The sequence below is a fragment of the Chaetodon trifascialis genome, chromosome 1, assembly GCF_039877785.1.
Source record: "Chaetodon trifascialis isolate fChaTrf1 chromosome 1, fChaTrf1.hap1, whole genome shotgun sequence".
NCBI classification, from domain to species: domain Eukaryota; kingdom Metazoa; phylum Chordata; class Actinopteri; order Chaetodontiformes; family Chaetodontidae; genus Chaetodon; species Chaetodon trifascialis.
In genome coordinates, this window is record NC_092056.1 from 21,012,924 (window position 1) to 21,259,570 (window position 246,647).

The 246,647-nt window shown below is 42.3% G+C and overlaps 13 protein-coding genes and 1 non-coding gene across 17 annotated transcripts; 4 read left to right on the forward strand and 10 right to left on the reverse strand.

The window, feature by feature from the left end:
- Positions 1 to 1,629: 1,629 nt before the first annotated feature.
- On the reverse strand, positions 1,630 to 2,575 carry nmbb (neuromedin Bb). The gene is made up of 3 exons (XM_070968405.1): positions 2,357 to 2,575; positions 1,939 to 2,126; positions 1,630 to 1,814 (listed from the first exon to the last, which is right to left on the reverse strand). Exons 1-3 carry the CDS (start codon positions 2,520 to 2,522, stop codon positions 1,761 to 1,763), a joined length of 408 nt encoding a protein of 135 aa, XP_070824506.1. The 5' UTR covers positions 2,523 to 2,575; the 3' UTR covers positions 1,630 to 1,760.
- Positions 2,576 to 4,554: 1,979 nt separating this feature from the next.
- On the reverse strand, positions 4,555 to 9,890 carry sec11a (SEC11 homolog A, signal peptidase complex subunit). Its single transcript, XM_070960207.1, has 6 exons — positions 9,708 to 9,890; positions 9,030 to 9,139; positions 6,771 to 6,920; positions 6,407 to 6,526; positions 5,091 to 5,148; positions 4,555 to 4,973 (listed from the first exon to the last, which is right to left on the reverse strand). Exons 1-6 carry the CDS (start codon positions 9,756 to 9,758, stop codon positions 4,923 to 4,925), a joined length of 540 nt encoding a protein of 179 aa, XP_070816308.1. The 5' UTR covers positions 9,759 to 9,890; the 3' UTR covers positions 4,555 to 4,922.
- A 6,295-nt stretch (positions 9,891 to 16,185) lies between these two features.
- LOC139331741 (alpha-protein kinase 3-like) lies at positions 16,186 to 27,762 on the reverse strand. Its single transcript, XM_070963372.1, has 13 exons — positions 27,638 to 27,762; positions 25,552 to 25,673; positions 25,235 to 25,352; positions 23,772 to 25,020; positions 20,244 to 22,326; positions 19,314 to 19,461; positions 18,930 to 19,057; positions 18,796 to 18,831; positions 18,427 to 18,701; positions 18,116 to 18,204; positions 17,778 to 17,995; positions 16,857 to 16,905; positions 16,186 to 16,727 (listed from the first exon to the last, which is right to left on the reverse strand). Exons 1-13 carry the CDS (start codon positions 27,760 to 27,762, stop codon positions 16,412 to 16,414), a joined length of 4,956 nt encoding a protein of 1,651 aa, XP_070819473.1. The 3' UTR covers positions 16,186 to 16,411.
- Positions 27,763 to 32,661: 4,899 nt separating this feature from the next.
- cry5 (cryptochrome circadian regulator 5) lies at positions 32,662 to 36,936 on the reverse strand. The gene is made up of 11 exons (XM_070963377.1): positions 36,851 to 36,936; positions 36,201 to 36,417; positions 35,866 to 36,060; positions 35,608 to 35,726; positions 35,317 to 35,471; positions 34,940 to 35,080; positions 34,650 to 34,817; positions 34,360 to 34,500; positions 33,506 to 33,657; positions 33,196 to 33,416; positions 32,662 to 33,110 (listed from the first exon to the last, which is right to left on the reverse strand). The coding sequence occupies exons 2-11, from the start codon at positions 36,413 to 36,415 to the stop codon at positions 33,049 to 33,051; spliced, it is 1,569 nt and encodes a 522-aa protein (XP_070819478.1). The 5' UTR covers positions 36,416 to 36,417; positions 36,851 to 36,936; the 3' UTR covers positions 32,662 to 33,048.
- A 472-nt stretch (positions 36,937 to 37,408) lies between these two features.
- Positions 37,409 to 37,480, forward strand: trnah-gug (transfer RNA histidin (anticodon GUG)). The gene has a single exon. It is a non-coding gene; the product is annotated as a tRNA-His (tRNA).
- Positions 37,481 to 38,919: 1,439 nt separating this feature from the next.
- Positions 38,920 to 108,851, forward strand: LOC139335318 (FERM domain-containing protein 5-like). Its single transcript, XM_070968871.1, has 14 exons — positions 38,920 to 39,289; positions 90,069 to 90,173; positions 91,282 to 91,324; positions 91,477 to 91,555; positions 94,477 to 94,574; positions 96,600 to 96,723; positions 99,757 to 99,844; positions 100,036 to 100,124; positions 101,377 to 101,440; positions 101,725 to 101,816; positions 101,914 to 101,988; positions 102,074 to 102,142; positions 102,264 to 102,370; positions 105,183 to 108,851. The coding sequence occupies exons 1-14, from the start codon at positions 39,188 to 39,190 to the stop codon at positions 105,770 to 105,772; spliced, it is 1,725 nt and encodes a 574-aa protein (XP_070824972.1). The 5' UTR covers positions 38,920 to 39,187; the 3' UTR covers positions 105,773 to 108,851.
- A 1,246-nt stretch (positions 108,852 to 110,097) lies between these two features.
- Positions 110,098 to 116,144, reverse strand: LOC139334121 (WD repeat-containing protein 76-like). Its single transcript, XM_070966880.1, has 15 exons — positions 116,094 to 116,144; positions 115,716 to 115,835; positions 115,510 to 115,611; positions 115,220 to 115,312; positions 114,493 to 114,551; positions 114,028 to 114,145; positions 113,856 to 113,957; positions 113,569 to 113,609; positions 111,875 to 112,028; positions 111,404 to 111,562; positions 111,164 to 111,279; positions 110,967 to 111,065; positions 110,695 to 110,847; positions 110,552 to 110,605; positions 110,098 to 110,438 (listed from the first exon to the last, which is right to left on the reverse strand). Exons 1-15 carry the CDS (start codon positions 116,142 to 116,144, stop codon positions 110,183 to 110,185), a joined length of 1,677 nt encoding a protein of 558 aa, XP_070822981.1. The 3' UTR covers positions 110,098 to 110,182.
- A 1,406-nt stretch (positions 116,145 to 117,550) lies between these two features.
- Positions 117,551 to 122,601, reverse strand: LOC139332825 (WD repeat-containing protein 76-like). Of its 2 annotated transcripts, none has more exons than XM_070964944.1 (15): positions 122,386 to 122,601; positions 122,042 to 122,167; positions 121,856 to 121,957; positions 121,566 to 121,658; positions 121,044 to 121,102; positions 120,710 to 120,827; positions 120,514 to 120,615; positions 120,269 to 120,306; positions 119,980 to 120,133; positions 119,581 to 119,739; positions 119,336 to 119,451; positions 119,139 to 119,237; positions 118,866 to 119,018; positions 118,723 to 118,776; positions 117,551 to 118,609 (listed from the first exon to the last, which is right to left on the reverse strand). In XM_070964944.1, exons 1-15 carry the CDS (start codon positions 122,434 to 122,436, stop codon positions 118,354 to 118,356), a joined length of 1,680 nt encoding a protein of 559 aa, XP_070821045.1. In that variant the 5' UTR covers positions 122,437 to 122,601; the 3' UTR covers positions 117,551 to 118,353. The 2 variants fall into 2 exon arrangements, with proteins under 2 accessions (XP_070821045.1, XP_070821052.1); XM_070964951.1 differs by having other exon boundaries at positions 122,042 to 122,164; positions 122,386 to 122,555.
- Positions 122,602 to 123,418: 817 nt separating this feature from the next.
- On the reverse strand, positions 123,419 to 129,561 carry LOC139332816 (pro-cathepsin H-like). Its single transcript, XM_070964930.1, has 12 exons — positions 129,508 to 129,561; positions 127,952 to 127,983; positions 127,738 to 127,843; positions 127,538 to 127,608; positions 127,337 to 127,441; positions 126,516 to 126,602; positions 126,317 to 126,372; positions 126,147 to 126,228; positions 125,992 to 126,060; positions 125,575 to 125,681; positions 123,700 to 123,828; positions 123,419 to 123,612 (listed from the first exon to the last, which is right to left on the reverse strand). The coding sequence occupies exons 2-12, from the start codon at positions 127,958 to 127,960 to the stop codon at positions 123,537 to 123,539; spliced, it is 897 nt and encodes a 298-aa protein (XP_070821031.1). The 5' UTR covers positions 127,961 to 127,983; positions 129,508 to 129,561; the 3' UTR covers positions 123,419 to 123,536.
- A 144-nt stretch (positions 129,562 to 129,705) lies between these two features.
- LOC139350131 (ras-specific guanine nucleotide-releasing factor 1-like) lies at positions 129,706 to 160,122 on the reverse strand. Its single transcript, XM_070991303.1, has 27 exons — positions 159,370 to 160,122; positions 154,066 to 154,172; positions 152,172 to 152,319; positions 150,373 to 150,465; positions 149,062 to 149,315; positions 148,858 to 148,937; positions 148,386 to 148,579; positions 147,499 to 147,608; positions 146,983 to 147,101; positions 144,402 to 144,562; positions 143,751 to 143,814; positions 142,857 to 142,999; positions 142,578 to 142,660; positions 141,804 to 142,052; positions 138,833 to 139,206; positions 138,481 to 138,591; positions 136,493 to 136,663; positions 134,686 to 134,792; positions 134,473 to 134,585; positions 133,942 to 134,002; positions 133,669 to 133,775; positions 133,490 to 133,574; positions 133,110 to 133,307; positions 132,600 to 132,679; positions 132,397 to 132,514; positions 132,161 to 132,229; positions 129,706 to 131,541 (listed from the first exon to the last, which is right to left on the reverse strand). Exons 1-27 carry the CDS (start codon positions 159,643 to 159,645, stop codon positions 131,449 to 131,451), a joined length of 3,768 nt encoding a protein of 1,255 aa, XP_070847404.1. The 5' UTR covers positions 159,646 to 160,122; the 3' UTR covers positions 129,706 to 131,448.
- A 22,582-nt stretch (positions 160,123 to 182,704) lies between these two features.
- Positions 182,705 to 186,787, reverse strand: LOC139329420 (retinol dehydrogenase 11-like). 2 transcript variants are annotated; one of them, XM_070959749.1, is made up of 8 exons: positions 186,733 to 186,773; positions 186,523 to 186,636; positions 185,399 to 185,539; positions 185,087 to 185,278; positions 184,743 to 184,904; positions 184,492 to 184,608; positions 184,080 to 184,284; positions 182,705 to 183,814 (listed from the first exon to the last, which is right to left on the reverse strand). In XM_070959749.1, the coding sequence occupies exons 2-8, from the start codon at positions 186,596 to 186,598 to the stop codon at positions 183,718 to 183,720; spliced, it is 990 nt and encodes a 329-aa protein (XP_070815850.1). In that variant the 5' UTR covers positions 186,599 to 186,636; positions 186,733 to 186,773; the 3' UTR covers positions 182,705 to 183,717. The 2 variants fall into 2 exon arrangements, with proteins under 2 accessions (XP_070815850.1, XP_070815841.1); XM_070959740.1 differs by having other exon boundaries at positions 186,523 to 186,787.
- Positions 186,788 to 187,432: 645 nt separating this feature from the next.
- On the forward strand, positions 187,433 to 190,092 carry tmed3 (transmembrane p24 trafficking protein 3). Its single transcript, XM_070972708.1, has 3 exons — positions 187,433 to 187,646; positions 187,973 to 188,218; positions 189,074 to 190,092. The coding sequence occupies exons 1-3, from the start codon at positions 187,500 to 187,502 to the stop codon at positions 189,305 to 189,307; spliced, it is 627 nt and encodes a 208-aa protein (XP_070828809.1). The 5' UTR covers positions 187,433 to 187,499; the 3' UTR covers positions 189,308 to 190,092.
- A 1,659-nt stretch (positions 190,093 to 191,751) lies between these two features.
- Positions 191,752 to 198,656, forward strand: LOC139337784 (isocitrate dehydrogenase [NADP], mitochondrial-like). The gene is made up of 11 exons (XM_070972580.1): positions 191,752 to 191,967; positions 193,108 to 193,199; positions 193,347 to 193,512; positions 193,654 to 193,814; positions 193,912 to 194,055; positions 194,271 to 194,407; positions 194,498 to 194,649; positions 194,766 to 194,878; positions 195,521 to 195,618; positions 195,719 to 195,811; positions 195,909 to 198,656. Exons 1-11 carry the CDS (start codon positions 191,847 to 191,849, stop codon positions 195,991 to 195,993), a joined length of 1,362 nt encoding a protein of 453 aa, XP_070828681.1. The 5' UTR covers positions 191,752 to 191,846; the 3' UTR covers positions 195,994 to 198,656.
- On the reverse strand, positions 198,550 to 225,075 carry znf710b (zinc finger protein 710b). Of its 2 annotated transcripts, none has more exons than XM_070972458.1 (5): positions 224,889 to 225,075; positions 205,453 to 207,024; positions 202,853 to 203,044; positions 202,280 to 202,451; positions 198,550 to 201,324 (listed from the first exon to the last, which is right to left on the reverse strand). In XM_070972458.1, the coding sequence occupies exons 2-5, from the start codon at positions 206,980 to 206,982 to the stop codon at positions 201,143 to 201,145; spliced, it is 2,076 nt and encodes a 691-aa protein (XP_070828559.1). In that variant the 5' UTR covers positions 206,983 to 207,024; positions 224,889 to 225,075; the 3' UTR covers positions 198,550 to 201,142. The 2 variants fall into 2 exon arrangements, with proteins under 2 accessions (XP_070828559.1, XP_070828476.1); XM_070972375.1 differs by lacking the exon at positions 224,889 to 225,075 and adding an exon at positions 208,579 to 208,691 and having other exon boundaries at positions 199,594 to 201,324.
- Positions 225,076 to 246,647: the final 21,572 nt, after the last annotated feature.

A 246,647-nucleotide genomic window follows, 5' to 3' on the forward strand; every position in this document is an offset into this window, starting at 1 on the left:
CCAAAAAAACTGAAGAATATGTTTTTAAATTGCTCACTCTCCTCAAATGCTTCCTCACATGTAAGTTTGAATGCTTTTCTTTAGGCACTTAGATGTCCTCTAACCTGTCAAGTTATTTTTCAAATTGTACCCAATTTTACAACCTACTAACCTACTTGTGTACAATGTTCTGCACCTGAGGGTTCCAGGATCTCAAGGCTGTTATTTGGCAAAATCATGACTACGTATTTATAGAGAAAGAGAAAACAATTTCTTGTCCTCCACTCACCAAGACTTGGGTTTGCATTGAAAAACTTTATACAAAGACCTGATCATACTCTTTGTTTGTTGCAAAATCATTGAGAGTGTATACTAAGATTTCAGTTTACTGGTCACACCTTATGAAAATTGACTAATATAATATAACAATAAGAGTAGACAAATAATTAGGAACACCTCTCAGTATCATTCAATACAATTTACTACAAACTGAAGCCTCCAAAAGACCGTAAAGTTGATTCAACACCAGTTTCAACACAAGCTGAACACAGAGCCTGCATGAAGGGAGCAATTTTACAGGATGGTTGTATCAGTCTACATTAGTTTTACCTTGGTGTGCCTAATAAACTGACAGCTGTGTTTGTGTTCTTCATTCTGATGTACTTATTGGGCCACAGCTGTGGAGTTATTCAGATATCGAGGCTCACAACTTTCATCTCTCGCTTGAATAGTGGATTTATAGTCTGTATGTTTCCACCCACCACTTTCGACAGGGAGCATATTCCTCACCTTGAAAATGACATATAACAGCAGACAAAGCATTGTGGGAGGGTTATTGAAATAGCTTACCCATTACCTACAAAAGATCAGCCCAAGGCAGAGAATGGGCCATCTCACTTCACCACTATTGATCGAAAGAACAGATCATCCCCTTATGCAAAGGACAGGGAGAGTGCAAAAGATAATATTGATCTCATGTTGAAATATTCAGGAAACTGGAAAATGTGATTTATATAAGCTGCCTACATCTGTATTTATATAAGTGTTATTTTGGATAATGCCTTTGGCACAAACATGGAAAAAAAAAAATCATACTCATGCTGACCAATCAGCCCTTTGTGTTGGGCCTATAAATAAGGGCTGTGAAGGTCACACGTACCAGACCCCCATGAGGAAAACATAAATGTGAAAAACTCAGAGTGAAAGTTTGCATGTTGTAAAGACCAACATTTAGCTACAACTATAGAAACTTTTCTCTCTTTGTTTTGGAACTTTAAGCGACACTTGCACAATGAGGCCACGATGAAGAATGAGTCATATTTCTCATTACAGGTGCTCGAGACATTATCTAGCTTCTGTCTTCTCCATAATCATGCGCTGATACTGATACTGATACCCAGAAGCCATAATGAAGTACTGAATGCTTTCTTACATCAGTCCTTGCTGGTGTTAATTGGGTCAGGACCTCATAAATCAAACTAAATCTATCAATTTACCATAATTCATCAGCCAAAGTCACAGTAATGCAAATAATTGTTTTATTTAATATAAATAACTTTAAACGACAAGACAGTGCGACATATCATCATCAAAACAAATTGATAAAACCTTCAGGTGTATGGCAAATGGCACATGAGCTGTAAACTAAGTATGACAGTTACAGTAAATTGCAATGATGATGAGCTGGACACTGTAGGCTGTGTCTAATTTCTTTATTTAAACCCATGGGCCCGGCTGGCCGGGGATCCGTGTTCATGCGTGCCAGACCTTCATCTTCTGTATCACTTTCTGCTTTGGATGTAGCTCCCTAAAATCTTCATCAACAAGTCAGCCTCCTGAAACAGAGTCCATAAAAGCAAAATTACACAATGATCATATCAGTCATTTTGGTCCACAAAAAAATAAAATAAAATAAATAAAAATAAATTAAAAATTGAATAAAAGAAGTAGCCTACTCGCCTGATTTTTCGAGCGGCTCTCTTGTGTATCCACCTGCGCTTGCAACGCCACCCGCAGGAACTCTTGGAAAAGCTCCCCGAGAGCGCTCTCCTCCGCCGGCAGGGTCACCTCCAGCGCATCAACGCCGTGTCCCTCACCTGCAGGCAGCAGGGGGGCATCCATCACGCTCTTTTTACCCATGAAATGTCCTGCAGAATCAAAGAAAACCCCATTCATTTAGATTACAGATAGATATTAGATTAAGTGAGACCTGAATTAGTGGCACGACAAATTCAACATCGTTAGAAGCAGAAAACGTGGTCATGAAAATAGAAATGTATTACACGTAGAAAATATCTGAAATAAAAAATATTAGAGTCCCTCCAATACAAGCATGACTGCTGGATCCACAGCTGTGTGCCCAGGAGATGATTCTTACCTGTAGCCCAAAGATTGCCTCTTGGATTCACTTTAATTTTTGCAACTTTATTCCTAAGCTCAGTCAGGTCGAAACTGACCGCGGCGGACAAAGACACGAAAGAGAAGAAGACGAGGTAAGTAAATAAGCCACAGTGGCAAACAGTATTCAGTGTAAACCCTCTCATGTCAACGCGGAGTGGCGAGCTGTCCACCAGGGCGCAAATGTCCAAGCCTCCTGCGGGTCGTGGATTGCTCAGACGCATCCTGCTTTTATAGCCTCCTCTGAGCGGGGTGGGCTCTGTTTATGTTGCGTGTACTTTTTATTTAGCCAGCTGCGTGAATCGAAACGTCCTCAGTCATTGACAAGGTTCCGTGCGTCTTTTACGCACCACGCGAGTCATCTGTAACGCACGGCAGATGTGAATGTTGCTGAAAAACAGTCTAATCTCAACTAGATGAGCAACAATGTAACGTGCTAACAATCAGTGATGAGTGATTAAGCGTTCGTTGTATTTTTCCCGGTTAAAGGTTAGAATGATTTTAAACTTTTTGGCCATAGTTTGGTGACGTGATGGAGTTACCACGGACAAACAGCTGTATATACCTTTATTTGACCAAGAGTTCCTCAAATACATTCATCATGCTCTTACAGTTCATGTGAGCAGATCAAATTTAATATACCACCACATACAGTGTACTGAAGCCATCAATAAAAGCTCCCTAAAAATTGAATTCATTCCTTGGAGGTTGTGTACTGTTGGTGTGAATTGTGTGACCAGATCCAAATGGCAGAGGTGATAGCTAATGTTTCCTTCTAGGGCAACACATATAGTAATTTCCTGCCCAAGTCCCCCTACCCCCAAACCCCAAGCTCTCAGGGACAGGGACAGGCCCAGCCCCCTTACAATGAGCAACATGACATTTGGCCAGTTGCAGCATGCTGCTACGATCACCATCAGTCCTCTGAGGACAGCAGAACCTGCTGATTCTCTCTGTTAATTTAGAGCTGATAAGACAGGCCTCTTTGTCACTTCAGGGTGCTAAAGTTACAGGTTCAGTGAAAAGGCCGCAGCTTGTATCTTGCTCTTTTAATAACCTTTGGCATTCACACAACATACTTGTGATTTCAGACATTCTGCACAGCTGAATGTCATGTCAATTAGAAGACTGTCTGACCATCACAGCATCACTCTCTCTACGTTCACAGATGAGATGAACTGAGACAGCCATGCTTTTATGCTGTGTGGTATTTTCCTTAAAAGACATGATGGATATTTGCATCTCAGGCTCAAACAATTGCTTCATGCATCAAGGGGCACAGTTACAACACAATGCTTTGTTGGCTCAGGGTCACAACAATAACAAAACTGCACAAAGTTGATCTAAAAACAAATTAAGTTTAAAAGCACAAGACGTCAAGTCTAATCAGTTCAATGTCTTAATCCACAAGTTCTCTTGTATAGTCATGACCACTGAAGCACATTGTTTTGTGTCAAACTGCTGAAAAAAAGGCCCCACCTGACAGGAAACAGTCAAGGTCTTTGAGGTGTAATAGTTCCTCTGAGTACAGTATTTCAATAGAGTTTCAAGTGGATCCATATCAAATTATACTGTATGTTGACCATACCACTGTATGATTACTGCTGCATTCTGGTGCTGAACAGCCTCAGCCCCATTCACCTTGATAAAATGAACACTGAAGTGTGCTCACATCGTATAAATGAAGAGAAGAGCAACAAGGTTGACGCTTGAAGCACTAATGAAAAGCTCAGCCGTCTTTAAGAGGCACAGCCTGTGCCCCACTCTAGTGACCTTTATGTAAGAAAGTTACCAACTAAGCCACTATGCCCTTTTTTCAAGAAAATGTGAGAGCAAGAGTTTTTTTTGTTTTTTTTTTTTATTTGACTGAGGCTGGTACTGGCTCCATAGAATATTTGGATGATTTCGATTACTCTATAAAACAATACACTGCTCAACATTACGAGTAACAAAAAAGTCCATTTAATATTTCTATTTCACAGCACCAGAAACAGAAACATTTAATTTTCCTGCAAAGACATTTTGCTCATCTCCTCTTAAAACAAGTGCTGACAGAAGACATTCCTACTTTTATCGATTGATTCTGCATATTAATAAAACCAGATGTAGAGTAGACATCCTCTGCAGTGGCTTTAGTGACAAAGTTAATGAGACAAAGAGTTGAAATAATCCATAGTGAATGGTAACCAGATTTCATATTTAATATCATTCATATTCAGTTGTCATAAAATACTTCACATATCTTTTTCAAAGACAATGATTCAACAGGAAAGAAACAAGACTTAATTTATCTCGATGAATGCTCTTTCACATTCGGAGGATTACAAATAAAGATCGATTTCAAACTAAATCTAGCCTAATTCCCTCACAAAAATATTTTTAAAGCTTGGATTTTTCAAATGTAAACACCCTATCCACATTTCTACAAAATGTTCAAACAAATGGTACAAAAGAGCCAGTTGGGTTAACTTAGTTCTGTTTTGAAAGGCATGACTGAGGCTTCCTGGACGTAGTTTATTCTTCTGGAGTCCTGAAGTTTGGGCACCTCACTCCCGATGGACCAACACAAAGAGACCCAACATGAAGAGAACCGCATACTGCAACGGCAACACAGCACATTCAGCAAATTAGATGATCGCGCTGAACATTTTGAGGAGTAAAGATGGAACAATTCTCATCAACTGTTACTGGTGCAGCTGGGTCGACCAACTTACTTTGAACTTGGGGTAATCGTTCATGAGAATGGTGACAATTCCGATGTATGGCACAAACCTGCAGATGACACAGATGCTTACAGTAAGGAAATATCACAGATGCATCATAGATGTGTGTTTGTAAATGATAACCTTTCACACGGTATACAACTTAAGTTGTGAATTAAAAACTTTCATGACTCTTGTTAGTATAAGGGATGCAATCAGACATTACAGAAGGGCAGCAGCTAACTTTATTGCTTCAGTGCTTTATCAAGCATTTGCTTTAAAATAGCTTCATGAAGGGTGCAAAATGGACAGAAACAGAAGGCATTTCTGTGTCTTACATGTCTTTGTAAATGGAAGGTTACCCTTTCCATACGCTAGAGACAAAGCAGGCAGCGTCATTTCCTGTCACTCATCATGTCAGCTACACAAGGTGCGGCATTGGCTGGCTTACTGCCTTCACCTGAGAAGATGTTTCCACAGCGCATGCTGTGCGTCATAGCATAGACCCAACTAATCAATGATGAAATTTGCTGCCAACTATTTTTAGAATCAATTTTAATCCATTTGATCAATTAATTGTTGCAGCCCTACATCACAGGAAGCAGAAATGAATGGGGCCTAAGCAGTAAAATTAGAAATGAAGGTAAAACATAGCAAAATAAACCAAAGCGTTCAATACCCGCCCTGACAACAGGAGCCAGGGACGAGGGACACACCGGTCACTCAGTCACTGATGGTAATTGTGGGTGTGGGTGTCAGTGGGGCGTAGTGTTGTTGTCAGTTTTGCTTGTGGCAGACAGGGGAGAGTAGTGAGCCCTTACTAACAGCATATATAGTGCAGTTACAAGGTCATACTCTCTGTTTGAACACTGCGGGTCAGTCAGACCTCCTGACAATACACCTCTCTTACATCTTGACAAGCACTGATGAGGATGACTTGCTTGTCTTTGTTTAATATAAGATCATATAAGATAATATAACAACCTTAACCCCCAAATCTGAAACAGAAAAAATGTGAATTTGCTGCTTTTTGAACATGGTCTTGTAAGCAGGGCAATCATACTCGATTCCATTAAACTGAACAAGTGTGCCTTTTACCGATTCCACCCCCTGCAGGAAAGCCTTGGTCACACACATCATATAATCTAAAAGACTATTGATCTAATACATATTCTCTGCTAGGTTTTTAATTGGTTGTAGTTCCCTCTGGTTTTGAGGTGCAAACATATCTTTCTGATACTTGCGGCCTCCGCTATATAGCAGATCATCTGTGTTGCTATGTTATTAAGACTTCTGTATTATAGATTTTCTCCACACTAACTACTTACCCTCTAGCTCGTCCCACCACATCTTTTTTCTCCAGCCAGTGTTGGCCCTGCTTGTACAGTCCTCTGTCATCCACTGCATTGTTGTCCCCTTTGGTCAGGAACTTAATGTCCCCATTTTCCCTGTGGACAAAGTGATTTTAGACAACAATGTACACCAATTCCTCGTTTTCAACACATCTATGTCTGGATGAGGATTCATGATAAGTGTGAAATATCACAGATGCCTCTCGAGCATTTTTAGATGCAGGAGCTTTTCAACCCAGCTCTATGAATGCTGAGGTTTGATGCACAGGCTTGGCACTCAGTGATACGGAAAGTACAACTTACTCATGGACAACGACATAAGTAAAACATGTATTCTTACTTTTCATGGATCTTTAGTACTCTGTGTACTATTGGGATTTCTCTGCCTTCTATTCTGAAGACGACGATCTCTCCGACTCTGATGGGATCCTCTACCCGGTTGGTGAGAAACAGCAGATCTCCTCTGTGGAAAGCTGGCTCCATACTGCCACTGAAATGAACGGCAGACACACAAAATTAGTGAAGACCACTGAGATCAGGACAGACCATTTGATGCTCGGTGCCTTCACACCAAACCCGTTTGGTTATGTTAAAAAGAATCCAGGTCAGTTTCCCCAGATAGTACAGTTCATTTGGGCTGGTGTGAAAGCTGCCAATCAAACCCTGGTGTGGACCAAAAAACCAGACTGAGACTGCTTGAAAAGCTGGGACTCAGTCTGCTGTGAAGCAGTTTGTGGAGTGAAAGCAAGCGAACGACCACAGCGTTTGATCATAGCGGGTATGTAATTTTAGCATTACTTCAAAAGCTAAACTACTAATAAACCTCTCTGCAGATTGAAACTGTTCAGAAGTGTTCTTTTAATTGACCTGTTTAAGCGACGCAATCATTTAGTAACCATGGTAACACATGTATGTGCTGATTTTCCCTGATTAATAGGTCAAAAGCTGTTAAAATTGCTGTACTTGTGCCCTACTCAGTGTACTTTGGCAGTTAATGAAGTCCGTTAAAAAGTGTGTAACATATGGCTCATCTTCGTTAGCATCGCTATCATCATTTCATTGTGAGCTCTTTGTGAAACCAAAGATCTTACATATACATATCAGAACCATTAAAGTGCTGCATAAACTTATGTCCAATCAATGAGTCATCTGTCAATCTGTATGACTTCATGTTTACTCCTCTTGGTTCATTTGTAAAAACCCAGTGTGAAAAGGAGCCGGAGAAGAGCCAAAAGAAGACATGGACTGTGTTTACACCTGGATTAACATGGGTGTTGGGTGATCTGATCAAAAGTGGACAGCTGAGAAACACAGCCAGTCACACCTGTATCTACCATGCATCCCCAAGGTGTCCAGCTGACCACTTGGGTTCAGATCTTGTTACTGCTTACATCACTTCCACTCCACAGTCAAAGGGCCACGCGCACAGTTACTACATGTCAACAGATTTGTTAGACATGGGCTAACAGCTGGCACAGAAAACTGAAATGTTTCAAGAACTAAGAAACATGTATGGCCAGTTGAGAGTATCAGGCCAGAGTCATTTATGACTTGCAGATGAGCACAGGGCAAGATGAAAAAGGAAGTTGCACTCTAACCACACCGCTCCACTTTTCAAATGTTGGTGCATTGTCACCAAAACAGCCACCATGTCTGCACCAATGAGGTATGTTCCTGTTACATGACTGTCAGGGACACATCAGTAGCATTTACACTGCAAAAGATATGGCCAGTTATGACTGGATCACCTTGGAAATGTGTTAATACCAGGAGTAAACAGGGTCAATCTTTACTATTGTAAAGCCCCAAGAGACAAATTTTGTGATCTGAGATCCTGGGCTATTTAAATCTAAGTGACTTGACTTGATTGAGGTGGTCATTATGGTATTCTTTGTTGTTGGTAAAATTGATGAAAAACCACTGGTTTGTTTACAGATGTATGAACCAAAATGTATGACCAGGTATAACCGGAGCTAAGCAAACGGACTCTGGGCAGAGATTCAAACTTCCCTTCCCAAACGGTGACGTTCATGTGATCTTCCAAGGAGTCATGTTTTCCATGTGGAAACCAATAAAATCTGATTCTGTGCTCGTACAGCAGAGATGTAAGCGATTCTTCGTGGTTGTTCGCTACATCAGTTCAGACTGAAGCCGTGGGTGATGCTCACCCTGTCACCATTTAAACTACAAATTTACAGTAGATAGATGGAGATTCTTTAAAGTATAGAGTGCATAAGTGGGAAATTAAAAATCCTGTGACTCGGTCACTCCAGCTAATGACACGCTTTCTGGTACAATGTAGTTTGAATGTTTGCAATTCACTACCAAAGCCTTCACCTCTTAGTGTCTCCCTATGATGATTCACAGTTAGTCATAGCTGAAAATGTGAACGGCCAAAAACCAGAATTGTATATTCTGTTGATGTACAAACCTTCAGCATGAAGCCAACAGTAACTTCATAAACACTTAACCCACTGTCTTCTCCTATTCAGCCAAAGTTAGCCAAGTTCTCACAACACTAACTCTCATCAGCAGAGGCTGGAAATGCCACATTAAGATGTAATGAGACTAAAAAACCCAACACATGAGACCAACTTACCTGAGAACAACAACAATTGGACTTTCACTGCCAGTCACAACCATCAGTCCCTTCCAGATCATCAGCGCAGAGGAAACAATCATACCAAAGTTCAGCACCTGGTAATAGAGCTGCAAACAGAAAAGCAATATTATCATTTTTAAATGCTGTGTGTGCCAATAAAAGTATAAATGAGACCGTTTCATGTATAAACTAGCTAAGGAACAATTGAGGCTAGTAAGTGAACCATATGTCTGAGATTCTCTAACCCGACCCCCACTAGTTTCCACAAAGGGGTCGCTAATCTATTTGGGGTCCGCTGAAAATAAGAAAAATAAAGAGATAGTCACAAGATGAGATTTATTTCACTGGCGGATCACTGGAAAGCATGTCTGCCATTAGACTTAAGCTAACAGTGCCATGACAATAGTGTGGTAAAATGAGGGAAACAGCTAGCTAAACTGAAGTCAGGATTAATATTTAAACACGGTTTCTGAGTGTCTTTTACGCCGCAGTACAAATGGGATATTTTGAAAGACATGTGGGCATAAAACAGTTCACTTTATATGTAGGTAACAAGTGACAGACAGGCTGCAACGTGAAGAAGCGGTCGGCGGCTAGTTGCAGCTAGCTCTGAGGTCTCTGATCATACAAAGAGGCGGTCGTAACATCAGAGTAAACTAAAGCTCGGGTACCTACCTGCCGCTTGTTCATGCGACGAACATCGTCAAGAAAGTCTAAAGATAACATTGCTGCAAATACTACTGGGTAGAAAAAGCACCTAAATCACATTAAAACGTTTAAAGTCACGGGCATATGGATGCACAGTCAAGCAGCGAAACTTGCATCCGAATCTTCCGGGTGCGCTCAACCGGAAGTCCCGCCCGCCTGCGAGCGCTGTGTTGAGGTGTCAGTTCAGGATACGAGAGCGCGCGGAGGGGCCCTCCAAAAGCTGACGGCTCACATGGAGCGTGCTGCGTCCTGTGTTTGCTCAGCGGTGCTGCACTGAGGGTTAAGACCTGCCAAAATGTGATCAGTGAGAGAGTTCAGTTAAAAAATGGACAACAATTTGTCAGTTGCTTTGATTTAAAACAGCAGGAGATCAATTATTATTGTAGTAGCCAAAATTAATCATTAGATAGTTGTTATTGTCTGTTAATTTAGCCATATGCAACACAGAGGCACTTACAGGAAATAAAACAGGGCCTTAAAGGGAGTATCATGCCAGCTGGGCTTTAGTTTTTCCAAAACAATTTTTCCAAAAGAATTTGTTCAAAGTAAAGCTAGTTGATAACTTTGTCATTTGGTGCTGGGCAGGTAGAACTAGTATATGGGAACTTTCTCAATGCAAAAAGCTGCCAGTTTCTGACAGAAATGAGGTTGATGAAAGCGGTGAGACTAAATCAAAAGGATGAAAGGCTCTACACGCTCTTCACAAGCAACCCCTTTCAGCTAACACATTGTTGAATGAGGCAGTGTTTTATTAAAAATATTGATGACTGAACCTTAAAAAAAATCTCAGTCTTTGGCAAAATATTCAAAATTTAGAGTAGCCTTTCCTTTAAAATTGTGAGTGTCATAGTTGTCATAAATCAATGCATATCACAAACCAAACAATCACCAATGAAAACAATTACTCTGAATTAATAATTTATGACACATTAATGACTGCCTCTAAAGGTGGGTAAACTCTATTCTGCAAATAAAATAGAGCAGAAAGTAGGTTTAAGAGAGTTTACTTTCCCCTACAGCCTGATAAACAGTTAATCAAAATTTAATAATGTAACGCACAGAAAAAAAAACTCAGTTGACAAGTGAGTGAAGTTTTCAGCACCACTAATAATTAACTGCTTTCTTTTATCATGGGACACGTCTAATTTCCTGGAGGAAGTGAGTGTGGCTGAGTAAGTGATAACATCATAGTGACCACACACGTGAAATCCACTAGCCATTTTTACTTGTTGACTTAGCCTGTGAGGATTATTAACACATATGTTACGCATGTTTGAGGCATCATTAAAAAGTCAGATTTTATGTTAGCATTTCTATGACTCATATGTAATTGTGCATCTGCCCTCCCCCCAAGTGCTTCAAATTTCATTCTAATGTCACAATATGATCTGTGACTATGTGTTTTTCTGAATTGTGTTTTGTTTTCCCCTGATGTAATGTGTTTTATCATCACTGTTTGGTTTTCCTGGGGACGACCACGTTTGCAGGGACACAATAATTAAAGGGTCTATGTCATACTGACATTGCGTTTTGGAAATTGACCTTATAAACAAAATTTAAAAAATGATGTCATTTTTAGCAGTCTGGGTTTATATCTCTCCACTGAAGAAGAACATACACACTGTACATAAATATTTTTTAATGTGTCACACAAGATTAATCATCAGATCCAGTGTTAAAAGAGAAACATTATATTCATTTGTCCCCTAATTCAGATTTGTATATGATCCAGTCTTTCAAACCAGCCAAACAAAGACCTAAGTTACCTCAAATCCTTAGAGTTTTGTGTTATCAATTCAATGTCTGGTATAGTTTGCAACAAAACTTTTGACCTATATGTGCAATCTGCGCTATGTGCCTGAATATGCACGTGCATTAATGGCATAACATCAGCTGTCAAGTTCCCACACACTGCAGAGTTCAGTTATTCATTCATTTCTATCTCTCAGGCTGATTCTAACCTCAAATTATTCTTTGGTTTAACTTTTTTTCCCCTTGTATATTCATCAAAGGGCAATATTTAACTCAACTTGGCTAGCTCAATACTAAATCAACAAAGCAGAGTGTGAATGCTGTTTGCAAAGCTGAATTTCACAGCTGGTTTATGACAGCTTTAGACTCCATTAAATTGTTGTGATCTTTCAGCATGGTGGCCATACACTCGCCATTCTTCACACAGAGGATGTTGTGGTTGCTGCACATCCTCTGTTGTGTTTTCTTTTAAGCAGAGAAGGGAAGTAGTTGTGAGGTGATACTAACTGTTCTCCAAATTATATTACAGACTATTTTTTGAAACTACATCCCGCTATCCCACTATTTCCACTGTTGTGGAAACCATTATTAGGTAAGGATTAGGGTTAGGGTTATTAGGTAATTCACCAAACTGTTTGTGCACATTGCCTCCTGAATATCCTGGTCTATCAGGGTGGTAGACCAGGGATTTTGATATAGATATAACAGATATGTCTTGACACCCAGCTGTCATAAGACTGGGTGACTGTGGTGAGCTTAATGCAAAACATAATTGAGCAGATTTTTGTTTCACTTAGCAGCACATTGATGTGGTTTCCTCTATTCTTACCTCCAGCTGCAGTATTGGAAAGGGAGACTGCACAAAGCCCAATTGGGCCACACTACCCCATGTGCATATCCATGCATATACAGCAATTAGACAACACTGATTTTATTCAGATGTAGCCTTTAAGTTCCCCCATGAGAGGAAATAACGTGAGATATGCATCAGAATGTCATTATTTCATAGTCAGCAAAAGCTTTCTGCGATATGACAGATTAACTCAGCACTGACAGTCAACTTAGCGATGGCACCGAGACCACAGGCAGCCTGCGACTTTTGGTGTACCGGAGATAAAACTTTTTTCAAATGCCAACTAGTCTGTGGCATTTAGGGACGTGTGATCCTTTTCATATCACCTGCCTAAATGGTCTCAACTACCCTGGCCCACCAGTGATAATTGAGGTCATTCAGGAACAATGATGTGAGGTCAGAATCGTAGCCTTGTGTGAAGCTGGATCTTACTGTAGGTTCCAGACTTGGCAGTCACTGCTCCTGTTTGTCTGTTTATTTCCCCATTTTATTTCATGAGATTTTACTGACTTTACATTCTCAGCCTAATGTCTGGCTGAATGTAAAGATATTATTCTGTATCTTGATACAGCCTTGTACAGCTTTCGTAGACCACTTTTCTGCTATCTGTTGCCGCTGTTATCTGTCCAAACCATCAAAATGAAATGCAAATAAGATTTTCAGTGTGGAGCACATTTTTACATGTTGCCACATAATGAGAGTGAATGTGAGACTGAAAGCTGCAAGTGGGTTTAATGTGCTAAAGACCTGGTTCTGAGTGCAAGAACCTCAACTCAACATTATGTCAGATTAAATGAAATATCAATCACTTACCCTGAATGTACACACAGAATATCTACAGTTAGGGACTAACGATTCTCTCATTTGCTGTGCCTTATCATGGATATTAATGCTGACATTACTGTGAGTGATCCAGTACACTTTATAGGATTCTGCCGGCGCTACTCAGTGCAGCAGGAAGAGCTGTGCCAATGCATCTTTTCTATGTAATTTCCGTGCTTGCCTCATAATTTTTTGCTGTGATGACTAGCAGGAAACTCTTTGTCTTAAGGTATGTCTCACTGTCTGAGGTTATTCTTCTCAGACAATTGTGATTTTTCAAATAGACAAAGATACTGGCTGTGTGAAGATATACACAATTTTGTGTATATTTTGTGATGGGTATGTCACTTATTGGGTATGTCACTTGAAAAACATAACAAAGCTTATTATACTATATTCCACTTTTGTCTATTGTGCTTATTTGTCATTGCCAGTTTGAAAACTACTAATTAGTGACCCAGTGGAGCATAAAAACTGCATTAGCAGATGTTATGCAAATGCGATACAGACAGTGAGAAATGTGCTTAGTAGGCTGATCATCTTCCCAGATAAATCAAACATTCACCTCAATATCTCTGCATGGCGACGTCGTTTGTGCAGGTAAACAGTTTACTTGTCTTATTTTCATTAACAGTATGGTGATTGAACTAACAGTAGATGGCAGGAGTGTCTTGTGTCATGACAGGCCCAATCTTCTCCATGTTGTCATCACACATCAGTTGCACTCGATCCAGTCTTTTACCTCTACCTCATCCTCAAGGACACCCAACATGTGGTTTGTCCGAATATACACCCACATCTTCTTAGAAAAGAAATGGAATACACCCAGTTCAGCATGTGGGCACATGGTAGAAATCAATGAATTAATGCCATTCATGGGCCAGATGTCATTCAGTTTTGTTCCATTTTGTGTTATGGTGCTGCAGTATTGTAAGTGTTATTAACGGCTTTTCAAGTGAATATCAGCCACTTTGTTACAAATACTTATATACTGTAGGCTTTTTCACTTGTGTTCATGTTGGGGGTGCATTTAGTGGGCAGCTATAAGACCAAAACTTTAATGAAAAGGTTCCTATTGTACAGACAGTCCTGTTTCTGTCCTGCCAACACAGTACACGTGTCACAGATTATAATGAAATGGTAGTGTGTAAGAAATATGCACTGTGTAACAGAAACATCAGCTACCTCCCACTAATTCTGTTATCTCCTCTTCCTGTTGACAGTGTCTGACCCTCTCATGCTACTGGACAACATCAGAAGTGACACGAAGTGAACTTTTTTATTGAGCGTGCATTTAGCTTCCTGGCACTGTTCACACTTGTGTGTGAGCTCCCCACTTACATAAATGATGACTCACTAATGATCACAAATGATTATCCTGATGAAGTTAGCCTTTCACCCCACACACACTGGTTGCGAGCAACACTTCATTCTCTAATGTCTGTGAAGGAATCTGATTTGCCCCTGAGTGGTAGTGCTATTAAGCATGCAATGGTTGACAGAGGGAGTCTTTATTTTACACTAGCCACACTGTAGGCTGTGTCTTTTCTCATGTTAGGCATTTTTAACAACATCACAAAGTGATGAATCCTGTAGTGCGTTAAATTCTAAATATAAATATTGTTGTGACTCCAGTTTCTATGGAAGCAAATTATTCTGCATCTGCACGAACACGCAATGCCATTTTTAATCATGCTAGCATTGTATCTTCTGTTGGTCTAGCTCAATAAGGATGACTTTGCAGATCCCTGACTTTCACTGTAACACCACCATATTGATACGCTGATATTTGAGGTTTTTAGTGACATTTCTTGACAAATTTGTGTTTAGTGCTGATTAGCAAATGTTAGCATGCTAAAACAGTTAAAATGGAGACCTTCTAAAACTTATTTGAATTGTCACATGCTAAACATTACCATATTAACATTTTAGCTTAGATGACCTAACCCTTGTTCCAAATAGCTGTGTTGAACATTCATAGATACAGTACAGGATAACAGGATATTGCTCTGATGAAGGATACGACAGCAAAGTAGATCAGCTTTACATCATTTGTAAAATCCTGATGTACCTGGAAAAAAATCTAGGCAAAATATAGTATTGCTTTGCAAATATGGTCTAAAAGAATGAGCCCAAATATGGCAAAGCTTTCATGCTATTAATCATGGGTGCCTGTCAGGATGATGACAGAACGAAATGTGACAGTCCTCTAATATAATAGGAGTCAGTGAGATAACACCGGGTTACGTTTCTTTCTGGAAGATAAATATGATAATGAGTGACTGCTAATGTCAGAGAGACTGAGTGGGATGGCTTTCATTACAGTGATTCAGCCCACTCCATAATATGCCAATTTCCATCAAAAATGACAGAGTTTAAAAAGCACATGTCATGCACTTTCACAGCATCTCCAGACGTACAAGGCGTAATCATATCTTTTATTTTACAGCCAGTTGCATTCAAAGGTGCAGTACTGTGTCTAAAAATGCAGTGCAAGGCAGAACGGCAGGTAAACATGACGGGGTACAATAAAAAAGCACAGCACCATTAGCCACTGCACAACAGTGTCACATGAAGCTACAGTTGGCTTGATACATTCCTGAAAACGACAACAGCTTTAAAAACGTGCTGTATGACCATGGAGCTTATTGTATGTCCAAGTCATAGTTTTACTTCAATTGACACAATAATTCCCCTACATTCTCACAAGACTGACGACAACAGATACACGTTTGTGCTAGTACACTGAAAATTACACATAGGCTACATATAATGCCACTTCAGTTCAAAATGTTTTATTTTGCACATTCATTTAGTACAAATACACTTACCTGAGACAAGGATTCACAATCTGTCACCTACAATGGTACATGGATTGCTAGAATACAAACCCAGGAAAGCTACTAATCACTACTCTCCTACACTGTGCTGTATGTAGGATACATTAGATTTTCACCACAACATGTGAGGGCATCAATCCACAATAAGTGATAATGGCAAGGAATGGTGGCTGTAAAAATAATAGTTAAGTCATATAATTTATTAACCTATGTCCTGGTCTCTGAAGGGTTTTTCTACCTCTTTTAAAAATAGAGGCATCATCAGCTTTCTTTATTCTCGCTCCTCTTGGCCTGTTTTACTGATACAAACCCAACAGTGAACCATTCCTGGTTTAAACATGGCATTTGATCAGGACACTACTCCACCGAGAGCATCCTTCATGTCTCATTGAATGATAATTACTTCATTCCATCTTAATAGCTTTGGGAGCATCAGCAGCTTTTTGTTTAGTGGGGGTCTTTCTGCCCTCTTGCTCAGTCTTCCTGGGCAGTCTGGGGCTGCCAGCAGCTTTCCGGCCAGTCTGAGGACTGGAGGAGCCAGCAGCCATCTTGCGTTGAAGTAGCGGGCTCCTGGAGCCCTTGGGCTTTGTTGGCGTGGATAAAGAGTCCATGACCTTGAGTGACCTCAGGCTGAGCAGACCACAGAAGTAGTTACACTGGTGCTGGGAGACAAACTGCTCAAAAACTTTGGGATTCCCATCAATGGATAGACCTTGATGCCTGCAGCAAGACACACATCACACAGCAAAACCCAATGTTACTGTCATCATCTGTATAAATGTAAATTACCTGTAAAATTAGGTTTTTGCAGTGTAATTTACAGACAGAACACAACACAAATATACTAACCCCGTTGATTTTACTGAGATTCCAACGCTGGTGATCTTTGTGTCAACACCTGCAAAACAACACCATGCAATTACCTTACTTTTCTGGTGCTCATGTAAAATATTCAAATGTGACAGACATGCAAAGTGAAGTGTCACCGCATTCGTTCCAACACTAAAAGAGTGTAAAAAGGTAGAAAAAATAAATAAAAATACGAATGGAGTTTCAGAACGCAACACATTTAAAACGTTATCATAAATGCACTACAAAAAGCGAAATCTAAGATGAAGTATCATGAATCAAAGCCATATATGCTTGTTTTTTGTCTGACAAGAAACATCTTCTTAATGAGCAGTTTTTAATGGTGAAATGAGCATTTCACTTGTTTTAGGCTTTATGTCTTAATTATCTTAATAAGATATTAGAACTTCTTACTGAGACTGTATCACTGGTACTGAGTAACTTCATGCTTGAAACTAGAACTTCCAGGATAACAAAGCTGTTTTATCAACAGGACAAAACTGCTTTGTCAAACTCAGAATTCCTTTCTATCAAGACAAATGTGTCTGTTTTTAGTCTGGCCGCACTGGGGTCTTTGAGACTGTTTTCACTTGTTTTAAAAGTCCTGGTAAGTGAAATTTTACTGTTCTATTGCTGTGATAATTCTGTGTAGTATATATATTGTATAATGGCCTTAAAGTTGTTTAAAATACATGTTCCTCTTTTAATTTCAAATTAAGGGAAAAGAAGGTAAAAATTTTAATTAGCTAAGCTCAAAAATGTTAGCTCTCACATATTTTACCTCATTATTTATGGTAAGGTGTGTAATCCATCAACCAATTTTGAGCTTTGCATGTTTATTACCTCTTCAGTGTGCTACAGATTTTAAACCGAACTTGGCAGATGTGAATGTTGCTCTGTTGCAGCGATGTGTCAGCCTACCTTCTAGCCGACTGAGAAGCAGATTGCCATTGGTCCACTGAAAGATCCAGTGCTGCAGGGCGCAGCACTTCTGCTCCACCTCAGAGCCAGTCTTCATATCTATTCTGCCTGTGTGATCCAGGATGGAGTATTTCTGATAGACTCCTGTCAGATCAGCCTCCACTGTGGCATATGGGACAGCGTTTGCAGGTCGGTACATCAAGTAGACTGGAATCACCCTTTGTAACACAGATTGTTGTGATGTCGGTTAGCTTTAGAGAGGCTAAATGGCTCACGTGCTGTTAATAATACTTAAGACAATGTTAACTTTTGATGAAGCATAAACTGATTGTACTCACTCAAGAGAGGGGCCAAAGTTTTCAATGACTCTTGCTTCTGTGGAGAAGATTTTGCAGTATTCACGAGCCAAGTTCTGGATTTTACACTCCTGTATGCAGAACATTGGAGAATAGCCAGTAACGATAAGCTCAACCTACACCAGTATGTTTATTCAATCTTCATTTGATTAGTGCCACAGTAATCCTACGTGGGTGGAAGGAATGATACCTTACTGATTCTCTTTAATGCTGAATTTGTTAGCTGATTGAACAACATGTTTAAATTAAAGCAGACACAAATAGATTAAAAAAATCAAACCCTTCTTACATACCTGCTTGACAATGTCCAGGTTCCTGTCTATAAGGCAGCTTTCTCCTTTGCCTCCATAGGCGATGGGGTTGCGTGCTTTAATGATGCATGTGTTTCCAGACTCAAACACAGGCTCGAGACCATAGATCACTTTTGCTCTCCAGACTTTATGCGAGCAGCCCGCACCGATATGAGATTCCTTCATCATTATACGGCCAAAGAATTTGTTACCCAAAACGCCAGAATCAGCCACGCCCTTGTTGAATATCAACGGTGTCATTTCTATTTCTTCTCCAGCTGCATACAGAGTATGTAAGAATGGCAGTCAGGGAAACATTTGGGCTGTGATGCAGGAAAAACAGTGATCTAAACATGTTAAATGTCATCTTACCACCGAGGTCCTCACACAGAGACATGCCAGCCAAGACTGCAACACAGTGAGAGAGAGGACAGAGTGAGACTGCTGCCCAGTTATGAAAGCAAAAATATTTCTTTATGCCACGTGTAAGGTAAACGAGTACTTACTGTCCGCACTAAGAAGACAGTCTGTTGACTCTGTCCCATATTCATTTGTGATTGTACATCCGTAAACACCAGAGTCTCTGCATGACGCCTGAACAATGGCCAGATTGACCTGAGTTTCATCCCCTGCACTGAGAAACACAAATAACAAATGACCCAGCATGCTTCAGTAGACCTGTGAAGTCTTTATCTTTGGAATTGTAGGAGTATGTCTATCAGCCCACTGCTATGTTATTTTGGAATAAGGAATTTAAAAGCAGTTTATCTTGCTAAGAGCCTTCAGTTTGAAGAACAGAACATTTTATCGACATGTTTCAACAGGTCTTTCCAAATATGACATTTTTTGTGAAGCTGCAGATTTACTTTAGTGTTACTCTGGAAACTTACTTTCTCTTAATCTGAGCAATCTCCTCTTCATTTCTGTACCATTTGATTGTAGAGTCGCTAAGAACGTTGAAGAACTGGCACCACAATTTCAAGTGCCCTGAGGCGTCTGCGAACGTTTCGCCCCTGATCTTACGAATAACTTGAGGAGCTGCAGTGAAAGAGACCCAACACACACAACATGGTGAAGATACACACTCTTCTATGTTCTACCTATCGAGCTATCCTTAACATATCCAGTCTGATACATACTATACACTATATACTCTGTACTATATACATTATACTTCCCATATTGCATAGTGCACTGGGATTGTATGACTAGTATACTGGGACAAGTAGCAGGCTGGACAGTTAAACATATAAACTGTTTCACGTCTTGGTTACCTCCACCCACTGTTACCTACAACTGATCAACAGTGTATGATTGGCAACATTTTTAGCTCCATGGACGAGAGCTAGAATGAAAAATCAGCCAAGCTGATATTAGCTTATTCCACATAAGTCAGTGTTGGTGTATATATAGGCTAACAGCATTGCAGTCCAGAAAATCTAAAATGACGCACTCTGTCTTTTCTTGGTCACAATTCTTTGTTCACAAATCTATAGGATCCATATCAAGATTGTAAATGTTTCCATATTTAGAAAAATTGTATTACAATTTAAATGTATTACACACCACTGGCTTTACAAACACCAGATATATAAAGACGTGCATCTCTCTTTGGCTGACTTTGGTTACATTCTGAGGAGCTTGTGAATTACGTCTCTCAGGCAGCTCTAGCAACATCACTGTCTGCCACACTGTCTTTTTCGATGCTATCATTGGGGAAGAATGAAGAATTTCCATATGCCACACAATTTCCAACAATTTTAACAGCAAGTCTTCAAGCAACATTTGAAAGTACTGTTTCAACATGAAGACCATTTTACCTTTAAATTGGTCATGCTTGTCCTTCTCTGTAGGTTTCCCCTCAGTTTTGGGCTGCTGACTTGGTGCTTGAGTCTCAGATGTCATCTTCCTCCTGCTCAAGAGCGGAGAACGTCTTTCTGCAGGAGAGCTTTGCTCGTCAGGGGGCTGCAGCAGAGGTGACTGTCGTGTCGGGCTCGGGGACATACAGAGGCTCACTGGACTTAGGGAAGGCTTGCTGCTCTGTGCAGAAACTTCCTTTTTCTGGGTTTGGCTTTCAGCTGGTGATGTGGCCTCTGAGGCCTCTTCAGGTTTGGCTCTGGGGGTTAGGATTTTGCGTCGGGCCCCAGAGGCCAGCTCCTGTGCAGTAGCAGAAGGAATGGGAGACACACAGTTCCTTTTCTTTAGCAATGGAATAGCCTCACCAGTCGGATTGGCTGAGGCATCAGTCCTTGAAAATTCCTCAAGCATAGAGCTGTCCCGCTGAATAAGTTGATTACTCTCTCGTGTGTCTGTACCAAGCATACTTTTAGTGGAACACTTTTGTACACTCTGCAAAGAACTGTGTTTTGTGCTGTGTTCTTCCATTTTGTATTGATCTAGAAGTGTCTCAGTAGTTCCTCTTCTACTTTTGCTGTTGAGTTTAATTTCTGGAGTTAACTTTTGTTTAAATCCTATGTCCTTGCCTTGAACAGGTTCATCTTTGGCATGCTCCGAAACAGTAATAATTGACTCTTGACTACCAGGCTTTGTAGGTGTCATTGTAAGTGGAGCTCCAGGACCTCGACTGACAGTTCCAGATTGGTTTGAAAGTGATCTGTTGGTCAGTTCATCCTTAGACGTCGAAGGAAGAAAGTTGTTTTCAGTCCCAGATAAGGAAACAACAGGGCAATCTTTCAGTGTAACCAGGGCTGATGTTCCAGTTTCCTGGCAAATGTCTGTCACACCTTCATTGTATTTTTTGCCACTTGCAGTGTCGACAGTGGTGCCATGGTCTACAACAGAGATAGGTGGGGTTACAAGAGGTTTTTGTGAAGCCTGAAGAGGCGGTGAAGTTGCATTTGTCTGAATTTGTTCCTGATCAGTTTTATTTAGTTGTAGATAAACCTCTATGAGTGTTTCCTTTATGTTCCTGGGAGGAGTGCTGTCAACACTCGTCTCAGTCTTCCTGTCAGGCATCGACTTCTTCACTTCCAGTTTACATTTGCTGTCATCATTTTTGAAGTCCTCACATGTTTCTCTAGAAGTTGTGATTGGATCTTGTACAAAGTCAGCACAGACCGGTGTGGTGGTCACTGAATTTTCTAGCATGGAGTCAAGAGCCTTTATTTGTGATCTCAAAAGTTCAGCTATAGATATGACTTTTGTGACAGGCATCTGAATTTCTTGGAAGTTTTTAATTTGGTGTTCAGGCAAATTTGTGTTTTCTAGAGTTTTTGTCCGGAGTGGGAGAGCAGGCTCAGATATTTTTGACTTCAGATTATGTAATTCTGAATTAGTTTCCTCTCCCATTATTACTATATGCTCTTTCTTCTCCATTTTTTTATCAGATGCATCCACAATGATAGCATCAGGGTCTTTATATGCTGCATCTTTGGTCTTTTCTGTTTCAGTGTGTTCAGTCATGTGCAGAGCAGCGCATTCTGTCTCCATCGCAACTATCTTCTCATCTGGGGCCACACTGTCAGACATTAATAACTTACCTACCTCCTTACCCCCTACCTTCTCACCAACTTGTATTTCTGTCCCTTCAACAGTTTTTATAGCTGTATCAACTTGGCTTTGCTGGGCGCTGGGCGAAATGTTAAACCCTCGGGTGTTCTCACCACCACGAGGGCTTTGGAGGGGTGACTTCTGTAGGTCTGTAAAAAGGGCCGTATGGCTTTCATTTGATCCTCTGGAATGATCCCATGTGTCCTGTGTCATTTTGTCAATGGCTGCTCGAAGACCACGGTGGAAAGAAGGTGTCTGGATTTCATCTGTCGACGTATCTCTCTCTGATGGAGTCTTTTGTGGTGGTTGTGGGTCCATCGCGTGCTGGTTGAGTAGAGGCTCAAGGTTGACAGGTGCATCATTCCTGTTCATCTTTGTCTGGGCATGTGTAACCTTGGGACATAATACAAGCAGAGGTTTCCATGCTGTAAATACTTATTCCTTTATCCCCGGCTATGCTGGACATGCATAAACACATGCAATTTTAAAAACAGCAACTGCGTAACCAGCAACAGAGAGAGAACAGAACAGAAACACTTAATTTTATTTACATTTTGAATAGGATTTTTTTTTTTGTAAAATCCACGATGACATATCAATTCACCTTCACCCAGAATCCAAACACTTGTTTGAGTCTGAGAGTCTACTTTTTGCTATGACACTTACGAACTGCAGGACAGTGGGATCTGTTATAGTGAGACATATGCATGGTACACTGCTCTGTTCCACAGATGTGCCAATAAATGTTTATTGAGCTGAATCCCTTTTGTAAATTACTATTATATAGAATTCAGTATGTGTCATATGTCAAGTCATTGCAGATAAGCCATTATAGCTCAAGGGTCATTCCCTTTTCCTATATTAAAATCATTATAACTATGATAATAATAGTCATTATAAAATACAATCCTTGTATCTAATTCTGACATTGTGAGGCATATAGCCTCACATATATATAGGCATCTATCCACCTTACATGTGAATGGAAGGTGGCTGTTATACATTTAAGTGTAGCCAGAAAGGAATGTGAACTATTTCAAGAGGTACTTCAGCTGTTTTGTCTCAGTGACGTCAGTATTCAACCATGCAACTGGTGATTACATAAGCTGTGGACAATACAGGCTGACAATACGAATAGCAAAAGATGTGTCTTATTCCAAAGAAAGCTAATCATTTCTTCATTTTCTTTATGTTTTGTCAGAATATTCAGTAGTTATATGCACTTACTTATATAACTTCATCATTCAGGTCACCCTCCATTCACTTTCACTTTTAAAAAAATTGGTTGGGAGAGAGTTAGATGGGAATATCAATACCACCCTCCTGTCATTTAGTTCAAGTTCAAATGAGATTAAATTGCATTTTTGTTTGCTGCAGAATGCATACCAGCTCTAAGGCTACAGTCAGCAGCTGTTAGCTTAGCCTCACACAAAGACCTCTGTCAAATGTCAAATTCCTGTTGTTAGCCTAAAACCTGAAGTGCAGAAACAAAAATTACTGTCTGACAGAGACAGGCTAGCTGTTTCCTTGTTCCCAGTCTCTATGCTTTGCAGGAAATCTGCTTTATCCATGTATTATTGCAGAATGCCAAATTCTGAGTATGGTTTCAAATCATAATCAATGCTGCAAAGGCCAACTCTGAGACCTGTGAAATTACAATATCAAATGCAGCGCATCAATATATACCTGTTGTGTCGGTCAACATGTGCGTCATTTAATTCTCGTCACACACGCATACTTGTAAAATCCATAAATAGCTCCAGGTTGCTTGTGTTACTGATGAGGCCTGCGTTGGCAGCACAAAGCACTCATGAGCTCATGTGAAAAGGCTCACTCACCTCACTCAGCAGCGCTGGCCCAGACACAGACACATTTTTTTGGCAGGGCCTTGTTTCCTTCTCAGACAGCTGATCTGCAGCCTGTTCACACGGACGCTGGGGTAAAGCAGCCCTGCTTTCACACGGTGCTTTCTCTGCGTCTCTGTGTGCTAAAGATGCACCAGTGGGAGTGTTTGACTTGTCGTCAATGTCCATGACTGTAACACGTTCTGTTTTTGAAATGTCCTCCTTCGCTATGCTGGGTTGCTGGGATGCTGCAGCACTCATCAGCAGTGGTGTTGAGGTTATGTGAGGACTTTGCTTCTGCATTTCCAAATGTTCTTCTGTGTCCTTGAGTCCAGCTTCCTTCTCATGCCTTGCAGCTTGTCTGCCTTCAGTTCCTTGCATGGTACGACTTGAAGATGTAAGAGCAGCAGGGGAGACGGAGGCAGTGACCTGTTTCTTCTGTGAAGGCACAGTCACCTTAACATGTGCGTTTTCATTCTTTGATGGCCTTTCAACAAGAAATGCTTCATCTGTTTTCGATTTCTGATGTTCTGTCACCTTTCTGGAGTCTGAATCCACAACAGTGTTCTCTACTTCCATGAGCTCTTCTGAATCGCCCTCAGACTGTACTGACTCTGTACAGACCAGAGCTCCAGAGGTACAAGTCTCATCTTCTGCCTTTCTCTCTTCAGATGCCAGCTCCCCTGGTGTGTCTGATTTTGCAATTTTTGCACTGCTGGAGATTTTAATTTTCTTTTTGATAAAGGGAGTTTTGGGTTGATGTGCAGTAAAAATCTTCTGGGCAGAGTCGTATATATATGTCCCACTCTTGGTACCATTTTCACTGATGGCCTGTCCATTAGTGACAGCAGACACTGCTCCATTAGTGATGGGGACTGGCTTTTCTTCCACCTCTTGCACAGCAGCTTCCTGCAGCCTGGCTTCAGGTTCTATGGCTACAGCCTGATGGTTCTCCTCATTGCCCTCGTCCTCCATGGAGCTTGGTGTGCTGAGAAAGGCTTCCATCGTGGAGCGGCGTTTCCTCAGCGTGCGGTCTGGACTGATGGTTCGTAGTGGCTCCTGGTTTTCTTTACCTTCCTCTTCCCTGCGTCTGTTGTCAGCCTTTTGTTTGAGCTTGGCAAAGTAGCGCTGGTGGATCTTGAACTCATTCATTTCACCCACCTCCAGAACCCCAGAGCAGGACACAATGCCTTTACTGTTGCTGGCTGAGGCCTGGTACATAGCTGCATCCTCCACAGTGCAACTGCAAAGAAAAGCGAATAGGAGTGGTCTTAATTGAAATTAAAAGATTAAAATAATTCACGATGGTTTTGTGGCATCCTTGAGAGTGCCCTTTGCTGAGCAGTAATTTAAATGTCATTATAGAGAGTTCGTACAGGCTAATACAACGCTGTTATTGGTGTCTTGGTAGAACAAGTGCAGTCAGATGTCACATGAGTGTTTCCAAACATACATACTTGTAAATGTGCAGGGAATGACTTTGTCCATTGCGGAATATTTCATATTTAGGCAGCCCACAGTATCTGTCTAACTGCACATCATCCTTATACCAGATAACTTGAGGAGCAGGGTGTCCTAAAAAAAACAGGAAGAAAAAAGAACAGTGTGGACATCAGGCAGAGCAACCAGAAAGGCGTTGTGTTGCGTTATACTTTTTCAGATGCAGTACATCATTGTTGAGCATTAGGCAGATTTTTCATATAGTGCTGTTTATTATTATGCTGATATATCTCCATTAATCTGCCTGCAAAGTGTTGCTGCACAGTGTGTTTACCTGTGACCACACAGGAGAATTTCACATTGCAATTCTCGGACACTGCTTTTGACTTGAGGGTTGTTTCGAAGGAAGGCTGTGTTTCCTCTGTTAGCTGTGCCATCATACTGCAGAGTGTGCTCCTGTGCGAGAAAAGGGAGCTGGTCAGTCAAGTTGGAAAGGTTTTTGTTTTGTTTTTGTTTGTTTTTTTAAATTTAGCATTATTCAATACTGGATTATTGTTTCATGTAGATGAGCAGTTTTCAGACGGTGAATGGTTCATTTTTCTTTCAAACTGATGAGCTAGTTGACCAAGTTTTCTATCATTCTCAGAATCTGACATAAAAACACCAGATGTGCTACTTGTCTTAAGACATTGTCCCCATTATGTCTGGATGACATTCTCCACATTAAAGCGCTGATGATGGAAGTTAATGCAGCTCAGAGATCATTTCTGATTTAAACTTAATATTTCTGTTCCGATCACTGTTAAAAAAAACAGGAACAAGACAATGCAAATTTAGGTTAGAGCCTGTGTGGAGCTCGATATAATGGAGAATTATCAAAAATAAAATAAAATAAAATAAAATAAAATAAAATAAAATAAAATAAAATAAAATAAAATAAAAAGAAATAGGCTCTCGTTTTATTATTTATTCAGGGGATTTAAATCACCACTGAGCTTTTTGTAGTTAACAGTGCGCTGATTTGGTCATCAAACCCAAGTTTGAACATTTGCCTTAAATCACTTCAACAATACAAATTCAGACTAGACTAAGATTTATCTGTACTGAGTGTTATGAGGTTCTTATTCAAAGTAAATGTTACACATTCTTATTTTCACAGACTACAGAAAACAGAAACAAAAGGAAAGTGTTTCCTGTGATCTTTGACTTCTGCAGTTCAGTATCAATAGTTATTTGGCATGTTCTTAAAGAGGTCTACTTAGACCACATGACACTAATTATAAAAATTAAACCATAAATAGAATGGTTCAAGAATATTGAACCATTATAGCTCTATAATGGAAATGCAAAAGAAATTTCATACACATACCACGAATATAAACTGATGTGGGCTTGCATGCATGATGTAAAAAGATTGTATATATTATGTGCAGTTGACCCATGTCCAGTGTTGACATCTATTTCAGTTTTGGTTCAGTGCACGGTTAAAAGATACTGTTACACTTCACTGCATGTTTCTCACGATTGAGCAAATTAAACAAGACACTAACACTAAAGACAGTCACACATAATAAGACAGTGTGCATATGGTATGGCTTGCAGCATGCACTGTGTACTGCTGTTGATCTTGTCAGAATTCAATGCTGACCTACTACATATGAGATAAAAATACTGCAGTAATTTAGCTACGATGAGTGAATTTTTAAAGTAAGTGTGTTTCACTTTTGCAGAAAATTTTGCCCAACAGCATTTTTTGTTGCTCATTTCAGGAAATGATTTAGTTCTCAGTTCTTGCTGGAAACAATACCCGCATCCATCGCCACAAACCCCCTTAACTTAACCATTTTGCAGCTACAACACACATGAATCACACAATAAATAGTTTTGTTCAGGCCCAATGAAGAGAGACAAAGAATCAAATGTCTAGTTTTCCTTATTGGACTCCTAGAATCCAATAATGCTGTATATCATTCTTATATCAAATAACATGTGGGATATGGTATGGTATGGTAAAGAGAGGGAAAAAAAAGGGCAATATTAAACAATGTCTGTATCCTCTGTAGCTACTTTGGTAACGTCGCTGTTATGGCTGTCCTGTGAAACTGGCTAGAAGAAAAAAATCTATTACTCTACTCTCTCAAAAGACTCTTGACAGTTTCTTCCTTTCAGCTGAGGCATTATTAAAGAGTTGGTCCTGAGTGTATTGCTTGATGTGAAATGGGGCCCATGCTGCATAACTGAGATGGTGTTCTTAATCAGAAGTTTATTTAAACTTTGGTGACCATGGCAACAAACAAAGAAATAACATGCCACACACGTACGCACGAGGTTAGGAAAATCTCTAAGTACTGATGTATGATAGAGCACATGTTGCAGTGCGTCAGCAGGTAGCACAGCGCACTGTTAGTGTTGTACAGTACCTGTTTTCTGGTCTCACTCTGGAGAGGTAGCTGCAGCCGCTAAGCCGGCTACTCCCACTGACATCATCCCCATTGCTGGATCTCCCATTGCCAAAAGAGGAGCGTGTCATCCTCCGTGAACCCATTTCCAAAAGTTAGAGGGGAAAAAAAGTTCTCCAGGACAAAAAGAAAGTTTGCGGTTTTACTTATTTTTGTCTTTCCTGAGAGATTAGCAAGAGCTATAAGAGAAGAGAGTGAAAACATGATAAAACGTGATAACCTGACCACAGACAGAACAACAGAAAGTTACATTACAGAAACTGTTTTTCTGTAGTTGAGGTTGAAAATACAAACATCAGCAAGAGATGCTCTGTAAAAATACACCTCTGTCCTATTCTTTATTTACATGAACAACATTCAGCTGTCTGTTTTATCCAGTTAACTCACCGTTGACAGGTTTCTTTCCCTCCTTTGACAGATACCCCACAGCAATGACTGAAGGCGCTGCAATTTCCAATCAAACATGAGCATGCGTAGGCTGCTGGACTATTTATAGTTGGCCTGCAAATAGGCACAAGAGCACATCATACTTTCCAAAACTTGCCTTTGGACCATTTTACATGAAACAATTTGCTAACAGCAAAAAAAAAATTTAAAAAAAATTAGAAGCCATGTAATGACAAAGTCTCCACAGAAGCAAGAAAAATCCTTTGGAAAAGCAAAAGTCCACAATTTTTCCAAGTTAAACACAAGGTCATCCCAGGTTTGGTAGTTCCAGGAATAGGAAGAGAGGATTTAAAAAACAGGGCGAAGGGTTTTTTCTAATCTGTTACCAATGGATCACATGTGCTCAGAGAAGAGAGGGACCACTTGTGTGGCCAGTAGTCGATGTTAAGCTCTGTGTACATACTGTAGTTCAGTATCATATGAGCCTGTCAATCAGGAGAATGAAGCCTTCACTTTTAAGTCCATTAATATGAGCGGTACATTCTCTCAGTCACACTTTCCAAACATGAAAGTGACCTCTGTTTACCAGAGGACTTGTTAATAGCACAAATTGGTGCCTGTTTTCCATTTGGTGTCATTTTAAAAAAAGATAAAAGTAAATTTTTATCATATAATATAACCTAAGATGGTGAAACCTACCAAGCTCTTTGGCATGCATTGTCCAGTGACTGACAATTGCTTTGGATCCCTGGAGGAAAAGCAGTAGGAATAGAACAGCCTTATATAGGCAGATCCCTCTGACCGTCAAAGGGCTCTTATCTTTACACAAGCATGCACATACACACACACACAGTCTTTCTCTCACACACACGGATCAGTGATTGGTGCTTCAATTAGTCTTTTCCTTTTGTACTTTACCTGATGTGTTGATTTAGAAAATATATATAAAAAAGATAGGTACCCTGTTGATATTTTTCTTTTTCATTAAACAAACCATAATTAAGTAAAAACTAAATTAACGAAAATCGCCTTTAAGAATGTTTCATTTCCCCCTTGAAGTTATTTTTGCCTGGTAAACAAACTGCACACCCTCCACATCTCCTTTGAACTGATAGCATCTGGCTCGAGGACTTCTACGAATTATAGCTTCCTGAGTGTCTTCTCCCTAAATCAAGTTCAAAGATATCAATCCGAATTTTCTCTCATGTTACCACATATGCTCATCATATTACACATATCTATGTGCCATCTGATCAGCTATTTTCATTTTTTGTTCCATCCATCCATCACAGTCTTCTGCAACTCCCACACTTTCCGCTTTTCTTGCCAGGGAGGTGATATACTGACTCAACTTAACGACCAAGATTAACTGAAGAATTTCATTTCAGTATAAGAGAAAACATTGAACGAGCTTATAACATGTAAATATGCTTGGGAAAAAACAACTAGCTTCACAATGAGAAACCTTTAACCCCCCAAAAAGGACACACAGTGAGGCATTTCAGAATGAATTCCATGAGTGATTCCCATTCAACACACCCTACACACACACACACACACACACACACACACACACACACACACACACACACACACACACACACAGAGTCATGTGTGTGACTGGCTGCCAGTCCTCTGTGAAGGGCCTGGAAAACACAGTTGCCTCAGCATGGTCTGTGTATTCTGGACGGGGTGTGTGCAGACAGATCAAAGCACAACAGCATGCGGAGACGCTACAGAGACTCTGTCATGTGACTCTATTTGACAGTGAATCCCCCTTTAAGCATGTCAGTCAACTGTGATGGTCGGAGAGGGATTTCCTAATGCTGAACCACATACATGGACATAGAGAAGAAAGCACAAGTACAAATCTGGAAGAAACCTGCATCTCTGCTCATGAAAGCAGGACCAATGGAACGAGGATTCTTCAGATGATTGCGCTTTGACAGACATCCATGTGTAGCTTTTCCAGGAACTTTTACTCATGCTTGTATTATTCCCACTTTCCCCAAAACAAATAATCACACCACTGTTTGAACAATCCCTCTTTAAATCTGATTTCAGACGGGGTCTGTTGGGGGCATGATTTCAGCATTGCGTGCCCATTGCCTCATGCTTTGCTATGTATAGCACTTCTCAAAATCCTGTTGTGGCTTAGTCTGGCAGATTTATAGACAGGCTGCAGTTGATGCTCACTGGGATCACTACCTCTGGCTTTGTTGATGCCATTATCTGTCTTTCACAAACATAATTGTGCACTATCAAGAATAGCTGGAGGTTACTGTGGGGCACATGTAAATTGTCATGATCAGTCATTAGAACCAGAGTGGTAATGGACAAGCACAGGTCTAGAGGTCTGCTGTTGTTCAGGATGTGTGCAAAGGTATGTGTGTGCATGCGTATGTGTGTGTGTGTGCATGGAAATAGGGATAGACCAAAAGGTATGAAGCAGGTTGGACAACTGTCAGCTCTTCAGTTTCACTGTGGCATTTATTTACCAGCCCCATAGCCATCCAATAAATAGTGACCTTTCAGCCTGTGGTCATGAACCTTTCACTCACAACTTCCTCTTGTCTGGCACTCTTTCTCTGGTTGCCATAAGTGCAACTAAAAGGGAAAATTGTGAAGCTTTTGCAGGATTTAGTCACACCAATATTCCTCCTTTTGTGTTAGTGTAACTGGCCAATCAGAGAACACCTGCCTTCAGCCTCCGCCAAACCATTAAGCCCCTGACTCACATACAATCGCATCCAAAATGTAATGTAGTGTCATTTTTCTGCACAATTAAACCATTGCAACATTTCTGTCATGAAGAGCTGCTGTGTGTAACTTCTCACCAGGTTGTCTGAATGACGCTGCTCTGTGAGTCAGTGTTATTTGTCATCTTATATTGAAGCATTTCATCAGAATAGGTACGTCCACAAGGTTTAGAAGGTGGTGTGAACTTGGACTGATCCCCTTTTGGCCAAAGAAGCCAGCTCCAGCTTCAAATGAGTGACTGCTGGCTAATATTGTGTTTCCTCTTGTTTGTTCCCGCTAGCTAATCAAGTGGTTGAGTGCATTCACATTATTTGTAATGTCAGTTGATGAAAAACATTTTGTACAAATGATGCTCGTAATGGTCTTCGAGGAGGCCTTGCCCCATTATGGTGGCCACAGATTTGTAAAAAATAAAGGTTAAATTGGGAATTAACTGTTTGATGTTGCTGCCCACACAAACTCCTGAGATAAATCACTACTATTAAAGCTACATGAAACACCAGCTGCATGAGGAACACACTGTTCTAATCCAACTGGAATATAACAGTACCCAGATCCAAGATGGTTTGAGTGGTGAGGTGTCGACACGGGCAGGCGGGGAGAGGGGAACACCGGTGGGCAAACAGGGATCGAGGCAGTTATTATTGGGGTTTTAACCACTGATTATTGAATCTTTCCTGAGCTGGGTCAAGTTTATAGGACCAAAATTGCAGAATGTATACCAGCATACTGACTTTTATATCACTGTCTCTCATAACATATCATAGAAATTTGTAATCAACTTCAGTTCAGACCTGTCAGTTTCGGCCAAGACAGTTTACTGGCAGGGTGGACCTGTGCCAAGTGTACCCCTAAACACAATCCCACAGTTGGACAGCAGAGTGTTTTGATGTTTGACAGGTCTCTGTGGAAACTGAGCTTGGCTTTGTACAGGCGTCTGGCCCGCTGCTGAGGCTATGACATCATCTTCTGGATATTCACACCAGTGTCAGCTCCAAGGAAGCAGAAACAGGAGAAGACTTGACCTCCAAGGACAGCTGTGTGCCCCACAGACGCACACACACATTATGACTTAAAACGCAGCAGTGCTCACACCGCCTTCAGCCAATCACATGCACAGACTGTAAACACACAGTTGCCTATGTTGTCCTGTATTGACTAATGGTGTTACTTATTACAGCAGGAGATTCCAGCAGCTGACGGCCATTATGATGATGGTGATAAATTTGGCCTCTTCCCATGTTCATATCAGCATTTTAGGAGTGAAGACACTGAAAACTTCTTACAGAAAGCAGATGAATGACAATTTAGTGGAGAATTACTGCACGCTGCAGGTAAAGTGCAATCTAAACTTTTTGTGTGGGATACTAGAATTGAGAAATTGAATATCTAACATTGCAAATTATATCACTTTTGATTTCATTACACTGGCTTGTGACATCATTCTTTTGTTCCTTTGCCGCATACAATTAAAGCATAAAATGATCTGCTGCTCAGTGTTGACCACAGCTGCAGGTATAAAATCTTTCAACTTTTTTTTTTTTTTTTGGTTCTATTAACGAATGTACAAATGTGTTCAGAAATATTACAAAACCAAACCTCTGGCAGATTTTAGTCCCAAACATATTTCAATATTACAGCCATTTCCTTAATTAACTTCATCTGATTAGTAAATAAAGTTTAAATGAGCAGTGACGTTACAGATTTTTCAGCAGGTGGAATTACGGTGATCTCTAGTGGTAATAGTGGGAACTCCATATTAAAACCAGTGTACCTACTAAGGTTTCATTTGGCCGTTGGCTGCTCTAAGATGCCCTACAATTACCTCACGTGTGAATATCTTGTGTATCAGTTTTAATTCAAATGGATACAAACACATGAGTAGTTACACAATGTTAGGTGTAAAAAATAAACAGTTTCCATTTCAGTTACAAAAACAATGAACCTGTGAAGCAGACAGTCTGTCTGAACACAAACCGAAGCCTTTCAACAAAATGAGACCGTTAAGCTTCAGAAATATCAACTTAATCTCCATGCAAGAAACATTCTCCAAGCACACTTCTGACCTAATCTAATTTACAATCACTTCTAAACAATCAAACAGATACAAAAAGCTAAAAATAAAACAGATGGATAAAAATATATAATGGTAACCAGTGAAGAAGAAGGTATCATAGACTGGCTGCACATGAATGAGAGGAGTCTCTGAGTCTTGTGTGCAAACATTACTTTTTTCTCTCTTTCTTCTTCAGCATATCAACAACAGACGGTGCCTTGCGCTTTACACCTAGAAGGAAAACATGAGGAAACATTGAAGAAACAGGATTTTCTTTAGATTCTTGGTTTTCATACATGTATGATTCCTGCTATACCTTGCTTTTTGCTGGGTGATTCTGCAGGGACTCCAGATCTTTTGGCATAAGCTACCTTCATCCTCTGGATGTTCTTCTTGCTGATTACTTCATGCTGTACAATAGGATGTGGGTAGTCTTTGCCCACAATGCATCCTGCTGCCTGCTGGATACTGCGTGGAGCTTTCCAAGGCTCATAGATGTACTCAGCTGGGAACTTCTTCAGAAGAGGAAGGTACTTCCTTTAAAGCAGAGCAGAGGACAAAGTATTTCAGAGAGTACATACCGCATATATTTTCTGAAAACTTGCTTGTTAGCATCATGATCTTACTTGATGTATGCTCCATTTTTGTCTGTCTTCTTTCCAAATGCAACAGGAGAGTAGACTCTGAAGAACTGGTGGAAGAAGGCACTTGCCGAAAGCCACTGCCAGTTTCCAGCATTCAGAGCCCAGTCCCCATCCAATAAAAGCTCCTCAAACACCTTCAGAGGCAGAGAACACATTGTCAGGAGTCAGATTCAGCAGCGCACTCTGACAGTTTAACACTGTCAAACCCACCATGGACAGTTAAAAACGAGATATTGTCATTTCTACTCCACACAGTCTTTTTCCTTGTCAAAACCTGGTGCCTTCATTACCCACAATGCAACTCAACTGCAGACAGTTCAGTCAGAGTTTTGCGTGTGTTATGCTGATAGTGGCTAATGTAGCCTCAAGCTGCTAGCCTCAAGCAGACATGAGGAGCAGGCTCCAGAGGTCTGGTTTAACTCTACACCAGATTTTTTCAGTTTCAGGCTTGAGTGACATCGCTTGAAGCAATTTTTCAAACTCTGTTTAGCTCCCACTGGAGCCATGAAACACTTCACACAACTTTCTTTCACATGCGCAGTAGAACTCCCCAAGCCCTGTACGCAGACTTTGATTTGTAAAATCGAGTGAGCTCTCCTTTAAGATGGCTTGAAAAAACCCTTTGATAACACTAAACTCTTGCAAATGACAGAAGCCATTTCATCCAGATTTTGACATACTGAGGTGTTGTTTTGTAGCTGCCTACCACATACTGTGACCTGCCCATGAAGACACACTCCATGGGGCCTGATGGCTTTTGTGCTTGTTCTTTGCTAAAGACAACATCACGCTCAACTTAATCTACAGGAGCAATAAAGGCAAGCTCGTTCACACACCTTCTGCCCTTCTTCCCAGCTGATCCACAAGTCTCCCCTGGTGAGAAAACAAGCGACAGCATGTCTGGCCAGGTGGTGGATCCAGCCCTCCTGCCTCAGCTGAGTCATGATGGCATCAATGAAGGGGAAGCCTGTCCGAGCCTCAAGAGAAACATTTAAGATACAGAAGATTAGATCATCTCTAATTAACAACGATGTTACTGTATCATCATGAGAACCCGTCCTCTAACAGCATCATCTCTCTTCTTTCCATTCATTTTCACTTAAAATAAGTTTTAAGTAGTCAGTACCTCTCTCCATGCAGCCAGATATTCAGGGTTCGTGTCCCAATCCACCTGGGTACAAACAGAGTTGCCCTCCATCTTGTTAAAGTGAGGGATCCCCACACTGGCTGTGTAGAAGAACTCTCTCCACAGCAGCTGGCCATGCAGGGACACCGGGGGGTCTGAGTGCTTCTTCTGCAAGTACCACAAATACACAACAGTCCGACTAAGTCAAGCTTCGACAGGACTTCGAAGTTAGGATGACGCATTATCAGCTTCACACATTTTTCTGCTGCTTCTATAGCTTAAATCCTCACCCCCCGATAGACGTCAGTCAGCCTCCACCAGAAGGTGCGTGCAGACAAGCAACCAAAAGTGACATATGGACTGAGAACAGTGGTGCTGGGGGTCAGAGAGTTTGGAGAAGTCTGCGGCTTTTCAAAGCTACACACCCATGCCTGAAGTAAGAAAACAGATGAAAAACGTAAATCTGACAGAGCATCACACCAAGATTCATTCATTCATTTACACTTGAAGGATTCTTTCTTGCTGGTTTGGATGTTGAAGATGAATAAAGTGATTTTATTTCTTTACATCTCAGTGAGCAGTGAGTTTCAGTGTCAGAGTGTCTACCGATGGTTCACAACCCTCAGTCATGTAGCATCAATGATACACATGTATGAAGCTGAAATACCGTTCTTTTCATATGCTCGTCCAGTCTCCTCAGAGCCTCCTGCTCTCCTCCACGGAACTGCTCCTCTCCAAGAGCTGTGGTGTCCTGGCCGAGCTCCTCCAGAGGAGGGATCCCATATTTCTCCTCATGGTTTTCTGAACACGGGGTCTTCACATCTTTGAAAGGAGAGATACATTTCAATTAAACGCTGCTTAAGACAAAAAATGTGACACTTTAAACTAACTGCTTTAAGTGTTTACTTCCTTGAATACATTACAATACATTTGCATTATCCAGTCTTGTTTGTAGCACCTTTCATATCCTCCATGGTGGGAGCAGGGATCGGTCTCTTAGGGGGGCCAAGACTCTTCACTATTGCCTGCATTCGGTTATAAGTAAGAGGAGCCTTCCCATTGTTTTCCTCAATTATCCTATGAAGACACAACAGACAGATGTATGCAGCAGTATGAAAAAATCAAATAAATAATTTCAAAAGTAACAACTGTACAGGAAGTAAGAGGACATGAAAACTGTACCCTGATGTGTGTACATGTCCAGCATGAGTAATACCTGTCTATATCATACAGAGTGTGGGAGATTTTGTAAATGACTTCCACTCCATGGTCTTCGGCCAGCGCCGTCACCGTTTTGTCCCGGCTCACACTGTAGGGCTCTGTGTCGTACTCATAGGTCAGCTTTGTTACTTTCCATTTGTTGAACAGCTTGGGGAACACATCCTCTGGCTTCCCTCTCACAACAAAGAGCCTGAAGGAGTCACCATCATATAACAATATGACAACAGCAGTGCAACCAGCCCTATAATTTCAGGCAAAATCCTACAATTGCCTTATAATAGCAACATTACTTCATGTCAGTATTACTGAATGTGATTCCTGTGTCTCCACCTGGAGTTGAGTTTCCTGAGGCTGAGGTCCAGGTCTTTGAGGGCTCCGATGAGGAACCTCCAGCGGTTGATACCCACACATCTGTTGTTATGGAGGTAAGGGTCCAGGATGAACACTGGGTAGAGCTCCTTACAGTCCCTCAGAGCAGCCATCAGTGCTGGGTTGTCATGCAGCCTGAGTCCCTTGCGGAACCAGTGAATGCATGTGTGAGCCATGCCTGTGAACACATCAGCAGACATTTCTTCAGACTTTCCTCTGTGACCCCTAAAGGAGGTATATGGCCACACACACACACACACACACACACACACACACACACACACACACACACACACACACACACACACACACACACACTCGATGCAGAAGTGAGATGTGAGCTGGTAGCTAGTAGATTTTCAGTCTCACATAAACTGCAGCATACATTAAAACGGTGGCAAATGTAACGACAACAGTCGGCCACTTTTCACAGAGCTGCTTTATCTGGATGCACGTGGAAGTTCTGGGCATCGACTCAAAATCACTAACCCGCAAGATGAAAACAATGTGTACACTTATCAAGTCATTACAACGAACAAACGACACGATAACAAAAAGTCTCATTCTTAAAGTAAACCCATATGATATACAGTTGTAAAGTGAAACTTTACCTTCGTTGTGTCTTAATAAAACTACAATTCCGCTTGTTCGGTAAGCTTCTGTGTTTACTGACAGACTTACGTTTGGTAACAACGTTACAGCTGCGTTACAAAACCGGACGCTTTGCTACGTCACAACAAATTCAGCCAACCAGAGGAAAGCTGGCGATGCTGCACGTGCAGCACCAGCAGTTCGACAGTTTGTACACTAGATGTCACTGTAGTGCCAACAATACTAGAAGTTAATGGTCAAAATGTTGTCGCTAAAACTTTACATTACTCGCAACTGTTATGAGACGTTACCCTCCGAGGATCCTTCAGGACATATGAGTTTACCTAGCTACAAGTGACGTCAGTTGAATATATTCTTAAAAGAACTCGTGGTCACATTCTTGAATGAAAATCTTCATACTCTTCAAGCTCTTCATGCTCTTTGTCCTCAAGGTTTACTTTGCATGAGACAGGAACAACTCCCCTCTACAGATCTTCACATACCGGGTGGATTGCGGTGTCGTCCTGCTAAACACTCCACACTGTGACACAGTCATACCCACCAGCTCATCGTAGCTCGCCGTGATCGTATAGTGGTTAGTACTCTGCGTTGTGGCCGCAGCAACCCCGGTTCGAATCCGGGTCACGGCATTGTGGTACAATGTCACGGCAGATGAGCTGAATTTTGATTCTTTGACAACCGTCGTGTGTGGTTTTTAAATAGAAATGGGAAAATTTCAACTTTTAATATACTCTTGAGCGCAACCGCTATCTTCTTCCTGCATGGAAAGTTGCTAAACATTAAAAGACGCATATTATGATGGTCGCCATATAGCCTACCGTTTGGTAAGCTATATGTCGGCCTGATGGCCATATTCATATATTGAATATTCGTTCATTGTCACAGTCCCTCCAATCAAAAAATACTTCGGAAATGATTTTACTCGTCCGTTTTACTGTAATTTAATTGTACTTACTACAAAAGCACCACCAGAGGGAAACATAGTCAGGGAAATGGAGGGACTGTATAGTTAACAGGTTGGCCCAAACTCATCCAATAGAGACGGTTTTCTCTGCAGTAATAAATTAAGGTGTGGGGGGGTATTCGTGCTCCCTCCAAGATTGTAATATAATATTTATTTATTTATGTATTTATGTATTTATTTATTTTTAAATCGGTTGTAGATTAAAGTTGAAAGAGATGCATCTAGGTCATGTGTATGTTGTGTATATTATTTGACATTATTTCTTGTTCCAGAGGACTTGCACTCTGTAGAATGCTCCTTTTATTTATTTTTACTTGATTACATTCAGAAAAAGTAACTTTTCGAGCTAATTGGCTCATCCCTCAAACTGACTCTGGTTACATGAAGCATAACTGTAATATCATCAGAAACGTCTCTCTTTGTTCAAGGATACATACCGTGTCGACTACACGGAAGGGACGCGAGATCAACCTGTGGACAACAAATGTGCGAGAAAAAAAAAAAAAAAAAAAAAAAAAAAAAAAAATGTGTTGCTGCCTTCAAGTTCTGTCGGAAATATAGCCACTAAAAAGAGCGCGAGCGAACACAGTGGTTATAGGAAAATATGGCTCATGCTTGACTACTGAGAAGTGTCATTGAGCTCATAGCAACATATTTTAAGATATATTAAAGCTGATGTATTTTTCTATTTTATTTATATGACATTATGCATCGTTTTTGATATGTTGGCTATTTTTTGTATGTGTCTAATTTTCAAAGAGTCAAGATGATAAATTGCTATGCAATGTTAAATGTTAATTATTAATTCGTTCATCAACTTCTGCAGCAGCACAGGCTAAAGCATCTGCCCATTGTTTGACTTGTGAAACTCCAGTACCCTCCTCACTGTGTTATTACTCTCAGCCATGTGGCTTTAGTCACGACGGACACCAGCCTATCGGAATTTCGCCTCCAGTCGTTCACTCTGTGAAGGCAGCATCTCACTCATTACTCCGTTGGCTGACAGACGCGCCATTCAGCGGCCTCAGCCCGCCCAGCAGCATTGGAGCGGCATGGCAACGGCGAGGAGGACATGGGGGGGGAGAAGGTGTGGTGAGGGGTGACAGTCTAACCGGACCAGAGAGAGAGCGGCAGCAGCGGCGGCAGTAGCACTATTTCCACTCCTCACTGACTGAAGACGCGCACCGTGCGGCACCCCGGCGCTCACACACTGACAGAGACGATGCACCCCCGCCGCCGCGCCGCACACTCGCTGCCGCTTACCAGGTGTTGGACCAAGGAACAGGCACGTCGTTGACGCGAGAGAAGCTCAAACTTGTATGTATGTGCAGAGAGACCTTCTCCCTGGTCCCGTACGCAGACGATCGAGAAAATGCTGAGCCGACTGATGAGCAGCAGCATCAGGAGTCTGGACAGGGAATGCAACTGCACTGTGAGGCTGCTGGACGATTCGGAGTACACCTGCACGATTCAGGTCAGTGGGGACCAACATTTCCTGTTTCCCATATCACCTTGTTGTGGGGGACGTGCTATTGACCCGTAACGGGGTGGGCATCAGGTAAAATGACTTTACCCCCAGCTCATCTCTCTCAGTCTGCTGCATGAAAAGCGGTCTGACTGAAAGAGGTGTCATACAGATTCACCAGAATGTTTCCATGTTGCGTTTACGGCCACACGTCTGTCATCAGTGGGCTGCAGAGGTTACCTGTGTGGTCATCACGTGCTGTGCATAGCAAAGCAAATTTAAGGGTTATCAATCAGCACAATTTTGAATTTCCATAAGAAGGCGGGAAATAAGATAAATCAAAATAAAATCTCCGTATAAGATGTTGTCATTTCAGCAGCTTCATGCAGGCATTGATTTGAATGCATTATGAAACAAATCTGGATAATCTGATCTTGAACGATTTCGATGGAGGGCTCAGAGAGGATTTCTGGATCCTCTGGTTACAGGAGAGCATCCGTTAGTGAGACGGGCTGTTTGGCTTCAAATTAGTCTACACACAGGGTGCGCATCTTAATTTACCTTAACCAAGCCGGTGTAATAACCTTAGTTGGCAATTTGCCCTTGAGACTGATCCTGGGTTTGACCAGAGAGTATCACTATGCCTTCTGGAGCACAGCAGGAAGAATAGCTGCACACAGTGTGCATTAGCCTCTTCCATCACTAAAGGCAGCTGAAGTAAGAGGAAGCAAAATACAAACTTTCCCTGTTTAGCTTTAAAAACAAAGTAGCTTTTTAAACAGTTTAAGTGTCGTCAGTCTAACGCTGCGGTCTGCTAAGTCTTACTTCCGTCATCCTCACTTTGTGGTTGCAGTTATTTATTTCAGCTCTTATATGAGTCCATCATTGCTTTTTATTTGTTGTTAATACACCGGCATTGATTCTGCTTTCTGGCCACTTCTGAGGTTGTATTTTGCAGTGCTGTTGTATAAGATGGACTAAGGCTGAATTTATTGCAGGTCTCTTCTATTGCATCATGAGGGCCTTTCTGTTTTTCTGGTTACTCGGTGCAGATCTGTGTCTTGCTCCTGTGGCAGGTTTACTGAACGGCCTTCCATTTAATCTGGTAGCCTCGATTAATTCTGCACATTGGATTAGTCAGTCACTCTGTGAGTCCCTGGCACACTTGTTTGAAGCATTTGTCTTTATTTCTCACGCTTTGAGTTGTTTCAAAAATCAATTGCTGTATTGACATGGATGAAGGCGAGACATGACCAGAGTCAATAAGCAGAGTGTGTGTTTATGAGCGACAGAGCGGAGGAGTCAGCAACTGATTCATGTCTTATTACCTGATTTGTAAATCAGATGTGTGTGTGAGCGTCTCTGTAGCGTCTGTAGTGCAGCTGCATCACTGAGAAGTCTGTCGTGTGCGTCATCGAACCTGCTTCTTTGAGTTGCTGGAGCTGCCTTTGATGCTTGTTTCTCGAAAGGATTCCATTGCTGCTGAATTAGAGATGACAGCACACAAAGGCCATCACCACCTGTTCATTTCTGGGCTCTGATGGCAAAGGCAAGGCAAGCCTTTCAGCGTCTAACAACTTAAAGTGGCAGTGCTCACGGGGACAGATGAAATGGTGATTTTACGTCAGTCTGCAGGCTTTTCCCTGCTTGTCCTCATCCTGTCTGTACCTGAATGATAAATATCGGCAACAAGTTGTGCTTCATGAGATTTCGTGCTTTTAATTTAAAGTCATCACATGGCTCTAGCCGTGACTTTCAGCAACAGAGTTGAACTTTCTGTCAAGTCCATTTTCAGATGAAAAGAAACACTCTGTCATTGTCTAGCTTATTCTTTAGTATTAATGTTAATGTTTTTGCATTCTGACTGGCTAGCGGAAGACATGGTGTGCCTAGTGTATTTTAATGAGTGGTGTTTACCAAAGTACAGCATGTACTTGTTCCCCCTTGACTTCTGAGCAGCTCCCTCACTCAGTCATGATTCAAAGTGTTTGGCTGTCAAGATACGCTGATCCCACCCTTCTTGCAACTGAAAGCACACAGCAGGGACAGAATGCTTAATTTGTAGCAGAGTTTCTGTTGAGAGGGATCAGATCTTTATTGGCGTATGTCATTATTTCCACCATGGGAAATAATGAAAAATGGCATTATTTCACACTATGGGGCTCTTCATGAACTAAAACTGGGCTAAATGGAAACATAAATAGGATCATCAGCTTAATCAGTCGTCTATTATTTACAACAACAACATCACCATTTATTTGCTGGCAGTTGAATGTGTGAACACCACACTCAGGTATTAATTCTGCTTTACACAAAGCATCTGTAAAGCTAAATAAGCACAAGTGAACATGTCATTTTTCATCTGCATAAAGGACATTACAGCGACCTCACTGGAGCATGACAACATCGTCGGCTTGCTGAAAATGGGAGCGGGTGGCTGCTGTCCTCTCCTGCACACCTTGGAGATGTGGCCCAGAATAAAGGCACCTCGTGGGGCTCAACAACGGTCACACTCTCCATTTAGCTCAATTAGCCTTCACCTTGAACTGCTGCTGCTACACTGAAGTCACGTCATAGTGGAATGATGGTAGATATGACCTTAGAAAATCTCAGTGTGTTGGCAGAGTGGAGCAGAAGAACAGCCACAGCCATGGTCACAGAGGCCCAGACCACTCCCCTCAGCCATCAGTTTGGCAGGCACACCAGCTGTAACAGCCTCATCATGTTCCACTACCACCACCCATTTACCTCACCCATGCTGTGTGCCCACCCCCCTCTCAGACTGGTTACATCGTGACCCTGGAAGAATGGGGAGACTCATGTTGATTGGTTTCTCCTTTTCATTTACCGCCATTCAACCCTCTAGGATATTCACAGGCCTGTCGCAGCCCCAGGCCACAAATACAGTGTCTTAAAGCTTCAGTCCAGGGTTGATGCTCAGCACCATTTCTTACGACAGAGAATTCAGCAGAGGGTTATTTGGTGGGGAAGCAAGCCAAGGGCGAACCTGTGACTGTGCTGCAGAGATGATGGGCTGCTGTGGAAAAGCAGTGGAAGGTGCAGCAGCGTGGGAGCTTTGGAAAGCCCCGGACAGGCACTTAGAGGCACCAGGCAGCAAGGAAAATTAAAAATTTTGTAGAAACCAGACACAGTGCAATGGAGGGTGGTGTCTCAGCAGACATGGCGTGGCAAGAATGGTAGAGCTGCTGCATGGAGAGTGACACCTTGGCCACTTCCTCCAAGAAAAAGTGTAGATATTCCAACTAAATGTGCTTGAAGCAGGGCCTGCTTTCCTCCACGCCACTGGGCTGAGCTAAGCAGAGCTCAGGAGTGTCTGCAGGGTCCATGTTGGTTCTGGCAAGGCGAAGGTTTGAGATTTAGTCTTATAGCCAGAGGGAGCAATATGGGGTTCAGAGTCCTTCTCAAGGACACTTAGACATATGGACAGAATGGACCAGTTGTAGCTGCTGAGCCACAGCCGACGATTTATCACAATATATCAATACTGTGGTATGTCATAGAATATTTAATCCATATAGTCCACTCTGAGTTACAGTCCAGTTACACCCTGGATGGCTTTGAATGGTGTAGTCAGGGAGGTTTAACAGCCACAGTAAGACTGTTCATCAGCAGTGTCTCATTAGATACTGACCCACATGCTGTACAGTTAAATTGAATGCGTTTATTATAGGATCATGCAAGCTCTGCAATCATGCAACATTCATGACTTGCTCAGTCTAACATTTTTCATTGAGTAAACATAATGTGGAGCAAGGTATACCATCTGGGTAAAACACAGATATTCATCACTCCGAGCTGAACATGTTATGCTGTATACAGCTCATCATCTGAAGAGGCACCACAGCATACAGTCTGGGAGTCCTTTTTTAAAGGCGGACACCGTAGGCCATTTGCTTTATATTAATATTCTGAGCATGAACCAAAAGATGTATATCGAAGAGTGAAAGCAAGATGAATGATGGAATAGCATCGATCCAGAAAGATGCTGTGAGTTAGTGGTTCAGTCACCTGGCACCAGCCCGGATCTTGTATAGTCCACTAATGAAATTAGGGCCCTTCTTTTGAAGCCAAAGGCAGAGCTGCAAGGAGCTCCTCTTGTTTTGTGTGGTGAATGCATTATTGAAATAGGTTGCTCTTGTCTCCTAAGTGGTCTCTCTGCATATCTCATATTGTTTTCTTCTTAGTGTGCACTGCTATAATTGGAATAGAGGTTGTAACATATTTGGTTTTCATACATGGGAGGACCTGCTGTTCTTCAGCTTTCACCTCCTCACTGAAATAATCATGATTGCTAAATTCAACATTTTACCCCTAAATCAGAACACAAGTATCATTTCAATTTGCCCAAACCAGACTTCAGCCCAACACTAATGTGCAAATGCATTTATTTATTTATTTTCTTTGAGGCCAGAAGAAGTCAATTCAATTCAATTCAATTCAATTTTATTTGTATAGCGCCAAATCACAACAGAAGTTGTCTCAGGACACTTTCCATATAGAGCTGGTACAGACCAAGCTCTTTTATCTACAAAGAAACCAACAATTCCCCCATGAGCAAGCACTTGGCGACAGTGGCGAGGAAAAACTTCCTTTTAACAGGCAGAAACCTCGAGCAGAACCAGACTCTGGGTGGGCGGCCATCTGCCTCGACCGGTTGGGTGAGAGAGGAAGAGCAAGAGAGGGAGAGTGAGACAGACAGACAGACAGACAGACAGACAGACAGACAGACAGACAGACAGACAGACAGACAGACAGACAGAAATGCAGTCAGAGAGAGAGAGACAGAGAGACAGACATGCAGGCAGGGCCAAGGCAGGAGACGCAGCTGAAATCCACAATCCAGATTCAGCCACTTCAAGAACCCAGTGAGTGCATTTTACATTTATTTTAACATAGCAAAGTTAAAACATCATTACATTGTTCTTCCCTGTGGCTGGTGAGTATTTAAATGGCTCTAATGCACTGAACCACAGCAAGCCTTGATTCATCCTTGATAGACTATAATGCACTTGGCTGATCAGAGAGGATTTTACCTGCTCAAATGCTTTTGATAGGACATTGAGGACACTGATGCCTATATCTTTTATGCCAGGTACTGTGATCACCTGTGGTCAGAACCTGTTTCATGTTGTGCTAAAATGATTGTTGATTGATTAATTAATTACTACACTGAAAATTAATTCCTGATCATTCTGATAAGCAATAAATCAGTTAACATACTTATCAAGAGACAAGACGAGTCGGCGCAATGACCAGCACAAGCAGTGCTCCGACTCTTTTCCTGACCCTGAAATTCATTTCACCTGTCTGTGTGTTGTGCAGAGCACACGGTGCACAGGTGAGAGGAAAAGAACAGACAGGTAGTCGAATCTTATACATAAGGCAGCGCAAAGCACGTGGTATTTTGGTGGAAATGGCCGCTTTGCTGAGAGTAGACGTCTCATAGCCACGTCTGTTTATGGTGAAGTTCATTAAATCCCTGCAGTCATATGAAAGCAGCGGCACATGTTGATACAGTAAGCTGTATCTGCAGCCTCTGATCGAGAAGTGCCATGCCAATGTGCAGTGCCATTCATACACGCGGCCATCCAACCGTGTTTACCTTGATTACATTACATGCAAAAAGAACCAACCTGCTACAGAGTACCACACACACATCAGAGAGGTTGATTATAGCTCAGCAGTCTGTTGTTTATGAGGAGGACATGCAATCAAGCCTGTGTGTCTTTGAGTCCTCTCCAACTTTTATTTTGGTAAAAGTGGCATTTCAGGTTTTACTCTTGAAATGCATGGCCGTGCAAATGCTGTTGTGTCACATTGTGTGATATGATGTCACTATTAATGACGTGGCATATTAAAACTGATTGGGTTGATGCAGTTATATGAAGCCTGTGGCTCATATAACAATATACACTGGCTTAAGTTTAGATACTTTTGGGCTTGTAACTGCTGGTCAGAAAATTGTGACATTTATTGACTACAGTAAATGTGTGATCAGTCGAACAAAGAAATAATCTTCAGCTTAGTCAGTATGACAGCTTTGGGAAATATTGAGACCAGATGCAGTCAATGGACAACCAGTCAAGCTTTGATTTGAGCGGTGCATTCTGCACATGTTTGAATCTTGGATGTGCTGGGACATGCATGAATGCTCTCACTTCACTCAGGAACTGCTGTCAGAATGTCTTTGATCAGGGCTCATAGTCTGAGCTCCAGTGGATCTGCTCAGCAGCTGATAACAGAAATCTGAGTGGATTGGGAAAGGAGCTAAAGGAGCTAAATTGGAAATATTATAAGGTGTTCCGTCTGTATTTTTAGACGTCTAAATAATAAGTTCATTATTGAGAGCGTTGGTAGCCTCTCTCACACACCACAGCTATGTAAAGCTAGCACATGTAGCACCCTGAACTATATGAATGGTGGTGCTAAAAAAGAGCATGCATCCTCTGTTAACCTTCCCGGATAAAGGTTTACCATACAGCACTTAGCATATAGTTAACAGATAGATAAATCTGATTCTCACCTGACGTCTAAACATTCAGCCTGTGGCTCTGAGATTGGAGAGCTTTCTGACTGGGGGTGCTGGTCCCCTAAGAACATTTTTTTTTCTAACCTTTAAAGGCTTAATATAGAATAAAAGTAGGATGTGCTTTAGACAGAGCTCCTGCTTATCAGCCTCACTGCCAGCTAAGTGCCGCCCTGCTGAAATCAGCCAGAGACATGTCTTCCTGATGTGAAGGCACGTTGCTAAATAACATGTTAATCCATAATGTGGAGAAATGGTGAGATCAGCCCTCAAGGCTTTGGTGTGCTTTCAGATTAGGACACTCGTCTGTTGGCCATGACAGTAATATCTATGACTCCGGTGATGTCATGGCCTCAGATCCGCTCACCACACTGACTGTCTGTTTTAGTAGGTACATAAACTATCACTATAGTGGCCTACTTTACAGATTTCATGTCAAAGTTTATGTCACAGTTTTGGAACCTGAAGCTTTAAAGTCGTGAAATTTCAATAAGAATATTCATTTACGGGCTGCACGGTGGCGCAGCAGGTAGTGCGCGTGCCTCACAGCAAGAAGGTTGCCGGTTTGATCCCCGGGTCAGGCGGGGCCTTTCTGTGTGAAGTTTGCATGTTCTTCCCGTGCATGCGTGGGTTCTCTCCGGGTACTCCGGCTTCCTCCCACAGACCAAAAACATGCTCATTAGGTTAATTGATGACTCTAAATTGTCCGTAGGTGTGAGTGTGAGTGGGAATGTTTGTTTGTCCTTACATGTGGCCCTGCAATCGGCTGGCGACCGGTTCAGGGTGTACCCCGCCTCTCGCCCATTGTAGCTGGGATAGGCTCCAGCCCCCCGCAACCCCGAAAGAGATAGGCGGTATAGATAATGGATGGATATTCATTTACTACTCAAATGGCAAGGATTTTGAGAGCCTATGCACTCAACTCAGGCAGTTCATAGTATGTTTCACACTTAAGAGATGCTTTTTGGATGGATTATCACTTATCCTTAAGCCATCTGTGTTTCAACATGTCATCTTTACTTAATTTATTTATTAATATTATTTAAATTCAGTCTTGAAGGTGACACTGATGATGTTGCATATATCGCAAAAATGGTTAAAAACACATTAAAGATGTAAATGTCTTTGCTGGGAAAGTGCAAATCCTTTGGTGAATAATATTGAAGTATGACTTGCATTGTTTTCCATATGTATTGTTAATAATCTTCATTTGTCTTTATGTGCGGTGGGATTTCCAGTAAAGTGTGATTAGGTGCTTATTTAGCCTCAGAGGCACTTGTGCCTGCATGTACTGTCAAAGGCTCTCATTCATAAATCATGCCAGTGAGGACAATTGAGATTGAGGTTGCTGGGTTGTAGGCTCTCCAAATGTGTGTGTGACGAGTGAATATTTAATGCTGGTTATCTCTGATGCACATGTTCCTGAGGTGTTTGATGAGGTCATCTCACAGTGGTGCAGGAACAGCAGTGGAAGGAGAACCTGCCGCTGCATTTCAAGTATTAGGCTGCTTCATAGTGATGTCACTGGATTTGCTGTACAGCAGCGTCAGAAAGAGCCATAATTACAGAGAAGTTTGTTCTTCTCTGTCTTTTTCTCTCTCTCCCCCACTCTATGTCTCTTTTATACTTTCTCTCTTTTTTTTAACCTGCTGGCCCCTCAATTTCGCAAAATCCCCCCTTTGTTCCTTTTCACTTTAATTTCTCCTCTCCTTCCCTCTGTCTTTTAGTCTCTTCCCTCTCAGCCAGTAGCACTGCAGCTGAACAGATTAATGAGCTTGCCCTGACTGAACCTGACACCGGTAGACGACACTGCAAAGACATGCTATACATGACACAGCAATAAGGATGCAAGCGACATTTCACTGAAAGCTATAAGCGTCACAGCCATCATTAGCCACTTAAAGGCTTGAAGTATGCAATCGAGTCAATATTTTGCAGACATACAACACGGTGCTTTCTTTCTTTGTAGCTGTGCTGGCTGCACAGCTCTTGGGATGGCATGAGTATCAAAACCAATGCAGCAGAACCAGAGATATCATCTTTTTTTATTCCATTGACTACAATCAATCAGTGATTCAGGTGTGTTGAGGTCCTTTCAGACACAACTCATTTTGAGGCGCGCTCACTGCTGGTATCAGCGGTTCCTCAGCGAGCCTGTTTCCCAAATAGATGCTGTCAGAAGCTCCATTATTAACTGTAGTCAGCTGGTTTTGATTCTACTGGACCTAGCAGAATACATTTTGTGGCTAGAACTGTTGTCTTGAGACTGCTGTGATGTAAAACTGAGCTGCTCTGCAGAGCAAACCACGGTCTGCGTCTTCCTCTGCAGCTCAATATTATTCTCTTTTTCGTCTTACTTCCTGTTCATGATAGAATTGCACAAAGTAGCCTAACAATGCCTTTCTCTCTTTCTGTCAACCTTGAGGATGCAGCCATCTTGTTTGAATGAACTTTATTGGAATTTTTACTGCATATAACTGACTGGTTCAGTGTTTATGTTCGACTTTAGCAACCAGTTGATCTGTACTGCATGAGTGTAAGAATCAGAGCTTCCTGCTGTGCAGGAAGGACGATTAAAACATGTAGTGTGAGTTAATATAATGTACAAGATCAATAAAGTCTGATTTGCATTTGTACTCATAGTAATAGACATCTGTTAGTTTTCCATGCACACATGTATTACAGTCTGTAACAGACCAACCCTATTTTCTCCCAAACCTCAGAGTAATAGTGAGGGAAAAATGGAAGCCAACAAGTATTGTACAAATTCATTCTCTGCCTCTTTTTCGCAGTGATGAATTACATCTCTCAGGGAGGCGGTGTGTTTTTGCAGTTGCATTTGATGCTACTCTAGAAATAAAAATGGGAGAAAGGAGTGGAGGAAACTGTTCTCTGTTGGGAGGCAGCGGAGACGACTCTGCCACACCACGGTGCTCAGGTCCAAACAAACACATGAGGAAATGAAGAACGTCCAGTCAACCTGAGTCTCACCAGTTTAATTAAAAAGGTTTTAATTGAGATTTTCTGCACTGCGTAGTGTGAACATTTTTCCCTGTATGGCTCTGTTTAATTTTGTAACTGAAACATAATTAAGTAATTTTGCTGTCATATTTGCGAGGCATCAAGGAGATTGTGCTTTAATGTGGGGAACTGAGCAGCAGCCAGCCTGCACCCAGCCAAACCAATCACCCCACTGCATGTATGGTAGCAGTTACAGCTTGGGGATCATGTAGTGTGACTACCATGAGATGGGGAAGCACAAAAGGAAAAAGGTCTGGAAATGAATATGCTACAGTTTTGTAATTCTGTCTCTCTGTGTCTCTTGCTAACATCTGTCCACACATGTCCCAGATTGTACATTCTGTCAATGTTCCATCCACAACATGGCCTAGCTGCAGTCAGGTGTTAGAGGTACACTGTGTCTTCAGACGGCTGCAGCAAGGCTCTGAAGATCAGCAGAATGAATGTGTATTAGCCTCTCAGCACTGGTTGATAGTCTCACCCGAGCGCAGGCTTTGCAGCAGGAAAATCTTGGAGGCTTCACAGAAATAAGAGCTGCTTCTTGTTCACACTGGAGAGCTGCTCCTCTTCCACTTTTTCTCTCGTCTTTTATGTCAGACTTGAAAGGGGAGACGAGGCTTATTTGGGAAAGGCGGGGGGCTTGCTGCGAAGCCGAGGACGTCACCGGGAAGGAGGAGTTCAGGCGCAGCGGTGATTCTGCGTAGACTGATGTCGCCTGCACTGAACTTGGAAATCATTCTGTTGTGATTTCTGCTCAGACATGGGCCTCATGCGTTATTCATGATCCAGTTTCTTCTGGCTCCACCGGTTGCTATTTAATCACCATACTAATGATGTTTTCAGGGAAGCGCACTTAATTGTTAGTGCGTATATGTCCTCGCTTTACTTGTGTGTTTGCGTGTGTGCTGTGCAGTGGTATTTGTGTGTGTGTCAGAGTTAAAGAAAGAGTTCACTTACATATCTGATTTTCTTCTGTGCAACATTTGTGTGAATTCATGCATAAATAAAAGACGGCACCAAAAAAAAAGTTGCTGGTGTCATGTGTCCGCTGGGCTGTGTTGGGTGCTTTGCAAAGAAAAGGCAAAAAGCTTTAATTACACACGGATGCTGACGTCCTGTAGGGCTGCCTGCTGGCTCGGCACATTGCAGACAACAGTATCCTCTGCTTGTGTGTGTGTGTGTGTGTGTGTGTGTGTGTGTGTGTGCGTGTGCGTGCGTGTGTGCCTGCATGTGCTTCAGGAAGGTTTACACTGGGCAAGTGGAAATGGATTACACCTTAAAGTTGACTGTAATGACTCCAGGATTCTCGCACACCGTCTGCTAATTACTCATGCAGCCGAGTAACAAAATGCAAACGCGCTCATGTTTGGAGAGGAGGATCAGCGCAGACCTCCCTCATTGCAATATGATGTAGATTTTTAACGTCAATTAAAAATTTTCCAGGGTTCTTGTAAGTATTGCAATTCTGCACTGCCGTAATTTCTATGCTTGTTGTAATGTGAGCAGTGTAAACACTGCTGGATGTCTGGGCACACCTTTGAGTGTGACACGTTGCCTTTTATCTTGTAGATGGAGAATATCTAGTTCATACAGAAGGCTTACCATATACTAATGGAGAGTGCCTCTGTCTGTGCGGTCAGTCTCAGCCATGTGTGTGCGGCCTGTGGTGTGTGTGTGTGTTTGTTTGTGGTTGTCTCGTTTGTCGTCTCTTGGGGATGTGCGGCTGTCTGCGCTGTAATGTGCAATGAAGCTACGCTCTTCCTGCTGGATCCACAGAGCCAGTTCCAGCGTAGAGGTGGAGGCCACACAGCCTCATACTGCAGGATAAATCAGTCCATGTTGACACTGTAGGACAGTATCTGAAACAACAGTGTCCTTATTCAATCAGAATTGTTCTTATTGGTGAGGAAGTGGCATTTTGACAGGAACATATTGTAATGCTGTCAACAAACACGAGTGCAAGAGTGAACATGCAGGACTGCTGCATTCATCTTAGCTGCTTGTCTCTTATCAGCTGGCTGTATGTCACATGCAGCAGGACGCACAGACTCAGATATCAGCAGGCTTTGCTTCACGTTTTGCTGTTTCTAATCCTTGTGTTGCCTTTTTAAATGAGTCATGTGTAAAACTATCATTTGGTTAAGAAATTCAACACGGCAGGTGTGAAAGAAGTGTAAAATCACATTCATTGCTCAGTCACACTGTCCTGAGAGTCTCTTTGACAGCGCAATTTTTGAACAAGGCCTTCAAGGTAAGAAATACAAAGAGTATGAGTCAGCAGGTTAGTGCATTTGTCCAGATCACACAGACTGCACTTGCAAATCCTCAGTTTTTTCCTCCCATCCTCTGATTTTCCACGTCATTTGAATTTAATGGTGGTTTTCTTTCAGACGGTGCTCTATAACAGATTGTTTTCACATACCCAAAATGTTTCTGTTTCAATTTTTTACTATAGCCAAACACAAAAGCCACAGTTTGTATCAAATCTCAGTGGCTACAGTAAAAAAAAAAAAAACAACAAAAAACATTAAGAATTGGCGATACCCCCTCCCCTCCCCACACTCACATAAGTCACTGCTTGGTGCAGTAGTCAGCAAATTCAGAGCTTGCTCTCTCTCTCTCTCTCTCTCTCTCTCTCTCTCTCTCTCTTTCTCTCACACACACACACACACACACACACACACACACACACACACACACACACACACACCATGTTTCTAAACTCATATTCAGCAGTTATTCTTTTTCTGCTTTCCCTCCGGTTATAGTGCTGATATTTATTTGGACTTTCTCCCTCGTATGAATTCAGATCAATGTCCGTCTAATTTCCTTCAGTTTCTGTCTAAAGACGCAAACATGATGAAAGCTGGAGATGCTACAGTGTTGCGCGACTATAAAGACACAAATCTGTGCTGCTCAATGTTGCCCATCAATAATTAGGCACCGTGGCTCATACTCCTGCACTTGCTTTTATACATCATCAAAGATCTGCTCTCATTCGCCACTCTCACCTGCCATATTTTCCCACTGTCTCTGCATTTACAGTAACAGCCTTTTACTAGCAAAACACCTGAAGGCTTTAATTGTGAAGCAGCTACAGCGAGTGCAGCCATGGTCACACGTGATAAGCAAGTCATATCTTGATTAAAGCTCATCAAGCTACATCAATGTTTTGTCACCTGGTCAGATGGCCAGCAAACACAGCATCTAGCTGGATGATGGATGGACACACACACGTGGTCTTCATTGCCGGAAACTGAAAACTCAGCATCTTTTTGTGTCTTTTAAAATCTTGGATAATATGAGATAGACCCAGATTTCTCCATACTCTAAATTGACAAATTTCACCTGATCTGCCAGGACAAGTTAGCTTCTTTTCAGCCTGAGCTGAAGTATCGTGAATGTCACTGGTCTTCTCTTGGGAAAATATAAGAACAGAAGTAAAACAAACCTGTCTAGTCCTTCTGATGGCTGCAATCAAATTTTCATTCAAGAGTTCAACTGGGAAAAGAGCAAAGCTCTGGCTGCAGTTTGCACTGATATTAATTACATCTCGGCTTATCAATTTTTCACAAGGCACTGGAAGAGAGAAACTGTTCATCTGCAGCTTTTGTTGAAACCTCTTTGGTTGGCCCCATGTGTTTTACAAAGGAGCTACTGAATTTAGCAAGTGCAGTACACATCTCTCAGTATGAAGCCCTTCAGCTTATTGTTTTGTACTTGTTTGAATGTACATTTAAAGGGTGGCTCATGAGGAAAGTTGTGAGGCAGGTTAGTTGTAATTAACACATTGTTTGTGCTGTGGCAGAGACTGAACAGACTAAGCCGGATTTTAGCCCTGAATTGGTCTCCCCCAACAATTTTTAGAATCTGTCAGAATTTCTGCCTGATTGTTTGTCTCTCAGTCGTTCACAACACTTGATCAAAAGCCTGAATGATCACTATCACGATCTTCGGGCAGGTCAGAAATTTCGGCTGGCTGTCCGTCATCTGAGCAGTTCCACAGTCTGTTTTCAGGATGCTGTAGTACTAATAGTAGTAGTAGTATCTTGACTGAGGCTGCCGTGATATAAAACTGGACTTCTCTGCAGAGCAGACAGACCATATTGTCTGCATCGTCCAGCCATCTGTAGCTCCATAATTTTCTTTTTTCGCCTTTTTTCTGTTGGTAGTAGAAAGGCAGTCTTGTTTGAATAAACTTTATTGGAATCATAAGTGGACATAAGCCACTCGGGGTTCGGTGTGTACGATCAGTGTGAGCAGCCATGTTTTGGCCGGTCATTTGATCCATAGCATGTGCATTAAAGTCACAGGTTCTTGCTGTGCAGAAAGGCTGAATAACGCGTACAGTGTGACTTTATGCAATGTACAAGATAAATAAAAATGCACAGTATCTAAAAGTGACAAGTTGTGTTTTTATGGAGGGTTACGTGCAGGATACCTTATTAGTTAGCTTTAGAGGTTTTGGGTAGACAGATTTTTCTTTTTCTTTTGACAGAGCCAGGCTAGCTTTCCCCCCTTTTTTCCAGCCTAAGCTAACCAGTTGCTGGCTCCAGCTTCACATTTATCTGACAGACGTGACAAAGGTATTGATGTTCTCATCCTGTCTCGGCAGGAACAAAAATAAGCATATTTTCAAAATGATGCACTTTTTCTTTAAATAAGACAGCCTTTCCATGGCAGTCTAATGGTATTTCATTTATGAAAGATGTTTTTGAAAGAAATAGGTAAGATAATGCTATTATAGTTGCAGGGATGTGAGGTTATTTAGGAGCACACGGAAAGTAAACAAATCAGTAACCCATTCATATCTCTCATGCCTTTATTTTCCTTTTTTCCTCTCTTATCACCAACACAAAGACTGCATAGTGGACACTGAGGCTGAGTTAGAGCAGATGAACTCCTGTTTTACGACAATGTTCTGAAGCTCTGTTTAACAGGAGGCATGCGGTCAATAATTAGTATTCCCAAGGGCAAAACCATCCATCTTCCTCCCCTTCACATCACCCAGACCAGTCTGGATCCCCCTCATTGTACGCGAATGCACACTCTTTTTAGCTCAGCTCCTCAGTCCGCAAGTCTGCTGCCGTCTATTTTTAAACTCTTGCTATAGCGGAGCAACTGTATGTGCGTGGAATATTAAGCACTCTGACTCGCTCCCGCTCATCCCCTCTCTAACTGTGGGTAACTGTAGTCATCATCGGCTCACTTCCATACGCAGAACAGCGCACACTTCAGTCAAGTGCCAGCCAAAGAGCCCTCGCCTTTCCTTCCTGGCTCTCTTGCTTTCCCTCACACACTCCTCCATGCACACACGAACACACAATCAGTCGGCTGTTTTTTCCCCTGCACTGTGTCTCTCTTTCTCTTATCTGCCTTTCATCATCTCTCTAATATTCTCTTTGTCTCTTTCCTGAGATTAGTTTCTTCAGCCTCTTCTGGCATGGTACGCAGTGGGATCAGTGAGCAGATTGGCTAACAGACTACTTTGTAGTCTCATGACGTCTCAGAGAGAGCTGCTGTTGTGATGGACAGGGCTGATCAGCACTGCCTTTCACTGATTGTGTGTGTGTGTGTTTATCAAAACTATAGGCGGAGAAAGAGGCAGCACAGGTCTGTTTGACCTGCGGGAGCTTTTTCGTCTTCTCTGCGTCTTTCTTCGTGGCTTTCTTCAGAGAGCACAGCATGAGAATGAGAATGACTCACTGAGAAGGATTGAAGTCCCGGACCAGATATGCTCTTAGATATCAGCATTTACTACATATAGCTGCTGGCATTTTCTGGAACACGCTGTTCTATGTTAAAATTAAATGGCTATTTTGGATGTTGACAGACAAAGCTCTTCTTTCAAACTGCTCAAAGGCTTGTGTTTGTGCATCAATATATTGTCGATGTGATTCACATATGAAGGCATGCACATTCACTGAGAAACAGAAACATGCGTCCACCCCACACAGTCAGGGCCGTGTCTTCTGTGATTAGCAGCCAGGCACACAATGGATCTTTTCCAGACACAATCTCTGCAGCTCCGATGGTCGCATTTTGAAATATGGGTTTGGACGTCGGCAGAAAATCTAATTGGTTAGATTGGCACTCAGCCACTCACCCAGGAAACTTACTTTCAAGATGTTCATCGAGAGGAGAGAGCCAGAAGGTGTACCTAAGGTTGGAGAGCCAGCTTTTTATTCAGCAGCTACCATAGCTCATTTTATTCCTTTTAGAGGGTTTTAAACTGCGACATCTACTTCCCAAAAATCAGTCAGCTGCATTTGGGCTTTGTTGTATCCCCTTGTCACTCACCCTTAAAAACTTTGTTTCAAATCTTAGGTGCTTTTCTGTTAGTATTTGTGGCTAAAAAGCAACAATTAAAGTTAAAGTATAGACAAATAAATTGTTATCTTTTAAGTTTAACACGCAAAAAGTCAAGACTGTGTGCATTTCATTTGATCACATTTGACTGGCAGCATGAGCAGACCACCCCATCATGTATGTTGCTAAACTCGATTGGCGAGTGAGAGATCACCTTTTCCAGGTGATTCCTGTCTATTTCCAACCAATCAAAAAGAGACACACTGACATTTCTCATATGAAACAACCAAAGACCTCCTCATTGTTACTGAATATAGACACATAGGACTTTGTCACATGATGTAACAATTCAGTGTTATGGACACCAGTTTGAATTATGTCCACTTTGTTTCTGACAAGTCAAATTTTGTATGTGATTCTGCCATGAGCCTCAAAACCGTTGCCATGGACAAGAGGCCAGTTAATTGCTGAATTCCCCCACAATTGACCCAGAATTTAAAAGGGAACTGTTTTAAGCTGCAGTTTTCAGCTTTCTCACAACATTATCTTTAACTTCCACTTGCTGTTAGCAGTGTACTTAAGAGAAGATTATAGCTGGAATATTTCATTTTTCCCCATATTTGAACAAAAGTATGAATTAATTAGTATGAATTGTAGGTAAAAAGTGACAGCCTTGCTATTTAGCCTGGTACGTTAGCACTGATTCTCAGTGAATTGTGTTTCTAACCTCTGTCATAGCTCTTCTTTTCTAAGAAAACCAAAATAAACACCTAGAAGATATTTATTCTTTTCTTAGCAAAAAAAATATTCCAACTCACAGTAGATATTGCACATTTTAACATTCTAACCTTCACTTCTTCTTTTTACGTGTAAGCACCTGTTTTGTGATTTTTTTGGCTGTCAGAATGGATGAGTAGGAACTTATTATTGAGGGAGAAAAATACCCAGACCTGTGTGTCCCACAGTCCGGGCAAGAAAATATTAACTCCAGCAAATTATAGCTGGAGAGGCTGGCTGTTTAGATGAGGAATCAAGTGAAATAACAGCCAAAAGGCCTGAATCCAGGGCAGCAGTTCATCTTCACTTGGTGCCGTATATTATTTACGAACTATGGTCTGCTGACCTGCTGGCGTGCCGCTCCACAGCGCTCCTATTTTTGTTGTAAGACACAGAACATACCTAAACATTACTATTAAACTGGCAGTCTGCTCTGTATTATAGTTTTATGTTGTAATTTATTGTTAAAAAATCATCCCTCAGAGCATTTTTTGTTGTCTGAAAAGTTTTCACATACTACTCATTTCTAATACAAACAGACGTCTAATTAGATTCCTGAGTTTGGTTTCTGGGCCTCAAACATCAAGGCAAGGGCACCACTTCATTTCCATGTTTTGAATCCTGGGGCTTTAACTGAGATGCAGGCTACTGCAAGCACCCCCCCCCCCCCCCCCCCCTTGTTCCCCCTTGCTTACTTTTTCTCGCTGTCTCAGCCAAAGCTTCCATCCTTTACTTCTCTGTCTCTTTCCTGAGCCTCATCTCGGTCTCAAATCATCCATATCAAAAGAATGAAGAGGCTCTCTGCCTAAATTAGGGGTGAAAACTGACTCACAGGAGCACATAATAGACAGGTTGCTGCTGTGGGTTTACTGTGAAAACTTTCCTCCATTTACATTTGCTCTACAGGACTAATGTGATGAAAAACAGCAGAGGCTCATCAAATGTGGGTTTTCTATTTTTCCCCACTACTCTCCCCAAACTGAATTCCAAGCAGCTGTTTGATTGTAAGATTTACCTACTGACTACTCTGGCTGAGGATTTGGGCAATTCCAAAACAGCTGTTATGACAACATGGCAAACGCTCACAAGGTTACTGCAATGAAGCTTGAAGGGATGACTTTATTACATGACAATGCTTCTTCTGTAACATGAAAAACGTCTGTTTGTTAATGAGTTGGTCCTTCCAGTATGTCAGAATAACATGACAGTGTGTATTCTGTCATACTTATGTCATATATGTGCAACATAACAAGCTGCATTAAGTTTATACTGCACACATTAGCTTGATGAGGAGTGGGTTCAGATGCCACTGTACTATTGGCTGTGTGTCATCTTGTTACAGCAGTACTATGTCCCAGCCAACCAGCCGGTGACTTTCCACCGCCCTTGGATTTTTGGAGATGCCGGGGAACCACAGGTCTCCATGGCAACAAGATTATTACATCACTACTCTCCAGATGCTGTCGTCAAGCTGGTGTTTGGCCAAGCTCTGCGGCAGCCCAACAGTGACTCCACACACTGATCACACACACACAGCTGCGCATGCCAAAACCCTCAGTCTGAACTCTTCCAACTAGAAGATGACCATATGTTCAAACGTGTCAGGATTTTGATAGCAGGCAGTTATTTCCATTTAGGATTCCTTGTGTATAATCAGTAGTTAAAATCTGTTCAAGAGTATGTGTGTTTAAAGGCAGAGTACCGCTTCCCTTAAGCGACCGTATTTGTGTGCTTGAGCCATTATGCTGCAGTAAGATTTTAAAAGAGATTCATGCATTTTTAATCGTGTTAATCAGAGGAAAAGTCTGAAACATTTGATGGTTCCAGCTTCTCAAATCTGAAACGTTGCTGCTTTTCTTTGTCTTACATTAAGGTAAAATGAACATGTTTAGACTGTTTGTGTGATTAAAAAAGTGGCTATTGGAAGACGTCACCTTGGGGTCTCAGAAATTGTACTATTTTCTGATGTTTTACAGATCAAATTAATTGGTTGATGTATTGAAGATAAAGAAATCAGAGGATTATTAGTATAATAAAATGAAATATGGATGATAACAGTTAAAACTGGAACATGATATTAGCAACAAATATAAATGAAATGCATGAAAAACTCTTTTTCTTTACATATTAACTAAACAGTTTTAAGGGGACAAGTATAAGTGATACAAAAACATACCAGATGACCATAAATTGTGATGTTTTTACTCTCTGTCAGACTCTGTCGTTGTCTTCTCCACTTGTAGCCTCCTTTACCCCAGTTTGGTTTTCGCCTTGGGGAAGGTTAGTTCTTAAAACGTTTGCCACTGTTTAAATGGGGTTAACAGTCTCTCTTAGCCCAATTTTCAGTGGGCTGGGTCCCTGTGGATGCCTGTGATAGATGGCCACATGAAAGCAACTTACCTAGAGCCGACTGTGCTGTGCACATGCAGAGGATGAGGTTGTGATTCGTACAAAAAGGTCCAACAGCATTAGGCTTGTCATTTGTGCAGCTTCAACACAGCTGGCTCCCGTTTCTTAACCCCTGTCCCTGTCAGCCAGGTTGGTTCAAGAGCAAGAAGGTTGAAAAATCTACTGTGTCCCTCAGCTACATCATTCATCAAGTTGCCATAACTGCTGCAGACAGGACAGCATATCCCAGAAGGCCTTGAGTACTTCCTGCTTCAGCAGAGGTCAGTGTGACCTTGCCGCCTGACTGAATCTGCTCTTGCTGTGGTCTCTCAGCCGCTGAACATTTATGTGTGCACAGCGTGCTCCAGACTCTGGGGTCTCGCTAAGAGGAGAGAGGATAGATGAGTGAGTATCAGGTGAGCTTTGACTGGTATGAGGAGTGAAGGAGGACAAGAGGATGAAGGTTAGAAAACGGGAGTGATAGAAAGCTCCAGATAAGACCCACCTGGCTGGCTGTGGTGCAGTCTACCTAACAGCTTTTAATTTTACTTGATATAAAGAAATAGAATCATAACTACAATACGCTGAATTAGTCATATATATTTTAATCTACTATTTTCCTTTCATTACATTATGCATGTTACACATTCTCCTCGTGCCCTTGCTCGTCTAGTTACATAATTCAGGTACATTTTTGAACAAATCTAAAATAAGAACTATGATGTCAGCACATGTGTCTGCAGAACAGTCATGGGTGGTGTAGATTAAAAATTCATAAATTGTCTGAAGGTGGAGGATAATGTAGCAGAATGAGAGGTGAGGTCCAGGCAGACATTCATGGGGTGAGAGAAACACAGGAGACAGAGGAAAGAAGAAAAGGCATGAAGTGAAGGAAGGATTAAAGAATGACATCTTTTTGTGTAAAACCTAGTCTTAAAGAAGAGATCATGGCTCACCTCTTTAATGTCAGCATCCGACAGTAGGATCGCAGTCATGTAGGCCAAATAACAAACCTCTGTTTGCCTTTGTTGCTGTACAGTCTGGGCCAGTGGGTAGTAGGTAAACATCAGAGGTTTGGGGGTGATTTTCCAACCTGGTATATTATCTCGAACTTCACCGCAACTCTTTTATCAAAAATACCAAACTGTACTTGGTGCAGTATCCCTTGTGTCAAGGCTTTACACTCCTGCTTTATATATCATGTTTCAAACACAGAGGCAGTGGAGATGCTTTACACATGGGCAAACAGCATTAGAATGGCATCCAAAAACAATAAACAAGCAATAAAAGCAGAATAATTTCAATTAAAATAGACAACTGTCTTTTTGGGAAGACCAGATGAGAGACTGTTAAAATAGTTCACCCTGCTGGAAATGAAGGCTTGAATGAGTCTCTCTAAACATGTCTAGACATTAGACATTTAATTGCTGATGCTGATTTAGTTCTTGCCTTCCTGAGGCTGTTGAAGCTCTCCAAAATTACTAACTTGGGTTTTTGTCTTCAAAGCTCTGAGAATCAAGCTGAGCAATAATCTTTCTCCTTGTTGGTTAATACAGTTATTTCCATTTTGTCTTTATGTGATTGAAGGAAATGTAATTGCATTGTTATTTATTTGCATCTAAATCTGAGGGACCATAGTCACTAAGTGAGCAAGCTAAGTAAATCTGAGTGTCATCTGCATAGCTGCAATAAGCAACATTTCACATTGATTTGACCTAGAGGGAGCAGGTGAATAATGAATGAATGAATGAATAGTGGGCTAAGAGTTGAACCCTGAGGGACTCCACATCATGGTATTCCACTCAGATTTATGATCAGCAATGGCAACAACAGAGCCCCTACTTCCATCCACGATCTGGACTGTGACAGTTAATCCCAACCTCTTTTCCATCTGTCAAGAAGTATTTCATGGCATCACCTGGGTTTATTTTAGTTGGCCAACTGTTCTATTGAGTCTCAAAGTGAGTACTTGTTTACTTCCTGGGATCCCGAAAAGTTTCTTGTTGAGATAAGAACCCATTCATTGGTAGTTTTGCACTGAACACTGACTGCCTACTTGTTTAAGTATCCAGTTATCATTGTGGATTTCCCATGTCTTTTAGAAGTGTCTTCACACTGATATAAGCTCATAGAAATGACAGTAATTTTTAGGGTTGGCTAGTAATCCGGTAATAAGGTATCCTGGTAAGGTATCTAAAAATAGCAACGGTATCGGTTTCATTACCGTCATTAAAAAAAAATGCTGCGCATATAGGTGTATAGGTGCCTAACATAATTGTAGCATCTTCATAACAAAAATGAAGTCCACTCTGTTCAATGCATCTGGTTGAATTTTTGCTGGAGAAAAAGATGAGTGTGCAAAAGTACATGCTAAAAAAAATGAACCTGAGCAGTTTTACAGATGTTTTAATACAGGTATGTCCAGGCGCTCATTTGAGTGCATCTGGGCAGAGTACTGTTATCTTGTCCAAGCATACGGAGAAACTCCTCTGTTGAACACTTTTTCAGCCTTTTTTGTGCTTGCTATTGTTCTTAGCACTCATAAAAGGACGAAATGCAAATAAAACAGTAAAATAACACCTCGGGCTGCTCAGCAGAGTCCTCTGTGGGTGCTCTGCTCATTCGCGTGTAAATGAGACAGAGCGGTGAAACTGCGTAGTTACACCGGTCAAAAGCTCAGCGACCCATCCATCCATCCATTTTCTATGCCGCTTATCCCTTTCGGGGTCGGGGGGGGGGCCGGAGCCTATCTCGGCTGTCAACGGGCGGGAGGCGGGGTACACCCTGGACCGGTCGCCAGCCGATCGCAGGGCACATACACACAACCATTCACACTCACACTCACACCTAGGGGCAATTTAGAGTCACCAATCAACCTAATGAGCATGTTTTTGGTCTGTGGGAGGAAGCCGGAGTGCCCGGAGAGAACCCACGCATGCACGGGAAGAACATGCAAACTTCACACAGAAAGGCCCGAAGCTCAGCGACCCATTGGTCTATTTTGATGATCAAAACCTCGATCGACCAGTCAGAGTCAAGAGAATCGAGGGGCAGGGGCATGATACCAGGCTTGTGTGGTTTGCATGAAGTGTTGAAATCAGCAGATGCAGTGCTGTTGGTGTGCGCTATTTTCATGTTTTCGTTACATGCACGTATAATTTCTTGAGGTATAAATTCTGTTTCGTTTGGGTGCCAATGCTTTCAGCTGAGTTTCTCCCCGTCATTCTGGTATGCTACAAGTTAGGATTGGTGCCTCCTAGCGTGAGAATTGACCGTCTGAACTGCGCGCATGTCACGCTGCCCTGCTAAGTGATTTTTAATTAGTCATAATTATTCAGTATACCCCGGGAAAATGTGGGAAGGTTTGACAGTATCAAAATTTGGATACCGCACAACAATTTTAGGCTTTTTAGGCTGAAATAACATTTTTTGAATGTCAAATAGGCAATCCGATATGTTAAGATTTCCTCTTTTGCTGCACAGTTCAGTTACTTTGTTTTGGTGTCATTTCTTGATTTGGAATGCATTTGTCCAGTGTTGCTCTTTTTTGTGTTTTGTCCTAAGGGACCACTGTACTAGCGGTCTGGTGTAATGAGTCATACAGTAATCCATGCTTGTTTGCTGTAGATCTCTGTAATGACGAGTGCTATGAGCATGTTTTTCAGATATTGCATGTCATTTGTGACATGGCAATGTGGATGACACTAAAAAATCAAGCAACCATCAACAGAATTAGGATTCAAGCACTGAGTTACACAAACATACTAAAAGGATTTTTTACAATCTGAAAACATTAATCTGGAGGGAAATGATCAAATTCTATAAAATTCAATACACTTTGTAAAAATGTTATGTCTTCAAGGGAAGTATCAGCTTCTCTGTATTCTCTGTGTTCCATCAGAGTAATGAAGCCATGATTGTAAATCATCATCGCTGACATTATTAATTGTAACAGCAGTGGGTGGGTTAGGAAAAATGTGTATGTGCAGCTTTCATGTTCAGCTATCCCACATCCAGTTTTCATATGAGTGACCTGAGTTTCACCCTGAAATATGAGCAGACTGGTCACTCAAGAAGGGACATGAAAGGGGTGTTAAATATGGCGTAAGGTGGCTCTTATTCTATTAATGAAATGTCGCCCGTTGGCATCAATTTACAAAGATATCCATCTTAAAATGGATTAACGAGCAGTGATGTCACAGTCAAGAATGACTCACATGCCCAACGTTAATTTTCTTAAATTAATAGATATTGTATTGATTAATATTTACACTGTAGTGTCTATTTTGGGCATGTCACGGAAGATCAGAGAACGACTGTAAAATCACTTGAAATAGATGGTAAAGGAAGTGGTTTAAAGCTGTGATCAGTCTTTTGCTTGTAATGTGAAGTATTTAATTGTTTGAAATTTAACTGATTGTAATTTTTTCATTTCAGCTGGTATGCATCACGTTTGGCTGAGAAACATCATTTAACTGCATAATATGATTTATAGAAGAGTGATTTTTCATGGAAGTGCCTGTAAGTTTCAAAAAGGCTGGGGCTTATTTCCTTCTTCTTTGACACCTTAAAATCATCTTTTCTGTTCACTTCACTCTTAAGACTGGCTTATGTCACCCAGTCTGAATCAGGTCAGTGAATAAGACATAGAAAGGACTATAAAAGGGACTTTTAGAGTTAGCATGTCCCCTTAAGCCCCCTGCTGTAACAGGATCTGATATCTGCAGGTGATGTGGCTTTGTTTTTTTGCTGTCTCTATCTGATGACTTGACAGAAGTTATTGCACCAAAGCCCTCGCCTTGTACTTCATTTACATTTTCCCTGAACTCTCCTTTGTGCTGTATGGCACAGCTGTTGTCATTCATTAATTAGTGAGTTCTGACTTTGCAGAAATGCCTGACCCTCGTTTCCTACAGTCCTGCCTGCATACTTTGGATGGATAGCTAATTTGCTCTTGTGGGGATAAACCACTATGAAAGTGTTTATCGTGAATTCTGGATCATAGGTCACGTTGTGCTGTTTTGTGTGTAATTAATCAGCGACAATATCCTCATCCAAGGAGAGTGGCCTCCTTTCGAGAGGATTTTTCAAAACGCTAATTTTGTTCCCTGTTTTACAGTTTTAGTTTGATTTACTCATTTAAATATCTTTAAACAGTATTCTCTGTCGAGCAGCCGAAATCCAGATGAGAGAAAATCTGAGTTGATAAAAATGATAGTTTATTATGCAGACTAGTGTCAATGCACATCACCACCAGCAATAAGGCTGGTTTGATATTTAACAAAGTTCCTTTTTTTTTTTCATTCAGTGGCGAAGTCACTCATCAGTGTCACAATCTATATGTCAGCCGTGCTCCCTCTCCCCTGCACGGCCAGCCCGGCTAAAGACATTAAGAAGGCATCTAAAAGTCAATTACTAACTCAAAGGATCAATAATTGCCCTGTTCTTTACAGAGAATAGAGTCAAATAATGATAGCAGGACCTCAAAACCCAATTTTCTCTTAATTAATCTTTTTTTTTTTCTTTTTTATCAGACTTGCTCCCAAATCTGGTGGGCTGTTTCACTCCAAACATCACATCATTTGTTCATTTGACATTTTGCTCAATATTGAAGCAGTGGAGCAATGATGAATGTTTATGAGGCCTGAGAAAGGCTTCAGCTCTGCTTTACAGACCTCACAGGATATTTGAGTGCACTCAGTTTATGTATGTGCTGGACAGCTCAATCCTGCATACATTAACCGCTCTCCTTCAGATGAAACATTAATGCTCGTGCCAACAGTGATGCTAGGGCTTAAACAGGCCTTCGATATGTGTCAGATATCCTCCCTAATGGGGGCTTGTTATGTTAGGTGCTTGGCAACACGTGATCATATAGACCTCAGCAGTCAGCTGGCATTTAAGGCCCCCCTCCTCTCCTCCACAGTGAGAGTGATGCAATTGTCTGAGGTACTGGAGCTTTTAATTGAGAGACTTGTACTGGAAGTATCTGTCCTAAATGAAGTGTCGTCTCAATGGGATTTTCACTCTTCCTCCTTAGCCAGGTACATGAGCTCAGCTGCAACTCCTCCCTTCTCTGAAGATGGTTACTTTTCACACTGCCAGGAGAGATAAGTGTGGAAGACAGCCATGGAAACGTGGAACCCATTTTCATTCACTGCAATGCTCTTACGGCAAATCAAAGACAAGAAGAAGGAAACCACTCATGGGTTTTCTCTGGTCATGGTCACATGAGGCAGGTGTCTGCATAGGACTCCCTTAAAAGTTGATAATTCACCTGGGGCGGTGCCTTACAATGTAGACGATTGGCTTCCGTGTTATAGGAAAACATGAATAGTTTGTTCAGCATGCCTCCATTCTTGACATGCATCAAATAACTGATCTCATTTTGTATGCATGTATTATTCAGTCTCGTCAGTCTAATTTTCCAAACTTTAGAAATAAAACAAGCTCATTACTTAACCACTCAGTCCAACTTCTCAAGCAGGGGCTGCAGTCACGGAACTTACTGAAACATGCACTACTAGGAAATATCTGTCTCTTTAGCAGGTAAATGCTTCACTATGAGGGACGGCATGGTAGTGTGCAGCAGGTAGAGCGCGTGCCTCACAGCAAGAAGGTCGCTGGTTCAATCCCCGGGTCAGGCAGGGCTTTTCTGTGTGAAGTTTGCATGTTCTTCCTGTGCATGCATGGGTTCTCTCCGGGCACTCCAGCTTCCTCCCACAGACCAAAAACATGCTCATTAGGCTCTAAAATTGTTCTTAGGTGTGAGTGTGAGCGTGAATGGTTGTTTGTGTATGTTGCCCTGCAATCAGCTGGTGACCAGTTCAGGGTGTACCTCCCCACAACCCCGAAAAGGTATAGTTGGGTATAGACAATGGATGGATGGATGCTTCACTATTGTCACAAGCTAGTCAGTAGCTTTGAGCTTGAAGCCCTAATTGATGTGCTGTAAGATACAAAAAAGCTCTGCAGGGCTGAGGGAAAATGCTGTGTCATCATGGTATATTTGTAATATGGCAGTAAATCCTATTGAACCATCACTCTGCCTCTTAAATCCCCTTCGAACTGTATGTTTTGTTTGCTCTTTTATGTGCCTCATTTTCCGTGCTGCCTCAGTAAAGAGAAACTCTCAGGAGAATGGACTTCTCTCTCCTCTGTTGTGTTGGACATCGTGTTGGCTGAGGCTGCCTGTGCTGTGCTGTTTGCCCATGTTAGCATTGCTTACAATGCCCTACAAGAGGAAGCTGGCGTGTTCGCTGGGTTTAGCCGGGCATGTGCCCTTAGAGGAGGCTTAACCCATGTTGGGGCAGCGGGCAGCGCCCTGTGAAACGAGCCAGCTTGGCCCTGTGTGAGATTGTGTCTTTAAAAATGCTGGCCCTGATGAAATATCCCACTCTATCTGACCTGCAGCCCTCACCTCCTGCATCAAACTTCACTTTAGGCTTCACACTTCTCCTTGTAAATTGTCAGTCAGTTAGTGTTAGTTGAATAGCATATGAAAACTTTACAAGGTTAGGGGCTAAGCTATAACAGCAGGATGACAAGAAAACAACATCAGTCGTCACACAGACAGAAAACCTCTTATGCTGCTGCTCTGTGAAGGCACCCCCTCCTTGACCTGTCTGCCTTGTCGGACATTATGTCGGGCCAAACATAAACAGTCTGAATCACGGCTCACACTTCCTTCTATTCCACCAGTGTGGTTTATGTGTGAGGAGTGTGTTGTTGAGCTGAGGGCTGTGTGACAGGAATAAGAACGACTCCTGGCTGTCCTCTCAGGGGCTCAGTGAATCTCTGCAGCTCTGCAGCTAATTGTCTCCTCCACTGCGTGTCTGCATTCTGAAGGCTGCAGCAGTGTTCCTGTCACATAGCTGCTGTTTGCTCCTGATATCCATTGAGAAGGTGCTGCCACACCTGTGAAGAGGCCCATATCATAAAGATACCTACTTTAAGAGAATTAACTTTCCCCTCAGTGTGTTTCTCTGTGTTTGTATGACAGGAAGAACTCATTATCTTCCTTTACACTCAGGACTTTCTCATAAGTGTCAGTGAACGTGATGTGTGTGCTCATTTGCATCATCAGTCTTTGTGCATATGTTTGTCTTGCTGTCAGTGCATGCATGCACTCAATCTCTGTCTGTGTGTGTGTGTGTGTGTGTGTGTGTGTGTGTGTGTGTGTGTGTGTGTGTGTGTGTGTGTGTGTGTGTGTGTGTGTGTGTGTGTCTTGCTCTCTCTCTCTGAGTGTATGTGTGTTTGTGTGTGTTTCCCAGAGGGCCCTCTAGCTCCACTGTAATCAAATAGGAGCTTTTTTATCCTTATTATCCTTGTACCCTGAATTGGCACAGAGTTGCAGGCTGATTGGGGTAAAATAAATGTGTTGCAGTCTATCTCTGACCTCTTGCCAGCCAAGTTTGGTTCTTTTTTGCCCACAGTGATGCCCACAGCTTTAAATGATGATGAAAGATGGCGAAAGCGAGGACAGTCTCCACCATACCAAATGGTTAATTTCTACCATACCTAGTGGTTACTGGATAAAGTCATTTTAAATTTATGACTGGGCAGACGTTTCGTCAGTTCACCACAGCAGACATGCAAACATCGCTACTTGTCAGCTGAACTGAATGTACACATTCACCTTCCTATGCATATTTCTGCAAAACTGTGGTGGGAATACATCAGTGCATCTTTTCAGCAGTTCATCAAATCGTTCTCTGTCTCTCTTATGACAGTTTGACATCCAAATGAAATCACATTTAATGGTCGCCATTGTTGCAGATTTCACTGACAACTGAACCAAAATATTTAAGTGAGTTGTTTTAAGATGCAGACCATGTTTTCAGTTTTTTTCATAGACTTAAATTGGTGGTCACATTTCAGGCTCTGTGATTGCATGTTTCCTTCAGAAATGTACCTTAGCCTTAACCTCATAGTTAATTTAGTTTTATGAGGGCAACGTGACAGTGCTTTAGTATTGTACTACCACAATGTGGCAAGAATATTCCTGCAATCTACAAAGTGGACATAATCCTTGCATGGCATTAATACACAAAACGCACATTCGTAGTAAACATGCCTTCACTCATTAGATGTTCATTAAGAATTGTGCTTCCAGACCTCACATCAGAAGTTTCAGCAACATCCTCAAGGCAGACACATAATAATCACACAGAGGCTCACAAACAATACAATATAAAAGCAGCACACATAATTATTTAACAGAGAGAGAGAGAAGCTGTACATTGTGTTGTTGGCTGTAATAACCACACTGAAAAGGAAGCAGGGGTGCAAGTGCAAGGGGTGAGTTCAGAAACATTATACTCCTTTGTCATCTGGAGAGAAAGAACTGTGTGAATTGTTGACTTGAGGACCCTGTTATGAACTTTTTGAAACACTGTCTACGTCAAATTCACAATGATTTGTCCCCTCTCAGGAAGTACAAGTTATTCCTTTGTAATAAATAAATAAATAAATAAAGGCATGGAGGCTCCTTTGAGTCAAAGGTGGGTTTTCTGAAGGAGGTCAAATTTTGTAAATTGTTGCAAAAACAGTAAATGCTTTGTGAGTTTTGTGAGGTGTCGAGTTAGGAGAGACCATCGAGTCTGTGAAACGCTGTCCAAGATTTGTCCAACCTTGTAAATTTGGTAAATACGTGAATCCTGACTTCTACTCTCGAAGTATGTTGACCAAACATCCCCATGCCCCACCCTCCTGACCCCTCCACCCCTCCATCCCTGACAATCAACCTAAACTGGTCCAGGTCTGTTGGACCATATTTCACCCAAATTCAGGTCACCACACATGGGCCATAGAGGGTCCAAATGCTGCTAAATGTGCCAAATCTGGCAACCTTCACTGGGCTAGAGCTGGCCAACGGCTGATAAGCTGCTGCCGGAACACAGCTGAGTGTGTCAGTGTAACCAGCTGGATACTTGGGAGCGCCGCTTCTTTACTTCTGATGTTTAGTGAGACTCTAAACTTGTGCTAATTCTCTACGTTTGCAAGACAGACATGGCGAGTGCTCCTCAGGAGCTCTTCTGCTAATGGAATCCAGCAGGCTGAATATATTGACATGATGTGACAAGACTTTCATCTAGTTATACGAGTTGGTTTGCAGTAACTCTTGTCATCAGAGATGTTTGATTCTGACACTGGAGATGTAATGTGACAGAGCTGGAGAACGAGCAGAGCGGCGAAGAAAGGCAATGAAAGAGTACTGAACTCATCTCAGAGCACTGCTGCAAATCTGGGAAATGAGAGTGCTTTCTATTCAATTCAAGTCAGTGAATGCTGATGTTATACTCCCAGAAATTTGCAGTATCTGTGTCTGCACCTGCTAACGCTTAAACACTACAGACCTTAATGTGGTAGGTTCCATACAGCCCTGCACTGGAGGACGTAATTGTATCATGAAGTGTTGGATAAAAGACAGCCGACTGCGTCCCTCTTGGAGTGATTTGATTTTGTCGGAAAAGAATAAACATTGTACATCAAATTCCTCTGATGTAAATAAAATACCTTTCTTCTCCAGTCAGGCAGAAACTGTATTATGTACATCTCCGTGCAGAGCTCTGACCCTGCTGTCTGTGTTTATGCCTGCGCCTGCCACTACTTTGATCCCTCAGCACAACTCCTTGTCTCAGTGTCACCTGTGTGCTCTGCTGCCCTTCATGCATTATCATTTCCCACTATTCAGTGTTTCAGAGACTATAGGAAGGACTTGGGTATGACAGTGTCCTTTTGTGTGATGTTCAAATAAACAATGATGGGAGTGAATCCAGGACTTCACAAGAAGAAAGTACATGTTTCATCTTAAAATAGATCATTTGACAAACTGTAATGGCCTTGCTGAAAAGGTAACACTTTCAGAGCGCTGGCCTGCAGCAGATGGAGCAGACTGTAGTGGATAGCAGCTTAACTAGAGGAAAGAGAGCCTTTGATAGGGCGTCTCTGTTCCGCAGGGACCTGCTTTGACACGGGGGCTTTCCTGTTCAACATCTCATGTCTGTTTGGTTTTTATCAAGTTTCAACTTTGAAACTAAGTTTCCAAAAATCTCTTCCTTTCCCAGCTCAGTGGTGATGTGAACTGTAAAGGGCTCATGCAGTGTCCAAAATTCAATCAAGAAGAATACTTTTTTCACACACACTCACTCTCCGATTTAGAGGGAAACTTGCTGTCAGCTTCCGTCACTGTCAGCTGTCATTTTGCCAGATTTCTCTCCACGTTATCAGAGCTGATAGTCGTGCTGCTTTCAGAATTTAAATCCCCTCTTGGCTCATCTGCCTTCAGCTGCTCAATGCTACTGTTCCTCATAAAGGTAATTTCTTCAAGGGCTTAATTGGCAAAGCCGGCTTTCTATTCAGTCATGCAATTAAAATGGCATTCACTCCGAATTTTCATGTCACAAGCGTCACCGCAACACGTTGGCATTTTTGTGAGCATGAAAATCACTTTTATTCATTTTGGGGAGCCTGATGGGAAGGTGAGAGGGAGAGTGCGACGAGGTGAGACACATTGGCACAAGGTGACATGTTGGTATTTTGCTAAAAACCAGGTGTTTGACATCATGTTGAGTAAAAAATCTCAAGTGACCAAGTTCAATTTTTTATTTGATAATTTGATGATATGTTGGTGTTCTGCCAGATTATACATGCAAGCCATTAGGCCAATTAGTTATATTGGACAGAGACTTCAAATCCCACAGCTGTGTGTGGACACTTACTGTTTGTTATTAGGATTATAATACAGCTGTTTTTACATCCAACCAAATCTTAACTGAACAGTTAACTGTTTTCCTGTATTGCAAAAGTCTGATTGTAGCCAGCACAGTCATTAAATGCAGTAATTGTACATGTGTGCATCAGTGCTCTATAAAATAAAAGTCATATTAAATTACATGTATTAAATATGGTGACCAAGCTTTCTGTAAACTGTTACAAATAATAATAATAGATTTAAATTCCAAATGAACCTTATATTTGTGAATGTCCATATATTACCTTTCTACATTTGTGTCTCCATTGGTGGAGCCATGTTTGTCATGAGCCACTGTGAGACTTCTGTGCTTCGTACGCAGCACCGTGTGAAAATGCCAAGTGTGCTTGGAAACACCCTCATCGCCTTGTGCTTATTATTACCTCTGTGCTGGTCCTTCCAATTTCTCCAGTGATGACTGTCAATCTTTGATTTAACGAGGTATCTTGGCTGATTTACTATGAGCACTGACTTTCTTATTCCTGCACCTCCAAGAAATTCAGGATTTCATATTAATCGATACATTTCCAAGCTGTGTTTTCACACTTGTGCGTATGCAGTGTTAAAGGTCTTGTGTGGGTGGTTAATCACTGCTCATGTGCTGCAGTTGTATGGATGAGATGAATGCAGTGGGGGTTGTGAATGCCTGCAGGTTAAAATAAGAAAATACAGTAGTGTTATATTGTTATAAAAGGAGACATTTTCCATTCAAAGCATCAGATTTGAAAAAGAAAGAGCTGATATGATTGTTTTTTTAGGAATAAGAGCATAAACAAATGCATAGTGTAAAGTCCTGGAAAAAGACAATCTTCTAATCTGTAATTAACAACATTAGCATCTTACTGTATGAAACTACTGCTCACATATACTGCCTCATCTTTTTATGGCATTTCTAATGTAAACAAGTGTTCAAATGGAGATGGTTTGCCTGCAAGGTCACTATTTTCTCTCTGTGTAAATGTGGAAGTGTGTAACTAAAGTGTGTGGGCACTTATGTCACTGAGAAAACTGCTCTCAGCCAGCATTTGCATTGTTTTGATAATTAAAAACGATATTAACAGTAGAAATAATCCATGTAAATCTGTGGAAATGAGTTTCCGACGAGGTTGAAATTCAACACATCAATTCATTTTGCTGCAGTGGACAGTTTCTGCAGATTTGTAAATGGCAGCAGTTGGCATGTGAAGTTATTCTCTGAGGTTTAATTTTAACAAGAATTGCAGTAAAAGAATTTAGATAAAGAGAAGAAGATAGAAAGTAAACTGCTCAGACCGCAGAGCTTAGAAATACGGCTCGTCTGAAACAGTTTTCCTCAGGGCATTTGGATGAATTCATGCGAATCACATGATGCCTGAGAGAGTGTATGCAGAGGTCGGAGCCTCTGTGACATGACACACACACACATAAAAAAAAACACTTTATCTTAACAGCCAGCATGATTCACAGTTTGTCTTTTTGCTGTAAGAAGGATGGGTTCAAGACTTTTCCTGACATTAAGCGCCATGCTGTTAGCTGGTGTCGAGAGCTCTATCCTCTGGCCTCTCTCATCACATCCACCCACAACAGTGACAGTCACTGTAGGGGAAATAGTTCAGCGTGAGTTCAGCTGGTGTCATAACTGTCTGAAAGAGCGCTATGTTCCCATTGTCTGAGCTTACTGTGCTCTGTTTTAGATATAAGATCCTGGGTGTTTAGATCAGCAGCACTTCTTTCTTCCCTTCCTGTAAAAGAAGCACAGCTACTTTGTTTTTTCTCAGGTTTCCCTGCTCGCCTCACTGGTGTATCCAGCTCCCTTTATTACCACATCGGTACAAGACAGAGGCTGTTTTACTGCTGTTCTGGCTCAGTTTTCCATTCACAAAACCATTCTGGCAGCGTCCTGACTGTTATGACAGCACACTGACGGTCAGATCGTCCCCAAAGGAAATAAACCAATTCATCCAATGCACAAGTGTGCTCAAGGTGCATTCTGGGGCGCATGAGGAAAGATAATAAAAAAGCTTTTGTGTGGAGGATACATTGCTTCTCAATTGTCTGAGAGCATGTCTGCCTGTGTGTGCACACCATCTGGTACTTTGATGAAAGAAGATAATGATAAAGCAGCACACTATACTGTGTGTGTGTGTGTGTGTGTGTGTGTGTGTGTGTGTGTGTGTGTGTGTGTGTGTGTGTGTGTGTGTGTGTGTGTGTGTGTGTGTGCGCGCGCTCCTGCACATACATGTGTGTTGTAGGATAGCTGAGCCTAAGTGCCCGGTGTGTGTGAGCTCTGAAACAACACAGTGTCCTTCTAAATCCTTGTCTGGATGCAAGCGCAGCAGATGCAGGGCGCCTCCCTCTATCATGAACCGTGATCAGTAACACGTTTGACCTGCTGTCTGCACGGTCAGGCCCACAGTATCGGCTGTTTGTACATTTTACACAGTGAGCCACTGTCTGTGGTGTCAGAGCACGAAGCCTTTTGTTACACTCCTGCCCTGAGGCTCTCCTTATAGCGTGCAGCCAAGATCTTTCCAGAGAGACGTATATGTTTTTACAGAATATAAAGCTGTGTCTTGCGGCCATGTTTTTGTAGCATAAGCTTTCTGTTGTACATGCCACATTTAATTTGTAGGCAGGTTTTCTTCTGTATGTCTTTCGAATGGTGTGTTACCATTGTTCTCTCGCTAATTCAGCCACAATCTCACACAGTGAATCGTATCACTTACCTTTTCACCGAGAGTCAAATGGTTGCCAAATAATGTCTACGTATTAGCAGGTAATCTCTTAATGGACCACCATTATAGGGCCAGGAAGCTGAGAGTTGTTGGGTGAAATAGCAGTACTATTACTACACAAAGCTACGCATGCCACATTGACTGATGAAATATTCACTACTAGAAATGATGAAATGGGAGTTTTATCAGATATTGTGAGCAGCACTGTCCCACTCAGTGGTTTTAAGTTGTCTCTTGATTTTCCTGTTTCTCACATAGCAGCTGTAGTTTTGGTTCTTAATTGGTCATTCTTACTCTGCCTCTTCATGGTTAGTGACTTCTAGGAGAACTGCTTGACATTTGTTGAGCAGAAAGCTATTATTCTCTATAGTAAAATGTTTCTCGCCAGTCCTCCTGGTCTGGGTCAGGTTTCTGTAGATTCCATTAAAATTGATTTGGATTTTGTTGAAGGTTTAGCTTAATAAAGGTCAGAGGTTTCCTGTATTGTAATGCTTTTCCCTTTTAGGGTCTGTGGATAGCAGTGTCGGTGGGTCCACCAGTTTGGTCCAGACTGAAATGTCTCAACCATCAGGTGGATTGTCATACAGTTTTGTACAGATTCTTGGTCCTCAGCAGATAAAGCCTGCTGATGTTCCCCACCATGAGGTTGACTTTTGTGATTTCGAGTGAAGTATCTTGACAACTATTGGATGGATTGCCATGGACTTTGATAAAGACCCCCTTTGGTGATCCTCTGACTTTTCATCTGGCACCATCGTCCGGTCAAATATTACATTTTGTCCAGTACTTTGGTTTGTGACCAAAAATCTGCAAAACTGAAGACATTGCCATCACCCTTGGGCCCTTGATATTTAGTTCTAGCATGCTAACATGTTAAAGTAAGATGAGGAACATGGTAAACATTATACTCGCTAAACATCAGCATGTTAGCATTGTCACTGTTAGCATGTTAGCCTGCTGATGTTAGCATGTAAGTCAAACCACCCATAGCCTCACAGATCTGCTTCCATGGCTGTGGCTTCTTTATTAATTTAGTAGTTATCCAAATGAAAACACTGTGTTGATCAGAATAGATCTACACATTTTGATGAGACTGAATCCATCAGCATACAAGATTACATCCCAACCAATATTAATACAAAGGTTTCAGTATATACATCTTGACATCCTCTTTGACGTTTATTTCCCCAACTCCTTTTAATATTTGATGCTGTAATTTTGCTTTTCATCATCAACAATTCTACCTAAAAAGTCTATTTGTCAAAGAGGCAGGAAAATAGCCAGCAGAGTAACCCAGATGCCTCTTTTTCCCAGCAACTTACTCCAGCTCCCTCTGGGCAGACCATAAGCACTCACATGTCATCTGTGCATGTAAAACACCACCATTGTTGACGGTGCTTACTAAGTTCACATCAGTTTGGTGAGCTGTGAGCACCTAAAAGAACCCATTTACTGTCATTATGAATGCAAGAAAATGTCAAATTGTCACCCCAAATGAACTGATGATGGGTGTTTTGGGTGGGACTGATGTTTTTTTGTTTGTTTGTTTACCTGATTTTCATTTGAGGGCGAGTCCTTCACAGGCTCTGCTGTAATGGGCTTTATGTTGGAGCCTGCCGAAGACACGTCTGTGAGTTTACTGCCACCGTTTTACACTCTGACAGATGCCAGATGGTACAGGTGTGAAGGAGTGTGTTTGCAGGGATGCTTAAAATGTATCCAAAGAACACAGTTGTTACAATGAGAAAACATTATATTATCCTTCCATTTAAATTTAGTTTGTTCAAATGTGTGTGTGACTGTCTTGGATCTAAAGCCAACAGGAGTTGCTGAATTAGGTGTCTAATCGCAGTTATTCTGTATGTCTCAATAAGATCCTAGACTAAAGACTAAAGTCAGGTCTCATGCAGAAAACCTCAGTCTCATAAATGAAAGTGTGGAGAACATCTACATTTCTATTTGCAGAAAGTCTCCAGTGATCAGCAGCAATGTTCCAGATTTTTGGCACAGTTTAGTGGATCCAATTTAGTGTCCCCTCATTTCTTAAAAGGCTCATCTCAGAATGACAGTAATAGTTTAATGTGAGAAAAATTACAAGTCTTGAGGCCAGAGTCGATTCCATTGCTTTTTAGATCTGAAAGTCTGTAATATACATGAAATTATATTTTATGTATATTCAATACACCAGAGCAGCATTTCTGTCCTTGTTGATGGTGCTCTGTCTATCAGGCGTTTTAAATAAGGGGCCTCATTTATAAAATCAACTTATGATCAATTTTGATTTAAAGTATGACTTCATCAGTGTCAGTAGTTGCTTATAAGACCTAAGTTTGATAGGAATTATCAAATAAAGGTGTGAGGCATTAGTCAACCCAGTATTGCCCCACCATGTGTCAAACACACGCCGGTACACCATGTCTGCGTCACATAGCAATAATAATTATGTCCTGTTACACTTTCAAAATAAAGCTTACTGAGAAACATTTCAGGGGACAGTTTGGTTAGGTTTAGGCACCAAAACTTCTTGGTTAGATTTTGGAAAAGACCTAACCAAGTAGTATTAAGACACAATCAATATTAACTTCTGGTTTCACACAAATTTAAACCGTGGTCGCCTGTGTTAAAGTTGTGTGTGTGTGTGCGCGATCCACCACTCTACCCTGACCTCTACCCTCAGATGGACATGATTTCCCTTTATACTGCATTTGTCCTTCGTTACCTCGCTGGTACTGCGCTTTCATACACATGTGTACTTTGCATGTGTAGGCGAAGCAAACCAGCATGGCATGGCACGCTCTCATCTGGAGGATGAGCAGGAGTGGGCCTGGGCTGGAATTTTTACTGTTTACTTTTCAATGCCGCGGTTACGTATGACTTTTCTTTTTTTACCTTGTAGTTGAAGGTCAGACTGCTTAAGGAAGGATTTTTTCATGCCCAGCATCTTTTATGAATCAAATGTAAGCACACTGTTGTTATAATAATAATAATACATTTTATTTACAAGTTCCTTTCTAGACACTCAAGGACACTTTACAAAGATGAAACAAGAACAGTGAGCTATACACAGACAAGAGCTAAATATTGGACAGTGCAATCAGAGAGTATGCTTTCTGTTGGAAATCATCTTAAGTTCAATTATAAATCTAAGAACAGTTTTATAAATGAGGCCCCAGGGCTTAAGGCTTTTATATTTGCCACTGGCATTTATTGAATTAAACTGTAAGTGCACTCTGATTTGTTTTCTCCTGTTTCGTCCATTTTGTTCTATTTTTTTTTTTTAATCTTAATTTAATCTTCTACTTCTGTTGTCTTCAGTTGCCTTGCATTACTTTCCTGGATGCCTTTCATCTAAGGTAAAGTCTTGCTGTTGAAAGGTGATGTACAATTAAACTTGGCTTGCCATTTTTGAACCACTAAAGTCCGACTATGAGCCTACAGTGAAAATGTTGACTGGGCATACTGTATATTACTGCAGAGCTCGTTTAAATGCCAGACACAGCACCAGCTCTTACCTCTCTCTACAGAGAGCAAGCGTTCAGCTGCACTACAACTTGACTTTGAAACAGCTCCCTCCTCTGAAATATTTTTTTTTAACACTTACCAGTTTTTTTTTTTTTTTAGATTTTGCCACAGTCCATTGACGTAGCAATGAAAGATGAAAGACACTTGCTATCTTCAGATCATTTGTTTGTAGCTGCTTGTTGAAGATGTGTACACATCTTAAACTTTGATTATGAGCCCTGGATCTTTATTGACGTGTTGTCAGATGGGTTTGATGTACTGCAACAGTTACATGAGCAATGCCAATACAGGTGGTGCAGCATTGAAGTTAGTTCTCATAATGATGTTGATGTGAACTGAGTCCAAACTGCATCACCACATCCTCATGTCTAAATGACTGACTGAGTCCCAAAATTGGCAGAAGTCACCAGAACGATGAAGGCGTAAAATAGGTGAGTGTTGGCTTTCTCACGTGTCATGAACGGCAGTCTCTTGGGTGAAAGTCCTGAGTTTGTTTGACTCATCCATCTACCTGACATCCTCCATATGCTGCTCTCTTTACTAAATGACCAGACTTCCTTCTTTGCATGGACCAAATACTGTGGCCACTCGAGGTCGCTACCTAACAATAAACATAAATATTTGGTTGGAGTAAACTACTTGTAGAAAAGTGTATATGGTTGTTTTTCTGGTGAAGACTGGTTCCCATGGTGCTGTCCAATGGCCCACTTGCTAGTTGTGTATGGCTGGCAGTTGTTTGTGTTGAAAGTAAAGGTATTCATGTTTGGTTTTTGAGCTGCTATGGGGCCAATAGATAGTCCAAAAATCCACCACTAAAGCTCCCAAAGCATGTTTTTTCAACATTTTGGTTTCTAACCTAATCGAAACCTCCTCCCCTGATGTAGTGGAATAAAAAAAATGATTGAAAAATGTAGAAAATGGGATCCAAATTGATGATTGCCAGAGTTAGACTTAAAACTTCAAAATGCAGTGACTTATAAGAAGTACACTGCTCAGTCCCTCGAGCTGGAGGGTTAAAGGAAGGACGGAGAGAACAGGTGCTCGGTGGTTTGGTTTCTTTTTATGTCATCACACATCACTGCCCCTTTCCTGAGAAAAGCCTGAGAGACCACTCAACTGGGGCAACAGAACACTTTGTCACTGTTGCCTTCTTTTTGTGCTGTTGCTTCCTCTTCGTCTTTATTATATGTTCACCTTTCCTTTATCATTTTATTATTTCACTTTGCTTCAATCACCTACCGTCATGTTCCTTCTCCGCACAGCATTTTATTTCCTTCTTTCCTCTCCACAAACATCCCTGACCAGTGTGTTAAAGCAGTGCTGAGCACTCAGGCTACAGTTGCCCCTATAACTCTTACGGGTTTCCCGCTCTCAGGGCCACTTCTCCACTGTCACATGTCTGTAATGGAGCCCCTGGGAGCCTGAGCCTCTATCTCAACTAGAAAGGATTTACACAACTCAGCACTGATTGGGAACGCAATCCCAGCATCGCTGAGTCCAAGGGCAATAAGATGGCAGCCTGCTGACAGCAAACATCTTTTTAAGAGGATCGCTGTCTTTCTCTCTTGCTGCTAAGGGGGTTTTTAGGGGCATGTAAGTGAACATAAAAAGGCCATGATAGAGGTGACTTACACTGTACTGTATATGTTGTCAAATAATGTCAAACCTGATATTTGTTTGAAGAATTCTTCCAGACTTGAACATCCCACCTCTGAGGATGTGAAATTTTAGCGAAGCTGAAATCCACCGACTGAGACCACTGAACACTGTGGCTGTCGGTGGGTGATTGTGTATTCCGGTGCAAACTAAACACCCACAGAAACGTGAGTGAGTTATTTGTCAGTATCAATATTGTCTTACATACCTGAAAGGGTGGAGTTTTGCTTTATTTCTGCGGATGAGATTTTTTTTTACTACCATGTACGAGTGAAGCACATTTGCACAGTACAGCCCAGACAATAAGCCTGACAACAAAGAAACTAATCAAGCAATCATCTCTCATCACTTTTTGCAAGGAGTTAAGGATGGGCATCCCTCTTGTGTCTGTGCACAAAGCATGGAGCCAGAAAGCAATTAGCCTAGCTTAGCATAAAGACTGAAGCAGGGGGAAACTACTCACTTGAAAGTAAAACAAAATGTTAAAGCAGTTACTGTGCCAGTGTAAGCCCAGACATATAAAACACATTCTCACAGCATTATTTCACACTAGTGTTGTTTCTTGAGTTATGTAGAGGTTAAATCTGGGGATGAATGATATAGCCTGAGCAATTTAAATAAATGCCACTGTGCTGTGCCGCGAGAGTGAATCACCAGCACGCAGCCAAATTTAAAGTAATGGCTGTGCAGGCAAATAAAGAGCCAGTCTTCTGCATTTTTTGGAATTTCATAGAGAGGATCAAGTGAGTCTAAACTATAAGCAGTGGTATGAGTCATCCCTGTAGTTTACCAGCTTTATTCACAGTTTATGCCACAGTCAGCATATTATATGTGTGTGTGGCCCTGTGGTTTTAGATGACTGAACTGGTGTCACTTGTCAAATAACGGCTTCTTCCCTGCTCATCTTGATGAGGGTGCTGAAAACAAAACTCTTAGTGTGTTGGGTTTTACCTTTGGGTTCATGAGGTGGTGGAATGCATTCATGGCAATCCATTTAGTTCATACGGGCAAAACAAACAAGACGTACTGTGTAAATTAGTGAGCTTTATATTTATTTGTAGCTTTGGATAGAGCCAGGCTGGCTGTTTCCAGTCTTTTCCCTAAGCTAAGCTCACCAGCTGGCACTGATAAAATTGATTGGCAAAAAAGTTTAGTTGCAACCTAAAATTTTAGAGAAACCAACATTGCCTTTGACAGACCCAGTCAAATCTGCTTTCGCCTAGGGGCTAAACTGAAATTGAAATGTATTTACATTTGTGATGGCATTCTTACATCACCAATTCGCTGATACCTGCTGTTTATTACTTTGAAGTTAGCCAAGACGTGTGCACAACATACCTGGATAACGACTCCTTCGGTCTGCAGATGGTATGCAGTGGCTTCCATTAGATGATCAGGGAAGGCACGTCTAGTGTAGGTCTTAATACTACTCAGCTGCTCACTGACAGCAGCATCCACTTCTGTGCCTGCTCTCCAGAGTATGGAAAGTACACATTACCATATCATAAGATTATAGTAAGCCATTTACTGGCTTTGCTGTTCACAGCCTTGGAGGCAGCAACTTTAAAAACAGTAAAAATCAGCATAAAGATCATGCAGTGGGCCACTGAATTATGCTCACTATCAACCCCGGAGTTGAGCCCCAAAGAAGCGGGTGTTGTTTAAGACCACCATAAACCATCCGTTGACTTAATCACCTGCTACCGAGGAGCTCTGAGCTATATGTAAATATAAAACTAAAGCGAAACATTATTGAGCACCAGCGTTACCAGATGCTACCCTACAAGCAGCAACCTTTCAGGACTATTCACTCAGTTGTTGCAATTTCTATCCCTCAGCTTAAAGTGACACCATCTTTTATTGATGTGGTGTTTCCCAAGCTGATATGGAACCTCTCTCAATAATTAATCTGACGCAAGGCCTGGCCAGCCAAAGGGAGCGGCGTGCTGCTGCTCATGCTCCACTAAAGACCACAGTGATCATTTGGCCCCAGTCTGGGTTATTTCCATCTCTCCGTTTATCACTTTTATTATAGCTGTGATGAAACACTGCGCGTGCTTCCATAAAGCACTTACAGGCGTCTGTTTAATACATTCCTTTCCCACTGACAGGCCTGCACTAATCTCATTTACCCATGAGTCACTGTGGCTAATACCACGGCTGCACGCATTGCTGCTCTTATCACTAACATGTCACATTTCTCATAAGGCACATATTACATACATGAACATGCATGTGCAGGTGCACACAAATCTCTACTGCTATTGCTACCACTATTACTACAACCCTAATAACTGCTGGTACTACTAGCAGTTACCTTTACTACCAGTGCTACTGCCACAACAACTATTTACTGCTGTCCAGCTTTCTCCAATTTGACTAGTTATTAAAATCCATGAAGCAATCACCCATTTTTACTGCTTAACAGAGTCCAAGTTGCAATGGCAGATGTCCATGTCCTCGGTCACAGACTGCAGCTCCTCCTGTGGGATACCACAAACTGAACGGGATGTTTTTTCTCTTGTCTTGTGTGTTGGCTCTGGGTCTCTGACTTGAATTGAATTGAATCGAACGTACCCAGAGGTGGAGGAGCAGCAGTTTTCTATGCAGTGGTCTTCTGGGGCTGTGGAAGCTCTGACAGGGACAGAGAAAGACTGAACAAACTGGTCAGGAGAGCTGGCTCTGTCCTGGACTGTCCTCTGGACACCATCGAGGATGTGGGTGAGAGCCAAGCTGACATCAATCATGGACAACCCATCCCACCCCCTGCATGAGACAGTGGGGGCCCTAAGCAGCACCTTCAGCAGCAGACTGCTGCTGTAAGAAGGAACGCTTCATTCCAACCGACTGTTCAACTCCTAGTTTTGTTTGTGTGATTCTGTTTTCATCATCACGCTATTAGATCTCAATATCTTGTGCAATATCACATTTTTTCTTAAATATTACGTTCCTGTCTTCTTGTATCAAGTCTATGCATATACAAATTTTTTTGTCTATGTACTGCTACATATTTTTTTAACCAGTGTGCAATACTGAAAAACACTGTACTTTCTTGTGTTTTGATTTTTTGAATTTTCTGTTTTTTATTTTATTATTTTGTACTTTCTGTGTCTTTTTATACTTCTGATACTACTGCTACAGCCTGTAACACCCAAATTTTCCCTATGGAGGATTAATAAAGCGTTATCTTATCTTATCTTATCTTATCTTATCTTATCTTATCTTATCTTATCTTATCTTATCTTATCTTATCTTATCTTATCTTATCTTATCTTATGCTGCTCTGAGCTCACTCCAGATTCACAAGCTTGTCACTCCATCCCTCAGGGTGAGACATCCACAATTTGATTATTTCAGTCACTACCTACAGCTCATTATAGCAGGTGAGAAAGTTAACTGACCGGTGCACTAAGACATTGGCACACACATAACTGGAGCTGTCTGCTTCTTTGTCTAACACTTCATCATACCCTCACTCATGAACAGGACCCTGAGATATGATCTACCATTGTCTGGGGGACTGCCATGGCCTTTTGAGGTGCTCTCCCTCATTCTGTGTGCTTCCCGCTCTCACTCCAGTGCAGCAATCCTCAGCTGCACCTTGACTTTCTGTCCCTCAAAATCACAAACAAATGTGGTGACAGGACATTACCTTGGCAGAGTACAACACCCACTGAGAATGTGTTTGATTTGCATTTGATCTTAAAACACAACTTTGTCTCTGGTTACAAGCACCTGATGGCTCACAGCAGTGGCTCCATGGCCCCATATTCCCACAGCTACTCCTCAACTAGAGACCCCCAATGGAGCTGTAAGGGCCACAAAGCATGTGTCGACTGGATGAGCAAACGCTTGCAAGAGTGAAAAGCTCATCCACTGTTCCACAAAAGATGGAATCTGCATTGTTCCTCCTGAATATGATGTTTGACAATCTGTGACAGCCTCTTTTCCACCATCACAAGCCTCATCTGCCGGGACAGTCTGAGGCCCACCTGAGTCCTACGACAGTTTGTCAGAGCATCTTTGAGACCGTCCTTCTTCCTTCAAACGTCTCCAGCACCCAAGCTGCAGAGCTTGTGGTCTTTAGCTGGCTGCTCATTCTTGAATCCCCCTAACGTTGTTCAGCTTCTCTCTGCCTCTTCATGTTTGTGATTCTAAGTCTCCAGCAAATTAAAATCAATTTCCATTTAGATTATTTTGTCTAGTTCCTTAAATGCATGGTATGTAGAATTGCAAGATGGTTTAAAGACTGTTTCAGCCAGTGTTGGGAAAGTTCACTTTCTACATGAACTAGTTCAAAGTTCAGTTCACAAATTTTAAAATGAACTAGTTCAGGTCATAGTTCATAATTCAAAATTTTGAACTAAGTTCACCGTTCCAAAAATGAACAAGTTCATAGTTCTTTTTTTCCATATGTTGCTGCGAGCTATTATTATTTCTTGAACATACCTTGAAAGGCTAGCCAGGTGCTTCAGTTCAATGTGCTGTTTCAGGTTTGCTGTGGATGTGACTGAAGTGCGGATTTTCTTTTTGAAAGCCAGCAGGCAAAGTTTGCACAGGATGTAAGATTTTTCCCATCCTCGCCGACCTTGTCATAAACTTGTTTAAATTAGGGCTGGGCGATATGGCTGAAAACTCTCTTGCGATATAAGTGTTTTATATTGGTCGATATCGATAATTACTGTATTGATATTTTTTATGACCTATTTAGAATAAGGACCAGGAGAAAAATACATTCATTTAAACATTTGTATTTTAAATTTAACCTTCCTCTGATCAGAATCCCCTCAGCTATCAAGGCAGAAAGGAAAGGAAATGTCAACACAACCATGGAAAACACTCAAATAATAAATGTAAAAAAGTGTAAAAATGTAAACAGAGAGAAACCTGAGAACTTTTTTCTGCAGGTTTAGTGCAGGAAGTTCACAAGCTGATTCACCTTCTGCTGAATAAAATGTTTTCAGATATGTGCAGTGTTTTGTAAACATAGCAGAAACTGAGGTAGACTTGACTGAACTATGAAACCAGCCTAGACATGTGAACAACTTTAGTCACTCTTCTTACTCTAAACATACATGAACTATTCAATTATATTTTTATTGCAAGTGTGTTTAAGAAAAAAAAAACACGTGTAAGAGATGTTTATAACCTGGCTTCTCCACAGTGCTCAGTGAAGCATGTCTTTAGCTATATGATATGCCGCTGCCTCCGTTATGTCTTTGTGCCTTTTAGATGATTTGTCATCAGGCACTGAAGCAGATACCTCTGCATGGTGGTCAGCTGCCTGTGCGGTGGTGCTGCGGTTGGCAGACGTTGGCGAATACGGCTGTGCTCCAAAGAGTGAGCGCGGCTAAGGTGGTTAAATAAGTTTGTGGTATTACCGGTCTTGGTGGGGACAACAGTCTTGCATAAGTTACAGACCTCATTGGTCTGACTACGGTCCGACTTATAAAATCCAGAAAACTCCATACTGGCGAGCTGACTTTCCCTGTTTTATTGACAATTTCTTCGCTCGCTGCAGCGCTCACTTTCTATTTCTCATCTCACTCCTCGCGAAGCATCAAAGACAAGACAACGAGATGGCGCAACCGAACTTGATAATGTTACATGATTGGCGTGTTAGCGTGTCTCTCTCACTGATTAGCAATTACTCCCTACGTTGCTCGGTTACCTGAGAGCGAGTGCCTTTGTTCATGCAACCAACCTCGCTTCGCAACTTCAGGTTTCTTCCGACGAAAAATTATTGAATGTTTTATCGAACGCATTTTTTATTGATATTGATGACGTGTCTATCGCGAGACATATCGCTATCGTTTTATCGCCCAGCCCTAGTTTAAATGATCACACGTCGCCTCCTTGCTGCTTTTTCGCCTGCATGCTGGTTTTTGTTTTGATGGCGTATTCGGTGGTGGGACACTGGTGGCTGGTGTTGCCAGATTGGATGTTTTTTCCGCTACATATTAAGGCCTGTTTACAGTGTGTTTCAGCCAGGTTTTCGCCTGTAAGGCTCTATAGAAATCTGGCACCCTGTTGAACGAAGTTAAACTGAGAGAGCGTGCTGTTCACAGACACCAGAATGAACGAGTTCACAGTAACGTTCATCAGGCAGTAAAACAGTACATTCAGTTCACGTTCACCCAAAATATGAACAAGTTCATGAACTGTTGTTCAATGAACACGTTCAGGCACAACACTGGTCTCAGCTATCTTGGCCTGTCATCCGCTATAAGTCTGTAAACACGTCCAAACCAATCAGATCTCATACACACCAAGACAAACATGCATACAGGACACATACTGTAGAGAACAGATACTCCTAACCAGAGAAGGCCAGTGAAATCAGAAAGTAGACCGAAATGATTTCCCCATGGCCTGGATGGAATCTGATAAGACAATCATGGCCCCAGCTCTTTTATTTTTGGCAAAGGTCCCAGCATGTACTTTGTCAGGACATCACTTATGCATCACAATATGCTTTATCCTTATTTATGATTTGACCCTTTATTGAAGGAAAAAGATTCTGTTGTGTCTGAGAACCACAGAAAACAGACATCAGACAAAGAGGTTTTTTAGAGCTTTGGCCTAATAGACTTCCTCAGATTTTTTTATCCTTATTCTACTCTATTTTCACCTAGATTTCAATATTATTTCTGTGGTTTGTCTGTGGATTGTCTTTATTTTTATTTTCATCCTTGTCTCCATCTTATTTTAAATTAGTTTTGTATGTGTTTATGTTCATTCTGTTTTTTCTATGTAAAGCACCAACATGAAAGGGTTATTATTATTGTTGTTACTGTCACATCTTTTAGTTCTATATTTAGATCATATTTCACCACGTGTATTGATAAATTGTTCTAATTGCTCTTCACTACAGTAATTAGGAGGATGTTGCTCAAAGTCAGACCTCGTCATATGGCGGAAATGCTTATCATGGTTTTATTGTGTAGAATAATTCATTGTCTGGCTCAGAGAAAACTTTGAGTGATAACAAACAACTCAACCTCAGTAGTATTTTATATTTTCAAAAGGAAATTTGAAAACCTTTGGGAAGTGTGATCATCTTTACACAACCGTACAACCGGGGAGGCTGCACTCAGAGTGAGTTTGTTAAGCCGCTGATGAACACGGTTTAATTACTCTGGGAATTTGGTTTGGGTCGCTAAGTGTGATTAGTGGAAATGCAATTTTTCAAAACTAGTTTAACGATGGTGTGGGGCAAGTTTCACAGATCTAAGTCAAACTAATAATGAGGGCCATCAGCGGGTCTGTAATGAAAAAAAAAAATTCAGACACGAATAAGAACGTCATGAAAATCCTACAGTCATTTAGTGACTTCAGCAGATTAAGAGAGAGCTTAATCTACATCTTGACTTGTGGACAAACATAAAAACTGTCTAGTCGATATATGTAGGAAAATAAACAGATTTTCATGTCTATTCAGCTACTTTTTTAACTTAAGTCTGTTAGCGACTGTATGTCAGTATAGTCTAATTCCAAATGAACCCAAATGAATGGGAAAACACGCTGACACGAAGCTCATTAATAGCTCCAATTCTCTGCAATGTGATGTGATGAGATGACAGGAGGAAATGTTTAAGCCATGCTTTGTTTACTCTGAAATGTGATGTAGCATTTCAGATTAAGAGTCGACGCTGTTTTAAAAGCCCAATTACTCCAACCTCATTGAAGCTACAGTACCGTGTGACGGGATTGGATATTTACATTCATTAGGGGTTACAGTTTAAAGATGTGCAAAGTATCTTACACAGTGCAGTCTGTCCTAAAGAATTCATTCACAGTACGTTCTACAGTCAGTGTTAAGTCCTTATGTTGAGAATAAAAAAAATCAATCCCACTGCAAAGGCTGTTGTATAACTTCTAACGTGTATAGCCATTTATCTCCATAGCAGGTTATTTTATTTCCTGATTTCCCGATGCTCTCGCAATAAAATAGTTTTAATCCTAAAATAGCATGAATCTAATTATTCCCTCTACAGCAATAAAACCTAAGGGAATGAAAACTGTGAGAGCTGTGATTCCCACACTCAAACCACAAGACCAGAAACCACATAAAAGATCTGCAGTTGTCTGCTCAAAAACAATAAAACAGTGCTTTATCTGGCAGCATATAGTGTTTCCTCTCTGTAGCCACCAGCGTATTGCCGCTTAGCTCTGGGTTTAAATCTCATAAGGATGTTGAAGAACACTTAACTTCAGATCAATAATGTTTCTGCCTCAGAGCCTGCCCTTGTGTCCTAGTGGGGCCCCGGTCAGCTCACTGAAGTTCAGTGTGTCTCATCAGTATGCAACACAACGCCACGTATACATTGTTTGGTCAGCTGCCTATGGCCAAGAGAGACTTTGCTGCTTTAGTCTGTGGCTGTGTAGTGGAGCCAGACAATGAGTGTGGAGCAAATTCAGAGAGTGCGTCGATCTCATCGTTACAAACTGCATCAGAGTGCAGAGTCAGGTGAATTACCAGGAACAATAGGATTACCTGCACTCATTGTAATGCACGGTAGAAGACTCGAGATCAGGAGCTCTTTATTAAGTCGTACCATTAAAAATCTGTTGGAACATCTGATAAATCCATTGTGGGAAACGTGTGTGCTCGCGTTGTGCTGATGCAGTGAAAAGTCACTCCGGCTTGTTTTTGTGAGGACGTTTTTACGAAGGAGTCCAGAATTCTTCATGAATGACTTCTACTAAAACATTTCATTCCTGCTCATTTATTCGTTAAAGTGCTGGACCGAGATGAATCGCCCTGCCTCTCTGTTGTTGTTCCATAACTACTAACTTGGACATGAATCATCAGTAACTTCTCACACTCACACACACACACACACACACACTCATGCATGGCATATAGAAACACAGGCAATAACAACATGATTAATTGGGAAGGCTTTTTTGGGCTTTGCTGTAGTTTACACTACAGTGCAGAGCAGATGGAGGGAGTGGGAGGTACAGCCTCTGAAAATGTTGTGGATCTGGAGGTTTCACAGGTGTACCAACGGCATTTATAATAGAGCAAGAAGGATTGAGACTGCTTGTGTGCGTGTGTGAGACGGCACATGGATGTGTGTGCGTGTTTCTATTTTTGCTGCGGGGCTAGTCAGCAGGCCTGTCTCGGTGAGTCAGGGTGGATGTGGTGACAGTGACATACAGACACACTGACAGAGGAGATGGAGGGTCAGCCCGGTGCATCCTGGGAAAGGTCTGGGAAGTGTATAGCTTGACACAAGTGGACTGGATAGGTTTAGGGCGGGTTAAACTCTGGCTCAGAGATTTGATTAAAAAGCACTAGAAATGGATTGTTGTTATGAATAAATTCCTTGATTTAACTCGTGCATATGCCTCCTTGACGCAAAGGTGGCGTACTTTAATGTAATTTAACCTTTTCAACTGCTCTTCAGATCCTTTGGCAAGTTTATCATTACAGACTTTTGTTGTGCAGACAAGTAATTTAAAAAGATTAAGCAGGTACAGAACATGTGATTTAGTTAATAGGATTTAGGCAAATTTTAGAGGCAGCGCGATTACATAGAAAGTCAATGTAAAGACACTATCAGGCAAGAATTTACCTGCTTGGTGTGAATTTACATCGGAAGCACTAAAAGAAACCTGGGGACCTTTATCAATCTGCTTTAAAATCATACAGAGATCAGAGGACAAAGGAAAAGACTGGAGGGAAACAAACAGAAAGAACTGGACTGATGGTGAGTTCACAGTTCAGGCAGAGGCTGATGCACTCGTGTCTGTGGGTGTGTGCCTGACATTGATATCCCTATAACCGTAAAGCTAGCATTACTAAAAACAATATTAGTCACAGATTGTTACAAGATGAATGTTTGCTCAGGAAAGACAGCACAAAATGATTCTGGATTATTCTTTCACAAACCACAAAGAAGCTCCACTTGATCAATTGTTGTTAATGCACGCTGGTGAACATTTAACTTCATTTTCAATAAGTTCATTTTGAAATACGCATCCCTTCACAACTTGGCTATTTTATCATGAATGGCGGTTTGACTTTGACAATAGAACAATGCAAAGAGGTGCAGCAGCTCCATTGCCCTGACAATGTTCAGCCACACGCCGCCTCAGGGGCATTCATTCTGCCATTTGATCTGATATTGAGTGAAACAGAAGTGTGAACAGGCTTCATCGCAGAGATTCCCACAGTGTCTAATGCATCTCAACAGGGACTGTATCTGGGAGTGGTTCATACATGGAGCACTCCATCAATGCAGCTATTCTCCTGTCTTCTCTTTTTAATTGCTGTGCTGTGGCATGCTGTGTTGGGACAGATTCATCAGTGTCAGCCGGCCTTACTTGTTCTCTCACTCTCTCCTTCCTCCGTTTTCTCCCTCTGTTTATTTGGTTTTGTCTTTCTCTTCTCTTTTCCCCTTTCTGTTCTCATATATCTGCCATTGAGTTTCTCTGACTATGCAGTTTTGTGTCACCTATGTGAATGCAGTCTCTCTTTTAAAGGGCACCGTAGGATATTTTGCAGGGGAGGAAGAAAAGCCACAGCCTGTATGTACAGTGAGCATGGTACAGATAGAGAAATCTCTTAAACTCATTATGCAGGCATGCACACATCTCCCTGGTGTAGATATCATTAACTTTAGTATCAACAGATGGAGACATAAAGATAGATTAGAAAAGTTGTGAGTGAAATGTTTGGGAATGTGTGTGTTAAAGCCTGATTTTTAAAGCAAATAAGAGGCAGAACCTGACCACGAATTGACAGCTTAGTTCGACAGCTTGTGCAGGATAACATGACTCGGCCGACTGTTTAGTCAGTATTTACTTTAGTAGCCAAGACTACCTCCCTCAGTATGTAACCTCAGTATGTTTAAAGCAAAAGTTCCACATTTAGACAGTTAGATGAGAAGACTGACCCCACTCTCATCTCTTTCCTGTGCATATAAAGCCACAGATGGTTAGCTTAACCTAGTGAAAAGACTGGGAAGACTGGCTGCTGTCCAACAGATAGTCCAAGAAATGAACAGATTAAACAAACAAGTTAGCTGTTTCCAGTCTTAATGCAATGCTTTAAAGTTATCCAGCAACTAGTTTCATATTTACTACACATGCAATGGCGCAGTATGGATCTGTATGTTGAACCCTTAAAGGAAATCATCCAAACTAAGGAAACCATTATTAATCTGTGCAGCAGCCTTGGAGTCTGTTGGACACAGTTTTGGCTCAGATGGCTCTGAGTTGTAGTCTACAAGCTGAGTCTGTGCATACTGACCTACGATGGGGCTAGAACTATTTTAATAAGTCAGTGGATTAGTTCAGAGTTGAATTTCACTGGCTATGCATCCGAAACCAAAGCTCCAATTACTGGCTCATGCTTTGTTATGCATTCAGGAGCAGCCTTGTTGCCACGTATCTTATTGTTGCAGTTAAATTTAAGTAAAGACTTCATTAAAACTGTTTTTTAATGAATCTTTTGGGGCAGATGCAGCTTTATGCAAGAGCCCCGCTCACTCGGAGTTTAACTGCTACTGCCAGGACAGCAGGCCTGTTTCCTCCTGTACTCTGTCTCACCTGATCAAGACTGCACAGTACGTTTTAATGTGGTTAGCTTAACAACTTAGCTTGTTTTCTTAGTCTTTTAATAACCCAACTAAAAATGCTGTGTAAATATTGTATTTCCAGGCTCTTTGATGATACAAAAAGGGTCAGATTTTTGTACTGCGTTGCACAACATGGGCTTCCTCTCCTCCTCAGCCTGCCCTTTCCTTTGCCCACACCTCGTCTCAGTGCCTTTCCAGCTCTTTTTCTGCTGCAGAATTTCTCAAAGCTTTCACAGGTGGCTGCCACCTCGATATGAATATTTGATGGCCCTCATGTATCTCCCTTGAGGGTAGTGAAATATTAAAACACTTTCTGGTGGACGTTCGGACTCTAAAAAATGCAGGGGGTTCGTTAACTGTGTCTGTGAATATGCACATGTTGAGATGAGAGGAGGGAGGCTGTGGAGACCTGTGAAATGATTAATATTTTCTCTCTTTTATTCATATCTTTAATGTCCCTCAATTGCATGTACAACATATTAATTTTCTCATACCATGTCTCTTTCAGCGGGATGCGAAGGGACAGTACCTGTTTGACCTCATCTGCCACCATCTCAACCTGCTGGAGAAAGACTACTTTGGCATTCGATATGTTGACCCAGACAAACAGAGGGTGAGTGTTCATTTTTAGTAGTACATCCAACCACTTCACGCAAAATACGTAATTTTCTGCTTTGAATTAACTAATAATTTGTGCACCCAAGTCCACAGAGCAAACCTCTTATCCTGTGAAGTACATTTTCGGTTGTCAAAGGTGATGCAGCGCTGTGTTTAACAGGCTGCACTCGATTTTGAAGATGATAACACTTTTCAAATGGAAATCTTAAAAGGTCCGAGTGAAGCTGATGTACGGATAAGAAGCCGTCTGTGGCCACTTGTTCTGCGGCTGTTCTGTGCGTTGTCAGTCTTCACCATCTCTATGCTTTTACACTCTCCACTTACACTTTCAGAGTCTGTACATCAGCAGGTAGAGCAGATCATCCATTAAGTCTCACAGGCAGTGACGGATACTTTAAAAATGTTGTTCGGTGCAACTGCCAGGTCTTAATGCTTTTTCCCCTTCTAATGAGTCATTTTTCATATTCAGGACAGGTATGCCACCGGGTCAATTATGCAAGCTGGCAAAAGGCCATCCCCTTAGTCTGATGTGAATATCAGCCACAGACATTAACTCAGCTCTTGGTGAATTTGCAGGTCTTGGACTGAGTATTTGTTAATCATCTGCTTTTGAACAATGGGATTACACATGCTTTCAAGGCTTGAAAATGTAATTCACTTTGCAGATTCTCAGCCATCTGAAAGACATTTTAAGAGGATGTGAATGCAGGTGTTGCTAAAAAAAAAAAAAAAAAGCTAATAATTAAAAGCTCACAGCATCATTGTTTTTTCCAGTCACTGTATTGTGAGTGCAGTGGATTGTCAGCGTGTCATCGTCTCACTGATTAGAGCCAGTTTCCCCTTGTGATGTTTAAGCACTCTGACAGAAAACAGCACTCTCCTGATTATCTTCCAAACAGATTTCGCTCATCTCCTCTCTGCATGGTGAATGTGTTGGAGGTCTAAATACACAGAAGGCTAGGAGATGGGAGTAATTCTACTGTGCCTTCCAGCTATAGATTACAAGTCATCACGTTCTGCTGCCGAGCAATCAGACCCCAGACAGTTCAGCAGCTTTCAGATACAAAAGTGCAGGTCTTTACTTGTCTTTCTTTCCCTTTCAGCATTGGTTGGAGTTTTCAAAGTCAATTGCCAAACAAATGAAATGTAAGTATTTCATTTCACATGCATGATTAGTCTAATGTCCACATTTGAGCAGTAATGTACTAAATATATCATGCAAAAACGACAGAGATAAAGATGCCAACCACATTAGAAACAATACACGACAATAGATTGTGTTTGTCTTTCTTCTCCAGCCCAGCCTCCATTCACCATGTGTTTGCGTGTCAAGTTTTACCCACCCGACCCTGCTGCCCTGAAAGAGGAAATCACCAGGTAAGATTTCAGGATAGCTTGGCGGGCTTCAGGTGGAGAGGGTGGAGGTGAGGAGAGGAGAGTTGTGGCATGTTTTTCAGTAATTTGGGGCCTGCATTACCCACAATGCAGCTCGACCACAGACAGTTTGGTCAGAGATTCAGGTATGTTGTGCTACTGCTAGCGGCTAATGCGGCCTTGAGTTGAGGCATGAGGCTCAAGCCGTGATGAAGAGCGGGCCGCAGAGTCCAGTTACACCCGCTTCCCTCTTACTCTGCACCCAAAGAGTTTTTTCATTATCAAGCTTGTTGTCTTCAGACCCAAATAACGCTGACTGAAGTGACATCACTTGAGACAGTACATCAGCCTTCACACAGCTTCCTCTGGTACCACAAAAGGCTTGATACAGCTACTGTCACCTATGAAGTAATACTCCACAACACCTGCAAACATACACCTTCGTTAAAGGAGTTTTCCTTTACAGTACCTTTCATATACTCATGCGTGGCTCACAAGCATTGCACTGATGAGGAATTGATCCCATGTTGCAAATCATAGCTTGTGTGATGCAAATTTGGTGAAATGCACCAGCGTTTTCTGACTCAAACGAGTAGTACCATTCAGTATTTTTCAAACCTTTCCACAGACAACCAGAACCTGAGGAATCCTTCTCGTAGTGTTTTTCCTCTTGCTGCAGCTGCAGTTCATTCATTTCAGCTTCCTGTTGGTTTATTTGACCACACTCTGGTGGTATCAGAAGTAATGAAGAAGAAAGAAGTCTCTGTTTTGAAAGAGAAAGTCGACATAGGTGACTTATTAATAAGCTTCTACTCAACTAGGGACAATTACATCATATTTTTTGGAAGTCATGACCACAGTGTAAAGAAAATGCTGACATAGAGCAAACGTGAATAGCATAAAATCAGTCTCCACAGCACTTGAAGACTGCTTTTATTGAACCAAAGGGAATGTCTCTATCTTCTGCCTTTCTATTAACTTCCTTGTCTCATAAGATCAGATCAAGAATATTCTCGTATTTGACTGTTATTATTTTATGCCCTTCCTGCCAGTTTTTAGATAATTGAAAAATGAATAAGAGCCACTGAAGCGTAGTGGAGGTTCTCAAGAACGATATTTGCCTTCGTCTGATCTGTGAATCCTGTCAGTACATACTTCTGAGATCTGTAGAAAACACTTTGTTGAGATAAAAACTGTGAAATTAAATAGTTTTCGGATCATTTTTCATGACACGCTTTCAGTGCACCTCCTTTATTATTTAAATATTATATATTTTAATGTATTGTATTGAAAAGGCATGTAGTGATGCAGACACAGAAGAAAAACCAGTGAGTCCATGTGCAGAAGGAGTTGCGTATTCCCGTTTTCTATAAGCTGCAGTGTCATTAAGCTCATCGCCACTCTGCTGTACTGTGTGTAGCATCCTTGACAGCTGAACAAACTGCAGTGATGAGTGAGCCAGAGAGCTACCGAGCGCACAGATCCCTGTAAATCACATCCCTCGACGGGTTGCCACGCAGTGAAATCTCTTATTGGCAATCCAGCTCTTCTTGATAGAGCAGAGCGCCGGTGAGGGAGAGCTCCTCCATCCGCCGCCATCTGTTCTGACTGGAAGCTTTCACAGACACACAAATACACACAGTAGTAGATAAGCAAAAACATGAAAGGTAACAAGATGTTGCCTCGATTTATGCTGCTTTTAGCTTTTCATTTTCTTTATATATAATTTCACAGCAAGGGCATGGAAGGATTTATTAGTGACTGGACAAAGTAGACCAACTGACCAGAGGTATTCATATTTGCCCGTGTGCAGCGTCACAAGTTTCTACCATCCGCTGCGTGTTTAGCTGGCCATAAAGACCCTGCAGGGAATAAATGAAGGTCAGCACTTCATCATTGTGTAACTTATAATTTACATTACAGACATCAGGTGATATCATCAAGTGATAACCTGAGGCTCAATTTACAGCCCAGCTCTACCCTGACGTTTTTCATAGCAATGCTTAGTACTGCCATACTATTTATTGCTTTGCTGCTTGGTGAGAAGCCGACTCACAGGCATTTGAAATGAATGCTGGGTGGGAATTGACATATGAGTAATCTGTGGATGTTGTAGACGAGACCAGAAGATTGAGTTGTTCCCAGCAGACAACAGTGCAAACTAGCAGTCATATTTTAAATCATTGTCAATTCTCAAGATGATTATGCTCAAGCCCGAGTTGTGGCTTGAGGGCAGGATACATGTCCCATGTCTAATGTTCCAGTCAAAAACGTTGGATTGCCAATCGCGCAGTCATTAATTTTTTTCTGAATTGTAATTATAGATTAATTATAAATGAGTTGTGAAAGGGCTCCAGAGTAATGGAGTTGTCGCACGCTATGTTTCTTTTACATTTCAGTGTGGAGCTACCAAGAACACTGTAGCCTGTCTGTAATAACCACAGACAAAGCAACTCAAGCAGACTCGGGAATAACACAGGGAACTGGCTTCATTATGATTTGGATTTTTTTGCTCTCTCAGCTGGTCAATGTGTGACTAAATGCTTGCTATATACATGCTAAACCATGTTAGCATGGTGACCATGGTAAACATTAGAACTGCTCAACATAACCATTGCTAGTATCATCATTGTGAAAGTTTATTTAGCATTTAGCTCAAAGCACCACTGTGCTGAAGCACAGCCTCACAGAGCAGCTAGCATGACTGTAGCTCTCTACAAAATACACTTTACAGTCGTCAGCCTCAGGCCCTAATTTTCTTAGTTTTCTCAAAATTTCATTGTCTAGCAATCTCTGAGACACACCTTCAGCCTCCAGAGACACCTTCCCTCTAAACTGTAAACACCCATCATGTGTGTTGAATGTCGATACTGATCCAATCATAAGAACGACCCAAATCAGTTTCTCTGTGTTCCACTCCACAGATACCTCGTCTTCCTGCAGGTTAAGAGGGACCTCTACCACGGTCGTCTCCTGTGCAAGACATCAGATGCTGCTCTGTTGGCTGCCTACATTTTGCAAGGTATGACAAATACGGATCATTATTTATGCTGCAAAGCCTTCAACCAGACTGCTGTGCCTTTATTTTAAATCAAACTCTCAAACAAGCCCAGATATCCCCACACCAGGCACACAGGTGGTGTCCTGCATTTGAGCCAATGAAATATTTCATCTTGATCACCTATGTTTCCACTCATGTTTGAATGATCACCCCAAACTACGGCTGTAAACAACCCACCATATTTCCTCTCACAGAATTGTGTCTCCCACATATGACTGTATACAATATTCATAACGTTTGTGACCGTCTGTACACTCTGTGATTTCCATGTGACCCCAACCTGTCAATAAACACTCGCCAGCTGTGCTCCATGTGTTTGTGTGTGTGCTCACATTCTGCCATATGTGTACTTTACTGTGTGGGTGTGTGCAAATGTGCAATCACAGCATGTTCGGAGGTTGACAGCTTAAACTGCTCTTATCTTTGTTTGTTGAGGACCTTGAGAATCTTTTCTTTTTATCTGGGATTAAAAATTTGAATTTTGGTAAACCTAAGCGCAAGAAAAAGCCTTTTACACACAATTATTCCTTAAAAAATTCAAGGGATTCAATGAAAAAGTGGGCATGTTTTGTAAAAGTTCCCATTTGATAGGCTCTTTTGGGCGTCAGGCTCATCAACATGCAGAGAGGTGAGATGCATTCAGGAACACTTTGCCTGTCATACACTGTGCCAACCAGCTATCCTGCCAGCCTTCTCTAAGCCAATCCCTGAATGTAAATGTTCTTGGCGTCTGTGTGTGGCCCTAAACACCACGGGACAGTGCATCAGTATATTGGAAGATATTATACTGGCTACTGGCCAGTATAATACTGGCTTGCTTGTTATACCTGCAACATCTATGCAGGGTTATGTCTAGTGTAACTATTCACCTCTTTACACCATTACATAATTTGATGAAAACTGCAGCACTGGATAACCGTATATTTTTTACAGGTAGCATAATTATAGAGTATATAGTTTCATAAATCAGTGGCTGCCTGAGCTTCTCTTTACCAGGTGTCTCTGGCTAATAATGAGCACTCTTTGAGACTGACGTGTCAGACAAAAATCTGAATCCATAATGCCTGTGACACATATAACCTTGAATGTATTTGATTGTCTAAAATTTATTTTTCAACAGCAATGGCTGCCTGAGCAGCACAGTGCTCCAGAGAGCAGGCAAGTAGCCAGACTCTCCGTGTACTTCTCCACCGTCTGCAATCCAATGTCAGCGGTTCGTAAAGCAATGGCTGCTACAGCGATGCACAGGACGCTGGCAGCGGTTTTTGATGGTACAGATAATGTCACCAGAATAAACAAAGCATGGGGACGTTTATTGGTCCATACACACTTTTGATGTTCTCATGGATGTAAAATGTCTGGACTGGAAATGTAAAGCATAAGATATAGGACTGCATTGCCTCAATGTTAACTCAGCTAAAACAGTGCAACTATAAGGGTCTTAATAATTCACAGTCCACTGGTTTGTAAGTCTTTTAAGTAATGTGGATCTTTGAGATCAGAGTGTTGGAGCTCCTGCTAACCAGCCCTGGACCATTCATTATTCACATCCATTGATGTTTTTGTGGCTGCCTTTTTTGTGCACAGGTATATTCACAACTTTGACTTCTTGGTCTTTGTCTTGTGTGTTCTTTAAATTTACAGCCTTGGATTTTTTTTCTCTGTTTCACAAAGAGTAAAATCACTAAATGCCCTTGGCTCAATAAAAGATAGAATTTGATAAATCTGATTGGAAGAGGTGACTGAAGTTGTTTTTCATATTAAGAAAAGTTTGAGTTTCATGGTTGCTGCTGCTTTTTTCTCAACCCATGAATCATCTGCTCACCCACCCACACTTGTGAGGTATGCATCACATATTACTTCAACGTCCACATATTGTATTTTGTACAACTTCTGGTACCTGCAGCCAGTGACATCTATAGTGTTCATCATCAAACATTCACCTTAACCTTTTGCTTTGCTGTGTCTTTTCTCCCGCTTTTCCAGCTGAAATTGGTGACTACGACCCCGGGAAACACCCAGAGGGCTACAGCTCCAAGTTCCAGTTCTTTCCCAAGCACTCAGAGAAGTTGGAGCGGCGGATTGCTGAGATCCACAAGACTGAGCTGATGTAAGGTGACACCTGTCCATGTCCCTGCGTACCTGTGTGCTCCTTCCCCTCTATAGCAGCCAGAGGAAGCACGTCTGACCATTGGTCCAACTCTATAGTGCATCTTAAATTCATGTCAGTCATGGGGAAACTGAAATAACGACACTGGGATGGTTTTAGGTCTCCATGTGATGTTACAGCATCACATCAACTAAACATACGGTAACAATACGACAGATTGAGACCAGAAATACATTCAATACACAGACACACACCAACATTTCTCAACTTTCACTTATATCAGATAAAAAAACCCAAAAATGAAATACTTCCCTACATTGCTTATGACTTCCTTCCAGGTAAAGCTTACATTTCCACCTTTCTTTATATTCATGTATGGTTCCCGAAGCTTAATGACGTCTGTCTTAGGAACATTGCCCTTGGCAGTGTAAGTTAACCTTTCCATACTAATACAATTTAACTTCCTTCCAACACCCTAATGTTGGAGTGCCCGAATTCTTTCTATATAGTGTAATAGCTCTTTGCTTTGGAGTCCCTTGGATATATTCCCAACGCAAAGAGTTTGACATTTAAAGGGGCTTTGGTATTAAACATCTCTGACAAACATTTTCCAACATTCTTCCAGAAGTTTTGGACCTTTGGACAATCCCAGACATCCAGACATTTAGTATTTAGTATTTCCAAAGTCCACCACCACCGGTTGGGCTGAGACATCTTTGACTCCAAACCAAAAGAGGACATCTCACATTCAGAACAGATCTGTAAGCAGATAATCTGATGATAATCTGATATGCAGAGCTGTAGGTTTGAAATTTCATAGCTACTTAATGTGCTGAGTATTTGTTTCTTTGATTGGCTCGTGTGTGGTTTCTTTAGAATGCAGTGTTGTTAACAGGCCTCACCTTCAGACTTCCCTCTGCAAAACAAAGCACTGAAATGTTTATGTAGTCCCTACATTTCACCAGTTTTGGGGGGCACAGCCTCACGCAGAGAAAGGCCTCGAGTGCTCGGCCAGCCTTTAATGGTCTGGTGAGTTTTTGTTTGTTATCTTGGTGCTGATGACAGTTCAAAGACTCTGGCCACATTTCACACAACTTTGTACACTCTCACACCTTTTCTTGCGAGATGTTTTCTCGATCCTTTTCTTGTTTGTGCTCTCTTTGAGCACTTTGAACCAGAGAGCTGAGGCTGCGGGGATGCTGCGTGTTCCCTCTTTTGGCAGTAAAAGGTCAGGTGTAATGGTGGGGGTTGAGGTGTCTGAGGTGGGGATGTCACAGTCTCCACTCATAGTGTGAGACACTTTGCCCTTCCCCTGGTCCATCTTTCAGAGAGGTGTTGGTGTGTGACTGACACTGTATAATGAGCAGAAGCGGCTTTACCCGATCCCAGAAAGGCTGTCCACCTTTAGACTTTAGACTGTATTATGCCGGAGGACTGGTGTGAATTTGTGCTTGTCAGTCATCTTCAGTCAACAGTGATCTTGGCCGAATTATTACATGCAAATTCAATTAAGCCCATCATTCTTGTTATTCAGCTCTATTTGTGCTTGTAGATCTCAGGTTATTTATAGTGTGTGACCTTTGTTTAATTCATTAGCACATAATTAGCTTGAATCAGCTGCTGAACTCTGTGTGTGTGTGTGTGTGTGTGTGTGTGTGTGTGTGTGTGTGTGTGTGTGTGTGTGTGTGTGTGTGTGTGTGTGTGTGTGTGTGTGTGTGTGTAAAAGATGGAGATAAAGAGAAGACCAGAGAAGGGTTAGGGTTAGGGTAGTGACTGACCCTAACCCGAGACGTAACCATAATCCAAGTCTTCACCCTAAATGATTTACATCATGGGGCCTCCTTATAAGGAAGGGCAGTCCCAACTATGTCACTATGTGAATAGATTAATTTCTCTGCAATGTGAGAAGTACACACACACACACACACACACACACACACACACACACACACACATTCATACACTATATACAACCCAAATGGACACAGGCACTTGATCCTATACTGCCCTCTATTGCCCGTTTCCACGTTCTTGTTCGACAGCAGTTCTGAGCAAACAGCTGCGTCTCGTCATAGCTGTTTGACAGCACAGAACAAAGTCTCACCTGAAACCAGTTTAAGGAAAAGTGATCACAATGCTGGCAGAATCCAAAACTATACAGTGCTGGGTGAAAGGGAGACATTGCCTGTCCCATTTCTATTCGTTCCAAAGGATAATGGAAGGAGATCAGGGTCATCTAAAATACCAGGATGAAGGTGAGCCGGCCTGTTTGAATAACACTAATCCCACTCAAACACCAGTCTCAGTAATGATTCATAAAACTGCAGACTTGTAATCCTTTATTTCTTTTGGTCAGGGCCCAGGCTCTGACTACAACAGCTGTCTGATGATTAGTTGCTGCTTTGGTCTTTGACCTGGCACAAATGGGATCAGCCAGGTCTCTGAAGAATGAGTCTAGCTTTAATCTTTAGACACAGTGACCATATTTGATTACAAGACAAAGATACGTGCTCTTTTTTTTAATCCTGGCAGCTAAACTGTGCTGTTGGATGTCGACAACACAAGTTTTTAGCTGTAATAATAATGCATCATGAGGTTTTTTTCAGGTTCCCTAAATGAGCACTGATGCAGAGGAAGTGGATGGTTCCAGGCTTCTTTGGCAAGATTTTATTTTCTGTACCACATCAGACTAATCAAGGTCTATTCATTATTCATTTTGCCCAGTTATTCCTAAATCATCTCTGTGGGTCACTTTACATTTCACTGACAAAGACACGACAGATGGGCTGTATTTGCAAAATGACACACTGCAGTAAATCTTTTGGACACTAATCAAGAAGCCATATGCGTTCGGCTTGTGAAAGGAAAAGGGTTCAGTTCCAAAATTCTGATTTCCCACTAAAAACTCTTTGGTTTAGCTCAAAAATGAGCCCAAACTTTCAATCAAACAACATCCTCCAAGTTGACAGCTGGCCATAACAGAAGCCAGGATGAAAGTTAACTGACTTACTGTGTTTTTTCTCTCTCTCTCAGAGGTCAAAGTCCTGAAACGTCAGAGCTCAACTTCCTCCAGAAGGCTCAGATGCTGGAGACATACGGAGTGGACCCTCACCCATGCAAGGTGGGCTTTACAAAAGATTTCTTCTGTCATTATGAGTGTGTGCTTTTCATGAATTGATGTGTAAATTTAATACAATGATGAGATGAAATCATAAAATCCAGTTTTATACTCCTGTCTTGAAGACATAATCTCTCTGTAATTCTAATCCTGATTCTACGATGAGAAAAAACATGGGTTTGTGTGCCTGTCAGGATGTGTCTGGCAACCCAGCTTTCCTGGCTTTTACTCCTTTTGGATTCACTGTGCTGCAAGGAAACCGGAGGGTCCATTTCCTCAAATGGTGAGTAGTTAAAACTGGACATGATGCCAGATGATAATTGTGCAAGCCTACATTAGTGAACAAGACTTTGTAGCTATGTGTATAAGCTCCATACGGACGGCAGCGATCACGCATGAATAAATATTTCAGCCATCTCGAGGGAGTGAAAACTTTAATCAATATACATCCTCCTTTAATTAACAGCTTGTACAAAGTAAAGCATCAGCAAACTCAGCAAGCTGCTTCACATTGAAGTCCAGCTTTTCAAGTTGTTATGTCGACATGACACACATGTAGTATGTCTTAGCTCCACTCTTCTAAATAACGGATGTGCTTCAGGACATGTTGTTTAAGGTGCCAGCAAAAGAAGTCCAAAAGAGCTTACAGCAAAACTATTATTGTTCCAAACGTGTTTCATTGTCTTCTAGATTTAGATTCTTAATCCTACAAGTGTTAAATGTATCATACTTTACACCCTGTCAGGTATTAAAGTAGTTCTAAATATCTAACTTGTGGGAAAATAATAAAAGATATGTGTTTGCATGCTGTTTCAATTGTGAGAAATGATCAGGACACAGTTGAAATTGCATAAATTAATTGAGTTTGCATAAAACACAAATATGAAGCTTTTGTACATGTGGCTCCTGATGAAGCTCATATCGGTCCGCCAGGAGCAGGAGTGCTTTGGTGTGACGTGGCACTGTGTGCTGGGTTGTGACACACTCAGACTCTTTGCCACACATTTTCTGCTACTAAACAGCTATGATGTAGATTTACAGGAAGAGCCACCAAGAGGTGCATTCACTCAGTGAGAAGCTTACATTGGAAATGGGGGACTGACGTTTTTGTTTGTTTATCTGCAAACTGAGTGAAATATGAAGCAAAGAAACAAAAGTAACCAGTGATCCATACGAGAAGACATTAGGAACCTTTTTGAGACCGCTGAGTCAACCAGCTGTGAAGCTGCATGCTCAGAAGTTGTGTTGTTTCAGAAATATCTTGTTTTATAAATTGCAGCCTTTCTGCTCATTTTCTGTGACTGGGATCAATGTGTCTAGACTTTTCAACACAGCACTGAAACACTGTTGGCCTGATTACTTTGCCTCAAGTCACAATTAATATTTCACCACCTTTATCCATTTCTGTCTCTCCCTTCTGTCTCTCTTTCTGCCCTCATCGCTCTCTTTGTTCGTTCTTCCTCCTTACATCCATTTGTCATCATTTTCCTCTCTGTCCGTCCTTTGTTCTGTCTGTCTTTGTGTCTCATCTTCAGGGAGGAGGTGACCAAACTCAAGTTTGAAGCAAAGACATTCCATATATATGCAAATCAGAAGGAGGTATGTGTATGCATTATTAAAACGCTGCCTTTAGGTGGTGGAGCTCACAAAGTTAAATGAGTATGAGAGCAGACACTACCACCATGGAACCAATATAATCTATCATCAACAGTAAAGTAAACTGGGAATAATTTGACAAGGATGTGTTGGTGTTGTTTCAGCAGGCAGAGGAGCAAAGTGAAGCCACTGTGTGAGAGGTGGTTTATATACTTTATGTCCTACGATGGAAATGTCTTGAAAATCACATAATGTGCTTATGAATTACTGTACTGGACTTCTTCCAGGATAAGAAGATCATACTGACATACTTTGCACCAACACCTGAGGCCTGTAAGCATCTGTGGAAGTGCGGAGTGGAGAATCAGGCCTTTTATAAGTGAGTCACAGCAGCTGAAACACCGAATGGCAGAAAAGACATCGTTCAGTTTACTGTACGCTCATGATTATGATGGTTTCTGTCCTTTCACCCACAGGTTGGAGAAGTCAAGTCAAGTCCGCACTGTGTCCAGCAGTAATCTGTTCTTCAAGGGTAGTCGCTTTAGATACAGGTACTATATAGTGTTGCAGTGTTTGTGTTAGTGCTTAGGTGTTATATGAATCACATATTAGCAGATTTTCTTTATGTTTTCTTAGTGGAAAGGTTGCAAAAGAGGTAATGGAACAAAGTGCCAAAATTAAGAGAGACCCCCCAGAGATACACAGGTCAGCATTCTTCTAAAGTATTCCTCTAGAGTGATCTGAGTACATGAACACAGTAATGTCATGAATGTGTTCATGTATATCAGATGTGGCCAATGTGCTGCTTGTGTGTGTCTCTTTTCAGGGCTGGCATGGTACCAAGCAGGAGCTGTCCATCCATCACCCACGGCCCTCGATTGACCAGTGTGCCCAGGACCCGACGGAGAGCTGTGCACATCTCCATCATGGAGGGTAAAACACACACTCAAAAGAATAGTGAAATGCTGTAAAAGAAAGGGTGTGAGCCCTCAGGCTCTCTGGCAACATCAGAGGTGGGCAGCATGAAGCAGATGTTCGGTCAGTACATCATGTCCAGTTTAAGAAGTGCCCCCACAGCCCTGTCGGATGAAGTGCCCCTTTATTCAACCATATCTACCACCCATCAAATTACAAATGTGTTCATTTGAATTCATTTTAAACTCAATGTTAGACAACACCATCAAATATATAAAGTCTAACTGTTTAAATCCATGTCTTTGAGCTGCTTGGACTTCTCTGCTCACTTGCTAACTAGCACAGCACCTTGTGCTGAGTTTGACTCAATATGTGGATTTTTTTTAAATCAAAGAGTCACTCCACAGGCTTTCCATGTAGGGTTCAGCTTGGCAGCTGGAGTTGGAATTCACATATTCATGTGACTCGATCTGCTGTGGATGACACACACACCTCTGTAACACCCTCACACAATGTTAACACACTCACACATGCATTCATATCCTGTTTAGACAAAGTAGCCTTTGCATGTCAACAATCCCAGACTTGTGTGTCAGTCATTCTGTCTTCACTCTGTGTGATAGGCCTGTCTCGCTCGTTCTCTCTTGGATGTGCGCTCTCTGAAAAACACACACACACACACACACACACACACACACACACACACACACACACACACACACACACACACACACACACACACACAAACACACACAAGAAGCACCTATCAGCCAGTGGCTGTGGGCATTATTTTGACATGAGAAAGTCACCCTTCAGTTTATAAAGGGCACTTACTGTCCCCTCTTTCCTCCAACAGGCTATTAACCTTTTACCAATGCTGCCACTGTGAGTGGCTTTGCTCTCAGTACAACAGCCTGGCTAAAACTAAGCTTATAACATAATCTGTTCCCAACAAAACAAGGTCTTTTGTCAAACTAGCCCCCCTCTTGTCATTGACATGGAGAGCAGCTTCTGACATTGCACCCCACTGTTGCAACACTGAAACAAACCCCCTGTGTTTTGTCCTGTTGCTCTGTGCGCGCTGGTATTTCCACTGGTAATAATATCTCAGCCTGAAAATAGCTCCTGCTGTCAGGGGCCATGCCGTGTGTGTCACAGCTGACAGCAGGGAGGGACGAGGTGAACTGTGGCACAAGTGGACCACATTCTTGGGCCTTGTCTTTCACTCTCTGTCTGTCTTTCCATTTATCTTGGGCTGTCAGTCTGCCTGCCAGCATGAGGGGAGCTGGCAGTGGAGAAGGGAGGGCTGCTTAGCTAGCCAGCCACAGCCGGAGACAAAGACAGACAGCGGGAGAGGAGAGAGAGACAGAGCGAGAGAGAGAGAGGGGGGAGAGACAGGGACAAAGAGAAAGAGAGCATTAGAAGTGTGTTTGAACACAGTTAGGGTTAGACTGGTTGTTTTCGCTCTCCCTGAACCATGGTGAAATGTCTGATCCGGATCAAGACCAAGGTGAACGTTCACCTGCGCATGATTAACCACTGCTATCGAGATGTGAAGGTGCGCGTGCTGTCTCTTGGACCCAGGCTCTTGGGCAAAGCTCTGGGGGTCCTCCCGCTCTTCCCTGCCCTCCCTGGGGGTTCTTCCACCTCAGGCTCTGGCCCCGGGTCGGGACAGAGCTCCAGGACCCCGTCAAGGCTAGCTGTCCCACCTCAAGTCTACGGCGGCTGCCCACCAGCCAACCATGCAGGTAAAAACAGGGGCTGGTTTCATCATGCAGGACTTATGGAATGCAGTGAGTGCTGCGTTTGAATGGAGCAGCTCTGAAAAGTTCAAAGTTGGACAACTTTCTCCTGAAGAATAGAGACTGAACAATGATCCAAATATTTCAACCAAATCAGTATTACATGGAATGATCTAATAACATGTTGTGGAAGTCTAATGCCGTGGATATCAAAGTTTAAAACTTTACATTGTCATTCTGTAGCTTCCAGACAGAATGAGGATCAAGGGAGAGCTGAGGTCTCAGAGGACGTTGCTCTAATGTTTCATGCTTTAAGGTTCAGGTTTCCTCTTGTAAGTATTTCTCTTCTGGCCACATCAGAATAATTAATGTTGGCGCAGAGTTCAGCAGAGGTACTATGTACTTGCATATTCTGGCAGCCCAGCAACTCAGGCTCAACATCAAATAGCCTGAACATAATTTCCCCTTAAATCTCCTCTTTTAAGTGCTTAAAAAACAGGGACAGGTTCTATACAGTCACACATTTGCATCAGTGACTTGATATAATAATGAGCTCTTTTCCTTCACCTCTCTTCAGTTTACAGAACAGAAAACAGTAGAAAAAACTGAAGCAGCAAACTGTCATTAAGTATGACGTGCACAGAAAGAAATTAAGTCCGAACTCTAAGTGCTGTGGTAAATTCATTCAAGCAATAATACAGAGAATATTTTAATTATCCAACATTGTACTTATCTAGAGTATACGCATGTCTGCTTCTCACGTGTTCGATGGAACTGTGCAAAATATGAAAGCTCTTTTTTGAAAGGGTGGGGGTGGGGAGATTGAACTGATTTACTCCCAGTTTGTCCACCTCACAGAAAACAGAGAAGCTGCCGTTAAGTTGAGAGTTTTGTGATTCAGTTTTCACAGAGAAAGAAGCTTTCGCCTTCTGAGACAAACTGGAACATGTCCTTTCTTGGATGCTACATTTTCTCAGGAGGTCTAAAATATATGAAAGTCATATCAGAGTCTCTCTTCAGATGTCAGTGTGTCTTGGTATTAAATAAATGTCCCTGATCAGCTGCCTTCCTCTGCTGTGTCTTGTCAGGTCTGGAGTCCCTTCGAGACAGCGCCCACTCCACACCTGTGCGCTCCGTCTCCCACAACGAGTCCTTCATGTCCTCTCGGGGCCAGATGGTGGACGGCAGCGAGGCGAGCACGTCAGCAGTCATCTCCGACGAGGCCTACAGCCCCTCAGACAGCGTGCTGCCTACGCCCGTGGCGGAGCACGGGATGGAGATGCCTTTGGCTCGTCACCTCAACGGTGCTCCCTGCAGCATCGATGAGGAGAAGGAGTCCGAGGCGTGCGCATCAAAGGAGGGGCAGGCAGCGGATTTCACATCCGGCAGGAGAGCACTGCGTATGGTCAGGAGCAGGCCCTCGCCGCCGAGCGACGTGGAGGAGCTGAACAAGTTCATCCTGAGTGTGTTGCGTTTGTTCCTGGTTACCATCGGACTGCTGTTCGCCCTGCTGCTGCTCCTCATCATGCTGACAGAGTCGGACCTGGACATTGCCTTCCTAAGAGACATCCGCAAGACACCTGAATTCCAGCAGTTCCACTTTGAATACTTCTGCCCTCTGCGGCGCTGGTTTGCCTGTAAGCTACGATGGATAGGCGGATTCCTCATCAGCAAGTGAGGCGACGAGAGATGACAGAGGGACACAACACAGGCCTCCACTGACAGAGGTGGGACAGTGCCGCAGAGAGGGTGGGAGGGAGGGGGGAGAGGAGAGGAAACGGATGGCGGCCCTGTTCACAATATCAACTCTGCTTCTCCCAGGAAGGCGTCCCTGTCACAAGCCACGGACTGACGAGCCTTGTTCATCATATTTGAGCATCACTGCGAGGAAAGGAAATCTCATTTTATTTTGAAACTTCACGTCATCTCAAGGCGTTTTCTTTTTACACAGTCACATTAACAGGATTTAATTTAAACAGTGAAAGGGACAAGCAAGTCTGACAGGCTTCACCTCTTCAACCACAGATAACAGCCTTTATTTTTGTAGTAATTTATATGTTGGTGCCACATCATTGTAAGACAGAGGGACCTGATGTGATGGAGTGTGTGTTGTGTGTGGGCAGTGGGAGTGGGGGGTTTGGGCTTTCCATATTTCACAGCCAACAACAACATTCATTATGATAAAATGAAATTACAGTCGCTGCAGTGAGGTTGAAGCTGCTGCCTTGAGTTGTGGGGGTAAGACAAAGTGTGAAAATGGAAAACCGAGCAGCACTTACTGAATGTAGATCAGTCCTGAGTCACATAATACTTGCAAATATTTAAGTTTCATAGAATGTTGTTGGGATGTAGAGTGAGTGCTGTAACGGTCACAGGAGGGAATAGGACAATGAATTTAGCACACCTTTAAGTGATGGACAACTGATGCGTTATACAACCCAACATGTGGTACACTGAATGGAAGCAGACTGGTTGCATTAGTTATTTGACCCAGGACTGATGTTGGTGCTGCCTGTCAGAGGGCTTGAATGATTATTTTTGTATTACGTGTGGTCAGACATCCATTAACAGCGTGCTCACATTACCATTTTTGTCCAGCCACAAGAGCACCAATGAAGCTTTGTCGTCCAGTGACTATAAATTAAGGATAAATTGTAAGGATTTAAGTAATGGAGGTGGTAGTTACTGATTTTCTAACATAGCAGCCAAATAATCCTAATAGCTACAATCAACTTCTGTGTATAAGGAACAGTTGTCACTTTGCCGTAGTTACTTTTCCAGTAGTTGTAAAGGCGATGGGACTATGTGAGCTCACCCTGTAGTGATAGTGAAGTGTTTGGTTAGCTCTGTGACTCCCACACTGTGTAGAAGGAGTTAATCTTGATGTGCAATACTGTTAATACAAAAAAACCAACATCCTTTCCAGTAAAGCAAATCTGACCTTGTTTTACCTTTGTAAGTGCAAAAATTAGTGCTATTTTCCCACAGTATACGGCTAAGCGAGCTTGTTTTTAGACCCATGTGGAGTGGATCATTGAGCCCTGCTGTGTTCTGATTTCTGCATTTATCTGTAAAGGCTGAATATATTGAAATCACATTTCCATTTTTGTACAAACTGATGTCTGGTCGACACGTGGAGATTTCCTCACAGTGACTTTGAAGCATTATTTTTGCAGTGGATATATAGTTTTCAGCCTGCTGCTTACAAGAGCGCCTAAGATAAAGTCATGTTTACTTCCTACTGCAGTCGTCATCATCACACCTACCAAAGAAACCTCTGTTGTCTGATATTTCTGTCAGTTTGCGTCAACAGATGGAAACTCTGATTCTCTGCTGTCCTCCTCCAGCCTTATTACGTATGCGTTACTTCACAGTTTAGCCTGCAGTGCATCTTTACAGCTCAGAGCAATCAACAGTATCATTTAAAACCGTAAAGTCCGTCTGTAGTTAACTATTGGTCCTCTTAACAAGCTGACAAACAGTTGATTAGGAAGCGTATATGCTGTGTCAGTGGTACTTTTAGGCTGATCAGCAGCTATACAACACTACACCTGAAACAAATCATTAAAAAGGATGTATTATTTATGCAATAAGAGGGATGTTTTAGGAAAGTGATTGGCTGAGGGGTTTAGGATATGTAGGTGCCTGTAGGCAGTTTGGAAAATGACCATTAATATGAATCTTTCCAAAGCCAAAATAAAAACCCACAGTTTAAAGGTTAACACAGAAACAGGACTTTGAGAATCCCTTTAGTATTAAATACAGAGGCTTCAAATGTTGATTTTATTTTCATACAGTATTGACATTTTCAGACTGAGAAACCCTCATATTATATTTTGTTGTTGGGTTTCAGACTTGATAAATGACTGACGTATGTGCTTTAACTCAGATGGTGCTCGGTAGGTTTTTGATGGATGTGTTAGGTGAAAGGTGATCGTGTATGAAAAAAATGGCCAGTGGAGGTGGAAAAATAATTTTTTACTTCCAATAATTTGAACTTTAAAGTCTCACTTTATTTGAGCAATAAATATTAGATAACGTAACAAATATTAATAACCACAAACTAATGTTTGTCTCTGTCTGCTAGACATGCAAAATGTCTTTTCAGTCCCCTCAGTACAACAGCCTGTAGATGCATGTGTGAAGGGAATGGTGCCCACTGTTACCGACTACCCACCGTGTCAGAGATACTTCTCCAAAATATCTGTCAAAATAACAATAAAAAAATGTTTTCATGTAAATCCTGTTTGATTGTTGCCTAATCCTAGACTGCTCTTCCTTGACTCAATTTATAGAGACAGAGTAAGTTTTCTTGTGAAAGTAAATGTAAGTGACGTCAACACATCTGAAAGTGGATCAGTTTTCACTTTACCACAATGAAAGTGGAGCCGTTTTGTATTTTTAGCTCATTTAAACAGCAGAAGTAGCATATTCAACTATCTGAATCTTTCTTTTTGCAATGGAGTTCAAATGTTTTTTTGTTTATTTTATTGCTAAAATCAGTTTCAGCTCACGTGAACTGGCACAGTGCTAAAGAGAGGTGACAGCTCCATCACCACTATTGTACTCATTTTACTGAATAATGTAAACAGGAATAAGACCTTGGATTGGGGTCTTACTGTAAGCTTCCTTCCTGTACCATGGAAATGTCTCTGTAAGCATGTGTTCTGCATTTATTACCTCCGAGACAGCTTATTTCCAATCACTGACTGAAGACTGGTGTAATCTATTTATGAATAAATATAATCTATTCTTGACATCTGGCAGCGAGTCTGGCTACAAGTTCAATCCTGAATTCACAGAAGAAACAACCCAGACCAGCACCTCTGAGGTTTTTCAGCATGCCCCTGCTTGACATGCAACCCCACCACAATATATTCTACTACATCACAATGCTGCCATCTTAAGGTGATGATAATACTACCACTGCTGCAATTTATAGCATTCTCAGCATTTGCTATAAAAACATCTCTCTTCACCCCATCTGCACAAAACAGTTTTACCACAGGCACTTCTCAAAGTCCAAATTGTTTAACTGTTTCAAATTCACTGCATCACTCACAAACAATAGAGGGAACCCACTGTAGAAACTGCTTGGGTTCTGGAAGACACTTGGAGTACAACAAAACTGCAAATGTGACAACAGAAATATAAAGCAAAAGTCAATAGCACAAACTTATCAACAGCCACGTTCAATATTTGCTACCTACAGTGCCTGAACAATGTTTTCAAACTCTTTCCTTTTTATTCTGATCACACTGGATGTATTCAGGATATTTCTACTGATTAACAGAAAAAGCAAAACTTTTCACCCTTGTAGTAAATGCTGCGTTTGGTAAATGCCAAGCATCGCACATTAGGGGAAACACACCATCTCCACCGTGAAGGCTGGCAGTGGCAGCGTCATGCTGTGCGGAGGCTTCTCTACAACAAAGCCTGACAGCTTGTGGAGGGAGAGAGTAAAATCAATGCAGCAAAAATCCCTGAGCAAAACCCGCTGCCATCCTCTACAGAACTGTAACTTAAGATTTATTCTCCAGCAGGACAACAAACCTAAACATGTAGCCAATTCTAAACAGGAGAGGCTTCAAAACAACACAGCTGGAGTCCAGACCTCTATTCAGTCCAGAATCTGTGGCAGAACACTGCTCACCGTCAGTCCCCATGCAAGTTTAAGCATGTGTTTTACTGCGTCTTTAATTAGAGCAGAACGATTCACAGCTGACTGGTCAACATCCTGACACTACTGATCCAATACAGTAATAAATGAATGTATTTTATTGTGAATATTGAGGAAGAAAATTCCTGTGTTATTTTTGCATGTTGTAGGAGTGTAAATTTGATATTTCATTACCTTACAGGTGTGTTACTTATGTGTAAGAATTATGACAATACTATATTAAAACTCTATAGAGATCCAGAGGAGAGAAAAAGCAAGAGATGACTGTAACAACTGGTTCCAGCAGTGAGATATCCATGTACACTTTGTGAGTTGGACACCTTCGCTGTGACAAAACTGCTTCCTTACATGAACTTGTTCTTCCTGTGTGACTGAAAGCAGACAGTCTTGGTCAGACTCGTCTTCATCTCAGTCAGAGAATATGTGCACGCGCCCTGATGCGTTGCCGCCCAGTAAGGCGTTCCTTGTGGGGTGGAAAGCTGTGACGGACAGCACTGTGTTAAGGTGCTCGTCATCTGTGAAGGAGTGCAGCAGCTGGCCGCTTTCGTGGAACACTTGAACCCTCCGTGGCCTCGACATGCTCCCCACCACAAAACAATCTTCCCGTTTGGGGTCCCACACAGCAGACAGTTTGGTCAGCCAGCGGCCAGTGTGCATGTCATGTCTGAAAATGAAGATTAACACAACAGTCTGAGAGTAACTTCAGGTCACATGAGTGTCGAAGCACAGAGACAAAAGGACAGGAAAGCACAAAGTCAATGAAACAAGTGGATGTACCTGATGGATGTCAGCAAGGGAGATGTAGTAGTCATTGCAGATGTGTCATATATCCTGTCAAAAGAGTTCAGGATACACATTGAGCTGAGAAAGAAAAAACAGCATGTCTAACGCAATTATTCAAAGTGCTGTGCCGGCTTCACCTTATGTTGTTATCCATACAGGAAGTGAGGACTCTGTTCCCTGTACGCGGGCAGAAATAAGCACTGGATATGCTTAAAGAGTGGCCCTGCAGCTGGGAGACTGCCTGGCTTTTGCTCTTCTTCAGGCACCTGCTGTCGTAAATACTCACAATCCTGCAGACAAGATCGAAATATTCCTTTCATACAATCTGAAAGACAAACTGGAGTAAGATAAAAAAAATCTGAACCAAAAAGATCTTTGTGAAAAAGGTAACAAACTCAGTGAGACATACTTGCTTTCTGCCACAGCAAAGTACTGCTTCTGCAAAGGGTGGACGCTCACACAACGCAGAGTCTTGGGGTCCAGTGAGTGGAGGGACTCGTGTGAATTCCTGAAGAGAAATTAAATATCAGTGAATTCTTCACATTGTTCTTCCATGCTCTGAAAACTACTAAAAGCTACCACACATCATCAACAATAAGACGTTACCCTGGGGTGCGCCTATCGACCATGGCCACTTCTCCATACCAGTTCCCGACCACTAGTGTGGAACAGTCATGTGACATGAAGTCAAACGTTTTCAGGCCATCGTCGATGTCATACACCTACAACAACGTACAAACAGACTGACGTCAACTGGAGCAGGACACTCCAAAAGGAAAACTTCAGTTTGCATTCAGACACGTTAACAAATTTCAAAAAGTACATTTGATGGATCTATTATCTCACATCATCAAAGGCAGCCTTCACTACATCCATGCAGCGTAGAGATCCGTCATAGCTGAGGCTCAGCAGGTGGGTGGGATGAGCTGTGGAGAACGCCATGCAGCCCACTGGACGAGTGTGGGGCTCAAAGAGCAGCACACCATCATCGTCCCAATCACCACCCTGAAGGAATATACACACGCAAGAAACTAAAATTACCATCCCATGGTTGTCTGCCTCTGCCAAACAGTCAAGTCACCAGTTGTGTTAACAGTGACCTTCACCTCTGTCCACCAAAATCATTTCATCCTTGAGTCCTTGTGAATGTTTGTGCCAAATTTGAGGACATTTCTTCACAGGCACCCATCAGATATGATGTTCATGAGAATGGGACAGACTGACAACCCCAGAAAACATAATGCCTCCAGCTACAGCTACCGCCAGCTCAGAACCAAGTTACAACATCATCGTAAGAACAGAGCAAAGGAAACACACCAGCTTCCAGAGTCCAACTTTTCCCCACTTGTCTCCCGCAGCCATCAACAGGCTGCTGGTGCAGGGGTGGAAGGCAGCAGAGAAGATGCGGCCCTTCACCACTTTGGCCACTCTGTCCTCAGTTATCCTCATGTTCTTAAGGGCTGAGCGGTACCTACGTAAAGACACCAGTTTAGACTTGTTCCCATCAACTGTCACAACCTGGCTCTTGGGCCATAACAAATATCACTGAGAAGCAGCTGAAGAAAGAGAGATTGAGAAGGAACGGAAGAAACAGCACAAGGAGTTAACATCAGGAGGATTAAATCTTATGATTAGGAGTGCAGTCCTTCAGTGCTTCATCCTCTGAACACCACAGGATGGTGACTGTAACAGACAAGGTGCAGGAAGTACACTGCTCCTCTACATTGACACATGTATCACAGAAGTGATCATCTCACATCCCATTTGCTATTCAAGACACTACATCAGACTGTGGCTGATAGTAAACTTGGCCCATCATTTCTGAAAAACTTAAGATTTTGATTTCAAAATGCTAGAAAATGCAATTAATGGCCTGAATAGAAAATAGAACAGATTCTCTTCCACTGATACATCATGGGAAAGCTTGGGTCTAGCTAGGGTCAAACTCAATTTATACTGCTGCAAATTCAATTGCATTTTTTCCTTTTGTTGACAAAATCAATTTGTTTTTCCATTTCTGCCATCAGTCTAATTCTTTGCTGCTTAAACTGCAAAGCCAGAAATTGTTTTTGCTGCATGTCCCAGCCCCTATTCCCCAGGTGTACAAAGCACAAATCCAGTAGATATGTAAAGTGACCAACCTCACAATGTGTAAATGTGTCCTTGAAAAAACAACCAACACTAACACCACAAAAAAACCCAGACACAACCCAAATGCAGGGCTCCAGACTGCAACCATTTAGTTGCATTTTGCAACTATTTTTGGAGAGAATGTGTCAAAATTTTAAAGTAGGAGTACCAGCGCAACCTGCAAATATGCCATATATATAACGTGGACCAAGCCATGAGTATTCAACCCACACTGGACCTAGTCTGTCACCCTGTTTGTACAGAATCCAGTCTGCAGTGTAGTTCATACACTTAAATGATAAACTGGGGGATTTTTAAGTAACACTGGGCTTAGAAACTTTTTGTATCATGTCTACATTCAGTCCATCCTTGCATACTCCCTCTCTCTTGTCCACATGAGCACTCTCTCTCTAAATCTCTCCCCGGGGACTACAGCATGTTTAAACATTATTAAGTGAATACTCTCCAAACAAACCTCCATATTCTAGAGCAAGTGTTAGATCACGTATCTATTTTTTAAGTACCACTTTACACAGCAGTAAAAGCAGTTAGCTTATGAATGCTCTCCAGGGGTCTGTCTGACCCTGATGTCTGCTCCCTGGATTCAAAACAGCATATTGTTATATCTATAAACTGTCAAAAAGACAACCACTAAAATCCAACTCTACTGGCAATCAAACTACCAAACATATCAAAAAAATTAATTTAGTAACTGCCAAATAACCTGGAGGATGAGCCCTCAATTCATTTCCATGTTTTAAAAATGTGACCATGAATGTAATGGCCAAGAGGAAGCTAACATGCCCTCAGAGGTGGAGTATTCACTTTTTTATAAGCTGAGTGAGAGGCTGAAATGTCAGAATCAAAACCTGAAATCTTACCCTTTCAGATCAAGCTCTATCTTTCTTTCTTCTTTGGAATCCTATAAAAACAAAGTTTTTAATTTGCTAACTGATTCAGAGGCAGCATAAGTAAATAATCATCACCCCGCAAAGATGCAAGGCTTCATATCTCAAGGTTAGACCTCTCCAAAATATTTTTAGCTGTGGTGGTACAGCAGTCAATGGCACTGCATTTAATTAGAGTTTTGTGAGAAAATTACTTGAAGTATAACAGAAAAACTACCCACGACGTACTGAGGACATGAAACACAGATGGGGAGTCCTACCTCAGACCAGATCTTAAAAATGTGTGAAGGCAGCTTGCTTCCCTCTTCCATGTTGATTGGATCCATGGGCAGAGGGCCAGGAGGCTTCTTCTGTGGTGAAAACTTTAAAGAAATGACATAACCAAAGTGAGAAAATGCAAGAAATAACAGCAGTGGCATGGCATCTAGCTACCTGTTCATGGATCAGCATCCCTCTGGGTTCAGGGGGAAGTGTCAAGATCTCTGCCTCTTTATTTTGCAGACGAAGGGATCTACGAGCTGGCAGCACTTCTTTGACAGCAGCTTGAGACCTGCAACACAGAAACTGATCATTACAGTGACATAAAGAAGACACTGGTCTGACTGACTTCTGAAGACTTATTCTTAGATCTGAAAGTTAAAAAAAACAAAAACAAATCAAGTCTAAAGTGATGTCTACAGACAACTTGTTTGTCTGGCCAAGGTCAAAAAACCCAAAGCAATCAACTTTCAGTGGTATTACATTGAAAAAAAGCAAATCATCACATTTGAAAAGAAAAAAGAAAATGTAATATGATCTCACATTTTACTACTATTTAAACAATCAAACAAACAAACATAAAGTAATAAACAGCAGAATTTAGAGCTCAGCTTGTGAGGGTTTGTCTGTCGAATGTACCTCACGAGACCCCTCTGCGATGGCTTTGGCCGTGTCAGCTGCTTCAGCTCCTCAGCTGCCTTGTAAAAGTAAATGATAAAGAAAAGAAAAACATGAATTATTAGTCGTCCCACCAATTCAGAAAGAGAGACAGCAAGAGGAATGAATCACAAGAGACCGAGTGCATCTGTATTTATGCAAAATACACACAAATAATTCTGGCCTACATTTTCACTTCAAGCATGCAAAAAAGTTCATTTGGAGGAGAACTGTTGAGTGAGTGTGAGGAAGTACCAACGACTCTTTGATGAGGAATTAAAAGCCTGCACTATTTACTGTATTGTACTATTAATAATGGAGGCTGATACAAGGCTGGCAGCATAAACAGATAGTTTGCCAGTATGATTTTAAACATATATTATGATTAATTATCATGTTTATCTAAGTAACAACAGACCCAGTGATTTGAGGGTTTTGGCTTATTTGTTATTTTGGTTTGTATTTTTCTAAGATCAGGATATTACATTTCCTATCTTGTGGTATGTTATCTGGATTGATTACAATATGTCCAGTTAAACAAATTGCTGTAAAAATATCAACACTTTATTGAAAACAGTTATGAAATGAAATTTAGGTCTGCGAGACATTCACAAGGTCTCTATTTCCTGTCTGGCCCTAATACCAAGTGTTTGTGGATTTATGGGAGTCAGGTCATGTGGTTGTGGGGCGACCCCACTCATCAATCTACCTGGAATAAGCTGATAGAAGACAGGAACGCTCGGTTCTGTCTGATGTTCTCCAGTCGCTCCAGTTCATATGCTGAGAGTCCTCCATGTTCCCCCTGTGTTCCACAAAAGATACAGCACTGACACTCTGGACAAACATTCAGTAACGTCACTTCATCAGCCATGTAAGAGATCAAAACACAAGAGTCTGTTTGACAGGCTTATTTTGGTACATGTTGCAACAAAATTCACAGACATGCAGTTAACAAAAGCACAGTGTCCATCATAAATACTTCAGGGTTTTCATACTTACAGATGTTTGTTCCACATCACTATTTTGAACATCCTCTTCCTCCTCCTCCTTGATGTCTTTTCTATTATATTGGATGTTTTTGCTATTGTGCGTTTTCATCCACTGTCAATAAAACATGGAGATGTTAAAGAAAAAAAATACTAATACTAATATGAATATACATATATATCACTAGAGTTTTTGCGTGTTTCTAATGGGTCTTTTACCTTCTTCTTCTGTGTTTTTTCAGGTGTGTTGCCTTCAGGAAAGTACATGAGGCGTTTTGGTGGTAGGACCTTTCGTGCTGATCGTCGGACTGCTCCCTCGACGTCCACAGGGATCATTTCCTACGTTAAACGTACCGTAACTAACGTTAGCTAAAGGAAGTAACGCATCAACTTTTTCACAGAAGCAGAGTTTTTTTTTTTCCACGACACATTTGCCTCTAACATAATGCTCGTTGATATCTACGTTGCCATAGTAACTACCATTACACAATCTTTAAGTTTGTTTATCTCCTAAACGTTGCTAATGTTAGTCACATTCAGCAACTAGCTAACACGCACAAGACAGGTTAACAAAAACAAATAATTTCAAGAACTCACCAATTTCTGCAACTTAACAGCAGGTTCGCGTTTTCTTTGTTTTGTCGCCATGTTAATGCACTCACAGCGACATGTTTGAATTATTTCTTCGACAGAACAAGAAGGTGGTAATTTCACACTTAACTGTCAGTCACCGTGACAATTCAATGACGTTGACGAGCACTACTCGCACCTCGCGCGAGTAATGGTTCGGAGTTAGCCCCTCCCCTCTGTAGTGAAACAGAATCCAAGCAGCTCATTGGTTAGTATTTCATGTTATCGGAATAAGGGGTAGGTCAGTACTGACAACAGCCAATGAACGCCTTACAATTTGATTGACGTCTCCTGCCTTGCTCACGATTGCTTCATAGAATCAGAGATAACGCTGCCATCTTCTGGCAGAAATGGACAATAGCAGTGACAAGAGAATAAAATAATTTCGCGAATGTTTAAAATCTGCGTCATTTATGGCAGCATTTTACCACGCTGAATAAACAATAGAAAACAGTCATCATCCTCAGTAGAAAATTTCAGAGAGCTGTTGATTCAGCTGTATTGCATTTTCCAGAGAAGTGTGTTATTTAGCTCACCCTCACTCAGGGCCGATTTTAGCAATGGGCAATGTGGGCGATCGCCCAGGGCGCAATCTATGCAAGGGCGCAAAAAAAATGAAAGAAAACTAGCCAGTTTTCTAGACTACCGCTCATTTCCATGTCAAGTTAGTGGAGTGGGTGCTGGGGCACCCTTTCATGTCAACTTGCTGCTGGGAGTCATACAGGTTGTGTGTGTGGTTCGCCAAGGGCGTAAAACTAGCCGGGACCGCCTTTGCCCTCACTGATATAAATGACACTGCTTAATATGGTTTGTAATAGATTACACGTCAGTCAGCAGTGTCAACCACCTCCTGTTCTGTATAATGTTGGTCAGATGCCTGTTGGCCTGTTTCAACATGTGGCTGCTGTTCCCTTTCCTTGATGCTGTTTTCCAGTGTTTAAATAGTAATATGATGGCTTTCAAAACTGATATTTTGATAAAATCATATTTTTTTACATGAACTATTTCTATAATAATTTATTCATTGATTTGAGAGCCAGCAGGGGAGGCCAGTTCGGTGGACGGTGTTATTGAAGCATCCAACCAGATGTTAGGGCTGACCTCCTACACAGGCGTGGTCACTGGAGCCTGTGTGTGTGTGTGTGTGTGTGTGTGTGTGTGTGTGTGTGTGTGTGTGTGTGTGTGTGTCCAGAGACACAGGTGGATGCACCTCATTCTCTGATGACCAATAAAATATTACTTGTTCAGTCTCTCTGTGCAGCCCGGTATCAAATGGCCAATGTCCAATCATCAGCGTGACTGGGGGCGCTGTTGTAGTTGACCAATCACGTGCGGCTTGAACAGAAAAAAAAAAGTCGAGAAAAAAAAAACAGAAAAAAAACAAAGCGGCTCCCGCAATTACATCATGAAAAGCCCAAAAGCATATGGAGAAAACTGTTTATTAGCAAAACTTAAAAATGGAAACAAAGAAGAGCAGGACATCTGAACTGACTTCTTCATGGGCCTTTTGTGTATATTGTAGCAACTGCCTACATTGTTTAGTCCACACCTTCTAACACGTGCAGTTCAACACGTGTAACAGGAAAGTTATTCAAATCAAAGAGCAACACAACACTGGGCAGCTCTGAGCTTGTAACATGTGGCTGTGATTATGTGAAACAAAATTTCCAACAGAGTGAATATGAAACAGATCGAACTTTTACTGATGTTAATTATGTTTGTGTTCATGGCATTACACAGGATGATCCTGAACACACTGTTGAAATCAAGCCCTCACATTTAACACTCTAAACAGTTGTGTTTTACACTGGTACTTCATTTATCTGACACACTGTGATGCTGTATCACATTCTGGGCTTGAGATGTCTTTTACTGCATCTTTAATTAGAGCAGGATGCTTCACAGCTGACTGGTCAACATTCTGACACTACTGACCCAATATACCAAATAAATGCGTATTTTGATGTGAATTCTGAGAAAGTAATTCCTATCCTTTGTTAATAATAATGAGTTACTTCACACTGTGTTATTGCTTGCATGTTGTAGGAATGTTAAGTTGATATTTCATTACCTTACAGACGTGTTACTTACAATGTAAGAATTATGACAATAATGTATTAAAGCTCTATAGAGATCCACCTTCGTTGTGACAAAACTGCTTCCTTACATGAACTTGTTCTGCCTGTGTGACTGAAAGCAGCCAGTCTTGGTCAGACTCGTCTTCATCTCAGTCAGAGAATATGTGCACGCGCCCTGATGCGTTGCCGCCCAGTAAGGCGTTCCTTGTGGGGTGGAAAGCTGTGACGGACAGCACTGTGTTAAGGTGCTCGTCATCTGTGAAGGAGTGCAGCAGCTGGCCGCTTTCGTGGAACACTTGAACCCTCCGTGGCCTCGACATGCTCCCCACCACAAAACAATCTTCCCGTTTGGGGTCCCACACAGCAGACAGTTTGGTCAGCCAGCGGCCAGTGTGCATGTCATGTCTGAAAATGAAGATTAACACAACAGTCTGAGAGTAACTTCAGGTCACATTAGTGTCGAAGCACAGAGACAAAAGGACAGGAAAGCACAAAGTCAATGAAGCAAGTGGATGTACCTGATGGATGTCAGTAAGGGAGATGTAGTAGTCATTGCAGATGTGTCATATATCCTGTCAAAAGAGTTCAGGATACACATTGAGCTGAGAAAGAAAAAACAGCATGTCTAACGTAATTATTCAAAGTGCTGTGCCGGCTTCACCTTATGTTGTTGTCCATACAGGAAGTGAGGACTCTGTTCCCTGTACGCGGGCAGAAATAAGCACTGGATATGCTTAAAGAGTGGCCCTGCAGCTGGGAGACTGCCTGGCTTTTGCTCTTCTTCAGGCACCTGCTGTCGTAAATACTCACAATCCTGCAGACAAGATCGAAATATTCCTTTCATACAATCTGAAAGACAAACTGGAGTAAGATTAAAAAAAATCTGAACCAAAAAGATCTTTGTGAAAAAGGTAACAAACTCAGTGAGACATACTTGCTTTCTGCCACAGCAAAGTACTGCTTCTGCAAAGGGTGGACGCTCACACAACGCAGAGTCTTGGGGTCCAGTGAGTGGAGGGACTCGTGTGAATTCCTGAAGAGAAATTAAATATCAGTGAATTCTTCACATTGTTCTTCCATGCTCTGAAAACTACTAAAAGCTACCACACATCATCAACAATAAGACGTTACCCTGGGGTGCGCCTATCGACCATGGCCACTTCTCCATACCAGTTCCCGACCACTAGTGTGGAACAGTCATGTGACATGAAGTCAAACGTTTTCAGGCCATCGTCGATGTCATACACCTACAACAACGTACAAACAGACTGACATCAACTGGAGCAGGACACTCCAAAAGGAAAACTTCAGTTTGCATTCAGACACGTTAAGTTAACAAATTTCAAAAAGTACATTTGATGGATCTATTATCTCACATCATCAAAGGCAGCCTTCACTACATCCATGCAGCGTAGAGATCCGTCATAGCTAAGGCTCAGCAGGTGGGTGGGATGAGCTGTGGAGAACGCCATGCAGCCCACTGGACGAGTGTGGGGCTCAAAGAGCAGCACACCATCATCGTCCCAATCACCACCCTGAAGGAATATACACACGCAAGGAAAAAAAATGATGGTTTATGAATTTTTATGGCTATTTAGTTGTGGCTTTTTCCTGTAGCTTTGTTATTTACTCTGGGTTAACAGAGGGATCTTCCTAGCTGACACACTACCTCAAGGCCTGTTGCTATGAGCATGTTTTGGAGTCCACTTCCTGCCCTCTAGTGGTCACATACAAATTTACAACATCATCACAAGAACAGAACAAAGGAAACACACCAGCTTCCAGAGTCCAACTTTTCCCCACTTGTCTCCCGCAGCCATCAACAGGCTGCTGGTGCAGGGGTGGAAGGCAGCAGAGAAGATGCGGTCCTTCACCACTTTGGCCACTCTGTCCTCAGTTATCCTCATGTTCTTAAGGGCTGAGCGGTACCTACGTAAAGACACCAGTTTAGACTTGTTTTAATCGATGACCAAAAGGGGAGCTAATATGCCCTCAGAGGTGGAGCAGTCACCTTATAAGATGAGCGATGGGTTAAAATGTCAGAATCAAAACTTAAAATCTTACCCTTTCAGATCAAGCTCCATCTTTCTCTCTTTTGAATCCTGTGAAAATAAATTTTAAGATTTAATTATTGATTCAAAAGCAGTGCAAGCAGCAAGTTTTGCCTTCTTGTGTTGGTGGCACAAAAGTCAACAGCTAAACAGCACAGCCTTTAATTACAGTTTTGTGGGAAAATCAGTTGAAATAAAAAATAAAAATAAAATAACTACAACATAATGAGGACATGAAACACAGATGGGGAGTCGTACCTCAGACCAGAGCTCAAGAAGTTGTGAAGGCAGCTTGCTTCCCTCTTCCATGTTGATTGGATCCATGGGCAGAGGGCCAGGAGGCTTCTTCTGTGGTGAAAACTTTAAAGAAATGAAATAACCAAAGTGAGTAAAAGCAAGAACAGCAAGAAAAAGAAATGCTAGACAGGGAGCAGTGGCATAGCATGATATGCACCTGTTCATGGATCAGCATCCCTCTGGGTTCAGGGGGAAGTGTCAAGATCTCTGCCTCTTTATTTTGGAGACGAAGGGATTTTCGAGCTGGCAGCACTTCTTTGACAGCAGCTTGAGACCTGCAACACAGAAACTGATCATTACAGTGACATCAAGAAGACACTGAACTGGTCTGACTGACTTCTGAAGGCTTATCCTTAGATCTGAGAGTTAAAAAACAAAACACCAATCAAAAAAAACAAACAAAAAACGAAAATGCAGAATTTGGGAAGAAATAATCTGGAAAAAATGACAACTGATTACACAGGACCAAACTGTTTGTCTGTCGAATGTACCTCATGAGACCCCTCTGTGAAGGCTTTGACCGTGTCAGCTGCTTCAGCTCCTCAGTTACCTTGACACAAGGAAAACAGTAATTATCAGCCATCCCATCAGTTCAGAGACAGCAAGAGGAATGAATCACAAGATGACCATGGTGAACTGAGTGCATCTGTATTTATGCAAAATACACACAGATAATTCTGACCCACATTTTCATTTATGCATGCAGAAAAAAAGGATCTAGTCCATTTGGATCCACATAGCTCGGCAATATGATCTTGACTTTATACTACATGTAACTGTCAGGTTTATATAAGTAACAGTAGATATATTGACTTCACGGTTTTAATCTGTTGTTGTTGTTTTCTTTTAATAAGTGAGTATCAACACTTCATTGAAAACAGTTATGAAATGAAATTTAGGTCTGTGAGACATTCACAAGGTCTCTATTTCCTGTCTGGCCCTAATACCAAGTGTTTGTGGATTTATGGGAGTCAGGTCATGTGGTTGTGGGACGACCCCACTCATCAATCTACCTGGAATAAGCTGATAGAAGACAGGAACGCTCGGTTCTGTCTGATGTTCTCCAGTCGCTCCAGTTCATATGCTGAGAGTCCTCCATGTTCCCCCTGTGTTCCACAAAAGATACAGCACTGACACTCTGGACAAACATTCAGTAACGTCACTTCATCAGCCATGTAAGAGATCAAAACACAAGAGTCTGTTTGACAGGCTTATTTTGGTACATGTTGCAACAAAATTCACAGACATGCAGTTAACAAAAGCACAGTGTCCATCATAAATACTTCAGGGTTTTCATACTTACAGATGTTTGTTCCACATCACTATTTTGAACATCCTCTTCCTCCTCCTCCTTGATGTTGTTTCTGTTATATTGACTGTTTTCGACATCGTGTGTGTTTGTTCTCTACAAACAAAACACGGTCTTACTGAAAGAAGCAAACAAACAAAACATACAATCCCGCTACTGCTGTTTCTCAGGTGTCTTTACCTTCTTCTTCTTCTGTGGTGTTTCAGCTGTGTTGCCTTCAGGAGAGTACATGAGGCGTTTTGGTGCGAGGGCCGTTCGTGCTGATCGTCGGACTGCTCCCTCCAGGTCCACAGGAGTCATTTCCTGCTTCATTAACAGTAAAATATCGCGCCTATCAACTTTTCCGCAAAAGCAAACGTTTCAGTAAAATCACGACACATTTGCTTGCTGATGTCTGTTACCAGAGTAAGTACACAACCGTACAACAGTTTAGCTCTCAAACGTTGCCGGTGTTCATGATACTCACCAGCTACCTTGCACAGATTAGACAGGTTAACAAAAACGAATGTAAAATTTCAACTCACCAACTGCTCTAACTTGACAACCGCTTCGCGTTTTGTTCGTCTTGTCGCCATATTAATGCACTTATAGCAACACGTAGTAATTTTTTCTTCAACAGAACCGGTGACAAACTCACACTTCAAGAGTCGTCGGTGTTGTTATACTGCACGACTTGGATAAGAACAAATCGCGCCACATGCTAGAAATGTTTTGTAACTATCCCTGCACCTCTGCGTTGTGAAACAGAATTGTAGTAGCTCATTGGTTACTCATGTTCACATAATCAGAATCAGGGGCTGTTCTCCGATGCCAACAGCCAATGAAAACCTTACATTTTGACTGACGTCTCACCGCATTCTCCCAGATCGGAAATCTTTTTCTTTCTTGGGATAGCGAAGTTATATCCCGCCCAGCTGTCTCTAATTGGCTAGTGGCCAAAGAGTGAGATTGGTTAATGTTGGGAAATAGTAACAGAATGCGCCAATCAGAGGTAGGGTAGGGCGGGTCATACCTTCGCCATCCTATGAAAAAATATATTGCTTCGCATCCACAAAGTGATTATTGCGCCACCTTCTGTCAGGTGTGCGCAATATCTGCTGTAGACCTTGAAATAGACCTTGAAATAATTTTAATAGGTAATTCTGAGCAATTTAATAACGAAAAACCCAAATGCATATGGAGAAAACTGTTTATTAGCAAAAAAAAAAAAAGAAAAAGAAAGGCTTTGTGGACCTTTTGAGTATATATTGTAGCAACTGCCCTTGTTTAGTCCACATGTGCAGTTCAACATGCTTCACAGGAAAGTTATGCAATACACTCTGAAAACCTATTTGTGTATGTATGTAATCCACCGGAGATGCACCATAGCTAAATTTACAGGAATGTGTTGAACAGGGTAGCTCTGAGCTTGTAACATGTGATTGTGATCATGTGAAAAAAAATTCCTATAAAGTATTAAAATAGATTGCTAAACTTTTACTCATGGTAATAATGTGCATTTGTGTTCATGTCATTACACAGGATGATACTGAACATACTGTTGACAAATCAAGTGCCCACGTAAAACATTTCAGGGAACACAAAAACACAGACATCACGTTGACTCCACTGATGTTGTCTCTGGGTGACATTTTCCCGAGTTTTATCAGCCCTCCACATTGTTGCCACGTTCTCCTCAAACTAAAGGTAGAGGGTAGGAAGAGCATGCAGCCAGTCCACACATGTTTTTTCCTCGCTCAATCAAAAAATATCTGATGGAATAAAAAAGAAAGGTGTCTACAGAAAATCATAACAAACCATCACAATGAAATACAGGCACTGACACAGACTATATTTACCCATCAATACCCCAGGCTGTGCCCCAAGAGTTCTTCACAATCCAATATGGCGTGCCGTTCTCTTCAATGCCATAACCCACAGCCAGGACTGCGTGATTCACCTTGTCTGGTGTGTTCTCACACTGTGTGCTAAACAGACAACACTGATGCTTTTAGATCAATGGAGAATATGTCTTTTGTAGGGTGAGTGGGCTGCTATCCTCCCTCAATATCACGTTACATCCTGTGTATGCAAAGATGTGCTGTGTAGCTTTTTCTGTAGATATTTTTATGACAGTCCAAGGTCTCGCCATGAAACAAACACAGGCTGAGCTTCATAAATAAAACATAACATCTAAGCATTTTTAAAAGTGGCTCATTTGTCTCCAGTTACAGAACATTCACATGGCTACAATCTTGTGATCTCTACAGTGAATGTTAGCACAGTTATGATAGAGAGGAGAGAAGATTGAGTGACGTGAACCACTAGTGCTACTAAATTGAAAGCACCATAACAAAAGAGCCATCAGACTGTCTGTGGTCAACCTATGAATAGCTCCTTATTAGGGATGGACATGCTCCAAGCCAGCAGGGAGTACGCTGTGTGATGAAAGGCCTGGTTGCAAGAGGACTTTTATTCTGGTCACCACACTGGCAGTAAATCCAACAAAGGTTTCTGACAAAAAATGCACAAAATGTTCTACATGCAGAGGTAAAACTGCCATCACTCTTGTCATTATACTTCAAATCAAGAGGAGTCTGAAAGTCTGAAATATTGTGCTTTAATGTAGGTAGAAGCAGATTTCTGTCACATCCCACCAACTGCCATCTACCAGGTGCAGCATTGTGGGTGGGCCTAACGCCCCTGACGATGGCAACTTGTACAACTGGCCCATCGGAAATGACTGGGAGAACATGTATTTTCTTATTGCTTATTATTCAAATTAATACTTAAATGCACAAAGAATAAAAAAAATGTAAAAGACAACATTTTTAGGTTACTATCATGTGTGAAGTCTGGACAAATCACTGCCTAATTTCATAGCTGCAAATGGATTTACTGTTGATGCTAGAAGATCATAGAAAACAATGTAGGTAAGATGGGAGGCAGAGCTGCAAATTCCTGCCTGCCTTGATTGTCTCTATATTGCCTTGGAAGCATGGACTGTTTCTGTTGAGACAAGCTCATGAATTGACAGCGCAGTGCAAGCTCTCTCTTGCTCCCTCATTAGTCAATCCCTCCCTCTGATGATCCAACCAGATCATCAGGAGAAGATGCTATTTCCTCAAGTAGAATTAAAATGTCAGTGTTCTGAGAGAATGAATGGAAAGGACTACACAATTGTTAGATAGGCTCATGTTTCATTTTTGTACCCCCATGTGTGCTCCTTGTAGGCCGATAATTACAGACTGTTGAGGGTAAATAATAAGCTATCTCAGCATTGAAAATGTTTTAGAAAAAGTGTTATAATTAACCAGACGTGCTAGTCGCCTTCCACACTATGATATCAGTCATTTATGTTTTAGTGAGTTGGATCATTTGGAAACCGTCAAAGGAAGGCAAACAGCATTAACTTCTGTAATTAATAGGCCCAGCCAAAATGACTTTGGCTCCTCCAAAGCTCTGGCATCGTGCCTGCCATCAGCTAAGATTTTGGTCACTGCAGATTTCACTGAGTAGCCTTGTTACTTCCACAATCCTCTTCTGAGACTAAGTAACTTCTGTGCTGGTGGATTACTGGACAAAAATCCCACGACTACTATAAATGTTTCCAGAAGGCAAAAGGGACAGAAACAAGGTGGCCACAGGTCTTCTCAAGATTTCTAACCACACATTATTTATGGGCAACAGTAAAGATGTCAATGTTTGTCGAGCAATTGAGGTGTTCAGTTCACCTGGTGTAAACGCCTTCTTTGTAGTGCATAAATTCAGATGTGACATCAAAGGCGAAGGACACAGGGTTGAGCCTGGCCACAGCATCAACCATGGCCTTTTCATCATACTGTGGATGGACCATCACACACAAATTAAACAGTAAAATGCAGTTAAAGGTTAAAAAAGTAGCAATCAAGTACATCAGACTGTAATTGTATTAATGGCAGTGGCACAGTGTGGCATGATTATAAAGTCATTTGCATATAGGCTACTAAAATAGCTGCTTCTTGTTTCTTCCTCTTTTCAGTTTACCCGATGAAAACATGGTTAGCTGTACCTGATTAGGAATTTTATAACCCAGCTGTCATTTCTTTAAGGAAGCTTCATTACAATTTCCTGGATGATGTAACATCACATGTGTGCACGTGCTCACTCACGCGTGTTATGTTGATAACATCCAGGACCAAAGCAGCTGCCAGTGCAGGATCAAAATGGCAAAAGTCATTCTAGGACAGGATGGAGAAAAATCATGCAGAGGAAGGTTTTTACATCAAAATAATTACGGTGAGACATCATTTCAGGAAAGTCATACATAGCCCTTGTAGGGATAGTCCTCCTCCGTCATGAGACCGTTGCTGTATTTGATGTATTCAAACGCCTGGCTGGGGAGCCCACTGAAACAAACCAGGAGGTGTTTAACTGTCTGAGGCCTTAAACACAAGTATTCTTGTTATTACTATAACTTTGATGTCTTATACTTACCCCAAGCATCCATGATTGTTGAAGTCTCTGGCACAGTCTATCAGCTGCTGCTCAGACTGATACAGACACAAACTGCATCATGCATTTATACACAGCTGCACTGCAGTTCACACTATAGCTCCAATGATGCAAAGAACCAGGGAGTGAAACAGAGATTTCTTCTGCAAATATTACTAAAAAATAGTCAGACAGATCTCACCAGAGGTATTAGCTTTCCTGTAGCAATGGCGTTCACTGACTCCAAACAGCCAGTGGTAGAGAAGGTCCAGCAGCTTCCACAATGGCCCTAAAGAAGCAAACACAGTAGAAGTCAAACGGCTGATAATTCACTCATGTTAAAGTGAAGCTCCACTGATTTTACACATGAAGGTCAACTGCTTGTGAGAACAGTTGCATAACGTGACTGTGTCTCTGAAGGAGCTTTGGAAAGTGATAGAAAATGACCCTGTCGATGTCATTATGGTTAAGACTGCAAACTTAGAAAAAGTTAGTCTGTTACAAATATACACATACATAATATGTATATTTATATTATAAAAACATGAGCGTTTACTGTGCTATTCATTGCATGATGGGTAATGTGAGATATTTTCCATCTGTCTCTCACAAGGTTCCTGACTTTCCAGCATTAGAACTTAATTGCTGAGTACTCCTTTGAAGTAATAATCCCACTTCTATTACAGAGTGTAGCGTAACATTAAAAAGAAGTAACAACACTGGCTGCTGTCTTTGTCATTTACTCACAAATTAGTCAAGCAACACAAATAAATCATAGAACTACCCATATATTTGATCAATTGAACTGCTACTATAACATTAGTTGCTTTTCCTTTTATTAGCACTGCAGTTTTGGTCCAAAATAATATACAAACGAGGGACGAGCCCTCACGTAAGTGCAGCAGCACTCAGCTCCAGTTGGTTCATGCGTGTGTTCTGATTAAAGTCCTTATCCACATTTTGTCTTCTTGATTCCTCAAGATTGCGGTGGCACTGCTTTATGTTCAGCACATATTGAGATACCTGGTTCTTCACAGGAGTCACAAAGTTGCCCTTCATCCTCCAGTCTACAGACTCGGGGTACGGGCCAGTCCTGCTGACGTGCCCCCCTTTAGTGACAGAGCAGTTCTACGAGAGGCCAGAATCACGAGACTGTCATAAAAAACACTCCCATATAAAAGCAGCAGCTGCGTAAAGTGTGTTGTATTATAAGATGCACTGTACCTGAGCCTCTGTCAAAAGAAACAATTTCCTGAACTCCTCAAATGTCATGTCTGAAAACTGATTCAGGCCCACTAGATTTGAAAATGAGAAACGGTATGAGAACATGTCTTTCAGAACCTCAGAGATCTAACAGCTGAGGTCTCTGAGGTCACAATCTGCACATTACACATCATGAGACAGGAGTTAGTGCGGAGCTGTACTTGTGAAGGAGTGATTCCCAGCATTGTGATGATCAACTGTCCTCTTATTCTCAGTGAACACACGGAGCCGGTGGTAAAACTCCTCAGTGTCGTAAACTTTGTTGTGCTGCATGTCAAAAACAGAAATGTTACAGCATACACAGAGGAGAGAACTGAGGTTTAAAAAGCTTCTTATTAAAGCATTAAAACACGAACACTGATATGATGTAATCACCTGTGACATCCACTCTTTGAATTGATGTTCCTCTGATAGGACAGAGAATGAAGTGGTCAGTTAATAAAGCAGCAATCAAGCAGCAAAATTGAATCCTGAAGACATTTCTGATAGGGGATCTAACAAAGAGCATTTACTCTAGTACTATTCTTAAGTACAAATCTGAAGTACTAGTGCTTGGCTTTAGTATTTCTATTTAATGGTACTTATACTCCACAAGGGGAATTTTATTTTTTCACTGAACGGCATTTATCTGATGGCTGTACTTACCTTTAGACTGATATTTTATATACACCACATTTGACAAGTTTCTCAAATACCCGCACGTACTACCCAACAGTACATACAGTAAAAGAGTTACAATTAGCGCCTCCTCGACCAAGTAAAACACTGAAGTGACACTTACACATGAATGCATCAGTAATTATAATAATATAACACTAACAGGGGCCGTTTTCTCCATTATGAGTACTTTGATACTTAAATACATTTTGAAAAGGCTTACTTTTACTTAAACATGTGACATTTTTTCAGTTTTTCCTCAATCGTTTTGTTGCATTTTAGCTTAAACATTTGCAAACCATTTCATTTGGACAAAATCTTTAGTTAATCTCCTAAAAGTCTATTTTATGTCAATGAAATACAATATTAATACTCACTCTTTACAAATAAGATGCCACCAAATAATTCACAATGCTGTCAGTTTATGGCAGTGTACTCTGTAAGTGTTTTCTGATGTAAGTAAGTCTAAAATTTGGATGATGGTAACTGAAAATGCACAAGGCTACACTTTGTCAATGTTTCACTTTAGGAGGTTGACTGCAAGACAGTGGACAGGATTCATTTTCATGCCTTCACGGTTTGTACTAGAATTAGTTCAGAGGCCACGTCATCGCAAGACAGGAAAGAAAAAACAGACTGTTTAACAGAACTGCACAGCACAAAGGAAAAATACACAAGTAGAAATATGAACATAGTTGCAGGTAACACTCCTCACACCTTCCCCTGGAAGTCAAGCAGTTCATCACAATGTGCTTCACATATTATGACAACTGCATGTGAGGCTTATACATCAACTTAGATGACTTCATGTTTTAGGGGTAAGATGGAAAACAGAGAGCCAGTATAAAACATTGTGATCGACACGCCAGAAGCAGTCGATAATGCGGGAAACAGCAGACCATTGTCGGCCTCAGATTTGCAGGAATGCGCCGAAACATTTGCAGATTTTCGCTTTTATGATGCGCACAAAGACTCGATGATGTGAAGAAGCAGCTCAGAGAATTTCAAAGCGACTGAGAAAAACTGTACTACAGGGCGTTTACTCGTCATGTTGAAGTGTTCATATATATTGCAGAAACATTCATGCTACTTTTACTCGAGTTGAGAAGCTGAACTGTTCTTCCTCCAGCGCTGATGACAGAGCGCGCAGACATCACCGCGCGCCTTCACTCACTCTGCTGTCACCTGCGGTTTCACCGCCTGCCTTCAAATCCTGTGCAGCGACTCAAGTGTTAATGAAATCAAGCCGGTAAACTTCACGAGTGTTCACTTACCTTCCGGGGAGATTAACAGTGTTGGAAGAACTAAAGTAAAACCGGCGGTGATGAAGCAGGCTGCACGGAGCGCCATGGTGTCCCCACACACTCCAACAAGCTGTGAGAGCAGAGCGTCACATGACTGCGCTCCTTAACCCCCCAAGCAAAGCAGTTTATGAGCTGCTGCATGTTGCAGTGTAAAACAACCACAGCAGCCTCAGACACACCTCTCCCCCTGAGAAAGAATAGATTTATTAACAAGAGGTAATCAGGAAAGAATACACTTTTATACAAAACTGGAAATACTACTCAAGCTGTTGAAATAGACTGAAAGATAATTCTCATACCACTGGGTATTGCTCACTGCAAACATTTGATGTGCCTTTTAGAGGGTAAAGATTCATGTGCAAGGGTGGGGTTTAAATACAGTACACATACTGTTCTAGATATAGATTTGATTTGAACACATGAAAGTGGTCCATGCCTGCCACTTAAGCTTTAGGTGTTTTTCTATACAAAGCCTGTAAAAAATACCTATAAATATTCCAAGAAGAAGCACAATATTACTACTGTATAGTTCCTGCTAACACATTGGAATAGACAGGATAGAGAATGTGTTACACTTACAAGTTGTTTTCAACATTTGTTTTAAAGTATCATACACAGAAAAGTTATTACAGAGCTGAACGATCATAAGGATAACACATTTCGAGGGATATGTTTTGAACACATTGCACGTCAGGAAATGCATCAGACTGCCTGTACACGGTACTGTACACAGCAAATATTTCTGCTTCATTGGCAAATCGTAGAACAAAATAGTTTACATACTTTTGTGGTATATAATCCATTTCATGATTAAGGCAAAACCATAATGCACTGGCCAAAGAGGATTAGCCGTAAAAACTATGCTCTTAGTGTCTGAGTGTAGAAGCTGGGAATTTGACTTCCTGAAGTGGCTCAATATTGGTTACATCTGCTACATACACTGCCCGGTGCTTATACTATATGTACATCATGTTGCCCACCAGGGGAGTAAGGTGATAGTAAGCAAAGCATAAAAACAATCTCTCAGCACTGAAAACATGTTCCAGCTCAATCAGAAGTCAGCAGGTGATCGTGTACCTGTTTGACCCCAACAACCTCTAACCCTTGTCATTTAGTGGCTACATAAAACAACAGGCCACAACTTCAGCCACAGCAGCAGTCCCACTTTCCACCTACATTATTTCTCAAGTTTTAGTCTAAATTTCACAACATTAACATTTGAATCCTCCAGATTTTTATGAACTCAAACTTCATTTTTAATCCAATTTGTCAGAGCATTTTGCTGCAATAGTCATTCTGTGTTTTTACATTCAGTAATCAGTAGCTCTGAGTGTTACTGGTGGAGTCCGCCATTGTTAAATGTTAGGGATTGCAACTTTAAATGAGTGATCATGCAGCTAGTAGATTAGCAGATATTTATATTAAGATGTACACTTGAGGACAAACAGGCTTGGAAAATGGTGCCTGTACTAATCAGGCAGAAGACGACTGCAGCCACGTGCAGCCGTCTGACTGTGACATCTGAGCAGAAAAGTGGGAGCTGGTCATCATGTGTCCGATGCGGCCACCATCTCTCATGAATGACAGCCTTTTTATGCCGCACATTTCCATTAGGATGCGACTAAATATCACATCTTTGCACTCTCTCGTCTGTTTATTCTGTGGCTGAAAATAACTTTATCATAAAATGGTATTTAAGACGATACATAACATATAAATACTCTGTAACTATATAAATAAAACCTCTCTGGGCTTCTACTCAGTCTCTACTAACGATTATACACGAGTCCATTGGGGAGCACATACCAGAAGGGCACAGCCTACTGTGTCTAATACAAATAATAGTATATATACATTATGATATATTGTTCCTGTTCAGTCCATATGAGTGTTGAGAGACAGAAATCCTCTTCACGACGAAGTTTTAGGCTCGATTCTCAGAGACGCTTCATACAGGCTCTCCTCATCCAGCGCGGTGCTGCTGTCCAACAGGTACTTTGCAACCTAAAGCAATAATGAACACCGACAAAGCAGTTTGTTCAAGACTTCTTCAGTTTTTCTGACTCAACAATTGGAATAAGTTGAATGACAGTGCACACCTACTGTTAGTGAAAATATAGATTTATATAGAGTTCTGTTGGCCACTTCGACTGGAAACCAGCCTTTATTCACTCTCTTAATCAAAAACTGTATATTTGCTTGAGAAAATTTTGCTTGATTTGGTTCCCACATGCCAAAAACCTTCAAATAAATAAATACATTTTAATCTTACTTGCCACATGCAGCCACTTTATTCAAGTTAAATAGAAAACAAATCTAAAAAGATCAAATTAATTTGCCAAATCTTACAATTTAAACTTGAAAAGACCCCATGAGTTTCCCGCTTTGAATACCTGCTAGCCAAAACCAACAAATACAAACAATCCCTCACACACTCAGCTAAACTCCAGCAGTAAAGGTCGTATCAGCCCAACCACACTTTGTGAATAGTAATATGAGAAGAACTAAAATGATATTAGTAAACTCACCTACAGTATACATACCGCCAAACAAATAATATAAGTCTACAGCTGCTGAAAAAGTGGATTATACACAATAAAATAGAAACAGAAAATAATCTCACCTTTGGTTGATAATCAATCTTGTAAGCTGTTTGCTGAAACTGCCGTATTTCTCTGATAATGTGAGATATCTGACAACAAATGAAAGAAAATCATTAAAATTCAACCTTGCAGGGTTGTATAGTCCACAAGAGATGAAGCACATATTGCTGACAACACAAATGCGACAAAAAAGAGTTTAGAAACCAGAACCAATACAAAGTTATTGTGTTCGCTTCAGCACACTGGTGTTCCTTACCATTCTCATCTTGGAGAAGTTGACCAGGTTGTCCTCGGTGTAGTTGGGCGTCCCCTCTTCGATGAAGGCCAGGTCAGTCAGGTACATTCCCAGGTAGGGAACACAGGGAGGGTCACAGCTGGGGAGAAAGGGCGGCTCAGATACAGAGATATAGTACACAAACATAAAGGACCACAGGGCAGTGACAAGCTTTAGATACTTACTTCTTCAGAGCTTCTCTCAGGTTTTTGAATCGTCCCTCTGAGGACACCAGCTTCTGTAACTTGTCGATCACAGTCTTTGTCTGGAAAATGAATCACAGTAAAACTGTTAATGCCAGAAGTCAGAAATGTAACATTTTCAATACTAGTTATAAAAACAAACGGATGAGTGAAATGCTCACTATGGTGAGAGAGAAAAAGCTTTTTGGGAAATACTGTACACTATCACATCTATATGCTAAATATGAGCTAGAGCCAGGAGGCAATTAGCTTAGCTCAGCATAAAGACAACAACAACCAAAGTGTGTGTTTGTGGTTTTACGGGAGTTATGTGCTGGTACTCCTAAGAGAAGGACAAAAAGCCTTCGACTGCAGAAAATATAGGTGATATTCAGGTGCCAGCTAAACTTTACCGATTACTTGAAAATCAAAGCTAAAACCTGGAAGTCCTCCACCCCGGAGAAATATCAGTTAACTTCAATGCTGGAAGAACGTGCCAGCAATGACGGATACCTGCTTGGAGACTTTGAGCCAGGTCTTCTTGAGGCGGAAGATGGAGCTGCGGTTGAGGGAGGATGTAATCTCCAGCATGGCGTTGTAGTTGTGGAGGCAGCGGCAAATGTCGGCCACTGCCACCCATTTCTCAATCACCGCCACTCGCATGTTCACATCGTCCCACTGCAGGATCTCTGTGGCGATCTTGTTGCTGATCTGCCAAAAAAAAATACATGGTGATAATAATGACTATTTATCTATCTATCTATCTATCTATCTATCTATCTATCTATCTATCTATCTATCTATCTATCTATCTATCTATCTATCTATCTATCTATCTATCTATCTATCTATCTATCTATCTATCTATCCAGAACATCAGAGTAAACACATACATCGTTGAAATGTTTGGTTGTTTTCATAATGTATGGAGTTCTCTCGTTCTTGTCGTTCTTCATCCAGCCTTGACCAAAGAACTCCCTGTGGAAAAAATATATGTTTTTCAAGTAATGAACAATGAAAAACACCCCAACATTCAGCGGCTGCATTCGTGTGTTTGCACACATGTACTCACTCGTATGGGATGACCTTGAAGACCAGGTGGTCCAGCAGTGTGAGCTGCTCAGCTATCTCCAGGGCAGAGTGGCTCTCAAACGGCTCAGTCCTACAGTCCTCCGTGGCCTTATACACACACACACACACACACACACACACACACACACACACACACACACACAGTGAAAAGCATTACAGCTTAAGCACAAATCGTCTCTACAGTACAACCAGTAATTTCAAGAAATACATTTTTCTTTTTATACTGAAAAGGCCTTTGTGATCTTTCTCTCACCATCTGTGTGATCTCTTCCAAGCTGACCTGGTTATCTCCAGGGTCCTCCTGAGTGAGAGTCCTACATACAGAAAGAGAAAAGTGCCGTTATTTGACAGTTTTGTCTATAATTGCCGTGACCCAAAGAGACATAAATGGATTTCACTTGTCGGAAAGTGTTTGGCTTGACCCAGTGCATTTCTCGCTTTGTTCACTTTAGGTCACGGGCACTTCTGGCTTCGGCTCCACAGGCTGATTATATTTAGCAGCAATACCACATGCTGACAGGGTGGTTATATTACCATCTTTAGTGGGGTTTCCACTCCAGTTTTGGCATGTTAAACCAATGCAAATGCTTGCTTTTCCCAGAGGAACAGATCAGAAAGTGCTGCTCCAAAAAAAGGGTGGCAGGCGTCTTCTTTTTGCCGCTCCAGTGCCAGCGTAAGGGTCTATTTTATGTTCAAAGGAATCAGTGAAACTTTTCACTGTCTACAGGGTGCTGACATACAGATGTGTCACGACTGTGTGTGCGATAGTTACGAAAAAACAGACCTGATAATGTTGGCAGCTGCCTTTCTTTCCTGTGTCAGGAGCTCTGGGTCATGCATCACCTCCTCCAGGAAGCCAATTACCCGCATCTTCAGCTCTGTGTTCAGTTCAAAGTCCTGAGGAACAACAGCAGAGTCATTACAGAAGTGTAATTTTTCTTCTGCAAAGGCACAGAAAGCTGGTAAGAAAATGCTCAAAGGAAAAGGTGAACTGTACCTGTGAGTGTTTGGAGACCCAGTGACGCAGCACATTCAGGACTCTGTTTGTGGCAGCTCTTCTGATGACAAACTCTTTGTCCCCATTCCTCTGGTCTGTAGGAAAACCTGGAGCCAGGTTGAATAAAGTTACAGTCAAACTGAATTCCTCCACCACAGAGCAAAAGTCTAAACACGAAACACTATTGCTTTTACCTGCATACTCATTGTTTTACATCGTTCCTGTATGAAAAAGCCGTTTATTTGAGCATTGGAGGATTATTAAACATCAGAAAACGGAAAGGTGAAATCCGGCTATCTGATTGGCTGTTAACTGTGATATAATGAGCGTATACCACAGCTACCATTCTAAAAAGCCTGATCACAGCATATCACTCCGCTTCAGGGAAGCAACAATGTTTCCATGACAACAACCATGTGATGTGATATGTGATAAGTAATTAGGAGTCAAAAGTCAAAAGAGTCCCACGGACAGCTCCCGTATAATGACAGTCACGGGATCAGCACCTTGACAGCGACTATGACACTTAGGGCTCTATAGGATGATCTGCCGCTGCCTGATTGAACAGCTTCATGGAAATTATATTTTACAATTCTTCACATTATTTACTAACGAAATTCGTTAAGGCAAGTAATTTGGTGCTTTTAAAGTCATGGTATTCAGAGTCCGCTGCTGCGTCTCCAGGTGCCTGCCACGATGTCACATATAGTCGGCTTAATAAAGTCAGTGATCACTCAAAGCTAAAACTATTAAAAAAAACTCTCATTCATTGAGGTTTTGGGTGGATTCTTTCGGACCACTCACTCATAGTTAACTACAGGGGGGGCCTCGCATGTTTACGTTACGGGGCTGATTGTCAGAGAAGCAACATCCATGACAACAAACTGTTACAGTAGGTAGCAAAAAGTTGCTGCGGTGTTTTGACAAACAAACGTTAACAAATAGACTAAATTAGTTGAATTCACATGTTTAAGGTTAACTTTCACCTCCAGATAGGGTTAACAATGGTGAAGTTGATTGAGCAGTGACTTTAGATGACATGCAGAGCTAACATCCAGAGAGGTGGGTCTATTTTTTTCACAGCGGGGCTATTTTATTAGATAATATGTATTTCTGTTTAATTAAAAACTACATGAAAATTATTGTGTATTCCTCTTTCATATTGCCATTATTGGTAGCCATTATACGTGTCAGGCCAAAGAACGCCCCTTAGCTGTGGTATAATGAGCGTATATCACGGCCTGTCATGATGTATTGCTTAAGCGTTCATAACTGGTCAAACACTGTTAAATAGATGTCAATGTACATTAAGAGTGTTTTTGAGGCCCTGACCACAATCATGTCCGTATCCCCCTCATTCATCCTGTGATATTCCTTTAAATGAAGCAATATAAAACAGTTGAAAAGTTGATATCACTGAAACAGGTGCTTAAATGATGGCATAAAATGAACAAAGGAGTCCAGATGTCATTTGTTTGGAGGCCCCCTGGTGGTCATGCTGCAATACACCACTTAAGCTTTGGACCAATGATTTGACTTTAAATAATGACTTTATTTGATCTATTTCAAAATCTTTTGCCAGAGGTGTGCCTTAATGATGAAACCATAGATGAATGACAAAATAATCAGTTTTCTGATCAATCAATTTTTACTAGATTTTAACTTTTGTAATTAGATTACAATACATTACTTTTGATTATGTAATATCTAAATGAGAGGGACACCAGCAGACACAGGAAGCTTCCAAATAGTCCTCTACAAGCCTCGCTATTGGTCAACAGAAGGACCATCCCCTCATGTGACTCACCTGTGCTGGCGAGTGACATACGACGGTACTTCTCCTTGGTGGGCGTGCCTTCATTGGCACCAGCGGTGGCGATGGCGAAGGCCGAGGCGGCAGAAAGTGCACTGCGGTTGTTGTCCAGCTCCCGGCAAGATGACACCACCATGCCATTGTTGAAGGAAAACAGGGAAAACTCTGCAGGGAGGGAAATAAAACAGAAAGAAATAAAGATTAAAATCCTTAATTCTCCTTCATTACTGTTATTAAAAGGTTAAAGGATACTCAGACTAAACTGAGAATATCTCATTCTGACAAACACCTCTGTTGCTCTCCGTTAAGTGTTCATTTCCAACCCGCTGACAGCATTATGCTGAAAGGGAAACTGCTGGTGGCTCATCGGTCAGGTGATCGAAGGCGATTTGATTCCTCGTGTGAAGCGCATTGGACACATTAAGTGTGTAATCAAACAAAGTTGTTGACCAGTGGAGGGCAACAGAGAGCGTAGACAGACGCAGCACAGAGTGTCCTGCAGCTTGTGCAGTGACAGTGTACGCTCCACCGTGTCTGCCTCTCCACTCCCTCCCTTCCTCCCTGCCTTCCTCCGTTCAGCCGGGGGCGGTATGGAAGAACATGCACATCGTTGCTAAGGTACAAGGTTTCCTTCCACCTACTCACACAAGGCACTGGCTTCCCTTGTATCCAGCACCGTGGGAAGAGAACACACTGGGGATGAATTGTGCCTGACTACCTACGGGGTGGATGCTCCCTCTCTGTGTGATGCGGGGAGGGCCAGGAGGCTGTGGGTGGTTTTTATCAAGACCTTATTTGGCTATAGTTACGCTTGTCATTTTCTGAAAAAAGTTTGCTATACAGCTACTGTAGCAGGGTTTATTTAGCTCTAAGAATGACTCTTCTCATCTTTGCACCTCTCGCATGCACAGGCTGACGCTGCTGGATGGTAAAAATGGATCTGATGGTTAAAATCACACTGAACTCTGGACATTTTTGATCCGAACCTTTTCCTACTAACCTGAGTCAGCTGCCAATTTCCCCTTCTTTGTTGACATCATTTAAGGTTAAACCAAATTATTACAGGTGCTTTGGACACATCGAGTAATAATGAGAGTTGAAATGTTTACTCTGTGACGATGTATCCTAAGTTTCAAATGTATTAAAGCAATCGTTCAACATTTTCTGGCTTGCCATGAAATACAAGAGACCAATACTGCTCTCATTTCCATACAGTAATATATAAAGCTACAGAAAGCTGGTTAGTTTAGCTTAGCACAAAGAAGGGAAACAGCTCACCTGACTCTGTAACACGTGTTCTTTTCAAACCAGGCTTAACTGTAAATTAGTCAGTTTTAGAGGCACTTGTAGGTGGATTTAGTTACTTTTGGTCTAAGCCATTTCCAGTCTTTATGCTAAGCTAAGACAACCGACAGGTGGCAGTAGCTTCATATCTACATGTATTCACTGAGATGAGAGTGGGATCACGCTTCTCTTCTAAGTCTCGACAAGAGACGAACTGGTGTGTCTTCTACTACAGGTCTTTTCAGTGTCGTTCCACTGGACAACTGCACTTTTTTCATTTTATTAAATTTCAGTTTAACTGCTTATTTCTTATTATCTGGTTTTCTGATAAGCCACATCATGCAATCTGCCAGTTGGAATGGCCTAACACAAGAAAGGCCGGCCTGGTAATGTGCTTCATGTTACCAGTGGCTTTTGTTATTGACACGATCTATTATTGTTGATTTTATTTGGTCATATTTGCATTTGCCAAGACACTCCGCTGGCAAGTACTGTATGTCACTAGCACTAAGCTACTGTCGTCTGCCAGCTCTTACATGATAATCTAAGTTACTTAACATTCTTGCCAACTCATTTGTTTATTAACAAGTGGGTTGAGAATCAAAAGTAGATCACAAGACATTCAGATTTAGAACAGCTTAAACCAGACAACGCTGGGTCCCAACACAATGACACAGAGGCACAGAGTCATACTCTACCAGAGTTTTTTGACTTGACATTTTTGGGTGTTGATGGTGACTTGGGAGGAGACATTTCTGCTTCGGTTACATCACTCTGACTGGGGTCCTCATCACATTCCTCTCGCAGATCTGGTGAGGAAAAAAGCATTTAAAAATCAAGAAAAAAACCAGCATCTCAAAGGATACTATTTAAAGGAGCTGAATATTTTTTTTTTTTTTTTTATTCTTTTAATACACAAATAAATACAATACAAAGTTGTGCTAGTATGAGAGGAGGTTGCATACAAGACATAAAAATGTCAGTGGAAAATACAACCACACTATGAAACTCATTAAAACTGAGCAAAATCCCTCAGACAGTGATTCTGACCTTGCTTGTTGAGGACAAACTCCTCAGCCTTGCCTTCGGCTTTGGCCTCTCCGTCATCTGAGATTTTGCTGGCCATGGTGCTGGACACATAGAGCTTGTTGATGTCGAGGGTGGTCTTACTGAAGGGTGACATGGTGGAGTGCATGCTTGCATAGCCATTGGGAGAACAGCTGAGCGCAGCCAGGTCCAGGGCTTTGCCCCCTGTGATGATGGGAATGTTGAGCGAAAGCTTACGACGGCGGTTGGGTGAGGACGTCTTGGTGATGGAGAGAGGAGGTGGGGAGGAGAACTTGCGGCTGGCACGTGGCGACGTGGGTGGCTCGCCATAGAGGAGTTTGTTGTTCTGGCTGCTGGCAAAGAAAAGCTCCAAAGAACTGCAGGAAAGGAGAGAATGAAAGAGAGGAGAGAAAGGAGTGAGAAAGACAGAAGGACGAACACGAAGAAGAGCATCACTACATATGAACAGCACCTTTTGGCTTTTGGGTAGTTATTCCCAGTGGCCTGTATAGGAGAGAGTGCAGAAGGGAGAAACTGTGATAATGGGGGTGCATGGTGAACTTGGTGTCTGTACACAGAAGCAGAGAGGGAACACATTAACCACAGGGCTCTCTGGGAGCTCCTGCCTCTTTTATTTAAGCTACATTGTTTAAGACAGCATCCTCCTTGCACTGAGAGCCACCCCCTCTGAAGGCCTATAAATAGCATGTCAAGTGACAGTGTGGGAGGCACGGGTGCTGCCAACAGCAACCAGCCCAGGGGAGGCCCACAGAGAAATGGGGAGAGAGAAACAGAGAGAAAAGGGGAGTCAGATAGAGATAGAGAGGGAAAGTGGGAGAAAGAGACAGAGGTGCAGTGCAAAAAAAAAAAAAAAAAAAAAAAAGCAGGGGCAAAACAGTGAGACTGAGAAGGAGGAGGCAAGAGAGGAGCAACATAGTGGATATGGATTCCACCAGAGCGAAGGCTGCTGGCTGGGAGTGGGTGAATGGGAAGCTTCCAGCCCTGTATGGTGTTTGCTGCAGCCATGTTGTGTCTCCTCGCCTAAATTTACTAAACAGTAAAAGAAAGGAGATGAGTGGAGCAAAGATGTGAATGGGGGAGGGAAGGGGGAGTCAAAAGAAAATGAGAGCAAAGCGAAAACCAAAGTGGAGAGTCAAGAGAGGACAAGAGTAAAGGAGAAAAGGTAATGAGGTAATTAAGTAGGGGAAGAGAGAGGAGTAAGACAAAAAGAAGGGAGAGAGGAGAGGAGAGGAGAGGAGAGGAGAGGAGAGGAGAGGAGAGGAGAGGAGAGGAGAGGAGAGGAGAGGAGAGGAGAGGAGGGTCTGGGTGCAAAACACCACCATCAATATTTAATACCGTAGAGTCGCTGCAGATGATGGGAGAAAGGGAGAGAGAGGGAGGGAGGGAGGGAGAGAGGGAGGGAGGGAGAAGATGAGGAGAAAGGGAGAGGGTGGGGTCCTGCAGCAGAGTGAAGGGTTGCCATGGTGACAGCGCAGCGGAAAGAGGAATGGTCAGACTTGTGGAAAGAAAAATAAAAGTGAGAGAACGGAAAAGGGTGAAGAGAGGACTGAGAGAGAAGAGGAGGGGTTAGGGAGAGGTGGGCGGATGCAGGACCCAATTAACTGTGATGGCGGACAGAAGACAGAGGAGTGGATGTGTTGATGTGACCTCTCGCCGCCTCTCCTCCGGTCCCCTCTCCCCTGGACAGGCTATAATAGCATGACGCGCTGCTTATAGACGGTCCACGTGAGAGCAAAGACAAACCCAGGCACCGGGGAAGTCCCACCTTTTCACTGCAGCATTACAGCGCTGTTGCTGCATCCTCGTGAGAAAATACCGAATGTCGAAATTTCAAACTTTGGTCCTTTTTCAGTTGTCACAAGCTGGCAGTGAGGTGCTTGGAGGACCTGAACGTGACAAGCCATTTTAGCTCTGGTGTTTAAAGGTGTCCACGACTCTAACAGAGAATATGCAGGCAAAGATAAAATTACAGAAATGCTTCGTAAAGAAGAACGACAGTCATTTAATCACAGCTGCAAACACTGCTACAGGTCCACCGTTAAAGCTTGAGATCTGCTGTTTCTGCTGGTTGATACACTCGTCCTGTGACTGGCTGATGCATTTCACGTCTATTCCACTTCACATATACAGCAGACTGATTGGCCTTGTCGTTAAAGGGGTTATACAAATAAGCTGGTCTCCCATGCCTTCACATTTCAGTAAATGAGGCTGTTTTTTGACTGATGCACCTCGAGTTTATCACATTTAATTTGTCCTTGGAACTCCTCCCATGTTGGTTAACTCTAACAAGGCTAAAGCCTAGTCCACATGTACACAGGTAATTTTCAAAACATAGGATCTTCTGTGTGTTTGGGCCTCTCATCCACACATGAATACAGTTTTAGGTCACTGGAAATGGAGCTTTTGGAAAACTCCATTTGCAGTGCTGGAATGTAGACAGGAAAAAACAATAGAGAGAGACAATAGAGAGATGTCCATTTGATGTCAGAGTATGCACCATTATCTCCTTGATTTGTTATGTAGAAGGCACATCATGCCCTCGCCATAGTAGGATCTGACCTGTAGCTGCAGGTGGCATACGGGTAGTAGCTTTTTTTCAGGCTCCTGATTGCCAAGGTGGCTTTACGGTTAGGGGTATATTGCCGCCTGACATCTTGACAGCGCTTCAAATGTGCTTTTGTGTTTTCACATGAATGGAGTTTTTTGGGGGGGTTTTAAACAGGGCTTGTGTGGATGCTTGCTTTCTTTTTTTTGTTGTCTACTTTGTATAATAAATGACCGAACAAATGAAACAATGTGTACACACACGAGTGTGCAAGACGTGAAACCTGCAGTTCATAACAACATCTTCAAGCTCTTCCTGTTAGCTTACAACTAAACTATGGTTAGTGAGGATAATTTCATACCAGTGAGCTCATATTATCGTGAAGTAGCTCTCTTGGAATCAACTCACCGTGCAGGGATGGCACTGATGGGCTTCTTGTAGATGGTGATGAGCTTGTCCAGCACTACGTCAGCGCTGGTGAAGACGCGGTAGGAGTGGAGGAAGGTGTTGAGGAAGTCGATGGAGAGGAAGCGTAAGTCGGTCAGCCTCTCCAACAAGCGCTCCACGCTGGCATAGCGGATCTGCAGCACCTTGCAGGAGTTCATCATCTTGCTGAAGCGGATGTCGACATCGTCGCAGTACAAGCTGGTGTCCGACCTGCGTTAGAGTGTAAGTGAGGTTAGGAATTGTACTCGCAGGGATTTAGCTCTCTGTATTCATGCAGCCCACCTCCAGTTAGTTATAGTTATACTGTTACAGTTCTACTTTTCTGGTCATGTGTGGGTCAGTGGGTAGAGCATTAACATTGCCATGCTAGGATAGTTTCCCCACTGGAAAAAATCATGTACAAAAATCCATACAATCATCAGAGAAGACATGAATATGTAAACTCTACAGTGTTCTGCAAGATACAGTGTTGAAACATGGAACATGCAAAGGATTGCACACTAATCATTTAGATGTTGAAAGTGAGGAGATTTTAAAAACATGTTGTCCTGTTCTCACTTCTTTAAAGAACTTTTTTAGGGTTAAGAGCTAACGGTGTGAACGTGTGAGTTTGGGCACATGCACGTTCTTGCATTTTCCATGCATTTTTCATGTATGTGTGTAATGTCAAAGCCAGTCTCTGTTTGTGCATGTATAATGTAGTATGCACATTCCTGCGTGGCGTCTGACTCTCACTTAATCATCTGCGGCACGGTGACTTTACTGTTTTCCTCGAAGGCGTTCATCATCAGACCATTGCAGCGGATGTTGTCAATGCACTGTAAGTCAAGCAGACAGACAGAGAAAAGGCTCTCTGAGACTGTAACAAAGGGAAAGGGTGAGTGAGCTTCCTCTTTTTAATGATTATCCCAAAATTCATTTCATCATGCTGTATGTAGCATAATGTCAGATGTTTGCAGCCTACAGACTTAGCTGTAAGTTTCTCTGTAAACTCCCTCATCCAATGACGCGTACCTGGCTAATGTCGCTTGTCCACGCTGACTTCTCCTGTCGGGATGAAGCCACCAGGATGACGGTGTAAGGCTGGCCGTCTTTGGGCTCCACCATCACTTTAAAATCCAGGTGCTCTGTGTCCTGGCCACTCCGCTCCCCTTTGGCTGTAAGACACAAACACAACAACCTTCATTGTACTGGAACAAGGAAAAAATATGTATACCGAGAGCAAACACCAGGAGAAGAAGCAGGAACAAACAAAAAAATTAAAATGAACATTCAAGCAAAGTTCAGTTCATTTCTTCCTGTTCAAGATCAAGTGGCTTTCAAAGCTCTGCTCTGCTGAGTTACTGTACAAAGAAGGGAAATCATCAAGGAGTTGTGTAATAGGGAGTCCTGCTGTGATTACTCAGATGGACTTGCCAGTTTTGCACATTCTAGACATCCTCTGATCAATACTGAGCTCAATGCTAAAAATACAAGCAGTGTGATCAGTCAAGTTTTCCGTACAGAGCTTAAGATGATCAGAATTCTCCATCCAAAAAACATGGCATGCAAAGCGCAGCATTATTATCCACAAAGACCTGCTGTGTTTACCTTGATTAAATCAACACCATTCAGCCAGCCAACAATTCTGACTGCGATAGTTTTGATTCAAGTTGATGATGGTGAGTCAAGAAATACTATTTTTCTAGATAAAAAGTGTATGCTTCTTTGGATAAGGGTAATTAATATGAGATTTCAGGATTGTGTTGCATAATATCGGCCGCTCAGAAATACAGCCAATCGTTTGTGAGCTATAGGAAAAGAAAAACTTTGTATTTCAACTACTGCATCCCAATCATACTGTAAATACTTCCACAAACACAGTACATGTGCAGAAAACATTTGAATATACTGGACGTTGTAACGTACATTCGTCATCTGTCCCCTCTGGCTCCTCCATCAGTGTGCAGTCTATGAGAGAGACCACTCCATTCTGTGACAGGGTGAAAGGTCAAATACAGCTTGTTAGCAGCTAATAAACAGTGGAGGCTTCTGAATAGTTTTAAGAAATCTTAACAAATGCTGTATTTGTAAATGTCTCGACCAGAGGAATCAAACCTCTGGCTCACTGTGAGGAGTTACTAAATACATCATATAATCAACGTGATGCAACTTGCAGTAAACGTCTTTTGGAGGAAACGACATAAACTAGATTCATCTTTAGTGATGAATACTACAATGTCTTCACTGAGTTCCTAGTTTAATACATCACCATCAATGCACCATGACTTGTATTTATACTGTATATCACTGGATATTACGCTGTATGTTTAAACACAAAGTGACAAATACATTTTTAAAGACCCTTTTGGAATTAAATATGGAAAAGTTTGACACATACATACATAACAAGTGGCTTTGTCAAACTTTTGATATTCAACATCTCACCCCACATTCAGGGAAATTGAACCTTTTAACTCCCAAATTGTTTGAATTACCAATTTTGAGCAGTTTGATCTGTTTAATAGGACAATTTACATTTTATAGCATCAAGTCCTCTTGATTACAATCTCACTGAACCTTAGTGATGTGAAGTTTTCCCCCGGAGCCTCGGGTGCAGATGATGAGATGTTTGGAGAAGAGGAAGCACTGTCTCTCGCCCTCTTTCTTCAGGGACAGAGAGCCCAGTCGGCCTCTCGTGATCTTTCCTTTCTCGCTCATCGGCACCTGGATCAAAGAACCTGTGGAGTGTCAGCATCGCACAGACACACATACACACACACACACACACACACATACACACACACATACACACACACACACACGAGAATTTGTGATTGGTACAACATTTCATACTGACTTTGACCTTGAGCTTATAACTGAAGTCTAACCTTCGAGGACCTTTCATGCTCCCTCAAGTCCAATCCCTTGAATTATTATGAGTGGACAGTAAAAAGACAAATGCATGAATGTTAACTCCTAGGGCTCTATTTTTGATTCCGCCGCCGGCGTGATGGAGGCGCGGCGCAAAGTCAGGTCCGCTTCACCAATGGGGCGTGGCGGCGCAGACTCTGGTATTTTCGTGCACTGTGCTGCCGGCGCAACTACTCCCTCTTCTCATCTCAGTCCCACCCAGCGGTGCAACTTGGAAGGAGGGAGGGGAGAAGGTGTGGAGTGGGTTTGACACAGCCGAGTCCAGTCTTCACCGATCACACCAGCTCCTCGCCTCACCTTTAAAAACGGCGCTGGCGAGGCGCATGGCAAGTTTCAAGGATGACTGAGCCCGCGAAGGAAACTGTCTGACGCCCAAACTTCTCCCAGGAGGACACTGACGTTCTGGTCCGGGAGGTCCAGGCTTGCAGTGGCCATATCTACGGCCTCACGAAATTTATTTCAATACTGTCTATCTGTTTATTGTGGAAAGTTATTGATCGTCAGATGTTTTTTGAACTGATGTAACCGCAAATACTCACTTAATGACAAAGCTTGGCGGCGAGGCGCTCCCTCCTCTCCCGTGTTCGGCCTCTCTCCGTCTTAAGTCCCTTAATGTGTCCGTGAGTTCATAGGGACATCCACATCGTCCCCCTGAAAGACTGTGGGGATGCTAGAATTCGCCAGGATGAACGAGTCATGTGTCGACCCGGGGAAACTGGCATACACGTTTGTCATCAGGCAATTTGAGTCACAGATCACCAGACATCCCTGTGTCACCTGTGTACATTCAGTCAGGTTGAGTGACCATTACGTGTGCCGAACGCGCTTACAATTTGGTCAGATGAGATACAGATCAAAATATAGAAATTTAGGTCTGACTGTATGTGCTGACTCAGATAGTTGCATTGAATCGCGGCTGTTGCTAATAATTGATCGCAGTGAAATGCCAGACACTGTAGAAACCTGACTGTGAGGTGTTGGTGACGTGAGCGTGCGACTCCGCCGGTTTGCGAAAATCCACTTGTGCTGCTGGCGCACAGAGTTGACCAGGTCTGGGTTGGCGAGCTTTCAGCGCACTTTTACGCCGCTGGCGTGGACCGAAATGGTACGAAAATCCAAATCCGCCGGGTGATTATGCCGACACCTCCCCTACTGCGCCGCAACACCCATCCTGGCGCACCTCTGTGCGCCTCAGTTTACCAAAATACCAAGTGCGCTGTGCGCCTGCCTGCGCTGCACGAAAATACCACTGCGGCGGAATTGAAAATAGAGCCCCTATTGTTTCTTTGTGTGAATGCTCAAGCGTCTGTTGTTTGTAGTTTGCAGTTACAGTAAAATCTAAAACATGCATGTGTTTGTGCATCAGTCACATTTTGTTCACATGTCTTCAGAGATGGAGGAAGGTGTTGAACATCTGCATGAGAGTACATGAGATGCATCACGACAGCAAAGGCAGAGGAGACGTGTGAGGATGGTGTTTAATGTATGTTGGAGAATAATAATGTGACTATAACACATTCCTCCCTTTGTCAGAATAACAACCACCCCTTGGGTTTATTGTTTTGCACATTTAAGACTGTGTAGGTTGATGAAATCCATCACAGGTGGTCATGTCTGTCTTCTTCAGTTTTATGTGTCAGAGTACACAATTGTGCATTTGTGTTTTGACTTTGGAAGTCATCCTATGAGCTTGCTCATGCAACAGTTGCTGGGAGGACGCAGTCAGACAAGAAAATGTTGATTAAAGCTCATAATACCAAATATTTTCCTTTTAAAAAACAGATTTACAGTTTGAAAGTTATGCTGTATGCAGTGTTGGGCAGTAACATTACAGAGTAAATATGAGAAATAAGAGTAAAGTAATGAGTACTGGGATGCATTACTTTTGTTTTTGAGTAATTAGTACAGTCATGTAATTATTCTTTCAAACAAAAAGAATAATTTTCAAGTAAATTGCCCAGCGCTGTTTGGATAACCTTTCTTATGGATTGTGGGTTCAGATGTGGCATCCTTAATTAGATAAATTAAGCATTTCCTTGAATAAATGAATGATTTTCACTGAGTGAGGTGTTCATGTCCTCAGTGTTTGCTTATTGTCTGCGGCGTATTTGCTGACCATAAAGTTAGCAAACACCCCAATATAAAAATCAACGTTTATGACTTCAAAATCATTGGAATTCCATGTTTTCAGTATTGGCGTTTTAATCCAACCATGAAACAAACTTACCTTGTCTAACAAATGTCTGACTGGTGTCCAGCAGCACTTCACAACCCTCCACAATCATCCTCTCAATAGCGAGGTTCTTCCTGATGTTCTCCGTCTCACTGACTTCATCATGCATGATTCTGAAAGGACATCAGATACTCACAAATTCATGCCTTCAATTCATTGCTAATAGAGTACAAATACACAAAAACCATAGTATGAATCTGATAGATTTCCCTGTATATATGGTGTTCATACAAAGTAATGCTTTTGATCTGATCTGTCTAATGTAATATATAAAACAACATAAATACTCATAATATTTCCCATTAGCAGAGTATTGAAAGCGTCTCTAACCACAAGTTTAAAGTCTGCTCTCTCCACCATTCAGACAGACACAAAGATGCCACAATAACTAAAAACTGGTCAAATATTCTTCTTTAAAGCCCTCAAAGCTCTAGATCCAAGTTTCTTTGAGTTGCGACACACAGTATACTGGAGTACACTTTCGACTGCTCGACTGACTGAAAGATCTACCTGGAAAGTTCCTCCAGCTTCGACTTGGCATAGTCCAAACTGTTTCTCTCCACATGCTCATGGGGGGTGTGAGCCAGCAGCTCATGCAACGTCAGGATGTAACGAGGGATCTGAGAGAAACAGAGAAGTTTGAACCATTTGTTGGAATGATGATCTTTCGTGTTGAAACACATGCAGGTCAAGAGGTTTAAAGCTGTTCAGAAAGCAGCGTCACACATGTTAATGGCCTTGGTATGGTACTCAGTTGGTCATGAAGCCTCTCTGGGGTTTGCCTGAAAAGCATAAAGATCGGCTTGGAATTTAATAAAATGTTTCAGTTTAACTATAACTATGCCTATAGCTTTTGTTGTTTTTCACTTGAAAACATGAGACATTTCCAATAAATACTCCATGAAACACTGTCTGTCCAGGTTAGAGCAAACCAGGATGACAGACTTGTCCAACAGACATGTGTCTAATTTTGAAAGATCCCAAATCCAGCTGCAGAAATCTCACCAACAATAAATAAATACAAATGAAACTAACTGGCCTCATGAGGCGATACGGAGTTACGAGGCATTTTGGCACTGTGAAAGATGTACAGTAGCTACTAACATGAATCTTAGTGTTAACCGACATGTAAACCAAGGTGGGTTAATTCAGGTCGGCCATACAAAACTGGATACTGCACATGAATATATCCGACCACAGTGCTGTTGGAGCATTAGGACCTGGAGCATTTCAAAATAAAATAGATACTTTGGTGTACAAAATGGAAGGTAGTTTATGGGCATGTGTTGAAAAACGTACTCTACAGACTTAACAAATGGCACAGAATAATTTATGAAACTGTGTGTGGGTTGTGTAAAAGTACTGCATTCGTCCACATAGCGTCCCTGGCATTTTACCTGAAACATGGGGTAGGTGAGGAAGGTCTCTAGTGTCCTCTCCTCACAGTCGGGCTTGGCCTCGTACTGCTTCAGCAGCTTATCGAAGTCTCGGTTCTGTTTACAGTGGGCCAGGATCTGCAGGCTGTACTGGTGGTTCCTCACAAACTCCTGATAGATGTTCAGCATGGGCAGCAAGATGTCGAACAGGTCAGCTGTGAAGAGGAGCAGACACCTTCATGAATATATACAATGATGATAATAACACAATAAAATGACTTACTGCTTTTTATTGGTATTTCAGATATAATGTTTGGCTGCTTTAAGTGCAATTAGTCAAATTCCATTAAACTGGGTCAGTGGCAGAAATCTGAAAAACCTGAAATATCTGTATGTTTGTAGCATTTTTCATAACGAGGAAACTTAAATCCCAGCAAAAACAAACCTAATGTTGAACTGTGTGTTTGACCGAGGGGTCGTCTGTCTCTCTTACCCAGCACTAGCGTCGGCCAGCTGGCTATCCTGGCCTTCAGGCCCTGGTAGAAGATCTGATGGAGGAACATGATGGTCTCACTGATAAGACAAATAAGCAAAATGGTGGTCATGAGCTATTGTTTCTCCCTCTTTTGTTCACAAGTGTTGGCAGCTCCCACTGCCGAGTCACACCACTATCACAACCAGTCTCACCACCAGCCACCTGTTAAGGAAGATGCTGCTGACATCATCGTGCGTGATGGGCGGCTTCTTGGAGCTGGCGGCCATGCGGAGTGGCCGCAGGAAGTTGTTGACCAGGATGTGGAGTTGCTGGACGTATTCGGCCTCGGCCTCCAGCATGCTGAACACCACCTGGTTCCTCTTCCTCATGCTTTCAGCATGGGGTGAACGGATGTAGTCCTGAATGATGGTTTTCCACTTCCTGCGGCAAATCCAGCCTCGCAGGAAACTCTGGACCTGTGATGACAAGAGGTAACACACAAAGGTCTAGATACCTATGTTTGTGTGTGTGTGCGTGTGTGTATGCGTGTATTTATTACATTAAAACTGTATTTCACTTAAAAGTCTGGAAAAGTAAATTCCATTAAGTTACATAACTTTTTAGTATTTTGTTGACTACTTAAGACAAGTGCCGTTTTTTACGGCTCTTATTAGAGAGACAACCTGTCGCTGCCACTCTTCACATGTAAAATCTCACTTAACGTGGACCAAAGCCAAAGCCACAGATAAAAACCTTCCTGGTAGCAAGTGCAAAGATTTCTACCTTCATAAGGTGAAGAGGAATTTACAAATGCACCTTTGGTCAACTCAGACTCAGATCTGCATCTTGACGTTTGTCACCCAGACAGAACGTGCTTGGAAACAACAACCTGTTATCTGTTGATTTGACAAAGGAAGTCCAATATTCACTCCGCTTTAAGCTCTGTTTTGGTCTCCACCAACCCCCTCCCTTTTTAGTTGCTAAATGTTCCACAATGTTCACCATCTGGTTGCTAACTCTGTCTAGAGAGCAAACAGAGAAGTTGTGGGCCAGAAAGGCCAAAACACTGAGCTTCAAACACTCTGTAGAGTTGGAGGTGACTGCAGAATTATGCGTGATAACTATCTGTTGGTTCGTCACCACAGCTTTCGCAGCTTTAAAGAAACAGGCTTTGCAAAACTTTCCAAACTCTCCATCTTTAGTAAGCGGGCAGCTGACTGAGCAGAGCTGATCACAGAACTAAGCAGGCGGTTGTGGTGAGGATGAGGATGATGAGGAGCTCACTGCTATTAAAGCGAGTGCAAGCTTCCCTGAAAAAATGAAGGTTAAAAATAAAGCCTGCAGGCGCCCAGAGATGCTGCAGTGTTTGAAAATCATACACATCCCGACTGGAGCAGGTCAAACTTTGCCTAAGCCCTCCTTCCTTTCCCGTCTGTCACTCTTTTTTTGCATTAAGTTAGTTTTTCTTGGTAAGGAAAACAGCGCAGTGAGCCTGGCGTTCTACTCCACAGCACCGACACATTCAGATCTCACCTTCTTGATCTTCTTGATCTCTGTGTCATCTTCACTGGGAGGGACCTCTGGATTTGACTGGATCTTCTCATTGTCCTTGAGCAGTGCAGCGATCTGAAATTCAGCACAAATGAAACGTTGCAATGGCTGAGCGGGCTAAGATGAGTATACTTCATACTGTTTGTAGATGAAATCCTACTCGTGGTCTCGGTCATGTCGTGTTCTCTCACTCCTTTCTGTGTTTCTATTATGATTGTTAATGATTTATTCAACGCTTTTTCATTTGGTTTTTTTTTTTTTGGTTCAACTTTGTCACTGTCCATTGGCCCTGCTTCAAAGACTTCATATGAGAACTAACTGTGCCAGCTGCATCAAAATGTGTCCTATTTGATTTTATTCAATCCTTTTTCATTTACTCCCATTAGAGTGACACAGTGTATGAAAAAGAATAGATGGCTTTTAATAAAGGACTGAAATTGAACAAAACAATCCAAAAACCATTACTATGACACGTTTTAGCCGTGGGCAGCGCGACAGTTGATTATCATTTTCTGGTGCAGACTGCAGCATCACATATAATAGAAGCTGATTCATGCATATTGAAACATTCAATTGAATTGGAGCTTTCCATTAGCACATTAAAGAGAGATGTATTTGATCTAGTTTAGACTTAATAATTAGGATACAAAACACTTAACAGTACTACAGGGTCTCTAACGGGGACATCCCAGGGGCACAGTAAGCTACGATGCTTGACGAACTCACAACATTGTGCTTTTTAATGCTATGCCCCCTTTCTATCTTTATCCTCCGCTTTCAGAATCAGAATCAGAATACCTTTATTGATCCCCCGGAGGGGAAATTGCCTTTCAGTTACATCCCGTCCAAGAAACATAAAAGAGACAGTGACACATAACAGTGGGAAGACAGGAGCGCCCTGTTTACTTAGATGAGAAAAAAGGAGAATAAGAGGGAGGAAGAGGGGAAAAAAACATCTCCCAAACTAGGCTCCTGTAAAGGGGGGGGGGGGGCACAGTGTGGGATTAGGGAAAAAAAACACCTCGGCACATAAGCAACATAATAAGACATTACAACAAAATTCGAAGACTTGCACATGGTGGTGGTGGTGGGGGGGTGTTGGGGAGGGGAGGTGTTGCAGCACAGACACTGGGGGGGCGTGCACGCAGCTACATTTGGGCGCCTCGCAACAAACCTCCATGATACACTGCGACAAAGGGAGGGAGGGGGGTGGGAGCCACGAAGGTGTTGAGTTGGAGGGGGTGTGCGTGTTCTATGTGTCTTCGTGTGTGTGTATGGGTGTATGGGTAAGCCCGTGTACTTCAACCCCACTCAGTCCCAACCCATTGTCTCTGCCGTCTGATAACTGATGATGAAGACGTAGCTGTAGCCGTGGAGACGACCTCGGAGAGTTCTGATCCAGAAACAAAGTTCACAGGAGTGGGGGGGGGGGGCATCTTGTCTGCATAACATCCAGGACAGTGGAGAGATACCGACCTTGGGAAGGCCGGTTATCTCGGGGAGCCAATGAAGATAACAATTGTTTTGGGTTAGGCCGACACAGCAATTTTCCGCCTGCCTTTGAGTCTCTCTGAGTCTCCCAGTGGCTGTGCTTCAAATATATCCAAATTCCGTTGCCAATTTCAGCCGAGCCCAGCTGACAACTTCTCCAAGTTGGCATCCATCCTGTGAAGGATACTTCCATACTTTCCCTCTCTGTCTCTACTGTGTGCCATACAGTAAGACAAAACACACACATACACACACAGGGATTACAAGCATGAAACTACGAAGCAAGTTACCTCTGATTTTAGCCGCTCTATCTCGATTTCCCCATCCTCTATCTGTTGTCGAAGTTGCTTGGCAACCGTTTTCTCCGTCTCCACTATTTGGAGTAGATGGAGATACTTCTGCATGAGGGTCTCATGCTCTGTAGCCAGGTTCCTGTAACTATACACACACACACACACACACACAGACATTGTAAGGACCTCATTAACGCATGTTTCATGGGCTCTCCATAGATTTATCAAAGTAAAAAGCAGACCTCTGATCAGCATGTGTTTGAACCACAAACCTTACATCCGCACTGAGCGTCGGCACTTACGCAACCAATTCTTCAAATACTTGCGGGCTTAGCAAGCCATGTGTAAAGGCTGCTTCTGCATGAGCAGTAATTCTGTACATTATACAGTTCAACAAAGGGCTTTAGTCTCATTTCATTCAACAACAGCTTGTTAAACTGGAAATTTTAAAATGAAAAATGTGGCATCCAGACTCCAGAAACCTCTAAAAAAGCAATATGATGAGATGTAAATACAGATTTCCATTGCCCTGCTGCGTGACATGCTTACAGGCCAACTTATTGCTGTACAGTAAGTGCTGTTGCCTCGACGGAGCACTAATCAATGTAATCCTCAATGAGTCCAATCAGTTGACCTTTCGCCATACAAATGCACACTGCTGACATTTAGAATGTTTGTACTGCTTGGCCTTCATGACCCTCTTTTGTCTCTGAAACTTAAAGGGGCATTTTGCTCATTACACATCACAGGACTCCATGTTCAAGTCTAATAATGATACATTTCATTTAATTATTTCTTTGTTCTTCTAAACCACATTAATAATAACAATAATAATAATAATAATAATAAAACTCGACAGTCCAGTGGAGGGAGTCATAAAAGTGTTTGGACTTTCTTACAGGGCTTTCACACCAAAAGGGCAGGTTGATGAGACTCTAGTGATAATGTTACAGTAGAGATGCATCTCTGAATTCACAAACTTCTGTAACTCTCTTCTCTAATCCTGCCAGGAGGTGAGAAAAAATCTGAACCCTGGCAGAATATGCCAGAGAGGAGGGGGATACCTGATTTATCCAATGAACATTGTGAGGCTGTTGTGGTCCTTAGCATCCCTGTCAGCTGTTCTGTGCTGCTTTATTTAGTGACTCTTGCTAACATAAAGTTAGCATGCTAACATGTTAAAACTAAGACTGTGACCATGGCAAACATTACACCTGAACATCAGCAGGTCAACAGTCATTGTGACCATGTTAGCATACTGATGTTAGCTCAAAGAACCCCCATATCTAAGCACAGTGCCACATTTGATTCCTCTTACTATTAACACTTGTATTATCATAGCAATGAAAAACAACTTGTGCTGTGGCCTACATGTCATGAACAGACAGCTTGTTGTATTGAAGAATTGAAGAATAAGGGCAATATCAGCATCCACGCAGAGCCAGGCCACATTTGCTGATAAGTTAGCTTCCCTGCAAACGGTGCAGTGCATTTCTCCTCAGTCTGGGGCTCTTGTGTTGTGTAACAGGCTGCTGTCTGGCTCAGTGTGAACGTCTGACGGCAAGATTTGATTGGCTGTGTCAAAATAAGTCTCCACCTGAGTAGAAGGTATTCATTAGAATTAATGCAAAACTAGGGCACGCTATTACGAAACCAAAAAAATCCACAACACAAATCTATTTCTTGTGGTTTCTGATTTTTTTGTTGAAGACGAACAGTGGGCACATGACCTACAGAGCAGATAAGTCAGTCGCAAAGGAAAAAAATGCAGTTGAGCTTCAGTTTTGGTGATTTTAATGCCGTCTCATAAATTGAAGAATTCCATATTAATCCTCAGATCATCCTCAGCTGAATGTGTGTATGTATGTGAGAGGTCATGAGTAAGAGGTACCTGGCCTGTGTGATGGCAGCCACCCACTCATCACAGTCCTTGACGTCCTCTGTACGCAGCTCCAAAGCCTTCTGGTTGTCATGATTGAACGTAACAGTGAAGTAATACTGGAAAACAACGTCATAGAGAGAATATTTGTTCAGACTGTAATGTGACAATGAGACAACGAGAACAGAGTATTAAAGAGTTTCAAAGTGAAAGATGTAGAATATGTCCTTGATGGGCTCGAAGGGAAAACCTCACATGGTTCGTCATCATTGAGCAGCTTCTTCTAAAAGCCATGTTTTGCTGCAAACTGAAGTTGCCTGCGCGCACACACGAATGCCCGAGCGTGAATTCGTGGAAGACAGAGAGCCTGAGGGAAAGGTCTTGAGAGATTCATGGCAAAGCCTCTGTGCATTCAGTCTGTAACCTGGCAACTCACCTCTGAATTGGTGGAAACCTCTCAACTGACGCCGTGTTTTGTTCAGTTTTATTTTGCTTTGTCCCGACGATTTGGCTGCATTGTACTGACACAAGCACCTCTGGGTCCTCACCCCTTTTTACTCCCTCACCCATCATCTCCAGTGACCACAAAGACTCGGTTATGGCAATTACAGCAAATGCACGCGGAATTGTTTTCTAATAGGCTTATCAGATAAAAATCCTCAAATCAACAAAGTGGTGGTCATTGCAATAATAGTACAGACAGCCTGCTTGTGGTAGAAACACATCAAATTATATAACACTGATGCATTGTAAATAGACCCCCACAAATCCAATATATTGGATTTTTTTATCCCTCCCAAATGCCAAGAGCAAATCATTTGTGAAGGGGAGTAATGTTCCATATTTCCTGATGAGCAGCAGAATGGGCCTTTGTCAATAATGTGCTTCCCATCTCTCGCTTCCTGTGAGCTGGTGTGTCAAGCTTTTTAGGCAGCTATATTTAGCTCCACGTCACTACATTTTTTGCCACGGAGACATAATCTCTCAGTAAGTGAGACACCGTTGCCTGTAGTAAATCCTTGTTTAAAATCTATGAACAAAAAATATTGAATTTCATCTGGAGTAGAGAAAAAGGAGAGAAGATTAAACACATTTACTTATGCAATGATGACGATAAAGATGGCGTCCAATGACTAAACTTCCGAGCAATTTTATCTGTAAACACCTCTATGATCCATTTTTTTTAAAATACGGATTCCTTTTCAAGCAGACTTTATAAAGCCCACCATTGTTCAAAGAGTGTTGGTTTATTTTTTTACTTTTTTGCTATTATACACTATTACACATGTCCCCATAAAGAGCTTTACAGCTAATGCTCTGTTTGGGGTCATAGAGACCTCTTTAAACAAACCACCTTTTTTTATTTCAGAAGAATTGCTTATTATGAGCTAGTGACATGTTTGAGAGTCTGCCACAGAAAATGATGCCTTACTTCTGTTTAGACTGCAGGTGTAAAACAGAGTTAAATACAACAGATTTTTATGATGCTCTGCGTCTGTGATTATCCCAAATCCCCAAACAAAGTCTATTTGCCCGTTATTGGATCAAGAGTTTGTTTATCAGAGGTGTTCGTCTAAAAAATAAGCAATGTCTGACCAGGATAATAATAATGTACATATAAAATATGATTTTAATCAGAATCAGAATCAGAATTCCTTTATTGATCCCCGAGGGGAAACTGTTTAAACTATGCTTTATAGTAATTTCTGTATTTTGTCTTCATTAAAAGTACAAATCCAGTGTTCCCACTTTAACACATTTCTACATATGAGGTTAAGATGAGAAAAAAACATTCAAAGAAAAAACAATTTATGAAATAAAAATATTATTACACATATGGTGGTGGGGTCTGTGGGCCTGGACAACTGGGAAGTGAAGCCAATGACAGCAAAACAGAAGTTAAGTGCATAATGGTAATGTTTGCTCATTGCACAATTGTTAAATTGAGATTAAACTCATCAAACAAGAAAAATGCATTAACATGCCCACATTTCAGAACAAGTGGAAATACGTTATTATTAATACCCCACAGTGCTGAAGATATAACTGATGCATGGTCAGTCAGTCCTTTCGTGGCTCATTTCTGGGCACAGATGTTGATTACATTAAACTGGCCACAGTCATGCTGCTTATATAAAACTGTCGACTGTATCATCAACACTTTAAGATTATACTAGAAATCCACGGACCGCAGCTTCAGAGAAAAGTGAGTTCCTAAAATTGTAAGCGCGGTCATATAAATGAAAGAGTGAAAATGAAAACAAGCATTTCCACTTCACCCCCCTCCCCAACAACACTACCAGCCCACCTCATATGCTCATATGCCCATATTTGCTGTACTTGCTAAGTGAAGCACAATGCCGAGGCATGCTGTTGCACATTTCGCTGGCCCCTTCAAATGCACTTTTTCAGATGCAAATAGGGGTTGCCATAGTAACTGTGGGCTTAAACGTAGCTCGCCTTCTAAATGGGGAATAAGAACATTTAAAAAGTAGAACACGCCGAGGAACACAATGCGAGCGCACAGACAGACGGAGCGGGAGGGAGAGAAAGATCTGCCTTTTTGAGGAGTGAGGTCTATAAAAAGCGCTGTAGCCCTGCAAGGTGGCAGTTGGCTTGGCATCTATTCGCTGCATTGTCCCTCTCCCTGTCACACACAGATAAGATCCAGCACAAACCCCGGCCATTCCCTCTGCAGCGCTGACACACATACACACGCACGGACACACACAGACATACAGTTCAGCACATGCATGGACCGCCGCTGACACGCTCAGCAGAAATCTGTTGTAATCTGCATATGTAACAGGTTTAATGTCAGAAATCTACAGTAGCATCGCCTCAGATGACCTCTGCGGGCTGCTCATTGACTCGAGTGTGGCTCTTTGTTGTTCCAGAGTGGAGAAAGCGAAAAGGAAATCTGTATGCCCTCAGACACCTGGTGCATTGATTACTCTCTCTGTCCTCATTTCACCTTTTATAGATTGACATCAGGCTATGCAGGAGGACACAGTGGGGCAATTATACACTCGCGCAACGTGGCATGATTCACACTGCAGCTCTCACACATGAAAAGCACGAATTTGTGTAAATACACAACAAAATTTGATCGATGCATTCACACATGTATACATGCACATATGCATGTAGAAACGTATGGAGAAATAAGACAAAGTTCAGAGAATGTATTCCTGACACATATTATGTAAAGGGACATGTGCTGAACAGAAGACTGTGTTATGCTAATTGAAGGCTTTCATGTTAATTCAATTCACTGTTGAAATAAATTCACCGGAGCAGCCTGCATGCACAGCTGTCATTGCAAATGTCACTCAGTCCATATTTTGTTCCGAGAACAGAGCGTGCCTCTTGTCCTGACGTGGTTTTAAGGAAACGGGATTTACAGTGAGCAAAGTTTCATAGTTTAAGTTATGAGAGTGGCCAACGAGCCCGCGCCTTAACAACAAAGCGGGTTGTTTGCCTTCTGAAGCATGTGAGCCACATGACGAACATGAGCCTTGTCTGATTCTACGGTTCTGGACTGTGTCCGCAAAAAAGCCCACTGTATGACTAAGAAACTGTCTGGGGTAAAATAAACATGTGTTTACTTGTCCTGAGCTGTCTGATTCCTGCTGGCGCGTCTGTACAGCACCCTCTTTGAGACACCCATGCTAATCATGACAGCTCTGCCAACAAAGAGCAGAGGGCAAGTGTTTGAAGAACATGACGTGACAGCAGAGTTCAGCACCACGGACAGCGACGCCGGGGACAGCTGATGGACACAGACACATACAGCAACTGTAGCAGCCTCTGGACAGTAGTCACTCATTACGAATATACCGTCGCTATCCGTTACTCGTCCACAGACAGCAAAATACACATAAATATTATAACTACATCAACTTAAAAGCAGACGACCTATAGTGAGAAACATCTTCATCGACCGCTTTAAATAGAGAACTGCTAAAAGTTACATTTGGACAGATTCTCTTCTACAAGAGTGCAGAATTGTAGTTCCACCTTCTTAAACCTGGACAGTTTTTTAAGCTGGGTCTCCATCGTGTACTAGCCTGCCATGGTGGGTACATGCTGTTTGCTGGTGTGTCAAACCAAACCTTGTTGTCTTTCATGTGTCAGTTGTGTTGTGTTGGTATATAGCAAACAGTCTGCAAGTCCTACAGTCCAGGATCTGGAACATTAGTGGGACAAGTGACCACCTGTTTGCCTCATACACAACAGCTGCGATGACTGAACAGATGAGACGACCCATCAGGTTGACTTTTGACTTCATGAGCTCTGCTGCAGGGACAGCAGAGGAGACTGCAGTCATAGCTCACAGCAGCTCGACCATCTCTCTGGCTCTTCACTGCTTTTATGCCTCAAGGTTTACGTCTTCCAGCAGCAGCCTCCCCAAACCCTTCAAACTGTCTCGCAAGAGGCTACCATGCTGTCCCTCAGATTGTGTCACACTGGCATATATGCAAGGAAGCTGGACATTGTTTCGCCCTCACACATGTTAATCCATGCCACCACATGATCAGGGAATTAAAACGCATGAAGGGTGTAGTGGGAGACAAAAACATGCCTGGGACATGTTTGGCTGCCATTCATGGCTGTCGTTAACAACCCCGTGATAATGGGAGAGCTATCAAATGAAGCAAGCCGCTGTGAACCGGGGAGACGCAGTTGCCAAGGTAGGATGCTATTAATATCAAGACAAGGAATTAAATCAATACGTCAAAACGACAGGGAAGGGGGCAGCTCTCCTCCGCAAGATGGAAGCCTGCAAAGTTTGGATGCTGTGTAAGTTTACTCCCTACATATAAGCTGCGATCCCTGAATCTGAGAGATGTCTAAAAATACAGTCTCTTATGTAAAAATCAATGCACTGCAACACAGTTTAGGATGGAGGAAAAGAGGTGGAGGGAGGTGGAGTGGTGCCCGTGTTTGCAAAGTTTGCACAGAGAATGAGGTTTATCCCGTTGACTCTTATTTGATGAGTTACCTTTGAGGCAGACTGCGAGGCTATTTTAGTGCAAAATCGAGACAATCAATCAGTTAGGATGACGCCATTACGTAACACCGAGCGTCAAGTGAACATCTCCGGGACATTGTTGGCGTTGAAAGGGATAAAAAAAGAAACTGTGTCGTTTAGACAAAACACCCCCTCTCACGAATGTCGCTTTAATAGATGAAAGCAAGTTTTCTCCCATCGAGAGAAACACGACGAGCAGCGCGTCCGCCCGCTGAGACGGATTACCTTGACGGTGTCAGCCAGTCAGACTGATGGGGCTCCTCCTGCGATCGATATCTTACCTGCTTCTCTAAGCATTCCTTCGCGGACAGAGACGGTTTCGGTGACGGTGCCCTGTCACAAACACAGCCCTCCAACAGGTACAGTCCGGAGGGGCGTGAGCTGGAGTCGTTCTCGAAATAAAACAGCATATTCTGCAACAAGGCGAACCACTTTGAATGCCATTTTGTGTTGTCCGAGCTCTTCTTACTCAGGCAACCTCGCCTCGTCCCATCCTTCTTCGCCAGAAGAGCCAGATAGGTGATGTGGCCATCATTGAGTCTCATCCCTTTCTGCATCGTGGCTGTGACTCCGGGAGGAATCTGCGAGGATGCCTGATGATTCTTACATGTTCTTCTCCTCAGCGCCTCCGAAATACAGTCAGACTTGGTGGGCAGCAGCCCACTCCTGTGTGCCCATCCACAGTTGCCACACTAATGTCTGCAGCAAGAAAAGAAGAAGAAGAAGAAGAAGAAGAAGAAGAAGAAGAAGAAGAAGAAGAAGAAGAAGAAGAAGAAGGTGCGAGAAGAGAGTGAAAGTAGCGCATTGGACTGCACTAATTCCACAGTGCGAGAGCACAACAGCAAAACCCGACGCCGTCTTAGAAAAGCCTTCCTCTTGAGCCCGAGCCGCTCATGATGAGGACTGAGGTGTCCCCGTTCGCAGCCGACACACACGCGCGCTCACAGCATCCCGCTCTCACACAGAGGGGGGGAAGCGCGGTCACGTGACGTGTTCCCGGAGCAGCACCTTGGTCAGAAACTCTGAGGAGCGACAGAGATGAGGAGAGAGGCAGCTTCCACACGCCTTCCAGGAAGAGAAGACACCCCCATCCCTACAACACACACACACACACACACACACACACACACACACACACACACACACGCTCCTCTGACAGGAGCTTTCTTTCCCCACATTTGCATCTTAAACCATCATTTCTTAGTTTTTAATGGCCTGTTTTCCACATCCCCAACCACTGGCCACAAAGAGAGACTGAACAAAGAAGTTTTACATTGAAAATCAGGTGCATTAGCCTGTGCCTCTGGACACATGTCAAACACACACACACACACACACACACACACACACACACACACACACTAATAATAATAATAATAATAATAATAACAGTTACAGGAAGTTAGTGCAGAGCAGCTAAAACTAGACTAATGTGCTCTCTGCTCTTGGTCCTGGTTCATAGGCGAGCTGCAGATGTTTGAATAAGTCTATCAGTGGTTTATCTTCTGGAGGTCAGTAACCGGGGCCTACCCAGGATCCGACCCGACACACAATAATAATAATGATAATAGTAATACTACTACTACTACTACTACTACCACTATTATTATTATTATTATTATTATTATTATTATTATTATTATTATTATTATTATTATTATTATTATTATTGCTGTCAGGGAGGTGGGAGAATAGTCCAGTAACAGCCATATCAAATGGGTCAGGGACAATTTGTGTCAGTGTGCATTTTTAATATAATCTCTCATTTTCTTGGTTTCCTCCCGTCTTTACTCCCACAGGTGGAATTCCCTTAAGTCACCTTTACTGTACATTTGCACTGATTTCCAGGCATCCCTTGACCCTGTGAGACTGAACCTTGTTTTTTTTTCCATAACATCATTTGAAATAATCTACGGCCACTAAACCTTTGTTCTTGTCTCTTTCTGTCCCGTCCTGCCTCTTTTATAGAACACAGAGTTAACAAAGCCTCTCAAGGCTGTCCATTGCTGGTACATTTACATATCTAACAGGGCGAGAGAGGTACTCATTAGGGTTGGCCCATAATTAATGCTGGATTAGCATATTGGGGCTAGGACACACACAATGGTCTGTTTCATCACAGGGTGTTTCACAGTGGGATCGCGGTGCTGTGTCTGTGTGGGATCATTAAAAGGATCCAGGGAGGTAACTGCATAATTGAGCGAGATTCGACTGCTCTCATTCTAAATTCAATCAGTTTTTTGGTCTTTTTATTAAAAAGGAGAGTACAATCCACCTTTGTAAGTATTTAATTTCCATTTTAGGTACATTGAAGGGTGGCAGGAATGTAAATGCAGAGGGATGCAGCAGTGTGTGAGCTGCAATTCAACTCCATGCAGCCATTAGCTGACTGAGCCACCAGGACGCCTCAGGCTCAGCGCTCCTTCCATCCCATAATCAGCACCTCAGACAGGGGTGGTAATGAAGTGGTGATTCTCCTCTCTGACTGGCACTAATAGTAAAGATTATTTTTATGGCTTCCCATTAGAGACGATATAAAATAAAAAGTGAGAGACAGAACAGTGATGACATTTGACAAAGGTCACGACGGGGATTCAAACCCATGAAATAGCAGCCAATCAGAAAGCAGCTTTCAGAGGGCAGAGCCAACGGCTCCAGGTGATTTTTAGGCTTATTGTGCAACAGGATTTGGTGGCATTCTTTCTGGGTTTCTGGGTTGCTGTGTATCAGACGTCACAGTCAGTGAACTAGAGTTACTCATCAACAAAGCTGGGATGAAAGGGGGTTAATTGAAGGCTCTGATAATCAAACTGAATATTAAAAAATAACTAAATGGCCTTTGAAAGTCTTGTTTTTGCTGACCTCCAGTGGTCTAACTTCTCACCCTGCTGCAGCGATCTACATGTGTACTCATGGGCCCTGTGACATCAGTGTTGGGTGTGGTTACAGAAGCGCACTTCATGCCGATGCTCATGCTAAGTTATTCACTCTCTGTTTTGGGCTCTATCAAGCTGTCTGGCTTTTTAGCTTCTAGATGCTAGACTGGACCCAGTAATGCTGGGTTAGAAAAGCAGCCTTGACACTCAACTAAGGTTAGGCCAGTAGACTTTATACATATTTCTACTGGGGGTTGACATCTGAAAGCCATGTTAAATGACTAAATGACAAATAGTTTGGATTCATCGAGTGGATGAATTGTGCTATTTGGCAGGATGTGATGTTTCTATACTCCTTATGATAAAATGCTCTTTATTTTGCTGCTAGAGTATTTGTATTAGCCTCCACAGCTCATTCTCTTTGGTGGCAGATCGGCCAGTGTGGGCAGCTCTCAGACTCTGGGATTTGGCCACAGCTCTACGCAGTCTGCTGTGTGCCAGGTACTGCATGCAGGGTCACCACCTGGCTGCAGCATCCTCAGGCCAAGCAGCATCCGAACTTACCAAAAGCATGAGCATTAAAGACAGGAACAAACCCAATCAAAGACCCAAGTATTACCTGTGCTGCCATAACAAATACTCACCAAACAGGAGGAGTAAAGTGACTAAAAGATGACTCAGACTCTGAAAATGCAACATTACAGGACAGGAAATATGTCATGTTTGAGAGTGATTGTCAGTGCCCACGATATGTATTTTGAGGTTAAGTAATTTGATATTTTGCAATATTTTTAGCAATGCGAGAAAATTCTTAAACAGAAGAAGAAAGTCTGAAGAAAGAAAGAAAGAAAGAAAGAAAGAAAGAAAGAAAGAAAGAAAGAAAGAAAGAAAGAAAGAAAGAAAGAAAGAAAGAAAGAAAGAAAGTCCCCAGTGCCCTTTCTTTGTTGTCTCTGTTTTATACAATGAGTCATTATTTCAGATGTCCTACCACTGTGAGAAAGCTACACAGCAATGGCACAAAAATGTATGTTATCTTTGAGAGAGCATCCCAGTGGTCTGGTGCTGGTGTTTTATTTTGTCAGCCAGGTCTAAGTTGAAGAAAAAGGCTTTCTCACCTGCAAGGACACCCCTGGAAAATGATGTGCAGCCTTCAGCCGCCTATTAAAAAAGCAATATCAGCACAACGGCAGCAACAGTTGTCAGTGTGGTGACAAAAAGCTCACGATATTCTGTAGTTTTGAGTTGTAAATTCATGCCTCAGTTTGGAATCTTGTGTCTGTTTGGGACAATGTGCCAAAAAAAACATTTCCAGCAATCAGGCTAAAAACAAGGCTTACTGAGTCAGTCACATTTTGGCCTTAGAAATCCATAGAAAAGTTTGGTTTCATCTTGAGTGTCTGCAGATTAATTTCATACATATGTTTTCATCTGCTAAAGTTAGACACAATACAAGATGAAAAAATACTTATTTTCGTTATCTTTGTCTGTAAGCCTGGCAGAGATCTGCACTCTACTGAGTGCACTCTAGTTTGCTTTAAAAAAAGAAATATCTATCTATCTATCTATCTATCTATCTATCTATCTATCTATCTATCTATCTATCTATCTATCTATCTATCTATCTATCTATCTATCTATGTGTGTGTAGATAGATAGATAGATAGATAGATAGATAGATAGATAGATAGATAGATAGATAGATAGATAGATAGATAGATAGATAGATAGATAGATAGATAGATAGATAGATAGATAGATAGATAGATTTTTATCAGCTTTGTTTTGGGGATGGCAGTGTCAGTGTTGGTCCCCTACTTTGGTTCTGACTGAAATATCTCAAAAACTGTTTGATGTATTTACATTAAATCTTGTAGAAATATTCATGGTCCCCAGAGGATGAATCTTAATGACTTTGATGATCATGAAGTTGACGTTTGTGGTTTTGACTGAAATAACTCAACAACTACAGGATTACCATGACATCTGGTATGCACAGTCATGGCCAACTCAGGATGAGTTAAAACTCTTTAATTTGTCCAATACTTTGGTTTATAACCAGATATTTGTCAAATTAATGACATTCCCATCAGCCTCAGCTGTACTTTCATTTAGCTGTAATTAGCTAATTGAAGCTTCATGCTAAATTAAGGAGGCAAACATAATACCCAGTCAAAATCAGCATGTTAGCGTTGTCATGGTGAGCATGTTAGCATTACCGACGGTAGCATTTAGCTCGAAGCAGTGCAATGCCAGACTTTTACGCTTACAACTTGCTTGTTAGTGTTAGATGGAACCAGGAATTTCATTTAAACTAATTGGACAAGCAATCCATGGTAGCAAACAGATTTTACATTTTAGTATCTTCACTTGCAACCAGCCTACACTTCTGTCTGTTTCCCACCCTCAACCACACCTTCACCCAAACCTCCACTGTGTGACCTGCTGGAATGGCATCTGCCTCTGTCGAAAAGGTGTCATTCGCTAGCCCGAAGATGTATGCTAATGTCATGCAAATGCCATATAGCAGATCCGGAGGAGAGGCATATTAATAAAAGCCAAAGTATCATAATCAGCCAGAGAAGTGCACTGTCCTTGACAAACGGGACGCCGCATCTTCAAACGTTACTGAAGGTCAGCGGACAGCACGTCACTGGAGACACTGCTGAGGCTTCAGGCAACATCTGCTGTGACACGTGGCTGCGCGGACAATCGAGTGCACTCGTGAACATGCACACATTCATGAATTTGCACTTACAGAGGCCGTCCATCATCACACACACACACACACACACACACACACACACACACACACACACACACACACACAGTCCTGGCTGTAGGATGTAGGGGGCTGACTCACGAAGGCATGTCTTCATTATTATAATATAGTCCACTTTGGAAGCATCTTCATTTGATCGTATCTGGGGGATAGATTTTTACTGACTGTCGCTGCTTCTCCATGTCAAATCTGGTTTGGTGTGTTATCAACTCACCACTTCACTAAAGACTTGTTCCACATACATGCTCAGTGTCCACAGTGAGTGAAACATAAATTCAGAGCACAGGGTCAACAGCGGGGCAGTATGGCGCATTGCAGCACTACAGCATGAGAGGAACCAATAGTGAGAGGGACTTCACCCAGTTTGGCTCATGTGTCTATCCCAGTAGAAATGTCATTGTGTTGCTAATCCTCCCTCTGCTAACGGGGCCGTCCATGGTGAAAGTCTTTCCCAGTCACAACAGCTTGAAATTTGTAACACTGCTCAGAACTCCCAAAGAAATGTATGTATACTGCTGAGAGACTGTGGCTAAATGTGACTGAACCAGAAGCTTTAAAGTGGGTGTAATCAATATTCTTATGTTGACGATACGTTACATGACGACTTATATGTGAAAGGGGTCACTTGTAGTGATGACGTCACAGTGAATTATCACCTGACTCTGCAGTTCTCCTCAGTCTACAGAGTTTTATAGTGTCTCTAAGCTGATTAGAACTTTGCAGTTTTGGTTCACTCTCACCGCCCTCATAGCGTTGTTTACGGCTGCAGGAAGCAGCTGTTTTTGGCAAAAAAAAAAAAAGCTCTGAAAACCCACTGTACACTCCCTGCTCAATACCAGACTCCTTCAGCAAATGGTAGACCAAAAAAAAAGAGCCAAAGGAAAAGTGAATATTGGACTTGCATTCATCAGCTGGACACAACCACGACTCCTAATGAATGCTAATGTTGCTCAGTGTTTTAAACTTAAAGGGTGTTTGTATATCAGTAATGTGTTTCACAGCTTGTGGCCCACAAGTAATGTTTCAAGTGTAAAAAAAAGTCACATTCAATGTGATTTTTGTCCAGTTAGACATGATCTGGCTGATCTTTGTGTTTGAACATTCAAGGGCCCACTGGCGTGCTGGGCCCCAGAGCAACACCTGGTAGATACTGCCATGGTCTCGGGACATCTCACAGACTGTAAACTCTGTATCTGCCTGTGAGAAATCGTCATTGTTATGGCACAGCATTCATCTGGGCTCTGCATCAGATTCTTTCACATTAGGTTTGTTACTTTCCATTCACAGAAAAGCCGAGCTGCACAGTTTTTGTGATCTCACCTTTCTGACTCAGTCATTTTGCAGGACTGTTGCAGCTCTTTAAAATGAATGTGTCATAAATGTGAGCATGTGTGAGCATATATACTGTTTAAAGAGCTTTATGTTTGAGTTTTGTCATCAGATGTAACACTGATGCAGCAGAGCATCAAAGCTAAACATGTGGCCAAACAAAAAAACGTGTCATGAAGCAAACTTAGAAAGGCAAAGCCGTAGCCTCAAAAGCACAGATGATTGCACTGGAGATACACACACAGGTCTATCAGGCACGCACGCACGCACGCACGCACGCACGCACGCACGCACGCACGCACGCACGCACGCACACGGCTACAAACACACATGTTCCAGGTGAAAATGTCATCCGCTGTTCAGCCTCTCTTCTGTCTCATTCCTTTAATAGAAGCTGTTTGGTGGAGAGGCCCAAAATTTGATCATGCATTTTCTCTCAGCTGAAGCCCTTTATATTTAGAGAGTCTATTTGTGGCAGTGTATCTCCTCAGTTGCCTTTGCCATGCCCTGAGGAGAGAGAGAGGGGGATTAATAAACCTCCCAGAGTATGCCAAGCTTAGTTTCAAAACTGCAGCAGAACTGGCCTGCAGTGCACAACAGTGCATGAACATGCCGATGAACTGGATTAGGCACAGAACGGAGGGTCGACATATAACTGGAGGAATAGATAGTCTGACCTGTGCAGTTTTGTTCAATCCCTCTTTCTTGCTGCGTCCTCGCCTTGCCTTGAACACCATCAGCTCTTTGTTGGCTTCTTTTTATGCAAATGCTGATCTGTGAACAAAAACAGTGCTATAAACAAGCATCATCTCCTGCTCCCCCTCTTTGATTAATAATATTCTTAGTTACATAGTTTTTTTGTTTTTTTTTTCTAAAAATGCATGAGGTAACTAATTTGGTTCTATAATTAGATTATTTCTGGAGGCATGCTGAAATTAATCTTTCATATCACTCTCCTCCTTCAGGGTCATTCTTCTTTCTATTGTGAGACTGAATTTAACATGCTACTGTATATAAAGCACTGCATGTATAATAATGCATTGTCTTCTTTATGCTGAGGAAGAAAATAATTCAGCTTTGACTGGCAGAAAAAAAACAGATAACTTTAATTCCCTTTGAAAGGAATTGTTGTTGTTGCTGAAATACATCCATGTCAAACTAGTTATAATGCAAATAAAGACAAGGAGTTGAAGACAATTGACTTTGTTTTTCCAGGATGACCTCTGCACATCACGGAGCAGCACCCAGTCAACAGGCCGATGGCAAGTGAGGCAGCAGCGTAGATGACCTGGTGAGGGTATGAAGTACTTTGTGGCACAACTGGACCTATAAAATAACTCCCAACTTGTGTTGACACAGCCTCTTAAACACACTGCTGTGTCCTTAAGCTGTAGTTTACAATGCAGCTGCTGCTTGTCCTGAACTCATTGCTTGTGTCTTGCAGAAATGACTTTACTGCCACTAGAGGACGCTCTTTATGAGGTTCATGTTACTGCTGCTACACAGCTGGTGAGATTTAAAGCAGTGTGTGGTACAAGGAGTGGAGTTAACGGGGGATGATCTGGGGGAGAAGACAAGAGGTTAATGAATACGGTAACAACTTATAAATACTTTGGGAAATCACATAAATGTTTAAGAATATGGGGTACTTATTATTGTTAACATAATGTAGATTGTAGGTGTTGGAGGTGAACAAAACATTCAGCTAAATCTGGGAGCACGGATGTGCTCCTGTAGCTGTACAAGAGTTATGTGAATGTTTATGATTAAAAGATACTGGAGAATCCTAAGGCAGCGTTACACGACTATAAGATTCATACAGTAACTAAGTAAAGAGCTATTGAGGTGTCTGATCTAATACATTAAGATGTTAGAATTGAAACATAAAGTGGGATCACTTTAAGAACATGTTTTGAGCTCAGTCTACTCTGCGCCTTGGAGGGTAAAGGTCAAGAGCGGGACCAGGTTGAGTAAAACCATATGGGAGGATGTGTTTGGAGAGGCCCCTTAGACGGGGACTCCCGGATAGACCTGTCACATCCATCAGCTTGTATAATTAAAGGCTGTTGAGTGTCCTGAAGACAATAACGTATAGGGGCAGTAACATCTGTGAGTGGTTAAAGTGTTTATCAGATGTTGTCTATATATTCAGGGATCACGGACAGAAGGACGGGGATCCTACCGATTCGACCCAGGCTCTCCATCAGACTACCAGCGTCTGATCTGATATTAAGCTTGCTAATAAAAGTTCTCTTTAAGATAAGCTTGTATCAGCAGAGTTCTTTCTAATCTCATCATCATCATCACACCGTTGCTTGTTTCGACGAGGACCTGAAACAAACACTTCACTATCAGGTATGTTCTATTGCAGATGTGGCAAAAGATCTCTGTTTAACCAGAAACAAGATGTTTCACGGAGAGTTACAGGGAGAGACTGGGGGCAGACATTCTGACATGTCAAACACACGTGTAATTAATATCATGGCTGTATTGCATCTGTCTGGCTGTGACCTGGCGCGACTTACTGCGACACTTAAGAGGAACACATCCATCATGTTAGCAGTCACAACTGTGTTTTTCCTGCTACAAGTGAAAATGCCTGCTGTGAACATTGACAGAAACTCAAATGCATGTCGATGCACATTTCTTTTTGGTTTCATAGATTGCACTGTGTAGTTTTTACTGTATTCACAGGGACCAAGAAATAACGCATAAGCAGCCTGAGCCGAATAAAAGCAATATTGCTATTAATTATTAGATCAGCAGCAGTGATTATAGTGTTCAGTGAGCCAGGTGAAATCATCCCACTGAAAAAACCATGGAAATGAACAGAGAAGAAGAAGAGGAGCATCATACTTGGGGGCAGCAGCCATGTAGCCTGCTGATTGTTTTTCCATCAGCCTGTACATGTGTTTCTCTATTAGACACACAAAAGCCCTTTCAAAGGAAAGAGGAGGGATCCTTCCTCCAAGGCAGACAGACATGCAATAGATGTCATATGTACAGAGTAGACAGAAGTAGCAGTAGTAGAATTTCAATATTAAGTACACAATGTATAATATTAAGTACACTTTAAATATAATTAGTCAATTGCTTTGAAGTGAAGACTGTGGACCAGAGAGAAGATGTCATGCAAGAGGCAGTCACCTTCAAAACCTCGTGTGCACCATGGAGACCTGGAGGGAGGGCAGACTAAACACACACACACACACACACACACACACACACACACACACACACACACACACACACGAGACAGAACTCAAGGACACTATTCACACAAAGAGAAGAAAAAGAAGAGACACGAGGCACGAAGAGAGGATGAAGCAGAAAACACACGATTCAAGAACAGTTATGGAAAAAATGGAGGTGAATGTAATTTTGTTCATGCTGCTGCTTGAAGAGATTAATAAAACTAAGCAATCTTTACAGATAAAGTATGAATAAATGTGTGGATTATTCAGAGAAAGGATGTGTTGTTTATGGAGTGAAAGACAGACAGTGATGGTGACAGACAGTGAATACTTTTACTTAATTGAGTATTTCCATTTCATGTACTTTATATTTCAACTCAACTTCAAATATCATACATTTTACATTTTACATTTTTACATATTTACAGTGTCTGACAGCTATGGTTATTTTTTCAATTGAAATTTAAGATACAGTGCATTGGTACATATTTAACAGTTGCACATATGGTCGCATTTAAATTACAGTTTGAGGGTCAAACAGGTAAAATTATTCAATATATCACCAAATAGCAAAGATTTAGGAAAAAATTTAAAAAATGAAAGCAGATTGGTGCAGCAGAAGTTTTTGTTGTTTGATCTTTTTTCTCCCATTAGTCTTCTCATCATCGTTGTCGGTAACTAAGGTCATTTTACAAATCATTGCTGAAAAACATGCTTGTAAAATTTGTAAATCAACAATCTGTAGTGGTCACTACAGATTGTAGTGGTAAAAATGTAGCTTTTACAAGTCAAAGATTCACTTTTACATGACTCGTGGGATAAGCTTGTTGAGATGCATCGTCTAGATTCTCATCACATTTCACAGGAGAGCTGCTGTGACTCAACACTCATACTGTCTGACTTCCATCCCTGGTGGGGATGGTGGGGCTCTGCCCCTCTGCTTCTTCCTCTATTTGTCCCCCCACACCAGAGGACACACATTTGACTTTCTACCCAATGTCAGCTTATGAAAACAAGACTTTTTGCAGTGACTGCGTCTCATCAGCTCTAACAGACTGATGTAAACTGGTATGAGTTGTGTGTGAGCGAGGTGTGCATACTGTACATAGTTGTCCTTGGCTGACCAGTGCTGCTGGGCACAGGGCAGTCCCTCTCTCTCTGCTTCTTCATAGTATTTGGCCAGCTCAACACACAGACACAATCACGCAACCATTGTCTGGCTAGGGCACAGCATAAAAAACATATTGACAGATGCATAAATGTGCACTCAGATCCAAATTAATGCCTACATTGCAATCTCCCACAGTGCATTTGAGTCATAAAATGGAAGTAATTCTGCTCTCCAGTAATTAATCTAATTGTATCTTGATGTATGGTTTCTCCTCTGTTTTGTGCTGGTGGGTAGCAGGTGTGGTTGTGACATGAAGAGCAGAGTCATCAGGGACCTCGTATAAAACCTCTGCATTCCTGCCCATATAAAGAGAGAGCAAGAGCGCGTGACCAGAGTTACGCTGCAGACGCAAACTACAACCTTAACACACAGAACAAGTGAACACAGAAGCTGCAAAGATGCCATCTATCCAGCAGGTGTCAGGTCACCTCTTTGTTAGTTATGATTGCCTGAGCGACCTGCTGTGACATCTGTGGAGAATACATGGCAGAAACGTCGCCAATCAGCACTATCCAGGTGGAATTATTACACCCGTAATTACCACATGTGGCGGAGCAGTTACTGATTTCAAAGGAAGCGCTGTGATTAAAGCCTTGCTGATCAGCAGTGAATGACCCCAAAGAGCACAGCACAGACCTGTGCTCACAGCTTTCTCTGAGCAAACAGCTATATGTTGAATGTGAAGCTCAGCTAATGACATTTCACGCTTACAGCACAGCCTGACACCCTCAGTCTATCAGAAGTCCAATAGGATGATTTCTTTTTTTCCTAACTTTGCACATGTGAAAAAAATCTTTGTGTTTTAGTGGCTCTGGGAGTTACTGTGTCACAACACAGCAAACAAGTCAAACAATACTAATCTAAATGAGATTATATATATAAAAATCCAGAAAAAAGTTGGGCTCTTTTCATGAAAAGTAGAAAAAAGAGTCTAGTTATCAATAAATGTGTGGATTTTCTGGTGTTTCTTTTTTCTGGAGTATCATGATCACCATGTTAAGAAGAGTTCATATGGGCATCTCATATATATATATATATATATATATATATATATATATATATATATATATATATATATATATATATATATATATATATATATATATATATATATATATATATATATATATATTAATGCAAATGCAAAATTTTGGTGGATGCCAACATGTTGGTGTTCCTGTGACTTAACCTCTTGAACGGCAAGCATATCATGCACACACAACTTTCCATTTGAAGGCAGCACTTGGTCAGCTTCTTCCTCAGTGATTTCAATTGATTACTGCCTCTACAGGAAATGACTGTTTTCTCTTGACACTTGGCAGAGGAAGATGTAGATTGAAATACTGCCTTTAAACAGAATCAAATGATTTATTTGGAGCCTAACAATGTGCAGACTTCTCTCCTTTGTGCCCTGGACTGATATATATCTTTTTTTCTTCCACCTGAATGATTTTGATTGACACACTTTGTCACTTTTCTGGCCTTTAAGATGTTCCAATAGTTCAAAATGGTGATGCCACCATACAGGTATGCAGCACCACATTTAAGATTAGTTTGAAAGTCAGAATATCCATTTGTATGTAAATGTATGAATGTAACCCATATATTTCATTTGTTGTTCAATAAGCCCTCCATTAGAGTTTGATATTTACCCAAAGCTCTTTTCATTATCTTACTGCACCCCCACAGTATTGGTAGCATAACAGTGAAATATGCTACAGAATACCTGTGTTGTTAAGAAACATTTTGCTTGGACTTCAGTTTTGTTTCCCTGTGTTTGTTTGGCTCTCTGCATTTAGCCCATCCTAAGTATTAGGAGCAGTGGGAAGCCTCTGTGTAGGGCCCGGGGACCTTGCTCAAAGGCACTGACAGGGGAATCTACCAATCACACACATTTTTGATGGCAGGGGAAACCATGCAAACACAGGGAGAATGTGTAAACCACACAGAAAGGCCTTGTTCCAGCTGGGATTCGAACCCTCTTGCTGTGAGGCGACAGAGCTTAAAGCTACCAGCGGTACTACAAACAAAAAGTACAGAAGGATGTAAGGAAAGAAATGAGATGCACTCAGCTGTATTAACAGTAAATCTGTTTTTGTGTTCCTGGTGCACCTCTGTTGAATCCACACGTTTTGTAGCATTTTTGTTTCTGCATAAATTTTTCTCTCTTGCTCATGTTAAGCATCTTTGTTTCTGATTTGCATCACTCCTTCAATTTACTTGTGTTTTAGCCTTTTGCAGCGCATTTCTGTTGTAGTATTTGCTGCAATATTTCAGTGTTGCCTGATTATTATAATGCTGTTCAAAGGCACATTTTGGCCACTTGTGTGTATATTTGATGTTGCAAATGGCAGCTAAAAATAACCTTATAAAGGAACCAGTAAACACTTAATGTGCATGGTTTGAGTACTGCTAAGGTTCAAATGAGTTATTTATCACTTAGTGTCAAATTACTTATTTATGAGCTCTTTCTCTCTTTTTCAAAAAGCACAATTTCTGATTGTGACACAGACATGCAGACAAATGATCCCTGTGTTTGGCACATGTGCAACAAGTTATCAAAGTCACCTGAGTCTCAATAAACCTCCTAAAACTTAAAAATTCTACAAACTCAAATCCCCGTCTCTGTGTTTCTCCACAGGACTGCATCAACCACTCACTTGCTTTCTAAACACCAAACCATTAATTCATAATCTTTTTTTATCAACATTATCATATATTAAATATTGTTTTCAGGACATGTTAGGAGGAGATTGGAGACATACAGAGCAAAGGCCACAGGGCCAGATTCAAAGACACAACATGAGTGTCTCTCCTGCTGGGCAGCCAGTCTGTCCCCTCTTGTTGACTCTTGTAGACTGTGGAGGCTTTTGTCTCGTCCAAATACCTTTATCATTAAAAAGAGAACTAAAAACTACACCGGCTATTTTCTCAGTTCCATTTTTTTATATGTCATGTGAGTGTTTTCACTGTGTCTTACTGTAGTTCAGATAGGGTCAATAAAGACGCATAGGTAAATGCGGCTCTTGCCCTCTAGTGTTCAGAGGCTGACAGTGACAGCAGAGACGTGTTCAAGCTCAGCTCGCTGGGTTTGCCGTTTCATCTGCCAGGTCCTGATGTGTGTTGGCAGCCCTCCATGATCACATTTCACCCTTCAGTGAACAGCAGGGGTGTAGAACAGCACAACAACAGCAGAAGCTCTGGAAGCCCCACAGTGTTGCTCCTCATCTGCTCAGGTCCCAGCGAGGTTGACAAGCTCACTCTCAAAGTCTATCAGTTACACATTACTCACTCCACGCTTACTACTGGAGCTTGTAATGTGTTGTTTCTCCCACACAGTAATATAATTCTGTTACTTTTAGTTGCCTGGTTGGCAGTTCCCTCCCTATCATTATTATTGTTATTAGTATTATTATTATAGAATCAGTTGTATTTTTTCTGTTGCAGTGGCTCATTCTCACCATGTGTAAATCAAGTCTTCAGCCTAAAATTAAATGATTTACATTAAGGGGACTTGCATGTTGTCCTCATAAGGAAGACGAGTCCCCACAGTGTGACCTTGTAAACAGATTTATGTCCCCACAACATGAGTAATACATGTCAACACATACAGATAAGCACCAACAAACCACTGCACTACATGTTTCAAACAGGTGAGTATTTCAAACCCCATGTCATCTGTGTTCATGGCAACTGAGTGCTGTTTGACTTGTCAAAATGGATCAAGGATTAGTCTGGAAATAAGATAAGATAAGAAACTCAAGGCTCATATCCAGCGAAAACACATGTAAGCGGCAAAAAAATTACACATTTCAGCTGAAAACATCAATGGAGTGAAACTACACTGGTCCAACCACCTGAAAAGTGACATCAGTGTACTTTAATTATGTCATTTGTACAAAACTGTGAGCTAAAGTAGATGTGATTGATACATTTGAACGTGGGCTAAGATAAAACATGGCTGCTTGTTTCAGGTAGTGATTTCCTTCACGCAGAAATAACAAAATCTGATATTACCACATAATTTACATTGATCCTGAGATCAGCACCAACGGCACTGAACTCCAGTCAAGCACAAAATGCGTAGGAGTGTTTGTGCACTTTAATGTGTGGGTTAGAAAGCGGATGTGTTTCTGCGTGTCTAAACAAATATGTAGAAGATCTCCTTAATCAAAGGCCAGTTTTCTTTGAAAGCAGTATTAAACAGCCGAGTATCAGCTATTTTAACTCACATCAGTCCCAATCGGTCCCAATGTGTTTCATTATTTCACAAATGACGAACATTTTTTAAAATACTCCACACTGGTAAAAGATTTAACTGCATATGGACGAGATGAAGGTCAAACAACAGTATCTTAAGTCCAAGACAGTCGCTCTCAATCTGTCAGAACAGAACTACCACTGACCAAATGACTTGTGCTGTAAAAGCCAGCTCTCAGTGACTGGCTGAAACTGAGGCCATTACTAGCCTTTAGATGTTGGCAACAATAATTACCAATAGCGTTTTTTCCCAGTTTTCTTGATCTAAAATCACGTACTCCACTGTTTCAATTTGCACTTTAGGCCACTAGAAGGCATTCCACCCTTGGAGATCGATCAAATCATGTGATATCTTACTTTTTCTAACTTTTTGGGAGACTCGTCACACAGATCTCATTACCAACATTTGTGCCTTAATGTACATGTCAAAATAAACTACATATCAAGTCTCTGTGACACTTAAATACAGCCACAAGGCAACATTAGAGGAATGTCATTGGTTTAAATTATAACTACACGGCACTGTGTGACACAGTCAAACTTATTTTTAGGAGATAAATGTCAACAAAAACATCCGCATTTAACTTCTAAAAAAATAGGGTGTTCACACACACATTTGGCTCTTGAGGCTGCTACTGCAATATCAAGTTCAGTGAGCTGTCCTTCTCACCTGCTAGTTTGGAAAAGCCTCACAATAGAGCTGCTGAGCGCTGGATTTTAAGTTGCATGAATATTTAATTTTTGTACATTTTGTCAGGCTGTATGGTTTGTGTTTGTTCCCACTTTAAATGACTACAGAGGTGTGTTAAAGTCTTGGATTTGGTGAAACTTATGAACTGCTTCACTTTTTGTAGAAGCTGCAAGCATCCTGTTGCAACGTCACTGTGATGAAGAAACTCCAGCATTGGGGATGCAGGTCCTTGGAAAGTGCTGCTGAAAATAGCATTGAGTAATTATTCCTAAATGATGTACCTACATTTTCCCACAGGCAATGGTACAAGAGGCTGAGATTAACGGGCGGGGACAATCTAAACTTACATTTTTACAGCATTTAGGTGCTGTGGTTTCAGGGCCCTGCCATTGGGAATTGTTTGTTGCTGTGAACGCTCAATTGGAATGAAATCCTGCAATGACAAATCAACATATGTGCTTTGAAAACAGTCTATGGGTCACCATCAAAACAAATCTGCAGTGAGGCCAAGAAAGTGTGATGAGGTGAACATTTAACAGCCAAAGCACGTAGGCGTAGAGGAGGAGAACATAACTGTCTGTCATCCTCTATGTAACTTTTTCAAAAAACAAAACTGATTTTGCAACCAAGATTCTCAGAACATTTCAGTTTCCATAAAAAATATAATTTCTTCAATGCACAAACTCTATTTCACAGACTTTATCAAATCAATTCAGGACAGTAAGCCAGCACACACAACTCCAGCTGAATGGAACCCAGCCATCACTAATGTCAATATTTAAACCTGAACTTTTCCAAATGTGACTCTGAGAAAACAGTTTATGTTTGCTGCATAAAGTGTTCATCCAGCACTCACTGATGATTCAGCACAATTAACGAAGCCATCACCTCTGAACTCAGTCAACACTCCATTGTCCAGGTCCACACACTGAACCACAACTATTACACAGCAATTTCAAGATCAATAAGTAGGAGTTTTTTCCAGCCTGGTGGTAGAGGGTGTGTGACAGACTCCTTACAAACAGGAAAACCTTCTGCAATGCTGGAGAAAGCCTGCGGGGACATTCCACTCGAGTCCAACCAGGGGAGGATTTGACACGCCAGGGGGCACTTCCCCCGCTGCCTGGCCAGGGCTAACATCGCGTGCTAAGTGTGGATGACATTTTATAGCCTCATATAGGTGGAACCTTGAAGCTGGGGAATAATATGATGTGAATGGATATTTATGGTATGGTTTACAGTACTGTGGGGTGTACTGAGGTATTGTACAGTATTTTGCTTTAGATTGGTCTATTCTCTCAATTTGAACATTTTTCCACCCAAAACCAGTTTGCTGTGCAGGCATGAAATAAAACTGAGCGTGGAGTTTTGCTGTTATGTCATGCTTGTGTGATTTGTGTTGATTGAAGTTAAAGTGTCTCAAAGCTCAGGTGCTTTTAGTCACAGTCATCAGTTTCATCATAGCAGCATGTTTTAAACTGACTTTAGTGTGTAACAGGTAAAATATGTAGTCTGTGTTTTCTGATGGCCTCGCCGTCTGAAACAATGTTTCACTTACGGAGAATGTGTGTTTGACTTGTTATGTAAGAGGTTTTTGCAGATTAGTGAGTGATTTTGTCCTTATCTTTTTGAGAAAGTGGTGCATAATATCTGGGCGTGAACAGTGTGGTGGGAGCCACAGAGCACAGGAGCCAGGAATGTGTCCGCTCTAATCCCGCTGAGGGACAGAAGATGTTTTAGCAGATCTCCTCTGGTCCACATGAGTGGCCCTGGTGTCCGATGTTCCCACAAACTCCGGAACTGGATAAAGAGAGGCCGACGCCTGTTTGCTTAGCACCAGACTTTCACACTGACGAGAGGAACTCAACTAAATAATGGACAACAATGCAAGCAGAGATGGCGGCAGCCCTTCCTCTGCCTATGGTATGCTAAGACATCACAAAATATCAAGAGCAGAATGTCAAACCGTGCGGAAGAGAGCTGCAAGTTAACGCTGCATGCCACCAAATGGAGGACTTGGTAAAGAGTAAAGATTTAAGTCACTTAGATGGTATTAAGCCAAACAAAAAGAAGTTTTAATCAAAATCTTCTTGTGTGCAATTAAGCAATTAAAACCCTGCCAGAAAATTATCATTTTTTTTCTTTGTCTGATCTTAAAATATGAAATTTTTAGGATCCAAGACAAACAGGTTATCTTTTTCAGTCATACTAAAATCCCATGATTCATGGCAGCACATTCATTTTACAGCAAATGCACCATTTTAAAAGCCTAATTTATGTCATTTTGAACAGAATTTATGAAGGAAGTGTGCCCATAGAAGTAAAATGCATTTAAATCCTAAAATTATAATCTATTGCTATATATTCAGTCAGGAAATTCTCATTTATATTCATATAAGTTAAAGTGCTATGGTTGACCAAATGATTTTGGACTCATTAGTCTCCATATGAAGGAGAAAATGTCCTCATCTTATCTTTGCTGTTAAAGGGGTCCAGTCAAGGATTGGGCCCCATCAATGTTCAAATAAAGTGAAAGAGAAGAAAGAATGAAGAGAATATTGGTGAGTCCTGATCTGAGGATCTGATGGGAACAGTGCGGTAAAGAGTCCGGAGCAGCACAGCGTGAGCTAAGCCAGGCGGACAGCTGACTCAGCACCTCCCCTGTTGTCTATGTGCTCGCTCGACAGTGTCTTTATCCGCAGCGACAGAATACAGCCTCAGGGCGCTAACACCCCTCACAACCTTCTGAAAATTCTCCTCCCAGGCCAGGCCCGTGAATTCTTACAGACACCCCTGATCCTGATCCTGATCTTGATCTGGCTTCTCTTCCTCTTCCCAAAAACACCAGCAGCATCATGGGAGAGGAGGTCTGGCTGTCAAACATGTCATAGGGTTGTTTCATTTAGGTCCTATAGGTCTGCAGGTGTTGATTACACAGGTAAAGTTAGCATTAATGATCATGACCCAAAGCATGTGTTCATCTGATTTTATTTCTTTTCGCCAGTAGTGGCTCCCATACCAGTGATATCCCACTGTTCACCTCTTCTGAAGTCACGCATACACCCACATCAACGCTTGTGTTTTGTGTACATTGTCTTGTCTTGTTTGGGATCCCGCAGACCCCACTGCCGTATGTGTGAAAATAAAATCTTTTTTTCTTTATATCTTTTCATTTCTTCTGATCTTATTAACACACAATTTGACCATGTTGAAGCAGCAACTCTTCTCTTTACCACAAAATGCTGTTATTAGATCAGATGAGTACATATTTCATGTTTTAGTTAAGTGGGCTATGCATGAACATATGTATTTTCCCATTGTTTGACTTTCATAGACAGAGAGATAAAACTGAAAATGCCATCATGCCATGCAGGTGTTTGTGCAGTGCGCCTACTGTTGAAATTAAGTTGATAATGATTAAAGAATATGTATCATTTATTTCTTCACAGCACATTTCATTTTGTGAAAGCTTCAGATTCACCAGGTCAGTAGCAGACTTTATTACTGATAGCACGTAGTTTACTTTCACCATGCTGCTTCCTGTCTCCTTACCAGTGGTGGAATGTAACTAAATACATTTACTTAATGACTTTACTTTTCTGAGGTTCATGCTAACATGTACCTCTATCTCATCACATCTCAGTGGCAAATACTGTACTTTCTACTCCAATGTCTGACAGCTTTAGTTTCTAGTTACTTTTCAGATTTCTGTATCCTTCCTGTCTATTGAAAATCACGTATCACCACATTTGGTGACTTTGAATGTGTCTGATAGGCTGAAGTGTTCGATTGAGACAATTCTCGGTGGCATGGTGGAACGGTGGAACTGTCGCCTCACAGCTAGAAGGTCCGGGGTTCGATTCCTGCGGTGCCTGCTGCTCGAGGAAAAGGGGCCTTTCTGTGTGGAGTTTGCATGTTCTCCCCGTGTTCACCTGGGGTATCCTCCATAAAAATACCCCCACTAAAAACATGCAAGAAGATTACCACCTGACCAATGGTGACGAAGAGAACTGGGTCCCCGGGCTCCGGTCAGATGGCAGCCCACCGCTCCTGGTCTGCCGCTGAGGAAGGATGACCAGGATGGGTTAAAGGCGGAGGAAAAATTTCACCAGTGCATGGCGTGAGTGTGCATGTGGATGTTGCTGTGTGACAAATAAAGGGGATTGCCCCTCTGATTCTTCTTCTTCCTACTTCTAAAGTAAATAAACTACTTAAAAACCCTCTTGGATTGTTTTTCTGAGCTCATGCAATGACTTTTTGGAGTTATGTGGATCTCACAGGACAGCGGCACTACAAATATATGATGATCCTATACACAATATATAATTTACATAACAACAGTATATAGCAGAGGGAGCAGAAAATGATGAAAGACAACTTGGGATATGTCAGTATATTTGAAAAGAAGGACACAAACTGGGTTACTGGCCATATTCTGAGTTGAAGAGTTTTTGGAAAAGAGAGCTACAGCTATACTACTGTGTGATTAAGTGACTGGCGACACAGAGGAGCTTAGTCACTGTGCCTGCTCTTATTCAGCTCAACACATGCACAGACTCGTCTGGAGGTAATCGCAGCATGGGCCGCTCTACTCTGCTCTGCTTCAGGCCCGTGAATGCTGCAAACCTGTATTCCCACACCTGCCTGAGGCAAACGCTGTTCACTTCTGAACTCTGAGAGGGAAAAGAGAGAGAGAAGGGGGGACAGATAGGGGGATCCACTGCAAGATGAAGGGCCACAAAAGGGGGTGAGAGGGAAGAAGACAGAGAGAGAGACATAAGGAAAAATGGCTGGAGTGGAGAAAGAGAGAGGTCTGCATACCAGAGGGGCAGACAACACAGTACTACACTTCACACACATTCTCGTTAAGGCTTTACGATCTCCAGAGGGAGAAAACAGATGATCTGAGGCTCTTTGCTGGTGGGGGAACACATGCCACTGCCTGCACCTGTACGCTGACTGTCTCCACATATCAGAGTGAATAATGAGATACAACTGCGGTGTGGTGTGTGTGGCTCCTGGAATAATTTGCAATATATGTAACATGCAATTACCCAGTAATCCCAAGGCTTCGCTCCTGAATGGAGCATCATAACTTTAAAGGAAGTGGCATAATTTAAGAAAGAATTGAAGATAGACACAGCACGGGGAGAAAATTGCTTATTTGTGCAACTGAAACAGGAGCCATTTCCTTCTCCCTCTGCATGGGCCCCAGGAGGAGGAAAGGGGAGAGTGAGTGGTCAACAGAGGTCTTTCTAGGAGCAGCTGAATACCAGAGGAGCTGACAGGTATGTACATATTGGAATGTGCTTCTCAGCCACACCTGTGGGGAACACACCCGCCAAGCCTGGCCTCTCTCATCCCACTGGCTGATATCTGCGTGATTGACAACTGGAAGAACTATTTGGCTCTGGTCCACAAGAGCCAGGGGGCAGGTATGGCGAGTTCAGAATATGAACCAATGGCAGCCGGAGAAATCCGTGCAAGCCAGGCGGGGCTGCAGTCAAATAAAACTCATCAATGGGGTGTGTCTCAAAAGTTTGTCAGCAGTCAAACAGTGAAGGGCAACTGCTGCAGGAACCCACTTTGACTGGTTAAAGCTTAACTAGTTGCTCGCTGCGTGAGGATCTGGGCTGTTTTCAGCTGGCAGAGATGGCTCGCCTCTTCTGTGGCTGAATGATGGAAGCGACCCAACAGATCTCATCTGCTGCGACCTCGAGAAGTCCTCTTTCAGGGCCAGGACTTCAGACAGGAAAGGGATGGCGGCTCCAGGCAGTCCACAGCTGGGGACTTTTTAAACCTCTCAGTACTCTTTAACAATAGGTCCTTCATCACAGTGCGATAGAGATTTAACAACTGTTGTGCTACTGTGGTCGCTCACATCTCCTTATCACTTTTCCAGCCCAGCTATAGATTCTGTATCCGTTGGACGGAGAACTGATAAGGGCATGTGCATGACAATACCTACAGATACTGGAGAGCCTTTACGGTAATTAAGTCATTGAGTTCATAATTGTGATCATGTTTAAGGCTGTTATTAGCTTTTGTGGTTTAGTTGTACAGACACAAATTATGTTTTAGAAGGATGACTACAAGTGTAATTTACTGCTTTTTAAACATGTAAGTCGTTATGAAGAGATTTGTCATTGGTCTGAGAATGTGAATATTCTACGTGCCTAATGTGCCTAACACTGATACTGAGGTTGCATTGTAATCTATCTTATGATTTGTCGACATTTAAACATCCAAAGTCTCTTTTTAGATGATATGGATGCATTGGATGATATGGATGAGATGGATACAGTGAGTCTTACTTCACATCCCAGGACTGAAAAGTGGAAAGGTTTGTCTGTCTGTGTCCATCAGTGGATTCCCTTCAGGCTGCTCTGAGCACACCTGGTTTTGAGTCATATTTCACAGAAACATGAGAGAAAGCAACTATGCAGCTTTCCGTCTTTCTTTCTCTATTACTCTAAAAAGGGCAGTACACAGGCAAGACCAGCGTCTGACACAATCTGGTCAGGACACCTGTACGATTCATAAAAATGAAAGAATAGGTGATTGTGCAGAGAGACACGTTGTATGTCGGGGAAGAAACGCTTCTTAAAACTTGCTTCCCCTGATCATAAATATATAAAGTAGCAGGGTCACAGTGAGCTCGAACATCTTGACATGACACAGCATGACTGACATAATCCATCGAAGCTGTACACTGAGGATGATGCAACTGCTGAACTGGAATAAAAAAATTAGGTGAGTAATTTCAGTATGATGCATGCCAACGTTCTGACACGATTCTCACACCCAGAAACTGGAAGCCCTGGCATTTCTGCACTGTAATTACAGCGCAGTGACTGGACAGTATATCTCAAACGTAACACTGCACAAGAATAAACATGTTGATCCACAAAGGATGGATCAACATGAGACCTGACAGTATGAAAAGTCAAAGGAAGTGACGTGAGAGTCTAAATGTGAAAATGTGCGTGAGATGTGTGAAGCTGTTGATTGTTTATTCTTTAAAGCCATTCTGAGTTATTTCAATCGATTCGCTTTTCATCTGGCTGTATTTCAGAGTTCTGGAGCTCAGACAGGCATCCTCCGTTCCTGTTTTTCAGCACATCTTCATCTTAAAATGTGTTTATAAGCAGGTCACGAAAGCCAAAAGGTTCTCTATTAGTTTCTGTTAGCAGTGATATTTGTGATATTGTGGATATTTTTTCTCATTTATAGCCATCAGTTTTCCATAAATACACATCTATAGGAGTTTCAGTCATTGCACCTGATATTCAATAACTGCCAGGGAAAAAAATCTATTTCAATCAGATGTTTATTGCCAGAAGTTTAACATCGCTCACAGCTCCCAATCAACATTTCTGTACTGTTCATTTTCAGCAAGTTCACTTAACAAAAGGCACAGAGTTCAATTCTCACTTCAAAGAATGAAAGCAACAAAACACCAAAATGATCTTGTCGTGGCACAACAAACAGCAACCGCTCTGTAAAGACAAACACACACACATACAGTAGGAGGGCACTCGCTAAGCTGGCGTCTCTTCTGGATCTACTGGCTGCTTCCTAACTCCTCTCTGCCCCTGAGGCGTCCACTCCCTTTCTACACCAGGTGGAGGATCCTCTCTCCTCTGAAGTGCAGCACTCCTCTCACCACTTGCTGGCACATAAAGCCACTTTCCGTAGCACCTCAGCACTACTTCAGCACTGTCTACCTCTTCAATCTGCACGCAGAATGCCTCTCAGCTTCTTTTCGTGTAGCTCAAAGGAAAATGTGGTATTGCTGTTTTTATGGCTGTGTTTCTGCAATGAAGTGGATACAGAATTGATTATACAATCATTTTACTGTATGTTGGCACTTGTTGTTCAATACCATGAATAAAAGTAGCAAGTTTTAAGTGTTAAATGTCTCTTGGAATTTGCAGCACAAACCAGATTAAATGTATAAAAGCAATCGCTCATTAAAATGCAATTCATCATCGGAGACGGAGGATTAAAAAGCAAAAGTATTGCCTCTTTTGATAAGGATATAGCATCATATGATAGATATATCAGATAAGGCACAAAATATAATGCAGATTATGCAAGTGCAATATTCAAACAACTGACGAGTCTGAGACTAAATAGTGCAAAAAAATTTCACTCGTCAGCAAATCATTTTAGGTCTAAAGGATCTGAGTAGGTGAAATTAGCCTTATTAGTGCAAAACCCTTCTGCATTCAATAACAAAACAGATTGCTGTGCTTTATCCACCCGCGTAAACAACAGCGACTCCGGCAGGAGGAATGGGTGATAAAAGCTGGGCAGGCTGTTGCGTTTAACCCAGACCAACCATGGAAGCACTGAGGTCCCACAGCTTCTTGGCTACGGCATCATCCAGAGCCTGCGGGGCCGGCGTTTTGGGGGCGCAGTCACTGTGTGATGGAAGAATGGAAATAGAATGAAAAGATCACCAGAAGTCACATACAGAGTCATAATCTCATCTATTGTACTGTACAACTGCCAAAAGCTTGTGTAGTAAACATTTATGACGCCATGAATCATTATTTCACTGACATTCTGTGTCATTGCACAGTGGACAAACATGCAAAGCGAGCACGACCTCTGCAGCTATTAACACCACTCAACGAACGAGGTTTCTCTTCACACTCGGTCCAGTTTTACTGCAGGTGTACTTGCCTGTAGTAGAGGCCGCTGGAGTTTGCCAGGCTCTCGTCCACAGCGCAGTAGATGGTGGTCTGAGCTCCTTCCCAGGGATTTTTGATCAGCATAAAAAATAGTTTATATATGGCCCTCTTCCACAGGGCGAAAGAGGCCAACATGTGGCGAGGTAACTCTGTGCGGATGACCCCAGGATGAAGACTGTACACGTTCACACCAGTGCCTGATGGGACAGATCCATCAAATAAAGTCAATTTCAATGCATGAAACATCATAAGACAATTAACACAGGGAGAGGGACAGAGACACAAGAACAGGAAGCAAAAAACTAAGAAGGGTTTTGTACTACACTGACTATGTTAATGGGAGACAGTGCCGTGTATCTGTTTAATAATAACATGCAGTACACATTTTTGAATTGGATGCCGACCTTGCAGCCTTGCAGCCAGTTCTCTGCAGAAGAGCACGTTTGCCAGCTTGGTTTGGCAGTAGCTCACTCCACCGTTGTAGTCTTTATCAAGGTTGATGTCGTCAAAGTGTATGCGGCCTGCAGAGAAAGAATCCAATGCAGTCTTTAAGCAGGACTTAAGATTGAAATCAAGAAACAATCACGTTTTAGTTTTATCTGCTACGTTCACAACAGTCACAGGTGTGTTGAAGGACTGAAATGATTCACTTTACCGGTCTCGTGAGCCAGGCTGGACACGATGACGATGCGACTTGGAGCTGACTTCTTCAGCAGGTCAAGGAGAAGGTTGGTGAGGAGAAAATGTCCCAGGTGGTTCACGCCAAACTGCATTTCAAAGCCATCCTCAGTCTTCCACTTGGGACACACCGCGACAGCTAACAACCAACAAAAACACTTCAACGTCAGAAGAGAGGGCAGCTCTAGTAAACAAAGCCAGCTGAAACACATCAGATGCCTTTTCATCAAACTGCATTTTGCTCATCAATGTGCCCTCGAAACGATGATGATGTGATATTTACTGCTGCCGGCTGAGTAAGGGACAACCACTGCAAAATACCTGCATTGTTAATAAGGATGTCCAAATGTGCCTCATTCTTCAGGACATCTTGAGCCATGTCTCTGACAGACCGCAGCGAGGCGAGGTCCAGCTTCTTTACCACCACGTTGCCGTTTCCACTCCGCTGCCGGATGTCGTCAGCTGCAATGCGGGCTTTGGTCATGTCTCTGCAGGCGAGGATCACTCTGGCCCCTAACAGAAGAAATAGTGTCAATGTAATTGAAATATGAACAGCGATGCACAGCGTGACGGCAGTGGGGTCGAAACAGCGTGGTGCACAAACACACAGTGTGTAACACTCTGTGGTCTGACCTCTCTGGGCCATGTCCAGTGCCGTCTCCTTCCCAATGCCAGTGTTGGCTCCAGTGATCAGCACTGTTTTCCCATCCAGCCTGACCTTGCTCCGACACACTCCCCCAGCCATCCACCTCCGAAAGGCCAGCAGGCCTGTCCCTGGCCAAAGAGACAAAGTAAACACTGTAAACAGAACGTTCACAACAACATTGCATGCAGCTGAATTTGCCTTATTCTTTTTAATTTGCCTTTTTTTACTCTGTTTATTTCTTTGCGTAAGATCTCACCCATTGTCCGCGAGACACACGCATTTCAACCCTTCACACACTCACAAGCCACACCTTGTATTTCTCACGCGGAGAAATTAGCAGGATAAGAGATAAGTTGCTCCGCTATTTTTTCTAACAGTGGAACAGGTAGAGGAGTGATGCGTCGGTCGCGAACCAATGCACAGGCTCTTTGAAGTGAACGATCGGCTCCCGCTCCGGCCCCCAGGCAGAAGCCGCTTTGTTTTATTTGTTTGGGGTTTTTTTTTGTTCCGTTTTTCTCGACTTTTTTTCCGTTCAGGCCGCACATAATGTGTGGCGGCTTCTGTGTGTACGCACTGAGCTGGGGGGAGTGGGACAGGGGTTACAAACACAGGGGCGCGCGCACACACCCACCCACCCACCCACCCACACACATACCTGCACTAAGAAATACTGAATTAAATAAAAATAAAAAATAAAAAAAATACGAATTTATGTGTCATTTATCAGATCAGACCCCCGTCTCCACCCTCACCGCCGCCGCCAAAATCTCACTCTGAGCTCAGTTCAAAACTTGAGAGCCCTGCAGATAATGTCTGGAGCTCCAAAGCAAATCAGGATTAATTATGATAGTTAACAATGTAAGAACTAAAATACTGGAAACACTTCATTATTCTGGTTCGGACTGGCTGCTCTTCCACTGATATTTCCAGATATTCACAAAGTCAGCAGCAGGATGAATGAGTCTCTGTCAGGATGGAGTAACAGACACTGAACTCCGACATGAATGACGGCTCATAGCTGAAACACCATCACTGACATTCACACCAGCAGCAGCTTCACTTACAGTCTCAGTCATTACACAATATGAGTACCATAACAGCATGGATTTACCTGCAATAAAAGCAACTGTGAGAGCGGTCGCATGGTTCTCCACAAAGTCTCGCATCACTTCTGCGTAACTCTGCATATTTTAGGCTGTTAGCGATGAACTTAGATCACCGCGAGCTTGACCGTAAAGATGATAGCAACACAGAAAACGAGAATTAAAAATGTGCCCGTTCACAATAAGACTACGAACTGGACAAAATGTCAAATACTGACCATCCTGAACAAGATGGTGCTACCCCATTATGATTCCCTGCGAGGGGGCAGAGGCGTGGCGCGGAGTGCACCCAGGGATTTTCAAAATAAGACTCCTGTTCAATGTGGACTCTGTTGTCATGGCAACGAATGCAGAGCAGAAACGCCGTGCTGCGTTTTGCGTCTGTCATCAATGAGCATCACACTTGTTGTTGTTAGAGGCTCTCTCACACAGGTTTACTCGGCTATTACAGACCCATGCGGAGCTTTTGATAATTTACAAACATTTCGTTTCTTATACTTCTGTTCTTTTACTGTTGCTACTACTTTAAATTCTGAATACTTATTCAACCATCGAAAAACACACGAATAACTCATAAATGGCTTCTGGTTTCAAAAAGTCCATCTATGTGTTTAAGATTTACTTGCTGAAAGGTGTGTGTGTGGGGTGGGGGGGTGGGGGGTATAAGCAAAAAGATCGCGTTGGCTTAAAATAGTGGACATTTATTTTGAAACGTAAACTTCAGGGCTGGTCAGCTGGAAACACGCAGCAGTAACCAGCTTCTTCCTTATTTGCTTTAACTGCTCTGAAAATTGAGCCAGGAGTTAAACTGGGACGTGTTTGGCAACAATTCACGTTTTATAACTGCGGGCTAATTATTTACCAAAAAGTAAACAAACCTGCCCCGGAAGTGCTTCGCGCTGGTGCCACGTCAGAGCTGCAGAGGTGTTTTGATCGGGGCTACACACCGTCTGCAGCTTTCAGCGGCTCTCTGTCTGACTCCATCATGCTCTGCTTGGGACTGGGCTGTCTGCTGCTGCTGCACGTGTCTGTGGTGTTGGGGACTGAGCTCATGTTTGAGCTCCCTGACAATGAGAAGCAGTGTTTCTACGAGGAACTGGAGAAAGACGTGAAGTTTGACATAGACTTCCAGGTGAGTGAGGCTGCTCTGACAGCTGCGACCCCTCATGATGCTACCAGAGGAGCTGCCCCTCTGTTATATGAGTCTGTTGTTTTTGGAAAATCATCATCATTTCAAAATAGATTTGTCTTAAGTGAGGTCACATGACACCTTCGTCAGCTCCTTTACTTGTATTGTAATACCAAAATGAAAGTAAATGTTAAATGCTTCTGACCCACTGCTGAGCCAGTTTGAGTCAGTCCCTCACCGCACAGTCCATGTCACAACAAAATAACACTATCTGTGCAAGGTCCTGTCCATCCACATGTGTGTTTGATGTGTGTTTTCTCTTCTTTTAGGTCATTTCAGGAGGAAACTACGATGTGGACTGCTTCGTCACTGACCCTCAAAACAACGTCTTGTATAATGAGAAGAAGAAGCAGTACGACAACTTCTCTCACACCACCGCGATGAAGGGCGTCTACCAGGTCTGCTTTAGCAATGAGTTCTCCACTTTCACACATAAGACGGTGTACCTGGAGTTCAGACATGGAGCTGAGAAGCCTCTGCTGCAGGGACTGACCCGTACAACAGCACTGACTCAGGTGAGTTTGAGGATCCTTCACAACAGGCTGCTCAAAACCCGCCTGCTGCACGGTGAACCCCTTTGAGGGGCCAGGCTGTGGCTGTCACCTGGCTGCTCCGAGGTGCGAGTGGGTATGAACAAGCTGAGGCACACCGTTGTTCAACTAAGATCTGATCTTATTTCAGTGTTCAGAGAACCACAAAGTGGCAAAGGTTTTAATCTAGCTTTGCCTTTCGGCTCATCCTGGTGAGCAGGCAAACAGAAAACAAACAAAAAGACACAAAGAGAAAAACAGTCATTACTGTCACGTTCAAGATGTGGAGCAGATTAAAGAGACACTATTGGGGAAAAAAATATATGCTAATAGTGTCGTGTTGAGTGAGTTAGGAAAACTGATGAGTTGATAGCAAGTGAAGCAAAATTGTTTCAGTTTCTATAAAGTCCAGTAGGTGGAGCCAAAGTCGTTCTGACTTCATTCTCACCATGAGCAGAAGTACTGTGTTAACCATGGCTGAATCCTACTGGTCTGTTAATGTTCTCTTTTCGCTCTCCAGCACCTGGAACACCCTGATGTGTTAACACCTTTTTTTAGAGGGTTGGTCTCTTTCAGGTTTACACAAACTGGAGTTAGATGTGTCAGCCTTTTACCATAAACTCTGCAACTTTCAGAGCACACAATAAAGCTCAGATTCTTCATATCGGCCCACATTCAAAGCTCCCTGGCTGTGGATAGTGTAGAGACTATGCTATGCTGCGTCCAGCATAGTCAAATGCTCAGTGTTCACTCATGGTATGTGTGCCCTACCTTCCTCCCTATGTTTTGCTTCAGGTCATTGCTGTGCTCTTGATCAATCTGTACTGTTTCCACTTGCAGCTGGAGTCATCTTGCGCCTCCATTCATGAGATCCTGAAGGTGGTGGCTGACACGCAGACATGGTACAGGCTGAGAGAGGCGCATGACCGCACAAAAGCCGAGCATCTCCTCGAGCGGGTGACCTACTGGTCCATTGGAGAAACCGTCCTGCTGTTTGTCATCGGCATCGGTCAAGTCCTGCTGCTCAGGAGCTTCTTCAGCGAGAGGAAAGGCTCTGTGGCTGCCACCACTTAGAACTTGTAGGCTTGACGCGCCCTCAGAAGGACAAGGAGGAACCTCGTCAATGTGAACACATTAGTGCATCTGGAGATTAGTAAGATTCTTGTAGTATTTTCAGCGAGCCCCGTAGTCCAGCCTTACACTGTGTCAGATAAACGCGTGAATGCCTTTTTCATGTCCGTGTTGATTTGTTCGTAACAAGCTGAACAGAAACAACACTCGTCCTCGTGTTGATAATTGAGATTGACACCTTTCAGCCTTGCAGAAACTTGACTATTTATTATATTTTTGTAGAAGCACGACATAAAGCAGGTTTAGTTTGATTAATGACCCAGGTTGCTGTGCAGTAGGACCGTCGTGGATGTTCATCTGGATAATCTGCATAGAAAGTTGTGCCACACAAGATAGATAGAAACCAAAGAAGTGCTGTTTCTGAATGTCAGTTTTATGTTTTGTAGTGCGTCATGTTTGTTATCACCTTAATTTATCTGCAGAGTTGCTGTCACAAGTTGTTGGAGCTCTGCCATGTCCTTGTGTGTCTCACACAAAGTGCCTTAAGAAATCTTTTTCTTTTTTTTTCCATTTCCTTCCACGTTGAAAGTTTACCACTTTAATTTGTCACTTACTTGCTATCCTGTTGTTACTGACTGATTGGATTCTTACTTTTACATTTCGAGTTCATGTTATTTCACAGAGATATGTTAAACAACAAGTGACCAAATATTATTGCCAAGAAAGTTACGTTTTCAGTCCTGTTTGTTTATGTCTGTTTGTTGTCATTAAAAACGGTCAACAGATTCAAGTAAAGTTTGGTGGAAGTTCATTTGTGGTGAAGACTCAAATCCGCTTTCTTAGTACTGCCAAATTTTGGTGGTTTTCTGGCACTATGAGTATTGAGATGTCAATTCAGATCCAGGGTCACATAAAAATGTAGGCCCCTAGTAGCATTTTTTTTTTTAGTTTCATGTCAACAATCAAGAAGGTACAGAATGACATAGTATGAGTTTGCAGGTTAAACAGAAAAGCACTGTATTGAATGCAAACTGAATCCTGTGTTTAGACCTGGTGAAAAAACAGGAAGTGTCTGCACACTGGATAAACAGCTCCCAAACTGAACAGACATAGCTGAGCAATGTTTTAACTCACATGTTTTTATCCAGGTTGTCAACAGGATAACCTGTCATTTAAGAGTTTCAGAGCTATGTACTATTTTTATTTTTTTCATGAAGAGGGCTGTTAAGACACCCTGAGAGGAGTTTTGTATCTCGATATGAATGTCTTTACTTTTCCAATTCATTCACATTCTTTATATACAAGTGTGTAAAAAGAAGACTAGACTGCTGCCTGTACTGGCTGCATGTTGTGTGAGGGATAGGACAAAGGAAACTGGAAGATTTGTTTCAGTCAGATTGATATTGGGAGAAGTTTGCCTTCAGGCCTTTCTGTCAGAAAGCTACTTCTGGCAGAAAGGCTTTTAGAAGTCAGATGTAGTAGTAAAAAGAGAGACAAAGTCCATATTGGGAGTACGTTATGGTGGATGAATGGGTCGTAAACAGGATTTTCACCCAGGAGGCCGGAGTTTATGTCCTGTGTGAAGACAAAAGTCGGTGATGGCTTATTATTTTCAGACTACTGATTACTTTCAGTTTTCACTGACAAGTGGTTAGGTTTAGGCAACAAAACTGCCTGCTTAGGTTTAGGAAAAGACCGTAGTTTGGGTTAAAATAGACTCTTCTCAACATTTTAGAAAGGCTTTCTGTCAGAAAGCTCTGAAGACAAACTTCTGTCATGTGCTGTCAATTTGAACCAGAGCCTACACTGACCCCACACAGGCTACTCAACATGCACAGTTTATTCTGAATGGTCCAGAGCCAGTTTTGCTGGCAAGAGTGCCTCTTGAGATGTTTTTTTTTTGTTTTTTTTTTTTGGTTGATGGTGGCCACATTTTCTACTGATCTTGCTCATTTATAATGGACGTGTATCTCAGTCCCACAGTGCTGTGTAGGCATTTTGGTGTTGATACAGTCAAAATCTTAGTTGTAGAAAATTCATCATGGTGGACGTTTATGGACCTGGGGGCTTTTCTGTTGAGCACGCTGAGCTGGACATTTGTGTCTAATGTCAAGTCAGTCACACTCACAGCGTGAGTGTCGTGCTCTTTCCTAAATTTAATTTTTGGGTCTGAATTACAGGCCACCACCAGTTCCAGTTGTGATAGTTATGTCACAGTTTCTGTGGAACATTTGAAGGGGACAAAATCAGGCCAGTATATTAGAATTTAGTGGATCTCTCTTCTTTGGTTTGTCTGTTTTTCTTTATTTTTATCAATGCTGTTATTCCATTATTTCTTTATTTACCTAATGTTGTGAAGCACTCCATGGACAACATGTCATACTACACGATGTGTACAGTAGGGGGCGGTATGTTCCACTCTAACAACCCGTCATACATGCAAAAGAAGAAGTCACCAGTTCAGCGAGCTGTACTACCGGCTTGTCGTTCATTCATAGGAAAAGAGGATCCACTTGCAGTGTCCGTGACAGTCCCAGTAAACATGGCGGGTTACCTAAAAGCTCTGACGGCCGTGTCGAGACGTTCAGCCGCCGCTCTGACGCCACACGCCGCCGCGCTCGCACCGGCCGCCGTCTGCCATCACAGAGTGCAGCAGAGGAACTGTAAGTCAGCCGTCGACCTAAAGCGAAACTAGACGACTCCTAAAGTCCCCGCGGCACGTATTTTCAGCGGGGCTCGCCACAGGACTGTGGTCACCTGGCTGTGAAAAATGGCCGGGGTGAACGCTGTTTGAATGGATAATAAAAGTAGTTGTTGACAGTGGAGACTGGTAGCTGTAAGAAGTCGATGTGGCGGTCTGATTGGCGAGCTGCCATCAGTGAATCACACAGCAGCGACAAGAAAATACCCATGAAAGCAGAGCAGTTTCCATTAAGACCTATATGTATCAGAAACTCTGAACAGAACAGAGTAAAGACAACATACTGAATAAAATGTGAACAGTTAGTATAAATGTCACAGGTGATGTGTTGCGCCCACAGCAGACATGAATAACACAGCGTGTTACAAACACAAAGTAAAGCCTGTGCAGTAAAATAAAGCTTGCAGCCTGTCCTGCCATGTGAGTCCACGTGTGTTCAGGTACAAAAGGAGCTCCACAGGTAATGACTGTTATCAAAGCAGCCATGTAATCCCAAGGTCACAGTGTCTGCAAGAGTTTCACTGTGTCAGCGGGACAGGAGAGGACATGTAGGCGTGTGGTGTGTGAGACAATCATTGAAGATGGCCATTGTAGAGAGGGTGTGAGTAGGACTGCACGACCATTTTTTCCACACTTGGTTCATCTGTCAATTATTTTCTCGGTTAATCGACTCGTTTTCTTGTCTGTAAAATGTCAATCGGCATTTCTCGAAGCCCAGAATCAGAGAATTCAGAATTCCTTTCTTAAGAAATTACTCAAACCGATTAATCGACTGTGAAAATAGTTGGCAGTATAGCAGACAGCTAATTGATTAATCGTTGCAGCTCTAGATGCGAGTTCAAACACAGCCAGGCTGAAGTCAAGAGCCGAGAGCTGAAATACGAGGCTGTGGATTCAGTGTGAACTGGTGAAAACATGCAAACTATGACTGTTTGAAAACTGCCCAAAGTGAAATGAATATTAAGTGGGAAACCCACAGTGTGGCAGCCTTGACTGCGTGCAGACTTTGGGAAGTAGTTTTGTTTCTACATGTTCAGTCTCCACGCCCCCTGCAGCTGTAAACAACACTGTAAACAGGATGTAAATGTACATAATGTTTCAGATGCCACAAAGCGCATCAAGGTGAACCAGCCGGTGGTGGAGATGGATGGAGATGAGATGACTCGTATTATATGGGAGTTCATCAAAGAGAAGGTAAATGGAACGGTCAAACAGGGCCCGACTGACTGTACAAGTATTTCAATGATAAAGCGATGTTTGTATTCAGAGATAATAATCACTGGAAACGTTGCGTGTGTTGTGCTCAGACAAATAACACATAGATGTCTTGTACTCATGCAGCTCATTCTGTCCAATGTTGACGTTGAGCTGAAGTACTTTGACCTGGGTCTACCCTACCGTGACCAGACCAATGACCAGGTCACCATCGACTCTGCTCTGGCAACTAAGAAATACAACGTGGCTGTCAAGTGTGCCACCATCACCCCGGATGAGGCCCGAGTGGAGGGTGAGTTTGACTGCCTGGGTTAAATAATATGCTGACTGTGCTACCTGTACTCTTCTAACCGTGCTTAATTCAAGTGTTTTGCGTCGCTCATATATATGTGAGTATGTTAGCAGTTGTAGTTTTTGGTCATTTTTCCTCCAGAGTTTAAGCTCAAGAAGATGTGGAAGAGCCCTAATGGAACCATCAGGAACGTCTTAGGCGGCACAGTTTTCCGCGAGCCGATCCTTTGTAAAAACATCCCTCGTCTCGTTCCCGGTTGGACACAAGCCATAACGATCGGCAGGCACGCTTTTGGCGATCAGGTAAGAAATACGAATGCGTGTTTGCTCTTTGCAAAGATGCATCCAGACTGACAGAAGAGCAGTCTCACAAACCAGGACTGATGTTTTAATCTCACAGTACAAGGCTACAGACTTTGTAGTTGACCAGCCCGGCAAGTTCAAGATTGTGTTTTCCCCAGCGGATGGAGGCAAGCAGAAGGAGTGGGAGGTGTTTGACTTTACCGCAGGGGGCTGTGGGATGGGAATGTACAACACCGATGAGGTAAGATGATGAGTGTGTTTCAGACGGCTAAAGATCATTTTCCTCTTGAGATGTAAAGTTTTGTGATTTGTTTCAATTCTGGATCTTAATATTGGTCTCCTCCACAATAATCCTTTCATTTTTTTATATTCTTTGGAAGCCACGTTGAAAATATCATTTGATTAACTGCCCACTCCTTATCTCCTCCTCCTTATCCTCGGATTTCCGTTGCACAGTCCATCAGTGGATTTGCTCACAGCTGCTTCCAGTATGCCATCCAGAAGAGGTGGCCTCTGTACATGAGCACCAAGAACACCATCCTCAAGGCCTACGACGGGCGCTTCAAAGACATCTTCCAGGAGATCTATGAGAAGTAAGACACTGAGGAGGACCCGGACTTGACACTGGATTTAACAGTCACCGTTAAGGAGACGTCAAATATTTCCATTGTTCTGTTATTCAGGGAGTACAAGCCAGAGTTTGACAAGCTGAAGATCTGGTACGAGCACCGTCTCATTGACGACATGGTGGCCCAGGTCCTGAAGTCTTCGGGAGGGTTCGTTTGGGCCTGCAAGAATTACGACGGAGACGTGCAGTCAGACATTCTGGCTCAGGGTGAGTTCAGCTTGGTGATGGCTTGGCAGTTCACGATGTCACATCATTTTCATCTGAGCTGCGTCACGTGTTTCGTGAAGGGACTGTCTCTTGATGGAAGGTCGGTCTGTGTCCAGGTTTTGGTTCTCTAGGTCTCATGACATCAGTACTAGTGTGTCCTGACGGCAAGACCATTGAGGCTGAGGCTGCTCACGGCACCGTCACCAGGCACTACCGAGAACACCAGAGGGTAAGATCCAGAACCAGGCCACACTGCTGGGAGAGTTTTAGACCGTGAGAGTGAGCAAATGTTTGCAAAGTGATGGACATTTTGGCCAAACCCAAACCTGAGTGCACTCAGTCAGGGTATGGACTTTGTGTTACGTTTGAGGTCAGATTTAGTTGTACATCAAAGGTTTCAGTTGAACTTGTGACGGTTTGGAGCTGTTGACATAAATGTGCTGAAATACCAGCCACAATTTCTTTATGTTATTGACTTCCCTCAGTTCACCTGCAAGTGTTCATGGGGTCATTATGAGCATGAGTAACTGCAGTTGCATCCAGTTTGAGCTTGTGGGCTTAAAGCACAAAATGGAGGAATTGGTGTAAAAAGGAGCATGATGGAGTGTTTGATTTAAAGTTTAGTTGGTAAATAACATTTTGCTGTAAGTTAACCATTGCTTAATTTCAGAACCAAATCAAGCTGAATTGCAGTGAAGCACAGTGTTTGGTGTGTTTAGCATGAGCCTGAGTCAGCTTTGTTTCTCAGTCGGGTATTTTTCTTATTCCCACAGGTAAATATCTAAATGTATTCAACATCATGTCATTCTGTGATATTTTCAGACAAACAACAAGACATGTAAGTCACTTTAAATGTGTGTTTGCTTTGTAGGGAAGACCAACCAGTACGAACCCCATTGCAAGCATCTTTGCTTGGACCAGAGGGCTGGAGCACAGAGGCAAACTGGACGGAAATCCTGACTTGATAAAGTATGTTGATTGATCTGATTATTTAGTGTCATTCACTCATGTGGCATGTATTAATGTAATTTCACATTGTAATTTGTCACTCTGCACTGTTGCTGTCCAGGTTCTCCCAGACGTTAGAAAAGGTCTGCGTGGAAACAGTGGAAAATGGTGTGATGACCAAGGACCTTGCAGGCTGCATCCACGGCTTGGCCAAGTGAGTTAACATCTTGTCACGTGTGTGTGTTTTTAAGAAGCTTTCTCTGATGAGGACAGATTGTAAACAAAGTAACCCCTGCACTGTGATCTTGCAGCTGTAAGCTGAACGAACATTATGTCAACACGTCGGACTTTCTGGATGCTATCAAGACCAACCTGGACAAAGCTCTGGGTAAATGAAGAACAATCGGAAGACATGCCTGCCAGCGTAGACAGACGCACCCTGTCTAGAGATTTTAGCTTGTTTTTTCCGTCCGTTTGTATGAACCTTTGTATCCAATTTTGAAGGACCAACATTTATTACTTTTGTGCCATTTTTTGTATTTGTCAAAGCCACAGACACATTTTCTATGCTTGTGGTCCTCTGCCTTTCCTCTTGCCAGTGGTGGTCACTTTTTCATTTTTGTATTGCACAATTAAGTGAATGTACTTTAAAGGCCTTTACACACCGGCACGAATGAATGACACAAAAATGCATCCAAACTATTCAGCGGCAGCGACGCAAATTTGGCAAAACAGTTGCAACACTTGTTCAGAAGGTTTGAATAGATCCACGGCAGCTCATTCTTCAGAAAAAACAACTTCCACCTCATCCAGTGATGATAATTTTGTCCACCTCCACCTCACAGACACACCGAGAGACAGATGGGGAGTACAGGAGAAACAAGGGGAAAACACTCAGAAAAATCCACTTTTCTCCAAAGGAAAAAAAAAATATGTTCAGTGTGAAAATACTCATGAAAAGAAAAAACAAGTTAGAAGAAAAATATTGACATGTGCATTAATTACCACATGGAAATAGTGCCCTGTGTATAAAGGCCTTAAGAATGAATATTAAGGTCAACTCATATTGGAGATTTCAAAGAAGTTTCAGTCTTTCACTTTTTATTAGAAAGGACCTCCAGGGAACAGAAACCAGGACAATATTGCCATGTTTTGTACACTCACCGTGAATCTTAAATAGAAAGAGGGATTGCTCATCACTCAATAACAAACAGTAGATGCATTTTTCTTCTTGGTTGTCATTTTGTCCTTAACTTCAGCAGCGACACTGTTCAGTGCTGCTATCCTGAGCGGTGGGGCAGTGCTTACCATTCAGCCTCCAGAGGAGCCTTGAGAATGATTCAATGAGACGTGAGTTAAGGAATGCGAAGTGGTGCTCGACACAAACCCCAGTAACACAACCTCTCTCATGTTGAACTGGTGTTAAAGCCAGAAGTCCTCCAGAGGGCGCTGTGGAGGCTAACTCACCAGGGCTTCAGCCAAATGTCACTAACAGTAAACTTTTTCCCTGTGAAATTTCATTTCACTTTTTAATTTCATGCACTTCTGAGCCTCTGTCCATCAGTGCATTCATGCAGGGTTGTACACTGAACACCCTCCAGAGCATGACAGGTGTGTTTGCACCAGCAGGGGACCAAACCTGGTCGGAGTTTTGGCAAAGCTCTTTGCTTGCTGTGGTGACAACTACAGTATATCACAGATGTCGACATGGTCACAGCCAGCTATGGCCTGTATTGTGAATGAATGCTTATCCTTCATTGTAGCGCCCAAAAAGGAGCACTGGTTATAAATTTACACTCCATGTCATTATTGATGGTTGCAAAGAGGAAGAAAAAGCTGTCAGGTGAATTTCCATTCTTAGGTTACCTGAATTAGCCTTCCAGCAATGTTTCTGTTCATGTAGATTACCTGGTTTTCATTCTGTTTTTACTTATAATCTGTAAGTAACCAAAGAAGACCAAAAGCAAACGTGTCTTTAGGTCACTGACAGAGCAACAACAACCGATCTAAAGCCTCTGGTACTTTAAAGTCCGGACAGAGGTTAACTTCATAACTGAGCCACTCACCAAGGAATATGCTTGTCTCTCTTTCCCAGTCACTGAGAAGTCAAAGAAAATGAACAAGGTACCTCTATCACAAAATTACCAGAAATTTGCATTTAGATTACCTTTTCCCTCCTTTTTTTAATCTCCTCCTGGAGGAACAGTCCCATGGAAGTGCTAGGTGCTGAAGAACGTCCCACTTAGAGCTGCAGTACGCAACCGTTGAACATACATAATGAAAAACCTTCTGCCTCTCTGCTGCCTCCTAACACTCCACTAAGCCCCTCCCACCGAATCCTCAAGTTCAAATGGAAGCGGAATGACTCGTTTGCCTTGTGAAACCTCATGCGACTTGCTTTCGCTCCAAGACCCCGGTCCCGGGTGCTGCTGTGACTCATCTTCTCAAAGACACCTTTCCTGTGCTTCATGCCCCAGTCCAGCTGTGCTGCCCTTTAACAACAGCATGAGGGACAAGTACAGCACATCCACACACATCGTCTCCGCTCTTAAGTTAGAAAGCCAGTTTTCTCTCAGACCACTTGAGTTACAAAATGCTGAAAGGCTGTTATGGAATTTTTGCCCAATGACGCCAACAATAAACTGCCTATTGCAGCTTTAATATGATCTGCAGCCATAAAAGAGTCATAACTCGCAGTGCCCTTTTTACAGTTGTAATGTCCTTGCTGGAGTTCACCAAGACTTCAGACATGAACCAAAAGTCCCAGTTCAGCTCCCACAGCAGGTTGTGTCCTAAGGCAAGATGCTGACCCCTGCCTGCTGACCACATGAAATACATGAAAAACGAGAAGAGACGGACTTACCAATGAATAAAGGATGTTAACTACTTTACACTTCCTAAATGAGCCTTACAGATATGTTACACTTAACAAACACACACTGACTCTCTTTTGGCTTCAGAAATGTTTCATTCTGTTTGTGTTTTGACTTGATAAACTGATCAAATGCAACTTAATACCACTGATGTTTAAACTGTTTCAATTACATTTTTTCTTCATTGAATTGAATATGTAATCAAATTTGTGTTGTCAAGCACTGAATTACGAACAAACTAGGGTGCCCTGACAGCCAGTACATACATATATGTTACCGTTGATTGTACCTGCTCTTGTGATTGTATCTTGAAATGGTTTACATCAGTTGATTCACGCGAATCTTAGCATTCCAGAAAAACTTAAACTTAGCAGTTGTGTACATAGATGCTTCAATTACTTAAGACAGTCTGCAGGCAGGCCTTCAGAGAGTGTTAAGAAGTGTTGAAAGACATGCTAGCCTCACATGGCCAGACCTAGCCACAGCGCTGTGTAGCCATGCTAACAGCTCTGTGAGGTTGTAGTCTAGCACAGAGGTCATCACAGTGTTGCCTTGAGCTACATGCTAACATGCTGATGCTAAGCAGGTATGATGTTTATCACAAACATCTTAGTTTAGCATCTTAGCATGCTAACATTTACTAATCAGCATTCAATTCAAACTAAAGCGGAGGCTGATGGCAATGTCATTACTTTTGCAGATCTTTGGTTGTAAACCAAAGAACTGGACTCATTGCAATTTTCACCGGAAGATAGCGCAGGCTGAAAAGATCAGGTAACACCACAGTTCGCAGAATTAACCCTGAAGCAGACATGAATCTGTGAAACATTTCATGGCAACTCATCCAGTAGTTGATGAGACGTTCCAACCCATAAATGTCAGCCTCATGGTGGTGCTTCAGAAAAAGTCAAAGGGTCACCATTAGGATCCATCCTCCTGTGACCATGACTGTCTGTACTAAATTGCATAGCAATCCATATGATATTTGTTGAGATATTTCAGTCTGGACCAAAGTGGTCTACCACTGCCACCCCTGGAGCTGCTAGCATGGCTAAAAATAGCCGAGTCTGAGGATTACCCCCTCAAACAGTGACAGATTAAAACACCAGTCTCCATCATTTAAACTAGAGAACCTTTATTAAATAATTCATGGTCAATTTCCATGAGGTCTCAGTTTTATATTTCTTATTTCAAAAAAGAACTAGAAGACCATTCCTCTGGTTTAGTGTGCATATCAAGGCTGACCTGCATGGCAGGACAGGGGGAGCTGACTGTCTTCCCCAAAACAGAATTATGAACAGAAGGACTCGTGTCAGTCCACTTTCAATTCAACCATTCAAAACAAGCAGGGCCTCCAAACATTTTTTTTCATCTTTTAAATCTACAGATTGGATTTGAAATTAGCTTTCAGTCTTTTGTTTTTTCCAAGGGGGAAAAAACATCCTTCTGACTGAATTGAAAGTGAAGTGACTCAGCCCCGGATTTAAGAGTGCTGAAACTACAAACAACAAAAAACCCAAACTGCTGATTCTCCATACGAACTGCTCATTCTTCAATTCACATTTGAACTGACAACTGTGAAATATCCATATCAAGGAAACTGCAGTTTACAAAAAAACCTACTGAGAAAGCATATCTGTGTTTAATAATATTGCCGTTACGGGGGTTTGGAAGATTACACAATCTTATTCCCCCAGCTCTTCTCCTTGAGGCAAATGAGTTCACTCTTACTGAAGACAGCCTTCACAGAAAAATGACAGGTCTCAATGAAAAAGTGCTTTTGTATTGTTCACTCAGTAATTCAAAAACTAGAGCAGTATATTCACTACACGGGATAGATTATTCATGTAAAGCTAAACCATGTGAAACAAAAAACTCAGGGTAAACACACTGCATGTTGAAGAATCATTTGTACAGTGAGGGGGCTTTACATGTCGGTGACACTGCTTTCCGCCGTCAGCCGACATGGGACAGTTGCTACTTTGGTAGTAAGTGCCCTGTCAGGAAAAAGGCTGGAACGTCCCAAATGCATTGAGCGACAGGCTCGTTTAAACTGGACAGGAAGGAGTTACGACAATTAGGAACCGTTTAGTAAGAGCATTCAAACCTATGAATATGTTGTGACTATGTATCAAAAGTTCGATATACAGTGAGTAAATAGCTGACACGGTGGAAGCTTAGTTGCAAATGTATCTAGCTGGCACTTTCAGTCAAAAATATAAGGGCATACATTGTTTGTGAATGACAAAAATGGCAAAATGGTAAACAATTTTCTATCACATCAAATGTAAGTGATGGCTCTGCAACTGCAACTTTTTTCTCTTTTTTTCCCGAATAACTGATACATACGCACAACATACAGATTCCACTGTCCGCCAGTGGGAGTCTTTGAGTCGGTAAGCGCAGTAATCCCAAAAAAGGAGCTCCGGACCACGTCAACAGTTTCAGTGTCTCTGCTATCTGCGACAGAGCTGAAACGTCTCCTTTGAAGTGCATCTCCGTCTTGGCCTCCCATCAGAGTCCGGCAGTTCTGGCTCTTCTGGAAGGAGGCCAAAACTAAATGAAAAGCCCTTCCCCAGTGTCTCCCACAGCCTTGACAACCACTCTGTCATTTCCCTCCACCTCAAAAAAAACAAACCAAAACTAAAACATGTTCTCAAGTCCGTCACCGCTCAAGGTGTAGTGTAGCTGCTTGTATCCTTCCCGAAATTGTAATACTCCTCCATGTCCTCCATGTTTGCTGTAGTGAGTTTCGTGAGGTTTTGGGAGCCACCATTGTCCATATTGTCTGGTGATGTAAAGCTGAAGTTCTGTCCTTCATACTCCCCCTGGCTCTCCATTTCTGGAAGAACTTCTGGAAAATACAAAAAAAAAAAAAAAAGGATTAGAAAGCAAATTTCCTTCTTCCTTAGTGTTTTTCACCTGTCAATACATATGAGTCATTGCCTTGGATTGATAGTATTAGTATTATTATTATTAATTTCATATGATTGTGCTACAAAACCTTTATCAAACCCTTTTACATATGGTTATAGTTTTCAGTTTAAAGTCCCTGAAATTTAGATTTTCAATTCCTAGTAATTCTGTGTGTGTATAGATAGATAGATAGATAGATAGATAGATAGATAGATAGATAGATAGATAGATAGATAGATAGATAGATAGATAGATAGATAGATAGATGGACATTCATTGACAGTGGCCTGGCACCATCACATGACATCACGTTCTCCCAACTGAGTCCCGACCACCTCAAGCCAGTGAGATGAGCATAAAGAAATAAAAAAAATACATGAGACATTCCTGAAATACTTAATGTTGCAGTAACTGTAAAAATGTTACATCAGTAACTGAAACTTTGCCTGAAAACACGGAGAGCAAAGACATACAAGACAAAACAGATACAACGATACATATATGTGGACGAAGAAATCCTGACAAATCCTGTTTTTATGAAAATAAGCTTGCTCTTCTTGCATCTTGAGAAAAATAAAACACACATCTTGAAATGGGCTTTGGTTGAGATGAGGGTCAGAGGATACAGACATATTCAGGCCGAGCTCAAGTCCATTTTTGAGTGCACACGGTCCGTTTCTATCAAATATTACTGCATATTTAAAATGCATTACAAGCAATGTTTATTACGTATTTTGTGGCCCTGTGTGTATGAGAGCGTGTGTTTTAGAGTCGTGATGCTGGCTTCAAAGCTGCTGGACCAGGGCCAGGCCAGGAGCAGGTTTATGATCAGAGGATCATTGGTGTGGAATAAATAATAAAGGAAATGTGACAATATGTGCAGCAGGTCTCACCTTGTCCTTCTGGTGAGACGTCCATGCCGTGCTTGACCTTCATGTGCCTGCTGAGGTTTCCCTTCAGGTTGAACTTACTGGTGCAGTAAGGACACTTGAAGGGCTTGCTGCCAGCATGGAGATGCATGTGGCCCAGCAGGTTGTACATTCTGTTGAAAGACTTGCCACATACCTGGAAGAAATATAACCGGAAAGATTGACATTGACGAACACAGACAAGAACACATGTATGGATCTAGTGTGTCAAAGTAGCTATGTGTAGATGGTAGTTAATGATGAAAACATCCCGCCTGATGCCTCAAACCTTTGGGATTTTCTCCCTCTGTGGAACAGGGTGTGAATTTCACTGCAGCAAACCACTGATATCAAAGCATATGATTAAGTAGCTTCCTTGCAGCATATTTTCACATTTTCTGCTCTTCGCATAATCCTGTTACATTACATTGAGCTGAGCTTAAAATTCATCATCACATCTCGTTTCACACCAAAATGAATTAGAAAATCTTACACTTGCTACTATCATCTGGAATATAATCTTTTTTTTTTCTAAACCGATGAAGTTCGACTGCTCACCTTGCATTTGAATGGCTTCACAGGCAGGTGGACGATCATGTGGGTCTTGAGCGTCTGTTTCTGGATGAAGCTCTTGAAGCAGACGTGACACTGGAAGGGTCTGACGCTGTTGTGGATGAGCATGTGCCTCTTCAGGTTGGCCGACAGAGTGAACTCTCGAGAACACACGTCACATTTGTGGCCTTTCATCCCCTGTAGAGTCCAAACAGAAGCAAGGGGTTAATCATTCAATCAAAAAGGTCTAAGTTTGATGTTTTTCCTCATTACACTGTTTGCTATAATTGAGAAGCAGAGGTATTCAAACAGTGAGGGGGAGGCACGACAGAGTTAAGGGGTGAGACTGAAGCAAAATATGTCCTGGGCCCGGTGCTGGCTGGTTCTTCATTATCAAAGTAATCGAATGACAGTTTTCTGTACATCCTCAAATACATTACAAACAGGTAATATATAGCTAAGCATGTGTAATGGTGCCACTTTTCCAAAATGTAAACAAATATAGGCTTAAAAACCAGCATGCACCTGTCTCTGAAACCCCTGGTTTCATTTGTGCTACTTTAATAGACAGAATAGGTTTCCCATTGTTATCATGTAAATATAGTCCAAAGACAATGTGCTACAATGGCAAAGCCACGGTCTGTTTGGGATGTCAGTGGCAGTTTTGTATTTTAACCTAATGGTGTATCCATCCTGCCTGTGAGATGTTGTTGCCATTATAGGTGTACTAAAAGACATTGCAGGAAAAAAAAGGTTCTTTCTACCCATTGTTATTCTGTTACCGTAACCACATGTGACAGGAAATGTATGAACACTGAGAAGCAGGTCACAAGAGCAGACAACTCACAGCATCTAAGGCCTTGAGGCTGGTATAAATGAATGTGCTGCTGCTGCACCATGCACTCCACACTGCAGCCAGTGTCAGCAGATGAAAAAAGTGGGTGTGAATAACAGGATTCTGGGTTATTGAGAAGAACAAATATGTATTACAGGTCACTGGTACGCCAAGAGACAGTGTTTGTATAAGCAGACAAATCTGGCAGACTGTCAGTCCACCCACTGTGTGCACATCAAATGGGTTGTGATGCTGTTGTCCACCAGGGGGAGCAGTGAGCAGACAACAGGCTCAAATACAAGCCACAAAAGAGAACATCCTCCACCCATCATGTATGGCCGCTTACGCTTTGGAGGGTCGCGGGGGCTGGAGCCGATTCAAGGTGACATGGGGCCAGGTGGGGGACACCCTGGACAGGTGGCCTGATCATCACAGCCCATCACCAGGCCGACACACAGAGGCAAACAAGCACTCACGCTCACACGAGAGCGTCCTCTCCTGAGGATACTCACAGCACTCTCATTTCCATGAGTGTGCCTTAGGATTTCTGCCCTCCCGACAGTAAACAAATTTAGGTAAATCCTTCAGAATTCAACATTTTCCTTCTTCATTTGTGTGATTTCCTTCAGAAACTAGCTAAAACCATCAGATCCATCTATCCACCCATGGCCCTGCTGAAATTGGGAATGTGGTTTCAGAGAAATGTCAAGATGACAGACTTTGTGTATGTCAGAACGACAACTCACCATTAAGGCCTCAAACTGAGGGAGAATTGAAGAAAAGACAGTCCTGTGGTTATATTAAATGAATTGTGATCTCTCAGTGTTCTCATCTCTCGCTTCCTCACCTGTGTGTGTGTGCAAGTAATTGCGTGCAAGCATGGAACAGGCAGGGGGCACTGAACAATTACAGACATTTCATTCAGACAAGGATTACAAGGGAGAGGACATGAGCAAAATCAAATCTTTGTGAAAAAGCACCACTGAATAGACATATCCGTTCTACTTCTCATTTCAATCTGTGTGTTTTCATTGCAGATGAAACTTGTACAGTGCAAATTGGATGGAGAAGCTTTTCCGGTCACAGGGTCATAACACCTGCGCAGGGCAAGCTGCATCTTATGCAAAAGAGGCCGCTAATTAAAATATATTTTTAAGGGATTTTTTTTTTTTTTTTTGCAGCCTACAGGAGAAATATCTGGCAACCAATCAGTTCTGATTTGTTACGATAAACAAACCTCTTTCACAGTTAAAAACTCAACTCTCTTGATGATGTCCTCAGGACACACATCCTGGAGCTTGCTACTGAATAGTGAATGGGTGATTAACTGTACTGAGAGTGCAGGCAGCAAAAATGAGCAAATACCCTGATCCAGACTTGTTAGTACCACAATGGTAAAAGCCTGATATGGATGAAAAACTTAAACGCCTTTGAAAGCAGGTTCCTATTTTTTTCATTTAACACACAGGTCGATTGCTGGTTAGTCTGTTAGAATGGGACATTTCGGGGACAGAGTATGGATACCTGACAGGCTTACCTGTCTACTTCACCCACATCTCAGTGGTTGAAGGACAGAAGAAGAACTGAGGTGAGGCCTTTGGACAACAGAGGTGTGGTAGCCTCCTTTTGGTGATCCGACAGTGCCTCTTTTTTTGCTTTCACTCTCCACTATCATTTTGTAATGATCTATACAGGTAATATCTACAATGTGTAACCAGAGCAGTCAGGAAGTCTGGGTGAGAGCGGAAGTGTCCGGCGGCGGTGTCAGTACCTTATGTGTGAGCGAATGCTGGCGTAGGTGGTGGAGCTGCACAAATTCCAGGCCGCACTGGGAGCAGGTGTAAGGCCTCGGGCTCTGGTGCTTCAGGAGGTGGTTCTGGAGCTGGCTACGGTAGGCAAACGACTTGTTGCACTCGGTGCACTGGAAGGTGTGGGGGCCCTGGTGGCTGGTCTGGTGGCGTTTGAGGTGGGCGTAGGTTGGGAACTCCATCCCGCACTGTGAGCAGACGTGGCAGCGTCCACGCTCGTGCTTCACCTCGTGCGCTCGCAGCTCGCTGGGATAGGCAAAGCCGCGGCGGCAGAAGCGGCAGCTGTAGGGTTTGACGTCAGTGTGTTGGAGCATGTGTCGCTTCAGGTGGCTGGTCTGGGTGAAGCCCTTCTTGCAGACGGTGCACTTGTGGGGCCGCGTACCTTGGTGGGTCAGCAGGTGGGTTTGTAGATGACTGGGCTGCTTGAAGAGCTTCCCGCAATGCGGACAGGCATGTGGTTTGATGCCATTGTGGCCCAGGATGTGTGTGACCAGGTTGTACTTGGAGGTGTAAGATTTATCACACATGCGGCACTTCCAGCGCTTCAGACCGTCTCCCACATCTACGCAGTAAGACTCATCAATCTGGATGTTGATATCCAGCCGGTCCACTCTGCGGCCGCCGTGCCGACGAGGAGGCTGGGGGTGTGGAGGTTGCTGGTGCTGCCCTCCTCCACTCCCATCTGTCCACATCATGCTCTGGCTGCCATCTTCGTACTCGCCCCCCATGCCCATTTCCGTCGAATCATAGCTGCCTACTTCACTGGTCTGGAAGTAGCTGCTGATGGCTTCCTCCTGCTGCGTGGGCTTCATCATGTTGTTCCCCTGGTGCTCTACCTCTTCTTCGTCCTCTCTGCCGCCTCGCCCATGGCCCCCCATAGGGCGCTGGCCCTGCAGTCCTCTGTGGCCTTGCTCCCCTCCTCTGTGGCCCACCTGGGGGGGAGGAGGGTGAACATGTGTGTTGGCTTGCTGCTGGTTGGATGCCTCCCGCTCACACTCTGCACAGTTCTTGTTGGTGCCTCTGAGGGTGGCTGGATCCACTTGTACCAAACCACCTCTGGGAGCCATATTGTTCAGCATGTGGACACAGGAGGACAATCCAGAGTTCACCCCTTCCCCTTTCACGTGGGACGAGGACACGTCACCGCCTTGAAGGCTGTGACGATCGGGAACGACCATTTTCCCGTCCGGATGTTGAGGGGGCCCCTGCTGCCACCTCCTCTGACTGCAGCTGGGTTGCATCTGACCGTCTTCTCCCAAGTTGTCTCCTAGGTAATCTCCGTTGGCTCCTATAAGCTGGTCTGCGTACTCGTAGTCGACTCCGTCTACTGGTGGTGCAGGGGACTCTTTGGGTTCGCCGGTGTAGAAGCCGTTAGGTGCAATGGTAGCTCCGAACACTTCATTCTGGGAGATGAGACCTAGCACGGCGGCCTGGGCCAAGGACAGCACAACTACTGGATCTGTCTGTGTGCCTATGTCCACCAGCCTGGCCATTACCTTGGGCTCACATCTACCCAGGCGCCGGCTCGCCTCCTCCTGGAGGAGAAAGAGACACATGCACAGAGAGGCCAGACATCAGCACTACAATTAACAAATATAGAACATATCTGACTATACAGTACAAACTGAGTTTGTTATGACTTATTCTGCTGCACGGTATTGGGAGGAAAAATGAATGAAACTGTGGATAAGTTTAACTGAAGGACTGTTTTGTTGTTTCAGCCAATTTCTCAAATCCAACATGCGAGCAAAATTCGCAAGGAGACGCCATGAAAACAATCAAGAACACAACTTGCTCTTGACAACTTCAAAACAGCCCACATTTGTCAATACAGCACACTTAAGCCGCGACCACATGGCCTAGTAATGACAATAATTTGGCTGCAGCACACTGTCCTCCAATGAGAATGCGTCCTTCATCAATAAGGACTAAAAGGTGTCGAGGCTGATCATCCAATCAGAGTGACTCTTGAAGATGGTTGTCAAGAGAAACAAAACGAGACAGAGAGAAGAGATTGTGATTTTAAAGAATGAGCCCTTTACTGCATCACTACGGATGCACAAAATAAAATAAAACATTTCCACACAGAGACTAAACATCCCAAATCAATGGGTTCTGGTACAAGAAGTCAGCCTGACTCAAGACTGTCTGAAGGCAAACCTTCAGATCCAGTGACTGAGACACAGGAACCATGAAAGACACCATCCTAATCCAGCGTGATAACCATGTATGGCTTGTGTGTGTGTTGTGGGGGATTAGATGGCCTACTGATCTACACACAAACACACACATTCAAGTGCAAGAGGGGGGAAAAAGAGGACAAAAAACGGAGCAAGATTAAGATGTCAAAAAAAGAATGGAAAAGCAGGAGAGGAGACAATAACAGAGGAGAGCAGAGAGAGAACAGGGCAAAAAGAGGAAAAAGCAGAGACAGAGGGAGGGAGGGAAGCAGGAGGGAGACAGAGCTTAGAGCAGGCAAGAGTCTAGTGGAGGGGAGGGGGAGAGGAAAAAAGAAAAAAGAGAAAATGAAAGGTAGAGGGAGAGGGAGAGTGAAGGAGAGATAAGGAGAAGAGGGGGAGGGGAGGGGAGACAGGAGGGAAGGAGGAAGGCTGAGAGAGAGAGAGGGAGAAAGACACTGGAGAGGGAGGGAGGGGAGAGCTGAGTGAAAGAGTGAGAGGGTGAGTGTGAGGCAGCAGTCAGAAGAGAGCAAGAGGAAGAAAGAGAAATAAAGATATGTAGAGACAGAGGGAGGGAGGGAGGGAGGGAGAGGCAGTGAGCAACCAGGAGACAGAAGGAGAAAGAAAATGACAAAATGAAAGCCAGACAGAATGAAAGATAAAAAAATGTTAAGTAAAACAGGCGAGCAGGGGGAAAAGAGTTGAGAAAAGCTAAAAAGAGGAAAAGCAGAAGGCCAGAGACAATTGTTCATTTGTAAGAGATAAGAAATCAGCAAACGGCAACTTTAAAAACAAAGAAAACCTCCAAAGAATCAAAGCACCTCTGATCGATCGAGCGTGATCCACCCACGCTGCCCACCGCCTCACTAGCCTGCCACTGAACATGCTACGAGTGAGAGCCCATGAACTCACCACGCTCCTCCTGCTGTGAGGCTTCAGGTGCTTTAAGGATCTCATTCTTCAGTGCAAGTGTTGAGTGAGAATAGCCTCTGTTCGCCTCCCATTTATACGTGAGGGATGAGGGGAGGCGGGGCCTAACGCTGCCCGCCTCCACCCCTCTTCCTCTTCTTCAGCACAGTTTCAGTAGTGACTCCAGTCACACCAGCACAAGCACAGAGCAAACAAACAAACAAATATTCCTCCGACAAACGAGCATGTGGCCGGCAGGTTTGAAAACAAACAGCTCACATATCACTGACGCACGAGGCTCCTTGATAGTCTGGTGATAAATGGGCGAAGTCACCTCTAAGTCACAATACACACACACACCAACATCAAAATAAAATCAACATCATATCAGTCTGAAATGATGGTTCCACCAGGCTGCCTCCCGCCTCACTCGCCCTCCTTTCTTCCATCTCCGTCTGTCATTCTTTGTCTTTGTTTCTGCCTATCCCTGTCTGTCTCTCTTCCTTCCTTTCCTCTGTTTACTCCTGTAGCTCAATCTATTGCCGAGTCTCTCTCTCTCTCTCTCTCTCTCTCTCTCTCTCTCTCTCTCTCTCTCTCTCTCTCTCATTTATCAACTGAGCTTTACTTTCTTTACGGAAAAGTGTTGGGAGATTGTTTCGTGCACAGACTTGGATCCAAGTGTGAGAAAGGAGAGGGGAAGAAGAGGAAGAGAGAGAGAGAGAAAGAGATGGAAGGTGACTGACAAGGAGATGAGCGAATGGAAGAGAGAGAGAAGATGGAGAGAGAAGAGGAGAGGGAGTGGAAGAAGAGAATACTGAAGCAAAAGAGAGGGGAGGGGTGGAGGGGAGAGACAGAAAGAGAGAGAGAGAGAAATGGAGGGGGGATGGGAAGAGTGGAGCAGAATGCGGTAAAAGAATGAGTAGAAATGGAAGATGGATGGAGGGAAGAAACAAATAAAATGAGAGTTAAGGGAGAGAATAAAAGGTATTGTGTTACTCTCATTGATGAATCGCACAGGCCAGTGTGTCCCTCTCTCTTTGCCTCAACCACGCACACACATACACGCAAATTAGGGCCGCTGATTGACACCTCAGGAAACGTCAAGGTTCGAGTGTGAAGAGCTCTCATCTCTTTTCACGTCATCTCGCAAACAGCGCACCGCCAGCAAAATTAGGGACGCGTGGAGAGACGAGCTAGCCGAGGAGCTGTGAGACGTTGCCAAACGGTGGCCTGAGAGTCCACAAAGGTCAAGCGTACCCCGCCAATGATGAAACGGAGACGACACAAAGCCTGCAAATTACCGAGCCGCACATGATGGAGGGAGATGAGAGCGTGACTGACACTTCCTCCCAAGAAATAAATAGAATTACGCAACATACAGAAAACGTACATTCAAGGTGTCGTCATTATCAACACGGGAGGACTCATGAAAGGGTGCCAAGACAAACCAAAGAAACTCTTGTCTTTGCAGGAATTTCCTGAGACGATGTGGAGCTGAGTGGAGTGGACGGACAGCTGATTGTAACTGTAGATGTTGGTGTGCATTAATAATGGATGTGTGAGTCCATGCAGTGTATGTTGAGGGTGTGTTCTCTCGACAACGTGTTGCTTAGCCAGAACAGTCATTTCCATAAAGATACCATCTTTACTTTAGATCAATCATGCAGCCTCCCATGTCCCTCTGTTTATTGTGGGTTAACAAGCTAGTGTTTTATTGAGGCACTGCCCCTTTTCAAGCTGGAGTGGACTTACGTGGCTCCCATGAGAGGTGAGTGCAGTAAAACACTTTGACTCCAGATCACTATAAGAAACCGAGGATCTGACGGAAAGCATCACAATATGAAAACAGACAAGACAAGCCTGTAGTCTCGCTTTTATTCACAGCTAATTAAGAATCCAAAGTGCCTCCTGAAGCATGTGTAAGTATGATGCTGCTTGAATCAAACTATTGGTTTAATCCATGGACCAAACTACATGATTCAGGTTTGCTCAGTTGGAATTAGAGCTAAAACTATTTGTTGATTAACTGATAAGTCGACGAACAAAATAACAATTATGATCATCAATTAATAATTTAACTTAATTTCTCTAGCCAAAAATGGCCAAAATGTCAGATTTCCTGCTTCTCAAATGTGATTATTTGCTTCTTCTCTGAGAAGACACGTAAACACATCACACTGGACTCGAGTACTCGGCAATGAAATGTTTCCTAAAACGATACAGGGATCAAACTAAAATGAATGAGTCTGTCTGTCTGCCTGCCTGCCTGCCTGCCTGCCTGTCTGCCTGCCTGCCTGCCTGCCTGCCTGCCTGCCTGCCTGCCTGCCTGCCTGTCTGTCTGTCTGTCTGTCTGTCTGTCTGTCTGTCTGTCTGTCTGCCTGTCTGTCTGCCTGTCTGTCTGTCTGTCTGTGTGCCTGCCTGCCTGCCTGCCTGCCTGCCTGCCTGCCTGCCTGCCTGTCTGTCTGTCTGTCTGTCTGTCTGTCTGTCTGCCTGTCTGTCTGCCTGTCTGTCTGTCTGTCTGTGTGCCTGCCTGCCTGCCTGCCTGCCTGCCTGCCTGCCTGCCTGCCTGCCTGCCTGTCTGCCTGCCTGCCTGTCTGCTTCTCTGCCTGCCTGTCTGTCCTTCTATATACCTTTTCCTCTGATCGACTTCACACTCAGCAGGTGTGTTCCTCAGGACCCCAGGAAGGGCAGTGTTGAGTACAAGCTCTTGAGATCTAGGGGACATGTTTATCAGTAGTGGGTTACTACCACCAGAAGTACACACTGTGCAGGGTACTGAGAAGGAACCCCTACTATCTGGTGCGCCGAACGGCATGCTGGGTAGAGAAAAAGATTCTCTGCAACTAATTTGTGGCTGTCTTGTAGCAGCAGCGTTGGCTGGTAATTAGTGAATCTATGCATTATTATAACAATGACCTTTTATTAATCATGTCATAACTCCTCCTTTTCCTGTTTTCTCAGTGTGGATGACCAGCTGTTTTCAGAGCTGCATCAGAGGGTTAATATCTCTCATTGGTTAATGTGTGCGCATGTTCAGAAGCCCTGGCAGAGATGGGACGTGACGAGTGGGGGTGTCTTGCCTCAATTTTCAGCCTGACTGATTTCCATGTTTTCACCTACAAAATAAAACTTTCCACAAATAGTTGACGTTCACTGTGGTTATGCTACAACCCACCTCCTGTCAGTCACAGCCCAGTCAAGCACAGAAGAGTACAGTCTGTAAATAATGGTTTTATGATATTAGAGCGAAGACTTGCACACCACAGAAGGAGATAAAAAGTACAATTAAGGAAATATGCTCTTTTAATTGGTTTGTTTTGTATAGTTCACCTTTAAACTCTCAATCGAAACGGTCAGTTCCTTCATCTAAATTATTTAGACATTTGCTTTAGTGTAGCAAAAAGTTCTGATCTTCAGAGGAATAAATCTTTCTCCAACGCAGCTACACAACACGCCAACGGATGAGACTTAGATGTATCGAGTAGAAGAGCTCCTGATCTCACACATCCTGTTCCCAAACTCAACATCCTAACATTTAAACGTAACATTTAGAACGTCTGATCTGAGCAGGATTTTACCCAGAAGAAATAAAAACGCAATATGGGATCAAATGACTGCAGAACACGCACAGTACAGCACAACAAACTTCCAAAACACATCTAAGATGCACGCAAAAGAAAAATGATCCAAGGCAGTGACTAGATGCTGCAAACCTTCTAGCTCTATGGTCAAAAGCAAGATTTTTCTCTGTTTAGCTGCAGTCACAGTTTCCTACAGATAAAATCAAATGGGAGCGGGAAGTGAAATCTGACCAAACGCTCCACATCCACTCTGATGCCAGGTGAAAACTGCTGTCTGAATGTACCCTGACAGAGCTGGCTGCCTCTGACCCACAGGCTCCATCACAGAGAGACTGAAAGACACTTTGACCACAGTCGTCTTTGCAGGCAGCCATGTTGGCTCCACAGTCCTGCTCCATAACTCTGCATCCATAACTTGTGTCAGGCCGTTTCCAAAGCCGATATTTGGGTATATATTAGATCAGAGTATTCAAAAAACCTGATATTCCATTTGTCAATCAACAGAAACCCTGCTGCTGCTTTTCTCTGATTTATATCAATTCAGACTTTTTGGTGCAGACATACTCTTGCACCCAGGGAAAGCGTGATGGAAATTTTGACATTTTAAAGACTAAAGATTAATCCAAAATTATTCAACCAATCAATAATGAAATTGTTCATTGCAGTTCTTTTAAACAGAACCATTCAAACAGCTATTTGGTGCCACCTGAAACATATTTGGATTTTGAATTTTAAGCTCTGTGATTGGATGTTTCTTGCCTAAATGCACCCTGGGAGTTGTAGTGTAACATCTCGCTTCATGCTTTTCTGTACACAGACTTGTACCTTCAACCTTTTTAATCAAGGAACCAGATAACACACAACATGAAAACGATGTTTCCTGAGCACCGACGGCAGTAACCACATTTCAGCTGCGACAAAACCTCAGCACACCACCAGCGGTTGGAGCTTCCAGCTGTGCAGAAGGAGCGGCTTACTTTACGAGGCCATCCAGTCTGTGAACGTGAGAGGTGAGGCCGTCACCTGGTTCATCTAGTTTACATTCCCCTGCGGATGACTGTCATTTGTGGTTGTTTTGTAGCCCTGCAAGTTAGCCACTTGTTGAATGGAGACAAACAGAAGCAGCCACCATGTTGGGGTAAACGGCAAGCTCTGGGGCAGATCCTCACAGGAGGCAGGCGGTTAAATTTGGGTTAGTGGGAATAGCACCATAGATGGATGGGTTAAATCAGAAACAAATATGTTTTCATGGGGAGAGAAGCTTTTAGTCAAGTTCAATGACTGTTTCTGTCTGTTGTCTGTCCCTAACGTGTTTGTTTTTCTGTGAGAGAAAACAGTTTTTTTAATAAAGTTTGTATCATAAATGTCATGGGGGAGTGTGGTAAACAACAGGATAGAGAGAACATGGAGGAAAGAGCGAGAGAGGGAAACGGCAGAGGACAAAATGGGAGCGTAATAGAGGAAGCAGAGAGAGAGAGGGAGAGAGAGAGAGAGAGAGAGAGAGAACAGATGATTGCATGGAATGAAAGAGGGATTGAGGGGGGAGGGAGGGGAGGAGATAAAGAGAACAGGGACGGGAGGGGGAGTGAGTGAGCGAGTGAGGGAGTGAGTGAGTGAGTGAGTGAGTGAGTGAGTGAGTGAAATGGTGGAGTGAGAGAGAAAAGGAGAGAGATAGAAAATGAGAAGCAATGGTGGGGGAGGGGAGGATGTAGAGGGAGAGCAAGAGAAGCAAGAGAGAGAGAGATAGAGAGAGAGAGATACAAAAAAGGGAGAGAGAGAGAGACAGAGAGATGGGGCAGGGAGCAACGTGAGAGTGAGACAGAGAGAGAGGGAGGGGCAGTGTGCAACGTGAGAGAGGAAGAGAGGAAGAGAGAGAGAGAGAGAGAGAGAGGCAAAGAGAGAAAGAGGAGAGGGAGGGGTAAAGCGTGATGGAAACCGAGAGCAAGAGAGGAAAAAAGAGGGAGAGAGAGGGAGGGAGGGAGAGAGAATGAAAGAGGGAGAGAGGAGGAAAGAGGAACAGAGAGGGGGGAGGGGAAGAGAGCTGGAGAGAGAAAAACAGAAAGAGGTAGAAAAAAAAACAGGGAGCGAGCGAGCGAGGGAGAAAGAGAGCAAAAACCTATCTCACTCTATTTTGTGGTTTCACAAACATGGCTGCAGCAAAAGAAGAAGAAGAATGGTATTGTTGGTTTGCTCAAGTCCTCCCTCCGTATGGCACACACATGCATACACACACACGACCAGCATTATTATAACACACCAGCATCAGCTGTAATCACCCATGTTAATCAGTGTAGCATGAAAACGGCTCCATTCAGGTATATTCTGATGCATTCACAGACAGGCAGCGAGGCCTCGCTGAAAGGCCCCAGTCCCTTTTCCTCTCAACTGACACACTGATTTGATCACAGATAGATACACGCATCGACTACTGCAGAGGTTTTCAAATTCTGACCCCATCCCCACCCTGACAAAATCGAGACTGCGTGCCCCCCCCCCAAACGTCCCCCCTCACCTCTTTCCAACTGTTATTACCTCAATGAAGTAGCTACAACTTGAGGCCTGTTTTATTTGCTCATATTTGTTTACATTTTGGCACCATTAAAACGAGGCCGAATTAGCTGTTAGCAGCTCCTGTTTGCAATGTACTCATGGCTGCACGGACAACTATCACTGGATTGTGCTGAAGCTGAAGAAAACTTAAAAATGTGGTTATTCTCAGGCAAGTTCTGCAGTCATGAGGAGCGTCTTTGTCGTATGATTTTGAAACAGATTTATAGACACATTAGAGATACAATTTTGATGCAAACATTTCATCGTTTTCCAACGATGAAATGTTTCAGGACAGTGCAACACTGTGATTGCAAAACTGTGACACACTGATCCCATCAACCAAATCACTATCAGTGTGGATACTGACCCTTTAAGCAGATCGGGTATTGACCAGGCGTGTATGATCACACTCTTTGTCAATGTAACTGAGCGCTTCTTCTGTTAGTTACATTCATTCATTCAGTCACTTCGGCACCTCAGCGATCCACAACCTCATGTTACTGTACATAAAATCGGTATCAGTGGAGAAAAAGTTGAATCGGTGCACAAATTTGAAATTACAGTGATATTAATATAACTGGAAGACAGAGCGATAGGGTGAGAGTGTGACATGTGGCCATTTTCAGCCTTCACAGGGCCACAGGAAGTGCAGGAGAAGAGCTGACTTCTCAGGGCAAGACGTGTTTGCAAGAGGAAGAGTCTGGAATATTTGTTTGGATGCTGGAGCACAAGGGACAACATAACCGTTATGTGACTGTGCCATCGTGCTATATTTCTGATAATCTGTGTTTTGTCAGTTCTTTTAACAGGCCAGAGTGCCAACAGCAACATGCTGAATAGCTGCTTATCTTCCTCCAAAAGTGACTACTTAAAGGCTCCTGAGACACCGAGCTCACCTTTAAGAGCTCGTGCCAACAAAGGTCGACTGGTCAAACATCACTTTTTTACAAAAGTTGCACTTGACCACAGCACAAACAGTAGAAAGAGGAAATAGCAGCAACTCATCGGGGTAGTTTAAACCAGACAGTAGAACACGCTGAGGTCTGAAGCTGCAGCTCCGTCTGCTGGCTGTGGTGACAGGGCCCTGCGCTCAGCCTGATTAATTGAATTAATCGAACTATTATCGAAATGACAATATGGCAAATTGTAATATCCAGGAGCTGCAATTTTCTGATAAAGCTAAAAGGTGTCATAACATACCATTATACATGAAACAAGGTGGTGCTACAGAGATGCCCTGGCCGACAAATCATATTCTCCAGGCTTAAGGGAACGTGCTTGTTTGGTCCGGACCCCAGCCTAAACACTTCTTCATTTTTATCTTTATTTTCAGATAAAATGAAATGCAAAAATTCTCATAATCGCAATATGATGTTCTGCATATTGTCCGGCCTTAATCCAGGCTCATGGAAAAAAACCCAACTGACATCCAGTTTCTCCAGCGATGGCTGAGGTGTGCATTGAGTGTGAAAATGAGAAGTGCTCCGAGTGGCTCTGCAAACTCTCCTCCTCATTCCCATGCAGCGGTCCGGGCGCTGTCAGCTGCAGACAGGCGCTCTGTCGTCAGAGATGATACATGGGTGGAGTGTGACCTAAACGCCACCAACTTCTCTCCAGTAGAGGCAGATTTGGCCAGCTTTTTACAGCTTCCATAACCTTTGCATAGACGTGAACTCCACCTTTCCCAAACTTGCACAGATGCCATTTAACACAGAGATGGATGTGAGTTGGCTTGTCTGCTATGATGCAACTTGTGAACTTAGCTTAGCTCAGCTCGTTTGCTTTGATAGTTTGCCACAGGGGAATTAGGTTCTATATTTAAAGGTTTTGCATATTTTAACACTTCATTTAAGAGCTTTTTTTTTTCAATTTCAGTTTTTGGCCTTTTTGTGTCAGCTCTCTAAAATCATCCACCAACAACAATTAATTAGCCACGATGCTCTTTGAGCTGTAATAATCTCACATTTTGTCCAATTAAAGGAACATAGGTTGAACCTGACCTTTTCCCTTGTGTTTAGAAGTGAAAGGTCACACCAGTTCACTTTTAACACACACACACACACACATACACACACACACACACACATAGGTTACATCTGCTCTAATACACTTTCATTATAAAACTGTTTTATAACTAAAATGATCTGTGCAGAAACAAAATAATCTCCATCCAGACTAACACGCCTGAAAACACAGGTCACATGACCTTTCACATACACTACGCATGCATGTGCTGGAGTGCGTGTAGACAGCAGCAGAATGCACAAGAAAGTCAGCAACGCCTGTAAATGGTTGCCCACGTTGAATTAGCTACTGGTATGTCAAAGGTCATAGATACACACAGGCTGCTGTTTGTTTTCTTCCAGAAAAGGGTCACATGATAGGGGCTTGACGAATCAGGGGAGGCCACGTCATGACTGATAAGGACAAATCTGGAAGCGACCCCTGATGATAAACACCTACATTTATACAGACAAGGGACAAATTAAAGGAACAAATTAGTGGAACCGGATAATAATAATAATAATAATAATAATAATAATAATAATAATAATAATAATGAACTTTCTTTGGATAGCACCTTTAACACAAAATAAGATGGAGAACAAAACCCACTTGATAATAATATAGAAAAAAGAATCAAAATAAAGAATGCATAAGACAAGAAAAGAAGAAAATAATATAAAAAATAATATAATGAAAGTGATATCATAAAGTTCCGAATCGAGAACGCAGAATGCATTAAATCGAGTAAGAAATGAACTGAAGCACTGGTCCGAAGACGTTAAAAGGAACTTTCTGCACATCATTTGATCCTCAAGCCAGAAAACAACAACTAACAACTTTTTGAAACTCACAGCTATAAAATATTTGAGCCCACAAACTCCTTTCAGTGCAAAAACCACACAAACAACAACATTTAGAGCAGTTTAGTGCTGGATCTCAGCACTAATCAGCACCGCCACGGGAGGAAGCCTCCTCTCCTCAAACACACACGCAGCCAACATCGACAGCGGCTCCGGCGCACAAATCGGCATTTCACACGGTAGAATGGAGCATCCAGGTCGAGCTCCACTGGCCCTGGGTCGAACTCTATTGACCTGCAGTTCAGTGGCACAAAAGCCTCTCACTCCTTTCCTGAAATTCCCCTGGAAGAAAAGCGTGAAATCTAAAGTAGCAGGGAATAAAGCAGAGAGTGCTCGCTTCCTCATTTTCTTTCTTCTTTTGAGGGGCCAGTAAAGGGAGACCAATTAATGCTGATAGGTTTATATGCCTTGAATTTAAGTTTCGATCTGAATCCCACATTAAACTGCAATCTGTGACTGCCATCAAAGCTTACATCAGGTGTAAACGGCAGATTAAAGAAGCCTCTTTGCAGCGCTTGAGGCATGTATACAGTGTAACATATTTATGAAGAGCTGTCCGTTGGGAATGAAGTCCCAAATTCCCAAACATGTGGTGTGTTAGCTGTTCCCGGCAACATCTGATCTTTGCTCTCCTTACACATGAGTGGAAAACAGCTCCATGACTTACGAGACCCACATCCACACACTGTCCCACTGCTCAGCCTGCCTCTCTCTTCATGCAGATATGAAACGACGCAGGCAGACGAGTCTGCTTTTGTTTGATGTTTACGAGGTCGTCAATCCAAACCAACCTGACAGCATTAAAACGTCAGTCCCAGATTTCACTTTATTCCTACCTTGTTTCACCCTCGTGTTACAAATTCACTTAGAATAGCGCGATAAAGTATCAAGGCCTGGAGCTATCAAACAAAATCGCTGCGAGAGGAATTATGAGGAAAGACACAATTTTAAGTCTCAATAAACGTCGACTCTGCCGCTGCTGTTAAGTGCCGCTGTGGGCCTACCATTTTGTTCCAGCGCGTAGTAACTAACAGTTTCAAACTACATCACTCATCTCTCCTCCTCCTCTCTCCCATCACTTGTTCCTCATGTTTCCATGGCTACACCCCCTCCCCTCTTTCGCCTCTCTCTCTTCCCCCTTTTCCATCACTTCCTTCTTATCTTTTCTCTTCCAGTTTCATCCCTAGTGCTCCGTCATTGCACTGTTCTTCTCCTCGAACCACCCCCCCTCAATACACATGTGGCTCGGTGAGGAAAACACTGCCCTTCACAAAGGAAATTTAAACAACACGATTAATGCACAGGTGCTCCATTGACCTCTCCTCACATCTTCTTGGAGATCAGCAACACAACAGCGCCCCCAGAGACGAGACTGAAATTTAGTGTCTTGCTCAAGGACACTTCAGCAGGGCACACATTGGCTGAAATGGAGAATTAAATCCTGCTCACATTCAGTCTTCTTCTTGGAAATGCTAATTGAATGGTGCTGTCACGCACTCACGGCATGTCTTTTTCTCTTATATTTGGTTGAATACACGGGAGGAGATAATTGTGTTCATCATTAAGTTGATCTATTTAAGGCAGCGATACCTGGCAACAGAACAGACAGCTGTCACAGGGCCGCAAAATGCACAGCAGGCAAGCACATCCTGGGTCTGTGTAGCAGAAACTGTAACAGAGAGCGCGTAAATATGCAGAAATATATGGAGAAAGTTAGATACTTGACTGCTGAAGAACTCAGGGAATGAGCTTGAAGATCTGAAATGACACAGCTAACACTTTCACCCAATGCATTTAGTGTATTACAGTCTATTCGCCCAGTCTTTTGAGATGATGCTAATCCAGTTTGTGCTGTGCACTGAAATTCACAATCCTCCCGAAACCGATCACTGGACGCTCTAAAGCTGATAACAATACTCTCATTATGCAACTTTAAGTCAACTTAAGAGCTCATTTGCCAAATGAAGCAATAACATGTTATCTGACCCTGTCGGAAAAAAGAGTGTTTGCAATTGTTCCAAGTGGAAGGCCGGGAACAGCCGACTGTCAGAGAGAGAGGGCTCCTTTCTCACCTCTGCAGAGCCGGCCAATCATGGCATGAGGTGGGTTTGAATGTCAGGTTGTCAGTACAGAAATTTACAGTAATGGTAGGATAGAGCCCCTCTAATCCGACGCTGGTGAGGTTTGGGGGGGGGGGGGGGGGGTTTCAAAAGCTGTTCGACCATCCGACAAGCAGTTGAGATGAAGCATACTGGCAGTTTATGTTGGAAACACTGCACTAGTCCCATTGAACGCACTAAGATTTATTCCACCACCAGCCTCCATTCTAGGCAACTCTCCACCTTGCAGCATCTTTTGGATGAAACCTCTCTGTTTAATGTGAATTCATTTGCACTGCAGCGCATTCTTGTGCTTCCACCATCACTTGTACTACTGATTCTCCGCATCTTGCAGACAGACAGACAGTGTGACTGAGTGAAACAGGCAGCACAGTCCAAAGGACTGCGTACACTGAGGCGAGCTGAGCAAAAACAAACAAAAATAAATAATATGATAATGAATATAACAATACCGCTTCCAGGCAGCCTCTCGGCTGCAGCTCGACTGATGCTGTATGTGTGAGGTTGATGACGATATCTGAGGCTTGAAAAAAAATCAGATAAATATGAATCATCTAAACTATCCTGATTCTCGATTCTGAAGTTTTCACCTCTCAATATTTCTTAAGTTCCACAAAACTTAATCGACATGCTCACAGCTCCCTGTAATCTGCATTTAACCAGACATGTCTTGATCCAATTCTTGAGCACAACTACTTTTCACAGCCTCAGTGTAAATCCGATATCAGCAGCAACGGCTGAGCAACACGAGGTGTCAATCAAACCACCACTGTAAAATGGCTGTACGGTTTCCAGCTCCCTCGAGAGTAACACCGTCCATCCACAGAGGTGTAGCACAGCTTAACATACATCACTAACTGCAAAACTAGTGAGGTAGCTACCCCAGCATCAGCGGCCCGGGCACTGCACGGTGTCACGAGCGACAGAGAGAGAGACACAGGAGCAGCGTGAAAGGACGGCGAGGGAATGAGAGAACAGGAAACAGACGATAAGGAGACAAAACAGAGAGGCATCCGTGTACACACACACACACACACACACACACACACACACACACACACACACACACACACACACACACACACACACACACACACACACACACAGCTAAAATTACATTCAAGAGGGCATGAACTAGGCCACTGCTCTGCACCATGCTGGAAAGTGGTAGCTGGCTAAGTGAACAGAGGCTTGCAGAGACCTGAAGGCTAACACTGAATGTGGTTAGCCTGTTAGCTTATTACACGCAATACCATTATTGTCTGGACAGATGATGACGGTCTGATCACTACTCAGTACAGAGGCTAATTATCAGGGTATGAGGAGAAAATGATGAGGAGCACACAGTCATCTGATTTTGAACTACAAATCATGTCAGCTATAAAATAATTGACAGATTGCATGATTTTCGGTTAAACTGCAGTGAAGTGAGCCGAACAGCTAATCTTTTTCACAAAGACAATTTGGCACAATGCAGAGGACTCGCTGACAAACTGACTCACCAGACAACTAGTAACAACTTCACACAGCAAAGGCTGGCAAGGACAACGTTTAGCCAGACCAGCAGCAAGGCCAAAACTGACCGGCATGACTGGCACCTAATGAGCATTACATACTGGAGCTGTCCATTAAACACTCCTCCATGAAGCACAAATATTGCGCGCTAAAACAGTCCATTTAGAGAGGTATTGTTCGCTCCTTCGCTTATTTATCAGCTGCAAACAGACACAGCCACGTTGCCAGTTCCTTGAATTCTAAGAGAAAACGAACACCACGTTATTTTGAGCATATAATGAAGAGTCTGCAGCCTGCTAGCAGCTCTGTGAGGGTGCACTGGAGCTTAGCTTTGAGCTAAATTCTGACACGCTCACGACAATATGATGCTGATGCTAAAAAAAATGAATGTTAACTATGTTCAGCATCTTAGTTTAGCATGCTAACACTTGCTAATTAGCAATTTCGTGCCAATCCGTCCAATACAGGATGTGATACTTTACAGATTAAGGGAAACCTCTGACGTCCTGCTAGCACTAAAGGAAAAATCAGGGGATCACCAAAGTCAGTAGGATTCATCCTCTGGGCACCATGAATATCTACACCACATTTCAGAGCACTCTGCCAACAGCTGTTTGGGTATTACCCCAAATTCACAAACGTCAATGTCATGGTAGAGCTGGAGGAAAATTCAGAGGATCGTCCTCTGAGGACCATTGCTTTTAAATTTCATGCTAATCCATCCCACAGCTGTTGAGACTGATGGACCGACGCTGCCACCCACTATCATATCAGACAAAAACTATCCCTGACACTACTGACAGATATTAGCAGGAGAATCTACCATCAGCCATGTTAAATCATTAAGAATTTCAGTTAAATCCAGATCAGATTTTGCCCAAAAACTAATACTAATCTGTTTGTCACTAGCAATCAAACTGTGCAGCGAGGCTCCCACAAGTAATAACTGTTTTCGCTTGGACATGGTTCACCCATCATTTAATATGCTGACAGTTCAGCTATTAGCTCAAACATAGCAACACTTTAAAGAAGTCATATAGAGTAAGCTGTTAGCCCACTCAACACACTCCACACAAGCTCAATTTGATGTTACTTATGAACAATTCAGCATCGCAGGCCTTTTTTTTCCCAGAAGGTCTTATTGTGGCGTTTAAATTGGCCTACACATTGAATTCATACAGCAAATAGGAACAAAGTGGCTTTACACTCTGGAGGTCGTTCAGCATAGCTGTAACCAGCAGGCCCTACACATTAGGCCTTTGTGCTTCGAGAAGCATCAGCCTCTTTTTTTAAAACCCTGCCTGCAGCACAGCCAAGCGCTGCAATGTGCTGACACCATCATCAGCTATTCTAAACCTTTTACCACAGCTATATTCTCACATCCTGATAAAGAACGGAGGGAGAGAAAAAAAGAGAGAGAACGCCTAATTTTCATCTACTAGAGATGTGTCTAATTTTTACTGTCTGGTAAGACGAGAGCTTCATTTTCTTTCTTTTTAAATTTTTTTGAGAGTACTGTGGCTGTCCTGATGTGCTGTCTGGCCCTGCTGGACCTCATTCAACACAGTCGCCCTGCGACTGATGATCCATGGATGAATGGCTTATGATCCCCTGAGCAGCATACAGATTGTGTAGTAGCAGCAGCACTGTAATAACACATTATTGATCCAAACTTGGGGAAATGCATTCATCACTGTAAAAGTCAAGCTGGCCAAGAAATAAGAAACTGTTCATATAAAGTTGGAGGCGTAAATTCTGCAGACAAGTATGAGCCAGAATCGTTGAGAATTTGCCAATCTTTTTTCTTGATCTGGACCGTTCGTCAGTACCCTATTATTAAATCAAGCTATTGGCATCACCATACATAATGTCAAGTACTATTCTATCATCATCAAGCAGTCGTTCAACACTATAAACAAAGTAGGCTGGTCCAAATACCAGACCACAATGTCTGTGTTATTCATCACAAGGCAGAGCAGATTAGATAGACCATTAACACAAAGTTAACACAGAAGACAACAAACATAGCAGCCAGCTGAGAGACGGCAAGTTCGCAAAGCAAATGAATATTTGGCGAAATGCCTTTGAGCAAAAACAGACTGGAGATGTTATCATCAAACAGTAAGTCGGGGAGGCTCAAAAGTGCGTTTGGAGGGGCAAAGCACTCCAACCATCCATGTGGCCACCAAACAGACAGAGGTGGAGGTGGACTCCACAGAGAGAAAACACCAGACCGGCATCACTTGGCCAAAAATGACTGCAGCCGCTCAATCTATGAGGAGCAATGAACCAGGATCTCCTGACAAAAGACTGCTGTGACACCAGAAAAGGGTGAGCTGGCCAGAGGTGGTTGACGCCCTGCACTCCTCTTGGGCACTGAGATGATGAAGTCAGGAAAGTGAAAGCGTCTGCTCAGACTGACAGCAGAATTGGGTCACTTTCAAAAACACAACCCGTAAGATCTGCACGGCGGTGGCACCTCGATGAACAACGCTGACTCATTTGAACATTTCCACCTAAATGACCATCAATCAGATGACCCATAGACCACAAGGGGAGGATGTCTTTTTAATTACTGCCAGACGCTGAAGTGCACTGACACCGGACTGCATCAGAGCACATCTATAGGCCCGGGGCTGCCAACTGCTCTGCACAGTATGGAGCTGCCTTGCTGCATGCAGTGCACCATCCACATTACATGATTAGACAATGCATGGCAGGTATGCAAGGGGTCAGCAGTGTTATTACTCAGTGTGGCTTTGAGTTTAAATCCATGAAGCAGGTCATAATAAGAGCATGTATGCGAACCCAGACAGCCATACAGGACCTTCACATCCCCTGACAGCCAGTCAGGTGTGAGATGCACTGCCCTCACCCGAGCAGCTGAGGATACCTGTGGCCTATCAATGATCTCTGACAGCCCGCTGAAAGGTGGCGGCCTGCCTCCCCCACAGGAGCGAGCAGCCCGGGCTACAGGTTATCTGCGGCAGTGCATCTTCTCGGTGCTCGCCGGTGTCAAAATTTCCCCTCTGCAACCAAAGTGTGGACGCCGTGCGCTTAAAGCTGCCCGGGTCCAGCGTTATCTCTACACCGAGACCGTGGCCACTTTTCTCCTGCTCAAAATTAACCATTATTCCCCCCTAAAAACTTGCGCTGTATCTTTAAAAGCAAAGGCCCGGCAACTTAACGGCAAAAAAAACTTTGTTGAAGACAGGCCTCGGCGACACATCTCGGCCTCCCGTGTCTTGGCACGGAGAGGTGCGGGCTGGAGAGCAGTGATGGGGCAGACCCGGGCCAGTGTGGCCTGGTGGAGCCCCCTCTCCTTTATGCGTCTCTTTTCCCCATTCTCTCCATCCCCCCTCTCGACGCCATCTGTTTGTGGCATGAGAGAATGTGGAAGTAAAAAAAGAAAAGACGACATTTTGACTGTAGTTGCTGACCTACATCGACCATTTGTTTTGCGGACGGCGTAAAAAACCGCGCCGACGGACGGCCGTCCGAGCCGCGCGGTCAGGAAAATCGCCATCCACACCGCGCATACGTTTTCTCGCCTGCTCAGGAGGAATTTAATAAGTTACGGCTGAAACACTCCTCCGCCTCGCCGGGCCGGACAAGTCAACGCTGCACACATATTTCCTCTATGATCGGCAAAGGGAGAGAAAGAGAAAATCATAACTCACCTGGTTCCAAAATCGGTTTATGGTGGCGACGTGATTGTGGTTAATTTTAATATGGGAAACACAGTTACAGCGGTGGGTCCCCGTTGTGTGGAGCAGGAAGGAGGGAAGGAGAGGCGAGAGGGGCTGACGTGAATGAATAAACAACTGAGCTCCTCCTCAACGCCACAAGTAAAGGCGGAATGTGGCTGACTTAGTGGAATTCACCCCCAGCCGCCAAGCGTCCTCCTCATGAAGGCTTGATCGCATAATGCTTGTGTTTTTATAACAAGCTTTGCTGCCTTTCATTCCGACTATTACACCTGAGCCTTCTTCACATGTCCATGTGCTCATTTCTAAACGCCCAGTTTTTGGCTGATCCGTGCAACAGTTTTATGGCTGAATCATCTTTATGTTAATATCAAGTAACAAAAAGCCACCAGTGTTCTTTTCTTTACTGTAAAACATATATTTTTTATGGTGTTAACAAAATCCACCAGGTGGCGCTGTCTGCAGCCTGAATCTGGGATGGAGGCCAAACTCCATTAAGATCTCCTCTGTTTTAAGACTTGATTATTTGTCCAATGTGGTTTGTTCAACAAAGGAAAGTTCAATTAAACGAACTACTAATTCTTAAAAGCACATCTGCTGCTGCTCCCTCATTGAAAAATGAAAATACTCTATGAAAATACTCTCAGAGTTCAGGATGTGTGTTTGAACCAGCGGCTTTAAGCTTCCGGATCATCTTTGTATGAGTTGCACACTTGATTGGCTTCCAAACTAGTTCCTCCATCAGCAAATAGTCCTCTCTAACAGCTAACTACTAACTGTGTGTGTGTGTGTGTGTGTGTGTGTGTGTGTGTGTGTGTGTGTGTGTGTGTGTGTGTGTGTGTGTGTGTGTGTGTGTGTGTGTGGATAGATAGATAGATAGATAGATAGATAGATAGATAGATAGATAGATAGATAGATAGATAGATAGATAGATAGATAGATATTGACTATATGACAGGGTCACACAGTGTGTACAATCTAAAGAATAATTGGAATAAAATACATACGAAACTATATCAAGAAACAAGCCTGTTGATGTTCCCAATTACCCTGTGACCCCTCAGTCACATCAAATCCACATGATTTATTCCATTAAAAGCTGTCCTCTGTGTCCTCAAGTGAGCTCCCGATGATGTTTTGATTTATTAGATTCAGAAAGATTTGAAACTGCTGCAACGATTAATATCTTAGGAGAAATACACAGTTCCGACACTAGAGGGCACAAACACTCCACTGAACGTGTGCGACTGAGCGTAAAAACGTCTTTTCAGTGTCCCAATGATGAATGTGTCATATGATTAAGATTACTTAACTAATTAACTGCTGTCAATGTGGCAATAATTACACCAGTGTCCCTCTCATAGAACATCAAAGCAGACCAAAGGCAGGTCCATTGTAACAGCAAGGGAACTCAAATGAAACCAGTACATTATGAGAGGAAATGATGCTCCGTGATCCAGTTAGTCTAACGCTGATGATCAGAAAATGACTGAAGGTTTGTGTTGAAGCCATGTCAAGAATGCAGATGTGCGATCAGGATTTGTCTGTGTGTCTTGCCTGTGCCCTCTGGTCCTGTTGCACTGTGCTATCAGTCCACACAGTGTGCAGCCCCCTGCCGCCTGTGTGTGATTATCCAGCATTATTGACAGAAAATGCTGTTTTACATAAAGATGCTGCTGTGCCCTTCAGTATTCAGATGCCCATCAATACAAATGTGCTGTGAATTTCAGTGGTCTCAAACAGGTTAAAACTGTGTCAGCAACGTACGTTTCTATTGATTGTTATGTGTAGGGACACTGCATGCATTGTCAGAGGGAAAATATGCTTGTTTTCCCACAGGTGGAGAGCAGCACTGGAGCATACAGCAAACAATGTGGGGGTGTTTGGGAAGCCCACTGGGTTATAAGTCATACTTCCAGCCATTTGAGGCTTTCTCACATCTTTTCTCACAGTCATATGCTTCTTCTTTCTTTCATCTGCTGGCAGAAAAAGTGCTATATGTAAGGTAATGTGCAGCAAAGGCTTTTACTTACATAAACATACACTCCTTTTTTTCCATGCCAACATATTAATATTCCAGTCTGGTACTGTTGGTTCATCATGATGCGCTACCACGATAATTTGACTGCCTGCTTTTCGCATTGCAGAAATCTGTGCTGTGGCGTCTTTGAAAACGGCTTAAAAATGTTGTTCCTGTGGGTGGTTGATTTAACAGCAAGGCCCATCTCCTCCTCGCCTACCTCCTCTCTGCCCTGTCTGTCTAGACTGTGATTACCATCTGCTTCATCACTTTGGACAGTCCACTATTTACTGTGCTCTCTCTCTCCCTCTTTCTCTGTCACACACAAACACAAACAGCAACAAGCACAATAAGACACTAAAGCAGATTCTTATTTGCCAATGCAGTTTATTCGAAGTACATTTATCAGCAAATTGTAGCATTAAGAAGCTGGTGTCCATCCTGTAAGTACAGTTTTTCCAGACTGCTGCCAGAATAGTGTGGTGAGTGTAGAGTTTATGGCTGCATTTGTTTTCTCAGACTGAGAATCACATTGCACAATGATTAATCTGAAACAGATATTCTTTTAAATGGGGAAAATACATCAGAGAGAGAATTTGCCATGTGCTGCTTGTTACAGCCTCAGCTAGTTGAGACCTGTTTTGTGATCAAGTGTAATTTTCGTCTGAAACTCCACATAACACAGCCAGTGATGATGTCATCTGCATGGCAAATGTGAAGCACGTTACTGACAGTGGATGCAGGATGGATTTTGGGACAGAGAATAACAGGAATGTGGGCAGGTTGGTGCAGCATACCTGAAGTATAATACAAGGGAAATTAATTTGCATGATTGTAAAATAACCAAACTACAATTTTGAGCCCACAAACCAATTTGTGAAGTCAGTGATAATTGAGCTACCTGCTTCACCTTTTTATTACGTAATAGATCAGAGCCTTGATTCATGTCTAGCTTTGGGACCAGATGCACTAATGTTCATCAGACTGACTGTTCTTGTGGCATGACTGAAGGAATGGAAATGTCGGACGACTTTGGTCCAAACTGAAACATTTCAGCACCTGCTGGAGGGATTGCTCTTACATTTTGCGCATTCATGGTCCCCAGAGGATGAATCCTCCGGGTTTGACTTCTCCTCTAATCAGTAGTTTGATATTTCTGGCTTTTAGTGAAATATCTCACCAACTCTTGGATGGATTGCGACTCATTCATGCCCCCCTCAGGATAAACTGTGATTTACTTTCATTAACCTCATCATCACATGCACAATACTTTGGTTTATGACTAAATACCTGATTAGTGTTTTGTGCTAGTTACTATGCTAAACTAAGATGGTGAACATGTCATGGTGAACATTGCACCTGCTTGACATCAACATGTTTAGTATGAGCATGTTAGCATTTAGCTCAAAGCACCACTGTGCCTGAGTACAGCCTCAGTGAGCTGCTAGCATGGCTGTAGACTGTTAACTTTGTTCTGCAATGATTTATAAAGACATTATTCTTACAATGAAAACAGAAATGAGTCTTTCTCGTCCCTTGCTTAGACTTTAAAATTAATATGTATCAGCTGTAATCAACTTGACCCAGCTCACCTCTAAGACAATACTTATCAAGCACTTAATGTCATGTCATATTTAATTACACAAATTTGAGAGGGCATAAAAAATGAAAGAGCCCAGTGTGCGCAGTTTGTTACACCAGTGGATTTTAAGCCCGGGCTGCCATGTGTTTGCTATTCATTCAAGGCAGTGTAGTACTCTGTTTTCCCATTTACTTGACAGCATGTTTTTATAGGGGTGTAACAGTATTACCTCATTCGTCCTCTGACAGCTCACTCCAAGCCTTCAGTGCTTTCAGAGATGTACATGCAGGGCGTGTTGGGGCAACTGAAGTTCACATGTTCAAATTCAAACCAAATCCCCAGAGAATGCACAAGCTGTTGCGTAAGAACCTCTTTCAAAGAAATATCCCGTGTTGTCATGAAGCATTTAAAACAGAGAGCATTCTTCCTGTATTCTGGACAGCTGTGCATGGAGGCGCAGATGCAGCTGCAAATGGTAAAAACATATTAGTCTGTGCATACCAATATCCTTATCTATGCTTCTTTCCAAAATGTGAAAAATATTTACTGGAAGATGTTGCACACATTCCACAGGATAGTAGGAATGTGAACTATGACAACAGTGTGAATGCCTCGGTGGGGTCAGACTGTCTCAAGAATCCCACTCCAGCGAGGGGTTTAATATAGCTGAGGTGGTTCTCACCCCCTGATGAGAGACCAGTAATTAACACAGTGGCATCCTCCTCTGGTATGACATGCTGCCCCACAGCCCACTGAACCAGGTTCTTGTGCCTATTTCAGGATACACAGTGCCAGTTAGGTTTGTTCAGGAGCGCACAGTGCTAAATCCATGAGAGGGTGCAGACAGACTGTCCACAGACAGACGAGGAGAGGGGAGACACGTCTTTATCAACAACTGGGTAATAACGTCAACACATGCAGACTGGGTGCCAGCATGGAGGTCTACTACATTTGTACCTTCTGAATAATGAACAACAAAAGAAAACACTTGAAGACAGAGTCAGAGAACAATGGTTAACACTGAAATGATCTATGTGGTCACAAGTGAGACTTCTTTGATGACTGCAGACTGCAGTACACTCCCACTCCGTCACAAGATGAATAGCACTTGAGGAAAAATATATCTGAACATTCTCTTGAATACTGATTTGATTACTTGAGTGCATGAAGTGCTTGATTTATGATTCCTTGGCCAGTTTTAAAATGTGGTTACATCATGCACCAGTTGAGATAAATCAAATGATGCTCAGGTATGGCAGAATAGTGTGTCTGAGCTTTTGAGTCAATATGGCACACACACATTTTGGAGTTTTTAAGTGTACAGCTAGAAATAACACAAACTCATCGTGTGGGAAAGTAGGAAATGTGTAATGTCAGCCAACATATGCATGACAGACAAGATGATGGACCTCTTGTCTTCCAGGACAACTGGACCTCTGCTTTGCCACACACACTCTGACAAACACTGAGTGTGTAACGCAGAGTAACACATGTTCTTTAACATCCATTTGAATGAAAGCTTACACACACCCTTTGACCACACATGTCCTATAGGTGGATGTGCAACCAAATATCATGGTTCTGCCACTGTGAGTCACTCTAAGGGTTTAATGTATTGTCAGTGAGCGCCACAGAAGCAACATCAGCTACCTTCTAATTGCTGGAGTAATTTCTGCAGTGAACACAGACTCTGAACAAATTGAACAAGGAGCAATCCAATTACTAATTTGTTCCGCTGTCCACAAGTCTATTTCTGTTCTTCCTTCAATCTGAAAATAGCATGAAAATATAGTGTGATTTTCCTCCAGGTTCTCTCAGTTTAGATTACAAACAACTTGGGAAATAACACTAATCTATAGCATAATGAAACTATGATGAATGGCCCTGGTTACAGCTTACATCATTGACAAAAAGATTGTTTCCTGTTGCTTTTCATAGTAAAAGCGGCTCCCTGTTCTGCCAGTTGAACACTTTTTATGTGCAACGTATTACACTGCTCTGACATGATGTGCAGACAGCGAACAGTAAACAATGAGGCCGTTATTATCCTAGATTACATGCTACTTTGCTTCCTGTGAATCACTCCTGCATTTAAAGGCAGTTTAAATCCAGTGCTGGAATGGCATACTCTGCCACTAACAATAAAAACTACTGTATAAAAAAAGGCCATCACTGAATTTAAAGACATTGAACGACTATTATAGAAAAATGCCATATACAGAACAGTATCAAAGATTAAGTCTGATTAAATAAAAAATGCACGGATTACACCTTTAAGCAATAATTGTTATTTCGCACTAAGTGTGTTATTGTACTCTGCTTGCTGACAGACCAACAGTGTGCTGCATTGTCGCTAATGTAACTTTTTCCATTTTACATGTTGGAAATGTGTTCATGTCTGTGAAGGATATCCTCATTAGATGCTGTGTTTGTGGCACTGACCCGTCAAGTTTCCTTGAAAACTGCACTTTTAATCAGCATGGAAGCCGGACCACCAAACACTTCATTGTTCTTGTGCCACTTTTTCCTCTCAGATTCTACTGGCCATTTCCACTTATTAAAACAAGCATAAAACCTGTCCGGGCCCACAGCATTCCTTCCCAGTTCAACACAGTGTCATAGCGTTGCAGAAAAAAAAGAATCTGGATGTTTTGAAACCCTCTATTATGCATTTCATCTAATGTAATATATTCATAGATTTCCTCTGAAATATCTTTAAAGGTATTTTTCAAATCAACAGTCATTTGGAACCAGCCAAAAAGGAGAAATATAATAATGTAATATTATATATATTATATGATACAATATATATTTTCTACTAAGGTAAGAGGACAAGGCAGATGTGTATTTATCAGGTTGTGGGTGGGTTGAGTTCAAGTTGTCATTAATCACAAAATCAGCACGTTTATGAAGTTGTTGTTTTCCTCCTAAACTTGCGTTTGTAGAATGTCCCCACAGAAGATGTAGATTTCTGTCATTTGTTTGCCAATATTCAAATCTTGAAACAATGAATGCAGGTGAAACCACTCAGCTGATCACCAGCTTAAAATGCTGAAGTTGTTCTCCCTTCCGGTACAACATGGTCGACATTAGATGCCCTCTTAATTATTTCAGATATATTCATTGGCTTGGTTCACATAGATACGTGAATGACGGCGCAAAAAACAAAACAAAGCGAGTGTGGTTGATTCTAGCCAGCCAAAATGAAAACACTGGCAGTAGAGTAGAAATGTGGAGAAACGTCCCCAGGTACAGCACAGCGAAGCTGCAGGCTGCTCTACACAACGAAGTCAGAGCATCTGACTACAGCAACAGTTCCTGTTGGTGCCCTAGTAGAAGAGAGAGTAAAGAGAAGAGGAGAACATGAATCTCTGCTCATTCATTTAGAGTCTTTAGGTCCTAAACCAATCTATGAATGAAAAATGGCTCATTGATTCTGAGCATGTTTACACACTAATTCACCATAAAAGGCTGTGTGTGTGTGTGTGTGTGTGTGTGTGTGTGTGTGTGTGTGTGTGTGTGTGTGTGTGTGTGTAGAGTTGATGATGGGTTTGCAAATGAAGAAATAATGTGATGGAGATTCGCAATGGTCAGTTTAATTGTTAGTTTATGTTCCATACGTTCTTACGAGCAGACATGAGGAGTGGTCTGATAAGATCACTTCTCTGTAACTCCCCAAAACTCTTTTTTATTTTCAGACACATCTTCAGACCCAACTGACTGACTCGAGTGACATCACTTGAGGACATTCATCAGCTTCACTCTGGAGCTGGAGTTACAAAATGCTTCATACGAGATACTTCATATCTGCAGTTGTACCCCCCTGACATGAAAGCAGTCTTTGAAAAATTGGTGGACTTCCCCTTAAAGGACTCCAGTGAGAAAACAACAGCTAGAACTAACGTCAAACAGGCAATATGATGCATTTTGTGCAGTATTACATTTTTCTGAATGCAGCAAAAACCAAAGGACTTCATATGCTTATTGATCCTTGTCCAGCTGAACACTTGGAGGGCGCGCACGCCTCCCTGAAAGCAGAGTGCTGCTTATATGTGAGAAAGCAATCTCGTTCGTCTGGTAGAAAAGACATTTCAGTGAGGTTGTTCGTGTCTATCCGGCTCCTGTACAAAGCTTTGATAACAGGGCTTGTGATTTGGTGGATAGGAGGATGTAAGCTGTGCACCTGTAAGGTTTCTCTCCCTCGTTCCTTGAAAAAGAGTGTTTTGTAGCCTGAGGTGAGCGGCTAGCACAGGTGCTGCCTCTGTTTGATGTAGACACTCAGACTGGGGGAAATCCACCCACCTGTATCCATCTGACTTGTTGAAAACTTTCTTCTGAATTCACCTTTTGACATAAAGGATGAGTCTTTGGCACGTAAGAGAAGAGATGGAGATCGTTGAGATGTTAACCTGAGGGTTTCATCGCTGCAGGTGGCTTGAACTAAGGTTAAGCTATAGTTCATGGGCTTTATACTCTCTATGATGAAGGGTGTTGGATTTTATTTGCAATTCATCTGTCAATGATATATTCACATCTCTTTTTTGTGGTTCTCTTGTGGTGGGAAAACAACCTTTTTAACACGCTCATATCAAGCATATTTATTCTGAGGCACCTTTGATATCCAGCCAATGGAAACAGATGGCCTCCACTGATGGATGATCTGTACTCAGATTATTTCAAGCATGAAGAACGCATTGTAAATATGTATATTAAGTGCAAGGTAACATATGGCGCTACAGTAAATACCTCCATAGTTATTGTTCTATGGAAGGCGCCACTGTCGTTCACGCTCCTTAAAACAACAAGGAAACATAGATTTAGGGCTTGGACTACAGTTCATTCTTCTAAACCAGCAAAAACACGGGGCTTTCCACTTTGTGTTAGTTAAAGCACAGTTTTTGTAGTTTTGGTGAAGCTTTAATCAAGCTTTCTAATGATGTTAAGGACAAGTAAATAATAAAAACTGTTGGTCTGCTCTAACAAGAGCTGCTCTGTTTCCAGTTCTTTATTGTTTCATAAGTAGAAGGCAGTGAAGAGCTGGTAAGAACTTGCAGCAGGCAAGTGAAGTGTCACAGAGGCCACATTTACCACATGGCTAAAAATATGAGATGGGGCTCTGGACTGACTGACTGCAGCTGTACTTCGTACTCAGGAGATCTCAAGTGTCTGAAGGAATTTGCACAACCTGCCGGTGCTATCATTCAGCTGTTCATAGAGAAAAACAAAGATCTTTGGATAGAGAGGAAAGATTATTTCCCATGCATGTTGTAATTTAGTTTTTGCCTCCCTTGAGTTTTTAATTTGCTGTCCTTTAATTTCTACCATTTTTCAATCTTTTAGTTTTTCAGTATTTCAGTAGACCTGACATAAAGGCTTTGCAGAGATAGTGCTTAAAAGTGGACAGGAAAGGAAATGCTTTAACCAGGCGTCATTAAAGGATGTCACTTGCCAATGACTCATATGTCACCAAGACACATTCCTGTGTGATAGTTCCACACATGCTCTTATGTATCAATCGAACCCCATCAGTCAAAGGTTATCCAGTATCTAGCCGGTCAAAAGATCAGCCTGGGATGATGCTTCAGCACATCCTTTTAGCTCTGACTCACTGCAGCTCTTAAAGACCAATTGTATTCATTAAAGAGAAGCAAAATGGTCTCTGTGGCCTTGTTGGTCACATCTCCTTGATTTTATTGTGGGCGGTGATGGTTATTATTCCTCTCCTCTGTAAAAAGGTGCATTAAGCCATTTTAATTCTCCCACATTGCTGGGATGTTCACTTTTCGATGTCAGAATTTGTGAGGTCAAAGATGTCTTAAATGTCAGTTTGGCTGAAATATGACTTCAATGGTGCCACATGAAAACTGTTTTGTGCCTCGGAAACTGTGATTTTATTTGCAGTGTCTTTCAATTAAAGAAATTGTTGGAAAACTGAATGGGTAACGTTTAAGTTAGGGAAGGCCATCAAGAGCATTCAGAGCAATGACACTTTTGCATTGACCCTCTGATAACATCCATAAAATAGATCCAAAAGTGACGAAACATACAAAGCAATAAAAGTAAAATACACCCTGAATCCAAAAAAAGCTGGGACGCCCTGCCCAAAGATAAGTAAAACCAAGAAGTAACTGTGTGGTAATATCATGTTTCACAAAGTGGTGAATGTGACCAGCATTAAATCTTATGCATGTATTGCTCTGTGTGGTCATCATAGACCAACTAAGCTGCTAACCATGAATCTTATGTCTGCTCTGACATTTTCACACTGTAGTTTAATTGTGTAACGTGTAGATCAATGCGTCATTATTCTCAAACACCAGAAGGCACCAAGGGATCTATAAAAAAAATGATGTTTAACTACAGGATATGACGTGTGTTTCTGGAAAGTGACTGTGTTTATTGTCAGAGACTCCGTCATATGTTGCATCACATCCTTTTTCCCCCTCTGGGCTGACTGGATTCATATGGCTGGGATGGGTTGGGCTGGGCTGGACAGCGATGACTCTCCTGCTTCTCAGCGAGGTCGGAACTCAACAGGGCAAGAGTGTGTTTGTTGTCTGCTCTCTCCTGGCTCTCCTTCTGTCTCCCTCTGTCTTTCTTCTCAGATGTGTCAGTCCATCAATGATTGATGTCTCCCCCTAGGACTTGACTCATCTTTCACCTGCAGCCTGCCTCACAGCTGTTCAGTGAGCTCAGCACAGGCCCACATGCATGAACACACAGCTCTGCACAGCATAATATAAGCTCCTCAGAGGCTATGCGGTTTTTGGAGAGTCCAAAAGCTGATGTATCACATGCCTCGATCCCAACATGAATCATTTCACATCCAGTATTTATCTCCCCGCTGGGTTTCTGCATGTTTGTTTGTTTCTTGTAGATTGGGAGGAGATTCAGGAGTGACGGGTCAGTCCAGATGCTAGCTTTGCCTCCTTTTTGCCACTTGCATCTTTGTATTAGAATCAATGCCATTATTCAATGTATGTCCCACCCTTTATTGCCATTCCCAGGAGCACAAGAATAAAAAGCCACTTTTCAGCTGCAGAGGCTGTAATTCCATGTTGTCAGAGCCCATTGTACTGCAGAAGCTGCATCTGTTCTTCTCTTGTATTGTCTATTGATGGTGTGGGAGCGGCAGGCGCCTCGACAGGCACAATTATGCTGCTGCACAAAACCAGCGAAACTGCATTTCCCTACACATGGATCAGCGTTTTCCTGAAGCCAGAGATGAGGAAGGGCTGAATAAATATGTTTATCCTCTTCGGCTACAGACCTCAAAGCTTTATGCTAACGCTCAGCTCCACAGCGCCTACAGTTACATATTCATGCAAATATGATGAGCAGGTCATACTGTATACTCTCAGCACTGGCTAAGCCACAGTATCATTTCTGTTTGTTTGGCCTTGGTTTTTGGTTTAGGGCAGAGATTATGCTTGCAGAAAGTTTTAAACCAAAATCCTTGCTTTAAACAGACAGACTGACGTGTTTGGAAAGACGTCTGTAGAGCTTTTGGAGGAGTAACCGAGTCATTCAAAGACCAGACGGTGTTGACAGCGAGTATTTTCTTTTTCTTCTTAATATAATGACATCTACACATCTGTTTAAGTCTGTTTACAGGTTCTGGGTGGCACCACTGCATATGTGAAAAATATTTCATAAAGCCTTTTCCAGTGGAAGTTCCACATAGTCTGCTGAACTGCCTCAAGTGATGTCACTTGAGTCAAATGGGTTGGGTCTAAAGACTACAAGAGAAGACTACTCAAGCTTTCTGCTTCTAGCATAACACACCCGAATCTTCAATCTAATTGTCAGCGTCTGAGTTGCATTCTGAGTAATTTAGGTTAATGTAGATTTCGACAAAGAGGAAGACTGTGTGGAATATAAAAAAATTAAATATATCTCTGGTTCTGCTGCACTGATTCTGAATGCTACAAGGGTGTAATGCTAAATTAGGCGGTAAGCTTTTTACAAAGTTCCAGGTTTGCCAGGTTGAGGAGCCAACAGATAAAAATGTTCAACCTTCAAATTTCACCGCATTTATTTATCATGTGATACCCTTTATTGTATCTCCACAGCGGTATTCATTATGAACAATACTATGCTACAAACACATTAGGTCTGCCAATGAATATTCTAAATTTGAATATGTAATCGAACTGTTAATAAAACAGAAAAATGTCCGCCGTCTCTCTCGCTTCTTCCTGATTCGGTGAATTAAGAGTTTATTTTTCTGAAACCAGAGTTGGTGATGACTGTTGGAGCAGTGAAAGATGAACCAAAAAGGTTTTGGAGAGTTTTATTTTGTTTCTGTTGTGTTTGAATGAAAGTGGGTTTTACGATGATAAAATCACTGCTTCTGTGAATGGAGTCTGGTGGCTTTGGTGAGAGTGATATAATGGCTGTTTCTGGTTAAACAAAAGGGATCTTACTCTTTAACAAAAAGGCTGTCTCTGTAGGGATCCTTTCCATAATGCTGTCAAACACTGGCAAAAACAAGCACTCTTACTGAACATACATACATACATACATACATACATACATACATACATACATACATACATACATAGGGATTACATCGCACTGTGTTTCATGGCTGCCAGCTGCAGCACTTTCACTCAGTGCTGGACCAATGTCAAAAATCATTGTTCCCATTAGTCACTTGGACACAAAAACGTGGGAAAATAGGGTCCATAATCAGATAATAAGTGGTCGGAATTTCTCCCAGTAGTCTGGACATTGAAACCTTCCAGGACACGCGGACCAGCACCAATTAGAAACTCTACACACACAGCGTCAATTTAACTGATTGAAAATGAAATGCAGATCAAACTGATGCGAGACAGTAATTCAATAAATAGGGCATTTATGCTTAAATAATATACGTATGTATACATCTATAATATAAGAATGTCTCTCATCGTAATGTTTTTTAAAGTGCAAAAATATATATTAAAATGGTTCAAACCTATATGGTTTTTTTTAGAAGCAATAATCGAACGTTTTGGACAAGCCCTGTAACACATGCCACACTGTTACATAGGAGAGTGAAGGCACACATGCCAGTGCACTGCTTTAACTCCAACTTGTTAAAAAGCAGATAGCCAAACACAGAGATTTATCTTGTTACTGCAACCAAACAGCAATTTCCCAAAATCCCCAAACACATGGCTGTTACACAATGGATATGAACAATAACAGTGTTAGATGACTCATGTCTCCACAACAGTTGATATGAAACACAACAACAATATCCAGGTTGTTTATTCCAGCTTTTTCCTTCTCTGTTTGGAAAATCCAGGGTTCAAAGTCTGGAAAGCCAAGACAATTATGACAGAATCAAGTTTCCTTGACAATAACACAAAACCAACGATCGAATCAGAATTGCTTTACTGGAACTAGACAAATAAACATCAACACTGCATGTGAATTGAATTACTGTTCTACATGGCTGGTCCTGAATCAATTGCTTCCTAGAAAACTGACACAATCCTCTAGTCCAGCTGGGAAGAAATGTGCTCTGACTGCTGTGCTCAGTCCCTCGAGCCATGTTAAAAAAAAAAAAAAAAAGAAATAAAACACTGCTTCACATGCCCCCAACATGTCATTTTATTCATGTTTGTCTTTTATCCACAGTCTGCTGTATGTACACAGGAGATGGGGGAGGGACATCCATGAGAGGTTGCTCTTTCATCAACTTTTTTTATTGCTTGGCATTGATAAATCATATTGTGAGACCAATATGAGAAAAAAGAAATTTATTACGACTTACTGATTTCTCCACTCAGCTACTGACTGACTGTTAACAGGCTTGTTTGCTTGTTTGTTTGTTTGAGAGCTTTGTTTTCCCTCTTCAATATGTCTTTTTTTGGACAAAATGGTAAGCAATGGAACAGAACTGTGGAGATCTGCACTCTCCCCTCCTTTTTTCGCCTCCTCTTGTCTCCTGTCTGTCTCTCCTCTGTCTGTCTTGTCAGAGTCTGTCTCACTGCAGGGTGTGGCTGACAGGTTGGGCCCAGCCGCCTCTCCTCCTGAGCACAGCTTTGCTAAATCAAGCAATCAGGTCTCTGCTGCCCGCACAGTATATAAGCATCAGGGTTGCAGCCAGTATTTGTCCAATCACCTGCCTCGCTGTGTGGTAATGACCAATCCAGGGTACCCTGTCAGTATTTCTACCTGTCTTCCTCATGCGTTTATGGTGTGACTGCTGCTTTAGTCTGGCAGGTGTTCTCACAGACTGCGTTTACACTTAGGGAAGACACATATGTTTTCATGTGGTTTGATCGTTTTCACGGAAAACGATCATTTTTAAAAACTCGGGCCAAAATGGAGATTTCCGAAAACGCCGGCTATTTGTCGGCGTGTAAACTGGGTTAAACGGCGTTTTAGGTTCCGAAACATCACAACATGCGACTGAAAGTACTTAACGTCATGTGAGCGACCTGTGTTTACACTCGCGCCCATAGGTTTGGCATAGTTATGATGCGCTCAACAGCGGATTTATCCGGGTTCATGTAAACGACAACATTTTTGAAAACGACGTTGTGTGCACCATGTTATTTTTGAAAACGGAGGGGCCAAAATATCTGTTTTCCAAAATACCCTGCTACGTGTAAACGTAGGGGCAGTTGTCCATAATAATCACCTTTATGTGTGTGTGACATTGCCATGATTTCTGATCCAGAGCTGAAACATTTAGCCTCATTAAGTTGCTGCTTTAGACCGAAGATTCTTGAAGTAAATTCAAAATAATGAGAGTATCTCTACTTGTTGAAGCATCGAGCCTTCCCGCCACATATAACTTTAATTACATTCTTTCCTCATGCACACACATGTGGTGACAGTAGAAGGGGAATACAGCCAAACCAAAATAATTTGCCCTGATAGATGTTGACAGAGGTTTTAATTTACTGCATCAAACCACAGTTCTGCTGGAATTTTATTTGTAACTCAAGAATCGCAAGCAGAAAGTCCAATGAGCTACTGTGCTACTGAACAAAATCACATGATTTCAGTGGCACATTCATCCCAAGCTACTGATACACTTTGACTTAATTCCACTATATTGACTATGTGATAAACTGAGCATTAAAGCCCTATAAATGAAAATATTCCACCAAATGCCAATATATTTGAGAAAAAGCAGGTGACAGCTTCCACAAAACTGAACTCACAATAACAGGGTAAAAATACTCTCCACCCTTGGTATGAAGTCAAAAGATTGTTTGAAAAGGCCGATGCAGCCAAGAGCAGCCAGAATCTGTTCCCATTTAGCCAGGAGGAAGCTGACCTCATCAACATGAGAACCGTCAGATGGCTGACATCATGAGGAACCTATCCACGGCACTAATAGTCCCCCTGTCACATCTCAAAGACTTTCCTCTCCCCCTTGTTGGTGTGTGTGGCCCCTGTTTAGGGGGACAGAATATGTGTGTATGCAGTCCTGGCGGACGCCTCAGGCTCCCCTTGACGTCACATTAGTTACAATAAGACAATCAACTTCCCCTACGGTGCTGTGAATGGACGTCTGCCACTGCTTGACAGGTCTTCTTGTTTCTCTGGAGTTTAATGCTCTTAACATTTAGCTAGGCCCAATGTGGCCAAGCTGACATTTGCACATGACCCTGACACATTATATAGAGCCAATCACAGAGCGGGAACAATGAGGTTTTCATGGTGCATTTCCAGTCAGCTGGAAGATATACTGTATGTGTTCTCTCCTGTTAGTGGTCGTGAGAGGGGGAGTTGTTTCAAACATGTACCAATAGGGTGCAACTTCAGGTTGTCCAGCAAATGTCCCCAAACACACAACCTGATTCGTATAGGATCTCATTTACACATTAATTAATTTGCTCATTCAGTCACTCATTCATTTACAGCCAACCTATTTCTTCATCTCTGCAATCCTGCTGAATTGTGCAAAGTGCTTCACATCTATGACAATATTTGTCCTCACTGAAGGAAACGCTTTCGTCAGCTTTTTCCCATTTCCCTTATGTTCCCACTATGTCATCAGTCTTGTGGATGACTGGCTGCCGAGCTGATTAATTGGCTGGCTGGCTGCTTTGCAATCAAACTGTGATTGTGTGACTGGCAGACACACAGAATGAATGATCGACTAACTGTACAATCAGTCGGCTCTTTTGCTGACTGACCGTCAAGGTGACCGCCTGACTGGTTTGCCAGCTGACTCTCGTCCGTTGCTTTCACTTATGTCTTATACATCTCCAGCTGACGTGAAGGGATGAAGCTGGTCTCGTCCTATTTTTCCTTTAATCTGTTGTGGGGTTGTGTTAATTGATACTGTCAATAAACTCTGATCAAACCACACCCACACAGCAAAGTTTCTCTTTTTTTAACATCAGATAAATTATAACAATGGATGCATCTCTGCTAATCTGAACTTTGATTTAGCTCATTCAGTCACGAATATTTAATATTAAGGAGAAAAAACACGTTTTCAGGAGCTTTAAAATAGGAGACTAACAAATCTTGTAATCTATGTCATTACATTTTCTATTGTGCTACTCACACAATGGAGCACTCTGTGCATCTGTGGCCTAAAGGCAATGAACTAGGTAATGTTATGCAGGGTCCCATCTCTGGATCCCATATAAAGTGAGGGTTATATCTCGCTTTTGGGACCATCACTCAGCAAAGCTTGGGAGCTCCGCAGTTGTTGTGAAAGATCTGTCAAGCTGATGGAAACAGATGAAAGAGGTCAGGAGGGGACAGATTATCTCGTTCTCATAAAGCTTTTACTTCGGTCATTGTTTGCATTTATGATTGAGTAATTATCTCATTAGGTTACTCGAGTGATTTGTTTCTTTCATTCAACTTCAACAAAACAAACTGTTCCAGAAGATCTATCTGCCTGTCACCCCGGGCGGTCACAGTCAGGGATCTCTCCAAGAAAACTCCATATTTGTCCCTTTTCTTTTCCTCAGCTGCCTTGTGAAACAGAGCTAAGTGATGGCTTAAGGCTGAGAAGCATCCTGTTTATCTCTTCCTCCGTATCTCTTTTACTCTCTTGCAAACAGCCAATCAATAAAAGAAGCATCTCTTCTGGCTGGTATCCGGAAGCTAATAAAGCCAGCTATTTGTGCAAAGCATTTGCATAGTCCAACTCAGAACAGGTCTTATATCCGTAACATGCCGGGATTGTCCCTGAAAAGGTAGAACCCAGGATCAACTTCAGGCTGCACCTGCCTCTCTGAGTCTTTGTTCCTCTAAGCTCTGAGAGGCCCTCGACCAGAGAGTCTATTAAATTGGGAGATCTTGTTAAGAACAGAACAATTTGTTCCGCCAAAGGGGAGACAAAACATACACACACCAACGAGTAAAAGTTCCTTCAAGACAAAACCAGGCAATTAAAGCTGATGAGTTACAGCCGAGGAGACAAAGTGATAACCATTCTCTTGACACTTCATTAAATCACTGCAAACAGAGCATGGGAAAAGGCCCCTCGGTCATACTGCATTGTATGTTGTTGATGCTATGGTGAAATGGGACGTGAGACTCCAAACGCCAATAACTGGCGTCCGCTTGTCAGCCTTGCATCTCTTTTGCTCTAGATGAAGTGTTTCGCTTCAAAATCCTGTGTTGTTTCTTTAACGTAGTGTCAGACCAGGCAATCTGGGCTGCTATTTCCTAATGTCGCTTTTGAAGGAGGAAGCATTTTTAGCCAGCTGGACAGTTTTGGCATGTCCCAGAATCTACAGTCCGGTTCAGTTAGGATTTTCTAAAGTTTGATGGCTTATCGTCACAGAGGCAAAGCAATTGATGTCTGACTGATTTACTGAAGTCATTTTGAGTGTTAGCAGCCAGGAAGGAAATGCAAAGAAAACATGATTAACTTAACTGGATCCTAAAATACACACACGAAACAGACCTGAACTGAACTGAAAATACACCAACCTGAAGAACTGCAACAGATTTTCGTTTAGAAATCTGAATGCCCAGAAATGCTAATAAAGCTAAATGTAAAATCAAACAATCTACAGGCACACAAAGTCTGACTGGGGTTAACATATTGAACTAGTCTTTATGCTAAGCTAAACTAAGCATCATTGCGTCCCCATCAGCTCTCTCTTTCAGTTTAAACAGACTGCACCTTGTTGACCTAATACTCAGGGGTGTTGAGCATTTACAGCATTTGACCTTTCCATCCCAGTTTTCAGAATGTGCAGTGCAGTTTTCAGCATTGCATGTAATTGTACGGACTGTATTAAGTGTTAAGACTTTATTCAGTCTGAGCAGAGCTATTTTCCTGTTCATGGTCATGCACGTGTCTCATTGGGGAGAGAAGACAAGGACAAGCCATGTACCTTTTTCTCTGCACAACCTTAGTGAGTCCTTCTTCAGTGGCTTGGGGGCAAGAACAGAAGTCCCTGTGTTTCCAGAGAGAGAGAGAGAGAGAGAGAGAGAGAGAGAGAGAGAGAGAGAGAGAGAGAGAGAGAGAGAGAGAGAGAGAGAGGCCTGGCCGTAGGGTTGCCAAGGCAACAGGGAACAGTGCAGGCATGGTGGTGAAAGACGAGGGGGTCCAGGCTGATAGGGATAACTGGAGACGCCAGGGGACACCTTTGTGCATTAAGATACTCCACACTCCCCTTTGAGGGGGAAAAGAGACATTTTTTTTAAACCAAACTAAATTAAACTATAAATAGTGCTGGTTAGGCACTGTCTGAAATTGAAGAGCCCAATATCAGAAAATGTACCTCACGGGCAGACACAGAGAATTTTCCGGTATCCAGACCAGGGTGAATGGGTACTTTGATCCATTTCTCGTGTCCGCTTTATTGGATACATGGGTTCCAGCGCACTGGAAATGAATTGTAATGATGTGCTGTTATTCAAAACAAAGTAAAATACATCCCATAAGAATTTACACTGATGCTACCTACCTCATCATTTTATTTATTATTATTTTTATTTATATCTAAAACCATCTGATGCAGTAAATATATCTGCTGGGAAACAAATAAAGACAAATTGGAAATGTGTGGTTAATGTAAGTTCTCACCAACTACAAACTAAACTATAGGCTCCGTCCAGGCTGTTTAAGACAGGTGCATGTCTCAGATGTGTGCTGTGTAACTGTGGCATCACTGGGTCACTTCCAGCTGTGTATGTAGACTATGTTGCATGTCTTCCGCTTTACTCTCCCCCAACACTGTCACTTATCGCTGTGAAATATTAAATTAAAAGCTAAATATCCAGCCAAATTATCTGAAATGAAAGAAAACTGCTCCATGAGGCCTGAGGTCTTCCTTGTGCCAAGCATCCTGACAAGGAGGAAATGCTGTTCCCAGCCACAGTTTTTACTGATCCAGCTGTGCCTTATTGTAAACGACGTAGTGTTTCCTCGGTTCCAGCCTAAATGATCAGACCCATCCGCAGCTATGTCAGCTGTAGAACCACTGACCCTGCAGCAGAGCAGGTGACCTCCTCATGGACCCAAATATCCATGAGCTTATTGGAGAAGGAGAACTGTGTGCAGGAAAGACATTTTATCCTACAAATGTTAATACTACAGTGTCCGTCCACTAGCCTACATATAAAATTGAAGGATAGTTGTATTCCACTCAGCTGCTTCAGTTTCTGGGTCCTGGTATTGCGCATGCTGGCTCACGGTCACACTGTCATGGCTCACTAGGACACTCGGAGAGCCATCGTTAATGTTATTAGTAACACCTATGCTTTTCCTCCTATGCCAATGTCTGCTGTGGAAAAGGCGCAGCAACATACTAATTAAATGCCCATACTGTAATTTCCTAACTGCAGGATATGAACTCCTCATTCATCAACGGTTTTATTGTTTAACAGAATTACCACAGCAAATGCTAATTAAATCACGGGTTAGGCAATGTGGCAGCATACAACAAACCCATGCTACGTAATACAGCTAGTGGAAAACTGTATGTGCATGTACTGATGGACCCTCCATTGGAGTTTGGCCTGCCATTCTCATGTCAGCAGTCTTAATTAGTGCTTAGTTTCCAGAGCCTGGGAACCCTGCCACCATGTTGACTTTAGATGTGGCCCCCTCCCAACAGACCGTGGTTTTGTTTTTGTAAGACTAGGACGATGCAGCTTCACTGGAACTTACACATAACAGGCTTGCCAGAATGGGCAAGATAGGACGAGTAATGCAAGCAGCTTCAGCGTGCTATTTCATCTTCCACTTCAAGTGTCTGGAACCTGAAATGCAACATGTTTGGACACCATGCCAAACATTGAATAGTCATGAATCCTGCATGTTTGATCCAATATTCTGACATCATAATTCTCACATTCTGATAAATAGAGATTTCACACTGGATAACGTCACTGTACCCTGAATCTTATCTGGAATGAATGGATGAGTTAACAAATACTTAACATATTAATGTCACTTTCGGTCTCTCAGGATTCCTACGATAAACGGGCACCTACTCGCGGAAGTATACGTGTTATTACGTGTTCAGTCTAAATGATTCACATCCACTCACACAAGCACAGGTCCATTAGCCTCTGTCACATTTCATTTAGTGAGTCAGGAGGATCTTTAATGGTTTGTGACAAATAAAAGGTCAAACCTTTTCAGGCCATGTTAAAAAAAAAGAGGTGAATAGTATAAAATTGGTATCATATGATCATGTCTATATAACCGATGGAAGAAATGTTACTGAAATTCAAAAGGAGGAGCATTTCATTGAGCTGAATCCAAAATTACCTCTGAATGGACACAATGGTGAACTTACGACCACTACTGTGAATTTAGTTTTTTGGTAGCAATCCAACCATACTACCCGACAAATATCCTGAAATGGGTTCAAATGAGGCACTTTTCTGATCTTTGACAGCCCACCTCACAGAAGATAGATGGAGCGTTCCCAGTCAGCAGTTCCTGTGTGGTAGATGAGGGGACAAAGACATAAAGGGCCATTCTTTAGCCAGTTACTGATTATGGCCAAAATCTGCCTTAACTTGAAACAGCAGCGAGAATCATTAGGTGAAGGTGTGTGTGTGTGTGTGTGTGTGTGTGTGTGTGTGTGTGTGTGAAAATATCCAATATCTCATAAAATGATATTGGCAGGAGAAGCTTGGTTGGCAGCACTTCTAAAAGATGGAATAACAGCAAACGTGCCAGAAATATTGTAAACAGAGAACAATCATCAATCATTCCAATTCAGTGGAACTTTTTTTGTTTCCCCGCAGAGATTTCCTCCGGTACTTGAAGGTATAATAACTGCATTTGTGTTGCATTAACCCATGTCGCTGCTGAATCATTGTGCTTGTTATCTTTCAAGCAAAGCCCTGCTGCCACTCCTGTAGTATCACACATAGTCAACTTGTGTCAGAAATCTCTAAAGGTCTGGACACACCAGGATTTACAACAGCCAGTCGTTGATATGAAATCAATTAATTCCAATGGAAACACCCTGATCAGAGGATCCCCTCGAGGGGAGAAAGTTAGTCCATTCCAGTGTTTCCTGTGGAGTTCAACTTTGGTGGAAGTAGCTTATTAGCTGTGTTGCACCTCTTAATTAATCCCCTCTGTTAGTGTAAAGGCTAATCCACAGAGTATTGAGACAGGAGTCTGAGGAACAAATTCGTCTTTTAAAAAACTATAAACGGTGTACATCCTTGAGCGAAATGCCAGGCGGAAGTTAACAGAACAGCAGAGAGAAAACTGAGAAAAGCTCAGTTACTACCGACTTACGCCAGCATGCCGGGCCACCTAGCGAGCCCAGCTGCAGTGGTTCACCAGCTAGCCCTGCGATTAGCCAGCATGTCACCCAGCCCCACCTGTACTGCGTGGACAAGTGGATGACGCTTAAGAGAAGAGACAGGAGGTGGCTACAGCTGTACCCTGAGTGAGAGCACAAACATGAAAACATGCCTAAAGTCACACAAAGCCTGCAGGGCTAAACACAGACATATGAAAACTAATGAAGAGAGCTGGGAGGAAAGACTTCCTTATCTACATGTTTCTGCCACCTGCCTCCCTCCTATCTTGTTTTCTGCCTGTCTGGTGCCAGATTGGTACAGACAGAGCAAGAGGTGCAAGGATGACCCTGAGCTGTCATTGTTTTCCTGCTAACGCCCTTCCTTCTCACTCCCTCGTTCTCTCCTTCCTTCTGTCTCTGTTCCT

Coding starts and splice junctions, on each gene's coding strand:
- nmbb (XM_070968405.1), bottom strand. CDS start 2,522: ATGAGAGGGTTTACACTGAATACTGTTTGCCACTGTGGCTTATTTACT. Junction 2,127..2,356: donor AGGCAATCTTTGGGCTACAG/GTAAGAATCATC, acceptor TTGATTCTGCAG/GACATTTCATGGGTAAAAAG. Junction 1,815..1,938: donor AGAGCCGCTCGAAAAATCAG/GCGAGTAGGCTA, acceptor ACTCTGTTTCAG/GAGGCTGACTTGTTGATGAA.
- sec11a (XM_070960207.1), bottom strand. CDS start 9,758: ATGTTATCTTTAGACTTTCTTGACGATGTTCGTCGCATGAACAAGCGG. Junction 6,921..9,029: donor CCAATTGTTGTTGTTCTCAG/GTAAGTTGGTCT, acceptor CGTTCATTTCAG/TGGCAGTATGGAGCCAGCTT. Junction 5,149..6,406: donor GTGGTGGGACGAGCTAGAGG/GTAAGTAGTTAG, acceptor TGTCATCTGCAG/GTTTGTGCCATACATCGGAA.
- LOC139331741 (XM_070963372.1), bottom strand. CDS start 27,762: ATGGGTTCACGGAGGATGACACGCTCCTCTTTTGGCAATGGGAGATCC. Junction 25,021..25,234: donor CATTCCCTGCACATTTACAA/GTATGTATGTTT, acceptor TTTTCTTTGCAG/TTGCACTGTGGAGGATGCAG. Junction 18,205..18,426: donor ACCTGGACATTGTCAAGCAG/GTATGTAAGAAG, acceptor TTCTGCATACAG/GAGTGTAAAATCCAGAACTT.
- cry5 (XM_070963377.1), bottom strand. CDS start 36,415: ATGGCTCACACATGCATTCACTGGTTCCGCAAGGGACTCAGGCTGCAT. Junction 36,061..36,200: donor CTCAGGAAACTCAACTCCAG/GTGGAGACACAG, acceptor TGACTCCTTCAG/GCTCTTTGTTGTGAGAGGGA. Junction 33,658..34,359: donor GCTGGGAAGAAGGGCAGAAG/GTGTGTGAACGA, acceptor CTGCCTCTGAAG/GTGTTTGAGGAGCTTTTATT.
- LOC139335318 (XM_070968871.1), top strand. CDS start 39,188: ATGCTGAGCCGACTGATGAGCAGCAGCATCAGGAGTCTGGACAGGGAA. Junction 39,290..90,068: donor AGTACACCTGCACGATTCAG/GTCAGTGGGGAC, acceptor TGTCTCTTTCAG/CGGGATGCGAAGGGACAGTA. Junction 90,174..91,281: donor TTGACCCAGACAAACAGAGG/GTGAGTGTTCAT, acceptor TTTCCCTTTCAG/CATTGGTTGGAGTTTTCAAA.
- LOC139334121 (XM_070966880.1), bottom strand. CDS start 116,144: ATGGCGACAAAACAAAGAAAACGCGAACCTGCTGTTAAGTTGCAGAAA. Junction 111,563..111,874: donor AAGTTGGACTCTGGAAGCTG/GTGTGTTTCCTT, acceptor ATATTCCTTCAG/GGTGGTGATTGGGACGATGA. Junction 110,606..110,694: donor TGTATGGATAACAACATAAG/GTGAAGCCGGCA, acceptor CTCTTTTGACAG/GATATATGACACATCTGCAA.
- LOC139332825 (XM_070964944.1), bottom strand. CDS start 122,436: ATGGCGACAAGACGAACAAAACGCGAAGCGGTTGTCAAGTTAGAGCAG. Junction 120,616..120,709: donor GGATGCTGATCCATGAACAG/GTGCATATCATG, acceptor ATTTCTTTAAAG/TTTTCACCACAGAAGAAGCC. Junction 120,134..120,268: donor ATGGAGCTTGATCTGAAAGG/GTAAGATTTTAA, acceptor GTCTTTACGTAG/GTACCGCTCAGCCCTTAAGA.
- LOC139332816 (XM_070964930.1), bottom strand. Junction 127,442..127,537: donor TTCTTTTGACAGAGGCTCAG/GTACAGTGCATC, acceptor GGCCTCTCGTAG/AACTGCTCTGTCACTAAAGG. Junction 126,603..127,336: donor TGACTCCTGTGAAGAACCAG/GTATCTCAATAT, acceptor TTGCTTCTTTAG/GGCCATTGTGGAAGCTGCTG.
- LOC139350131 (XM_070991303.1), bottom strand. CDS start 159,645: ATGCAGAAAGGGATGAGACTCAATGATGGCCACATCACCTATCTGGCT. Junction 148,580..148,857: donor CTGGCCGACGCTAGTGCTGG/GTAAGAGAGACA, acceptor TCCTCTTCACAG/CTGACCTGTTCGACATCTTG. Junction 143,815..144,401: donor GAAAACTTCACATCACTAAG/GTTCAGTGAGAT, acceptor ACCCTGTCACAG/AATGGAGTGGTCTCTCTCAT.
- LOC139329420 (XM_070959740.1), bottom strand. CDS start 186,598: ATGCAGAGTTACGCAGAAGTGATGCGAGACTTTGTGGAGAACCATGCG. Junction 185,540..186,522: donor CACAGTTGCTTTTATTGCAG/GTAAATCCATGC, acceptor CTCTTTGGCCAG/GGACAGGCCTGCTGGCCTTT. Junction 183,815..184,079: donor TCCAGCGGCCTCTACTACAG/GCAAGTACACCT, acceptor TCCATCACACAG/TGACTGCGCCCCCAAAACGC.
- tmed3 (XM_070972708.1), top strand. CDS start 187,500: ATGCTCTGCTTGGGACTGGGCTGTCTGCTGCTGCTGCACGTGTCTGTG. Junction 187,647..187,972: donor AGTTTGACATAGACTTCCAG/GTGAGTGAGGCT, acceptor CTCTTCTTTTAG/GTCATTTCAGGAGGAAACTA. Junction 188,219..189,073: donor GTACAACAGCACTGACTCAG/GTGAGTTTGAGG, acceptor TTCCACTTGCAG/CTGGAGTCATCTTGCGCCTC.
- LOC139337784 (XM_070972580.1), top strand. CDS start 191,847: ATGGCGGGTTACCTAAAAGCTCTGACGGCCGTGTCGAGACGTTCAGCC. Junction 194,408..194,497: donor TTCCAGGAGATCTATGAGAA/GTAAGACACTGA, acceptor TCTGTTATTCAG/GGAGTACAAGCCAGAGTTTG. Junction 195,812..195,908: donor TGCATCCACGGCTTGGCCAA/GTGAGTTAACAT, acceptor GTGATCTTGCAG/CTGTAAGCTGAACGAACATT.
- znf710b (XM_070972375.1), bottom strand. CDS start 208,623: ATGAGATCCTTAAAGCACCTGAAGCCTCACAGCAGGAGGAGCGTG. Junction 207,025..208,578: donor CTCACAGCAGGAGGAGCGTG/GTGAGTTCATGG, acceptor TTTCTCCTCCAG/GAGGAGGCGAGCCGGCGCCT. Junction 203,045..205,452: donor AGCATTCGCTCACACATAAG/GTACTGACACCG, acceptor TGGACTCTACAG/GGGATGAAAGGCCACAAATG.